General features: G+C 47.9%; 4 protein-coding genes, 1 long non-coding RNA gene and 1 pseudogene across 28 annotated transcripts; 4 read left to right on the forward strand and 2 right to left on the reverse strand.

Moving 5' to 3' along the window:
* Positions 1–2,970: 2,970 nt before the first annotated feature.
* LOC117977430 (uncharacterized) lies at positions 2,971–27,668 on the reverse strand. Of its 2 annotated transcripts, none has more exons than XR_004668569.3 (3): positions 27,235–27,668; positions 14,482–14,739; positions 2,971–5,099 (listed from the first exon to the last, which is right to left on the reverse strand). It is a non-coding gene; the product is annotated as an uncharacterized LOC117977430 (long non-coding RNA). The 2 variants fall into 2 exon arrangements; XR_004668570.3 differs by lacking the exon at positions 2,971–5,099 and adding an exon at positions 11,978–13,813.
* Positions 27,669–33,060: 5,392 nt separating this feature from the next.
* LOC100995833 (small ribosomal subunit protein eS10-like) lies at positions 33,061–42,935 on the forward strand (annotated as a pseudogene).
* A 224-nt stretch (positions 42,936–43,159) lies between these two features.
* UPK3A (uroplakin 3A) lies at positions 43,160–55,074 on the forward strand. 2 transcript variants are annotated; one of them, XM_003812392.6, is made up of 6 exons: positions 43,160–43,578; positions 44,468–44,623; positions 45,752–46,031; positions 48,394–48,476; positions 52,364–52,496; positions 54,760–55,074. In XM_003812392.6, the coding sequence occupies exons 1-6, from the start codon at positions 43,527–43,529 to the stop codon at positions 54,917–54,919; spliced, it is 864 nt and encodes a 287-aa protein (XP_003812440.1). In that variant the 5' UTR covers positions 43,160–43,526; the 3' UTR covers positions 54,920–55,074. The 2 variants fall into 2 exon arrangements, with proteins under 2 accessions (XP_003812440.1, XP_034804824.1); XM_034948933.3 differs by lacking the exon at positions 43,160–43,578 and having other exon boundaries at positions 44,154–44,623; positions 54,760–55,042.
* Positions 55,075–68,636: 13,562 nt separating this feature from the next.
* FAM118A (family with sequence similarity 118 member A) lies at positions 68,637–169,081 on the forward strand. Of its 20 annotated transcripts, none has more exons than XM_063603141.1 (11): positions 68,637–68,848; positions 69,223–69,378; positions 80,748–80,939; positions 81,188–81,361; positions 81,517–81,572; positions 82,332–82,587; positions 86,991–87,212; positions 89,426–89,554; positions 91,249–91,534; positions 93,776–94,190; positions 95,136–95,214. In XM_063603141.1, exons 4-10 carry the CDS (start codon positions 81,329–81,331, stop codon positions 94,162–94,164), a joined length of 1,371 nt encoding a protein of 456 aa, XP_063459211.1. In that variant the 5' UTR covers positions 68,637–68,848; positions 69,223–69,378; positions 80,748–80,939; positions 81,188–81,328; the 3' UTR covers positions 94,165–94,190; positions 95,136–95,214. The 20 variants fall into 20 exon arrangements, with proteins under 20 accessions (XP_063459211.1, XP_063459213.1, XP_054961845.1 ...); XM_063603143.1 differs by lacking the exon at positions 68,637–68,848 and having other exon boundaries at positions 68,879–69,378; positions 93,776–94,011; positions 94,158–94,190; XM_063603144.1 differs by lacking the exon at positions 68,637–68,848 and having other exon boundaries at positions 68,881–69,378; positions 82,335–82,587; positions 93,776–94,011; positions 94,158–94,190.
* Positions 102,492–172,590, reverse strand: SMC1B (structural maintenance of chromosomes 1B). The gene is made up of 25 exons (XM_003812389.6): positions 172,417–172,590; positions 167,634–167,822; positions 165,669–165,781; positions 165,376–165,579; positions 161,254–161,492; positions 158,012–158,270; positions 155,263–155,403; positions 153,599–153,681; positions 152,581–152,788; positions 148,636–148,821; positions 145,810–145,989; positions 142,397–142,543; positions 131,066–131,203; positions 130,379–130,495; positions 128,863–128,969; positions 121,818–121,959; positions 120,772–120,917; positions 118,712–118,865; positions 117,598–117,696; positions 113,844–114,000; positions 112,863–113,017; positions 111,359–111,510; positions 108,640–108,709; positions 104,383–104,493; positions 102,492–103,507 (listed from the first exon to the last, which is right to left on the reverse strand). The coding sequence occupies exons 1-25, from the start codon at positions 172,523–172,525 to the stop codon at positions 103,406–103,408; spliced, it is 3,708 nt and encodes a 1,235-aa protein (XP_003812437.3). The 5' UTR covers positions 172,526–172,590; the 3' UTR covers positions 102,492–103,405.
* On the forward strand, positions 168,935–221,734 carry RIBC2 (RIB43A domain with coiled-coils 2). Of its 3 annotated transcripts, none has more exons than XM_063603150.1 (8): positions 168,935–168,989; positions 173,280–173,361; positions 176,545–176,889; positions 184,812–184,930; positions 188,471–188,698; positions 193,403–193,569; positions 205,970–206,096; positions 206,501–221,734. In XM_063603150.1, exons 3-7 carry the CDS (start codon positions 176,553–176,555, stop codon positions 206,055–206,057), a joined length of 939 nt encoding a protein of 312 aa, XP_063459220.1. In that variant the 5' UTR covers positions 168,935–168,989; positions 173,280–173,361; positions 176,545–176,552; the 3' UTR covers positions 206,058–206,096; positions 206,501–221,734. The 3 variants fall into 3 exon arrangements, with proteins under 3 accessions (XP_063459220.1, XP_034805023.1, XP_003812436.2); XM_034949132.3 differs by lacking the exon at positions 168,935–168,989 and adding an exon at positions 172,626–172,973; XM_003812388.5 differs by lacking the exons at positions 168,935–168,989; positions 205,970–206,096; positions 206,501–221,734 and adding exons at positions 172,626–172,973; positions 194,808–197,696.
* The last annotated feature ends 38,801 nt before the right edge of the window (positions 221,735–260,535 follow it).

A 260,535-nucleotide genomic window follows, 5' to 3' on the forward strand; every position in this document is an offset into this window, starting at 1 on the left:
TGAAGCCAGGTCTGGCCAGCATCCCTCCGTGTGCTAGTTGTGACTGATACAGGAAGACACCGGAGAAGCAGCCAGTGGCCTCCCCAAACCTCACGCCTGGTGGTCCATTTCCAAGAACAGGGGGAGATGGAGAGACCAGCATTGATTTCCAGGTCTCTCCAAAGCTAAATCTACATCACTCCCCGCATTCACAGCCTCTGTGTGGACCCCCAGACCTATCAAGGTCCCCCTTTCCCCTGTCTGGAGTCCTCTTCTCCCCATTCCTGTGTAACTTGCTTCCTTTGTGTCCCGAGTGTCACATCCTCAAAGAAACTCCCCTGACCGCCTTCCCTCCCTCTCTCTTTCCTTAGTCTGTTTCTCCTTCACAGGGTGACACTTGCCTCCTCCCGACACATTGGATACCTATGGGTTCACTTGTTCTCTTCTCTACCGAGGGAGGGGCCTGTCTACTACACAGCTGTTGTCTCAGTACCCAGAACATTGCCTGGCACACATTAGATGCCCAATAAATAAATATGGGCTGCAGGCTGGGCACGGTGGCTCATGCCTGTAATCCCAACACTTTGGGAGGCCGAGGTAGGTGGATTGCCTGAGGTTAGGAGTTCCAGAACATCCTGGCTAAAATGGTGAAACCCCGTCTCTACTAAAAATACAAACATTAGCCGGGCATGGTAGCACACACTTGTAATCCCAGCTACTCTGGAGGCTGAGGCAGGAGAATTGCTTGAACCCGGGAGGCGGAGGCTGCAGTGAGCCGAGATCCCGCCACTGCACTCCAAGCTGGGAGACAGAGCAAGACCCTGTCCCCCCACAAAGAAAAGAAAAGAAAAGAAAAGAAAATTTAGGCGGCATAAACGAAGAATGATGGAGAGGTCTGATGGGGATGCAGGGGTCTTCCTGGAAGGCACAGCGGGAAGGAGCCGTGGGGTTGGGCAGAGCCCCAGAAGGGAGATGGGATCTGGATCCTGCTTCAGGCCTCTGCCCCAGTTTTGTGCCACTGGCCCCTGAACTCTTCAGAGCAGAGCCACATCTGACCCCTCTGTGTCCCCAGTGCCAGGCCCAGGAGGGCTCTGTAGAAAGGTGAGCAGTGAGGGAATGAATGAAGTGCGTGACCAGCCTCAGGTGTATTTCTCTTCTCCGGTGGGCCTGCATCCCTGTCTGTAAAGTGAGGACACTGGCATGAGGGCTGAGGCCTCTGGTTCTGCGTCTGGAGAGCTGGGGTTTGGGCTGGTGGACGTGAGAACTGGGGATGGTGGATCAGACAGCATGAGCGAGTGCTCCAAGGCTGTCAAGTCCAATAGTCACATCCCTCTTTGCCTCCCCAATCCCCACAGCACCCCCTGCCTGTTCCCACTGCCATGCCTTTGCCCACAGTGTTCCCATGGCCTGAAATCCTTTCTGCTCCGCAACGGTAGTTGCCTTTGGGACCCACATTGCCTGGTTACGCTTGGCCAATGCATTGTGTTCTTATTTGCTTCACAAATCCCCTTTCCCCACCCCACCCTCCTGCACACAGTTGCCTCCGTGTATTCTGTGTCATATGACCAGCATTGAACCAATTCGTCCCACTTCCCGTGGCACCCAGCCCAGGACTGGTGCCAGAAAAATATCTGCTGAATGAATGAATAAACAAACATCGCTTGGGCTCTCTCCTTTGTATTTCAATAATACTCCAGGTATTACCTATACACAGAATTTTCTTTCTTTTTTTTTTTTTTTTGAGGCGGAGTTTCGCTCTTGTTGCCCAGGCTGGAGTACAATGGCGCGATCTCGCCTCACCGCAACCTCCACCTCCCAGGTTCAAGCAATTCTCTTGCCTCAGCCTCCCAAGTAGCTGGGATTACAGGCATGTGCCACCACGCCCGGCTAATTTCATGGAGATGGGGTTTCTCCATGTTGGTCAGGCTGGTCTTGAACTCCTGACCTCACATATACACAGAATTTTCTGATGTCAACAAATGCTAAATTACACTGTGCATGGGAAGAGGGCAGGAGCAGGACTTCTGGGGCTACAGAGCATGTTCACTTTATTGATCTGGGGGCTGGTTACACGGGTGTGGTCAGTTTATGAAAATTAAAAGGCTGCACAGCTGGGCATGGTGGCTCACGCCTGTAATCCCAGCACTTTGGGGGGCCGAGGCGGGCAGATCACCTGAGGTCGGGAGTTCGAGACCAGCCTGGCCAACATGGCGAAACCCCATCTCTACTAAAAATACAAAAATTAGGTGGGCGTAATGGCACACATCTGTAGTCCCAGCTATTCCGGAGGCTGACGCAGGAGAATCGCTCGAACCTGGGAGGCAGAGGTTTCAGTGAGCCGAGATTGTGCCACTGCACTCCAACCTGGGCAACAGAGTGGGATTCCATCTCAAAAAAAAAAAAAAAAGTTAGAAAATCAAAAGGCCATGTGCTGTGGTTCAAACCTGTAACCGCAGCACTTTGGGAGGCCAAGGCAGGAGGGAGGCTGGCTTAGGCCCAGGAGTTTGAGACCAGCCTGGCCAACATAGCAAGACCTCATCTTTACAAAAAAAAAAAAAAATTAGCCAGGTGTGATGACACGCATCTGTGGTCCCAGCTACTCAGGAGGCTGAGGTGGGAGGATTGCTTGAGGCGGGGAAGTCGAGGCTGCAGTGAGCCGCGATCACACCACTGCACTCCAGCCTAGGCAACAGAGTGAGACCTGGTCTCAAAAAATATATATATATAGATATATGTAATATATATGTTATATATATTATATATGTTATATATAAAATATATGTAATACATATATGTATTTTATATATGTAATACATATATGTATTATATATAACATATGTGTTATATATGTTATGTATGTGTAATATATGTATGTAATATATATGTTATATATATATAAAGCTGGCATTTTGTAATTATTTATGCACTTTTCTGTATACAAATATTCAGAATATAAAATAGAATTGAAAGTATGTAGGCAGAATAATGGCCCCAAAAATGCCCACACCCTAATTCCTGTGAATATGTTGCCTTACCTGGCAAAATGGACTTTACTGATGTGATTTGTTTGTTTGTTTGTTTTTGAGACAGGGTCTCACTCAGTTGCCCAGGCTGGAGTGCAGTGGCACGATCTTAGCTCACTGCAACCTCCACCTCCCCAGCTCAATCCATCCTCCCACCTCAACCTCCTGAGTAGCTGGGACTAAGGGTACGTGCCACCACACCCGGCTATTTTTTGTATTTTTTGGTAGAGACAGGGTTTCACCATGTTGGCCAGGCTGGTCTCGAACTCCTGACCTCAAGTGATCTGCCCACCTCGGGCTCCCAAAGTGCCGGGATTACAGGCATTAGCTGCCACATGGGGCCTAAGAGTACAGACACTGAGATAGGGAGACTATCCTGGGTTATCCAAGTGGGCCCAATCTCATCACATAAATTCTTAAAATCGGGGAACATTTCCTGGCTGTGGTCAAAAAGAGATGTGACAACACAAGAATGGTCAGGTAAATGCAATGTTGCTGGCACTGAAGAGGGAGGAAGGGGCCACAAGACAAGGCATGCAGGCAGCTTCCGGAAGCTGGAAGAGGCAAGGAAACAGATTCTCCTACAGATGCTCCCAGACATGACACAGCCCTGCCTGCACCTTGACTTTAGCTCAGCAAGACCCCAGTTGAACTTCTAACCTACAGAACTGGAAATGCGTTAAGGCAATAACGTTGTAGTAATTATTACAGCAGTGATACCAATACATGGGCAAGCCTGAGATGTGGGCATTGTGTCAGCTCTCCACCTAAGCGCTTCTATCCCTGAGGTTTATTTTGCAAACACTTAGAACAACAATCAAGCAAAATTTAGCAGAAAGAAAAAACAACCACAATCCAATTGCTTTAATAGGTCAGTCTTGCTTCATTTTTCAGAGTTCCTGCCTGGGGTTTGCCTAATGCCATCCCTCTAAAAATGTCCGACAGCACACCTTTTTATCTCCAAATGCTTGGGGCTGATCTTATTCAAAGAGCCAGACAGTGTTTTTTTTTGCTTTGTTTTTTGTTTTTTTTGAGACCAAGTTTTGCTCTGTGGCCCAGGCTGGAGTGCAGTGGCGCGATCTCGGCTCACTGCAAGCTCTGCCTCCTGGGTTCACGCCATTCTCCTGTCTCAGCCTCCTGAGTAGCTGGGACTACAGGCGCCCGCCACCACGCCCAGCTAATTTTTTGTATTTTTAGTAGAGACAGGGTTTCACTGTGTTAGCCAGGATGGTCTCGATCTCCTGACCTCGTGATCCGCCCGCCTCTGCCTCCCAAAGTGCTGGGATTACAGGTGTGAGCCACTGCGCCCAGCTGCCAGACAGTGTTAAGAACAAAAACTTGTTGTTTTTTTTTTTTTTGAGACAGAGTCTTGCTCTGTCACCCAGGCTGGAGTACAGTAACGCAATCTCAGCTCACTGCAACCTCCGCCTCCCAGGTTCAAGCAACTCCCCTGCCTTAGCCTCCTGAGTAGCTGGGATTACAGGCGCCCGCCACAATGTGGGGCTAATTTTTGTATTTTTAGTAGAGATGGGGTTTCACCACGTTGGCCAGGCTGGTCTTGAACTCCTAGCCTCAAGTGATACACCTGCCTCGGTCTCCCAAAGTGCTGGGATTACAAGTGTGAGCCATCATGTCCTGCCACAAAAGCTTCTTTAGATCTCCCCCGCCGTGTTTTAAGTGACTGACAGGCCCAGAGACTTGCCAGATCAGCTTCAAGGCCCTGGCCACCACCCTCTCCTGTCTAAGCCTCAGTTCACGTCACAGTCTGTATAGGAGGTGGTGGGACTGGCTGATCTCTGAGATCGCTCTTGGCCTTAACGTTCTGCAAGACTGTTATTAAACTCCAGCTCTTCATCTTTTCTCCTTGGTCCCCAAGAAGAAAAGATAACTAATTCCCAGTCACGTTAGGTATAAACAGCTCCAATGTCAGGTCCATGAGCTCATGTTCCGAAGGCCAGGTTCCAGGGCTCTCCCATCCACCCTTGTAAATCATTAACATACTTGCCATGGTCCTGTGAGAATGTGTGTCAGCAGCTTCCGGCCAGACTTTTCCCTGTGACTCATGGTTCTCCTTTGCTGGGAATCCCTGCTTCTCATCTGGAAAACAGATGAAACCCAGCCATCATTCCCAGGCCTAGACTGCAGCAGCCCCTCTAATACCGGCCTTTTCTCACCTGCTACAAAGATAGAGGCACTGCTTGAAAAGGTTCAGTTACCTCCCTTCCTCCCTTCCACACCATTGCACCACCCCAACACCCCCACCTAACCTAACTCCACACAAAATATTTTCTCATTCTCAGATGTTGTCAGAAATTCTACCATAAGCGATCAGCCTTTTTTTTTTTTTTTTAACAGATCCCTGCTAAAATTCCCCTGGAGGGAGTAGCCTTAAAATTATTATTAGGCATGACACCTTGGTGAGAATAAAGGATTCAGAAGACACTTTGAAAGAGGAAGCACCTGATGGGATTGGGGGTGGGGAGATACATACTAATATTTCCTGAGGCCCTGCCGTATGCCCAGAGCTTCATGGATGTGGACAACTAGAACCCCTGAGCCCCGGAAGAGGCAGCCAGTGTTTTTTCTTCATATGTTAGTGGGGGCAAGCGAAACCCAGAGAGGTTGAGTCATGCTCAAAATCACACGGCGGGCCGGGCGTGGTGGCACATGCCCGTAATTCCTGCACTTTGGGAGTCTGAGGCAGGCAGATCACCTGAGGTCAGGAATTCAAGACCAGCCTGGCCAACATGGTGAAACCCCATCTCTGGGCTGGGCATGGTGGCTCATGCCTGTAATCCCAGCACTTTAGGAGGCTGAGGTGGGTGGATCACCTGAGGTCAGGAGTTCAAGACCAGCCTGGCCAATATGACGGAACCCTGTCTCTACTAAAAATACAAAAAAATTAGTCCAACGTGGTAGCGGGCACCTGTAATCCTAGCTACTTGGGAGGCTGAGGGAGGAGAATCACTGGAACCCAGGAGGTGGAGGTTGCAGTGAGCCGAGATCACGCCATTGCACCAGCCTGGGCAACACAGCAAGACTCCATCTCAAAAAAAAAAAAAAAAAAAAGAAAGAAAAAGAAAAGAAAAGAAACAAAACTCTGTCTCTACTAGAAATATAAAAATTAGCTGGGTGTGGTGGCGCACGCCTGTAATCCCGGTTGCTCAGGAGGCCGAGGCAGGAGAAACACTTGAACCCAGGAGGCAGAGGTTGCAGTGAGCCGAGATCACACCACTGCACTTTAAATGGGCAACAGAGGGAAACTCCATCAAAAAAAAAAAAAAATCACACAACAAATCAGAACTGAGCCAGGATTCCAACCCTCCTGTAGCCACGAAGGAAGAGATATCAGTGTACACTCTGGTATTAACTCATTCCTTTTCTGGTTTAAGGTGGGAAGGTCCACTGGAAAGCAGAGTGTGGAATGCTAAGTTGTTGTTGTTGTTTTGAAACCGGGTCTCACTGTGTCACCCAGGCTGGAGCACAGTGGCATGATCACAGCTCACCACAGCCTCCATCTCCCCAGCTCAGGTTATCCCCCTGCCTCAGCCTCCCAAGTAGCTGGGAGTACAGGCATGTGACACCATGCCTGGCTAATTTTTTTGTATTTTTGTAGAGATGTGGGGTTCTGCCATGTTACCCAGGCTGGTCTCGAACTCCTGACCTCAAGTGATCTGTCCACCTCCATCTCCCAAAGTGCTAGGATTGATTACAGACACCCAGCCCTGGAATGCTGTGTTTTTTCTTTTGTTTTGTTTTGTTTTTGAGATGGAGTTTTGCTCTTGTCACTGAGGCTGGAGGGCAATGGTGCAATCTCGGCTTACTGCAACCTCCGCCTCCCAGGTTCAAGTGATTCTCCTGCCTCAGCCTCCCAAGTAGCTGGGATTACAGACGTGTGCCACCACACTCGGCTAATTTGTGTGTGTTTTTAGTAGAGACGGGGGGGGGGTTCACCATGTTGGCCAGGCTGGTATCGAACTCCTGACCTCAAGTGATCCACCCACCTCCGTCTCCCAAAGTGCTGGGATTAATTATAGGCATGAGCCACCGCGCGCAGCCCTGGAATGCTGTTTTGAAGGAAGAAAACCTATGTCATGCAACACAGGACAGCTTCATTGCTGGGAAGTGGAGTGGAGATGCAGGGTGCTCCAGGGCAGGGGCACCTGAAACCAGCGCAGCCTGAAACAGGCAGATCCCTTCTGCTCCAGACCCCTGCTCCATCTGTCAATGAGAAGGAGGCTAAACTAGATATCCCCTTGGGCCTTTCCAGCCCCAACATCATGGGAGAACAGGTAGGGTGGGCCAGGGCAGGGAGAGCTGGAGAGCCTGCTCCCCTTTTCCTGCCCCCTGAGGCTCCAGTTCAGAAGATGTTCCCCTTGTCCATGAACACACAGCCTTGGCACCCTCTGCCTCCTGCCTGGTCATGGCTGTGATCCAGGTGAACCTGACCTACCTGTCTCTGGACAGAACCTTTTGACTTCTGCTAGCACAGCTCCCTGGCATCTCCCCACCCCCACAGCTTTGGTGAGCAGAGCCAGGTGGGACTGGGCAATAGGTCTGGTCATTGCCTCCATTTGGTCATCTCAGAATCAGCCCCCTTGGAGGCATCTGTGTGACCTCTGCCCCTGCTGATGCTATGTTATTGGTTAGGCTCACAGGGCTGGAGCTCACAGAATTTTGAGGGGCGATGAACACTGTGTTAATAATTAACATTGTGTACTACTGTAAAATGCAAAAATAAAATGGCAAAATTAAAATTAATAGACATTTCATTAAATACCTACAAGATGGAAGATTATGTCATCTTTTCGATTTGGTATTTATAAAAGTTTTACTACATTTGAAAACTCTTTGTGGGTTAGATTTTCTCACGTAGCAAGAATTCTGAGAGTGCCAGATGGTCGACAAGAAATCAGAAACTGAAAGTTACTGGTATTTTAGTTTATTTGGCAAACGTGTATTCAGGACTTACCTCTGCTGGGCGTGGTGTTATGAATTTACATATGTCAACACACTGAATTCTATGACTTAAGAGCCATCATTATTCCTGTTTTAAGCATGAGGAAACCGAGGCATACAGAGGTTATGTATCTTCTCCAAGATTAGCAAAGGCAGAGTCACGTAGCCAAGAAAATTCAAAGGCAAAATTATAGAAATATTTTCAGATTTTTTTTTTTTTTTTGAGACGGAGTCTCACTCTGTCACCCAGGCTGGAGTGCAGTGGCGCTATCTCAGCTCACTGCAAGCTCCGCCTCCCAGGTTCACGCCATTCTCCTTCCTCAGCCTCCCTAGTAGATTACAGGCGCCTGCCACCACACCCGGCTATTTTTTTTTTTTTTTTTTTTTTTTTTTTTTGTATTTTTAGTAGAGACTGGGTTTCACTGTGTTAGTCAGGATGGTCTCGATCTCCTGACCTTGTGATCCACCCGCCTCGGCCTCCCAAAGTGCTGGGATTACAGGCATGAGCCGCTGTGCCTGGCCTGAAATCTTTTCAGAATTTTTTAGGGGAAACATTTTGATAAGGGTGCATTCATGTTGCAGATAATATAGGCTGAGCCTCTGAAAGCTAGAGTGACTCAGGCCAACAAATGCCTGGAAATGGCTCCGTCCTCCAGCCCACATGGATGGTGTGGCCCACACGTGGAAGGTAACTATTGATGAAAGAAGAAAATTAGGCCAGGTGCAGTGACTCACGCCTGTAATCCCAGCTCTTTGGGAGGCTGAGGGGGAGTGGATCACCTGAGGTCAGGAGTTCAAGACCAGCCTGGCCAACATGGTGAAACCCTGTCACTACTAAAAATACAAAAATTATCCAGGCATGGTGGTGGGTGCTTGTAATCCCAGCTACTTGGGAGGCTGAAGCATGGGAATCACCTGAACCTGGAAGGCAGAGGTTGCAGTGAGCCAAGATGGCGCCATTGCACTCCAGCCTGGGGCAACAGAGCGAGATTCCATCTAAAAAAAAAAAAAAGAAAGAAAGAAGAAAAATTAACAACTCATTGCTCACTTGGAGGGATAGCGTCTCCAGAGAAGGGAAAAGACAGCACTTCTTAATAACACTCAGTGGTATGCCGAGGTCTCTTTAATCCCCCTTTAATCCCCCTAAATTAACTGCAGGATTGTACTGGGTATTTTTGGGTTTTGTTTTTGTTAGAGACGGCGTCTCGCTCTGTCGCCCAGGCTGGAGTGCAGTGGCGCAATCTTGGCTCACTGCAACCTCTGCCTCCCAGGTTCAAGCGATTCTCCTGCCTCAGCCTCCCAAGTAGCTGGGACTACAGGCGCGTGCCACCACGCCCGGCTAATTTTTTGTATTTTTAGTACAGATGGGGTTTCACCGTGTTAGCCAGGATGGTCTCAATCTCCTGACCTCATGATCCACCCACCTCCCAAAGTGCTGGGATTACAGGCGTGAGCCACCGCACCCGGCCTTGTTTTTGTTTTTGAGACAGTGTCTCACTCTGTTGCCCATGCTGGAGTGCAGTCCACAGCTCACTGCAACCTCTGCCTCCCAGGCTCAAGTGATCCTCCCACCTCAGCACCCCCCCGAGGAGCTGGGACAACGGGCTCACACCCCTACACCAGGCAGATTTTTGTATTTTTATTAGAGACAGGGTCATGCCATATTGCCCAGGCTGGTCTCAAACTCCTGGGCTCAAGCAATCTGCCTGCATCCACCTCCAAAGTGCTGGGATGACAGGCGTGAGCCACTGCACATGGCCTGGATTGTACTGTTATCATCCCCATTTTATAGGTAAGAACATTGAGGCTCACCTTTTGACAACATTTTGCAGGGAGTGGAGATGCCGAGTGGCTTACTCAAGGCCATGAAGCCAGGGGGTTGTGCCCGTGGTAAGCGCTGAGAAGAAGGCGGTGACTGTACTTGGATATCTGGCCTCACTTCAGTTATGTTGATGTGTTTAGCGCCTACTTAGTGAAGAGCCCACACCTGATCCCACCCAGTGCTGCCCTTTCCTACGTGGGCGATGGAGCAGTGGTGCATCATGGGAGCCACGGATAAGGGCTGGATGGGAAGTTTGGGCACATTTGGAAGCCCGAGGCCGTTGTATAGACCTTCAATCCTGGGAGTCATGACCAGGGAGTATTTATGGTGCTTCAGAAACATGAGCCGAGGCTGGGCACAGTGGCTCACATTTATAATCCCAGCACTTTGGGAGGCTGAGGCATGCGGATCACCTGAGGTCAGGAGTTCAAGACCAGCCTGGCCAACATAGTGAAACCCTGTCTCTACTAAAAATACAAAAATTAGCCAGGTGTAGGGGTGCACACCTGTAGTCCCAGCTACTCAGGAGGCTGAGGCAGGAGAATCACTTGAACCTGGGAGGCGGAGGTTGCAGTGAACCGAGGTGGCTCCACTGCACTCCAGCCTGGGCAACAGAGTGAGATTCCGCCTCAAAAAAAAAAAAAAATTAGAAACATGAGCTGGGTGAGTGTCAGTTTCCTGTGGCTGCCGTAACCAGTCACTACAAACTGCTGGCTTAAGCCAACAGACATTTATTCTCTCACAGTTCTAGAAGCCAGAAGTCAGAAACCAAGGCATCCATGGGGCTGTGCTGCCTCCAGAGGCTCCAGGGGAGGAGGCGTCCTGTCTCTTGCAGCTTCTGGTGGCTCCAGGCACTCCTTGGCTTGCGGCTGCACCACTCCAATTTCTGCCTCCATCTCTTCACATGGCCTCCTCCTCTGTGTCACTGCGACTCAGTCTCCCCTGCTGCTCTTAAAAGTTCAGGCTTGGCCAGGTGCGGTGGCTCACGCCTGTAATCCTAACACTTTGGGAGACCAAGGCGTGTGGATCACTTGAGGGCAGGAGTTTGAAACCAGCTTGGCCATGATGGTGAAACCCCGTCTCTACTAAAAATACAAAAAATTAGCTGGGTATGGTGGTGCACGCCTATAATCCCAGCTACTCAGGAGACTGAGGCAGAAGAAATCGCTTGATCCTGGGAGGCGGAGGTTGCAGTGAGCCAAGATGGTGCCACCGCACTCCAGCCTGGGTGACAGAGTGAGACTCCTTCTCAAAAAAAAAAAAAAAGTTCAGGCTCACACCTGTACAGGCTTACAGCTATAATTCCAGCACTTTGGGAGGCCACGGCAGGCAGATCACCTGAGGTCAGGGGTTCGAGACCGGCCTGGCCAACATGGTGAAATGCTGTCTCTACTAAAAATACAAAAATTAGCTGGGCATGGTGGCAGATGCCTGTAATCCCAGCTGTTCGGGAAGCTGAGGCAGGAGAATCGTTTGAACCCAGGAGGCGGGGTTTACAGTGAGCCGAGATTGCGCCACTGCACTCCAGCCTGGGCGACAAAGCAAGACTGTCCCCCCCCCCAAAAAAAAAAAGTTCACTTGACATTGAAGTGAACCACAGTGAATCCAGGATGCTGTCACCTCAAGAGACTGAGCTTAATCACATTGGCAAAGATTTTCTTTCCAAATAACGTCACTCGCATTCACAGGTAGACATCTCATTTTGCAGGAAGTGGGGGACAAACTTCAACTCACTGCTGCAGCCTCTTCCACCACTTTTGCTAGTACAGCATCTGTTCTGTCCTCTTCTCATGATGGGGTTTTTCCTCTGGGACCCACCCTGTGCCCATTTCAGTTCACGAGAGCTGAGCCAGGTCTGGCCCATTAAATCAGAGCATCTCCCTCGCCATAGTGATAGTCCAGGGATGGTCCAGTCAGGGCCAATCCCAGGACTCTGGATGTCTTTGCAGTAGGGCCACTAAGAGGACAGCTGCCAGCTGCCATCTTTCCAGCAGCCATCTTGGTAGGGCGACCCTGGCTGAGAACGGAGCCCACACAGAGGAGAACAGGGCCGAGAGATGGAAAGTGAAGCCCAGTCTTTCAGTTGCGGAGCCAATACACCCCCTTTCCTGCTGAAGCCAGCTGAGAGGGGTTTCTGGCCCTTACTCATTGTTAGGTTTTGAAGGAAAGGCAAGGGTTAAAGGAAGAGACACACACACACACACACACACACACACACACAGAGAGAGAGAGAGAGAGAGAGAGGTGGGGGGTGGGGATGCGGCTCTACAGCAAACACAGGCATTTATGTCCAGCATCAGCCCTGCGGAGGTGGGGACCAGCTTGATGCCAGTGGCCACTGCCACTTATAGGCTGGAGTACGTATAGGCCTGGGCAGGAGGGGTCTGGGGGGCATGGCCTGCTGCCTGGAAAAATGTTCATAGCAGGCTGGGCGCGGTGGCTCACACCTGTAATCCCAGCACTTTAGGAGGCTGAGGTGGGTGGATCACAAGGTCAGGAGTTCAAGACCAGCCTGGCCAACATAGTGAAACCCTGTCTCTACTAAAAATACAAAAATTAGCTGGGCATGGTGGCAGGCACCTGTAATCCCAGCTACTCGAGAGGCTGAGACAGGAGAATCACTTGAACCTGGGAGGTAGATGTTGCCGTGAGCCGAGATAGCACCACTGCACTCCATCCTGGGCAACAAAGCAAGACTCTGTCTCAAAAAACAAAAAAGAAAGTTAATAACATGCCATGTTGAGGCAGTTTGGCCCTTGTTTCCACAGAATGTGACAGTGATGCTTCTTCAGCTGGGTCTTTGCCTGGCAGGGTATGATAAGAAAGTCAGGCAGTCAGGGAGGATGTTTGTCACCACCTGAACCCCTGTGGAATATTTCACTTTGACCAAGGCCTGTGAAATGGCAGGGGGCTTACAAAATGGTGCAGTTTGGGCCGCGCACGGTGGCTCACACCTGTAATCCCACCACTTTGGGAGCCCGAGGCGAGCAGATCACCTGAGGTGAGTGCGGGACCAGCCTGGCCAACGTGGTGAAACCCCATCTATACTAAAATACAAAAATTAGCCAGGCATGGTGGCACGTGCCTGTAATCCCAACTACTCAGGAGGCTGAGGCAGGAGAATCGCTTGAACCCAGGAGGCGGAGGTTGCAGTAAGCAGAGACACGCCATTGCACTCCAGCCTGAGCGACAGAGTGAGACTCCGTGTTAAAATAATAATAATAACACTAATAATAAAATGATGCAGTTAACACTCATCAGTGGGTTATGACTGAAACAGAGACCACCATGAGCCCTCACTTAACAAACGGGGGAGTCCCAATGGTACGTTGGCTGCTGGGCCCTCCCTACCAGAGATGAAAGTGGGACGGGCAGTAGAGGGTGAGCCCTGGTAGGGCCCTAGGAGGCCTCTGGTCCAGCCTGTCCATTTCACATTGAAGGGACAAAAGCCAGAGAGGCAGGGACCAGCCTGAGGTCACATGTGTGCTGCCCTCAGCCTAGAATGCCCATTCACCCTCACTCTCAGCTCAGGCCTCTCACATGGGCCCTCTCCGAGTGTGGGCTGGCTGTCAGCAGGCACTGTCTTCCTGCTGAAGCCCAATATGTCCTGTCTGCACCCCCCCATAACAGCCCTGCTGATTCTGCTGCTGCTGCTTGCTGACATTTTCTTCCCTTCTGGCCATGCTGTTCTGTTCACGAAGTGCACCAATCCATGCCTCATCGTGGCATAGAGCTTGGGCCCTTCATCCTGAGTAGAAGTCTGTGGACAGAATTCAGGAGATCTGTGAACTTGGATGGGAAGAAAATAACACCTTTATTTTTACTAATGTTGAACGGAAATTTGGCATGCCTTTCATTATGACTGTAGGCTACAGGCCACAGATATACTGGTAATATCTGTGACTTTGTCACCAGCGTCCACACAGGGCCTGACAAGAGGGTGAGTCAGATGCGGTTCCTGCCTTCCCAGAGCTGCCCTGAGTTTGCAGGGGTTTGCAGGAGAGGCCGGGAGACCCAGGCTGGAGTGTTGCTGTGGGAGTGAAGAAGGGGAGGAGACCAAATCCAGAGATAATGAAGCAGTCACAGTGGCAGGCCTTGGTGGCCTGTGTGACATGCAGCCAGCACTGAATTGCCCCTCACCCTGAGCCCTCTCCCCTCCCTGGTGTTTTGGTCTGTTTTGTGCTGCTATAACAGAAGACTGGGTAATTTATAAAGAAGAGAAATTTGTTTCTCGCAGTCCTACAGGCTGTGAAGTCCAAAACCAAGGTGCCAGCATCTGGTGGGGGCCTTCTTGCTGTGTCCTCACATGGCAGAAGGTAAAAGGGCAAAAGAGCACTCAAGTGTGCAAGAGAAAGGAGGCCAAGTTTATCCTTTATAAGGATGCCACTTCAACAGTAACAAACCCACTCCCACTCCATAATAATGACATTAATACATTTGTGAGGGAAGAGCCACCATGACCCAATCACCTCTTAAAGGCCCCACCTCTCAACACTGTTGCATTGGGGATTAAGTGTCCAGCACAAGACACACTCAAACCATAACACCCAGCTTTTAGGACCCAGGAATCAGTCCCTCCAGGCTTCTTTGGAGTCAGGTCCTTGGGGGTCCATCCTGGGCCAAGCTCCTCCCTCCCATGGCACCAAACTCCATCACACACCAACCACTCCCCACATCTGCTTGACCTTCAGCCCTTACCTTTTCCTGTGCCCAGCTGAAAGTTCAAGAAGTTCATAGAAATGCCTGAAGGGACACCTCAATGTGTCCCCCAGATCTCATCCTCCTGCAGGCTCTCCCTCTCCATTTCTTTCCAGACGCCCCCTCCTTTGCTCTCAGCTCTCATCCATCTGGTGATTTCATCTTCTAAGTATTCTCAGGTCCATCTGCTTCACACCATCCCCACTGTCACGAGTTCTTCTGATTGAACTCTTTTAACAGCGTATTTGTTTTCTATTCCTGCATAAAAAATTATCACAAACTAAGTGCTTTGTCAGCTCACCGTGTTATTGGTTGGTAGGCTCAGGCTCACCATATCTGGGTTCTCTGCTCAGGGCAACCCAAGGCTAAAATCCTGGTATTGGCCAAGGCTGAGGTCTTACCTGAGACTTGGAGCCCTTTTCCCAGATCATGTAGTTGTTGGCAGAATTCATTTCCTTGCAGCTAGAGAACTCACGGAGGCTTCCTTGACTTTTTTTTTTTTAGACAGGGTCTCGCTCTGTTGTCCAGGCTGGAGTGCAGTGGTATGATATCAGCTCACTGTAGCTTCAACTTCCTGGGCTCAAGCAATCCCCCCACCTCAGCCTTCCAACTAGCTGGGACCACAGGTGCACACCACCATGCCCAGCTAATTTTTGTATCTTTTTTTGGTAAAGACGGTGGCTTGCTATGTTGGTGAGGCTGGTCTTGAACTCCTGGGCTCAAGCAATGCATGCACCTTGGCCTCCCGAAGTGCTAGGATTACAGGTGTGAGCCACTGTGCTTGGCCTTTATTTTTATTTATTTATTATTTTTTAAAAATAGAAACAAGGTCTCACTATGTTGCCCAGGCTGGTCTCAAACTCCTGGGTTCAAGTGATCCTCTTGGCTCTGCCTCCTGAAGTTTTGGGATTACAGGCATGAGACACTGTGCCCAGCCCCTTGGAGTGTGTGTGTGTGTGTGTGTGTGTGTGTGTGTGTGTGTGTGTGTGTTTGAGATGGAGTCCCTTTCTGTCACCAAGGCTAGAGTGCAATGGCATGATCTCGGCTTACTGCAACCTCTACCTCCCGGGTTCAAGCAATTCTCCTGCCTCAGCCTCCCAAGTAGCTGGGGTTACAGGTGCCTGCCACCATGCCCGGATAATTTTGTTTGTATTTTTAGTAGAGATAAGGTTTTACCATGTTGGCCAGGCTGGTCTCAAACTCCTGACCTCAGGTGATCCACACACCTTGGCCTCCCAAAGTGCTGGGATTGCAGGTGTGAGCCACCACGCCCAACTGAACTTTTAAAAATGGACATTTTTTCTCCATAACTACAATACCATCATCACACCTAATGAAACTAACACTAATCCTCTAGTTCCTTCTTCAGGCCAGCAGAAGCACATCTCTCTGACTTACCCTGTCTTTAAGAGTCCCCTTTCAAGAGATCACCTGATTAGGTCAGGCCTACCCAGGACAATCTCCCTTTTCATCAATTCAACTGTGAGGGACCTGAATCACACTTGCAAGTTTCTCTTTTGCCAAATAATGTAACATAATGACAGGAGTGATATTCCATCATATCTACAAGTCTCACCCATACTCAAGCAGAGAAGATGACACAAGGACATGGTCACCGGTGGTCATTTTAGAATTCACCTACCACGAACATCCTCTTCATGGGGCGATATGGCTGGGATGTTTGTCCCCTCCAAATCTCATGTTAAAATGTGACTACTAATGTTGGAGGCGAGGACTGGTGGGGGGTGTTTGGGTCATGGGGGCGGACCACTCATGAATGGCATGTGTCCTCATCATGGTAATAAGTGGCAATGAGTTCACGCAAGATCTGGTTGTTTAAAAGCGTGTGGCATGCTGGGCGTGGTGCTTCATGACTGTAATCCTGGCACTTTCGGAGGGTGAGATGGGCAGATCACCTGAGGTCAGGAGTTCGAGACCAGCCTGGCCAACATAGTGAAATCCTGTCTCTACTAAAAATACGAAAATCAGCCAGGCGTGGTGGCAGGCACCTATAGTCCCAGCTACTCAGGAGGCTGAGGCAGGAGAATCACTTGAACCTGGGAGGCGGAGGTTGCAGTGAGCCGAGATGGCTCCACTGCACTCCAGCCTGGGCAACAGAGTGAGACTCTGCCTCAAAACAAAACAAAACAAAAAAGCATGTGACCCCTCCCACCCCTCTTGCTGTCTCATTGCGTGATGCACTTGCTCCCTCTTTGCCTTCTGCCATGATTGGAAGCTTCCTGAGGCCCCACCGAAGCTTACCAGATGCTGGTGTCATGCTTCTACAGCCTGCAGAACCATGAGCTAAAATAAACCTCTTTTCCTTATAACTTAGTCTCAGGTATTTCTTTATAGCAATGCAAAATGGACTAACCCATGGGGTCTCCCAACTTAGGAGGCCTGGCCCCTCCAACCCACCTTCTACCCAAAAACCAGGGAGATCTATTTGTCTGTCTGTATATCATTGACCTATCTTTTCTTCTTTCTTTGTTATTAATTTTTTCTTTTTAATATGAAATATTTCAAATAAATCCAAAAGTAGAGTGAAGTATATAATAGAAAATTTTTATATCCATCCGCTAGATTTCAGTTATTAATATCTTGCCATATTTTCTCCATTTGTTTTGTTAGAAATATTTTTGTTTGTTTGTTTGCTTGTTTTTGAAACAGAGTCTCGCTCTGCCACCCGGGCTGGAGTGCAGTGTTGTGATCTCGGCTCACTGCAACTTCTGCCCCCTGGGTTCAAGCAATTCTCATGCCTCAGCCTCCTGAGTAGCTGGGACTACAGGAGCATGCCACCATGTCTGGCTAATTTTTTGTATTTTTAGTAGAGATGGGGTTTCACCATGTTGGTCAGGCTGGTCTCGAACTCCTGACCTCAGGTGATCCACCTGCTTGGCCTCCCAAAGTGCTGGAATTACAGGTGTGAGCCACCAAGCCCAGCTCATCTTGTTAAAAATATTTTAAAGTTAATTTTAGATATGATGCTCATTCACACCCAAATGCTTCAGTAAATGCATTGACTTTTTTAGGTGGACATTTTTTTCCATAACCGCAATACCATCATCACAATGAATGAAACTACCAATAATCTAGTTCCTTCTAAATCCCAGTCACATTCAAATTTCCCTTATTGTCTCTAAAAAATTCTTGTTTTTGTGTGTGTTCGTTCGTTTGTTTGTTTGTTTGAGATGGAGTCTCACCCTATTGCCCAGGCTGGGAATGCAGTGGCAGAATCTCTGCTCACTGCAACCTCCACCTCCCAGGTTCAAGCCATTCTCCTGTCTCAGCCTCCCGAGTAGCTGGGATTACAGGCGCCTGCCACCACACCCGGCTAATTTGTGTATTTTTAGTAGAGATGGGGTTTCACCATGTTGGCCAGGCTGGTCCCGAACTCCTGACCTCAGGTGATCTGCCCGCCTTGGCTTCCCAAAGTGCTGGGATTATAGGTGTGAGCCACCGTGCCCAGTCTCTATAACATCCTTTATAGCTGGGTGTTGAATCAAGGTTAGGGTGATCTTTCCAGAATCCAAACTTGAACATGTCACTTTCCGGCTTAGCAGTTAGTGGTTTCCCTCACCCTGGGATACAGGCCGAGCCCCAGCCTGAAGAAGGCAGGACCCCCAGGCCCCTGGGCCCCTGTCCCTCACTCCTGCCCTCCTGCCTCATAGCCTTTTGGCTTCTCAACAGGCCATCATCCTTCCAGACACGAGACCTTCTTTGCTGTTTGCTCCTCCTGGAATGTTCTTTGCGCCTTCTCATCCTCCCATCCAGTTCAGCCATCATTTCCCCAGGGCGGCCCCCAGGAATCCCTGAACCAGACCCTACTCCTGTCTTATCTGACTCCTTAGAACCCTGTTCCTGCCCTGAACCCCCTCCTTCCCCTCACAGCACCCAATTTGATTCGTGGGTGTGACGGCTCTATTGCTCTCTCACTCCCCCATGGCCTGCGGCCCTAGGAGTGGAGTGTGTCTGTCTGCTCACCAGAATAGTCCCATACCTAGCCCAGAGCTGACACATAGTAGGTGCTCCATGAACATATGCTGAGTTAGCAAATGCACGAGTGAGCCAGGATGAGGAGGAGAACTGTGTCACTGTACCACCGTCTGAGGGCTTTGCAAGTCCCTGCTGGCAAGAGGGAAGACAATGATAGAACAGCATGGCCCCCAGGGGAACAGGGCCAGCTGTGGGAGAACTGCTGCCCTGGTGGGCATCGGGGGGACAGTAACTATGGGGATCCCTGAGGTCACTGCCCAGAGTTCCGTCTAGGACACCTGGCTTTCCTGGCTGCTGTGGGCCATAGACAGAAAGGACAGGACAGGAGCGACAGAGAGCACTGTCTCTTTAAGAAGCAAGAATGTAGCCGAGCAAGGTGGCTTACGCCTATAATCCCAGCACTTTGGGAGGCCAAGGCAGGTGAATCACTTGAGCCCAGGAGTTCAAGACCAGCCTGGGCAACATGGAAAGACCCCCGTCTCCACAAAAAAATACAAAAATTAGCCAGGCATGGTGGCACGTGCCTGTGGTTCCAGCTACTCGGGAAGCTGAGCTGGGAGGATTGCTCAAGCCTGGGAGGTTGAGGCTGCAGTGAGCCGTGATCACGCCATTGCACTCCAGCCTGGGCAACAGAGTGAGACCCTGTCTCAAAAAACAAAACAAAACAAAAAGAAGAAGCAAGAATGTGCTCGTTCTCCCTTATAGGTGCTGACTGAAGCTGCACGGGAACCACCAGGTCTAGGATAGAGGCAGGAAGGGCAAAGGTGGGGGGAACACCAGGGGAAGTGAGGGCTACAGGAAGAGGGGCCTTGGGGCTGGGTGCGGTGGCTCACGCCTGTAATTCCAGCACTTTGGGAGGCCGAAGTGGGCGGATCACCTGAGGTCAGGAGTTCAAGACCAGCCTGGCCAACATAGTGAAACCCTGTCTCTCCTAAAAATACAAAAGTTAGCCGGGTGTGGTGGCAGGCACCTGTAATCCCAGCACTTGGGAGGCTGAGGCAGGAGAATCGCTTGAACCCAGGAGGCAGAGGTTGCAGTGAGCCAAGATCGCGCCACGGCACTCCAGCCTGGGTGACAGAGTGAGACTTTGTCTCAAAAAAAAAAAAAAAAAGAAAGGGGTTGGGGGAGGCTTCAGAACAAGGATGTGGGCTGCAGGCCCGACTTGTCTCCTGGCATGCTCAGCGATAGGCAGATCCCCACATACCCTGGGCCTCAGTTTCCTCATCAGTAGGAGAAGGGGGCCCCTCATTCCTCCTGGATACTGAGAGCCACGAGGAAGTGGGGAGAGCAACACGCGGGGCTAGAATCCCAGCTCCACCAGCCCCTCGCTGGGTGAAGCGGCTCAGCCTCTGTGAGTCTCAGTTCCCTTCTCAGCAAAGTGGGGGTCATGGGGGTCGTGATTCCCCATGGGGCTGTGCACACATTCCTTGTGGTCCTGGCTGGAAGCCTCTAGCACTTTCAATACAGGAATGGTTTTCATGGTCCGTTTTCCTCAAGACTCAGCACACAGAGACATCATTCATTCATTCTCCCCTCTTTCATCGTTGCCTGCCTCCTCAGGGTAGGCCCTTGATGGCTGGGTTCTGGGGACACCAAGTGCTCCCCACAGCCTGAGATATCAGTGGTTCATGGCTTGGCAGGCTGCCCTATGATTGAAGAAACAAGGAAGGGACAGGTGTGTGTACAGACGTCAGAGCAGCCAGGTGCAGAGACAGGTGCGTGTACAGATGTAAGCGGGGTCAGGTGCTGATGTTATGGAATCTTTGGGGTGTCGCTTTTCTGGGCAGAAACCTCTGTGGCCAGTGGCATCTTTGTCTGAGTTTTGCTTGGGCCCACTGGGCTCATTCTGCCCACTTGTCCTAGCAGACTGCACTCGGCTCACACTATCGGCCTGGATCCCATGTCTACCAAGGGAGACTGCGTGGGGTGGTGACGGGCGTGTAAGCAAGCGTGAGGTCCGGCTACTGCAGAGTCAGACACGCCAGCTACTGCAGTGGGGCGGGCAGCTCCAGGTGCCAGCATGGGCCCCAGCTCTCTGCGAGGCTACAGCTGGACCAGGCGAACTGCAAGCAGCTTCCACAGCTGGCACTGGGGAACACAGTGGCTCTCAGAAGCTTGGAGATGCCAGAAACCACAGGGACCCAAAGAGGGCGTCACAGCCCTCTTTGGGAGACTCCCCGGTCTGGGCTCCCCAAAGGGCTGCAGCTCTTCCTTCCTTCTCTTCCCCTGCAACGCGGCCAGCAAGGGGCATGTCTCAGCCCTGTTTGTGTTATAGCTCTTTTAGCCTTATTCAGTGGGTCCCAAGTTCTTGTCCTCCACTCAGGAAGAATGAGGTACGGAAACAAGAGGGTGAGCAAGATGGGGCAGTTCCTCACTACAGCTGGTCATCCGACGTCTGCTCAGCTCTGGCTGAGCCTGGGGCTTCTGTGAGCCTCAGAGAGGGGGAAGTTCATGCTGACTGGTACATGGGCGGCCATGGGCAGGCCCAGAAAAGGCAACACAAGTTCACACTCCAGTCCACGGCACTGACAGCCTGGCCCCCAGCCTTCAGGGCCTCCCTGGCCTGAAGGTGGGCCTCACCAGGGACTCACCCCCTTCTGCCCAGAAACCTGTCTGCCTCCTGCTGCCATTCATGGCGCCCAGGCTATAGGTACCAAGGGGCGTCTGCAGGCCAGTGCCAAGCTGCCCTCAGTTCCTCCTCAGCTTCACTCCTATGCTCATCAGTGCCCAAAATCTGGAGGGGGCTGAGACAGCAGGGGGCTGGCATGTCAGCACTGCCCCGAGTGTGTGCATACCTGGCTGGGCTGTGACAAAACCCAGGCTCGGCCCCAATTTTGCCCCAAGATCAGAGCAGGTGCCGACAGCAAGGAGAAGCCAGGCAGTGGGAGCGGGCATTTCCAAGCCTGTGAGGGCAGGGGGGCCTTTCAGGGCCCCCAAGAGTGCAGGGATGCCTGGGCCACAGCCGCAGTTAGGGCCGGTGCAGCTATGTGGGATGTGGGGCAGGACTCCAGCCTGCTCTGTGGAGCGGGAGGCCCGGGTCTGCAGCTGTGGTTTGGGCGGCCGCAGCTGCACCTGGGAGGGTGGGGTTCCCACCTGCTCCCGGGCTCCGAGAGCACAGGGATGCCTGGGTCCACAGCCGTGGCTTGGGCAGCTGCAGCGGCACGCAGGGAGCTGCCACCCCGACTCAGAATGGGAGAGGCTCCTGCCTGTCCCCAGCTCCTGCCAGTTCCATGGAACATGCAGCCCCAGCCGTGCCTCCCTGCTGCAGCTGGTGTGACAGCAGCAGCCGCTCCAGATGGCCTGCCACTGCCACCACTGAGACAGGTGTGTGTATAGAGGTCCATTTTATTCAGGCTGGCGAAGGAAGGCTTCTCAGGGGAGGTGGCCCTTGGGCTTCCTCCAGATGCTCTGGAGTCCTCAGTGTCTGACTCCGGCAAGTCTTTCTGAAGAACAAGTAAAGCTCTTTCTCTTGCCACCGCCAAAACATTTCCAAGGGACTCTTCAGAAGAGAGTCAGTCTGCACAGCTCCCCTGGGGCCTGGGCGGTGGGGGCAGAGATCTTATCCAACTTCTCAAATGAGATTCTGCAGGCTCCAGTGACTCGCTGGAGGTCACCCAGCTGGTAAGAAGAGGAGCTGGAACTTAACCTCAGGGCTTCCACCCCGGGCTCCTTCTTCTGCTCCACAAATGCAGCCCAAGCCTTGAGGGCAGCGAATGGGTCAAGGGCCAGGACAGTAGCCTGGAGCCATCCCACGAGGGTGTGGGAGCCGAGGGCGGGGTGGTATGGTGCACGTGGAGGAGGGAAGCCCCTATTTTTCCTGAATCCCATGCCCTGGGATCCCGGAGCAAGGCTGGCCAGGGCTGACCTTCCTTCTCACTGCAGCATCTGCTCTCAGGGCCAAGGATTGCTCTGATGAAGGACTACAGGCAGAGCCAGTGGCTGGCAGGAGCCACGTGCTTCCGGAGCCTCCTGCAGCCACCCTGCCTCCGCACTCCCCCTACAGTCCACCTCGACACAGCAGCCCGGGCCACGTTTCCAAAGCCAAAGTCAGATCATGCCATTCCTGTTCTCATCTCACACAGAATAAAACCTCAATTCTTGTCTCCGCCTGCAAGTCCCTGTACAATCCGGCGCCTGCTGATCTCACCAAGCTCTCCTGGAACCAAATCACCAGAGCAACACCATGGCAGGGGCCTCCCTCTCAGAGGAGGAGGCATTGACAGGAGACGATCTCAGGGTAGACGGTTCTAGACCAGGACAGAGCTGGAGCTGAGGCCTGAGGCAGCAGGTGCCTAGCCAGGGGCCAGCAAGGAGGTCTGAGTGCTGGAGGTCAATGTTAGAAAATAGTCGGGGCCCAGACCAGGCAGCCCATGAATGGGTTTTTCTTTGGTTCACACAGCATATTACAAAACGGACTCACACATATGTAGTTAACTGAATTTTTTTGTTTGTTTTTGTTTGTTTGTTTGTTTTTGAGAGAGTCTCTTGCTCTCTTGCCGAGGCTGGAGTCCAATGGTGCAATCTCGGCTCACTGCAACCTCTTGGGTTCAAGTGATTCCCTGCCTCAGCCTCCCAAGTAGCTGGGACTACAGGCACACACCATACCTGGCTCATTTTTGTAATTTTAGTAGAGACAGGGTTTCACCATGTTGGCTAAGCTGGTCTTGAACTCCTGACCTCAAGTGATCCACCTGCCTTGGCCTCCCAAAGTGCTGGGATTACAGGCGTGAGCCACAGTGCCTGACCAAATTAACTGATTTTTGACCAAAGTGATGAAGCAATTCGGTGGGGAAAGGAAAGTGTTTCCACAAAAAGTGTTGGATCAACTGGACGTCCATATATATATAAAAAAATGAACTTCCACACTTACTTCATACTACATACAAAAATTAATTTGGGGCCGGGCGCAGTGGCTCACACCTGTAATCCCAACACTTTGGGAGGCTGAGGCGGGTGGATCAAAAAGTCAGGAGTTTGAGACTAGCCTAACCAACATGGTGAAACCCCATCTCTACTAAACATACAAAAATTAGCCGGGTGTGGTGGCGCTCACCTGTAATCCCAGCTACTCAGGAGGCTGAGGCAGGAGAATGGCTTGAACCCAGGAGGTAGAGCTTGCAGTGAGCCAAGATCACACCACTACACCCCAGACTGGGTGACAGAGCGAGACTCCGTCTCAAAATAAATAAATAAATAAATAAATTTGGGGGAGTCTATAAAATGGACCACAGACCTAAATGGAAGAGTTAAAACTGTGAAACTTTTACAGGAAAACAGCAGAAAATCTTAGTAACCTTGAGTTAGACAGAGGCTTCTGAAATAGCACACAAAAAGCACAAACTATAAAAGGGATAATTGATAAATTGGACTTTATCCAAATTAAAATTTTTTGGTTTTTGCAAAGCATACATCCAACAAAGGACTTGTATCTCGAACACTTTCTCAGCCTTTTTCCATTCCCTTCCTCATCCAAGGAATATTTTTAGACAATCCTTCCTAATCACCCCCATGGAAATTTAATACACAGGTACCCGTTTATGTATTGTGCGTTTATTGTGCTTTGTACATAAAGAGCACAATTTTTTCATTTCACGAGAACCAATTTTTTCCCATTGGGGGCAATTTTGCCTTCATTGAAAATGCATGATCAGGCCAGACACAGTGGTACACGCCCGTTGTAATCCCAGCGCTTTCAGAGGCAGAGGCAGGCAGATCACTTGAGCTCAGGAGTTTGAGACCAATCTGGACAATATGGTGAAACTCTGTTATCTACAAAAAAGTACAAAAACTAGCCGGGTGTGGTGGTGCATGCCTGTGGTCCCAGCTACCCAGGAGGCTGTGGTGGGAAGTTTACCCGAGCCCTGGAGGTCGAGGCTGCAATGAGCCACTGCACTCCAGCCCGGGCAACAGAATGAGACCTTGTCAAAAAAAAAAAAGAAGAAGAAGAAAAAAATACATGATCTAGAATATTAAAAAAACTCTTATAGTAAACAATAACAACCCATTCTTTTTTTATTTTTAATGGGCAAAAAATTTGAATAAACTTTTCACCAAATAAGATATACAGATGACGAAAATGAAAAGAAGTTCAAAACCATGAGTTCTGGCCGGGCGCAGTGGCTCACACCTGTAATCCCAGCACTTTGGGAGGCCGATGCGGGAGGATCACAAGGTCAGGAGTTTGAGACCAGCCCATCCAACATGGTGAAACCCTGTCTCTACTAAAAATACAAAAATTGGCTGGGCGAAGTGGTTCATGCCTGTAATCCCAGAACTTTGGAAGGCCGAGGCAGGTGGATCACGAGGTCAGGAGTTCGAGACCAGCCTGGCCAAGATGGTGAAACCCTGTCTCTACTAAAAATACAAAAATTAGCTGTGCGCAGTGGCAGGTGCCTGTAATCCCAGCTACTTGGGAGGCTGAGGCAGGAGAATCACTTGAACTCATAAGGCAGAGGTTGCAGTGAGCTGAGATCACGCCACTGCGCTCTAACCTGGGTAACAGAGTGAGACTCCATCTCAAAATAATAATAATAATAATACAGAAATTAGCCTGGTGTAATGCTGCATGCCTATAATCCCAGCTACTCGGGAGGCTGAAGCAGGAGAATCACTTGATCCTAGGAGGCGGAGGTTGCAGTGAGCCAAGATTGCGCCATTGCACTCCAGCCAGGGCAACAAGAACAAAACTCTGTCTCAAAAAAAAAAAAAAAAAAAAGATTCCCTAGGGAATGAGATGTTACAGTGAGACACCACTATACATATACCAGAATGGCCAAAATGAAGAAGACTGAACACACTAAGTGTTGGTGAGGATGTGGAGGAACTGGAATTCTCACGCACTGCTGGTGGGAATGTAAATGGATATCCACTGAAAGACAATTTGACAGTTTCTTAAAAAGTTGAACACATGCCTGCCACATGGCCCAGCCATTGTACTCTTAGGTATTTATCCAACTGAAATGAGAGCACATGTCCACATGGAGACTTGAACAGGAAGGTTCATAGTAGCTCTAGAGCTAAAATTTTAAAAGCGCCCATTAACAGGTGAACGGATCAGCTAACTGCATATCCAGTTGCATATCCTACAATTGGATACTATTCGGCAATAAAAAGGAATGAACTATTAATGGCATCTAAGAAAATGGATGAACCCCAAAATAGTTATGCTGAGTGAAAGAAGCCAGACCAAAAAAGAACACATGTTATGATTCCACTTACATGAAATTCTGAAAATCTCAGTCTCATCTATAGTGACAGAAGCAGACCAGTGGTTGCTTGGGGGTGGGATGGGGGTGGGGTGGAGGAGAGGGGAGGGGGGATGAAGAGGGAATGGATTACAAAGGGACAAGGACATACTTTTTCTTTTTCTTTTCTTTTCTTTTTTTTTTTTTTTGAGATGGAGTCTTACTCTGTCACACAGGCTGGAGTGCAGTGGTGCGATCTCGGCTCACTGCAAACTCTGCGTCCGGCGTTCAAGCGATTTTCCTGCCTCAGTCTCCGAAGTAGCTGGGATTACAGGCACCTGCCACCACACCAGCTAATTTTTGTATTTTTAGTAGAGACGGGTTTTCGCCATGTTTGGTCAGGCCGGTTTCAAACTCCTGACCTCAGGTGATCCATCTGCCTCAGCCTCCCAAAGTGCTGGGATTACAGGCGTGAGCCATCGGGCCCCGCCAGGGGCACACTTTTGGGAGTGACGGAAATGGTCATTATCTTACTGTGGTGATGGAGTCACAGAATATACATCTATATTCAAAACTCATCAAATTGTATACTTCAAATATGTGTGATTTATTTTATTTTATTATTTTATTTTGAGACAGGGTCTTGCTTTGCCACCCAGGCTGGAGTGCAGGGGCACTATCATAGCTCACTGTAGCCTTCAACTCCTGGGCTCAAGCAATCTTCCTGCCTCAGCCTCCCGAGTAGCTGGGATTACAGGCACGCGCCACCACACCCAGCTAATCTTTTATTTTTGTGGAGATGAGGTCTCACTATGTTGCCCAGGCTGGTCTTGAACTCCTGGGCTCAAATGATCCTCCCGCCCATGTGCACGCATGGTCCTTCCCTCTACCGCACACAGAGGAAGGACCTGGGGCAAGAGGATCTGTGGGAGCTGAGTGGGGGAGCCTAGGAGAGAGGGGGTCCGAAAGAGGGGGTGGAAGGGAGGGGATGCATGCCCCGCCACTGCTGGGCTTCCTGTCCCCCTCTCCCTCCCCGCCAGCCTGCAGCCTTCCAACCGCTGCCCCTGCCCCTCCGCTCAGACCTTCGCTGAGCTCCAAAACCGTCCTGGGCTGCCAGGCCCCGCCCCGTCGCCCCCCATCCTCCACCCCCTGCCCCTTGCTGACCTCATCACCCAGCCCTCTCCCCTCCCTCCTCCTGACAGCCGCCGGTGAGGTTCCCTCTGCCTGGAAGATCTTCCCAGTCTCCCCAACCTCCCTCTGTCCCCTCCTCCAGGTCCCCGCACAGTCCCTTCTGGTGAGGCCACCGACGCAAGCCCCGCCTCCACCCGCTCACCCCTCACTCGCCCCCATCCCCGTCACCCGCCCCACTCCCCTCACCCGCTTCCCTCACCCCTCCCCCTCCCCTATCTCCCTGGCCCGCCCCCACCCCCCTCACCTCTCACCCGCCCCCACCCCCCCTCACTCCTCACCCGCTCCCATCCCCCTCGCCCGCCCCCATTCCTCCCGCCCCTCGCCCGCCCCATCTCCTGCCCTCGTCTCTCCCAGCACAGGAGAGCGCCGTGGGTTTGCTGACCGCGTCCCCACTGAAAGGCGACTCCGGGAGCACAGGCTTCTGCCCTCTCCTGATGTCCCTAGCAGCGCCGGGCACGCAGCAGTGCTCGCTGGGTTTTTGTTGCACCTTTGAGAGGAAAAGGAGCTCGGTGTCCCCTGCAGCCCCTGGAAGTGAGGCGAAGAAGGCCAGGATGGAGTTGGGTGGGCACCCGCCTGTGGTCGTACCCGGATCGTGGAGGCCGCGGGCCCTGAACGCTAGACCCTGGGCGGGACCCTCCCTCCATTATAAAAAAAAATAATAAATTAAAGCAAAAGCATCTCGCGACTGCGCTGCCATAATGGCAAATGTGTCGAAATTATACGCGAAAACAATTGCTTCCCCCTGAGAGGGCATTCTTCTGATGCTAATAGAAATTGGGGGAGTCAGCCTTGCTGTGGGCGCGGCACCGCCCCCTCCCCGGCCGAACCGCCCGCGTTGCGCCGCCAGGGGGCGCCCGACACCAACGCGAGGCTCCACGCGCCAGCGGGGCGGGGCTGAGAGTAGGTGGGGGCGGAGCCTGGGTAGGCGGGGGCGGAGCCTGGGTAGGCGGGGGCGGGGGCGGGGGCGGGGGCGGGGGCGGGGCGGGGGCGGGGGCGGGGGCGGGGGCAGGCCCCGGGCGGCGAAGCCGCGCTCCACAGCCAGGACCCTGCTCTCCCGGCCCCGGCCCACCCTTGCGGTCCCGGCTGCACCCAAACCCCACCCCCTGCACTTCTCACCTCCCGGCGTAGTGCATACTGTTCCTTCCACCGGGAACACGCGGCATACCTTCCCCGTTCAAGATCTAGTCGAGGCACCACCGCCTCCAGCAAGCCTTCCCGAGCCTCAGGCTGAACCAGGCACCTCCCTTGGGCTCCTACAGGTCCCCTGGCCACACTGTCACTCTGTATTCTTCTCCTGGGAGAGTGGACAGTGGACAGTGAGTCCCCCGGCCGGGATGGGGCTGGGTCACCCACGATCCTAGCACGTGGTGAGTGGGTTTCAGGTGAATAAATATGGGAGCCGGGAGCCCCACGCAGCTTACTCAGATAATCGATGGTGGAAGTCCTGTCCCCCCACCCACCTTTGCTTAGAGCCTGGGACCACAGACGCTCAGTAAGTAACTGGGCTCCCTGGCTCCTGCCCCAGCCTGTCAGCCCCCATCTATAACTTCTGAGGGCTGAATCTTCCTCCTGCAGAACCTCGGGCTCTAAAGGTGATCCTCAGCAGGCCAGCTTCCAGCCCAGCCTTTGCATCTAACACCCTCCCCGCTTTTCACAGTCTCTCCCTGTTCCCTTGTTCAGTTGGGGTGGGGGATCGTTTGTGAGACTTGTCTTCATATTGTGAGCAATAATAAAGTACTTAAAGATATTTGAAAACTATTTTCTTACGAATAATAGAGAAGATTCCAGTTATCCCTGTAGTAATCTCTCACTCATTTGCAACCTTGCAGACTTAGTGGTTTCAGAAAGTCTTGCAAATACTCAGCCTTTCATTCCCCGGGGTCCCGTGCTGGCATCAGGCTCACACATGCACCAGGTGACTGGTTCAGGCACAGAGGGAAGCGGACTGCCTGGGTTTAAATTCCAGCTCCACGCTCCATGGATGTGTGACCTTAGGTAAACTACTCAGCCTCTCTGTGCCTCAATTTCTTCATGTGTAAAGTGTGATGGTGATGTCAGAGCCACCCCTGGGATTCTCAGGACGATTCAGGAAACTGCCTGTGGTGCACTCAGGAGGGTGTGGGCCACAGAGGAAGTGCTCAGTAGGGGTTAGTAGTGAGCAGTGCTATTAGGCCTTCAGGGTCACTGTCATGTGCTCAAGGAAGCGGGAGAGAAAGGAGCGAAGCTTGCCTGGCCCCAGGACAGCACTGCGTGAAGTCCCTGAGACCCTCTTTTCTCACACTCCTCTCATGTAACCCTGAGGTGGGGACGCACCTGTGTTTGTCCTCCCCGCCATCCTCCTGACCGGGAACTCCTGGAGGGAGGAGAGGGCTGAATTGTTGGGGGCAAGGGAGAACATGGCTGCCCTCCTCTCCTGGGTGCGAACTCTTCATTCTGGGGTGGGAGTCAAGGTCCTGACTTGAGGAAGCAGGAGCTCCGCGTGTCGGCTGAGTGAATGAATGAATGAATGAATGAATGAATGCATATGCCAGAGGCAGTGTCACACAGTGGCTAAGGATGGGGGCATCGGCTTCCAACAGCCTCAGATTCAAATTCTGGCTCGCCTGCCTGCCAGTCATGGGGACCCTACTACCTGACTGCTCTGAGCTCCGGCATCCTCCTCTGCACTGCCCACTCCGTGCCCACCTCTGGATGTTTGTGTCTGCCTTAAATCTGTCCACTGAAGCCCCAAGCACCTGTATTTGGAGATAGACCCTATAAGGAGGTAGTTAAGGTTCAATGAGGTCACAAGGGTGGGGCCATAATGAGGGGATTAGTGCCTTCATTAGGGAGAGCTTGCGCTCTCTCACTCTCTCTTTTTTTTTTTTTTTTTGAGACAGAGTCTGACTGTGTCACCCAGACTGGACTGCAGTGGTGCAATCTCAGCTCACCACAACCTCTGCTTCCTGGGTGCAAGCAATTCTCCTGCCTCAGCCTCCCAAGTAGCTGGGATTACAGGTGTGTGCCACCATGCCCAGCTAATCTTTTTTGAATTTTTAGTAGAGAAGGGGTCTTACTATGTTGCCCAGGCTGGTCTTGAACTACTGAACTCAAGTGATCCTCCCACCTCAACCTCCCAAAGTGCTGGGATTACAGGCATGAGCCACCAAACCCAGCCAAAAACTGAATTTTGAAATTTAATTTTAATTAATGTTAAACAGGCATGTGTGTCTAGCGGCTATAGTGTGAGACAGTGCAGTTCTAGAGAAAGGAGAGGCTTGGCCACACAGACTGATTCGAGGGGCAGTGAGAGATCAGCTTCTTCCCAAAAGGCACCCTCTGCCCCGCCCCTTGGTGTGCTTCATCCATCAGTGCGGATTGTCTGAAGCAAGGTCCCACTAAACAAGCAAAGGCCCAGCATTCAGTCACCAAGCACTTGTGATGTGCACCGCCCCATTTAATCTTCACAATTGGGTATTGTTGTGTGCATTATCTTATTTAATCCTAAGAGCTGATTCACAAGGGAGAGACTGTTACCATTTTCATTTGGTCTTAGCCAAAAGGCCGAGAAGCGATGGTTATCATTTTCGAATGTGGATACGGTGCAGAGAGGCAAAGCGCCCTGCCCAAGACCCCAGAGGCAAGTCCTTTAGGTTTAACCTTCATGCCTCCCAGCCTCCCCAGGAAACCGCCCGGGACAGCTGGAAGCATTCACAGCCCATGTGAGCAAGTCTGTTAGGACTTAAAGCCTGGCGGCTGTTAAGGGTTGAGTGGGGACAGGGACATGGAACTAGTTCTGGAGCTCGGGTTTCTGGCAGAATGTTCCAAAAATAGGAACTAGCAGCCAAAGGACAATGTCAGAAATGACCGAGTCAGGAGTGGTCTGTGTCTGAGCTGGGAGAGGCAGCAGAGAGGATTGTGGTTTGATACACATTTGTGTAAATAAGCACGCCTGTTTTGTAGATGGGGAAGCTGGGGCAGAAATGGGGCAAAAATACAATTTTTAAGCCAATCGTGGACAGACATGGTGGCTCAGGCTTATAATCCCAAAACTTTGGGAGGCCAAGGTGGGACACTTGTTTGAAGCTAGGAGTTCGAGACCAGCATGGGCAATAAAGCAAGACCCCATGGTATGTGCCCGTAGTCCCAGCTATGCAGGAGACTGAGGCGGGAGGATTACTTGAGCCCAGGAGGTCGAGGCTGGAGTGAGCTATGTTTGGGCCACTGCACCCCAGCCTGGGTGACAGAGCAAGACCCTGCCTCTAAAAAAATAAAGTAAAATAGGCCAGCCCTGCTGGAGCCGTGCTGGTGGCTGGACTCTGAGCTTCCCTCTGAGCCTTGGTCTCTTCACCAAAACCACTTGGGGTGGATCTGACTCACATAGAGGCCCCTGCCGCTGGTCAGGAAGTGCCTGGGATGGACCACGCAGGATGGGGGTGGGCAACGGTAAAAATACACCAAGGCCCAGAGTCCAGGCTCCTAGTGTCCAGCTATCACTGGGGCCTAGGAGTGCCCACCCCAACCCTCCATCCACAAGAACTCCTGAAACGGGACTCGGGATCACAGCATCCATTCAGTTTTTGTCTGGGTCCAGTGGCTCACGCCTGTAATCCCAGCACTTCAGGAGGCCCAGGTGGGAGGGTCACTTGAGCTCAGGAGTTCGACACCAGCCAGCGCAACATAGTGAGACCCCTTCTCTTCTAAAAGAATGTATCTGGGCCGGGTGCCGTGGCTCACGCCTGTAATCCCAGCACTTTAGGAGGCCAAGGCGGGCAGATCACGAGGTCAAGAGATCGACACCATCCTGGCAAACATGGTGAAACCCCGTCTCTACTAAAAAATACAAAAAATTAGCTGGGCGTGGTGGCGGGCACCTGTAGTCCCAGCTACTCGGGAGGCTGAGGCAGGAGAATGGCGTGAACCCGGGAGGCAGAGCTGCAGTGAGCCGAGATCGCACCACTGCACTCCAGGCTGGGCAACAAAGCGAGACTCCATCTCAAAAAAAAAAAAAAAAAAAAGTATATCCAGAGATCTGGCAGGAGACTCAGGGAAAAATCACTGCAGCGTTGTAACCCCATTTTTCTCCTCTGTAAAGCGGGGGTGGCATGGACAGTCTCCTCGAGTTGCTACAGGGTTGAAGGGGCACTGTTTGGGAGCTGTGAGGTGCTCCTGCTTCCACCCGGGGCCTGCACGAGTCCTCCTGGCTCTGACCCCCCGACCCAGGACTGGCTCAGGGTGAGGGGTCAGTGGTCCACATGGTGGAGAGAGAGAAATTCTGAGCCAACAGACTCTGTTCAGGGGACAGGAAAGGCCCTCATCCCTGCTGGCTTCCAGATCTCCCAGATAAGGAGAAATTAATGTTTGATCTGAGCTTCATTCCAGAGACAGACAAACCAGTTTACTGCTGCTGACTGAGAGGACACCCCACCCCTGCTATCGCACCTCACCGCCCTTTGGACTTGACACAGGACTTCTCCTGGGCCCCATGGGTCCCATTGTCCTCAGGCCCCTGTGCTTAGCATGGACCGGGCAGTCGGTGGGCCTGGGGGATGTTTGCTAACATCAGGTTGCAAATCCAGCCCGCCACCTTCCGCCACTTCTCAGTGGGAGAAGCTGCCTCCGAAGCCAGGGCTGGGACCCTCATCAGGAAGTCAGCCTCATGGATCCCAACGTAGACGCTGCCAGGAGGAGAAGAACACAGAGATCTGACTGCCTCACTGAGCAGCTGTTAGCCTTGGCTGAGCCACCTCCCTCTCTGTACAGACCCTCAGCTGTAGAAAGGAGTCTTAATCCCTTCTCCCCTCCAAACCTGCTCTTCCCCATCTCATCTCAGTTGGGAGCTCCCCAACTCCATCCTTTTGGCTCCTCAGGCTAGAACTAGGGTCCCCCTTGACTCCTCCCTCACTCTCACCCCACCTCCAGTCCATCAGCAAAGTCCTGTGGGCTCAACCTTCAAAATACATCCACCACAAGGACTTTCCTCCTGCCTGCACTGGTGCCAGCCTGCACCATGCCATGCTGCTCCCTCCTTTACCTGTCTGGTGTGATCCAAGATGAACTTAGCACCTAGAAAGAGCCTTCCGTCTTCCACGCATGTTAATTAGAAAATTTACCTGTTTGGCCTGGCATGGTGGCTCATGCCTGTAATCCCAGCACTTTGGGAGGCCGAGGAGGGTGGATCACCTGAGCTTGGGAGTTCAAGACCAGCCTGACCAACATGGTGAAACCCCATCTCTTCTAAAAATACAAAATTAGCCAGGTGTGGTGGTGCATACCTGTAATCCCAGCTACTCGGGAAGCTGAGGCAGGAGAATCGCTTGAACCCAGGAGGTGGAGGTTGCGGTGAGCCAAGATCGCGCCGTTGGACTCCAGCCTGGGCAACAAGAGTGAAACTCTGTCTCAAAAAAAGAAAGAAAGAAAGAAAGAAAATCTACTCATTCATTCATTCATCAAACACTGCTGAGAATGTGCCCTATGCAGGACACAGGAGGAGGAGGATTTGGGCCAGGCCTTGGAGAATGGGGGGCTTCCATGATGGAACGTGGAGCATGGGCACCCCAGGCAGTGGGCACAGCAAGTATAAAAAGAGCTTCAAGGCAGGGGTGGGGGGCTTCGACTATTGATGTCAGAGTTGGAGGGCACTGCAAAAGTCCTCATCCTTGGAGCCACCAAAGGGCAAGAGAGAGCTGGGTGAGCTTAGGGACCTGTCAGTGTTCAGTGGGGCTGGTGCCAGGGAATGAGGTAAGACAGGAAGGAGGGGAGGTGGAGAGGTTGCTGGGAGCTGACTGGCCACCAGGGCCTTGCACACTGGGGTAGGAAGCGTGGGCTTTATTTTTTTATTTTATTTTATTTTATTTTTGAGATGGAGTCTTGCTCTGTCACCCAGGCTGGAGTGCAGTGGTGCGATCTCGGCTCACTGCAGCCTCCGCCTTCCAGGTTCAAGCAATTCTCCTGCCTCAGCCTCCTGAGTAGGTGGGACTATAGGTGCACGCCTCCACACCTGGCTAATTTTTGTATTTTTAGTAGAGATGGGGATTTCACCATGTTGGCCAGGATGGTCTCAATCACCTGACCTCATGATCTGCCCTCCTCGGCCTCCCAAAGTGCTGGGATTACAGGGGTGAACCACTGCGGCTGGCCGGAAGCGTGGGCTTTATTCAGAGGACAGTGGGTGGCCTTGAAGGGCTTTACATGAGGAAAGTGACAACCAGACTTGCACTTTAGAAATGTCACTCTGGGGCCCAGATGAGACACAGAGCCACGCTTGCCCCTTCCTTTCCAGCTGCGGCCCCGGAACTTGCAGCTGCATTGATGTTGATGCCTAGGAAGAACCAGATTGCCGTTTATGAACTCCTTTTTAAGCAGGGAGTCATGGTGGCTAAGGAGGGTGTCCACCTGCCTAGGCACCCGGAGCTGGCAGACAAGAATGTGCCCAACCTTCACATCATGAAGGCCATGCAGTCCCTCAAGTCCCAAGGCCACAGGGAGGAACAGTTTGCCTGGAGACATTTCTACTGGCACCTTACCCGTGAGGGTATCCAGAGTATCCGTGAGGACCTCCATCTACCCCCTGAGACTGTGCCTGCCACCCCACACTGCAGCCCTCCAGAGACTGGCAGGCCTCGGCTAGGTCTGGAGGGCAGTCGACCTGCAAGACTCACAAGAGGGGAAGCTGACAGAGACCAACAGATGGGGCACTGTGCCTCCTGGTGCAGACCAGAAAGCCGAGGCTGGGGCTGGGTCAGCAACCAAGTTTAGAGGCAGATTTGATCGTGGACATGGTCAGCCATGTCAGTAAAACTGGAGAGGATTATTTTGCATTGAATAAACTTATAACCAGAAAAACTTTTTATTTATTTTTTAGTTTTTTATTGAGACAGAGTCTCACTCTGTTGCCCAGGCTGGAGGGCAGCAATGTGATCCCAGCTCACTGCAACCTCCCCACCTCCCGAGTTCAAGTGATTCTCCTGCCTCAGCCTCCCAAGTAGCTGGGATTACAAGCGCCCGCCACCATGCCCGTCTAATTTTTTTTGTATTTTTAGTAGAGATGGGGTTTCACCATGTTGGTCAAGCTGGTCTTGAAGTTCTGACCTCAGGTGATCCGCCCTCCTCGGCCTCTCAAAATGTTGGGATTACAGGCGTGAGTCACGGCGCCCGACCCAGAGAAACTTTTTTAAAAAAGAAATGTTACCCTGGCTTCTGGGTGGGGACGCATCCGAGGAGTGACGCATGAACAGGGAGACCCAGTAGGAGGCCAGTCTCCGTAGAGGACAGGGTGTGGACACCACGGTCCCATGGCCTGGGTTTAAAACCCACCTCCCTACTCCCTGTGTCTTACCTGGAGGACGCTGGGTCTGTCTACCTGTCCGTCTCGGCAGGGTCCGGCACTGTGCGGGTGCCGCGGTTAGAGCTCGCGTTTTAGCGGGCAGTTATTCAACTGCCTTGAGCCTCACTTCATCTGAAGGTGATGGAGGTAATAACAGTACCCGCCTGCCAGACCAGATGTGACAGATAAGTTGAAATGTGTAAAACCCTTAGCACGGTCCCTGACACGTGGGGTCAATTGTTATTATGTTATTAGTCCAGGCATGAAAGTGTGGACGGGGCCAATTACATGTGTGAGGGCTCATCCACGCCCCCCAGCGCTCATCTGTCAAAGTCCTAAGCTTTAGTACCTCAGTAAGTGCCTGTATTTGGAGACAGGTCTTTAAAAGGGTAATTAAGGTAACATGAGGTCATTAGGGTGGGCCTAATCCAATATGACTGGTATTCTTATAACAAGAGGAGGTTAAGGCTGGGCGCGGTGGCTCACGCCTGTAATCCCAGCAGTTTGAGAGACTGAGGCGGGCGGATCACCTGAGGTCAGGAGTTCGAGACCAGCCTGGCCAACGTGGAGAAACCCCGTCTCTACTAAAAATAAAAAAAATTAGCCGGGCATGGTGGCACACACCTATAATCCCAGCTACTCAGGAGGCTGAGGCAGGATAATTACTTGAACCCAGGAGGCAGAAGTTTGGAGTAAGCTGAGATCACACCATTGCACTCTAGCCTGGACAACTGAGCCAGACTCCATCTCAAACAAGCAAACAAAATAAATAAATAAATAAATAACAAGAGGAGGTTAGTGGGCTGGGCGTGGTAGCTCGCACCTGTAATCCCAGCACTTTGGGAGGCTGAGGTGGGAGGATTGCTTGAGGTCAGAAGTTCAAGACCAGCCTGGGCAACAAAGTGAGCTCTTGTCTCTACAAAAATTTAAAAATAAGCCAGGTGGCGGCAGGCGCAGTGGCTCACACCTGTAATCCCAGCACTTTGGGAGGTCAGGGCGGGTGGACCATGAGGTTAGGAGTTCAAGACCAGCCTGGCTAAGTGGTGAAACCCTGTCTCTACTAAAAAAAAAAAAAATACAAAAATTAGCTGGGCATGGTGGCAGGCAGCTGTAATCCCAGGTACTCGGGAGGCTGAGGCAGAGAATTGCTTGAACCCGGGAAGCAGAGGTTTCAGTGCACTCCAGCCTGGTGACAGAGTGAGACTCTGTCTAAAAAATAAATTAAAAAAAAATAAGCCACGTGTGGTGGCACATGCCTGTGATCCAAGCTATCTGGGAGGCTGAGACAGGAGGATCGCTTGAGCCCAGGAGCGGGAGGCTGCAGTGAGCTATGATCGTGCCACTGGGCTCCAGCCTGGGCAACAGAAAGAGACCTTGTCTCTTAAAAAAATAAATAAACACACAAAAAAACAGAGATTAGGACACACACACACAGAGGAAAGCCCATGTGAGGACACAGGGAGAAGACTGCCATCTGCAAGCCAGGAAGAGCAGGCTCAGGAAGAACCCTTGATCTTGATTAGCCAGCACCTTGATCTTGGACTTCCAGTCTCTGGAACTGTGAGAACGTGAATTTCTGTATAAGCCACCCGGTCTGCCTTACTCATCACATCAACCCTGGAACACTAATGCACCATGCCAGGCAGCGGTGGCAGCATCAGAATGGAAGAGGTGGGTTCCAGAGTCACTGGGAAGAGCCGTGTGCCCAGCACGCAGTAGGCACTCAACAAACACCTGTTGAGTAAGTTTGGATTCTACGTGAGAGGGGCCTGAAAGGAAAGAGATGGCCCAGAGGAGACAGGACTAGTCCAACAGAGCCTAGGGCTGTGGTGACACCTGGGGACTGTGGGGGACCCTGCCACTGCCCACCACCGCAGTCACAGGGCACATTCACACCCACGACTGCACTTCATCCCACCCCTCTGCAAGAGGACCCCTTGAGCATCCCCATCTTCCTGAAAAAGAAACCAAGGGTAAGGACCACCACAATGAGAATCACAGCCAGGGCTGAACACGACTCTTCAGAGAGTCCTGTCATGCGCGGCCCCTTGGAGTCACCAAGGAGGGCATGTTCTGCAGGACGGGCAGCTGGAAATGTGGGTCTGGAGCTTGGGAGACAGGTGGGGGCCCCTTAGAGCAAAGTGGGCGTCCTCATCACAGAGTGAGGATAGACGAGTGAGCACCAGGCAGGGACTTGGGTTTCTCCACTGGGGTTTTTGTTTCTCGTTTTAAAGTGACTGAATCTCTGGTCGGGCACAATGGCTCACACCTGTAATCCCAGCACTTTGGGAGGCTGAGGCAGGTGGATCACCTGAGGTCAGGAGTTCGAGACCAGTCTGGCCAACATGGTGAAACCCCATCTCTACTAAAAAAAATACAAAAATCAGCTGGGTGTGGTGGCACACACCTGTAATCCCAGCTACATGGGGGGCTGAGGCAGAAGAATCGCTTGAACCCGAAAGACGGAGGTTGCAGTGAGTTGAGATTGCCCCACTGTACTTCAGCCTGGGCAACAGAGCGAGGCTCGGTCTCTAAATAAATAAATAAAGCAGCTGAATCTGAAAGCACTGAAAAGCTTGGCTTCCAGTGTCCTGGGACAGAGCCCCCACAATGAAAGCCAGCACTTGCTGTGGTGGGATTCCTGCAACTTCTCTGACTTCTAAAGAGAGGAGTCATGGAAACCAACTGGACCCGGGCTCTTCAGTGTTTGGAGAGACATTTCTGGGTCAAGAATTTCCAGCCCATAAATTCCCCATGCTTCAGATTCAAAGGAGGTCTGTGAAGGGCTGGGCTTTGCTTAACCTTTCACATCGCAAAACTTCCTGCCTCTCTGGCCTCAGACAAACACATCCTCCAGGCCAGGGTTCAGAAGGACGGTCTGATGGATCTAGATGTATAAATGACCTCAAGTCAGACTGAATCTGAGTGCTCTAGAAGTGGCCTGATCAAAAAGGAAACATTAAAAAAATTTTTTTTTAACTTTGGGCTGGGCACAGTGGCTCATGCCTGTAATCCTAGCACTTTGGAGGCCGATGCAGGAGGATCAGTTGAGCCTAGGAGTTTTAGACTAGTCTGGGAAACATGGTGAAATCCCACCTCTATAAAAATACAAAAATTAGCTGGGTGTGGTCGCCCCTGCCTGTAGTCCCAGCTACTAGAAAGGCTGGGGTGGGAGGATAGCTTGGGCTCAGCGAGGTGGAGGCTGCAGTGACCGGGGATCATGCCAGTGCACTCCAGCCTGGGCGACGCAGAGAGACCTTGTCTCAAAAAAAAAAAAAAAGAAAGAAAAAAGAAACAAAGAAAAAGAAAAAAGAAATAAATAAACTTAGGAAAGTGCACGTGGAGCAGCAAGGGACACTGGCAGGTGTCAGGCCCCCTTTTTCTCCTGTTTCCCCTCCACTGACACCAGCAATGGTCTCTCCCAAGTGAATTTCCCACAATGACTCATTTCTCCTGTACTTCCCCCTCTTCAGAATGAGCCAAACAAAAGTCAGCAATCTTTGAAGTGGACATTTGTTTATAAATCTAAGATTTTTTTCTTTCCAGAACATGTTTTGGGCCTTTGCAGATTATTGTTTTAACATTTTCCTTCAAATGTTCTCTCCATATTTGGGCAAGGCAAGAGACAAGAGGACTTTTTGGGGTTTTTTTGTTTTTTGTTTTTTTTTAAAAGAAACTGCAGCGTTTTGGAGAAAACAATTTCCTGGGCCTACTTCCTCTCACAGGTGATTCTGAGCTGGGCCTTTAAGATCAACTCTGCTGAGGCCAGGCACGGTGGCTCACACCTGTAATCCTTGCACTTTGGGAGGCTGAGGCTGGTGGATCTTGAGGTTAGAAGTTCAAGACCAGCCTGGACAACATGGTGAAACCCTGTCTCTACTAAAAATACAAAAATTAGCCAGATGTGGTGGTGCACACCTATAGTCCCAGCTACTTGGGAGGCTGAGGCAGGAGAATGGCTTGAACCTGGGAGGCGAAGGGTGCAGTGAGCCGAGATCGCCCCACTGGACTCCAGCCTGGGTGAGAGAGCAAGACTCCATCTCAAAAAAAAGAAAATCAACCCTGCTGCCCTCTGATAAACTGCAGGTTCACAACCAGGTTCACAAACAATTGTTGAACAAGAAATGTCAGTCTATAAAAATTCTTGGAAGAAAACCGCAGCCCTGTTCAAGAGTTCTTTACCTCTGGGACATTTTCTGTGTGCTGAAGATAAGGATCTGATCATCTGCTCTCTGCATGTCAGGGCTGAGAGGTGACCAAACTCCCTCCCCACTTTCTAGAAGGTAAACCGACACCCAAAGAGGGGAACAGTGCATTTCTGTGGCAGAGAACAGACTCTGTCCCCCAACATTTTCACTTTGAAAAATGTCAAACCTACAGAAACATTTCAAGAACACTACAGTAAATACTCATACTTATTTACCAATTGCTAACATTACACTAAATTTACTTTCTCTTTTTCTCTCGAATCTCATATATATGTTAGTTTCAGGTAGCATGACACTTTATCCACATGCAAGCTGGGAGGATCCCTTGAGGCCAGGAGCTAGAGACCATCCTGGGCAACATAGTGAGACCCCATCTCTACCAAAAAAAATAAAAAATAAAAAAAAAACTTGCTCAGGCTGGTGGGGCATGCCTGTAGTCCCAGGATTGCTTGAGTCCAGGAGGTCGAGGCTACAGTGAACTATGATCTTGCCACTTTGAGCTATGATTAAAGCTGCAATAACAGAGCCAGACCCTGTCTCTTAGAAAAAGGATAAAGAAAATCAGCAGAAACTAATTAATTTCTGTATAACGTTGATGACATAACCTCACTCGCAGAAAAAGAATAAAACGATCTGAGTAATTACAGAGCTGGGTTGTCCAGGGGTACCTCCTTAGTGGAGTACACTCTAAGAACTGGGAGGCCTGTGACAGAACCCCAAACCTCACTAGTGACTTTGTTATTGGCAGTGGGGAGGGCGGAGCCATTGTCAAGCAACTTTGGGTTATCCTAGGATTGGTGGTACCAGGACCCAGATTCTCACTGTAGGATGAGGGAGATTTGGAATGGAAGAAGGAAAATGCTGGTGTTTTGTTATTTGTAATTAGTTATGGAAAAAAATTACTAAAACAAGATTTTTAAGTGAAAAGAAAAGAAAAGGGCTGGCCAGGCACAGTAGCTTATGCCTGTAATCCCAGCACTTTGGGAGGCTGAGGCGGGTGGATCACTTGAGGTCAGGAGTTCGAGACCAGCCTGGCCACATGGTGAAACCCCGTCTCTACTAAAAATACAAAAAAATTAGCTGGGCATGGTGGCATGCGCCTGTAGTCCCAGCTACTCAGGTGGGTGGCTGAGGCAGGAGAATCTCTTGAACCCAGGAGGCGGAAGTTGCAGTGAGCCAAGATCACCCCATTGCACTCCAGCCTGGGCAATAGAGTAAAACTGTCTCAAAAAAAAAAAAGAAAGAAAGAAAGAAGGAAGGACAAAGAAAGAAGAAAGAGAGGAAGGAAGGAAGGTAGAAAGAAAGAAAGAAAGAAAGAAAGAAAGAAAGAAAGAAAGAAAGAAAGAAAGAAAGAGAGAGAAAGAAAAAACTAGTTTCATTGAGACAGACCCAGAAGCAGTAACACCCAGTTGCAAGAAGCACCTTGCCACTGTTAGATTTTAAACTCCAGTCTCCAGTGAAAGGCACCAGTGCCTCTTGGAGAGATGGCTGAATCCAGAGCTGGGACAGGGAATGTCAAGAGGAGCCCGGGACATTTTATTGTGCCAGAAAGTAAAGAGGTTCTCAAAGAATGGTGGGAGCGTGAAAGCAGCTAGCACAGAGCTGCTGGAAGGAGCTGCCAACAGCCAGGCCTGGGAACATTTGAGCACAAAATAAATAATGGAAGTCATACATTCAGCTTGCTTTTTTTTTTTTTTTTTTTTTTATTGAGACGGAGTCTCACTGTGTCACCCAGGCTGGATTACAGTGGCACGGCGCGATCTCAGCTCACTGAAACCTCCACCTCCTGGGTTCAAGCAATTCTCCTGCCTCAGCCTCCCAAGTAGCACTGATTAGAACTCACCGTCATGAGCATGTCCTGCCCAAAAGGTTTAACTTGAATTTCATCAATAGGAAACCATCAGACAGATCCACATGCAGGGACTTTCTGCAAACCAGCTGGCCTGGATGCTTTGCAAATGTTCACATCATGAAAGACAGAAGCAAAACAAAACAAAACAAAAGGCTGAGAACTGTCTGATGGTTTCCTATTGATGAGATTCAAGTTAAACCTTTTGGGCAGGACATGGATGTCCAAGTAGCTGGGACTACAGGCGCCTGCCACCACGCCTGGCTAGTTTTTTTTTTTTTTTGTATATTTAGTAGAGAAGGGGTTTCACTATGTTGGCCAGGCTGGTCTCAAACTCCTGACCTCATGATCTGCCCACCTCGGCCTCTCAAAGTGCTGGGATTACAAGCGTGAGCCACCGCATCCAGCTGGGGAAAGATTTTTAGGGATCAAGGGCCGGGCGCGGTGGCTCACGCCTGTAATCCCAGCACTTTGGGAGGCCGAGGTGCGTGGATCACAAGGTCAGGAGATTGAGACCATCCTGGCTAACACAGCGAAACCCCGTCTCTACTAAAACAATACAAAATATCAGCCAGGCATGGTGGCAGGTGCCTGTAGTCCCAGCTACTCGGGAGGCTGAGGCAGGAGAATGGCGTGAACGCGGGAAGTGGAACTTGCAGTGAGCCGAGATCACGCCACTGCACTCCAGCCTGGGCGACAGAGCAAGACTCCATCTCAAAAAAAAAAGAAAGAAAAAAAAAGATTTTTAGGGAACAAGACATACATTAATCCAGAGATACCAACTTTACCAAATGATGAAATGGAACATCCCCAATAATGGGACACACTGACCTCATGTGCTTCCTTCCTCCATTCCAAATCTCCCTCATCCTACAGTGAGAATCTGGGTTCTGGTACCACCAATCCTAAGATAACCCAAAGTTGCTTTGGAATGGCTCCGCCCTCCCCACTGCCAATAACAAAGTCACTAGTGAGGTTTGGGGTTCTGTCACAGGCCTCCCAGTTCTTAGAGTGTACTCCACTAAGGAGGTACCCCTGGACAACCCAGCTCTGTAATTACTCAGATCGTTTTATTCTTTTTCTGCAAGTGAGGTTATGTCATCAACGTCATACAGAGATTAATTAGTTTCTGTTGATTTTCTTTATCTTTTTTTCTAAGAGACAGGGTCTGGCTCTGTTATCGCAGCTTTAATCATAGCTCAAAGTGGCATGATCATAGTTCACTGTAGCCTCGACCTCCTGGACTCAAGCAATCCTAGGACTACAGGCACACCCCACTAGGCTGAGCTAATTTTTTTTTTTTTTTGGTAGAGATGGGGTCTCACTATGTTGCCCAGGATGGTCTCTAGCTCCCGGCCTCAAGGGATCCTCCTATCTTGACCTCTCAAAGTGTTGGGATTACAGGCATGAGCCTCCTTGCCCCTCTTCTGTTGTTTTTTTCCTGTCCTTGTTGACTTACTTTTATTTCTTAAATGTAAAATTGATTTAAGGTGCATCCAGAGATGTGCACAGATTCTTGTGATGGAAGGAACCGCACAGTCATGGTAAGGAGTCCATCATAATTTTCAAAAGCCCCTTTAAGAAGTAGGCATTAACACCCTGCTCCATCCCTTTGGAGGCAGCCCTGGGCTGAGCACTGGACTCCTGGGTTCCACCAGCCTCAGTGTCTCCAGGAGTCCAAGCGCGGCCGGGGGGTGAGTCCCTGTCCCCGCGCCCCCCACCACGCTCCAATACTTACCCCCTGCCCCACCCCCCAGCCTCCCGGGCCTTGGCTTGTACCTGTGAACCGAAGGGGTCATACTAGGCGTCATACTAGGGTCTCTGGATAGCTCCCAGGTCTGGACTTCGTTTTCCAGGATATCACCTTTACTGGTCAACCCATTTTGTTTCACAAGTGCCCAGTGAGTGTTTGGCACGTAATAGAGCCTCCATAAATAGTTGTAGAAATTAGCGTCATTTTACAGTATGGAAACTGAGGCTCCAAGTGGGAGTGGCTTGCCCTCAAGGTCCCATTGGTGAGAGACGCTGTGGAAGGGCTGCCCTGGCCTGGGCACACAGTAGGCGCTTTGATGCGGGCTCGAGAAGGTCCTGCCCGGTGGGATTGCGCCCTGGGGCACCGCGCACGAGTCGGGGAAGCCCGGGGCAGGGCCGTATGCAAATAGCGCGCGAGGAGGCCGCGGATTGGCCAGCCCAGGCGGGGGCGGGGCGCGCCGAGGGCCCAGAGCTGGCAGGTGCCCTGGCGGGGACAGGTCTGGTGCCCGCGCCTGCTCGCTGGACCGCCCGCCCCGCGCTCTGGCGGCTCCTCCCGGGCGATGCCTCCGCTCTGGGCCCTGCTGGCCCTCGGCTGCCTGCGGTTCGGCTCGGGTAGGCGGTGAAGGGCAGGAGGGGGCTGAGCCCAGAAAGAGTGGGCAGCTCTGCCCTGGGGCGCCCGCCGCCTGGACCCTGATTCCTGGCGCTGGGGACCCAGATATTACTGTTATGAATAATAGTGATAGCCAACGTTTACGTGCCTCCTCTGTTGGGAATCCGAGGGCTCACAGATGGCTGCAGCCCTGCGATGTGTGTTGCAAGAGACCAACATGCAGGGGGGCTGCGGTAGGACAGAGAAGGGACTAGCCCCAGCCCCATGGTGACGCCTGGACGGGGGCAGATAGAGAGATATTTCGGCCGAGGAAGCAGCATGGGCAAGTTCATGGAGGGGAGACAATATTGGGCTGTCCTGGGAACTGCCAGTCCATGGGACCAGCTGGAGCGTGGGGTGAGGGGAGCCTGTGGGGGAAGGGGTGAGGCTGGAGACCGAACAAAGCAAAGCCCAGAACTTCAGGACCTCACTGCCTTTCCAGAGAGGCTGGACTTCGTCAGGGGGCGCTGGGGGACCATGGGAGGGCCATAGCCAGAGAATGAGACAGTCAGACTTGCATGTGGGGGGAGGGTGTTGTTACTAGGGCCCAGGTGAGGAAGGTGGGACGGAGGAGGGCTGGGCCGATGGCGTGGAGAGATGCTTAGGAGGGGCAATGGAGTTCTTGGCAACTGAGTGTCTGCAGCAGGGAGAGAAGGCAGCAGTTTGGCCTGACCGCTCCATTTCTGAGCAGGATGACTGGGCAGGGGGCAGTGTCTGAGACAGCTTATGTGGTGGCCCAGGGGGAGGGTGAAGCCCAGGGCCTGGCACACAACAGGTGCTCAGTAACTGCAAGCAGAGTGGGTGTGGACAGTTCTGCCGGAGGTCAGTTCCCATCCTCACTGCCTCCTCCAGCTGTGAACCTGCAGCCCCAACTGGCCAGTGTGACCTTCGCCACCAACAACCCCACACTTACCACTGTGGCCTTGGAAAAGCCTCTCTGCATGTTTGACAGCAAACAGGCCCTCACTGGCACCCACGAGGTCTACCTGTATGTCCTGGTCGACTCAGGTAAGGGTCCTGCTTCCCTCTGGCTACTCCAAAAGGGGCTCTGACCTGTCTGCAGGGAGGAGGGAAGGAGGCAGATAGAGGAACCCTCCATGCCTGTAGTCGTCTCATTAAACTACCCATGCTCTTTATCAGCATGCCCTGGTCTCCACTCCGGGCCAGCCCTTGGCTGGGTGCTGCAGCCACAGACCTGTCCTTGCCTTGCAGGGACATCCAGTTAGTGAGGGAAGTAATAACACCACCAGTCACTGAACACCTACACCATACCAGGCACTTTGCACACCATAGAGCTAGTATCTACAACCAGCTTGTAAGGTAGCTATTACCAATCCCCATTACAGAGCAGGGAAGCAAGGCTCAGAGAGGTGGAATAACCCCCCTGGAGCTCCCAGGGCTGGAGAGTGAATCCTGATCTCTCTAGTCCCCAAGCCCAAGGTCCTTCCTGAGGCTCCGAAAGGTGGGTCAAGGTTGGTGTTTTTGAGACAAAACCACGCATTTGGACTTGCTGCTGTGGCCCAGCCCCAAGCCCTGCCCTGGAGGGGATCCTGAGCTTCTGAGACAAGCCAACATCAACTCTTGCATTTCTAGCAGCCAGTCATTTACAACAGCTCATTTGGGGCCATCATTTTCTTCTTTCAGCACTTGTTTATTGACTATAAACTAAAGTGCCTGATCTCCGGGCACTGTAGGGAATTTCTCTCCCATTTCATAGAAGACTAGGGTCTGAAAAGGTAGAGTGAGTTGTCCAAGGTCACCCATCTAGTAAGGAGGAGAGCTGGGTCCTGCCTCCACGTTATTTCCCTTGGACCGATGACCTTCCTTTCCCATTTTACACAAGAGAGAATCCAGGGCTTTCAGCAATGAAGAGACAAAGGTCTGTTGGGATGGGGGGTTGCAGGAATGTCACAAGATAAGGCGAGAGTCAGACACAGCCCCAAAGCAGGGAGGTGATCCTTGTCCATCTCCCACATTGCACTGAGAGGGCAGAGACTAAGTTTGCCCCATGCCTGTGATGCCAGTGCCCAGCACAGAGCTGGGGCAGAAAGGATGATCGGGCATTTGATGAATAACTGAGTGAGTGTTGCTGAGCCGGAGTGGCCAGAAGCCTCACTCCCTGCACCGCCTCTGCAGCCATTTCCAGGAATGCCTCAGTGCAAGACAGCACCAACACCCCACTGGGCTCAACGTTCCTACAAACAGAGGGTGGGAGGACAGGTCCCTACAAAGCCGTGGCCTTTGACCTGATCCCCTGCAGTGATCTGCCCAGCCTGGATGCCATTGGGGATGTGTCCCAGGCCTCACAGATCCTGAATGCCTACCTGGTCAGGGTGGGTGCCAACAGGACCTGCCTGTGGGATCCCAACTTCCAGGGCCTCTGTAACCCACCCTTGTCAGCAGCCACGGAGTACAGGTGGGTGTAAACAAACCACTACAGGGGAGCCGCGGCAGTTCCCCAGTCCTGATGAGGGAGAGCAGGGGCAAAGTAGGAGCAGCCACACTTCTTGAGAACTTATATGCTGAGAACATCCCAGGTTCCAGGCAGGCCACGCTGAGCCTCAAGTTCACAAGAGGCCCCTCTTGGATTGACACTCTGCAACTACCGTCTTGAAATTCTTTATTTTATTTATTTATTTATTTTTTGAGACGGAGTCTCCACCATTTCCCAGGCTGGAGTATAGTAACACGATCTCAGCTCACTGCAACCTCCGCCTCCCAGGTTCAAGCAATTCTCTTGCCTCAGCCTCCCGAGTAGCCGAGATTACAGGTGCACTCCACCACGCCTGGCTAATTTTTTGTGTTTTTAGTACAGACGGGGTTTCACCATGTTGGTCAAGCTGGTCTCGAACTCCTGACCTCAAATGATCCGCCTGCTTTGGCCTCCTCCATAGCGTTGGGTTACGGGCGTGAGCCGCCACGCCTGGCCCATCTTGAAATTCTTGATTGTTGAACAAGGGCCCACATTTTCATTTTGCTCTGGGCCCCACAGATTATGCAGCTGGTCCTGGCCCATCTACATGTGTGGAAGTCACCCACCCAAACCCCTTCGTCTTACAGGAAAGGAAACTGTGCCAGAGAGGGAAGGTTACCCAGTGGAAAGCTGGGGCCCAGCATGAACAGAAACCCTACCAAAGCCTTGCCATCTGCAGCCTCAACTTCTGCTTTTTTTTTTTTTGAGACGGAGTTTTGCTCTTGTTGCCCAAGGTGGAGTACAGTGGTGCAATCTCGGCTCACCACAACCTCTGCCTCCCGGGTTCAAGCGATTCTCCTGCCTCAGCCTCCTGAGTAGCTGGGATTACAGGCATGCACCACCATGCCCAGCTAATTTTGTGTTTTTAGTAGAGACAGGGTTTCTCCATGTTGGTCAGGATGGTCTCGAACTCCCCACCTCAGGTGATCTGCCCCCCTCGGCCTCCCAAAGTGCTGGGCTTACAGGCATGAGCCACCGTGCCTGGCCTGGATGAGATTTTAAGGATCTTAATTTTTATTTGCCTGTTAAGCCATAGATGTCTTTGTCATCAGAAAGTCCATCATTTTAAACTGACTGTGTATGAGACCTTAAGTAGGCCATGGCTATTTTGTACTGCATTGCCCAATCTTCTTTTGCAATTAGTAATACTTGTTGCAGGGTTTCTGCACTTAAAATATACCTCCTGCAGAAGGGCAGCAGGGTTTGTGATGGATATTATTCCAGTTTCTTTCTTTCTTTCTTTTTCTTTTCTTTCTTTTTTTTTCTTTTTTTTTTTTTTTTACAGACAAGGTCTTTTTCTGTGTCCAGGCTAGAGGGTAGTGATGCAATCTCAGCTCACTGCACCCTCTGTCTCCAAGGGATCCTCCGGCCTCGACCCCTCAAAGTGTTGGGATTACAGGCATGAGCCACCGCACCCACCCTCAGTTTTTTTCTTTTTTCTTTGTTTATTTTTTATTTTTTTTGAGACGGAGTCTCGCTCTGTCGCCCAGGCTGGAGTGCAGTGGCGCCATCTCGGCTCACTGCAAGCTCCACCTCCTGGGCTCACGCCATTCTCCTGCCTCAGCCTCCTGAGTAGCTGGGACTACAGGCGCCCCCACCACGCCTGGCTACTTTTGTTTTTGTATTTTTAGTAGAGACGGGGTTCACTGTGTCAGCCAGATGGTCTCGATCTCCTGACCTCATGATCCGCCCGCCTCAGCCTCCCAAAGTGCTGGGATTACAGGCGTCAGGCACTGTGCCCGGCCAATTTTTGTATTTTTAGCAGAGACAGGGTTTTGCCATGTTGGCCAGGCTGGTCTCGAACCCCTGACCTCAGGTGATCTGCCCGCCTCAGCCTCCCAAACTGTTGGGATTACAGGCGTGAGCCACCATGCCCAGCCTCGGCCTTTTTCTTTTTAAGTTTTCTTTGTGATGCCAAGGAGCAGGCTTGGAGTAACGGAAGGCAGAAATGCAAGGAAGACAGATGCATTAGTGCTCAGCAACTATGCCACGTGTGTTACATGGAGGAAAGAAATGGAGGGGAGCTCTAAGAGGGAGCGCCTAGAAGGGCAGCTTCTGATTCTGAAGGCTTCATGGATGCAGGAGGTGGCAGCTAACCCAGGGAAGGGTCCAGGGGGTCCTATTGACCAAGCTCAGCACTGTCCTGTTGCCCAGAGTCCATTCAGTAGCCGTCTACATTTCCATCTCCTGGAAGGACCCCCGCTACCGTCTCCCACCCCTAGGCCATCCCACATCCCCCCACCGCCTCCCTGTGGCTGGGGCTCACAGGAAGCATAAAAGTCACCCTGGCTCCGTCTCCTTGCAGGTTCAAGTATGTCCTGGTCAATATGTCCACGGGCTTGGTAGAGGACCAGACCCTGTGGTCGGACCCCATCCGCACCAACCAGCGTAAGTGGTGGGCAGTGGTGGGGGTGATGCTCAAGGGGACCCGAGAAGGCAGGGCCAGCCACAGCGGTGAGAACCAAGGCTCCTCTGTCCCTGTGAAAGCCTCCCAGGCCAGGCAGTGATGAGTAAAATGCTCCTTAAAGCTGTTGAGCCAGGCCAGGTGTGGTGGCTCACATCTGTAATCCCAGCCTTTGGGAGGCTGAGGCAGGTGGATCACGAGGTCAGGAGATCGAGACCATCCTGGCTGACACGGTGAAACCCCGTCTCTACTAAAAATACAAAAACAAAAGTAGCCAGGCGTGGTGGGGGTGCCTGTAGTCCCAGCTACTCGGGAGGCTAAGGCAGGAGAATAGCGTGAACCCGGGAGGTGGGGCTTGCAGTGAGCCAAGATCACACCACTGCATTCCAGCCTGGGCGACAGAGTGAGACTCCGTCTCAAAAAAAAAAAAAAAGAAAAGAAAAGTTAGCCGGGCATGGTGGCACGTGCCTGTAATCCCAGCTACTTGGGAGGCTGAGGGAGGAGAATCGCTTGAACCGGGGAGTCAGAGGTTGCAGTGAGCCGACATCACGCCACAGCACTCCAGCCTGGTGACAGAGTGAGACTCTGTCTCAAAAAAAAAAAAAAGTCGTTGAACCTGGAACTTCCTCCTTCCTCCTTTCCATCCTTGAGGGCCAGGTATGGGAACAGATCAAGGTGCAGGCCTTGGTGGCATTTGGGCTGGGGATGGGTGTAAGTAAGCGGATCAAAGCCGGCCCATTCCTCCGTCTCTCCAGCCCTTACAGTGGGTTGGCCTCAAAGGCACGTGGAGCTGACCCGGCATTTACGTCCTAACCAGCCCCTTTGCTAAATCCTCATAGCAGCAAGCACCCTATGGCCAGGTAAGATGTTTCCAAGGCCTAAAACCAAGATGGCGAATGCAGCAAGGAACCGCTCTCCTTCCCTGCACACCTACTCCTTTGCACCTGGGCGGCTTTCCTGAGGTGGAACGCCAGGGTCCTGCCCTGTTCCTTGCTCAGCAGAGACCCAAAGTTCATATACAGAGTCGAGTCTGCTGAATGACAGGGGCCACGCCAGGGTCTTTGATGGTAATTTTGGGCAAATGACACCCTAACTTAAGACCCCCTCCCGCCACACCTTGGCCCCCAAGACGAGGCTGTCTGGCAGGATGAGTGTCAGGGTCCTGTGCATTTCACCTGCAGAGCCTCCTGTTGTGCCCATGTGCACCCCCAGGGGCGTGGGGGGCTCTGAAAGGTTGCCTGAGGTCACACACGAGTGGGTGGTAGAAAGCCTTGTGTGTGAGTATGTGAGTGCCTGTGCCTGTTGTGGTATGTCTATGTGTGTGTGTTTGTGTTGCGTGTGGCGTGTGGTAACTGTATAATGTAGTTTATGGTGTTGCGTATGTGTGTGAGTGGTGTGTGAGTGTGAGAATGTGTGTGGTATGTGGTGTGTGGAGAGTATGTGAGGAGTGTGGTGTGGATGAGTGTGACAGTGTGTGGTGTATATCAGGGGTCCCCAACCCCTGGGCCATGAACCAGTACCAGTCCATGGCCTGTTAGGAATGGGACCGCGCAGCAGGAGGTGAGCAGTGGGCGAGTGACACTTCATCTGCATTTGCAGCCGCTCCCTGTAGCTCGCATTACTGCCTGAGCTCCGCCTCCTGTCAGATCAGCAGTGGCATTAGAGTGTCACGGGAGCGCGAACCCTGTTGTGAACTGCACATGCCAGGGATTAGGTTGCATGCTCCTCACGAGAATCTCATGCCCGATGATGTGTCACTGTCTCCCATCACCCCAGATGGGACCGTCTACTTGCAGGAAAACAAGCTCAGGGCTCCCACTGATTCTACATGACGATGAGTTGTACAATCATTGTATTATATATGGCAAAGTAATAATATAGAAAAAAGGTGCACAATAACTGCATATAAGGTACTTGAATCATCCCGAAACCACCCCCAGCCCACTCCCGTCTGCAGAAAACCTGTCTTCCACAAAACCGATCCCTGGTGCCAAAAAGGCTGGGGACTGCTGGTATATGTGGTGTGTGGTGGGGGTGTGTGTGTGAATATGAGGGTGTGTGTGGTTAGTGTGAGAGTATGTGTGGTGTGTGAGTGTGAGAGTTTGTGTGGTGTGGGTGGTGTATGTGGTGTGTGGCGGGGGTGTGTGTGTGAATATGAGGGTGTGTGTGGTGTGTGTGGTTAGCGTGAGAGTATGTGTGGTGTGTGTGAGAGTGGTGTGGGTGGTGTATGTGTGTGTGGTGTGTGTGTGGTGTATGTGAGAGTGTGTATTGTATATGTGTGGTGTGTGTGGTGTGAGAGTGTGGCAGGTGTGTGTGTGTTTGAGTTGTGTGATGTGTGTGGTGTGTGAGTGTGAGAGTGTGTGTGTGAGTTGGTATGTGTGTTGTGTGGTGTGTTAGAGTGTGGCAGTGTGTGTGCATGTGTAAGAGTTTGAGTTGGTGTGTGGTGTCTGAGTGTGACTATGTGTGTGTGGGAGTTGGTATGTGTAGTGTGTGGTGTGTGAGAGTGTGGCAGTGTGTGTGAGTTGGTATGTGTGGTGTGTGAGAGTGTGGCAGTGTGTGTGAGTTGGTGTGTGTGGTGCGTGGTGTGTGAGAGTGTGGCAGTGTGTGTGAGTTGGTGTGTGTGGTGTGTGGTGTGTGAGAGTGGCAGTGTGTGTGGCTGGGGTGGCTCCTCCCATCCTCACTCCCTACCGCCCCTCCCGTGGCATTCCCACGCAGTGTGGTTTCACCGAAACAGCCTTGGAACCCTTGGGACTAAGAGTCCTGAGCCCAAGCCCCGCCTCTGCCCGTCACTGCGGTGTGAGCCGTTATGGACCTCGGTTTCCTCATCTGAGAAGAGGGAAGAAGAATTCTTGATGGGCCTCTGCAGCAGGGTTCCTTTGGGGAATCCAGGCAGAAGCACAAGGCCCAGTTCTCTTGCGGGAGGACCGTGGGGCCCACCTGGGGGATAGCATGCACCTCAGGACCAGGCTGGCCCAGCTTGAGCCTGGATTCTGCATGTCCTTGGCTGGGGACTCAGGCTCCCTGAGCGCAGTGAGCGATCTGTAGAATGGGGTCTCCAGGGGACCTACCTGGAACAGTAGCTGCAAGTGGCTGGCTGCAGTAGGACCTATACATCATCTGTTCACAGCGTTCCAAAGGGTGAGGCCATCCCCAGAAGAGTGACAGCCACCGTCCACCTGGCCCCGTCAGACCAGGGCCCTTTGCCTCATCTTTACTTGTAATCCATATCTCAACCATCTCACCAGAAGACTTGAGTCAGTTTATGATTTAAAATTATGCAAAGCCGGGGCACTCTGGTGGTGGCTCAGACCTATAATCCCAACACATTGGGAGGCTGAGGTGGGAGGATTGCTTGAGCCCAAGAGCTCAAGACCAGACTGGGCAACATGGTGAAACCCCATGTTGAAACTCTACAAAACCCTATGTTGAAACTCTACCAAAAAAAGTACAACAAATTAGCTGGGCATGGTGGCGTGCACCTGTAGTCCCGGCTGCTTGGGAGGCTGGGGTGGGAGGATAGCTTGAGCCTGGGAGTTTGAGGCTGCAGTGAGCCAGGATGGCACCACTGCACTCATGGCTGGGTGACAGAGCGAGACTCTGTCTCAAAAACAATAACGTAAAATAATGCAAAAAAAAAGAGAAGAAAGAGATAAAAGAGGAAGTGGCCAGAAACACACAAAAGAAAGTTGGAAAGTGGAATGTGGGGAAAATAAGGTAATTGTGCCTAAAACCTGAGAGAAGTCGCCCCACTGGGTCCCACGGTCATCCCTGGATCCCCGGCAGCCAGGGTGGGGAGGCACCCGCCGCCTCCTGGGAGAAGGCTGAGGGTGGTGCAGTGTCTGGGAAGTAACCGGGCTGCATCCCACCACAGTCACCCCATACTCGACGATCGACACGTGGCCAGGCCGGCGGAGCGGAGGCATGATCGTCATCACTTCCATCCTGGGCTCCCTGCCCTTCTTTCTACTTGTGGGTTTTGCTGGCGCCATTGCCCTCAGCCTCGTGTAAGTACCTGCCAGCTGGGAGGGCTGGACCCCAGGGACATGCCAGACACATTTGGCTCGCAGGGACTCAGCAGCGGGGTCCTCCGAGGCAGGGGACAGCCCGGAAGGCAAGGAAGCTACCCTCTGCCCCGTGGGTGGGGTCTGGTGAAGAGGGAGCAGAGTCCTGGGATTTCAAAGCAGGAGGACCATCAAAGTCAAGTTGCTCAGCTGGGAAGGGTGGGACTCAGCACCTGGGCTTGTGGGCAGACAGCCGATTCAGATCTTAGCTCTGACACTTAAGAGTTATGCAACCTTAGGTATGGCTTGCTATCCTTCTGTTCTTCAGTTTCCCCAACTGGAAAATGGAAATAATAAATATTAGTCATCTCACGGAGTTGTGAAGGTTAAGTGGAATAATCCCTATAGAGTCTCTAGAGCAGTGCCTGGGAACTCAACAAGCATTTGCTTTCGTTGTCATTATAATACACCTACTTGCAGTACAGAGGGGGAAACTGAGGCCCAGAGGGGGTCAGAGTGGCCCAAGGCGACACAGCCTGGGACCAGAACCCAGAGTTGGGGGCCTAGAACCCGGGACTCGGGACTCCACTGACACCTCTGATTTGTGTCGCCTTTGGATGAGGACCTGAGTTCTCCCAAGGGGTGTGCCAGGTTTAGCAGGGCTGTGGGCGGGGAAGACAGGTGAACCCACAGTCCACTAGCCCCTGGGAAGACCAGGCAGGGGACAAACTAAGGTGCCGTGGGAATCCAGAGGAGGGTGGGGGGGGTGCTGCCTGGAGCATCAGGGTGGCCTTCCTGGAGGAAGGGTCAGCGTGAGCAAACTCTCATCAGCAGAGTGTTCCTCAGTGAGAGGCAGGGAGGCCGGGAGGCCCAGGGGACTTTGAAGACTGAGAGAGGTCCCAGTGTGGGTAGGGGTGGAGCAGATAGGAAAGTTTCTTGGAGTAGGTATAATTAAGTGGATCCATGGAAACCAGCCAGGCAGGAAAAGATAGGTGGGGCGGGTGGAGATCGAGTGAGGAAGGAGGCTGAGAACTTGCGAATCAGGTTGGTGGGCTGTGGGCTCACCTGTCTTCCGCACCCCCAGCCCTGCTAACCCTGGTACACCCCCCCACCGGGAGACCTCGAGTCTTCATCCAAAGCTGACACAAATCAGAGGTGTCAGTGGAGTCCCGAGTCCCGGGTTGTAGGCCCCCAACTCTGGGTTCTGGTCCCAGGCTGTGTCACCTTTACCATTTAATGACAAATGACTCTGACATTTAAGTGAACAAAAACAAAATAGATGATATCAGCCTCCCAGAAACTCTGCCTGGCTGCACCCGGGAGCAGTCAGAACACAGCAATGTCCCTCCTTCCTTTTGGACAGTGCCCTAATCTGGCACTGAAGACCCTGCTATCTGAATTTAGCCCCAGTTTTCCCATGTATCCCTCCTGCTATCCCCACTTTGTTCCGGCTCCAGCTGCACTAAACTGCGATCTGTACTATCGCTCCAGATACTCCTCAGCCCTTCCTGCCTCACACCCACCATGTGCTGACTGACCCCACACTTGGATGCCTTTCTCTTCCCCTATGCTCCTTTTTTTTTTTTTTTGAGATGGAGTTTCGCTCTTGTTGCCCAGGCTTGAGTGCAATGGTGCGATCTCGGCTCACTGCAACCTCCGCCTCCCAGGTTCAAGCGATACTCCTGCCTCAGCCTCCTGAGTAGCTGGGATTACAGGCGACCATCACCATGCCCAGCTAATTTTTTTGTATTTTTAGTGGAGACAAGATTTCACCATGTTGGCCAGGCTGGTCTCGAACTCCTGACCTCAGGTGATCCACCTGCCTTGGCCTCCCAAAGTGCTGGGATGACAGATGTGAGCCACTGCACCCAGCCCACACACCTTCTTTAGGGCCACGTGAGCTGCCGCCTCCTCCAGGAAGCCTTCCTGCAGCTCCCACCTGCGCTTGTCCATGCTGCGTGGTCATTGTTGCAGTCAGTCTCCCCCTGCAACCTTAGCTCTTTGGGAACATGGGACAATGGCCTCAAATTGTCCAGCTCCCAATAAGACCTATAAGTTGTTCACATCATTCCAAAAGGTGGACCTCTTCCTTATTCCCAGGACCTGGCACAGGGTCAGTGCTCCAGAAAGATGGGTTGATTGAATTCATGTCTACGAAGACGATATCTGTGAAAGCTATGTCTGAGTATGAAGGTCCCCAAGCAGCTAAAGGCATTTGGGTTTGCTCTGGTCCCCTAATCCTGGGTCTTTCCATCCCCTTGGACAGGGACATGGGGAGTTCTGATGGGGAAACGACTCACGACTCCCAAATCACTCAGGAGGCTGTTCCCAAGTCGCTGGGGGCCTCGGAGTCTTCCTACACGTCCGTGAACCGGGGGCCGCCACTGGACAGGGCTGAGGTGTATTCCAGCAAGCTCCAGGACTGAGCCCAGCACCACCCCTGGGCAGCAGCATCCTCCTCTCTGGCCTTGCCCCGGGCCCTGAAGCGGTGGTTGTCACACCCTGACTTCAGGGAAGGTGAAACAGGGCTTGTCCCTCCAACTGCAGGAAAACCCTTAATAAAATCTTCTGATGAGTTCTAGTTCAGTAACTACTTACAGAATGAATGAGTGAGAAGGTGAATGAATGAATCAATGCCAAACTGAGGGCTTGAATTGTTTCTCTACAGGGTGGGTGGGAGCAGGGGGGCTAATTTTCAGTCAAGGCTACGGCATGTGAATTGCCAGGCAGTGGCACATGCCTGTAGTGCCAGGGACTCAGGAGGCCGAAGTGAGAGGGTCGCTTGAGGCCAGGAAGGCAGGGCTGCAATGAGCTATGATCGTGCCATTGCACTCCAGCCTGGGCAACACAGCAAGATACTGTCTCAAAAAACAAAGATGCTGGGCGCGGTGGCTCATGCCTGTAATCCCAGCACTTTGGGAGCCCGAGGTGGGCAGATCACCTGAGATCAGGAGTATAAGACCAGCCTGACCAACATGGTGAAACCCTGTCTCTACTAAAAATACAAAATTAGCCGGGCGTGGTGGCGCATGCCTGTAATCCCAGCTACTCGGGAAGCTGAGGCAGGAGAATATCTTGAACCCGGGAGGCAGAGTTTGCAGTGAGCTGAGATCATGCCATTGCACTCCAGCCTGGGTGACAAGAACAAAACTCTGCCTCAAAAAACAAACAAACAAACAAACAAACAAACAACAAGTTGGTTGACCCTCCCTTACCCTCTAAGCCCCTAGTCTCGCTCTTCTCATCTGTAACATGGGCTGGTGGAAATGGTGAATTTCTGAGGCCATGCATACCTGGCTAGCAAAAGAGAAGAGCTGCCCAGCCCCCCTGCTCCAGGCCTCAGTACACTCCCACTCCAGCAGGAAGACCAGAGGATGGTGAATGAGGCACAGCGACAGAAGCTATCACTTCCGGGCTGAGGCTGCCGGATGCCTGGGAGGGGGCATCAGGTCAGCCTGGGGGGTGAAGGGGCTGTCCCAGTCTAGGGTCTCCATTCAAAAGCTTCAACTCTCTCTTCTGAGCCAGGCAGAAAGACTGCTTCCCCATTGGGTGTGCAAGACAAAATCACAGTCCGTCTTCCTGTTGCTGAAGGAAGATGTGGTTTGTCAGAGCAGGGTTGGTTACAGAGTGGATGCTACCCAAGCGCTACAAATACAACAGCCCAGGCAGGCTGGCGGGTGCCCCAGGTGGACCAGATACTTACCCCAGGGCCACTGTTAAGCAATGAATGTTTGTGTCCTTCGACATTCATGGGTTGAAATCCTAACACTCGCTGTGATGGCATCTGGAGGTGGGACTTTTGGAAGGAGATGAGGCATGAGGGTGGAGCCCTCTTTCCACTTGTGAGGATACAGTAAGAAGGCTGCAGCGTGTGACACAGAAGGCGGCCCTCATCAGAACCCCACCACGCGGGCACCCCGATCCTAGGTGTCCAGCTTCCAGACCTGTGAGAGAGAAATTTCTGTTGTTTACAAACCACCCAGTCTGCAGTGTTTTTTTTTTTTGAGATGGAGTCTCGCTCTGTCGATGAGGCTGGAGTGCAATGGCACAATCTTGGCTCACAGCAACCTCCACCTCCAGGGTTCAAGTGATTCTCCTGCCTCAGCCTCCCGAGTAGCTGGTACTACAGGCGTGCGCCACCATGCCTGGCTAATTTTTTGTATTTTTAGTAGAGATGGGGTTTCACCGTGTTAGCCAGGCTGGTCTCGATCTCCTGACCTTGTGATCCACCTGCCTCACCCTCCCAAAGTGCTGGGATTACAGGCATGAGCCACCGCACCCGGCCTCCCCAGAGAGTACTAATTCCTCCCGCTTCTGTCCCCAAAGAGACTGTTGGGAGAGGCTGCCGAGGCAATAAAGTGCAGTCACTCTGAAGTCAGAAGGTTAAGTCAGACTTAACCTTTCAGCCAGGTGACCTTTCAGCAAGTGCTTCTGGAGGAGCTACCCCACCTCCTGCAGCCTCCATTTCCTCATTGGTAAATGGGTGCCGCACACGGTGGGGGTGAGGGTGAAGTGGAACAATGCGTGTCCACTGGTATCCCTGCTCCCCGCTACATTACAGCCCCCATGTTCCAGCTGGTGAGTGTCTCTGCAGCGTCTAGACTGAGCTACTGGAGGGCCGGTGAAGGTTGGATCCATTTTTGCTACCCCCACCCCACTCAGCACACAGCAAGGAGGGGAAGGAGTTTGGTCATCATAATAATCACTCGCGTCATTATTTATTGGACACGTGTTTTGTGCTCCGTGTTCACGGAAGGAATGAGGCATCCACTTTAAGGAGCTATATATATATATATATATATATATATATATTTATTTATTTATTTTTTTGAGACAGTGCCTCGCTCTTGTCACCCAGGCTGGAGTGCAGTGGTGCCATCTCAGCTCACTGCAACCTCCGCCTCCCGGGTTCAAGTGATTCTCCTCCCTCAGCCTCCCAAATAGCTGGGATTACAGGTGCCCGCCACCACGCCTGGCTACTTTTTGTATTTTTAGTAGAGACGAGGTTTCATCATGTTGACCAGGCTGGTCTCGAACTCCTGACCTCAGGTGATCTGCCCTCCTCAGCCTCCCAAAGTGCGGGGATTACAGGCCTGAGCCACAGCACCCGGCCAGGAGCAATATTTTGCCAATGTTGGAATATTCAAGGCCAGCAAGAGGAGAGGTGGCCAAGGGTGGGAGAGGCTTGAGGCCACCATGGGGAGGCTGGATTTTATTCTGGGGCTAATGGGAAGCTCTGAACAGTTTCGCACAGAGAACGGTCTTCGTAAAGCCCACTTCACAGCTGTGCACAGGATGGATTTGGGGGCAGGAAGCCGAGGGGTGGCAGTGTAACTCTGATGGGGACACGGAAGAACTTGCTGATGAACTGGCTGTGGGGAAGGAGGGAGAAACGGGATCTGGCATGACCTCTGGGTTGGGGACCAGGGCCACTGAACACACGGTGGTGCCCTCAACCAGAATGGGACACGAAGTTTCAGCTAGAGGCAATCCAGAATGCGGGGTGGGCTCAACGCGAGCTGCATGGGATGCATCAGTAGGGCTGAGTAGCAGGCTATGGGGTGGCCAGGTCTGGCGCCCCGGGGGAGGAAGGGGCTGCAGATATCCGTGTTGGAGTTGTCAGAGTTATCAGAGGAGTTAGAGCAAATGGTTGCTCCCAGATACTCGCTGCCTGGATTGGAAAGGATTATACTCCCTCCCGCCCCTCATTGTCAGGTCTGGCCGTGGGACAGGCAGGGGCCACTCTGAGCAGAGGTTTGAAGAGCCTTTGGATGGTTCCACCGTTGCTCAGCCTCTGCCGGGAGAACAGCATAGCCCAAGCGGGACTGCTATGTGTATCTGGGCCCTGAATGAGGAAGACGCATGGAGCCGAGTCACAGCCTGCTCACAGCCAACAGGGATCCCAGACAGGAAATTCACCTTTGTATTGTAAACCACTGAGACATTAGGGGTGGTTGTCACTCACTGTAGGGGAACCGCTCGGAGCAGAGCCGATGTCCCGCAGCCCTTGCCCGTAACCACAGAGGCCACAGAGGCCCAGCTTCCCCGCTGCTGGTCTAAGCCTTGGCAGAACTCCCCGTGGTCCTCCCAGAACATGAGAGCATGGGAGGTTTGTGAGTTGCTGCCACATGGCCCTGTCCCCACCTCCCATCTTCCTGGGGGCCTTTATGAGAGTTTCTCGTGGCCCTCAGCTCTGATGAGGTTTGAGGCTCCTTCCTCGTCCTCCTCAGGGTACAGCTGCAGCTCAGCAACAGGGTGCCTCCTGCTCACGCTGTCCTTATTGGGCCCCTCTTATTTCAGTGTCATCCTGTGGGATGAGGATGCAGGGAGCAGGGGGCAGGCATCTTTGATCTTTTGCTCTCTGAGTCTCGTGAGGACTCTGTTTTTGCTTTTTTTTTTTTTTTTTTGGCCAGCTGAATCCATTAGCCTTACTTTGTCAGTCATATTAAAGCAAAAAGAACCTATGGCAAGCTTTCTGATACACCAAGCAATGAATTATAGTATTTGAAGCTCCAGGACTGCTGAGATCACGAAAGGCTAAGGACCAGAGAGGCAGCCAAGGTGAGGGACAGAGCTGCGGTAGTATTTGGGTGGGGATGGAGGGACACCACGGAGGCCAGGAGAGAACTGATGGGAAAGCCGGACCCTGCTCTGTCTCCTGACAGCCCTGTCACTGAGAAAGCAATGGTGCTACTCTACCGGCCACTCCACCCGCACTTTTTTTTTTTTTGAGACAGTCTCGCTCTGTTGCCCAGGCTGCAGTGCAGTGGTGTGATCTCAGCTCACTGCAACCTCTGCCTCCCGGGTTCAAGTGATTCTCCTGCTTCAGCCTTCCGAGTAGCTGGGACTATAGGCACCCACCAACATGCCCAGGCTAATTTTTGTATTTTTAGTAGAGACGGGGTTTCACCATGTTGGCGGCCTTGAACTGCTGACCTTGGGTAATCCGCCTGCCTCAGCCTCCCAAAGTGCTGGGATTACAGGTGTGAGCCACCACACCCGGCCCTCCACCCCTACTTCTGCAAACAAAACAGCTCCTCCTCTTTGGATGGGTCCTTGCAGAATGTGGATCCCAGGCCCCTCCTAGGCAGCACCAGGGGAGAGGCAGTAAGTTTGGATTCTGAGGGGTAGGACAAGTCCTTGTCAGCTTCCAGTCAGCTCTCCCCAATCCCCCTGAGCTGAATAGCCCAAGCTGGTGGTGGGGGTGAGCGGAAGTTGCTGCCATTGGCTCCTGAGCTCTGGGCTGGACTCAGGCTTCATAGAAACTGCTAATTATAAATCCATGCAGAAGCAGTTTTATTAGCTTGCTTCTCCAAGTCTGTAGGACTCATCTGCCATGGCCAGGACGGCAGGGACTTCACAGCTGAGCTTCCTACTTCTACACAGAGGCGGCTTCACCTTCCTCCCACTCCAGCCATGGTTCATGGGTTAGCTACTCACCCTAGGTGAGCTGTGTGATCTGGGGCAAGGAGGTAACCTCTCTGGGCTCCCCTGACCTCACCTGTGCAAAAAGGGTCAGATGCTTGGGAAGGCTGCTCCCAAATGGGTAATTTCTTCTGAGTTCAGGCCAATCACAAGGGATGCCATTCAGTTTGATCCGATGGAGCCCGGAGCCCGGATCCCCAGGCTTAGGAAACCTGGGAGCCACCCATCCGGTCAGAAGAATGGAAATCCCCGAGGAATTGTCAGAGCAGAATCTTGGACAGAATTGGCACCCTAAATAAAAGGGCATATGTTCCTCGTCACCCTCTATCAACTCACCCAGCTTGATTTTCCCACTTTATTGGGGCATCACTGATGTATAATAAGATACACCTATTTAGAACATATCTGATGAGTCTTTTTGTTTGTTTGTTTTGTTTTGTTTTGTTTTGAGAGGGAGTCTTTCTCTGTCGCCCAGGCTGGAGTGCAGTGGCGCAATCTCAGCTCACTGCAACCTCCGCCTACCGGGTTCAAGCGATTCTCCTGCCTCAGCGTCCTGAGTAGCTGGGACTAGAGGCACCTGCCACCATGACTGGCTAATTTTTGTATTTTTAGTAGAGATGGGGTTTCACCATATTGGCCAGGCCGGTCTTGAAGTCCTGACCTTGTGATCCGCCCACCTCGGCCTCCCAGAGTGCTGGGATTACAGGCGTGAGCCACTGCGCCTTGCCCGGCCACTGTGTATACACTTTAACAAATGTATACACCTGTGAAATCTCCACTGCAATGGTGATAACATCCATCTCGTCAAAAACTTCCTTGGGCTTCTTGGTAATCCCTCCATCCCACCCCTGCCCACCCTGTACTGCAGTGATCTTTTTTTTTTTTTTTTTAGACAGTCTCACTGTGTTGCCCAGGCTGGAGTGCAATGGCACAATCTTGGTTCACTGCAACCTCCACCTCCCAGGTTCAAGTGATTCTCCTGCCTCAGCCTCCCGAGTACCTGGAATTACAGGCTTGAACCACCATACCAGGCTATTTTTTGTATTTTTAGTAGAGACAGGGTTTCGTCATGTTGACCAGGCTGGTCTCAAACTCCTGACCTCAAGTGATATGCCCGCCTCGGCCTCCCAAAGTGCTGGGATTACAGGCATGAGTCACTGCACCCAGCCTGATCTTCTTTCCATCACTAAAGATTAGTTTGCAGTTTCCATAATTTTTATATAAATGGAACCACATGGTATGTTCTCTTTTGCGTCTGGCTTCTTTCACTCAGCATAACTATTTTGAGATTCACCATCCTGCTGCGTGTATCAACACTTTGCTCCTTTTCCTTGCTGAGAAGTACCCCACTGTGTGGATATTCTATAATGTGTGGATCCATCATTGACCTGTTTTGTTTCCAGTGTGGGGCTATCACACATAAAGCCGCTGTGAGCACTCATGTGCAAGTCTCTTTGTGGACATCTGCTTTCACTTCTCTGGGGTAAATACTGGAGAGTGGAATGGCTGAGTCATATCATGGGGGTATGATGAAAAAAAAATTTTTTTTGAGACAGTCTCAGGCTAGAACGCGATCTTGGCTCATTGCAACCTCTGCCTCCCAGGTTCAAGCGGTTCTCGTGCCTCAGCCTCCCAAGTAGGAGGGACTACAGGTGTGCCCCACCACGCCCAGCTAATTTTTTGTATTTTTAGTAGAGACGTGCTTTCGCCATGTTGGCCAGGCTGGTCTCAAACTCCTGGCCTCAGATAATCTGCCCACCGCCACCTCAGCCTCTTTTTTTTTTTTTGGAGACAAGAGTCTCACTCTGTTGCCCAGGCTGGAGTGCGGTAGCACGGTCTCGGCTCACTGCAACCTCCGCCTCCCAAGTTCAAGCAATTCTCCCGCCTCAGCCTCCCGAGTAGCTGGGATTACAGGTGTGCACCACTACACCTGGCTAATTTTTGTATTTTTAGTAGAGACGGGGTGTCACCATGTTGGCCAGGCTGGTCTCGAACTCCTGACCTCAGGTGATTCGCCCGCCTCACCCTCTTAAAGTGCTGGGATTACAGGCGTGAGCCACCGCTCCCGGCCGCGGGGTATGATGAATTTTTAAAGAAACTGCCAAACTGTTTTCCGAAGCGTTTGTACATTTTTTAGAGAAAACCTTTTTATTTTGAAATGATTCACAGGAAGTTGTAAAAAAGAAATGTACAAGGAAGTCCTGAGCACCTTCACCCAGCCTCTCCCCGTGTTAATGCCTCATATAACTACAACACAGTTATGTCAAAAACCAGGAAATTCAAATTGGTACGATACACAGAGCTTATTCAGCTTTCACCAGCCACAAGTGCTCGTGTGTGTGTGTGTGTGTGTGTGTGTGTGTAGTTCTATGTAATTTTATCAAATATGTAGCTTTGGGTTACCATCAACACAATCAAGATACAGAGCTGCTTCATGTCCACAAGGCTCCTGCACCCCTGCACAGCCACACGCACCGCTTCCCCAGCCCCTAAACCCTGGGAATCACTAATCTGTTCTCCATCTTGACAATATTGTCATTTAAAAACTGTTTTATATGACATTTTGGGCTGGATGATAAAAACAAAATTAAAAATGAAAACAAAAATAAAATAGAAACGGTTCTAGAAATGAATCATAGAGTTTATGTAACTTTAAAAGATTGCCTTTTCTTCATGCAGCATAATTTCCTTGTGATCCATTCAAACGATTGCATGTATCAAGAGTGCATTCTGGCCGTACGTGGTGACTCATGCCTGTAATCCCAGCACTTTGGAAGGCCGAGGCAGGTGGACCACCTGAGGACAGGAGCTCAAGACCAGCCTGGGCAACATCATGAAGCCCCATCTCTACTAAAAATACAAAAATTAGCCGGGCGTGGTGGCGGGCGCCTGTAATCCCAGCTATTTGGGAGGCTGAGGCAGGAGAACTGCTTGAAGCCGGGGGGTGAAGGATGCAGTGAGCCGAGATCGCGCCATTGCACTCCAGCCTGGGAGACAGAGCAAGATACCGTCTCAAAAAAAAAAAAAAAAAAAAAAAGAGTCCATTCCTTTTTTTAGTTTTTGTAGAAACAGGGTCTCAACATGTTGCCCCAGCTGGTCTTGAACTCCTGGCCTTAGGCAATCTTCCCCCCTCAGCCTCTCAAAGTGCTGGGATTACAGGCGTGAGCCACCGTGCCTGGCCTCTTACTTATCGCTGAGTAGTATTCCACAATATAAATGTGCCACAGTTTGTGTAACCGCTCGCCCACTGAAGGGCATTTGGGTTGTTTCCCGTTTTTGGCTATTATATCAATAAAGTTTTCATTTCTGTGGGATAAATACCGAAGAGCACAGTTGCTGGATGTTTTGGTAAGTGTAAATTACTTTTATGGTTTTTTTTGTTTGTTTTTTTGAGACGGAGTCTTGCTCTGTCGCCCAGGCTGGAGTGCAGTGGCGCAAACTCGGCTCACTACAAGCTCTGCCTCCCAGGTTCATGCCATTCTCCTGGCTCAACCTCCCGAGTAGCTGGGACCACAGGCGCCCGCCACCACGCCCGGCTAATTTTTTGTATTTTTAGTAGAGACGGGGTTTCACCGTGTTAGCCAGGATGGTCTCCATCTCCCGAACTTGTGATCCGCCTGCCTCGGCCTCCCAAAGTGCTGGGATTACAGACGTGAGCCACCGCGCCCAGCGCAAATTACTTTTAAAAGAAACTGCCAAACTATTTTCCAGAGTGACTGTACCATTTTACACTCTCACCTGCAATGTATGGATGGTCCAGTTTCTCTGCATTCTCACCAGCAATTGCAATTGGCATCATCTCTCTTTTTTATTCTAGCCATTCTGGTATTTTTTTTTTTTTGAGATGGAGTCTCGCTCTGTTGCCCAGGCTGGAGTGCAGTGGCGCGATCTCGGCTCACTGCAAGCTCCACCTCCCAGGTTCACGCCATTCTCCTGCCTCAGTCTCCCGAGTAGCTGGGACTACAGGTGCCCGCCACCACACCCGGCTAATTTTTTGTATTTTTAGTAGAGACGGGGTTTCACCGTGTTAGCCAGGATGGTCTCCATCTCCTGACCTCGTGATCCACCCGCCTCGGCCTCCCAACGTGCTCGGATTACAGGCGTGAGCCACCGTGCCCAGCCTATCCTAGCCATTCAGGTAGGTGTATAGTAGTATCTCATTGTGTTTTTGATGTGCATTTTCCTAACGAATAATAATGTTGAGGATGCTTTCAGGTACTTATTTGCCATCCATATATCTTTGGGGAAGTATCTGTTCAAATCTTTTGCCCAGTGTGGTTTTTTTTTTTTTTTTTTTTTTTTTTTTTTTTTTTTTTTTTTTGAGACAGGGTCTTGCCCTGTCATGCAGGCTGGAGTGAAGTGGCGCGATCTCAGCTCACTGCAACCTCTGCCTCCTGGGCTCAAGTGATCCTTTCATCTCAGACTGCCGAGTAGCTGGGACCACAGGAATGCATCACCACACCCTGCTAATTTTTGTATTTTTTGTAGAGACGCAGTTTCGTCATGTTGCTGAGGCTGGTCTTGAACTCCTGAGCTCAAGCAATTTGCCAGCCTCGGCCTCCCAAAGTGCTGGGATTGTAGGTGTAAGCCACTGTGCTCAGCCTTACACAGATTTTTAAGATTGAGTTGTTGACCTTCTTCTTATTTATTGTTTTAGAGACAGGGTCTCGCTCTGTCACCTAGGCTGGAGCACAGCGGCACAATCATACCTCACTGAAACCTCCCAACTGCTTCACTCAAGCACTGCTGCTGTCTCAGCTTCCCAAGTAGCTGGCACTACAGAGGTACACCATCATGTCTGGCTAATTTTTAAATTTTTTTAGTTGAGACAGGGGTCTCACTATGTTGCCCAGGCTGGTCTCAAACTCCCAGCTTCAAGCAATCCTCCCACCTCGGCCTCCCAAAGTGCTGGGAATACAGGCTTGGGCCACCGTGCCTGGCCCCTTCTTATTGAACTGTGAGTGTTCTTGTTATATTCTAGATTAGGTCCTTGGTCTGACATATATTTTGCAAATTTCTTCAGTCTATGTCTTGCCCTTTAAATTTTGAAGCAACATCTGTCCCTTACACAACTTCATTTGTCTTCATGGCCTCATCACGCCCTGACACCCGGGTTCATTGTCCATTTCTCCACCCACTACGCTGTGAATGGCAGATGGACCTGACAGCAGTAACTTAAGCAAACCCTGAAAATGACCCTTTGGTCTAAGAAGAAAGTGTGTTTGGAGTCCTGAGCTAAGGAATCTGGGAGTGGCCAACTAGGAGGCTCACTTCTTTTCTATGAAGAGATCTGAACCCCTGGCCTGTTGGTCCCTTGGAATGCAGGCCGTACAGGGGATCCAGGCCCTTTGCTGTGGCTTCAGTGGAGGTTGCTAGGTGGAGAGGGCTCCACAAAAATTGCTATATAAGTTGCATGCTTTTTACAAATGATAGTGTTTCTCCCGTCCAGCCCACTGCCACTGGATCACTTTTGTATCTAAGTCCTCAATAAACCCCATATCTCATTCACTGGCTCGGGGTCTCTTCCTCGGCCTCTTGGACATGGTGCCATTCTTATTGGAGTCAATAGGGGCCTGGCGCACCATGTTGTCAGCTCCACGAGGGCAGGGCTGGTTTTCCCGCTATGTCCTCGGCTCCTTACACAGTGGGTGTTCAGCAGATATTGTTCAGTGCTCCTGCCAGTCCTCCCGGACATGGCGTGTCTTGGTGGCAGGTGACATGGACTGGTGAGTGGAGACCTCAGAGCAGCCTGTTGCAAAACTTCCAGGCCAGCAGTAAGGGGTCCTGAGCTGGGGCACGGGTGGGGTCTGGGGAAAGGAGACGAGCTGACGGAGAAGGAGGGCCAGAGAGACTTTTCCAAGGTGCAGGCTCCCCTCTTCCCTTCCCCTGCCTGCCACACACACCCCGCCTGCTGCTCAGCAATGGCATCACAGCCCCTCCTGCCAGCCTGCCCGGATGCAGGGAGCAGCAGGAGAGTTTCTACAGGAAATAGACATGGGCATGGGTGGCATGTGGGGAGGCTCTAAAAGGCTTGATTAGCTCCTTTACCATGAGTGTGTTTACAGCATGTATGTGTAATGACACACACAGTGTGAGGGTGTATATTGCATGGTGCGTGTTATCTCTGTGGGGTGTGTTCTTGTACACCGGTGCAGGGCATATATGTGTTATGATGTGGGTTTGTCCAGAGAATAAAGCAACAACTTCCTCTCCAGGATGGGAGGACTGTTATGTGGTCTCTGGTGTCCTTTCTGTCCATTCTTTAGAGCATCCCACCAGGGACCCTGCCTGTGAATCTGTTGGCTCTCTCTTTTCTGACAGTGCAAAACAAAGCTCCTTCTGCAGCCAGACAGACCCTGGCAGCAATTCCAAGCAGATGCCCACTTACCAGCTCGGACTAGTTGCTCTAAAGCCTCTGAGCCTGTTTTTTGGTCTGTTAAAGGAGATTAATAACACCTACCGCGCAGGGTGGCAGCGACAGTGAGGAAAGGTATGCCTATGAAGAGCTTAGAATAGCGCCTGACACACAGTAGGTGCTCAATTCACAGTAGTGTATATGCCCACACACAGGTATGTACATTCCAAATGCACCAACGCCCCTCAAGATACCCTCAATACACAAATAGATTGAGTCTGGGCTGGATGCGGTGGCTCATGCCTGTAATCCCAGCACTTTGGGAGGCTGAGGTGGGAGGATCACTTGAGCCCAGGAGTTCAAGACCAGCCTGGACTGGTGAAGACATGGTGAGACTCTGTCTCCATGAAAAATAATTAAAAATTTAAAAAATATATTTTAATTTGAAAACTTTTAAAAAGGAAAGATATGGACTGGGTCTGGTCGCTGGGCTCCTGACAACAAGGCTTGCTGTGCACACACATCTTCATTAGTGTGAGCTGTGCTCACGTCGGCTGCGTGGAGGCTGGGACAGACACGGACACCCCACAGTGCCCAGTGAGGTGTCACACCCACACATCAGCACCACGCTGACCTCTTGCCAACCTGCCATATCTGCCCCCTTAACTACTCAGAATGGTCAAGGTGCCCAGGGGACAGTGTCTCTCAGTAATTTTCCACAACCTGAGAAAAAGCTGTGTTTCTCTCAGATGTGGGGAAAAGGGGAGCCCTTGTTCCTGAGGCATCCTTCCTGCTGTCCTTGCTCTTGTAAGGCTGACTGGCTGAGTTTTTGGGTGGAGGGGCTGAGGCTCCCAGCCTATCTCAGATGGTGCTAAACGTGGCTGGAGGTTACGATTGCTTTGGTCCCACCACCCCTCAGAGGATGCCCTGCGCAGAGTCTTGGGTCTGACTGACCTCGGCAGCACCCAGCCCATAAGGTCCTGTTAATCAAAATCCTTGCTGGGGCCTGGGAGCTCCATGAGGGAAGGGGCCACATCTCCCACAGGTCTCGGGCTTCAGCACCCAGTACAGGAGCAGGTGTTCATGAACTGAATTATATATTTTTTGCATTAAAAAAAATTTTTTTTGAGACAGAGTCTCGCTCTGTTGCCTGGGCTGGAGTGAAGTGGCATGATCTCAGCTCACTGCTGCCTCTGCCACCCGGGTTCAAGTGATTCTCCTGCCTCAGCCTCCCGAGTAGCTGGGATTACAGGTGTCCGCCACCACGCCCGGCTAATTTTTGTATTTTCAGTAGAGATGAGGTTTTGCCATGTTGCCCAGGCTGGTCTGGAACTGCTGACTTCAGGTGATCCACCTGCCTCAGCCTCCCAAAGTGCTGAGATTACAGGCGTGAGCCACCGGCCTTTTTTTGCATTTAAGTCGCACCTCCAGGGGTTGGGGAGCTGTATGCAGTGGTGGTTACATGTGTGGGCTGAGGCATGGAACTACACAACCTCTTGGGCCTGAGCTTCCCCTTGTTAAATTGGAATAACAATGAAGACGCCTTCCTCATAGGTTTGTTCCAAGAACACCATGAAGGAACGCATGCAAAGTGCTCAGGGAGTGCCTGACCCCACATACGGAGCACCCAGGGGCTGCCCTCTTCATCCCAGAGTCACTGCTCCCACTGTTTTCTGGGCTATGGCCCCCCCTAAAATTTCACAGGCCGCTAACACAACACTACCTTCTGTCACAAAATGAGAGCTTTCTGGTGGGCTAGGGTAGGGGGAGACATTAACAGCCAACTTTAAAATCAGGCAGGAAAAAAAGGTGCCAAGGAGACAGGAAGTAATAATTGACTCCAGGTTGGGCAGGGCAGGCTGGGAAGAGGAAGTGGATTGCGTCTTGTTTAGGTAAAAGACTTCAGTGGCAGACAAAGGAGGAGTAATAAGATCGCTAGGGGGCCCGTGCCCAGCCCACCCACGCACAATCTCACTTAGTCCTCGCAATACCCCCAAGGTAGGTGCTAGGATCACACCCTTTACGGACGCGGCACCTGGGACAGGGATGCGCGAGGAGTCAGGGGGCCTCGCCGGATCGAACCTAAGCTGGGGAAGAGTATTTCTTGTATTTTTAGGAGAAATTCTCAGCCTCGGGGAAGAGTATTTCTTGATGAGGGAAGAGCGCGGCCGCACAAACGCACACGGCACGCACGCACAAACATGTGGGCGGCCATGGTGTGCCCAGCGCCGTGCTGGCTTCTGGGAACCCCCAGTGGACAAGACGGACAAGGTACCGGCTCTCATGGGAAGTGGGAGCCAGTCACAAGCGTACCTAATTTCGGAGAGTGACAAGTACTCTGAAAAAGAAAGAAGGTAGGGCTGGTGACTGGCCAATTTAAGCGGGCAGGAGTCCGCTGGGGGACGGAGACCAGCCTCAGGTCTGGGTTGGGGACAGAAGCTGTGCCTAAGTGTGGTGCAGGATGCAGCTGCAAAGGAGCGCTTCCGATCGCACTTGATGCTCGCCACGTCCCTGCAAAGTGCTCCCGCCCCCATTCTGCAAACGAGGAAACGGGACGCGCGGCTCGCCGGGCCAGGTAGGGCTGGGACGCGGACTCTGGGCCCAAGCGCTCCCCAGCGCAAGCCCTCCCCGGCACATCCGACCGCGCCTGCGCTGGAGACCCCGGGGGGGCATGGCCTCCCCGGTGGGCGGGACCGTGGTCACCGAGGTGGGCGGTACCAGAGGATCTGGCGGCGGGGCGGGGCGCGCGTCCTGGCTTCGCCCTTTCCCGGGGCGGGGCCTCCGGGGACCGCAGGGCCGTTGGTTTCGGGACGGAACGTTCACGCGGCTGGGGCGGGCGCGCGGGGGAAGGGTTTGCGGCGGCGCCGCTGCCGGCTAACGCGGAGGGGCGCCTGGAGGCGGCGTGGCGTCCGCTTGGGCTCCGACTCCGGCTCTCGCTCTCGCTTCTAGCCCGCGTGCCTGCGCAGTCCCCTCCCCGAGAACCATCCCCTTGCCCCGCCCAGCGTCAGGGGTGCGCGGCCGCCGAGAGACCCCGGAGGCGTAGCCGGCTGCGGAGGCGAAGAGGTGGGAGCGCGAGCTGGGACCAGCGTCTCGGAGGCGCCGCAGGTGAGGGGGCGGGGCGGGCCCGCGGTCCCTGCATCCGGAGCCCCTGGGGACCCCGAGATCCTCAGGATCCGCCCCGGCCCCGGGGCCACCCCAGGACTCCCTCTCAGCTCTTCCCCTGGAGCCCCTGCCCCCGAGACCCCCTCAGGATCCGCCCTGCCCCTCCAGGCCCGCGAACCCCGAAACTCCAAGATTTTCTCTGGACTCCGAGACCCCCTGAGGACCCCGGCCGCTAGTGGGCCCTGAGAACTGTTGGTTCTGGAAACTCTCGAGGTTCCCTTGGGACTTGCTTCCAGCAACCTCCTCAGAAGCCCCCAGGCCCGGGGCATCTTCCTGGGGGGAGCCGTGGTTCCCAGTGTCCTTAGCCCCGCGAGACCCTGGGTTCCCGTGCCGCCCACCCTGAGGCTCCCTCTCCGACCTGATCTCAGGGCTAGGTTTCTCCAACTTGAGGTCCCTGGACCTGCGGGGCGTGGGTGGAAGTGTTCCCAGGGCTGGTGATAACTTAAGACGGTAACAGCGCGCCCGACGACCACCTCCTAAGCTGTGGTCCCCGCGCCTGCAGGTGCAGGGCCGGGTTTAAGTTTTAATGTTCTGCTGAGACTCAGGTGGCCCCACAGGACAGTCTACAGAGCAGGAGATCTGAGGTGGCCGAGGGCGGCCGAACCGGGGAGGGAGCGAGTTAGGGCACATGGGGACGCTTTTAGGTTGTCTCCTCCTCAATTTTTTCATTCAAGGAACTAATATTTTGTTTTTGAATGCCTGATAGGCTCCAGGAATTGACACTGGAAATAGAGATGAGACGGTCCTTGCTGTCAGGGCCTAGGGACCTGGGGCATAAGACAAGTAGGTCGTTTTTATCTGGAGGAAGCTGTGTCGTCGCTGGCAGGGAACCCATCTGGGTGGGCATGGGATTCTGGGAAGGGGTGGGTGTTAAGGAGGGCGTCTTAGGAGTCGTGGGGAGGAGATGCTAAGCAGCAGGTGAGCTGATTCTTGAAGGTTGAGCTAGAGGAGAAGTTTGCCAGGGTCATTCCAGGCAGAGTTTCAGGGGACAGCCAGTATGTCAAAAGGCAGAGAGGCTGCCACGGCACACAGTGTTGGAAGGCGGGAGGTGTGGCTGGAGCACACCTAATGAAGGTGGCGTGGGAGTGAATGCTAACGGCGGAGAACCCAGCTTTGCTCCCGGAGGCCCACCGTGCACTTGGCCCTTTCTTGAACGACTGCACCTGCCATTGTCCTGAGAAATGATCCAGCTGAGCTGAAGGAAGGTGGGAGGTGGTCAGGGGGAGAAGTGAGGGAAGTGTCTCGCTAGAGCCCTGGTATGGGAGAAGCTGGGACTTTTGCAGAGTACTGGGTTTGAGGTGGGAGTGACAAGAAAGAGGGTGTGATTCTGAGAGCCAGGCAGGACCAAAGCATGTCCAGTTTAAGCTGAGTGGAGGGTTTGGTACTTAAAGGGAGTGGGTGGCCATTGAAGGGCTTTGGGAGGAGAGGGGCGGGAGTTGGTGTGTTTTTGAACCATCCATGTGGCTGTGGTGGGGAGACTTTTTTGGAGGAAGCAAGACCCTATGAGAGATGGGGGTGACCTGGACCAAGGCGGTGGTAGTGGGGGACTGTGGCTTTCTGGAACGGGGCTAAGCTTCTGAAAGCCCAGGCCCAGAAGACTGGTTCCCGCTGTTTCCTGTCTGAGCCTGGGGTCTGAACTTTAAGTGAGGTTTTTGTCCTGTTACCGTAGGGTCTGTGGTCGCCTTAGTGCTTCATGGTGACTGTGTGTGTGTGCTTCACCATAGTCTAATGACCACACAGGACGCAGTGGGGCAGGGTGGGGAGAGGCTGAGTCTCAGAGGTGGGCCAGGACCATGCTGGGCTAGGGGTCCTGAAGAGAACCTGTGTGTGGAAAAACCACCCATCGTGCTTTTTCTATTATCTCACTCAACAACAATCAACAGAGATGTCTTCTGTGACCAAATGTGGGGAGAGGTTTCTCCCTGCCACCAAGCGGGCAGTCATTTGTGCAAGAGACGCCAACTGGGTATCTTCCAATTCAGTTCTGACACTACCTGGAGATAGCATCAAATCTCGCAAGTTGAGGGCTCAGTCCCCCAAGACTGCTCTCCACCCCTTCGGACACCAGTCACAAGCCTGAGCCTCTGGAACTTCTGATCGATCAGCTTCAAGTTGGGGTTCCCATGACCCTTCCTTAGGTTTGATTAATTTGCCAGTCGCGGTGGCTCACGCCTGTAATCCTAGCACTTTGGTAGGCCGAGGAGGGTAGATCATCTGAGGTCGGCAGTTCGAGACCAGCCTGGCCAACATAGCAGAACCCCATCTCTACTAAAAATACAAAAAATTAGCTGGGCATGGTGGTATGCACCTGTAACCTCAGCTACTCAGGAGGCTGAGGCACGAGAATCCCTTGAACCCGGAAGGCTGAGGTTGCAATGAGCTGAGATTTTGACACTGCATTCCAGCCTGGGAGACAGAGCAAGACTGTCTCAAAATTGCTGTGGAACAGCTCACAGAACTCAGGGAAACACTCAGGTTTACTGGTTTGTTATAAAAGATATCGCAAAGGACACAGATGAGAAGATGCGTAGGGTGAGGCGTGGGGGATGCTGTGCAGAGCTTCTGTGCCCTCCCCGGGGTGTACCATTCTCCAGAAACTTCCACATGTTTGTATTTATCTCTCAGGAAGCTCTCAGAACCCAGCCCTTTTGGGCCTTTTATGGAGACGACTTAAGCATGTAGGCATGCTTAATTAAACCATTGGCCTTTGGTGATCAACGTAATCTTTAGCCCTCTCTTCCCCAGGTTAGTGGGTGGGGCTGAAAGTTCCAAGGATCTAATCCTGCCTTGGTCTTTCTGGTGATAAGCCCCCTTCTGAAGCTGCCCAGGGCCTATCTGCGTCAATCAGCTCATTAGCATACAAAATGACAGCACTTTGGAGATTCCAGGGATTCTAGGAGTAGTAAGACGGGAAACAGGATGAAGACCAAGTAGAGATTTCAACAAAATGCAAAGCTGTTGGAGGGGAGACAAGTTCAGATGTGTCAGAAATTTCCCTCTGGTGACTGTGTGGGACTAGAGGACTAGAGGGGCTGGAACTGGAAGCAGGTGCCTTTCAGTGTCAGACACGTCGTGAGGGTTTTTTTTTTTTTTTTTTTTTTCTTGAGATGGAGTTTTGCTCTTGTTGCCAGGGCTGGAGTGTAATGGTGCGATCTCGGCTCACTGCAACCTCTGCCTCCCAGATTCAAGCGATTCTCCTGCCTCAGCCTCCCAAGTAGCTGGGATTACAGGCGCCTGCCACCTTGCCCAGCTACTTTTTGTATTTTTAGTAGAGACGGGGTTTCACTATGTTGGCCAGGCTGGTCTTAAACTCCCAACCTCAGGTGATCCATTCGCCTCGGCCTCCCAAAGTGCTGGGATTACAGGTGTGAGCCACCGCTCCCAGCCAAGTTGTGAGGGCTTTAAGACTGTGGCAGACGGTATGGATTAAACAGATTTACAGATTTAGGAAGAAAAATCTACAGGACTTGTTTGTTGAAGTCTGGACTTAGGTGAGGGAGAGACAGACTCAGGGATAACTGCACAATGGAACTTCCTGTGGTAACCAAAATGTAATGACTGTTGTCCAGTACACACTGGCCGCTTGTGGCTGCCGAACACTGAAAATATGACTAATGTGATGCAGCTGTTTAATTTTATTTAGCTTTAATTTTAATTAAATCTAGGAAGGATTCCCTATCACACATCTAGGGTGTAGTAGGAAGCACACTGTTCCAGGCTTTGTTCTTTTATTCCATTTAATGCTTCCAGCAACCTTAGGAGGTATAAGATATTCTTTCCTTTGTAGAAAAAGTAAATAGGCTCAGGAATGAGTCCTTGCCCAGGTAGTAAGGAGTTCAGCCAGTACTGATTTGTTGGCCAGGCTGTTGCTGCTGTATCCTACCTCCTTCCCCCAAGGAGCCTGCAGCATCTCCTTGTCAGGAAAATGCCGTCCTCTTGAGTTGGTAGCATTGTTCCTCCATGTGGCCCTCCTTATCTGTTCCCACCCCCGCCCCCCCCCGCCCCAAGCTAACATGGACAGTTGAATGATAAGCACACTGTGCAGGGGCTGGTCTTTTTCCTGGAGCTGCTCTGCCTGCCGCCTCTTCTATCTGCCTAATGGCAACTCTTCCAACATTTCCGGGGAAGGAGAAACTGTAGAAGACTAAACTGTGTGCCTTATTTGTAACGATTTGGTGGTAAAGAGGTAGAAATGAGTGCCTTAAAGTGTTGGGGTCACAGTGGACCAGACAGTGCCCAGGCCGGTGGGAAGGGTATGGGACATGAGCCAGGAGTTACTTTATAGCTTGTTCCCAGCCCCGTGGGGGAAGTTGACAAAGTCACTGTCTCTTAGTCTCAATTTTCACTTCTGAAAAATTAGGGCATTTGGTTTCATGTAACCTTTAAGATCCTGCCCGCTCTGAAATTCTGTCATTTTACATTTTGTTGGAGGTTTACCTTCTAGAACATGTCTTACGTATCCTCTTGAGGCGGGGTAAAGGCAGGTGGGTCCACAAGCCCCTGGCCTCTGTCTTGGCGTGTTTTAACATTGGCTTGTTAAGTAACACGTTTATTTGAGTTAATGTGTCACATCTGGTGGACAAACTGTATGTAAAATGCTGAATGCTTTAGTGGATGGCAGAGTTCCCAGTAAAATATCAGGTATATTTGTTTGCCATTTCAAGCTGCACTGATGTTAGGAAGAAAGGCGCAAGAATATATAATACACAACTTGGGGCTGGCCTGTTAGAAGGGTTCAGTATCGGCCTTGGCCAGGCTGTGGGTCATAGGAGTCGCCACCTCATCGGGTTATTGAGGTTAACTGAGATAGTGCGTGTAAAACGCTTAGCATTTTCCCTTGAATCTCTATTAAGGGCTGAAAAAGTGGCAGTAATTAATGTTGCTCTTTGAATTAATTTGTGACCAAATTAAACTAAATTTGAATTAGATTCTTTTTCTAGTGGTGGGTTTTGCTGTTTTCCTGGTTTGGGCGTATACGTCCAAGCAGCTCTGTTTGGTGGGACTGGTTTCAGGAATCCAATTAACTTATTTCCATCATTACAAAATAAGGCATTTTTCCCATTATAATTAAGTTCAACAGAATAAAAAGTAATTGGTTAAGTGGAGTGCGTTCAAATTAAGGGTTCATATTTTCTGTAAATTGAAGAAAATAACTCATCCTGAAGATCCCTTATTATTAGTAATGGCTGAGATTAAGTTTTACCAGAACCATGATTACACTGAAATGTAGTTGTGGTGACTGCCTTGGAAGAGTGGTGCTGGCGTGAGGCGGTTGAGAGTAACAGACACTGTGCACTTTATTAAGTGCCTTTCAGATACGCGTCTCCCTTGAACGTCTGCAGCAGCCCCGTCGGTGATGTGCATGTTGGGATCCCCATTTGGGAGATGGAGAAACAGGTTTAGAGAGGTCTACCTGGCTGGGGGAAACAGGTTTAGAGAGGTCTACCTGGCTGGGGGAAACAGGTTTAGAGAGGTCTACCTGGCTGGGGAAAGGGTGGTGTTTCCTTGTCTCCAGATCCTGTGTTTTCTCCACCTTAGTCCTAATGCTGCTTCAGGTGGGGGTGTTGTGGTTTCAAGGCTAAGCCTCTCCTTTGCAGTTCCAGAAGCTTAATTTTTTGCCCATTTGTGCCTTGTTTCCAGTTCAGGTGACCCTAGTCATGCTAATCAAACTCACCAGAAACCTATCAGCTAGATCGCAGACGGTTCATTTGTGGTTAGAAATATGACTGTCACATGTGCTTGAAGACTGTTGCTCAGTGATTTGATTTTATTTTTGAGATGGAGTCTTGCTCTGTCACTCAGTGTGGAGTGCGGTGGCACGATCTCGGCTCACTGCAACCTCTGCCTCCCGGGTTCAAGCGATTCTCCTGTCTTAGCCTCCAGAGTAGCTGGGATTACAGGTGCGCACCAGCACACCTGGCTTATTTTTGTATTTTTATTAGAGACACCGTTTCACCATGTTGGCCAGGCTGGTCTCGACCTCCTTACTTTAGGTGATCCGGCCGCCTCGGCCTCCCAAAGTGCTGGGATTACAGGTGTGAGCCTCCACATCCAGCCTTGCTCAGTGATTTCTGCCGCCACACTCTTCTCCTCTCCCAAGCCTATGTGGGAACCTGATGGCTGTGAAAAAGGAAGTTTGTGGGAATCACATCTAGAATGAAGGGAGAGGAGGATATTAATGAGCAGGGTCTGGCCGTTGAGCTTCCATAGCATGCAGTCATCTGTCTTGCTGAGGGTCATGCTGGGAAGGGCTTGCTTGAAGGCTCCCGGTCTTCCAGAGCTGCCTTGGTGTAGTCAGAATGCAGTGGATAGATTCTGGCCTCCTCTAAGGACATTCCAGTCCTTAAGATCCACCCTGGCTACACTGATTAAATTTAGTATTTCCCAGCCTCTTGTCTCCTGTCAGTAGCACATTTATAAATGCTTTCTTAGTGTGAGGCGCTTTTGTCACAGTGGCAGTGGTAATATTGGTACTAATAGCCTACTGTGTTGCCGGGCTTTGCTCTAAGGGCTGAACATAAATCAACTCCTTTGTAGTCACAGTGACCTTGTCTGACTTTCTTTGCAAATTCTGGGGTCATTTTATGATCACTGTGGATTGACTACAGGTGAGTTAAAGGTGAGCATTCGGAAACTTTGCCGAGTAAATGTGACACCACTCACTCCTGTGTGAGATGGATGTAGTTTGAGCTTATGTTTACTCTGAGTCCCTCTTGCTTCATTGTAATCAGATGCTGCTTGGACACCCTTATCTCCCTGCTTTTTGAAACTGCTCAAAGCCCATGTGATCATCTATTTATAGAAAGAAATTAAGAAAGTTGGGCACAGTGGCTCACACCTGTAATCCCAGCACTTTGGGAGGCTGAGGCAAGTGGATCGCTTGAGGTCAGGAGTTCGAGACCAGCCTCTGACCAACATGGTGAAACCTGTCTCTACTGAAAAACCACAAACTTATCCAGGTTTAGTGGCGTGTGGCTGTAATCCCAGCTACTTGGAAGGCTGAGGCAGAATTGCTTGAACCCGGGAGGCGGAGGTTGCACCAAGCCGAGATTGCACCATTGCACTCTAGCCTAGGCAACAAGAGTGAAACCCAGTCTCAAAACACACAGAAAAGGTTTTCTTAAAGGATACTTTTGAGGATCCCAGAATCTGGACACTTCCAATTGATGGTTTGTGCTTGTTAAGTGAACATATAGCTTGTAATGGAAAGCGAGTAATTTAAGGTTTTTTTGTTACACCACTTTTAATCATTACAGTTCTTGACACACATTCCCCTCTCCCCACAGAGCCTCGTGATGTTCGTTCATTCGTCCATCTGCTCTGTTTTCCTTGGCACTCTGGGCTTCTCCCTGTCCCGCCAGGGTTTAAACAGCCCCAGCCTATTTGCTAGCTCAGCGCCAGGCCCAGGTCCCGGCCCAGCAGGTTCTTATGCCAGGCTCGCTGGGGCCACTCATGCAGTTGTGGCCCAAGGCAGCCTTGCTCTTGTGTGGGTGGTTGGTACCTCGGCTGCCCACCAAGTGACAGGCCAGAGCTCTGCAGGGCAGAATTCCACCGGGACAGGCTCTGTCGTAAAGGGTGTGTCGGACTTGTACTTGCTTCCCATTATCCCATTTGCCGATATCTCAGTGGCCAAAAAGTCACATGGCTAAGCCTGGAGTCTGTGAGGGGCTGTAGAAGGGTGTGGCTGCCAGCAGGCATGAGGGGGCGGGGCCATTAACATCCTACCACGGTAGGGTTGTGAGGTACTTTGTTTTACTACCTGTAAATAACAAGTTCGATTTTGGTAGCTTGTATTTTGCATTGAACTCCGTTTGATGAACGTTTACGTAGTGCTGGATGCCAGGGTTTGAAGAATAAGACAGTCTCTAGCTACTCTATGCTAGTTTATAAAATGCTAGTGATCTTAAGTTCTAAGCAGACAGCATCCTGGTAAGAGTTTGGCTTTGGATTAAAAAAGACAGGAACTGCTTATAAGAATCTCTGCTGGGGCCAGATTTTGCTTTCAGAAATGCTGATAGGTCCTTGAAAAAAAAGAAGGGTTGCTATGATGACTTGGCTCTGGGCCCACACACCGTGGTGACGACATAGTCACTAAGGAAACTGAGAGATGCAGCGTCTGAAAGGCCTCCGAAGGGTTTTGTTACTGTTCTCTGGGATCTGATTGGCTTAGACGGTGTTTGGATGGGAGCAGAACGCTGGAGCTTGCTGTCCTGCTGAAACTTCTAGGACCTGGTGCTGAGTGCTTTGGAGATCACCTTACTTGGATTTTGGTTTAAAAACAAGGGGGAGATTTAGGGTAATTTCTAGATTATTGTGAGATTTGACTCCGATGTTTAGGCTGCTGTAAAACAGGAAATGAGGTAATGTCTTTAAACATGTAGTGTGATAATGAACTGTAAATGTCTAAATATGGGCAACTGTGCAGTTCAGGTTGCAGAGTTGCTGTGTTGAGTTTTTATATAATTGGGTACTTTCTGTGTTGGCTCCTTTGATCCTTAAAGGTATGCATCAGTATTAAAGTCTAGAGGCCCATCTGCCTATTGAGGTTGGACTCCGTGTGGTTGTGTTTGAAATACTGTGTGAGGAGCCAGCACCAGACCTGCAGTTCAGGCTGAGAAGGAGGTTTTGAGCACTTAAGCGAGCCACAGACCACCCAGGAGGGCGAGCTGTGGCCTGTCTGTCACGTAAGTGTTAGGAATAGTGATGCCTCATTCTTTTGAGAAACTTTGAAATCACTTCATTTCGGAGTGAAATATAGCCTGCAAAAGTTTAATTTGTTCATACTGTTTTTGAAGATGTGTAAATGCAGTATTTAGGATTTGAATTTGTAACCATAATCACGTATATGTGGCGAATCGAAAGCAATTGAACAGTGGTTGAAAGAACTAGAGGTAGATTTTGAAAGTTCTTTACTGTGGTAACAGTTTTAGGCATGTGGTTTTTTTACGTCACTGGTTGACCAGTGCGTGTTTAAAAAATAGTCTAAAATGTCGTGTACAGACGGCTGAACTAAACAAGCCCTTCTCATAGACAGGGAGGAGTAACTATTTGGAAGTGATGTGGATTATTTTGGGGGGCGGGAGTAGGGGGCACTTGAATTAGCCAGCTGATGAGCCCTCTTATCGTCCCCTTCCAAATACGATTGAACAGGAGTGGCTCCCAAGTCGTGCCCCACAGCAGGAGGCCGGGAGTGTGCAGGCCGCCTCATCCACAGGCCAGAGCCTGAGCTGTTGGACTCAGCAGTTCCAGCTGCCAGAGCACTTTCATACAGAGGCCTGAGCTTTCAAAACTCGGCCCATTGGCAAGAATCCATGTTTTATGGTTGATAAAACTGAGGATTGGTGAACAGTTAAATCAGTCATTGAAATCTCAGGGGTGGGGTCCAGAGTTGCTTATATTATTAATAGATGGTGGAGGGATTATATTATACAGTGGAGAAACTCAACATTTGTTACTTTCCTTAGAAAGTATCTAGTAGATTAAAAAAACAAAAGATTGGTTTGATGACTGATGTTAACTCCTCAATGGGAAGAAGGATGTGTTAGGGCCAAGCCCCAGCCCGGACTCTGCCAGTCTTTCCCTGGGGCAGGTTACAGGCATCTGTGAGCCTCGTTTTCTTTGCCTGTGGACTGTGATTTCTTAGCATTTGGGGTAAGGTCGCAGACATGTTTGGGAGTTGATGGAAGCTGTGAACTCTCCCTAGGAAAATATATGCATGGACTTAGGTAGTTGTTTACATTTTCAAAGGATAACGGGGATCCCATTTAGCTCTGCGATCTAATGATGCTTATGGACTGATTAAGCCTTGTTTCCTTACCCTGGAAAATTACTTTTGATGACCTGATTCTAGTGGCGGGGTGTGTGTGTGTGAGTGAAGATTACACATGTGAAAAAGTGATTTTTCAGCCAGTCGCTGTGGCTCATGCCTGTAATCCCAGCACTCTGGGAGGCCGATGCAGGCGGATCACAAGGTCAAAGATAGAGACCATCCTGGCTAACATGGTGAAATCCCGTCTCTATGAAAAATACAAAAATTAGCCGGATGTGGTGGCGTAGGCCTGTGCCACTGCACTCCAGCCTGGTGACAAAGCGAGACTCCATCAAAAAAGAAAAAAAAACCACGTAATTTTTCTTTCTCTTTTCTTCCTTTCTTCTTCTTCTTTTTTTTCTTTTTAAGACAGGGTCCCACTCTGCGACCCAGGCTGGAGTGCAGTGGCACAGTCGTGGTTCACTGCAGCCTCAACCTCCTGGGCTCAGGTGATTTTACCATTCAGCCTTCCAAGTAGCTGGGACTACAGATGAGCACCACCACATTGGCTAATTTTTGTATTTTTTGTAGAGATGGGGTTTCCCCATGATGTTGCCCAGGCTGGTCTTGAAATTCTGGGCTCAAGGGATCCTCCCACCTCAGCCTCCCAAAGTGCTGGGATTACAGAGGTGAGCCAGCGTACTCTGCCAAAGTCATTTTCAGTCAGTGCTGGTTTGGATGTGGCAAAGCGAGCACTGACGTGTTCTGCTGACCACTTTTCTGGAAAGCGGTTTGGTGGTGTGTGCTAAGATATTTTACAGTGTTCATACTCTCTAACTCAGCAGTTCTTCTCAGAAATCTCTCCTAAATAAATAATTTCACAATATACAGGCTTTGTGCACTAAGTCGGTGGTCAGGGTGTTATACTAACATTCTGCATCAGACATGTGTCAGTAAGAGAGAATTCCATATATATACATTACACTTACATTTATGAATAGTTTTTAATAACATAAAGGAGATGTATTTATTTTAATGCATGATAAAATAGGATATGCACTGTGTTCTCAAATTATGTCAATACTTTTGTTTGTTTGTTTATTTTTGAGACGGAGTCTTGCTCTGTTGCCTAGGCTGGAGTGCAGTGGCGCGATCTCAGCTCACTGCAACCTCCACCTCCTGGGTTCAAGCGATTCTCCTGCCTCAGCCTCCCTTGTAAATTTTTAAAAGAGAGTAGAGGGAATATATAAATGTTAACAGTTACTGCTCACAGGTCATAGGATTATAGGCAAAACCTTATTTTTCTGTATTTTTCCTTGCTTACAGTAGATATTATTTCTAGAATTGGGGGGAAACGCGATTTTGGAAAATTTTTATTTTTTATTTATTTTTTATTTTTGAAACAAGCCTGTTGCCCAGGCTGGAGTGGAGTGGTGTGACGTGGCCACGGCTCATTGCAGTCTCAACCTCCCAGGCTCAGGCGACCCTCCCACCTCAGCCTTCCTAGTAGATGGGACTACAGGCATGCACCACCATGCCTGGCAAATTTTTTTATTCTTTGTAGAGACAGGATCTTGCTGTATTGCCCAGGCTGGTCTTGAACTCCTGAGTTCAAGCAGTCCACCTTGGCCTCCCAAAATGCTGGGATTACAAGCATGAGCCACCACGCCTGGTCTGATTTTGGAAAAATTAAAGAATATGGAGATAGCTTGGTGAAAGAGACCCAGATGGTTTGGGATTTCTGTTTTTATATAAGGTAAGAATTGGCTTTTTACTTGGGCGACTTCTTTAGAGTGGATTTCAGTGAGGCCGAGGGGAGGGCTGGTGCCTTGGAGCTGGTGCCGATGCTGAGGATGGCCATGCTCCAGTCCAGTGCTCTGCACCTTAGAGCACTCGTTGGCTTCCTCTGCAAAACCGCCTCTGGCTTCGCTTTGTTGTGCCGCTTGCTGTGTTTTGCTTCTCTGATAAGTCATCTGTGTTCATGTGCACTGGAAATTCTTCTAGAGCAGTGTCCCAAGAGACAGCGAAAACCTCAGCTCGGAGCCCACAGAGCCCATCCTTCATCTGCTCCTGTGTGTGCGTTTTCCTTCTGTGCTGTCCCGTGTAGAACAGCGAGAGTCCGACCAGCCTGATGAGTCACAGGAGATGAGGAATGGTGCCTTAGGAAGCATTTTGGATGTACGTCATTTGCGTGTGACATTTTTCAGATATTATAATTTAAGTAAAGATTGAGGACCTTTGATTTTAATTCTAGCCTTAACTATCTTCCAGGGTGCAAATAAAAACTTTTACCTGGGAGACAGAAGTCACTTCTGACCAATTTTTCTCTTTAGAATTCACAGATGGATTCAGTGGAAAAGACAACAAATAGAAGTGAACAAAAATCCAGGTAATTAAAGGCAACTATACCTTCAAGCAGCTTCATTGACTTCATCTAGCGTCTGTCGTGAGTGTGCGCGCTCGTTCTTTAGTACCTGCAAGGGCGAAAGTGAAATGGAAACACTGGGGCATGAGAGAACCTCGAGGGCCATTTCCCACCCTTGGCTTCAATGTAAGGAACGTTCCAGAAGGCAGCTTTCTGCCCAGTCTCCAAACCAAGCAACATGTCATTAGAGGGGTCATGTCTAGAACTGGGAGTGTCAGGCTTCCTAAGAAAGAATTCTTTGACTACAGATGGACAGCAGCTTGTGTTTGCTATAAAGTGAAGCGCGATAAAGAGGTACTTATCGTTGGGATTGGTGGGTGGCAGGAAACCAGCATTTGCCAGTAACTGTCTTATCCATCACTGCAAGCAGGGGTCATTTTGTCATCATCGTTTGTATTCATAACCTGTGTGCAGCTTCAAAGGAATGATATGTATCACTTAAATTGAGCTTAACACTGGGCAACTTAAAATGCATGAGACACAGCTGTCCCACGTCCTTTAAGGAATAAGGGTAGAACATGTGAAATAAATACGCAAAGAAGGATACACAGGCCGTCTCCCCACAGCGTAAGAGGGGACTGTGTGTGTGTGTGTGTGTGTGTGTGTGTGTGTGTGTGTGTGTGTGTGTACACAGCACAAGGCCTGAACTCGCAGACAGTTCCAGACTTTGTGTTTGCAATGTTTCCGCTTTGACTTTCATTCTCTCTCTCCCTTCTTTTCAAGTAGAAAGTTTTTAAAAAGCCTCATCCGGAAACAGCCCCAGGAACTGCTCCTGGTTATTGGGACTGGCGTCAGCGCAGCAGTGGCCCCCGGAATCCCTGCCCTTTGCTCGTGGAGAAGCTGCATCGAGGCCGTCATCGAGGCTGCAGAGCAGCTGGAGGTGCTGCACCCCGGAGACGTCGCCGAGTTCCGGAGGAAAGTGACGAAGGACCGGGACCTGTTGGTTGTCGCCCATGATCTGATCCGGAAGATGTCACCTGTAAGTGTCAGACAAGTACCTCTTGGGGACAGCTTGGTTCTGCAGCAGGTTGGATGAGTCTGTGAACCCAATGTTAAACTCTGCAGGCCTAACTTGTGCTCAGTGCTCAGCAGAGTCGGGCTGATGAGCCAGAAATCCTTGAGTCCATCGGGGTGTCATCTTTTAAAATTGAGGGGATGCCAGCCACAGTGCAGCGTGGGGCTCCTAAAGTAGCTCCTATTAAATGGAGCCTGACTGTGTGAGATCGTCTCAGGGAGATTGTCCAGCTGCACTCAGTATGAACTTTGTGATTGTATATTCACTTAGTGAAGGGATATCCCTTAGGCGTGTTTGGTGTAAGCAGGCCGGCCATATTTCTTCAGATGACAGGTGCTTCCTAGAAAACATCTGAAGATGGGAGAAGTTCCAGCTTCTTTGTCTGCTGCAGAGATGATCTAGATGATCTAGTTGAGAGGAGAAGCACTGATGATTCAGGAGCTATTCCTGAGTGAGGCCCTGGGGCCGATGGGTCTGGTGCAGGGGGAGGTGCGTGGCAGGCCATTGTTGTCCCCGTCAGCTATGGCGTGTGGCCATAAAGGCTGGGAAGCTGGACCCTATGGCTGGGGCTCTTGGCAGTCATTGTCTTCTTCTGCTCTTGTATTTACTGAAGAGGCACAGTCACCATCTGAGAGTCAGGACGGGAGGAGATGTTGGACGTTTGAACAGAGGAGAGAGCACGAAAAAAAGTGAGCTCGTCACCAAGGAGAGTGGGAGAGTTGAGGTTGGCTGTGAAAGGAGACCTTAAACCACATGGCTTCATGTGAGCACCTTTATAATCCCCACCTAGAGACCCGGGTGGGCAGCCCAAGGAGAACATGGTGGCCGGGCAGGGCCCCTCTTTGCTGGCTCTGCCACCCTCAACAGGCAGCTTCCGTCGGGTGCCCTGCGGGCAGCTGTAAATGATGTGCGTGCGCAGGGAGTGCGTGGAGGAGGGAAGTGCGGGGAGGGGAGGAAGTGGGGGGCTTCAAGGGCCACCACTGAAGTCACATACACTGCTTCTGTTTCATCTCATTGGCCAGAGTTTTAGCTAGGGCTGCACCTAGCAGAGCTTGGGAAATGTTTTTAGTTAGGTGACTCTGCCACTCATGGGTGTTCTATTAATAAGGGACAACTCTCATCACAGGCCAGGGGTTGGAAATGTACAGCCTTGGGCCTGTTTTTGCAAATGAGGTTCTGACAGGCGGCCACACCCATTCATTTACGTATAGTACGTGGCTGCTTTCATGCCTCCAGGCCCAGGTGAGTAGTTGGAACAGAGACTTTATGGCCCACAAGGCCTAAAATATTTCCTCTCTGAGGCAGGGGCGCGGTGGCTCACGCCTGTAATCCCAGCACTTTGGGAGGCCGAGGCAGGCAGATCACCTGAGGTCAGGAGTTTGAGACCAGCCTGGCCAATGTGATGAAACTCCGTCTCTACTAAAAATACAAAAATTAACCTGGCGTGGTGGCAGGCGCCTGTAATCCCAGCTACTCAGGAGGCTGAGGCAGGAGAATCGCTTGAACCTGGGAGGCAGAGGTTGCAATGAACCAAGATTGTGCCATTGCACTCTATCCTGGGCAACAAAAGTGAAACTCCATCTCAAAATATTTTCTCTCTGGCCCTTGTAGACAACATTTGCTCACCCGTCATAGGAAGAAGAAGGGAGGAGTCGAAGGGAGGCCAGGGAAGGGTAGTGGGGTCGCTGGGCAGCACTGAGGGCCCTTGTTGTCCTTCAGGTGAAGAGAGACTGTTTGTCTAGAATGAGAATCGTTTGTCTTGAAAACAAGTAGTTGAGCATCATTCAACTCTTCTGTTCACTTTTGCGTGTTTTTGAAAACCTCCATCAGGAAGTGTTGAGGTGAGGCCGTCGACACAGCTGTGTTGAGAGTCGGAGAACAGGCACGGGGGAAGCTGAGAGTTGGTTGCATCAGGAATTCCAGCAACACCAGAGAAGGGCGAGGGGCTTGCAAGTGTATTGGGGGAAGTTGTAGTGATCCATTGTAGACTCTAAGCTGCTTGATGGAAGAAGGCAGGACAGCAGGGCAGCTAGTGACTGGTCGGTGATAGTGGGGTCAGTAGCTCACGGGCCTCAATGGGCTTGAAGTTTCCCTGGGAGCCAGGGTGCTAGAGAGGTGGGCAGATGGGAGGGAGTGGTTGGACAGGGGAAGCTGGCCCAGAGGTTCTGGAAAGGATCCAGGTCTTGGTAATGATAAGGCCTTGGGGGCTGTATGTGTGGATGGCTGAGATGGACCAGGACTATTGGAGGAGAGTGATGGCTGGAATTTAGAGGCCATGATCCCAGGGAGAATCATCCAAGCGGACTTGAGAATCACCCCAAATTATGACGGCACAGCTGGAGAGACTCAGCCCTCACCTTCATCGGTGCAGGGAGTGCAGGGGAGCCCGCAGGAAGGGTCTCAGGGATGCATAGAGCCAGGTCTCAGGTCGGGGAGAAGGTGAGCATTCCCAGGAGATGATGGAGATGTGGGGGTTGGCTGATGGCAGACCCCCTGGGAACAGTGGGAGGGTTTGGGTGGTGGGAGAGTCAGAAGAGCTGTGGCGATGAGTGGGAACCTGTGAGTCTTGGTTTTCTTGTGCCGGCCAAGCAACACGAACAGGCACAGAGGGCTAGGGGAGGTATTTTGATACCCAGGTGCCGAGGCAGAGGGTGACAATGAGGCTGGGAGCCGGGCAGAGGGGACCCTGTGTCCTCCCGAACCCGCCCCCACCCCGTCTCTCTGTCCCCTCCCAGCAAAGCTCTGCAGCATGGTTGCTGCATCTGCTGTCACCAGCCCTTCCTTTTTCTCTTGAAGCCATCCCAGCCAGGCTTTGGCTGTCAAGGCCCCTTGGAGGCAGCTCCTGTCAAGGCCACCGGTGAAACACTGAGGCTGCTTCCGGAGGCCAGGCCTCAGTCCTGATCCTCTTGTGTCTCTCAGAGTATATGCGGCACTACGGGCCAGGTGTGCTGGCTCATGCCTGTAATCCCAGCACTTTGGGAGGCCAAGGTGGGCAGATCACTTGAGGGCAGGAGTTCAAGATAAGCCTGGGCAACATAGCGAGACCTCGTCTCTACAAAAAATAAAAAAAAAATTTAGGCCGGGTATAGTGGCTCACGCCTGTAATCCCAGCACTTTGGGAGGCTGAGGCAGGTGGATCACCTGAGGTCAGGAGTTTGAGACCAGCCTGGCCAACATGGTGAAACCCCATCTCTACTAAAAATACAAAAATTAGCTGGGTGTGGTGGTGCGCACCTGTAGTCCCAGCAACTTAGGAGGCTGAGGCAGGAGAATCGCTTGAACCAGGAGGGGAGGTTGCAGTGAGCCAAGATCACGCCACTGCATTTCATCCTGGGTGACAGAGCAAGACTCTGTCTCAAAAAAAAAAAAAAAAAAAAATTAAAAAATTAACTAGGTGTTGTGGTGTGCACCTATAGTCCCAGCTACTTGGGAGGCTGAGGTGGGAGGATCACCTGAGCCTGGGAGATCAAGGCTGCAGAGGGCCGTGATCGTGCCACTCACTGCACTCCAGCCTGGGTGACAGAGTGAGACTCTGTCTCAAAAAATAAAATAATAAAATGAAAAATGAAATAATATAAAAAATTAAATTAAAAAATTTTTTAAAAATATAATGAGTTGGGTGTGGTGGTGGCACCTGTAGCCCTAGCTACTTGGGAGGCTGAGGTGGCAAGCTCGCTTGGGCCCAGGAGTTGGAGGCTGCAGTGAGCTGTCCTGGCACCACTGTGCTCCAGCCTGGATGACAGAGCAAGGCCCTATCTCAAAAAAAGAAAAAGAAAAAGAAAAAAGAAACACTGCCTCCCGCCTCATTGAAGGTGCCACGAAGACACGCTGTTTCATTACCACCGAGAAAGAGAAAACTGGGACTGTGCAGCGCTCAGGGAAAGCCAGAGTCTTTACTGTGGTCCTCAAGGCCCAGGTCATCTGCTTCTGCTGCCCACTCTTCCCCTCACTCCTCTCCTGCCTCAGTGGCCTCTTGCTGACCTGGGACGTACCTGAGCCGTGACCTCAGTGCTGTGGCCCTTGCTCTTCCCTCTGCTTAGAACATTCTCCACGAGCCCTCACCTCCTCAGGCCCCTGTTCAGATGCCCTCTTCTCGGAGAGGCTTGCCTAGCGTCTTGGTCCTGTCCACCTCCCCTGACAGCGCCTGCCCCCGTCTCTGCCGTGCTTTCCCGTGGCAGTGTCACCGGTGGCGTGCTACACGTGTGCATCCCCTGTCCCCCTGTTCTGGAGTTGCAGCACACGCTGTGAAGCCAGATTTTCTTTGTTTTCAGCTGCTGTATCTCTGGCACCCAGAAAATGGCCTGCTTAGGTGCTCAGTAGTTGTTAAGAGCTGATGTTTTTGTAACTGTCATTCCACCTTTTTGTAGCGCACAGGCGATGCCAAGCCCAGCTTCTTCCAGGACTGCCTGATGGAGGTGTTTGACGACCTGGAGCAGCACATCCAGAGTCCTCTGGTGCTGCAGTCGATCCTCAGCCTGATGGACAGGGGCACCATGGTCCTGACCACCAACTATGACAACCTGCTGGAGATCTTTGGCCAGCAGCAGAACAAGCCCATGGAGTCTCTGGACTTGAAGGACAAGACCAAGGTATGGGCTGGGGGTGCGGGCAGCCTGCAGGTGCGGGGAGTTCTGTGCCCTGGGAGCTGCTTTCACTTTGTAGCAGTGAATTACTAATAAAGTAGCCAGGCATGGTGGCGCCTGCCCGCAGTCCCAGCTACTGGGGAGGCCGAGGTGGGAGGATTGCTTGAGCCCAGGAGTTCCAGACTGAAATGAGCTATGATCATGCCACTTATTCCAGCCTGGGTGACAGAGTAAGACCCTTTCTCTTAAAAAAAAAAAAAGTAATAATGGAAAGTGGCACACTGGCAACTTGGGAGGCTGAGGCAGGAGAATAGCTGGAACTGGGAGGGAGATGGTTGCAGTGAGCTGAGATCACTGTACTCCAGCCTGGGCAAGAGAGTGAGACCCTGTCTCAAAAAACAAAAGAAAAAAAAAAAGAAATACCTGAGACTGGGTAATATATAAAGGAAAGAGCTGTAATTGGCTCACGGTTCCACAGCTGTCTAGGAAGCATAGCAGCATCTGCTTCCGGGGAGGCCTCAGGAAGTTTCCAATAGTGGCAGAAGGCAGAGTGGGAGCAGGCATGCCACATGGCAACAGAGAGAGTGGCAGGGGGGTGGTGCCACATGCTTTTAAATGACCAGATTTCTCAAGAAGTCACTGTCACGAAGATGGCACGAAGCCATGAGGGATGATCCTGCCCCGTGATCCAAGCACCTCCCACCAGGCCCCACCTCCAGCACTGGGGATCACAATTCAGCATGAGATTTGCATGGGGACAGATGTCCAAACTATATCAGTTAGCATATATTTACAGTTATAAATAACACTACAGGGTCCTCATACTTTTATGTCCTGTTTTCAAGATGAATTCCTAGAAGAGTTTTATGGTCAAAAGGTAGGAATGTTTTAAAGACTGATGATGTAAATTACCAAATTGTTTTCCAGAAGGAGCACCAGTTACACTCCCGGTAGTGGCTGAGTGTGGGAGTATCCATTTCCTGTATCTTGCCAACACGTGGTGTTATTAAAAAACAAAATGAAATACACCTTGTCCATTTGATAGCTGAAATTTTCAACATTGATTTCTTGTGTTACTAAAGGTTGAGCATAGTTTCATGTGACTCTTGATATTTCTTTTGTGACACACTTGTGACCTTTGTGTGTCTGCTTATGTTATTCATAACTAACACTGCTGCCTGTGTTGTCTGGGCTGCCTTGTGAGGTAAGGCCCTGGCCCCGCTCTGTGTACAAAGAAACTGAATTACGGGGCACGGGGCAGTGTACACGGGGGCAGGGCCGCCTGAGGGGAGCGGGCAGGGCCAAGGCACCCACTCCTGCCGGTAGTGACATGGGGTAGACATCTGCTCTCTGCGTCTGAGCCACACGGTCCCCACTGCTGGGGCTTGCTGTTGGAAACAGACAGCCAGTTGTATAAACAGAACTGCCAGCTGGCTCACCACCCAGTGATGGCAGCAGGGCTGTTGGTGTTTGTGTCCATTCCACCTGCTGCTGTGCGGGCTCCGGGGTGAAGATGACTTGACAGTGACCCGATGGGCATCTTTATAAGGTCCCATGTTCTGTATCTTGATAAGGTCCTGCGTTCTGTATCTTGAACTGAAAGGAATGCACTTAGCCATTTGATAAATACTTTTCTCCACATACATATGTATATATTTTTTCTGGGTGTGTAGAAGTAATACAGAAATAGCAGTAATTAAAATATAACATATAACTTAGAAGTGAAAGTCCCCATAGCCCACCTAAAGTAATCACTCTTAACAGTTTGCTGTAACCTCAAGTGTTAAAGACATTTTCTATGTAACTGTCTGTCTTTAAATAAGTCCTTTTTTTTCCACCCTGAGACAGGGTCTCACTTTGTTGCCCAGGCTGGTCTCGAACTCCTGAGCTTCAAGTCTTGGCCTTGGCCTGAGTAGCTGGGATTATAGGTATGAGCCACCCAGAAGCTCTTTTGCTATCATGGGACCAGCATGACTGGCGCTAACAGCCGATCCTCTCTCAGGTTTTACAGGTGTGACTGTACCGTCGTAGGACGGGAATAGCTAGGGCTCACAACCGAGTTTCTCTGAGGTTTTGAAGGTGTAAGTGTAAAGTGAAGCATCTCTCGATGATTCTTTCCAAGATAGGTTTAAAAACTATGAATCCATTTTCAGTATTTCTTCTCTCTGTTTGAAACAGTTTGAGGATGTGTTTCTTTTTCTTGGCTTGATGTTTGGTAGGTCCTTGAATGGGCAAGAGGGCACATGAAGTACGGCGTCCTCCACATTCACGGCCTCTACACGGACCCCTGCGGGGTGGTGCTGGACCCATCGGGGTATAAAGACGTCACTCAAGACGCAGAAGTCATGGTACGGCCCGTCCTAATTAGCATCGGTGCGTCCTCTCAGGGATTACTGGTGGCCACTGGCCATTGGCTGCAGTCGAGTGGCTTCCCAGGCTCCAGGCGTCTGTGCCCTTCAGGTCGGCCCTGCACACAGTTGCTGAGGGAGGGGCCACGTCTCTTGTCCTCGTCTGTGTCTCTGGGGTCCCGCATGGTGCCTCCATGTTGAGTAGATGCTTGGCGAACATTTGTTGGAGGAAGGAATTCATGATTCCTTTCAAAGCAGAGATCTGCCTGTACCCTCTCTAGGAGCCCCGGCCGTTTGGTGGTTCTCACCTGCCCAGGTATACAGTGAAACTCCTCAGCATGACATATAGGCCCCGTGCAGTCTAGAATGTTGTCCTTGTTCTTCCAGGCTTCTTCTGGTCTGAAATTCTCTGCTCTCCTTCCTGTAGTTGTAAAGCTTCATTTTTGGCCTGGTATAGTGGCTGATGCCTGTAATCTCAGTGCTTCGGCAGGCCAAGGCAGGAGGATCGCTTGAGTCCGGGAGGGAGAGGCTATGGTGAACTGGGATCGCACCACTGCACTCCAGCCTGGGCAACAGAGCGATACCTCATTTCTAAAAAAATAAATAAATAAAAGTAAATAAAACTTCATTCTCTGTGAGGTTTTTATTTTTCTTCTTCTTAAATAGACAGGGTCTTGCTCTGTGGCCCAGGCTGAAGTGCAGTGGCATGATCAAAGCTCACTGCTTCCTTGAACTCCTGGGCCCAAGGATCCTCCTGCCTTAGTCTCCCGAGTAGCTGGGACTCCAGGTGTGTGCCCCTACTCCCGGCTGTGAGGTCTTCCTGATGCCCTAGAATGCAGTGTGGAAAAGCTGTGCTTCTGGTAAGCACTGAGAAACTCGGTGTCTGTGGATTTACCCTCAAGCACACAGCTAGGCGCCCTGTTCCTCAGTGCTCATCCCTGGGCCGGTGTCATGCCGTGACAGGTGTCAGCAGATGAGTGACTGGGCAGATGCTTTTCAGTTGCATCATTAATACTGCTTGGTGATAAGAAATACCTGGGCTGAGACTGAGCCTCTCTGAGATATTTGGTTAGCTGAATTGGCGATTCCCTCCTGCCTGCCTGAGTGACCCCATGCAATCTGCTTTCCCTGTGCCCACCCGACCCCGTCAGTCATGGTCACTGATCCCCTCCTCAGCTCTCTTGCCCTCATTCGCAAAACCACCCCTGCAAGAATTCCCACATATGGCCCACTGAGATTAACATTACTTTCAGGGTGTTTTATGTGCATAATTCTGAACTGAAAACATTTACTGTCCTCATTTTATGTTTTAATAATTTAAAATTGTACCCAATTTGAGAAGATTTGAGTTGGGTGACTGCACTGGTGAGTGTGTGGGGTGGGCGATGGGCTGGCCTTGCTGTTAGGGGCGTGTGCACTGCCACCCACCTCGGCCAAAGACCAGTTACCCTGGCTTAGGTGGGGACAGGCAGGCTCAGCCCAGCTTTGGTCTTTGCTGCCACAGGCTGCTGCTGTGGGGTGGCCTGAGTGCCATGTCGGGAAGGATACTGTCCTTCTAACTGTGCTCCTCAGCGTGGCCCTGGGAACGCCTGTCAGGGAGCAGTGATGTAAAAGCACACACATGTGACTTGGTTAGTTGTAAGCTCTTGCTGTCTTTCAAATGAGCACTCAGTTTCTTCATTGGCCTTTTCTAGGAAGTCCTCCAGAACTTGTACCGCACCAAGTCCTTTCTGTTTGTGGGCTGTGGGGAGACCCTTCGAGATCAGATATTCCAGGCCCTCTTTCTTTACTCCGTGCCGAATAAGGTGGATTTGGAGCACTACATGCTTGTGCTGAAGGAGAATGAAGACCATTTCTTTAAGCATCAGGCAGATATGCTTCTGCACGGAATCAAAGTTGTATCCTACGGGGACTGTTTTGACCACTTTCCAGGATATGTGCAAGACCTTGCCACTCAGATCTGCAAACAGCAAAGCCCAGGTATGGGATCTGGCTTCACTTTCCTTTTTCTTTCTTTTTTTTTTTTTTTTTTTTGAGACAGAGTTTTGCTCTTGTTGCCCAGGCTGGAGTGCAATGGCACCATCTTGGCTCACCACAACCTCCGCCTCCCAGGTTCAAGGGATTCTGCCTCAGCTTTCCGAGTAGCTGGCATTACAGGCATGCGCCACCATGCCTGGCTAATTTTGTATTTTTAGTAGAGATAGGGTTTCACCATGTTGGTCAGGCTGGTCTCGAACTCCTGACCTCAGGTGACCCACCTGCTTTGGCCTCCTGAAGTGCTGGGATTACAGGCGAGAGCCACCGCGCCCGGCCTGTCTTCACTTTTCAAGTACAAAACTCACAGGGCTCTTCCAGTTGTTTCTCTCTCTCTTTTTTTGATGGAACCCACATACCCCTAAAATTCACCAGTCTTCGTTATTATTTTTTAAAACTGCCTCTGTAATTTAAAATTAGAAGATTGGAGTAATTGGTGTCCTAGTGACAGTCTGTAACTAGAACTTTAAAGTAACTTCAGGCTGGGCGCCGTGGCTCACGCCTGTCATCCCAGTTTTTTGGGAGGCCAAGGCAGGAGGATTGCTTGAGCCCAGGAGTTTAAGACCAGCCTGGGCAACATAGGGAGACCTGGTCTCTACAAAAATGTTTTTAAAAATTAGCTGGGTTTGGAGCGGGCGCGATAGCTCATGCCTGTAATCCCAGCCCTTTGGGAGGCTGAGGTGGGTGGATCACGAGGTCAGGAGATCGAGACCATCCTGGCTAACACGGTGAAACCCCGTCTCTACTAAAAATACAAAAAATTAGCTGGGCGTGGTGGCGGGCACCTGTAGTCCCAGCTACTCAGGAGGCTGAGGCAGGAGAATGGCATGAACCCGGGAGGCAGAGCTTGCAGTGAGCCGAGATCGCACCACTGCACTCCAGCCTGGGTGACAGAGCAAGACTCTGTTTCCAAAAAAAAAAAAAAAAAATGCTGGGTTTGGTGGTGGACATCTGTGATACCAGCTACTCTGGAGGCTCAGGTGGGGGGATCGCTTGAGCCCAGGAGTTAGAGACTGCAGTAAGCTGTGATCAGGCCACTTATTCCAGTCTGGACGTCGGAGGAAGACCCTGTCTCTAAAAATAAAAAATACAGTAACTTTGAAGTTTACAGCTGTGCACACATGTATAGCTGGACACATTTATTCCTGTTTCAGGTTTCCTTAACCAAGAAAGAAAACTACCAGGCTAGCTTTATCAGTTGTGATACTTAACACTTGAAAGACGCAGATATCTCATATTTGTGTCCTGTTACTGCAGTTGAAAAGTTACAACTTCACAAGCACAGAATGATTTCATGAACACTTTACTTCTTTTTTCACGTAATGTATTGTCCCTGTTCTGAAGGCAACACCTCTTTTAAGTGTGCTCCTTGGCCCTTTTGAGAAATTGCTCATCTATCAGGAATGACCAGGGTAAGTGAGAAATTCTTAAACTTGGTCATCTTGACATAAGGGAATTAATAGCTGCAAGTCTGGCATCATAAAACATTGATGATGGCAAGCTTGGAAAGGCCTGTGCTGGCTCGTTTAATTGTAACAGGAAACCCAGGCACACTCACCACACACTAGAACGAGGTTAGCCACAGAGGCAGGTATATGTGACCAGCTGTGAACTTGGAGACCAGAGAATGCACAGATAATCCAATCGCTAAAGTTTTTGTTGTTTTTTTAACCACTATCATTTCTTTTCAGAATTGCTAATAATTAGCAAAATGGACCAATGTAAGTTCCATTTCCATAAATAAAAGTATAATTAGGGCAACAGCTTCTTATTAAGGGCAGAAGAAAAGAGCTCCTGCTTGCCATGTGTCACCCTCTGCTCGGAGTTCCATATTCTCACCTGACTTGGTTTTTCATGGCAGCATGCAGTGCTAGTAAGTAGATGATTTCATAGACGAGATGAGCTGAGCTGGCACAGGCACATAACGTGCCCAGACATTTTGAAGCTGGGATTGGGATCCTGGCCTGACTGCAGAGCAAAATACACCATTTGGTGCATCCTGGCACCGGCCCACATGTGTGGCTCTGCAGAGAGGCAGCGGGCTTTTCTCATCTCTGCCCCCGTCCGCCGCTTCTCATTCCACCCCCACACTCCCTGGAAGAACAGGACCCAGAGTAACCCTGCATGTGCTCGGGCTCCTAGAGTGGGGCTGAGCAGCTTTCTGTCCCACTGAGCCTCCCTTTCCAGGTTGGGGCAGGCAAGTGGATTCGACAGGCTGCCAGAAGACTGCAAGGTCATTGGGAGTTTTAATCTGTGACTGTGTCATGAAGGACATTTGTACTCGAATTCATGGAGTGCCATTCCTGATGGGAGAGGAGGCCCATGACAGTGACAGTCATGCTAGTGATCGCGGACACCACACCATGCTGCCTTTGCCAGCTGGCTCCTTCAGCGAGTCCTCGCGCCAAGCCTGGGAGGTAGAGGTGAGGGCAGCGAGCAGCGCAGGAGTCCGGACCTGCCCAGAAGCCTGTTCCCAGTCCCTGCCGTTCCCAGTCACTGCCTCCGGGTGGCCGAGGAGGACGAGCTCTTGGTGTCTCGGCTCCACTGACTGCTTTTCTCTCTCCTTCAGATGCTGATCGCGTGGACAGCACCACATTATTGGGTAAAGCAGATCTTTCTTCTTGCCAGCCTGTTTTTTGCCTACACATTCCATTGTCTCCTGTCACTAACTGTAAAATCATAAACGTTTGTTTTTCACCTTAAATAATTAGCTTGTATTAAAACAGCCCCACTGAAGATGATAAATAGCCATGCCTTAGCATGGTCCCTGCCACACCAAGAGACTAAAAGCCATCCCTTTGACGAGGAAGCACAGCCGAATCACACGTGGGCCAGCTGGCACCTGAGAATAATTTCTTGCCCTAGAACCAAGAGTGATGGGACTTGGAACAGGTTCTATTTGTGTGATACCATGTGGTGCCAGATGCAGTGCCTTAGAATGACCCAGCTCTTCCGAAATGTTCGTTGCACGGGTCTGAGCTTGCACACAACAGCTTCCTATTTAATACTTGTTTTGAAATGTGAACGCTCTTCTTGCTGGGCTCAATTCTGCCTGTTTATAAATTTAACAAGACTCGGTGGCCATGAGCGTCCTCCTGTGTGTGAGCTGGGCACCAGGTGCCTCCCCTTGCCGAATCATTTGGGTAAAAGGGACTCTGGTGAGTGGCGCGGAGGCCTCTGTGCGCAGCCCTGTTTTCCCTGGCTGTTTGGCCCAGCGCGTTCACAGATGGGAAAACGCGCATCGATGTGGGAGCTGCTCGCCTCACATCCATGTTAGTGGTGCAGGAAGTGTGAAACCGCCGCAGTCGGCTCCCCGTTGCCACCTCTTCCCATGCGAAAGGACATCTTCATTACACTTGCTTTCTCACTGAAATGCGCCTCCTGGAAGCATGGCTCTCTTTGGAGAGAAGCCGTAGCGTGGTTGATGTCATCTCTAGTGGATGGCAGGGTCTGCTTGGCCAGTGCTTCAGTAAGGTCACATTGTGAACTGTGCCTTGGCGAGTGGATTCTCAATAAACAAGCTTCTTAATCAATTCTTCTCTTTCAGGTAATGCATGCCAGGACTGTGCAAAGAGGAAGTTAGAAGAGAATGGAATTGAAGTTTCAAAAAAACGCACACAATCAGATACTGGTATTGTGTCTGTTCTTTTTGTGGGGAGCTGCCTCAGGTCTCTCTTGCTGGCAGGCATCTTCAGGGACCGTGCTGCGCTTTAATGCCCCGGGCCCTATGGTGGGAGGACGGTGCATACGTTCTGTGAGGGCCAGAGAGCACAGGAGGCTGACTTAGCGGAGACCCTGACCTCTCACCCCAACCCAATTCCACCTGCCCAGAGCTACTGGTACCTCTTTAGAAAAATGTTACGGAGAAAACATACACTAAGAAGGTGCAGCGGGCAGAAGGTGCTCTCTCCAAAAAGAAAAGTTAAAAAGATGAATAAAAAGCGCACAAGTTACATAAGGTCAGCTCAGTGCATTTTTGCAAAGTGAACGCTCCCATCTAATCACACGCAGTTGAGGAAGCAGCATTGCCAGGACACCCCTTGTCACTGTCCAGCCTCCTCCAGCCCCCAAGGGTGACCACTAGCCTGATGCATGTCACCTGAGTCTCTGGAGAAAAGCACTTTAACTCATTTGAGCTTTGTTGCCTCTGTTACAGACTAAGATTTATTTAAGTGATTGAACTGTTTATCTAAACAGTGTATTTGAATAGGCCTCTCTGTTGACACTATGAAGGGCGATCTCGCTTGTTCGTGCCGGTCCCTCCCTCTCCTCCCCTTCTCCTCCTCCTCCCAGGTTTGCGTAGTGCTGTGTGTTATTTCTCATTCTTTAAATAACATACTTGAGCCAGACTTCCCAACACGAAGCCTGGGCTGGATGGGCCCCCACTTGCGTATCCCACCCCCTAGCCCGCTGGCTTCCCCGTTTTGTCGGTCTCCGTGGTGACAGGACAGAAAGGAAATGAGACCCCCAGTCTGTCTGTAGGTTGATTGTAAAAGTTGGCAAACAAAAGCATTTACTTGATGAAAACAGCGTCAGTGTTCTTTCCTGCTTAGCCAGCTTGTGGCCGTGGCCATGGGCCCAGTGCCACGGCGCCTGTGCCAGCTGCAGCATGTGTGTTGTGTCCATGGGCCCAGTGCCACGCCGCCTCTGCCAGCTGCGGATGTGTCCTCAATGTCAGGGTCAAATGTGGCTTGTTCTTATATTCCATTCTCCCATTTTTTATTGTTTAATATTGGGGCTTGAAGACATTTGTGTTACTTCTTACTTTTTGAGGAGTTTTTAGGTTCTTCTTTCCCCTTTGTGTTCCAAAAACTAACGTTTCCCAATATTCTTAAATGTATGCACTCCCTCAGCTTTCAGAACTGAATAAGAAATTTTTTTTTTAAAAAAGTATGCATTCTCTTCATCCTGCCACCCCACATCTCCCAGGACACCTTCTCCTGGTCGGCTCCGCTGGGGACTGCTGCCTCCGGAGCTCCCCTCCTTCTCTCTGAGATGGAGGCCTAGGTCTCCCTTGTTCTGGCCCCCCATCCATCCTGCTAGTACCTCCCGAGGCCGCTTCTGCAGACCCCAGTGTGGGGTCGCCTCCTGAGGGCCATGTGTCTGCAGGTGTCTGTGCCATCCTCATGCTCGCGGGAGTTTTGGCATGGGATTCTCCGTTGTGATTCCCCCGGACTCCACTGTCTGACGACCAGGTTTCCTATGAAGAGGGTCTGATGGGAACCTGTTCCCAGTGATTTGAAGGTACCCGTTGCTTTTTTTCCTGGGAGTTTTTAGGATCCTCTTTTCCCTTGATTAGAAATTCAATGAGGATCTATTTAGGTGGAAAACTTTTTTACCTGCCTTACTCACATGTTCTTTTTCCTCTTCCATTTCTCCAGTTCTGGAATGGTCTGTGATTCTCTTTATTTCTTCTTTCCATCTTCTCTGTTCTCCCTTTCTGGAAGTCATACTAGTTGGGATTGCCTGGATTGATTTCCACCATCTTTTAAGTTTTCTCTGATGTCTTTTTTTTAATTTTTTTGAGACAGAGTCTTGCTTTGTTGCCCAGGCTGGAGTGCAGTGGCGCGATCTCGGCTCACCACAACCTCCGCTTCTTGGGTTCAAGCTATTTTCCTGCCTCAGCCTCCTGAGCAGCTGGGACTACAGTCGCACACCACCATGCCCGACTAATTTTGTATTTTTAGTAGAGATGGGGTTTCACTATGTTGGCCAGGCTGGTCTCAAACTCCTGACCTTGTGATCCACCCACTTTGGCTTCCCACACTGCTGGGATTATAGGCGTGAGCCACTGCGCCCGGCCAAGCTCTTGTTTTCTTAGTTACCTTTTCTCAGAGCATCTGCTGTTGTAAGTCTGCGAGAACTCTGGAGACAGAAGTCAACCTGGTTATCTGACTCTACTACATTCCTGAAAACATTGAGAGAGGATTTCCATATCATAGGAGTTTATATTTAGTACTTTATATAAGTAAACCAAAGTAAAACACTCTTAAATATCTGTATAGCAGTCCACCCAAAATTTCTGAGAGCTACGAAGCATCCAGCTTATCAGTTACCTCTTCATTTAACGTTTAAATCCTTCAGTGGGTATGCTGGAGCAGTATTATGTCCCTGCACGTTCCTTCACCACCACAGGGACCATGTGCAATAGTCCATGTTATAAAGATTCTTAGTGAGTGCAAATTTAGTCAAGTAAAATAAGGCAGTTCTAAAAGGGCCACCTGCAGAGAGAATTATAGCACAAGCGAGGGCTGGCGGCAGGGGGTGGGGGCGCCCTAGCGTCCTGCCGTCCAGGGGCAGGGAAGATGAGAGTAAGCTGATGTGGTGGTCCTTGTGGGAGAGCTGTGAGGGGCAGCTGTCACAGACTCAACATCCTCTCATTTAGTTTTATACAACTTTGGCTGGGCTTAGTGGTTCACGCCTGTATTACCAGCACTTTGGGAGGCTGAGGCAGGTGAATCACCTGAGGTCAGGAGTTCGAGACCAGCCTGGCCAACATGGCGAAACCCCGTCTCTACTAAAAATACAAAAATTAGCCGGGTGTGGTGGCAGGCGCCTACTGTAGTCCCAGCTACTCAGGAGGCTGAGGCAGGAGAATTGCTTGAACCCAGGAGGCAGAGGTTGCAGTGAGCCGAGATCACACCATTGTACTCCAGCCTGGGCGACAGAGCAAGACTCCGTTTCAAAAAAGATAAAATAATAATAATAGTTTTATACAACTTCAAATGCACTTGGGGGCACACACGTTTTAGAGAAATCGATTTTGATATTGTTTTGGATCAAACTGTTTGAAATCTTTTTGCAAATATTTGGATTGTGAGTTCAGCTAGTAGAACCATCATATAAGTAAAAACAAAACACAAAACTGGTGTTCTGTGAACTGTTTCCTCCGGGGTAGGTGGTTCTTTTCCACTACTTTCTTTCATGTTTGTTGTTTTGTTTTCTGCATATCTGGGCTCCTCCAGTGCCTGCTGACAAGAACGAAGGCCCGGGCGATTATTCTCAATAGATTGGCTTTCTTCTGCTGTTGCTGCTGTTGTGTGTATATAGATTTTGTCCCCCCGTGGCCTACCTCTGACTGGTGTGCACATCGCGGGTAGGGCCTACTGCCTGGTAGACCTTGCTGTGGAGCATTGGGCAGGGGTTTTCTTCAATACCTGTGAGATCTGTGCTCCTAGATGCCATCACCTGCACCTGCAGCCCCGGCTCTCCCCACCCAGTCATGTCTCCTTAGGGCGAAGCTCCTGGCCTCTGCTGTACAGAAAGCCTTGGCCTGTCCTGCATGTGGGTGAGAGAAGCCAAGCCTGGGGATCCCAGAGGAATCGACAGGCTTATTCTTCTCCATACCTCCAACAGGCTCTCACTGTATGTTTGTTGAAATTGCCCCATCCTCAGTCCACTAAGAAATAAAAGAGCATCCATGTTCATGGATTGAGATTCCCACAGATCGTTGCAAATGTAATGTCATCATTTGCTTGATCCCCTGATAGTACTGATAATTACACAAGGTCATTTCCAGACAGTGGCTACTGTTTCCATTGTGGAGGGGTTTTCAAAATCTTCCGTACATAAGAACAATTGTAAAGCAGTTTCTGAAATAGAAATCTATTGCAAATAACTTCTTTTAGCTGGACTTTAACCCTTGGGCATTTCGTTCTTTTATGTAAACAGATGATGCTGGAGGGTCTTGAAATCTTTACAGTAAAACCTGCAACTTGAAAACTAGCCTTCTGTAACCACAGTGCCCAAACGAAGAGGAATGTATGGAGAACTCCACGTGGATCTCTGATTGCGAAACCGTCACATGGGCATGTGGCCCTCAAGGCTGGGTGAGAGGGCTCCCCTGTGTGTTGAACTATGCAGGAGGGTGACGCGGACACATTTCAGGTGGACTTTGCAAGGACTGATGGATAGCTACCTCAGGGACCAGAATCCGTGGGAAGGGATGGACCTGGTGTTCCCGTTCCCATCTGACAGGCTGTCTTTTGTCAAGGTGGTATTTTTCGTAATAAAAGGGGAAGAGTAAAGACTGTCCAAGCAACAGTAGTTGCCAAAGAGAAAATACGAAATAGACACTTTTTTTTTTTTTGAGTCAGAGTCTCACTCTGTCACCCAGGACAGAGTGCAGTGGTACGATCTCAAGCTCACTGCAGCCGCCACCTCCTGGGCTCAAGTGATTCTCCTGCCTCAGCCTCCCGAGTAGCTGGGATTACAGGCGTCCACCACCATGCCCAGCTAATTTTTTTATTTTTAGTAGAGTTGGAGTTTCACCATGTTGGCCAGGATGGTCTCGAACTCTTGACCTCAGGTGATCCGCCCGCCTTGGCCTCCCAAAGTGCTAGGATTACAGGCATGAGCCACTGTGCCCAGCAGAATAAACACATTTTATAATTTGTATGTGGCAACATGTTACTATAGAAAGCATTTTAAAGGTACGTTTTAAAGGTCCACTGTTAAATAGTAAAGAATGAACCCGCTAGCGAAAATGTTTTTAGGGAGAACAGCTGGATCAAAAGGGCTTCTTTGGAATTAGGTTGTTTTAGTAACTTCTGTTCCAAAGAAACACAGGTCTGATATTGCTAAGAACTGAAATCGGAGGAGCCAGAGGCCCTTTTCAGTCCAGGCCAGCATTGTGCATGGCCACTGTGGGACTGACAACCGGGATAGCTCAAGTTCGAAAGACCGGGTTTCAAACATCATAAGTTCCAGGCTTTGCAAGTCTTTATTTTTATTCTCTGGGGTAAGATCCAGTCTTTCTGTTACTGTCTCTTAAAATTCTCTTCCATGGCCCACATTAAGGGAGTTTGCAGAGAGTGAGGGAGGCAAAACTTGAAAAGGGCCTGCAACACTTTAAACCTTCTCAGGTTCACCCACATGAAACGGCTGTGCTGAGTGTGCTGCCGGTGCCCGGGGAGCTTCTCTGACTGTGACCCGGCAGAGGCTTCTGTGGCGGTGCATGAGCGGCCCTACAGTGGAGGGTTCTCTTTGGAAACAAACAGCCCTGCTTGGTTTCAGTTTGAGGCCACTTATCTTCAATGTGACATTTCTTGCCAAGCCCTGTGACACTCCCCATTGATGACTCCCATAGGTACAGATAAAGTTAAGAACAGGAAACAGAAGGGTAGGATGCATAGGGAGGGAGAGAAGCCCTGAAAACTTTTTTTTTCTTTTTGAAGCATGGAAAACAAATCTTTTATGCCACTCCAGCCATAAATAAAATTTTAACTTCAACCCTGTGTGCTCAGTGTTTCTTTAGTTATGCCAAGGCTTGCTAGAATGTTATTTAGTGAGAATTTTTAGCTTGAGTTGCCACCCAACTGTGAAATCAACTAAATGATTACTTGAATGTATTTAAATGTTTTAAAAAGCAAACATTATAAATTTTTCTTTAATGTCATTTAGTAAGTGCAGTCAGGGAATATCTGAATCTAAGAGCTGGCCAGACACAGGGTATAGCAGAATTACAAGCATAGAGGATGCTATGCAGTAGGATGTAAAGCTCATTACAGCCCATTTTTAAGAAAAGCTTTGTGTGCTCTGCTGGAGGACACAGCCATGTTGCTGTACCACATGGATGTATCTAGTCAGTTCTGTTGTATGCTCGTTGTAGAATGTAAAGTTTATTCCAATCCGATTGATAGATTAAAGGCAACTCCAGCATAGTGCACTTGGTTGTGTATAGTTTAGTCCGTGAGAAACATCACATCAGGAGGTAACAAAGTTGGCCCTGCTGTTTACTGCCTCAAGCTAGAGTAGCTGTTACATTTTAAAATGGTTATATTTTAAGACAGGGCAGGTAGCTCAAACCTGTAATCCCAGCACTTTGGGAGGCTGAGGGGGGCGGATCACTTGAGGCCAGGAGTTTGAGACCAGCCTGGCCAACATGGTGAAACCCTGTCTCTACTGAAAATACAAAAATTAGCCTGGCGTGGTGGCGTGTGCCTGTAATCCCAGCTACTTGGGAGACTGAGGCAGGAGAATCACTTGAACCAAGGAGGCAGAGGTTGCAGTGAACCAAGATTGCACCACTGCACTCCAGCCTGGGCGACAGAGGGAATTCCATCTAAAAAAAAAATAAAAATAAAATGGTTACATTTTAAATAGTTATACAAGTACCTGCTAAGAACCTCCTTACTATCTCAACAAAGCCTGAATATGTGCTGTGGCCCTTAAATTAGGTTACTGGGCATGCTCTGTTATATCAGAAATGACTGAACTTGGTGGGATCACTGACAGTCTATAAGTCAAAGTTATGAAAGAGAACAGCCAAGCGCGGTGGCTCACGCCTGTAATCCCAGCACTTTGAGAGGCTGAGACGGGTGGATCACTTAAGGCCAGGAGTTCGAGACCAGCCTGGCCAATGTAGTGAAACCCTGTCTCTACTAAAAATACAAAAATCAGCCGGGCACGGTGGCAGATGCCTATAGTCCCAGATACCTGGGAGGCTGAGGCAGGAGAATCGCTTGAACCCAGGAGGTGGAGGTTGCAGTGAGCAGAGATCGTGCCACCGCACTGCAGCCTGGGCAACAGAACGAGACTCCGTGTCAAAAAAAGAAAAAGGAGGACAAATAGAGTGGCTTCTGCTGTCTGCAGTTCATAGAGGTCAGCTATCTCACCGTACCGGAAGTCCCTTCCAGGAAGGAACCAAATCTTTTTGAGATTTGATTTCTTCCTCACAGAGTGCATTCTGTTATTACATGAAACAGTGTTGTTAAAACGGATACATTTACTCAGGAGGCTACTCCTTGGTTAGCACTTGGGCCCAAAGCAGTCTGAAGTGGAAGCCCACCTCAGAATTTTCTTGTCCCTTTTTTTTTTTGTTGAGACAGTCTTAGTCACCCAGGCTGGAGCACAGTGGCACAATTTCAGCTCACTGCAACCTCCACCTCCTGGGTTCAAGCGATTCTCCTGCCTCAGCCTCCCGAGTAGTTGGGATTACAGGTGCACCCCATCACACCTGGCTAATTTTTATATTTTTAGTAGAGACAGGGTTTCACCACATTGGCCAGGCTGGTCTCGAACTCCTGAGCTCAAGTGATCCACCCGCCTCAGCCTCCCGAAGTGCTGGGATTACCAGCGTGTGAGCTGCCGCTCCAGGCCTGTCTTGTTCCATTTTGAAGTGGAAATGAAGTGGTGAAAGTGCAGCTTTCTGCACATAATAACGTTTGTAAGTGGAGAAGTCAGTTGTCACTTGAGAAACTCTGTATTCTTCAATATTTCCGTAACAGAGATTCTATTTATAAAAATTCAGATTGCATTGAAACAGACATAATTCAATTTCACCATTAAAATATTTTTGGCTTCTAAAATTCTACATTGGAGACATTTGAAATTAGAACATTTTTTATTGATATTTTCAATACTAACATAGTTTCTCTGAAACAATTTCCCAAAAGCCAGGTTCAACAGTTTACTAACAATTTTATAACTAGTATGTTTAAAAACCAAGAGAAGTTCCCTTCAAGATTACTTGGGTGCAAGGCAAGATCAGAGTGAAGATGAAGCTGAATTCAAAATTTTTCCAACCAGACTAGCTTATTTCAAAATATGTTAGAATTATAGTACAAAATTGTACCTTTTGTTTGTTTTTTAAAAACTCATTTAACACCAGCTCTCACTGAAAACTTTCCCTTACTAGAATGAGGTCTGAACACTCAACTAAAGTGAGCCACAGCCTCTTTGGCTAGAACGACTAAGGTTTCTCTTAAAGGGTGCACCAGGCTGGTCCTGCTTGCTCCAGAAGTCTCCTGTGGAGGAGCTGTGTGAGTATTAGAGTGGGAACTGAACAGTGATCAGGTGACTGCTGCAGGACTGCCCCTAGCGGGACTCTCCGTGTCTCTTGCTGCTTTCTTGGCCTTCGGTGTCTGGATACTGAGAAAGATCTAGGGTCAAAACTCGGCTGAACATGCAGTCATCGTACTAAAATGGAGAGAAGACAGTTAAAAGTTCCCCTAATTAGGGAAAAAGTATTATTAAAGTAAGAGCCATTAGTGAGTCTAGAATTGCATTCAAAAGGAATCTTCTTCAACCTAGTAAGATATCTGCATTTATATCGGTTGTGGGTTTTTTTGGTATTACCTGGTATGAGAATTTCCATTACTTATGCATTATATTTCCAGGTGGTCCCCTAACATTCTGTAGGCACAGGAAGGTAAATTTTTATCTTTGCTTAAAGGAAAATTCAGGAAGTAAATCCTAACTGTCCAAAACCAAATGACCTGAACTAGTGGCTCTACTTCATGAGTTCAGGTTAGTATTTTCAATGGCTTGAGAAAGGTGTGTTCACATTTTAGAAGTTACTATACAACTTGGAACTTCTAATGTATTTCTTTGTTTTGTCCTCTGATACTTTTGGAGGATAAATGGTTCCTTGCTCTACCACCGTGCATTTGTTTTTGCTTAAAACACTGAAACACTACAGAAATAAGAAGTATAATGTTAACAGTTCATGTAAATTAACATGGACTTATTTCACGAAACAAAACTATCCTACTTACTGTTCTGCAATTTTCCATTTGCTTTTTTCACTTAAAATATATCTTCAATCTCTATGTATTGTCTAGGAAAGCACCAGTAGTTATTTTTAATCTTATTTGATTAAAAAGTCATTTCAGCATTAGACTCCATTTGGAAGTTTTAATTAGGAAAGCCCGGTGGCTGTCAGGGTACTAAGGGAAGTTGGCATTGGGTACACTCCTCTCGCCTCTGATTTGTCTTTACCTCAGGATAGATGCCGATTAGCGCACCAGCTCTGGAATAGAACTTGGGTACGCTCCCCTCTGATTTGTCTTTACCTCAGGATAGATGCCGATCAGCGCGTCGGCTCTGGAATAGAACTCTTCTTTTAGGGAGATGACTATCATCTGAAACTGGTCTTGAGTTTGCTCTTTGATGTAACTTGACACCTGGAAGAAATAAAAACACACATTTCACTAGGAAGGAAAGGCCTTGTCTGGGCTCTGGAGACAGTAATTCTGCATGTCTCTGAGTCTGGTCAGTTTAGGTGACGAGGACTTATCCACCTTTCCAATAATTCAATAAATCCTCAACAACTGCAGAAATGGAAATAGATTCTAAAATGAGATAAACTTCATTAAACCTATGATCTAAAACTTTAAGAATATTTTAAAGAATAAAGCTCCAACTTAAGATACTGTGATGTGAATAGGTAATCAGCCTTTATAACAAGAAAAAAACTACCACTCAGAGTATTTTTTAAGGGTGAAAAAGGGCTGGTATTTAAACATATAACCTCCAGGCCGGGCGCAGTGGCTCACACCTGTAATCCCAGCACTTTGGGAGGCTGAGGCAGGCGGATCACCAGAGGTCAGGAGTTCAAAACCAGCCTGGCCAACATGGTGAACCCCGTCTCTACTAAAATTACAAAAAAATTAGGCAGGCATGGTGGCAGGTGCCTGTAATCCCAGCTACTCGGGAGGCTGAGGCAGGAAAATCGCTTGAACCCGGGAGGTAGAGGTTGCAGTGAGCCGAGATTGTGCCACTGCACTCCAGGCTGGGCGACAGAGTGAAAGACTCCATCTAACAACAAGAAGAGCAAAAATCCAAAATAATTTCCACCTTCCTATTTTGCCAACTCAAAGCCTGAAAGGAAAAACAGGGCAATTATATATGTATTCGTAATCCATAATCAGGTCATTTGGTTAGAGGTGAACTCTGGTTCCCTAAGGAAGCTCAATTCCAAGGAAATGAGAAGTGCAAAATGGACTCAATAGAGATGAGTCTTGGTGAACAAACCACTCAGAGCTTCGACGGTGATAAACCCCAAGAAGAGAAAAACTACCAACAGTCTAACAAAGGTAATACCAACTCCTGGATTTCTCTGAGGGCCCAGAATGGGTCTTCTCCATGTGCACCAAAGATCCTGTGGACACAAGCTCTGGAAGTAGGAATGGTAGCTTCCATTGAGGAATGAGTGGCCATGTTTTACGTGAGAAAGGAAAGAAACTGCTCTAAGAGGCTGAATTCATAGAAGGAACTTCCAGCATTAGAGGCGATGGTAGTAGCCACTATGACAGGGCTGAAAAAAGGTCTTGGGCCCATAATAGGAAAAGAAGGGGAGATAGGATGCGAAGATGCAGGGCATGCGTTTTTCCTGGAGAGTTACCTGTTGGGCACCCTGATCACAAGAGGGAGTGGAGGGTGCTTCATAGTTCTTCATACTACATAACTGCTCATACTCAATTCAGCAACGGAGTGTCAGAAAAATACATCTCAAAAGGGATAATGCAATTAAGAGCTTTTAATACATAGGATGGGTACTAGTAGGAGTCTGAAGTAAGACCTAGTACCTGGAGATGCCACCAATGCAAACATCTAATTTTTCCTCAAACAAATACCTTCAATACAGCCAAGAAAAAGATAGCCACCAAGATTTCCCCTCACAGAATGTGGGATATAAAGTGCGAAAATTCTCCTCCTAAGGGGAGATTTCTCCCAGATGAGTCCGCCATGGAGTCCAGTCATTTGATGCACGCTGGCTGGCATTCGGGAGACAACTCAAGATGCTCTTCTTTCCTGTTTCCTTCCCAGCTACCATGTCCTGTTTCCTCCCCTGCTACCATGTCCTGTTTCCTTTCCCAGCTGCCATGAAGCTTCTGGCAGAGACTTTTTGGGGGTATGGAGTTGATGTGATACTCTTGTGTATCCCTGGGCCATGTTAAAAATGCAGGGCCTTCAAGAGATTTTCTCAGATGAATACAATTTGAGAAATGCTCAAAGACTACATTCATGCCATCAGAAGGTACCTCAGGTTGCAGCTACCCAGGCAATTCACATGAGACTCAACAGAGTAAGAAATCAAGGAGGTCAGCTTCAGAGGTGCAGAACCTACTGGGTGGTACCCCGAGACTGAAAACATCTCTCAGCCATGGGCTCCTTAACATCACTCACAAGACTAGGTTATAAACCAGAATGCCAATTTATTTCTTTTTTTCTTTTTAAATATATTTATAATAGAGACAAGGTCTCACTATGTTGCTCAGGCTGGTCTCGAACTCCTGAGCTCAAGTGATCCTCCCGCCTCAGCCTCTCAAAGTGTTGGAATTACAGGCATGAGCCACCGCACCTGGCCCAGAATGCCAATTTATAAGTAAATGATGAGAAATACATCTCTCAGCATGACCAGAGCAGCCACCCTGTAAGCAGCCGTTAATGCAAAGCCTGGTCATTTCTAGAAGATGGATGGGCCTGGAATCAGAACCAGGAGAACCTAATTCACCCATCTCCAAGAATGAATGGCCCCAGTAGCAGAACCATGATACTGGGAACTCTGCAGGCCGGTGCTACCCTTCCCCTGGGCAGTGTCGGGCACTGCCAGGATTTGCCTCCATCCTTTGTTCATGTTCCATAGCAGACCCCACTCTCATGTCCAAAATTCAATCTAGTCACTGTCAATTTGTTTGGGCTGAGAGCCCAGCTCTTTTAGGTGGGCTCTGAGTATCTACCCACTGATCCTTGAGTACTGACTGAAATTCAACTCCTAAGTGTGAAACTGTTCCTTAGTTCTCTCATTCTCTCAAAGACTGAAAACAGGATCATGCTCAAGTACAGTAAATTATTGGATACATTTTGATAGAACTGGGAAGTAGGGCTGGTGTGGTGGCTGACGCCTGTAATCCCAGCACTTTGGGAGGTTGAAGCGGGTAGATCTCTTGAGCCCAAGAGTTTGAGACCAGCCTTGGTAACATGGTGAAACCCCATCTCTACCAAAAACACAAAAATTAGCCAGTCTCATAACCTGGTCTCAAATAAATAAATAGATATAAAAACTGGGAAGGTAGGATTTTAAACTTTAATTCTTTTGGAATTGAGAGATGGTACTCTTGGGGCCTGTTATTAGGGGTTCTCTAATTCCCAATATCTAGATTTGGTGAGAAACCTGTTATGCCAGCAGTAACATTGTTGATCAAGTACAGTGATCCTCATTTGACCCCCATGTTGATTTCTCATCAACTCTGGAAGGTCTTCTAAGCCTTGAATGAAAACTACCCTGAATCAACTTGTTTTAGATATTTAGCTTAGATTTCAAAAGGACTGTTTTTTTTTTTTTTTTTTCCTGGAGTGCAGTGGCACGGTCTCGGCTCACTGCAATCTCTGTCTCTCAGGCTCAGGTGATCCTCCCACCTCAGCCTCTTGAGTAGCTGGGACCACAGATGTGTGCCACCATGCTCAGATAATTATTTTTTTAAATTTTTTGTAGGGACAAGGTCTCCTTATGTTGCCCAGGCTGGTCTCAAACTCTTGGACTCAAGCAATCCACCCGCCTCAGCCTCCCGAAGTGCTGGGATTACAGGCATGAGCCACCAAGCCCAGCCTACAAGGACTGATTTTTTTTTTTTTTTGAGACAGAGTCTCTGTCGCTCAGGCTGGAGTGCAGTGGCACAAACTCAGCTCACTGCAAACTCCACCTCCTGGGTTCAGCCGATTGTCATGCCTCGGCCTCCCAAGTAGCTGGGATTACAGGCACCCACCACCACGCCTAGCTAATTTTTGTATTTTTAGTAGAGACCAGGTTTCACCATGTTGACCAGGCTGGTCTCGAACTCCTGACCTCAAGTAATCCACCTGCCTCAGCCTCCCAAAGTGCTGGGATTACAGGCGTGAGCCACGGGTGCCTGGCCAAGGACTGAATTTTTTGTTTTGTTTTGTTTTGTTTTTTTGAGACAGTCTCACTCTGTCGCTTAGGCTGGACTGCAGTGGTGCAATCTCGGCTCACTGCAACCTTCACCTCCCGGGTTCAAGTGATTCTGCTGCCTCAGCCTCCTGAGTAGCTGGGATTACAGGCGCACACCACCACACCTGGCTAATTTTTGTATTTTTAGTAGAGACGGAGATTCACCATGTTGGTCAGGCTGGTCTTAAACTCCTGACCTTGTGATCTGCCTGCCTCGGCCTCCCAAAGTGCTGGGATTACAGGCGTGAGCCACCGTGCCTAGACCAAGGACTGATTTTTAATGAGCATTTTCCATTGCTTGCCTCACATGATCCTTGAATTGTAGACAGTCTATTGAAAATGAAAAGCAGAAACTTACTTTGCCTATGTTAGTATTGTCTAGGGCTGCATCCACTTCATCTAAAACAAAGAATGGGGCAGGACGAAAACTAGAAAAAAATTACAATCAAGTAAGTTACAATTTTCTATTTGTTTTACAAAAGACTTGGAGAAAAAGATTAACAGTATTCAGAATAAATAAAACACATTCTTTTGGATATTTCTAAGTAATCGGTGACCTCTATGTTACTAAATCCAGTGCTTAGTTATCAGTCCACATGTATGTGACCTATGCAAGGAGTATTTGGGATTGGTCACTCCCTCCTCCTTGAAATACTGCTTTGTGACTTGTAAGGGGACACAGTCTACTTCCCCTCAGCCCCCGCTTTTTCTGAGTCTGCTGAGAACTCTTCATCTCTCCAACTTTGGATGGCTGCGGTGCCCTCAGGGCTCTGTGCTTATCTAATCAACTCCCTTGGTGATTAAATCTGGCCTCAGGGTTTTAAATACCACCCAAATACTGATGGCTCCCGCCCTCTTACCAATAATTCTAACCTGTCTCCTGAGTTTTTTTTTTTTTTAATTTTTTTTAAATTTTTTTATTTTTTGAGATGGAGTCCCGCTCTGTCACCAGGCTGGAGTGCAGTGGCACAATCCCGGCTCACTGCAACCTCTGCCTCCCGGGTTCAAGTGATTCTCCTGCCTCAGCCTCCCGAGTAGCTGGGATTACAGGCATGCGCCACTACGCCCAGCTAATTTTTGTACTTTTAATAGGGATGGGGTTTCATCATGTTGGCCAGGATGGTCTTGATCTCCTGACCTTGTGATCCGCCCGCCTCGGCCTCCCAAAGTGCTGGGATTACACGCGTGAGCCACCGTGCCCGGCCCTGTCTCCTGAGTTCTAACCTCAAATGTCCAACTACTTTCTCTACAATTCCATGTGGGTGACTAATACATATCTCAAACTCATCTCAAAGCAAACTTCTCCCCTGCCCTCCAAACATGTTCCCTCCTGTGGTCTTCTCCATCTCAGTTAATGGCAGCTCTTATTACTCTAGTTGATTAGGTCAAAACCCACAGAGCCATCCCCTTCACATCACTTCCTTCACACCTGTACCTGTCAGCAAATTCCGTCTGCACAACCATATCCTCTCACCTTGGCCCAATCACCATCGCCGTCTTTCACCTTGATTGTGACCAGTCCCCTAGCCCTGTGCCTGCCACTGCTGCATACAGTCTATTCTCCATCCATGCTGGGCTCACTCTGGTCTCGGGGCCTTTTGCACTTGCTGTTGCTGATGTCTAAGAATATTCTTCCCTTAGCTGTCTACATGACCTGCTCCATTTATTCCTTCAAATCTTTGCTCAAATGTTACCTTCTCAAATAGACCTTCCCAGATGACTCTTTAATATTGCTAACCACTTCCCTGCCACTCACCATCTCCATTCCCTGCTTTTTTTCTCTATAGAACTTGTTACTTTCTAATATTCTCTATATTGGATAGTTTACTAATTTACCTTATTTATTATCTGCCTTCCCCAACTAAAATGAAGTATCTTCAAGGCAGGCATTTTGTTTTGTTCACAGCTGTCTCCCCAGTGCCTGCAACAGCACCTGATACACAGTAACTAGTAAATATCTGTTGACTAAATGGATGTGGGTGCCACCTGTCTGATTCTGCTCAGATGACTTGTTCAAAGCAGGCCTCCAGCTTTTATGGTTTTCTCTTTTCTTTTCCTGTGGCGGCCTATTCCTTTTCCTTCTAGAGACCAGTAAAAAGTTTTCAAACTCTTGTATGTTTTTGTTCCTGGTCATAGAAATAGAGAAGCAGCAGTATCTATATTTTACTAATTGTATTATGCATATATTTTTTGAGACAGAGTTTTGTTCTTTCACCTAGGCTAGTGTGCAGTGGTGTCATCACGGTTTATTGCAGCCTCGAACTCCTGGGCTCCAGCAATCCTCCCACCTCAGCCTCTGGGTAGCTGGGCCTACAGACATGTGTCACCACATCTGGCTAACTTTTTTCTATTTTCTGTAGACACGGGGTCTCACTATGTTGCCCAGGTTCAGCATCTGTACTTTAGATCTTCATCTAATGTTCTGAATGTTGAAAGAGGTTAACTGCCTTAATTGTAGGTAACTTTTTGTTTCTTGATTTGTTTTACAAAGAAACAGTTCCACCACCATCAGTGGAAATAAGAAGATTAAATACTTTTATAGAAGAAATACTTCAACATTCTTTACTAAGTAGCAGATCTCTGACTATTGACTAAGAAAATAATACACAAATTGGGATTTTTGTCAATCCTGATGTCACCTCTGGCCATTCCAAGTATTTTTTCTTTTCTAAAATGGAATAGTAGTAGCTATTGATAATAACAGAAATTGAATAAAAATCTGTCACTAACTAGCTGGGCATGGTAGCACATGCCTGTGGTCCTGCCTACTCAGGTGACTCAGGCAGAAGGATCACTTGACCTGGGAGTTTGAGCCTAGCCTAAGCAACATAGTGAGACTCTGTCTCCAAAAAAAAAAAAAAAACCCACTAAAAATCTAAGAATTCTGTCTTCGATTTGCTGTGTAAAGTCTAAATTGTTGTAGGCCTAAAACATAATCTGAATTGTCTGGCTGAAGAAGATAGTTTTGTATCCCATTTGCTAAATATTAATTAAGACAATAGTTAATATATCTTCTGTAGGAAGGTCCCCTTGGCTTCTGCCCTGATATGAAAACTGAATAGCTTTTGTGACCTTACCTGTGCACGGCAAACAGGAGAGCCAAGGCTGCCACACACTTTTCTCCCCCTGACAAATTGTCCATTGGCATAAACCGTTTGCCTGGGGCCACACAGTTATAGCTAATTCCCTCCAAGTAAGGTTCTTCAGGGTTCTCTGGGCTAAGAAATGCCTGAAACACATGTTATTTATTTAGCAATATCAGAAAAGCAACTGATAAAGTTCAACTTGGAGTTTAACTGCAAAATATTCTATTGGTTAGCTTTTCTTCAATTTTGATGGAAAACTACCAATGCCTATAAATAATGTATTTAGTTCTACATGTAATCACAGACAACAGGGTTGTCTGGGTAGGCGGTAGAGGGAAAACACTCTCCTAACATACCCAGGGATCAGCCCTTTCCACCAGACTGCCAGTCAAACCTCAGAGGCACATGCCACAGTCTTACAAAACAGTCTTCATGCAGTTCACTCACTGATACGTTCATCAAACATGTACTGAATACCTATTATGGGCCAGGTACTGTAGATAAACAGAGATGAATCTTGTTCTCAAAGAGTTAGGCATGGTGACTCATGCCTGTAATCCCAGCATGTTGGGAGGCCGAGGCAGGCAGATCACTTGAGGTCAGGAGTTTGAGACCAGTCTGGCCAACATGGTGAAACCCTGTCTCTACAAAAAATACAAAAATTAGCCAGGCTTGTTGGTATGCGCCTGTAATCCCAGCTACTTGGGAAGCTGAGACACTTGAACCCGGGAGGTGGAGGTTTCAGTGAGCCGAGATCGCACCACTGCATTCCAGCCTGGGCAACAGAGGGAAACTGTCTCAAAAAAAAAAAAAAAAGAAAGAAAGAAAGAAAAAAAAAGGGTTAATGGGTTTTAGTCTTACTTTACTGAAAATAAGTTATTTTCAGTTGAAGTTCTAAATATCTGATCCAGGATCACCTTTTAGTCATAAAAGAAAATGAGAAAACAAAAGCAGAGCAGGTGCGTAAGTCCTGACCTACATCTTCATTTCACATTCAATTCCACAAGTATTTGCTATGGATACTGATAATGGAATGGGAGTAGTTATCATTAAAAGGGTCATATCTGAATTTGAACCCTGCCTTTAGTTATTTTCCTCTCTTTTGTTACTCTGGTCAACTCCACAGATGAACCATCTTCCCAGGATCCTCTATTATTCCACATTTACCACAGAAACCAACAGTTCTATAAAATCAAATTAATACCAGACTACAGAATTTTGGAACTAAAAGAGAATTTGGAAACAAAATGATTTAGTCCATTTATTTTTCAGATGAAGAAACAGACCCAGAGAGGTTTTGACTTGTCCACACTGAACAGTGTGGAGTGAATGGGATCTACAACGCAGGTCATTAGATAACCACTCTTCATGAACTGACTTTGCCCCATGAGTGAGTTGCTCAAATAATGTGGCAGTGGTTATTTCCCACCAAAAAAAAAAAAAACCACCACCAGTAACACAGAATTCTCACTATTTGAGGATGAAAGATACATACTTGGGCACTGTCGTTTCTGCAGAGCTTCTTGTAGATTTGATCAATTGAGATTGAGACATGCTCAAAACACTGGGTGAAAAGATCGTATCTCCTTTTTTTCACTTGCTCGAACTCTTGCCTACACATTCTGGCTTCCTTTCTGCTGGCCTCAAAAGCTAAGAGAGAATCAATGTTCTTTATTTTAGAGACCACTGAGGAGGTTCTTTTACTTAAACTGTAAAGCATAAAATATTTTTAAAATTGGATTTGAGTTTGGATCTCTTGAGTAAAGATACCTTCAAAATACCTAAACTATTATTAATTCCAAGAAAATAGCTCTTAGAATTCATGAGCCTCTTTTCTAGTAGGGCTAATTGCTAAATAATATTGACAAGTTCTGATAGGGTATGTATGTATGTATGTATGTATGTATGTATGTATTTATTTATTTAGAGACGGAGTCTTGCTCTGTTGCTCAGGCTGGAGCTCAGTGGCGTGATCTCGGCTCACTGCAACCTCCACCTCCCAGGTTCAAGCGATTCTCCTGCCTCAGCCTCCCGAGTAGCTGGGACTACAGGTGTGTGCCACCACACCCAACTAATTTTTGTATTTTTAGTAGACATGGGGTTTTACCATGTTGACCAGGCTGGTCTTGAACTCCTGACCTCAGATGATCCGCCCACCTCAGCCTCCCAAAGTGCTGGGATTACAGGCGTGAGCTACTGCGCCCGGCCTGATAAGAGTATTTATTATGTCAATTTTTTTGGTATGAAAAAAATACATGTGTTTTAAAATCACCAATAAACCTGGTTTTAAATTAAAGCAAAGCATTTCAAAAAGGAAACAATTAATGATTCAGTATTAAAAGCACACATTAATATAAGACCACAGAGGAAAAAATCTATAACAAAAAGGGACAACAGAGGGGAGATTGTTGGCAAATTTTATAGCAATCAAAACACCCATGAATATAATCTTGTTAGTGACTACACTCAATTTTACCATCTGTGGATTCTTGAAACTTGTCTCTGACAGTCTTTAAGGTCTCCAGTGCTCGTAGGTTTGGGGCTGCTGTTTTCAGTAAGATATCTTCCTGGGATGCTACTTGCTGCAATAAGAGCCTAAGGTGGGCCTCGATTTCTTGATCAGACTGTAGAGCCTATTATGGGCAAAGAACAACACTGACTGGCATGGCATGTCTTTTACATCCAGCAAGGTAGGGTGCGTGTGTGGGGCACTTCACCATCTGGACCCCCCAGGTCCCTGTGCATCCACTCCTTCTCTCCCCAAAGCCCTCTCTGAGCCTGGAGGTGCAGTCCTGCTGCAATATTTGTAGCTTCCTGAGTCGGCAGTGCTCTTTTCTTTGAACACATTTCAGCTCATTTTTTAATCTGGGTAAAAAGCAACAATTTATACTTCACCTTCATTTATTTAAAAATATTCATAATCTACTATGTATTACACTGAGGATTCAATGATGGAAGCTATTCAGTCTTTGCCTTTAAAGACTTACAGGGAAATCAGACATATAAACTGGATTAAAAATTTTTTGTAAGAGACAGGTCTCACTCTGTTGCTCAGGCTGGTCTTGAGCTCCTGACCTCAAGCAGTCCTCCCACTTCAGCCTCCCGAGTAGCTGGGATTTAAACCAGCTTTTACAGCGAAGTGAAAAGACTTCTAATAGGGCAAGCATAGGTACTACGGGGCAGGGAGAGGGGATCCAATCCAGCTAGACAGGTTAACACTTAAACCTGACACAAGTGATGAATAGAAGAGAAAAAGTGGCCACGCCCTTCCAGAAGCTTTTTTTTGCCACAAATACAATCAGAGTACAAAAAGTAGGCTGTGTGTGGTGGCTCATGCCTGTAATCCCGGCACTTTGGGAGGCCAAAGCATGTGGATCACCTGAGGTCAAGAGTTCAAGACCAGCCTGACCAACATGGTGAAACCCCATCTCTACTAAAAATACAAAAATTAGCCAGGCATGGTGGCGGACACCTGTAGTCCCAGCTACTTGGGAGGCTGAGGCAGGACAATCGCTTGAACCCGGGAGGTGGAGGTTGCAGTGAGCCGAGATTGCACCATTGCACTCCAGCCTGGGTGACAGAGCAAGACTCCGTCTCAAAAACAAAACAAAACAAAAAAAAGTCTAACAAAATATATTAACAGCATATAAACTGAAAAGATGTGGTGGATATTGCTACTCAGCATCTGTTCTCCATTTTTTTTGTAATGCAGCACATGCTTTTGACCAGGTAGATCCACTTCTCCATCCTGGACCACATGTACTTAGACTTAGAGGCAGGGCCTGCTTGGTCTAAGGTAAAGTCCACCATCCTCCTCCCTCTACAGTGATTCGTTCAGCAGTGAATATGTGACCCCATTCAGGCAACTGTGATGAGGGGACAATTGCTGGGGCTTTGTAGGTAAAACCTTTCTTCAATTTTAGAACAGCATGTAAACCAAAGAGTATCTGAGACAGGTCTCAATCAATTTAGTTTATTTTACCAAGGTTAAGGACTTGCCCCAGAGAGAAGTCTGTGCCTTTCTCCAAAGATGATTTTGAGGGCTTTGATATTTAAAGGGGAAAAGCAGGCAGGAGCAAGAGGAAGTATATGGTCACATCACTGAATCCATATATCGCAAGAGAAAAGGAGTAGGCAGGAAACAGTCAATTATGGATTCATCTCATGCTCAGTAAATCAGCACTTTACCATAAGATGAGAAACCATAAATATCTCCCCACGGAGTTGCTACCTGGGGAAATACTTAATTTTTCTTTTCTTTTCTTTTTTTTTTTTTTTGAGACAGAGTCTTTCTCTGTCACCCTGGCTGGAGTGCAGTGGCACAATCTTGGCTCACTGCAACCTCCACATCCCAGGCTGAAGCAATTCTCCTGCCTCAGCCTCCTGAGTAGCTGGGATTACAGGCACATGCCACTGTGCCCGGCTAATTTTTTGTGTGTTTTTAGTGGAGACAGGGTTTCGTCATGTTGGCCAGGCTGGTCTCGAACTCCTGACCTCAGGTGATCTGCCCATGTCAGCCTCCCAAAGTGCTGGGATTACAGGCGTGAGCCACCACGCCCGGCCTGATACTTAATTTTTTATATGTAGCTCTCTGCTTAGGAACAAAAGGAAAGGCAGTTTTTTGCATGACTCAGCTTTCAGCCTAATTTCTTCCTCTTGGTACAGTGAATTGGGGTCCAAGTTTTCATTTTCCTTTCACTAGCACCACTACAAAAGACAGCTTCTTTCATCTCTGAAGGTTGTAGCTGTGTGGCTGTAAAGCCAAGAATAGCTGCGCTCATGTTGCATTCAGGAGAGAAGCAGCTTCAGAATGAAGCCAACACCCAAAGAAATATATGGCTACAGGGATGACTGGGAAACAGAGCCAGAGCTGCTCAATTAAAGGCACTAAATTAAGTTAAATTAAAGCTGGATTCCAGGTCAGTGCTCTGCAGCTGTGAAGGGTGTGCCACACCATCACCTACAATCCTGAGAGAGGCCTGTGTCTACTAAGGGTACTGCAGTGGGATGCCAGTGAGCAAATTTGGGATGCTGGAGTAAGTAGTTGGTTACTTTTGTTTATTGAAGGACTTCTCAAAAACTTTAATATCCATTGTGAATCTCTTCTCTTCCCTTCCCAAGAAGGGAAAAGACTTTCTCAAAAAGTAACCACAGAAACTTTTCTTCTTTGGCTAGACATTTCATGATACCAGTGTTCTACACAACACAGTCAGAAATGCTGACATAAACATTTTTTAAAGTAACCAATATATTTACTAGCTATTTTGTGATAACATGATACAATAAATATATATTTGGTTTTCATCCCAGTTCTAGGCACAGCATACCTAAAACCTTTGCAATTTCCTGAGTGGTAGGAGTGAGAGGGGCATCTTTTATTATTCATGATAAGCCCCCGTCAATCATACCTAATGAGCTGACTGTTGGAGGATGGGGACTATTGCAAGAGGAACCAACCAGGTGATTGGAGGGCTGGAACCTTCAGCCCCTCTTCTCTAAGGAGGTGGGGGAGAAAGGCTGAAGATTGAGTCTGGATCACCAATTGCCCATGATTTATCAATCATGTATGTAATGAACCTCCCATAAGAATCCCTAAACAGTGGGTTGTGAAGAGCTTCCAGGTTGGTGACCACACAAGAGATGCTGGGAGGGTGACATGCCCGGAGAAGGTGTGAGATAGGGCATGGACCCTTTCTCATACCTAGTCCTATGCATCTCATCCATTTGGCTGTTCCATGAGTTGTAGCCTTTAAAAATGAACTGGTTAATGTAAATAAAGTATTCCCCTGAGTTCTATGAGCCATTCTAGCATATTATCAAATCTGTGGAAGGAGTTGTGAAAACTCCTGATTTACAGCCAACTGGCCATGAGTCTGGGAGGCCTGGACTTGTGATTGGTATCTGAAGAGTGGCCAGTCTTGTGGGACTGAGCCATTACTTTGTGGGATCTGATGCTAACTCCAGGTAGACAGTGTCAGAATTGAACTTAATTGTAGAACACCCATTTGGTATTCAAAGAATTAGAGAATTGCTTGGTGTGGGAGAGACCCACAATTTGTGTCAGAAGTTTCATGATTACAGTGTTTTTCCTTTGTATATTTCTTCCAAAACCATTAGGAAATCTTTAAAAAAAAAAAAACAAACTTAATTCTATCATCCAAAAATGATTCTGTAAGATTTAAATATTCCATATTACTGTGAGTGATAAACAACAGAAAGCTTTCCATTACCTTCAAATCCTCTTTTAGAGAGCTGTAGTCTATTTCAAAGGCTTCTTCTTTTTCATAGATATCAATTGTTGCCTGGGTACTTTCTGCTTCAGTTCCCATCTGAAAAATATGTGAACACATACATTTGTTGATTAAGTTTGTTGTCTTATATGGGAGTGGTTCATGGCACTCCAAAAACAATTACAATAGTAACATCAAAGATCAGTTATATAGATCACCTTAACAGACATATAATAATAAAAAAGTTTGAAAGATTTCGAGAATTATCAAAATGTGACACAGAGACACAGAAAAGTGAGCATATGCTGTTGGAAAAATGGTACCAACAGACTTTATCAGCATGGGCTTACCACAAACCTTCAATCTGTAAAACAAAAACAAAAACAAAAACAAAAAAACCCCTGCAATATCTGTGAAGTAGAATAAAACGAGGCATGCATGTATATGGGAGGATGCGCATAGGTCATATACCAAAACTATGCCATTTTAGATAAGAGATTTCAGCATCCTCGGATTTTGATATACATGGGGGATCCTGGATCCATCCCTGTGGATATCAAGGAATGATTGTACTTCCAGCCAATCTAAAGTGTCCTGTATAATCCAAATGTGGTGAAAAAGAAAGAAAAAAGGCCAACAGGGAAATGTTAGTGAGCCTTGGTTTTATCCTGTGATTTCTTTGGTGTCCATTCTTGCCTCCTCCTGTTCCGTCACCACCTGGAGATACTCAGTAGGGCACGTTTCTTCTGAGAAGGACCTCAATACAACTGTTGGAGAAGGTGCAGAGCAAGAACCACCCCCGCACATGATGTAAAATGTTATGAGAGTGCAGGGAACCGCTGCATACTGCCTGTGGCTCATTGTGCAAAAACATTCTTAACTCCAACAACTTTAATTCTCTGATTTCTCTTGGGTATCTAATATGCAGGTAAGAAACATGGGTTCATCCCGTGGCCCTAGTCCTCTGAGATGACAGTCATTTTGCCCTTTTTCCCTCCTATGAGATGTCTTCACCACCCCTAAAGGGGCTACAGAACAAGAGAAAGAATAAGCAAAGGGCAATGCATTAAGTTCCACACAATGGCACATATTTTACAGTCATTTGCTAGAATACCTCCACTTCAATGATGTCATCCAGTGACCCCGACAAAAGGATTATCTCAATGTCTCGCACTTTGCAATCAAGCAGCAAGTTATGCTTCTCTAATCGTTTCTGTTCCAGAGAAGTTTGAATACTTACAACTTCTTTTTGCAATTTCCCCACTTCCCTGTAATTACACAGATAAGAAAAAGTAATTTTACTCATTATGTAACACTACACCAAGGAAGAAAAATGTATGCTATAAACTTTTATGAAAAAAGAATTATTTATTCCTGTGAGTGCTGTAAGTTCTAGAATCCTCTCATTGATGCTTGTAATTTAATTGTTAACACTCCTGAGAAAGGTCACGAATATACTCAGTTAATCTAAGGGAGCATTTTCCACTAATAAATGTTACTGATTTAATCAAGGTTACCAAAAACAGTGCTTTCCTCACTCAAATATAAGCTCTACATTTTAGACCTCAAACCAAGATAAACAGTCTCTTAGCAAAAGAAATCCCTTGCCAGTAAGTCACATACACTTAATAATCTGTTTTCCTTGCTACCACCACCACTAATGTAGTAACGCCTTCTATCTGAAAATGAGGGCTTGGGTTTTACTAATCGAAATGATGGGAGATTTTTAAAGGAACCTGGAAAAAGGACTAAAAGAAAATGGAAAAAAAAAGAAAGAAAGAAGAAAGTAAGAACTATGTGTTTTTCAAGAATATGAAGGGAAAAAGAAAGTATTCTGTTTGGGCTGAGTGTGGTGGCTCACGCCTGTAATCCAGCACTTTGGAAGGCCAAGGGAATAGGATCATTTAAGCCCAGAAGTTTGAGACCAGCATAATGAGACCTCATCTCTTAAAAAAAAACAAATGGAAGAATGTGTTCTATTTACACAAAAAACAAGAGTTTTAAAAAAGCAAGAGTAAACGGACTTTAATTCCACTCCAAAATCTTAGACAAAGAACTTTCTGGCTGTATCTTGAAACACCGAAGGTCTTCGAACAGTGAGAAAAACTGTGAAATGCCAAAAGGCTGAGCAAAAACAGAGAATTAACTTTGTCTAATCACTCATGGTTATGTAAATCATGATGCATGACAGGAAAGCAGGTGTCATTTTGGTACAGGCCAGTCAATTCAAATTGTCATTGCCATCATCATGGCAGACACACAAGCTAATCTTGTGCCAGGTACTTTTTTTTTTTTTTTTGAGACAGAGTTTCACTCTTGTTGCCCAGGATGGAGTGCAATGGCACTCTAAGTGCGTATGAATATTAACATATGTAATACTTACAACGATTCTGTGAGGTAGGCACTATTACTATCTCCATTACTGATGAGGAAATTAAGGTATCATATGTCAACAGCAGAGCTGGGATATGAAACCAGAAATCGTGGCTCCAAATTCTATCTCCTTACCCTCTGTGCTATCTTGCACAGACTAGAGGGAATCTCTGTACAACAGGAAGACACCAATGTCAAGGTAGAATTAGGGTAAGGGACTCTATACAGGTTCATGTTTTCATCCAACAAAAAGAACTATTTGCTCTAGGCCAGGAGCAGTGGCTCACGCCTATAATCCCAGCACTTTGGGAGGCTGAGGCGAGCAGATCACTTAAGGTCAGGAGTTCGAGACCAACCTGGCCAACATGGTAAAACCCTGTCTCTACTAAAAGAGAAACACACACACACACACACACACACACACACACACACACACACACTAGCTGGGCATGGTGGTGTGCTCTTGTAGTCCCAGCTACTTGGGGGAGACTAAGGCAGGAGAATCATTTGAACCCGGGAAGCAAAGGTTGCAGTAAGCTGAGATCATGCCACTGTCCAGCCTGGGCAACAAAGGGAGACTCCGTCTGAAGAAAAAACAAAACACTATTTGCTCTAAACAACTAACCACTTCTCCTGGTTGAGAATGTTTGAAAAAAATTACAATGTTTGAAGGGTGTGATGTGAGACCAAGAGCAACAAAGGGCACATATTCAAATGCAACTCATTTCATACATTTCAGATAGTTGGTGTCCATGTTTAAAACTCTGACTAGGTCTTTCAAACTGATGAAGTCTTAATTACCTATCAACAGCCAGAAACTTCTTCCGTTCCTCTTCAATTTGAGTTTGAACTTTCTCGGCACTGGAGTTCTGAGTGACACGTATGTCCTTAAGTTGCTGCTGCTTTGCCATGAGTTCATTCACTGTCTGCAGACAGTTTTCTTCAGCCTGAACAGAGAGGATCTGCATTGTAGATTTACTATCTTTTATATTAATAAGGTACTTCTATGTTCTTATCAATAACACCAAACCAGTTATCCCGAGATGAACCTTCTCACCCTATGTGCTACTTGACCTTCCATCGTGGACTGTGACTCACGTTCTATACTTTTTAGAAACTGGTGATCATTACCTGCCTTTATCCTTCATTTTGTTTTTGTTTTTTTGTCCTTATTTTGGATTCATTCCTCAGCTCACTGACTTCTGTTCCCATTCTTCAATGAGAGTGTTTCTGCTATCATGATCTCTGTCAATTAAACATTTTCCAGACTTTTACGTTTTTGACAGCCTTGATCATTTCCTCCTTCCTGAAACTCTGGGGCTTCTGTGATACCACCTCTTTTGACTCTCCTCATAAGCTAAGTGACCACCTTCCAGATCCCATCGCTGCTCCACTGCTCTTCACTGCCTACCTCCCTGCTAGGGAGTCTCAACCATTCTCATGTGGTTTCAGTTTACTCCCATAAACCAGCAACTCCCAAATCTGTATCTTCAGCCTAGACTTCTCCCATTATCTACTCTTTAACAGCCTGCTGGAAATTGCCATCTAGACATTACATAGGCAACTCAAGCTCCACAGGTCCAGAATTTTCTCTCCTTAACCTGCTGCTCCTATTCACCAATCACCCCAGTTAGAACTAAGGAGTCATCTGTGACATCCCCTTGCCCTTCCTCCCATGTTGACATCCAGTAATTCATAAAGCTCTGCTGATTTTACTTTAAGTATTTCTTAAATCTGTCCCCAACCCCTTCACTAACAGGACCCTTCAGGAGCGCACAAAAGGTTTACCACATGAAGGAAGTCATAATTTCAATGAAGAGGCACTTCAGCTACCCATTATTAATTACCTTCTTTAGGTGATCAATATCTTCACTACCTTTCTGGATAGTTTCTTTTAATGTGTTGATCTTATTCAGTTTCTTCTTAAGGTGACTGCGACTATACTCAAGTTGAACATTAAGCCGAGTTTTTTGTTTTTCAAATTCTAATCTAGTATAATAAAGTCAAGCATTACAAGTGTAAACAGAAAACTTTGATTCCTTCTTTTTTCTTATGGGAAATTTCAAACAAATATAAAAGTAAAAGGAATACTATAATGAACCCCCAAGTAGCTGTCACCCAACTTAATAATTATCAATTCATGGTCATTCTTGTTTCACTGATAACTCCACTAATTGACCCTCTCACCACTGGCTTATTTGAAGCAAGTTCTAGACATGATGTAATTTCACCTGTATTTTTGTATGTATCTCTAGAAGTGAAATGACTTTTAACTCATAACCATAAAGTATTATGGCTAAAATATAATTCATTAATATCAAATTGCTGTCATTGCCAAATTTCCTTTTTAAAAATTTTCTTTTATTCTGGGCGCAGTGGCTCATGCCTGTAATCCCGGCACTTTGGGAGGCCAAGGTGGCACATCACTTGAGGTCAGGAGTTCAAGACCAGCCTGGCCAACATGGTGAAACCCCACCTGTACTAAAAATACAACAATTATCCAGGCTTGGTGGCGTGTACCTACAGTCCCAGCTACTCAGTAAGCTGAGGTGGTAAGAACTGCTTGAACCTGGGAGGTTGCAGTGAGTTGAGATCACACCACTGCACTCCAGCCTGGGTGACAAAGTGAGACTCCATCTCAAAAAAACAAAAGCAGATACAAAAAAAAGAAAAATTGGTTGTTTGAATCAGTATCCACACATTGCATACAGATGATGTTTCTTAAATCTTTTATAATCTACAGATTTCCTCTCCTCTTTTTCTTTATGTGTTTATTCTTATTTAGTCTTTTCAAATAACTATTTTTTTTTTTTGAGATGGAGTCTCACTCTGTTGCTCAGGCTGGAATGCAGTGAGGCGATCTCAGCTCACTGCAACCTCCGCCCCCTGGGTTCAAACAATTCTCCTGCCTCAGCCTTCCTAGTAGCTGGGATTACAGGTGTGTGCTACCATGCCCGGCTAATTTTTGTATTTTTAATAGAGACAGGGTTTCGCCATGTTGGCCAGGCTGGTCTCAAACTCCTGACCTCAAGCGATCCACCTGCCTCTGCCTCCCAAAGTGCTGGAATTACAGGCGTGAGCCACCGCGCCTGGCCCAAATAACTATTCTTATATAAACACCAAACTTGGGAACGTTCATTCCTACTTTGCCAGCTTCATAAACTCCTCATAAAGAATTCCATTGTCAACTGTAGCTCAACCTTTCCATGCTCACCCTGCCCCCCCACCACACCCTGCTAACAGAATCATTTGTTCAAGAAACATTTTTAAGTACTAACAGCTATTGTGCTAGATGCTGCTAATATAAAAACAACTATAACAATTAAAACATTAATAACTATTTAATGAGAGGTTACTATATACCTGACACTGTTATAAAAGTTTTTACATGAATTAACTTACAAGTTGTAAAACTCTACTAGGTCAGTAATATTATCATCTTTATTTAACAGATGAGAAGACCAAGGAACAGAGAGTTAAGCAACTTGCCCAAGGCTACCCACTTAGTGGTAGAGCCAGGGATGACACACTCAGACAGGGGGACAACAGAATCCCTGCTCTTAATCCGTGACCACATTGCCTGTAGGAGAGGTTAAGAAATTTATTTGTGCTGCAGGAGGCAGACATACAGATGATGTAGAAGTGGAACACTTCTTCACTTGGCTTTGGGGTGTCACATTACCCTGGTTTTCCTTTCCCCCAACTAGCTGCTCTTTTAATGGTTCTTTCTCATCTCTTCAACTTGCTAACATCTTGTAGGATCTCTTTTCCGTTTTTTTTTTTTTTTTTTTTTTTTTTTGAGATGGAGTCTTGCTCTGTTGCCCAGGCTGGAGTGCAGTGGCACGATCTCGGCTCACTGCAAGCTCCGCTTCCCGGGTTCACGCCATTCTGCTGCCTCAGCCTCCCAAGTAGCTAGGACTACAGGCACCTGCCACCACGCCCGGCTAATTTTTTGTATTTTTAGTAGAGACATGGTTTCACCGTGTTAGCCAGGATGGTCTCGATCGCCTGACCTCGTGATCCGCCCACCTCAGCCTCCCAAAGTGCTGGGATTACAGGCATGAGCCACCGCACCCAGCCGGATCTCTTCTCCTTTCTATCCACATTCATTCCGTTGTTGCTCTTGTGTAGTTACATGACTTCAAGTGCCATTTATATACGGACATTCTCAAAATTTATACCTCTAGCCTGGGCCTCGCCTTTGAACTCCTAACTTGTGTATTCAGCTACCCATTCTATACCTCTAATTGGATATCACAGACATCACAAACTCAGTACCTAGAAATCACAGTGAATAAGCCACTAGAAGTAACAGAGGATTTAGCAAAGTTACTAGATGTTAGATCAATCTAAAATTTGAGATTAGGCCGAGCATGGTGGCTCACACCTGTAATCCCGGGCACTTTGGAAGGCTGAGGTTGGCAGATCGCTTGATCCCAGGAATTGAAGACCAGACTGGGCAACATGGCAAAACCCCATCTCTACAAAAAATACAAAAATTAGCTGGGCATGTTGGCACACACCTGTGGTCCCAGCTACTTGGGAGGCTGAGGTAGGAAGATCACTTGAGCCCAGGAGGCAGAGGTAGCAGTGAGCCAAGATTGTGCCACTGCACTCCAGCCTGGGTGACAGAGTGAGACCCTGAATTAATAAAGATAAAATAAAATTTGAGATTATTTTTCTACACTAGTAGAAACCAACTAGCAAAAGCATCATAAAAACACATACTATTCACAAGAAAAAAATAAACCCTATAATTATCTAGAAATTAATAAGAAAACATAGATCTCTATGGGAAAAAACTCCAAAATTCTAATAAAGGATATAGATGATTAGAATAAATGGAGAGACATTCTATGTTTTTAGATGGGATGACAATATTTTGAAGGTATCAATTCTCCACAAATCTATCAATCCAATGCAATCTCAATTAGAATTCCATTTTGGTTGTTTTTTGGGTTTGTTGGTTTGTTTGTTTTTGAGACAGAGTCTCCCTCTGTCACCTAGGCTGGAATCTGGTGGAACGATCTTGGCTCACTGCAACTTCTGCCTCCCAGGTTCAAGCAATTCTCTTGCCTCAACCTCCTGAGTAGCTGGGACTACAGGCATGTGCCACCACGCCCAGCTAATTTTTGTATTTTTAGTAGAGATGATGTTTCGCCATGTTGCCCAGGCTGGTCTCAAACTCCTGAGCTCAGGTGATCCACCTGCCTCGAGCTCCCAGATTGTTAGGATTACAGGTGTCAGCTACCGTGTCCAGCCTCCAGTTGGATTTTTGTGAGAACCTCAATAAACATTGTAATAGGCAGAATTATTTAGAAAGCAAGTCTAAATAAGAGGTCCAGGCTAAAGGTACAAATTTTGGGAATGTCAGTATATAAATGTTACTTAAAGTCATATAACTAGACAAGTTCAAAGTTTACCTCAGAAGAAGAAATACGACAAGGTTAAAGAGGGGGCATTTTATGATGATGAATTAATTCATCAAAAAGACAGTGATCCCAAATATGTATGCACCTAATAACAAGGCTTGAAAATACATTAAGTAAAATCTGGCTGGGTGTGGTGGCTCACACCTGTAATCCCAGTACTTTGGGAGGCCGAGGTGCATGGATCACCTGAGGTCAGGAGTTTGAGACTAGCCTGGCCAACGTGGCAAAACTCCAAAAAACTAAGTGCTGGGATTACATGCATAAGCCACTGCACTCAGCCACAGATAATTCTTACATTTGCTCTTGAGATAATTTTCTATATCTTGTAGGCATTCTTCATTCCTTTCATTCTTTTTTTCTCTTCTGTCTTTTCCTGTAGCCTATCTTCAGGCTTACTGATTCTTTCCTCTGCTTGATCCATTCTGCTGTTGACAGCCTCTAAGGAATTTTCCAGTTCAGCAAATGTATTTATCAGTTCCAGCATTTCAATCTCTTTGTTAAGCTTCTCTGATAAATTTCTGAGTTGCTTTTCTGTTATTTTGGAGATCACCAAGTTTCCTTAAAACTTCTATTTTAAGTTCTTGATCAGAGAGCTTGCCTACTAGTCTCACTAGGCTCAGTTACTGGCTCCTTGCTTTGTCTGTTTTGGGAGGTCATGGTTCCCCGTTTGCTATTGTTTCTTGTGGATGTACATCTATCTCTTCACATTAAAGGATTATCTCTGTCTGGCTTGTTTTTGTTTTTTTATTTGGTATGTTTGCGTAGAAATTTGCAATATACCTGTTGGGTACCTTTTCTTTTTTCCCCGCTGATAGGCTCACTGCCTGCTTTTTGGCACCAGGTGATGCCTTAAGCTCAGGTTTGCTTCAGTTCCAGCAAACTTTGGAGCGTTGCCTATCTTGCATGGGGGAGGTCCTAAAGGGGATATCCTGACAGTTTGGGGAGGCTGGCTACAGGCTGGTGCCCAGGGGACCTATGGAACCTACCTCTGTGTGGTGTTGCTGTGTGGTGCTGCTGAACAGCCACTCTAATTTGGTGTCTCCTTTGACCAAGTTACACAGCGGAGTTTCCTGGACTGGGGATGCTAGTCCTGCTTCACTGCTTTGTCTGTCGGTCCTCAGGAACTTTTCTCCCTTCAGTGATACTTCCTATGGGCTGAGGCAGGGACAGGCCCCTTGCCAGGGAACCCAAGATGGTGAGGAAGCTGGTTGTCCACCTTGATCTCACTCTTTCCAGGGTAGTAACCACGAGTCAGGGGAAATTTTTCTGCACACTTGGTGCCTGACATATTGGGAGAAGGGCAACACAGATGTAAGTCCAATTCTCTTATTGTCTGCAAGATTTTTCACTTCTCTGTGGCTTCAGGAACTGTCTCATTCTTGTTTTTGAATTCTGGGATATTGCTGGTGACAATCTCAGCACTGTATATTTGTTTATGGTTTTCTCTGGGAAGCAGTGAAGCCAGCTTGATTCTATTCTGACATTTTGGTGATGTCACTGCCAAATTTGTATACTTTATTTTTCTTGTCTAACTTTATTGACTAGTATCTCTAGAATAATATTAGATAATAGTGATACTGAGTATCTCTAATTTCTGACATTACTAGGAAGTGAAACCATGAAACCACAATGCTGATTTCTGAGATGTATTTTTTCATATCATAGGTATCTTAACTATTCACATCTTAAGAATATTCAACCAAGAATAAATGCTGAATTTTGTCAAGTGTTTTTTCATCATCCTTAGAGTTGATCATATGATTTTTTCTTAATATGGTGAATTAAACAATAGATTTCCTGATGCAGAACCATCCTTATAGTTCTGATATAAAGCCCACTAGATAATGGTACATTATTTTGTTGTTGTACTGCTGATTTGTATTTATCCTTGTTTTACTTGGTTATTTATAGGTGAGATTGATTTACAGTTTCTTATTGTATGTATACTTTTTTGAATTTTGGAATCAGTATTATGTTCCTTTCATAAAAAGATGCATTTTTTCCTCTTCTACATTCTGAAACAGTTTTTTTTTTTTTTTTTCTGAGACCGAGTCTCGCTCTGTCACCCAGGCTGGAGTGCACTGGCATGATCTCGGCTCACTGCAATTTCTGCCTCCTGGGTTCAAGCAATTCTCTGCCTCAGCCTCCAAAGGAGCTGGGATTACAGGCACCCACCACCACGCCTGGCTAATTTTTGTATTTTCAGTAGTGATGGGGTTTTACTATCTTGGCCAGGCTGGTCTTGAACTCCTGACCTCATGACCCACCTGCCTCGGTCGGCCTCCCAAAGTGTTGGGATTACAGGCGTGAGCCACCACACCTGGGCTGAAACAGTTTTAATATTGAACATCTGTTTAGACATTAAACACTGAAGTTACATGTGCCTTTAAAGTCTGCTGAGATAATTCACCTGTGAAGCTATCTGTACCTGGTGTATTTGGCAATGGGGTGGGTAGGAAGCCTTTCTACTGTCTCTTCCTATTGTAACTGGCCATCTTAGATTTTTCTATCTTGAGATAATTTTTGGTAATATATTATTTCTTGAAAATTACCACTTACTATCTACATATATGAATATTTACAGACAAGCAAATTATTGTCTCATTCTTTTGTTTTTTTTTTTTGAGACGGAATCTTGCTCTGTCGCCCAGGCTAAGTGCAGTGGCACGATCTCGGCTCACTGCAAGCTCCACCTCCCAGGTTCACGCCATTCTCCTGCCTCAGCCTTCTGAGTAGCTGGGACTACAGGCGCCTGCCACCATGCCCAGCTGATTTTTTGTATTTTTAGTAGAGACGGGGTTTCACCGTGGTAGCCAGGATGGCCTCTATCTCCTGACCTCATGATCCGCCTGCCTCGGCCTCCCAAAGTGCTGGGATTACAGGCGTGAGCCACTGCACCTGGCCTATTGTCTTATTCTTTTAATAACCAGTATACGTGTAATTATGCCCCTATTCTCTTATTTTGTGTATTTATGCTTTCTCTCTTTAAAAAATTATGGAACAAAAAAGTTAGTTCTCTTTGTAAGAATATAAATTTTTACTAGCTGTTTCTTTTTTTTTTTTTTTTGAGATGGAGTCTTGCTCCATCGTCCAGGCTGGAGTGCAGTGGCGCAATCTCCGCTCACTGCAAGCTCCGCCTCCTGGGTTCACACCATTCTCCTGCCTCAGCCTCCCGAGTAGCTGGGACTACAGGCACCTGCCACCACGCCTGGCTAATTTTTATTGTATTTTTAGTAGAGACGGGGTTTCACCATGTTAGCCAGGATGGTCTCGATCTCCTGACCTCGTGATCCGCCTGCCTTGGCTTCCCAAAGTGCTGGGATTACAAGCGTAAGCCACCGTGCCCGGCCTAGCTGTTTCTTGATGAAATGAAACTCAGGCATAATTCCTCTAAATTATGAAATAATAACTATTTTTATAAATATGTAAGCTCCTTACCAACATCTTTTTATAAAAATACCTTTTTTGATCAATTTCTTGTTGCCGTTTAACATGTTTGTTCTCAAATTCACGAATATTTTCCACGCCAATTTCTTCACAGAAGTGTTGGAAGATATCATCTTCTACCTTTTAAATTATTTTAAAACAATTGATTTAATAAGCAATTTTAAGAAATATATAATCTTAAATATGTTTTTCCCTCCAAGATTTTCCTGAATTAGGCCAAAAACTAATCCCACCAAGCATTACTGTATTCTGAGAAGCCAGTACTTTTTTTTCCTTTAATTCCATAAATTATGCCATCTACTTTCAAATTTCTTATTCAAAAAAACTAAGAAAGATCATAATTGGCCTTATTAAGTGCTTTGGCTTTATGAATGTTTAGTATAAAACTGGAAGAATTCCTTTTACTTTAGACCCACACAAATATTACATTCTACATAAATAAAGGAAAGATTCTTTATGTATGAGTAATACAATAGCACCTTTACCAGTATAATAACAAGTGGAATGGGGCATAGAATTAAGAATGAAAAAGACTTGGAAAAGCTAGAATGGGGAAATTCAACAAAGTAAAATTTAACCTCAATGTTTTAAAGCTCTCATTTTATGTATAATTATAGGATGAGAAAGAACTATTTTAAGAACAGGACATTTTTAAAAACTGTCAGATTTTAGTTGAATATACATTAAATATGAATGTGGTATGACTGATGCAGTAGTAAGCTACAGTTAGCATGACTAGATAATCCAAGTCATGGAAAGTTACAGTTATAAACATACAGACCCACAATATGCTGTACAGACAATATTTTGACATCATGCTCTGTTCAGGGGCATTGATAACATCCAGAGGATGGTTACCAGAGCTGGTCTTAAATCCACGGTAATGTGAAATGAATAAAGAAACTAGGGATATTTAACCTGGAAAAGAGATAACTAATTAGGAAGTAACGTAAGTGTGGTTCCAAATCGTGGTAAACGTCAGGCCTAAAAGCAATGGGTGGAATTAATCAATGGGTGGTGTAACAAATCACTTTGTAAGGATCAGAGATACCCCACAGTGGAATGGATTAAATCAGAAAGTTTCTATCCCTTTATAAGCAGAATCTAGGTGACCAAATTTTTATTGTCCTAGAGCCAAGTACTGTGCCTGACACAGAATAGGTGTTTTAAAAAAACTCCTGAGTGAATAAATAACCTTAAAAGATAAGCTGAATGACAGTTCTTTCCCTCATGGTATTAGGGAAGTGGGAGAAAAGAATGAGACTATAATTTTCACAGTGGGCAAGGAGAGGTTGGAGTGCAGAGGAGAGTAGGCACAGGTCATTGTCTCTTGAGGTGAGCAACAGAGGTTCTCAAAAAACACAAGGAAAATTTGGCAAACCAATAAAACTTAGCTTACAACATTGTTGTTTCTGATAGGGCACTGTTACCTATCAACCTTTGCTTTAGCATATATTTAAGAAGCCCTAAATCTAGTATCTGGTCTAGAACTACATATACCATTTAGGAATAAATATAACATTCATGACCTTATCTATCTTTTCTTGAAATTCTTTAATTCTTCGTTGTCGTTCCTTGATTCCTTCACTCAACATAATACATTGAGACTCAATATTTAGTAGTTCACTTTGTAGCTGAGATTGTTCCTAATAACAAAAGAGAAAATTTTTTTTTAACATGGCTGTTTTAGCTTTATATAGTGAAGCCAAAAATGTGATAGGTATCTTTTAGAATAAAAGAAGAATCTATGAGATAAGATGAATTCACCTGGATAAAAGATTAAATACCACATAAATAATTAAGGGACTATAATATAATCTCAATCATGGGATAAAGTATCTAAAAATTGGCCGGGCATGGTGGCTGTAATCTTTGGGAAGCCAAGGTGGGCATATCACCTGAAGTCAGGAGTTTGAGACCAGCCTGGCCAACATGGTGAAACCGCATCTCTACTAAAAAAATACAAAAATTACATGCCTGTAATCCCAGCTACTCGGGAGGCTGAGGCAGGAGGATCACTTGAACCTGGGAGATGGAGGTTGCAGCGAACAGAAATAAAGCCACTGCACTCCAGCCTGGGTGACAGAGTGAGAGACTCTGTCTCAGGAAAAAAAAAAAAAAGTATCTAAAAATTACATGGAGCTATATAAATGTAATTCCTGAAATTCTATGTTCTGGGTCAAATGCCTATCATATTTTATGTAAGTCTATATTACCTGGTAAAAAGCAACAAGGTGCTTCTTTTTAATCATCTCTAGTTCATTTTGTGAATATTTGAGTCGTGTTTGAGTTCCCTGTATCAGGGTCTGTATTTGTTTCAAATCTGTTTCTTTGCGGAGTGTCTTCATTAAACCCTAAAAAGAAAGAAAAACATGAGAATATTTTATGATAGAAAAGCACTTTCGCTTTTCAAAGTGTTTCATATGTAATAATTCACTGATTTTTACATACCACCACACCTGCACCTTACCTCCCTTTCCTCTGATAAGAGACTGGGCAATTAAGTACATTAGTGATCTGGAGTAACCAAAATGCCATACAGCTTCCTCAAAAAAACTAACACTGCTTAATAGGAAAGAATTGGGAATGGAAAATGAAGAGGGGTGTGTATATTCCATCCAACGCACATTAATGACATAAATAGGATCATGTAATTGCCTTGTTTTTAGTGCATCTTTACGTTTTGGCTTGCCTCTCTCACTCCCTTCTTCTTTCACTCACCTTATTACTCAACCAAATTAACTCCCTCAGACACTCCCTCCCATTGACTCCAGGTCTTTTTTTTTTTTGAGACAGAGTCTCGCTCTGTCGCCCAGACTGGAGTGCAGTGGCACAATCTTGGCTCACTGCAAGCTCCGCCTCCCGGGTTCACACCATTCTCCTGCCTCAGCCTCCCGAGTAGCTGGGACTACAGGCACCCGCCAGCATGCCCAGCTAATTTTTTGTATTATTAGTAGAGACGGGGGTTTCATCGTGTTAGCCAGGATCATCTCGATCTCCTGATCTTGTGATCCACCCGCCTCAGCCTCCCACAGTGCTGGGATTACGGGCGTGAGCCACCGCGCCCGGCTGACTCCAGGTCTTCAGATAAACTCTTTCAACCAACTGCCAAGCAGAAACTCTGAATCTACCTATAACTTGGAAGTGCTTTCTCCAACCCCCAGCTCCCAGTTCTTCTGCCTTTCTGGACTTAACCAAGGTACATCTGACATGTATTGATTGATGTCTTAAGTCTCCTAAAACATATACAACCAAGCTGCAGCCTGGTGACCTGGGGCACACGTTCTCAGGACCTCTTGAGGTGGTGTCACAGGCATGTCCTTAAACTTGGCAAAATAAATTTCTAAATTGATTGAGACCTGTCTCAAGATACCTTCGGTTTACAATAAGATGGGGCACAAAATTACTTTCTCCAGATGTGCCGATATCATTTATTAAATAATCTATCCTTTTCTCACTGAACTAAAACATCATCTTGGCTGAACATTAATTGTTAAGCATACTGGGCTCTATTTCTGGAATTCCTGTTGTTTCATTAACCTGTAAGGTACCTGTAAATAGCTATATCTTGAATTTAGTAAGATTACCATAACTTCTAATTTGAGGCTTTAGGCAGTCTAGTCCACAGGCAGTAAGGTTTGTTTTGGGAAAGGGCTGTTACTGTCTTTGTTTCAAAGCTAAACTATAACCTAACTTCCTCCCAAAGTTAGTTTGGCCTAGGCCCAGGAATGAACAAGGACAACTTGGAGGTTAGAAGCGAGGTAGGGTCAGTTAAGTCAGACGTTTTTCACTGCCTCAGTTATAATTTTGCAATGGCGGTTCCATAACTTTAAATGATGACTATTGCAGTTTTCATAAATAATCTAGGTAAATGATTAAAATAATTAGGCAAATGTGATGGGATAAATACTTGTAGACAAACTCATAATTTGGAATCTAAAGTTACATTAAATAATAGATATTTCATTATTTGGGTATTTTCCAATAAAAATATATTGTAGGAAAACATTCTAAAAAAAAGGGTGTCCATTTCAAAAAGGTGAACAATTTTTGTCTAATTCAAAGCTTATTTAAAGGTTAGGTATAAAACAAGGTAAAAGGAACCGGAAAATAAGAGAGAAGTAAAGAAAGTTATAAAAACGAAGAGGGTTTTTTTTTTTTTTTTTTTTGGTAAGAAAGCTTAAAGAGAAATAATTTTATATGAGAAAGAATCTTGTGTAGTAAATTTAGTCCTAGAATAAAATGACTGGTTGTTTAAGAAAAAGGGATGTTCAGGACAAACCAGAAAGTTCAAGCATATCATGAGTGGTCTGTGTAAGTCACAATAAAAGGATTTATAGAAAAAAAAACAAAAAACTTTTAGATGATCAAGTTGTCTCTAATTAAAGGGAAATTATAATGGTCTTTCTAGAGATTGGGCTTGATGTAAAAAAATTATTCTTGCAACATGTGTACAAATAATCAGGCCCAGTATAATACAGCAATTCAGTCCTACCATGACTTGTCTTTAGTAAAAATGGAAAACTGGAGACAGAAAAATTATGTTTCAAAAACTAGTACACCTGTTGTTACAGTCTAGTCTTGCCTAATGTTTTTGAATTTTTACAGTTTGGACCAAATTCTAATTTTTCTTGGTTACAAGTCTTCAAAATAATGTTTTCAATTTTTTTCTTTCTTTTTTCCCCATTTTTCCTAATTTGGAGTTGCTGAAAACTAAGCTGTGCTTTTCGTAAAGCCCTACGAACTGAAGCTACACAACTTAAACTTCAGAAGAAAATAACAGCAACCTATTTATATACATAAGCCACTTTCATACCTGCCTACTAATGTATGGACTTCAGAGTAATGTGGCCTATATCGATTTTCCAGGATTGTTCTTTTGTTTTTTGTTGTTCTTCCTTCCTTCCCCTATTTTCACAGGACATGAGAAAATCAGCTTTCCTAGTAACTTGGAACCTACTCATCTAGAAATAAACCATCCTAGCCATGAGAGATCACATGAAACCTGAGACCAGAGAATCATTTTCCTCTAAAGTGCTTTCTCCAAAATATTTTTAAAAAGAAAAGGGGGGAAATGTGAAAGGAAAATAAATCTTGGGGCTCCAAAATCACTAAGCTAAAGGGAAAAGTCAAGCTGGGAACTGCTTAGAGGAAACCTGCCTCCTATTCTATTCAGAGTCCCCACTCTGTTCACCAAGATAAATGCATATCTGACTGCCTCCTTTGGAGAGGCTTAATCAGAAACTTAAAATAATGCAACCATTTGTCTCTTATCTACCTATGACCTGGAAGCCCCCTCTCTGTTTCGAGTTATCCTGCCTTTGCTTCCAGTTGTCTTGCCTTTTCCAGAGCGAACCAATATTCATCTTATATACGTTGATCAATGTCTCATTTCTCCCTAAAATGTATAAAACCAAACTGTGCTCTGACCACCTTGGGCACATGCTGTCAGGACCTCCTGAGACTGTGTCATGGATGTGCGTCCTCAACCTTGGCAAAATAAACTTTCTAAATTAACTGAGACCTGTCTCAGATATTCAGGGTTCACACTTCCAAGACTACATTGAATAGTGATAACAGATAACTATTTCTTGATTTTAACTGAAATGATTTCAGTGTTTTCACCATTTAAGCAATTATTTCTGTTCAAGTAAGAGCTATTTATTTTATTTAAATAATTTCCACTAATTAGTCTTTTACTTAGTAGTATTTACTAGGTCTGGCTGCTGAATTTTATCAAATGCCTTTTCTACATATGATGACATGACTTTTCTCCTGCCTTTAATTCATTAATAGATTATGATGATCACTTAAACACCCATGTATTTGTGAAATAAATTCTATCTAGTCAGATGTATTATTTTACTAGTGTTCAATTCTCTAATACTGACATTTAGATATTATATATTTATACTCATAAGGGAAGTCAGTTTTTAATTTTATTTTTTGTACTATATATTTTATATTAAAGTTATACTACCTTTATAAAATAAGCTGGAAAGTTTCCATCTTTTTTATATATTACATACAACTGAGCTGTAAGCTCATCTGGTCCCAGAGGTTATTTTTGGTTTTTACTTGTGGTAAAATATACGTAACATAAAATTTACCATCGTTACCATTTTTATTTGGCTAGTCAAGCATAGTTGTGAGAGCTTTACCATTTCTAAGTGTACAGTTCAGTAGTGTTTAAATATATCCACATTGTGTGCAAGCAATCTCCAGATCTCTTCATCTTCCAAAACTGAAACTCTGTCTCACTTAAACAACAACTCATTCTCTCCCCTTCTCCAGCCACTGGCAACCACTGGTCTCCTTTCTGTCTCTATGAATTTGACTACTCTAGGTACCTCATGTTAGTGGAATCAGACAGTATTTGTCTTCAAGTTTCATCTATGTTGTAGCATATGCCACAATTTCCTCCCTTTTTAATGCTGAATAATATTCCATTGTATGTATATACCACATTCTGTTTATCCATTCATCTGTTGATTGACACCTGGATTGCTTCTACCTTTTGGCTATTGTGAATAATGCTGCTATGAACATGGGTGTATAAATCTCTTTTTAAGACCCTACTTTCTTGTTTTGGGTATATGCCCAACATATTCACAGGTTTCTGGGGTGACAAAAAAAAAGAATTGCTGGATCATATGGTAATTCTATTTTTGATTTTTTGAGAAGCCATCATACCATTTTCCATGATATGATACACCATTTTATATTCCTGAAGTCTTTTTTCAGTGTAGATCACAGTGGCATTAAATATAGTTTTTTTTTTCCTCACACAAAACTAGTTAGACTGATGCCATGACTCAGTAACGGATTTAATTTTCAGCTCCTTAGTACAATGGCTTTGATCCTCATGTTTGCTTTTCCCTTGGTGCAATATTGCTGCTGCATCTTGACTGCGTTCCAGTCAGGAGGAAGAAATGCAGAACACCAAAACTTTCATTTATATCTCACTGGCCAAAACTTGTCACATGGCCAGCCCTAGCTACAAGGCAACTTGTGAAATTAAGTTGTTTTTGTTTTTCACAATCTTGTAATAGAGTCTAGAAAGGAAGGAAACTGTGGATGGGGATTAGGCCAGCAAACCACACCACTGCCTATCTTTTCAAACATTTCACTTTTTTTTGTTCAATCTTGGTAATTTATATTTTCTAAAAAATATCCATTTCTTCCAGATTATCAATTTTTAAAACTATACAGTTATTTGCATGTAGGATTCTTTTAAAATTATTTTAATGTTTTCATTCCTGATCATGTATGTTTGCTTCTAGCTTTTTTTTCCTTCATTAGGATTGCAGAGTTTATCTAGTCTTTCAAAAGCACTAGCTTTTAGATTTGCCCCTTTTCTATTTTGATTTGTTTTCTACGAAATTAATGTCAGCTTTAACAAAATTTCCTAGCCTGGGCATGGTGGCTCATGCCTGTAATCCCAGCACTTTGGGAGGCCAAGGCAGGCAGATCACAAGGTCAGGAGTTCCACACCAGCCTGGCCAGCATGGTGAAACCCCGTCTCTACTAAAAATACAAAAAATTAGCTGGGCATGGTGGTGTGTGCCTGTAATCCCAGCTACTCGGCAGGCTGAGGCAGGAGAATTGCTTGAACCCGGGAGGCAGAGGTTGCAGTGAGCCAAGATCACCCACTGTACTCTAGCCTGGGCAACAGAGTGAGACTCTGTCTCAAAAAAAAAAAATTTTTCCTTGTATAACTTTTGTTATTTTGTGGGTATTCTAATTTCTTTTATTTTTGTTTATTTTTAAATAGAGATGGGGTCTTACCATGTTGTCCAGGCTGGTCTCGAACTCCTGGGCTCAAGTGATCCTCCTGCCTTGGCTTCCCAAAGTGCTGAGATTACAGGCAAAAGCCACCACGCCTGGCCAGTTGTTCTAATTGCTTTCCTTTTTTTTTTTTTTTTCTTTTTTTTTTTTGAGACAGGGTCTCCTTCTGTCACCCAGGCTAAAGTGCAGTGGCATGATCACTGCTCACTGCAGCCTTGACCTCCCAGGCTTAAGTGTTCCTCCTGCCAAGTAGCTGGGACTACAGGTGCATGCCACCACTCCTGGCTAATTTTTTAATTTTTTATTTTTTGTAGAGAAGAGGTCTCACTATGTTGCCCAGTCTGTGATTCCTCTATTTTTTTTTAAAGTGACTAATAAGTTCCCTTATATTTTCTTTCTTCTTTAGTAATGTAGACATTTTCCTCTTGATGTAGCTTTTACTGTGTCTCAAAGATAATGGTAGGAAGTATATTCCTATTCATCATTTTTGAAATATTTTGTAATTTGCCTCTGGATTGCTTCCTTAATCCCAAAACTATCTACAAGTACACTTCTTAATTTCTATAGAGACAAATATTATTTTGGTCACTATTTCTTATTTCATTAAATTATCATCTAGCTGACCTATAAAAAGCTCTACTTTTAAAAAACTATTGAGGTTTCCATTGTGGCCGAGCATATGATCAATTTTCATAAATGTTTAACAGATATTTTTAACAGTATCTCACATTTATTGAGCACTTACTGTTCTATGCAATTTACATTTATTAACCAACTTAATCCTCTTAATGCTACGAAATAGATGTTATTATTATCCCCATTATACTGATGAGGAAACTAAAGCATAAAAGCGTGTAACTTAGAAGTCACTCTGCTGAAATGTTCCACTATATTTTTATTTTTATTAAGAAGTAGTTTCAAGCCTTCTTTTCCCTAATTCAACCAAACTAAACACTTAACCTTTCCTTCTAAGAGTGATTTTCCAACTCCTGAGTTATCTTTTCCATTCTATTAAAAAAATTAGTCTCACTCTAAATATTAATATTTAGGTGCTATGTGCTGCAAACAGATTTATAATGGAAATCTTTGTCTTATGTTACATATAATCTTCTTTATTCAATTAAATTGTAAGTACTTACTGAAAGCTTACTACACACAAGGATTTTTAACCTTAAAGTTCACATTGTCTGATATTATTACTTTTGTTTTCTTTTTGTTTGCATTTGTCAGGTAAGCATCCCATTATTTTTCAACATTCAGGTTTTTTTCTTTTTTCTTTTCTTTTGAGACAGTCTTGCCTTGTTGCCCAGGCTGGAGTGAAGCGGCATGATCTTGGCTCACTGCAACCTCTGCCTCCCAGTTCAAGCAATTCTCCTGCCTCAGCCTCCTGAGTAGCTGGGACTGCAGGTGCGTGCCACCAAGCCCAGCTAATTTTTGTATTTTTAGTAGAGACAGGGTTTCACTATGTTGGCCAGGCTGGTCTCGATCCCTTGAACCCCTGGCCTCAAGTGATCCACCCACCTTGGCCTCCCAAAGTGTTGGGATTACAGGCGTGAGCCACCATGCCCAGCCTCAACATTCAGTTTTAAAATGACTTCTTGTAAATAACACTCACTTTTAAAATCTATGAGTCTTGATCTTTTAATGGGAGACTTAAATCTACTCATGTTTACCGTAATCACTGACATACAAAAATTTCATTTCTTCCATCTTGCTTTTGTTTTATTCTTTTCACTCATTTTTATTGGTTTTCTATTTGTCCCTGTGTTAGCTTGGTATACTTTTTAACACTCTAGTCCCTCCTGTCCCCCTGCGTCCAATATACATACGGTCTTTAGAATATTCTAACTTCCTCTCCTCACAGATGAGACTTTTGGAACACATTGACCTTTCTCTCCACTTCTAATTCCTTGACTTTGCTGAGTTAGTTTAGCACTATTCGTTTATTATAATTAGGTCTATTTTAATTCATATGTTGCTTTGAGTACTTTCCTTTTTCTTTTTACTTTTTTTTTTTTTTTTTTTTGAGACAGATTCTTGCTCTGGAGTGAATTCTTGGCTGGAGTGCAGTGGCGCAATCTGGGCTCCCTGCAACCTCCATCTCCCGGGTGCAAGCGAGTCTCCTGCCCCAGCCTCCCAAGTAGCTGGGTTCACAGGTGCAGGCCACCACGCCCAGCTAATTTTTGTATTTTTAGTAGAGACAGGGTTTCACCATGTTGGCCAGGCTGGACTTAAACTCCTTCCTGGCCTCAAGTGATCCACCAGCCTCAGCCTCCCAAAGTGCTGGGATTACAGGTATGAGCTATTGCTCCCAGCCACTTAAGAGTACTTTCTCTAGTATTTTTGTCACATGGAGTACATGGATAACAATCTGAATTTGCTTATTGGCAGATCCTCAAAAGGTAAATAATATCTTGGTTGTAGTCCTCTTCCTTTTAGCTATTATTCCATAGTCCCATCCAGTTTTGCAGTCTGATACGAGCCTTTTTTTTTGTTTAAACGTATAAGGAATTTTTCTTGAAGGGCAGGTAGCTTAGCATTGCTTCTATAACCTATAGGTTAAGGAGTTACACCCAGATCTGTGTTATTGTGGGCCCTTTCCCACCAAACGTACATGAAACTCTGTGTGTCCTTTCAACTGGTCAATTAAAGTTGATCCTTAGAGAAATTTTCTTGTTTTTAATTTTCTCCTTCTCTGTGTTCTTTTCCTCCTTTCAAGAATTTATTAGTCTCACATCAAGTTTCCTGAGTCTATCTACTAAGTCTCTATTTTCCTCCTACTTCATATTTGTAATTTTATTACCCTAATTGAAAAGCTTCTTCCACTTAGTCTGCCAGGTTACAAATTTGGTTCTCAGCAATGACATGCTTTCCTTCAATTCATCTACTACATTTTACAGTTAAGAAATATGTTTTTGGCCAGAGGTGGTGGCTTATACCTATAATTCCAGCACTTTGGGAAGCCAAAGTGGAAGGACTGCTTAAGGCCAGGAGTTCAAGACCAGCCTGGTCAATATAACAAGGCCCTGTCGCTACAAAAAATTAAAATAAAAAAAAATTAGCAGGGCCTGGTGGTACACCCCTGTAGTCCCAGCTACTTGGGTGGCTGAGGTAGAAGGATCCCTTGAACCCAGGAGTTCAAGGTTACACTGAGCTATGATGGCACCACTGCCCTCTAGCCTGGGTGATGGAGCAAGAACTGTCTCTTTAAAAAACAAACAAACAAACAAACAATAAAAGAAGTACTATTTTTTTTTTTTTTTTTTTGAGATGGAGTTTCATCCTGTTGGCCAGGCTGGTCTCGAACTCCTGACCTCAGGTGATCCACCCGCCTTGGCCTCCCCAAATGCTGGGATTACAGGCGTGAGCTACCATGCCTGGCCAGAAGTACGTTTTTTAGTCCTAGGAAATCTTTCTGTGCGCTGGGGATTGGCAGGGGAAGGATGACACTATACTAAATTTCCTTAATGCTCCGTTACTTTTTTTGTTCAAGTTATCGCCTGGCTCCTAGAACACCTCAGATACGTTTATGTATTTCTTTGCCCACTGAGGATCATGTCTGAGTATTAAAGTACCCTAAATCACAGCACCCCACAAGGATTTTCTATACCTGAGGGTCAGTAATTACAAGAGAAGACTGTCAGTACCACCCTGAGACAGAGACCACCCTGAGGCAGAAGAAAAGACATCTCTCTGGTATCCCTGGACTCTTCCAAACTCAGGAATAGGGAGGCCACAAACTTCCTGCTAAGCTAATATTTAGCTTCGTGGGGTTCAAGACCAGGCATCTTCACATGGGACAAATGTTTAACTTACCCCCAGATTCCGCTATGTCCTGATTCTTACCCAAGCACTTTTCACATCAAAAGAGACGAAGCCCTATATCAGCTTTTCCCAGCAGCCTCCCTCAGAACCCAAGACATCATTCCCTCCTAGCAGCCACCTGGTTCAGGTTGTGACACACAGATGGAACCTTAGCATGGACATGGATGGGAAGCAAGATTCGCTTTAAGTTGGCATCTTCCCAGAACTTTTTCTGTGCCTAGGCCTAAATTTGTTAAAATCTTTAAAAGCTGAATATTTCTATACCTTAGATTAAAACATAAAATGTAGTCTTATGCTTCAGAAAAAGATGAAAATTAGTCAAGTAACCTTGCCAAAATATATGCTTGAATCAACCAAGGAAGAAAACTAAATAGAAACAATAAATAAATAATCTGAAAGCATTCTATATTGATTTAGCATCTGTAAAATTTGGCTTCAATAAATGAGGGAATTACAATATTCAACAAATGATACTTTTGTAAAATGGTAAGTCAGTTGGTAAAAATAAAGCTGGATCCCCAGTCATCAAAATAAATTCCAGAAGAATAAAAAATATAAATGTTAAAAACACAAAAGCACTAGAAGGAAGCATTATTGAACTTCTTTTGTGATCTTCAGAAAGAATTTGGTCTTTCTAAGCATAACACATCCTAAAATCCAGAAGTTATAAAAGATTAAATTTGGCTACATAAAGATTAAAAACGCATGTATGACAAAAAGAACAAAGTCAATGTGAAAGAAATACTCAGCAATTAAAAAGGAATAAACTTTTGATACATACAACATGAATCTCAAAAATACTAAGCTAAGTGAAGAAAACATAACACAAAAGACTACTGACTGTATGAATCCATTTATATGAAAGTCTAGAAGAGGAAAAACTATAATGACAGAAAGTAGATTGGGTTGTGAGGCCCCAAGGGGTCCAGAAGAGAGGACTGAGTAAAAGGAACACAAAGGAATTTTGCGAGGTGAAGAAAATGTTCTATGTCATGAGTGCAGTGATGGTTAAGTGACTACATACATTTGTCAAAACTTACTAAATTATACTTACAATGGGTGACTGCTATTGTATATAAATTATATTCCAACTGAAGCTGACTAAAAAGTCAAATGAAAAAATGTTTACAACACATATGACTAAGAACTAATTTACTTAATACAAATAATTCTTAAAATAGTAATGAAATAAGAAACAATGTACTAGAAAAATGTGCAGAGAAAATAAGCAGTTCACAGAAGGAAAAATTACAGAGGACCATTAAATTCATGAGGAAATGCCCAACCTCAGTTATACTTTAAGAAATGCCTATCAGGCCGGGCACAGTGGCTCACAACTGTAATCCCAGCACTTTGGGAGGCCAAGGCAGGCGGATCAACTGAGGTCAGGAGTTCAAGACCAGCCTGACCAACATGGAGAAACCCCATCTCTACTAAAAATACAAAATTAGCTGGGCATGGTGGCACATGCCTGTAATCCCAACTACTCAGGAGGCTGAGGCAGGAGAATCACTTGAACCCAGGAGGCGGAGGTTGTGGTGAGCCAAGATCGCACCATGGCACTCCAGCCTGGGCAACAAGAGCGAAATTCTGTCTCAAAAAAAAAACCAAAAAACAAACAAACAAAAAACTTGCTGCAAACACTATTTATAGCAACAGTCTATCATAAAACAAAGAAAATAGGAAAAATAATACATACACTTGCACACACAAAGAAAATTTCTGGAAGCTGTGTATCAAACTGTGTTTAGTAAATACCTCTGAGATATAAGGAAGACAGTAAGGGAAAGATTTTTATTTTTTATTTTTATTTCATTCTGCATTATTTGAACTCTTAAACTATAGAATTGGCACTGTTATTATAAAAAACCCACCTAGTTTAAAAACACAATTATTCTACTTAGTATATTACAACTTTTATGGCATGGATTTACCTTTAGCTCTTGGATTTTCTGGCTTCGTCTGTCTCTTAGATTCTTTAACTCTTTCTCATCCCAGCATCTAGCCTTGTATTTTAAGTCACTTGACCCTCCAGAGATCACTCCAGATTTTAAAAATAATGTTCCATCAAGAGCTACTGTCTGTAAAAGTAAAAATATTTTGCCCTGGAGAAATGTACATAAAGATACAAATAAAGACATAATGTGTCAATTTTTAAAGCTAAGAATAAAACATATGAGAAAAGCCACTTACTGAACTTTACTAATAAAATATCTAGTTTATGAAGAGACCCCAAACAATAAACAAACCACAAATATAAAACCCATTTTACTAAGGCCCAAAGCAATTCTAGGCAATAAATTATTGATTTAGTCTTATATCAATATCCGGGTTGGTTCCAATTTTTCCTATTATACACAATGGTTCAGTGAAAAAAGCTTGTACACATATCATTTCATATACATGTAAGCTAATCTACATGCTAAGTTCCTCAAATGTACAAGTGAGATAACTGCCCTTCACAGAACTGGTATAAATTGAGGTTCCCACAGCAGTGAACAGAAGAATCTCTTTCCCCATAAAGTGTTACTAAACATTTTGATGTTGGTCAATCTGACAGGTGAAAATAGTACCTCAGTGTAATTTTAATGGGTATTTCCCATATGAGTGAGGTTGCATTTTCATGTTTAAGAATTATTATATTTCCTTTTATGAAAACAAGTTTGTTCATATCCTTGCCCATTTTCCCACTATATTATCGTTCTTTTCCATAGTGATTTGTAAGAACATCTGCTCTTTACTATGAGCTACAAATATTTTCCCCAGTTTGCCATTTTTCTTTTGATTTTTCTTATGGTAGTCTTTGCCATGCAAAAACTCTTTATTAGGTGAATTCATTCATCTTTTATAGCTTTCGGGTTTTTTGTCATATTGGAAAAGGCTTCCTGTCTCTGAGATTAAGAAAAAATTTCCCAGGCCAGGAGTGGTGGCTCATGCCTGTAACCCTGGCACTTTGGGAGGCAGATCACTTGAGGTCAGGAGTTTGAGACGAGCCTGGCCAACATGGTGAAACCTCATCTCTACTGAAAATAAAAAAATTAGCCAGGCGTGGTGGTGGGCACCTGTAATCCCAGCTGCTCAGGAGGCTGAGGCACGAGAATCGCTTGAACCTGGGAGGCAGAGGTTGCAGTAAGCAGAGATCACACCACTGCACTCCAGCCTGGGTGACAGAGCAAGACTCCATTTCAAAAAAAAAAAAAAAGGAAAAGAAAAGAAAAAATTTCCTATGGTTTCTCTTAGAAATTTTATGGTTTTACTTTTTAAATTAATATTTCTAATTCATCTGGAATTTATCCTGATACAAGGAAGAGTTTTAGATTAACTATATTTTATTCCAGGTGGTAACCAGCAAAGTGGTACCCTGCACTTTATTCACTGTTGTTTAATATGTGCAATTTTGGAAAAAATAATCTTTTCACAAATTTTCCAGCTACTTACTGACATTTTTCTGGGTCTGTTTTTTGCTTCACCATATTAAAAGGGCACAGTATAAATAGATCTTTCTATAATATATATGTTTTAGAGTAACAACCAACCAGTCTATAGGAGAAGAAAATAAATAATTGTATCTCTGGTTAAGTGGAACAAATAGAATAATTACATGTATGTAAAGAGAATCGGGAGTTTTAAATTTTGGTACATAAATTTTTTAAATATGTAAAAACTGAGTTATCACTAAAATATGGTGCCCAAACTATAGCTAGCAGAATTGATGTAATTCATATTTGTAGTTTACAGATACTGTATGTAGTTTATACATACTATAGTTTATAAGTAAACAAGTAAACCAAAATATTTAATACTACTTGCAATGTTTGACTAAAGAAAATTCTATAACATGGTATCAAGTATATAGAAAACCAAAAGCACAAATTGCAGATGATTCACCAGATGATTTCTGTGAAAATGTGACATCTATCCAATTGTTTGACCCAATCTAAAACACAGAGAAAATTCTTTCAAAGTTCCTGAGATATAATTAAGATACAAATAAGATACATCTGATTAAAATTTTGAAATACTGATAAAAATAAGATACAATCTGAAGGGGTAAAGATGTTACTGTGAACAAGATAGAAAACATAAATATTTGTTATATGAAGGAATAAGCAATCATATCTTCATGTGACTTCTTTAATTTGACTATACAAATCTTCAAATAGCAATTCTATGAAATATACAAATATACAAAAGTCAATGTTAGTGCAGTTAATTAGGCAGCAAAATAAGAAAAACACTTAATAACTTACTACCCTAGCTTAAATTTAACATGTAGAACTCAATGACAGTGATCACATTATGCTTAAGATTATTGATCAGAAACACCAAAATGTATGAAAAATTAATCATGTTAGATAAGTCAATAAATTTAACACTGGAAATCTTCATGTCTCATTAAGAAGTGCCTGCTTTTTGTTAATTTGCAATTCTGGACATTCCAGATTAAGTGTGTTAATTGACTAGTAGGTAATAAAATTACTACCAGTTTTTGAGAGCTATTTGCCAGGCACTATAATAGCATTTTTCACGTTATTACTTAATTTAATTCTCATAACCCTATAAAATAGGTAATATTATTTCCCCAATTTTAGATGAGAAAACTAAAACTAGAGGTTTAGAAACTTCCCTAAAGTCACATAATTAGTTACTAAGTAGCATCACTGGTCTTACTTTATAGCTTATACCCTTAAGCATTATGTGATACTTCATCATAAATGTAGTTTTAAAAAAAAACTATGTCAGATTATTTGAGTTTAACATTGCTCAACTAAATACAAATATAACTAAATACTCTCTATTCCACTGAGAGTAAAATAGTACCTATTTTTAAGACCAAAATTATTCCCTCAAGATACTTGTATTTAGTAATCTCATTTCAATTGTGTTTTCTAGAAATTCAAATATGTTAAACCTTGAATATGCAAAAGGACAGTTAGTATCTCCACTAAAGTATGGAAGAATTAGCCCACATTGTAAAATAAATACCCAAAATCTTTCCTGGTATTCAAAACCACAGGTACCATATCCAGGGTTCATATAAGGTTTAAAACAACAACAACAACAACAACAACAACAACTAACTGCTTTAAGATATTATTAAAAGAAATCTAATTTCCAAAATTATAATTTATGATGTTGAGAAATGCTATAAGAGTTTTTTTTCTAAATTCAACAGAACATTATAAAAACCACTGAAGCCATAACCACCTTAGGTTCTATGTTGGTTCTCTTTAGAAAAAAGAACATATAAAACGCATATGTAAATATTTGTGTGTGTTTGTGTATGCTAGTCTTATAAATACTACTTCAACTTATCCAAAGGTGTGATCCAAGCCTCTTTTCTTACTTTCTGTCTTTCAGGTCCACTGAGTGCAATATGCCTTGCTTCTTCCATAGTCTCACAAACAAGACCATTTCCACACACAAACTGAATCACTTTCTTCAGCTGAGGAAACTGAGTCTTTATGACATCAATCACCATTTTACAGCCTTTAAGCTCCCTTAGTCTTTCATTGATTGGCTTGATCTAAAGGGTTTTAAAATATTTAACATGTTACATACACTGAAATAAAAACCAAATGTTCATTATATTCTTTCTCACAAAACATATATACGCATGGCAGCAAAAGATCAACAGCCAGGCGTGAGCATCACGCCTGTAATCCCAGAATTTTGGGAGGCCGAGGTGGGCAGATCACTTGAGGTCAGGAGTTCGAGACCAGCCTGGCCAACATGGTGAAACCCTGCCTCTACTAAAAATACAGAAAAATTAGCCAGGCATGGTGGCACATGCCTGTAATCCCAGCTACTCAGGAGGCTGAGGCAGGACACTCGCTTGAACTTGGGAGACAGTAGTTGTAGTGAGCTGAGATCGCGCTACTGCACTCCAGCCTAGGCGACAGAGTGAGACTCCGTCTCAAAAACAAAACAAAACAAAAAAACAGTATGTTACTACATACCATAAAAGATTGATAAGAACATGATGAACTACATCCCATCATTGGTTTGGGTAATATTTTTTAAAAACAAAACTTCATCAAAAGCCACAAGACGTAATTTCCAGTTTCAACTCTGTCATTAACTAGTCAGGATAAAACAATGCATAGGAAGTGTTCCACAAAACACTTTCAAAATCATAAAATCTAGCGAAAAATAATGCCCATTTTAGATATGTGTCAAGAGAGCAGAAAAAACACTATGGAATTTAAAAAACCACTTTTGGGCCAGGCGTGTAGCTTACGCCTGTAATCCCAGCACTTTGGGAGGCTGAGGCAGGTGGATCACCTGAGGTCAGGAGTTCAAGACCAGCCTGGCCAACATGGCGAAACCCTGTCTCTATTAAAAACACAAAAATTAACCGGGTGTGGTGGCAGGTGCCTGTAATCCCAGCTACTCAGGAGGCTGAGGCAGGAGAATTGCTTGAACCCGGGAGGCGGAGGTTGCAGTGAGCCGAGATCACGCCATTGCACTCCAGCCTGGGTAACAAGGGTGAGCCTCTGTCAAAAAAAAAACCAACAAAAAAACCCCACAAACAAAACACTTTTTACTTAAATAATCAGGAAAGCCTTCAGAGCTTCTTAGTCATGACCTTTAGTTTGGGTTTACAACAGATCACAAAGTGTCTGCAATATATTACCAAAACCCAGCAAGTATGATCTCACTTTTTAATAAAACAAAACAAAGCAGAAAACTTATATACAACTAAAATGTGTGTGTGTATGTGTGTGTATATACATTTGGGAATGTGTAGTTATATAAATTGAGTGTATGGAAGCAATCTAAAGTAGTTACTACTAAGGAATCAGGCATTATGAAGGGGTAGGAGTATTCCCTTTATATTTGATACACTTCTGTGTAAGAAAGATTTTTTAAAAAATGAGTTTGTCTTGGAAAAAACCTCAAGTGAGAAATAAAACAGGATTCTAACAGACAGATAAGATGGGGTAAAGAGTTTTAGTGAGCAGAAGGTAACAACAGTGTGGAAGTACAAAAGGGAGGTCTGGACCATGAGTAACACCAGCCAGCATTTGCTGAGCCCCTCCTCTGTGCAGGTCCTATGCCAGGTGCTTTACAAGTAACAATTCCTTGTAGCAATCCAATAAGGTAAGAATTAATTCTTCCATTTCCACACATGGAAAACTGATGCTCAGAAAAATTAAGAATAGGACAGGCGTGGTGGCTCACGCCTGTAATCCCAGCACTTTGGGAGACCGAGGCGGGCGGATCACCTGAGTCGGGAATTTGAGACCAGCCTGACCAATGTGGAGAAACCCCGTCTCTACTAAAAATACAAAAAAAAAAAAAAAAAAAAATCAGCCGGGCGTGCTGGCACATACCTGTAACCCAGCTACTTGGGAGGCTGAGGCAGGAGAATTGCTTGAACCCGGAAGGCGGAGGCTGCAGTGAACCAAGATCACGCCACTGCACTCCAGACTGGGCGAAAGAGCAAGACTCTGCCTCAAAAAAAAAAAAAAAAAAAAAAAAGAAAAGAAAAATTAAGACTATATTAAGTAACAGCTAATTAGAAGTAGGGCTGAGATTGAAACTCAGAGCAGTCCAGCTCTAAGGCATGTGCTCTTAACTATTATGCAGACTGCCTGCAATTCAGGGTCTTGACTGGTGAACCAAAGAGAACATTTTCTTGAGTAGTCAATGAAAAATCACTGAAGGATATCAATCATGATATGACAGAGTTCCTGCTTCATGAATTTAGACTCAGGATATGTTAAGGTATCTCAATACATACCTCAAGGCTCAAAATTTAGCCTTTTCCACAAAGAGCTAACACACTGGGTCAAACATTTACAATTGAGGCTGAGTTGGCATTTCCAACAGACCATACGTCTTATCCATTTCCTATACTTTGCTATATAGGACAGAATATATTGCTGGCTAATAGGTAGAGTGGTGCACTGCTAGTGCAATGAAATCAAAGGTAGAATTCTGTAAAAACTAGATAGGGAAGAAATGGTATGATGTCAAGAAAGAGAGTAGCCACTTGATATTATTCTTTGCTTGCCAATATATTTAACACCAGCCATTTAAATGATTGCCTAACTGGCATCCAAGCTACAATTTTTCTCTATCACTATCATAGTTTTAGGCAATAAGATCATTCTTTAAAAGACAAGATTTTTATCACTATAAATACCAGGCATTACAAAGTTCTTACATCAAGGTAATCTAGAGCGAGGAATGTCTCAGGTTCAGCTCTTTCCTCCTTCAGAAATCGAATACAATCTTTTGCTACCTTTTCAGAGGCTACAACAATGGCAGTGATGAACCGGCCAAAAACCTTAGTAACAGCCAGCTGGTATTTCTTATGAATAGGATGACACAGGTCAAAAAGTCTTCCAAACTTAGCAGGTTTCAAAAAAGGAGAGAAAAACAGATATATTAGAGTGAAATATATAATTCATTGTTTTCTAATGTAACAAAGTAGCGCAGACAAAAACTAATTTTATAAAATTACAGACATCATAATTAATAGAGTTTTATTCAAATAGACCTAAGTTTCATTATGCAATGTCCATCTAGCTATGTAACACTTCATTTAAAAAAAGAGTAACAAAGAGGGACTAGCCTTACCAAAACATTAAAATATTTTCTAAACCTACACAATTAAATAATATTCATTTATTCCCTGACCTATTAAACAAGAATCTATAAGGGACCTACTATCGCAGGTACTGAGCTAGATACTGGGTAAAACACAAATGAACAAAGCAGATACTTTCTGACCTCACAGAATTTTCAGTCTAGTGAGGAAGACATAAATAATCAATAGTCACATGTATGTACAAAATGGAGCTAGACACTGACAGAGAGTGCTCTGAGAATATTTAACAGGGACCAGGTTGGTATGAGAAGTCTAGGAAGGATTTCCAGCTGGGCGTGGTGGCTCACGCCTGTAATCCCAGCACTTTGGGAGGCCGAGGCGGGCAGATCATGGGGTCAAGAGATCGAGACCATCCTGGTCAACATGGTGAAACCTTGTCTCTACTAAAAATACAAAAATTACTGGGCGTGGTGGCGCACGCCTGCAGTTCCAGCTGCTCGGGAGGCTGAGGCAGGAGAATCGCTCGAACTCGGGAGGCGGAGGTTGCAGTGAGCTGAGATCGTGCCACTGCACTCCAGCCTGGCAACAGAGCAAGACTCCATCTTAAAAAAAAAAAAAAAAAAAAAAAAAAGTCTAGGAAGGATTTCCATGAAGTGTTACTTGAGCTGAGACCTGAAGAATGGTCAAGAATTAATTAGACTGAAGTTCAAAAACTTTACTAGAAAATGTTTGAATGTCAAGCATCATGTATCAGTGGTCTCTAGAATATCTGAAGGTTTAATTTTGTATCTTTGGACTCTTTCCTCCGTTTGTTAGGTTCTACTTCAAGAATACCATTTTCCTATGATAAACTATCACTGTTTTTGCTGTTTAAATATCTTTGACTTTTTCTTCTCCATTAATTTGTGATTATCTCAGGCCTTTCTTCAGGGTCAATAATTTGATTTTCAGCTGTGTAATCCATTATTTGCTACCTTTTTTTGTTGTTGTTTTAAAGAGATGAGGTCTTGCTATGTTGCCCAGGCTGGTCTCAAACTCAAGTATTCTCCTGCCTCAGCCTCCGAGTAGCTGAAACTATAGGCGCACACCATCACGCCTGGCAGCTACTTCTAATTTATTAGTATTTCTTGCTATTAATGATTCTAATTTGTTAATTTGTCTATGTTATTTATTACTTACATGCTAACTATAATTATTCAGTAATAATGCCTATTCTTGATTTGTTTTCACAGCTTACATTTTCCTTTTTATCTTATTGTTTTACCTCATATTTGAATCTAGTTTTATAAATTCAAGTTCTTATTAAATTGCCCATAGTGCAAAACATTTATGGGGATTTTGTTCTGTAACCTTCTAGACTGGGCTCTTTGACTTCTAAATGTTTTAAAATAGTTTCTTTCTCTTTGTTGTTATTATATGTACCTATAGCTGCCACAGTGATTCTTTTCACTTTGCTTATGTTTAATGTGAGTAGCTCTGTTCAGATCTTTGATTTGCTATGGTGGATAACTTTATTAATTCCCTTTCTCACAGAAGTGAGACAATTACCTCCTCTGAGCAACAGTTGATAGAATAAGTATCTCCTATTCTGTTTACTTTCTTGTAAGGGATTGGATGGTAGGGGCAAGTGAGAACTCACCTAAGGCTTTTAAAGAACATACTTCATTTAAGTACCTGAATTATCTCGTCTGAGTTTTTAATTAATATCCCATACCAAGGTTCTTCTACTTTGAGGGAGGAGGACAAATCCCATCTTGAAGAGAGGGCTTCAAAATGGCCTCTCAATTTTAAAGCCCTAGTAAGTGAGAACTTGGGTCTTCACTTCCATTAGAGAGCATATGAGCTTCACGTTCCCCAATTCACCAGTGTTTTTTTGTTTTTGTTTTTTTGAAACAGAGTCTCACTCTGTCACCCAGGCTGGAGCGCAGTGGTGCTCACTGCAACCTCTGCCTCCTGGGTTCAAGCAATTCTCCTGCCTCAGCCTCCCAAGTAGCTGGGATTATAGGCATGCACCACCACACCCAGCTAAATTTTTTGTATTTTTAGTAAAGACAGTGTTTCACCGTGTTGGCCAGGCTGGTCTCAAACTCCTGACCTCAAGTGATCCATCCACTTCGGCCTCCCAAAGCGCTGGGATTACAGGCACCCAGTTCACCAGTTTTTAAATCTCTCTCCAGTTAGAAGAGGAAAAGGAAACACATACATGTGAGTTTGCTTCTTGCTAGATCAAGGAATACTAGGTGAGAATTCTCAGGAATTAGTCAATTTATCAGTTCAGCTTCTGTGGAGTTGAGAAAAAGCAATGCTATACTTCAATACTTTTTTTTTTTTTAATCCTAGATTATCACCATTTTCTAAAGTTTATGGCATCAGGTCGATTTTTTTTTTAACTAGTTGTGTGTGTGTGTGTGTGTGTGTGTGTGTGTTTCACTAGTTTTTGTCACTTGGATAGGAATTGGGGGATCTAGATTTTGTGACCTAGATTTACTCCTCCATCATTATCCAGAAGTCGAAACCAACATTTAGGAGTCAGAAAGTCAAAACAGATGCTATAAAGGAGATGAAGATGGGTGGCCAGAGACATAGGAGGAAAACCATGAAAGTATGGATATGGAGGCCAATGGTAGATGTTTCCTTTTTTTTGGAGACAGAGTCTCACTCTGCGGCCTAGGCTGGAGTGCAATGGTGTGATCTCAGCTCACTGCAAACTCTGCCTCCCGGGTTCAAGCGATTCTCCTACCTCACCCTCCTGAGGAGCTGGTATTATAGGCGCCTGCCACAATGTGCGGCTACTTTTTGCATTTTTAGTAGAGACGGGGTTTCACCATGTTGGCCAGGCTGGTCTCAAACTCCTGACCTCTGGTGATCCACCAGCCTCAGCCCCCTAGAGTGCTAGGATTATAGACGTGAGACACTGCCCTGGCCGGTAGGTGTTTCAAAATAGAGCAGTGGTTACCAGTCTCAAATGCTGAAAACAGGCCATATCATAAAATAAGGACTGCACAGTATACACTGATGTTAGGGACAAGAGGATCAGATGCCACCCCGATACAAAAGGAAATAATCTTGTGATGCTGGCACCCCAAGCAACAAGTGATACTGTATTTTGGCTAATGAAATACACTAGCAATACCAGATGCACAGTCATACTTACAGAATAAAAATATGCCAATGATGTCTGCTGAAAAAATATTTCAAAAACAAATAAAACCATGAAAAACATGAGGTTTGAGGCTATGTGTCTGGGTGGTTCAGAGTACTTCACAGCATCCAGGTCCTTTTGGGGATACTGGCCACAATTTGAACTTTCTGGGTACTATGTTCATGTCAAGCTTCTCCCCAATAATTACGTATCTACAGCTACTACTGGAAGTTTTACCCTAATTATTTACTGTCACATTTTAAATATAAAGAGTCAAACACAAAACTTAAAGATGTCTGAAATAATATTGCTTTGTAATAATGGTAATATTTCTAATCCCAAATGAGAAGATACTGTTGAAAGCACACAGGAAAGCTTAGTTTTTTTTGTTTAAATTAACTATTCATTCTCATTACCACAGAATCTGGGTACAGTCTTTTAAGGTGTTCCAGAACCTCTGCTCTCTTTTGCTGACGTTTTCCCTCATGGGTATCAATCCCAGCATTCTGCAATTCACTTCTAATAAGATTCAATTCTTCATTAACTTCAGACATTCTTGATTTTGTTTTTTCAATTTCATCCACTAGGGTTTCCTCTTGCTGTTTTTTCTCTTTCAAGCAATCCCTACAAAATAACAACAAATTATACAGCAAAATGATAAACCAAAATTTAGGAATTACCAGGTACAACATACTCCTGTCTGGCATTGCAGGGGAATAGAGCAGTGCTCTATCAATTTTTAAAGGGTAAAAAATGCAATAAACCTGACACCAAACATGGGCAAAAAAGATTTTGCTCATTCTTTGTTGATTTGAAAAATGTGGCTGGGCCAGGTGGCTCACTCCTGTAATCCCAGTACTTTGAGAGGTTGAGTGGGTGGCTGGCTTGAGTCTAGGAATTTGAGACCAGCCTGGCAACATGGCAAAACCCTGTCTCTACAAAATACAAAAAAAAAAAAATTAGCCAGGTGTGGTGGCACACACCTGTAGTACCAGCTATTCAGGGGGCTGAGGTAGGTAGATCACTTGAGCCCAGTGGGTGCAGGCTGCAGCAAGCCATGATCACGCAACTGCACTCCAGTCTGGGTGAGAGTGAGACCCTGTCTCAAAAAAAAAAGGAAGAAATACATAAATAAGAAAGCTGCAAGGGGTGCGATGGCTCACACCTGTAATCCCAGCACTTTGGGAGTCTGAGGAGGGTGGATTGCTTGGTCCAGGAGTTCAAGATCAGCCTGGGCAACATGGTGAAACCCCATCTTTACCAGAAATAGAAAAAATTAGCTGGGTGTGGTGGCATGTGCCTGTGAGCCCCGGAAGTTGAGGCTACCGTAAGCCATGATTGCGCCACTGCACTCTGGCCTGGGCGATGGGAGTGAGACCCTCTCTCAAAAAATAAAAGAAAATTGCTGCAAGAAATTTTTTTTACTCTACCTACATGCATGTCTTTGTATACTCCTCTAACTTCTCTATTCGTTTTTTATGATCTTCTATTTGTTCTTTTATGTGTTTTAGATTTCCCTAAAAGAGGAAATAAAATCTAAAATCAATTACGGCAATTCCAAACCAACAAAATTACATGCCTAGAACTTACTATAATATTATAAGCTGTTATAAAATTGAAAGATATCAAATATAATTATGTGAAAACACTTATCAGAGCAAATTACAGATCAGGGTTCAACTCCTGAATCTTTACCATTTGCTAGATATTTGATCTCTAGCGATTTCTCTCTGTAACTTCAAACTTCAAGGAGATTATTTTCAAATATCTATATAGTTCTTACCCCTTAACTAATGTACTGAACAAATATATTAGGTTGGTACAAAAGTACTGCAATTACTTTTGCAACAATCTAAATATATTCACTGGCTACCATGTGATAGGAACTAGAGGTACAGAAATAAGCAGGAAAGAGTCCCTGCCCTCAAAGAACTAATGTCTGGTAGGAGAGACAGACAATTAAATAAGTAATTATAGTAGAGTGGTTTTGTGTTATAATAACATAGGCACCTATAGGGCAACTAATAGCCTTGTGGATGAGGATTTCGGGAAAGTTTTGTTCTATTCACTTTACCATTAAATCCAACTGGAGACTACCACAAGTCTTCTCCATCTGTCTGCAACTACATGTGTTCTTCTTCTTGTTTTTTTGTATTCAAAAGACAACAGCAATTCAACCAACACTTATTGACATCTACTAAGTGCAAAGTTTACAATGGACACAATTAGAATTCTGCCTTTAATAAGCTTCCAGTCCAGTAGAGAGGTACCAATTAATTTTAATTTTTATGCGATCTGACAAAAGCCCTTAGATATAGATAAAAAATTGACTGGGCACGGTGGCTCAGGCCTGTAATCCCAGCACTTTGCAAGGCTGAGGAGGATGGATCACCTGAGGTCAGGAGTTCAAGACCAGCCTGACCAACATGGAGAAACCCTGTCTCTACTAAAAATACAAAATTAGCCAAGCATGGTGGCGCATGCCTGTAATCCCAACTACTCAGGAGGCTGAGACAGGAGAATTGCCTGAACCTGGGAGGCGGAGGTTGTAGTGAACCGAGATCGCGTCATTGCACTCTAGTCTGGGCAACAAGACCGAAACTCCGTATCAAATAATAATAGGTAGTTATATGAGGAAGAAATTATTTTTGGCTTTTTTAGGAGCTGGGATATAAAGAAAAGGAGGGCCAGGGAAGGCTTTGCGGTGTTGGTAACTCTAGATTTTAACATGTAAAGATGAATAGGTTATTCCAAAAAGAAACTAGCATGTACAAAGGCAAAAATGTCCAATGTGTATTTTCATAAATCAGTGTATAATTTTATAACATATCAATTACACAATTATACAAATGTTTTAAAAGTAATTCCTGCTATGTTACCACCTTTGTTTTTCTCCTTGCACAAAATGCCTCTTCTACTCACAGAACTATCACAGATTATGGCTATTATATTTGTATCTTCATCTGCCAAATCATGAAATAAATGAAATGAGACAGTATAGTGTAAGGTTAAGGAGATTCATTCTGGAGACAGGTACAAAAAGGAAATAAAATTTCATTAAGAATGATTCTAAATCATTACTGTACAACCCAAGATACCTGAACTTCTCCATGCCTCCTCTTTTCAAATGCCAGTCTTTCTTCATCTGTCTTCTGTTCCCACTGCAGTTTTTCCAGTTGTTGAGTCATTGTAGCTACTTTCTTTCTTACTTGTTCCTTAAGTTCTTTATAACGATCCAGCTGCATAAACAGTATTGAAAAATTGCTAATTCACCTTAAGAAGCATGAGAGCAAATTTCTTTGTATGAAATCCTGTACTAGAAGATAATTAATCTTCCCAAAAGCTTGCTTTATATAAATTAAATCATAATCGACCACCTTCCCCCGGTAAAATAATGTGAGCATGAAAGCTTCCTTTAAAAAAAACTGTTTATTATTTATTTATTTATTTATATTTGAAACTTATTTATTTATTTATTTTTATTTTGCCCAGGCTGGAGTACAGTGGCACAATCACGGCTCACTGCAGCTTTGGCCTCCTGGGCTCAAGTGTTTATCTTATTATTCATAAGGTAATCATTTTTTCCTCTCATAAACACTTAAAGATACATGTGGCTTTGAGGAGACATGATCACTTAATTGACAAGAAGGAAACTGGTTACTTAAGGTGCTTTAAAATGTTCAGTGATGAATTAATCTCTAACTTATTATACCAGATTTAATTATAATAAATCACTAGATGGCAAAAACATGTAATCGACAAACAACCACATTTTTATCATTTATCTCTTTTATCAATTTTATGATAATCTTATATCACAAATATACCAAATACCAAAATAATTATGACTATATATACCAAAATAATTATGACTATATAAGTAGAAAAAAATATATCATTTTCTCTGGATTCTCCTTTCTCTTTTAAGATTTTTGGACAGAGACCTTAGTATAGAGGTTTTTGTTGCTCTATTTTAAACAGTCTTTTAGGCCAGGCACAGTGGATCATGCCTGTAATCCCAGCACTTTGGGAAGCCGAGGCAAGAGGATCACTTGAGCCCAGGAGTTTGAGACCAGCCTAGGCAACACAGTGTGACCTCATCTCTACAAAAAATTTAAAAATTAGACAGGTGTGGTAGCATGCGCCTGTAGACGGGAGGATCAATTGAGCCCAGGAGTGACACTGCAGTGAACTATGATTGATAGTAGCAGGAGACAGACAAATCCTAGACAGACAGGGGTGGGTCCCCAGTGAAACCTGACCTTCAAGCCAAAGACAGTTTAAAGCCTAGCTACAAGTGCTGGGTAAATCCACAGACAAGACTGAGAAACTCTCTTGCTGTTTGGTGTGCTTACCTCTGATTGATCCCTACCCTTCACCTATTTTACATACACCTACCCTTCCCTAATTGGTTTTTCACATTGTTGTACCCACTTTAGGGTGGTGCCATTGTTTTAGCCTTTTTTTGCATACTCACAAACCAATCAGCACACATTCCTCCATTCTGAGTCCATAAAAGCCCCAGACCCAGCTACACTGGGGGAGAAACCACCTGACTTCAGGTAGTGGATGACCTCTTGCATCCCCTCTCTGCTGAGAGCTGTTTCATAGCTCAATAAAATTCTTCTTTGCCTTCCTCACTCTTAGATTGCCAGTGTAGCTTCATTCTTCTTAGACACAGGACAAGAACTGAGGACCCACTGAACGTGGGTACACAGAAGGCTGAAACACTGTGGCCCTCTGCCCTCTGCTGGCAGAGGGCAGCTGCCCCACATGACAGGAAGCAGTGGTGGGGCCGAGCAAGCCCTGGAGCTGAGGGCCAGAGTGGGTCAAGAGGCTGACAGAGCTGTTAACATGCCTTCGGACGTGCATCCTTCAGGCTGCAGACAGGACTAAAGAGCTGATTAGCACACTGTAACACCCCCTCTGGGGCTTTGGGGTCACGAGCACCCTTGCCTGGGTGCCACTGTGTTCCCCTCATCTGGGCGCCAGAGCCCACTGTGGAAGTGGCTTGCAACACACCTGGTCCAGCTCCAAGCACCACATGAAGCCTGCTTCTGTGCCGGTACTTGGAACAGCTGGCTGGAAACTAAACTTGCTCGCTCACACACCCTCTTCTGCTGGGGGCTGAGTGAGCAGTCATGGCAGCTGTGAGATTCACGCCAGAGTGCAGGCCAGGTGCGGCCTGGCAGGCTGACAGGGTGTCTCCTGCAGTGAACATGGGACCAAGCAAGGCCTGGGCAAGGGCGTCACCAACTGAGGGTCTCTGGCTGACAAAGTGACTGAGAAAAATCCTGCATCGGCCGGGCATGGTGGCTCACGCCTGTAATCCCCGTACTTTGGGAGGCCAAGGCAGGCGGATCACCAGAGGTCGGGAGTTTGAGACCAGCCTGACCAACATGGAGAAACCCCGTCTCTACTAAAAATACAAAATTAGCCAGGCATGGTGGCGCATGCCTGTAATCCCAGCTACTCAGGAGGCTGAGGCAGGAGAATCGCTTGAACCCATAAGGCGGAGGTTGCAGTGAGCCAAGACCACACCATTACACTCCAACCTGGGCAATAAGAGCGAAACTCCATCTCAAAAACAAACAAAAAAAATCCTGCATCATGATTATGCCACTGCACTCCAGCCTGAGTGACAGAGCGAGACCCTCTCTCTACAAAATTAAAATTAAAAATAAATAAATCTAGTTCTGTATACAGGCTGAAAAATTTAAATCCCCACAATTTACATTGAGGATAATCTCTTAAAATATCAGAGAGGTCATCTTTTAAATTTTTTTCTAATTCAAAGAAGCTGAAATAATAGAAACATAAAATTTCCCCTAAGTTGTCCTTTTTTACCTGACTGGCTTCCAGTTCAATGTCTCGCTTTTTATGTAAAATTTCTTCCTCAATCTGCTTTTCAAAACTTCTCCATGCAGCATCTAAATCAGCCAGCTCTGTCTCCAGGGCTTTTATATCATCTTCCTGTTTAGAACATTGTTTTTCGCTGTCCTTTATTGATTTCTTAGCCACATCTAATTTCTTAAGGTGGTGAGAAGTGTTTTCTTTGGCTTTAATGTACTGAGGCCTCTTCTGATTTAAAAGGGTTTCAACCGATCTGAAAAGGGAAAAATGTTTGCTTTAAAGAAAATTTCATTTCTTTAATATATAAAGGGAAGAAGTTGTTTTGATCAAACCACTTTAAAAAAGAAATCCTAAAAATCAACTTTCAGAGACTGTAAGCAGATCAATGGTTGCCAAAGGTTGAGCAAGATCAGGGGGAGGGATGAATAAAGCACACGGTCACTTTTGAGAGTGGTACTGTAGTGGTAGACACTTGACACTATGAATTTGCCAAAACCTGTATTACTTTACAGCACCAAGGATGAACCTTAATGTAAGCAAATTAAAAAAGAATCACTCAGGAGGCCAAGGGATCCTAGATGGAATGTAGAATGCAATAAAAAATCTAACTTTATTATAAATATAGAAACAGCCTTACTGAAGGGGTGGAAGGAAAACATGCTGACCTAATTCTAGAAATGAGTGGAGTCTGTAAGACTAAAAACAAAAGAATTGTACATAAGTACTATACTGTAGTTACAAAGATGCTTTCCATGGGGGTACGGGTTAACAATTCTGACGCTATTACACGTGATTACTGGAAATGCACAATTAAGCAAATGGATGGCAGATGGTAGAAGCCAGATTTCCCATTGTTGAAGTGGGAGGTTACAGATAAGCAAGAGAAGGCTAGAATGATTAATGTGGTAATGGCTTAGAATTGGGAGACATCAATATGAACTCATGCTTAGCTTAATATAGATGGTCACATATGGAAATATTTATAGCTATGTGTATAAATAGTATACACAGGTATTTCCTAGTTCCAACAGCTGAGAAAGCCTAGAAGCAAGGACACTCCAGTAGCAACGAACACACCTACCACCTAGATGTTGGTTCCTAATACAGTTCTCCGATAAAAGGAACCAGGGTTCCTTGGAGAGCCTGGGGCAGGCTCATACAAGCTGGGGCAAGCTGATGCTTGGACTGGCTTATACAAGATGACAGTAGAAGATACTTATCTTCTAGAAAGTAAAGAAGAGCTCCAAAAAAAAATCACAGTAATGAGAATATTTCAAAGGGACACAGGAGCCAACTCAAAGAGTTCTCAGTGGCCACAGCAGGAACAATCTAAGCAACAAAATCAACAATGTAATATTGGATTATAACTCTAAATGTAAAATATCCATAAATCTATACTGATGTAAACAAATAACAATTAATTTAATTTTAAAATAATTAAGTAGAGACAAATCTGTGCAGAATTCCAAAAAAATCATGTAGATACTTTGCCCTCAAGGTAAAACATAACTCTCCTTACTCCTTAAGTGTGGGCTAAGCATAGTGACTTCCTCTCAAAGATTATAGTATGAAAAGGGAGAAAAAATAAGCTCACAGAGGAGAAACATGACAAACACTCCTTCAGTCAGGTGATCAAGGTCAACATCAACAGTGATACCATGTTGATATGACATATGATATAGTACATGATAAATGTCATGTAACATATATAATACACTGACACTCTGATAGAATATAATGAGAAGGACATTTTACTTCTGTGGGCTTCCTCCCCACAGTCTGTATCTTCAGTCTAATTATGAGAAAACCATCAGACAAATCCGGATTGAAAGATGTTCTATAAAAATACTGACCAATATTCCTCAAAATTGTCAAGTTCATCAAAAACAAGAACTGTCACAGCCAAAAGGTGCCTAAGGAGACATATAACTAAATGTAATATGGTATTCTGGATCATAAAAAGGACATTAGGCAAAAGCTGAGAAAATATGTATAAAGTATGGACTTTAGTTAATGTATCAATATTAGTTTATTAATTCTGACAATGTATCATAATAATGTAAGATGTTAATAATAGGAGAAACTGAGTGTTGGGAATATGGGACTGATACAGGAGCTAAAAATAAATTATTTAGGCAGATAGTGAAGGTTAAGAGAGTCCTCAGCAGAGCTTCCCTTTTAACGAAAAGCAGCCCCAAAATCATTTCTTTTCTAACAAAGAGGAGCCTGAAAAATTAGGCTACAAACGGGGTACATAAGCAAGATGGAAGCTTGCAAGAGTGAATGCCGGCAGCTGAGCCAATAGAAAAGGGGTACTCAGAAGCCAGCTATGTTCAACATGAAGGCTCCATCTTCCCTTTTCTTTGTCACCACGTGTACAGTAGAAAAGCTGGCAAACATGGCGCCAGCCAGGTACAGAATCTGCATAATAAAAAATTAGGGTGGGGTGGCCAGCTTCTTTGTGCACTATGCAAATGGCACATCTAGTCCTAAGCAGTTCTTCACGTGCTATGCAAATGGAATACCTGATCTGACCAACCCTTCATGCCCTAAATCAGACACCGCCTCCTCAAGCTCATCTATAAAACCGCCTGTACTTCACTGTGGACCAGAAGACCCAATTGGGAGCCCCTCTCTCTGCATGAGAAAGCTTTTCTCTTTCTTTCACCTATTAAACCGACTCTTAACCTCACTCCTTGTGTGTCTGCGTCCTTGATTTCCTTGCTGTGAGGCAATGAACCTCGGGTATTACCCCAGACAAACACCACCACTTCAGGACCATTCTACACTACCTTTTTTTTTTTTGAGACGGAGTCTCACGCTGTTGCCCAGCCTGGAGTGCAGTGGCGTGATCTCGGCTCACTGCAAGCTCCACCTCCCAGGTTCATGCCATTCTCCTGCCTCAGCCTCCCGAGTAGGTGGGACTACAGGTGCCTGCCACCATGCCCAGCTAATTTTTTGTATTTTTAGTAGAGACGGGGTTTCACCGTGTTAGCCAGGATGGTCTCGCTCTCCTTACCTCGTGATCCACCTGCCTCAGCCTCCCAAAGTGCTGGGATTACAGGCATGAGCCACCACACCTGGCCTATACTATCTTTATAATTTTTCTGTATATCTAAAAGTATTCCAAAGTAAAAAGCTTATTTTTAAAATCAATTTTCAAAGTGTCACTTATATTATTCCCTCTATCAAGCTACATATAACCCAACTGTTAATATCTACTTTTAAAAACTCACTTTATTTCTTTTTCTGTTTGTTGTAGTTGTCTAGTTAGCATTCCATGTTCCTTTTTCCTGGCTTTAACTATGTTTTCATGATGAGACAAAGACTCTCTTTTGACACTCAAATCCCTATTCACATGCTCTAACTTGGTGTTCAGGAGATGAATCTTTTTCTCATTATGGTATAGTTGAAAAAGCTGCAGTTGTATCTTGTTCATTTTCAGTTCTTCAAGGAGACTCTGGTAACGATCTGCCTATAAAAGAGTATAATTCAACAGCAGTTAAAAGGGAGTATATTTAAGTTGGCCTTTCATAAACTCAACTACTATACCAACAAATTAACTAATGAATGTTTATTTATTAGGACATAATGTTCTTGCCAAAAGTAGCATAATTTGGCGAGGGTTTCTGAATATACTTTTTAAATAACCCAATACACCAGCAAATGATTTTGTGTTCTTGCGCTCAGTGGTATGACGATGAGAACAACGAAGTGGCATGCATTAGCCTGGGTCCCTTTTGTCTGGACCTGTGAGTTTCACAACTCAATCAGTATTTCTGGCATCAGCTTCCTCCTTTGTAAACTGAAAGAAGAGTGTGATATGACTTATAAAGTGCTAGTAACTTTAAATTCAATGACTCCAGGAAAAATTCCTACTACAGGAAGTAGTTTTTCTACCGATAAAACAGGACTCTTACAGTGCTAAATTATGTGTGAAAAATAATAATTTCCTTAACATTTGTGCTATTAAAAAATAAAGGAACAGGCTACCTCAAGAGGAGCTCCTAATCAATATTGGAAGTATTCAAAGTAAAAGGCTATCCACTAGGATGTTGTAAAAAACAATTAGGAAGTTGTTTCGTTCTAACTGTCCTTAAAATGTTTAAATTTTGCAGTTCAGTATATTGTGATTATTATAGTCTGACTTCCACTGCTGCCACTCCTTTCCACTAACAAAACCAAGGACATGTATACATATTAGAAAACATGAAGACACAGAGAAACATCACTAATAAGAAACATCCACTTTTCATTTACTTCTTCAAATATGTATTGAGTATCTACTATGTGCCAGGCACTGGTCTATGCATTGAGAATATAGCAGAAAATAAGACAGACTATCCCTGATCCTGTTTGTTTGTTTGTTTGTTTGAGACAGAGTTTTGCTCTCTCACCCAGGCTGGAATGCAATGGCACGATCACAGCTCACTGTAGCCTCGACCTCCTGGGCCCAGGAGATCCTTCTGTGTCAGCCTCCTGAGTGGCTGGAAAGACAGGCGTGTGCCACCACACCAGGAAAAGTTTTTTATTTTTATTTTTGTAGAGATGAGGTCTCACTATGTTGCCCAGGCTAGTCTCGAAATCCTGGGCTCAAGGGATGCTCCCACCTTGGCCTCCCAAAGTATTGGGATTAAAGATGTGAGCCACCATACCCAGCCCAACCCTGCTCTTGTGCAATTTATATTACAGTTATTCTAATGGGGAGAAGAGAGGAAGAAAAGTCAGAGAATAAACACGAGGACTAAACTCTGATCTTTTTTCTTCTCTTGCCCAAATTTCTATCTAAGGAGCCTGGGGAGTCTGCTCTACAAAGTTTCATCAGAGGGGGTTTTTTGTTTGTTTGTTTGTTTGTTTTGAGACAGAGTCTCACTCTGTCGCCCAGGCTAAAGTGCAGTGGTGCGATTTCGGCTCACTGCAACCTCTGCCTCTTAGCTTCAAGTGATTCTCCTGCCTCAGCCTCCTGAGTAGCTGGGATTACAGGCATGTGCCACCACGCCCAGCTAATTTTTGTATTTTTAGTAAAGACAGGGTTTCTCCATGTTGGCCAGGCTGGTCTCAAACTCCTGACCTCAAGTAATCCACCTGCCTCGGTCTCCCAAAGTGTTGGGATTATAGGCATGAGGCGCCATGCCTGGCCAGAGGGGTTTTATTCAACCCTCTATCATATAGCTTACTTTCCAACCTGATGCTGGCATAGTATCACATGACAGATAAGGAAGGAAATTAAAATATTTTAACTGCAAATATGTTTCTTTGCCATATCTTGAAATAGCCGTGCAAAGTTGTCTCTTGTGGGGAAAAAAATCTACATTCTGTAGAGAATCCCCTTTCCCTTTTCCAAACCTTTTTTCCTGAACCAGGAGACAACCAACTAAGAGTCCGATACCTTTTTAAGTCTGATAAGAAACATTTACAATGTATTCTCTCTGAAGCCTGCTACCTGGAGGCTTCCTGTGCATAACAAGAACATTGGTCTCTACAATCCGTTATCTTAATCCAGACATTTCCTTTCTATTGATTCCAGGTCTTTAGCTAAAACTCTTTCAATCAATTGCCAATCAGAAAATCTTTGAATCCACCTATAACCTGGAAGCCCTGGCTCCCCCTCCTTTCCAGAATGAAGCAACATACATCTTACAAGTATTGACTGATGTCTTATGTCCCCCTAAAATGTATAAAACCTAGCTGTGGCCCAACCACCTTGGGCACATGTTCTCAGGATCTCCTTAGAGCTGTGTCACAGGCCATGGTCACTCATATTTGGCACAGAATAAATCTCTTCAAATATTTTACAGAGTTTGACTCTTTGTTGACAGACAAGCAAACAAATAATAAACAAGATAATTTTATACAGCAATAAACGCTACAAAAGAAACAAAATAGGGTAATGTGCTAGTACAAGGGAGGGGGTGCTAATTTAGATTGGAGGAATGAACAGTAAATGCCTACCTGAGAAAATGGCTTTTTAATAAAAACATGAATGAGAGACTACCGGGTATGTAAAATCAGGCATACAGCTATCTAGGCAGAGGAAATAGCAAAAGCCCCAGAATAGAAAGGAGTTTGGTGTGTTCAACACATAATAAAGGTCAAGGTGGTAGCAAAGCATAGGAAGTTAAGGCTCAAGAGGTAAACAGAGACAAGGCTAGTACGCCTTATAAGAGACAAGATTCTTGGCCAGGCGCGGTGGCTCACGCCTGTAATCCCAGCACTTTGGGAGGCCGAGGCAGGCAGATCACGAGGTCAGGAGAATGAGACCACGGTGAAACCCCGTCTCTACTAAAAATACAAAAAAAAATTAGCCAGGAACGGTGGCGGGCACCTGTAGTCCCAGCTACTCGGGAGGCTGAGGCAGGAGAATGGCGTGAACCCAGGAGGCGGAGCTTGCAGTGAGCCAAGATCATGCCACTGCACTCCAGCCTGGGGAAAAAAAAAAAGAGACAAGATTCTCAGTGCAGTGAGAAGCACTGCACTGGAAGGTTTTATGCATGGAAAGTTAGGATCTGATTTGAGTTTCAAAAATATCACTTTAACTACAACTGAAGATAAGGTACTATATTAGGCATTGTGAAGGGGCCCAAGAAATGTACAGAAGTACATTTGCATGTAATGTGGTCATGGCCTCCTAGGAGGTTCCCAAGACCCTTTTAGGGAGTCCCTGAAAACAAAATTATTTTCATAATAATACTAAGACTTTGTCTATTTCAATGTGTCGATACTTGCACTAACAGTGTGGACAAAATTGCTAGGCCTTAGCATAAGTAAGATTTAACACAGAAGTGTTTATGAGAATCCAGCTGTCTTTTATCAAGCTAGACATTAAGGAAATTATAAAAGTGGTAAAACAATGTCTCTCTTCTAATTGGTTGTGGAAAATACAGTTATCTTTCATAAAAATGCTATTTATATTAACATGTAATGAGTTTATTGCTATTTTTACAGGGATCATTAAAATATTTTTTAAATTTCCAGTGTTAATTTCACATACAATAAACATTAATAGATATAACCCATATGAACAAAAACTCTTTGGGGTCCTCAATAATTTTTAAGAGCATAAGGGGTTTAATATCCAAACATCTGAGAGCCTTTGCCACATAAGACATAAACCCCTCAAGCTTGTTTTTAGTTGGGAAAATCAGACATTTTTCTAGTTCAGGCTGTCCTGCCTATTCGGAAAGAAAAACCCAAATAGTGGGAAATATATCAAAAAGTTTATCTTAATGAATATTGGGCTTTAATTGTCTTATACTATTAAATTAATCTTCTTGGTAAGCCCAAGCCCATACCTAGTGATTCTAACATAGAAAGTTTTATATCCAACAACTAATGGTTACATCTTCATGACATCTTACCTCTTCCTTCTCTAATTTTGCTTGTCTGCGCTCTGCCGCTATATTTTTTTTCTTATTAAAATTAAACTGTGCATCCTCTTCGGCTTTTTGTAACTTTCTTTTCTTTTCTTCGTATTCTCCTATAAGCTCTCCTGAAGAGCTGATTTCCTCAAAAAACTGGGTCCTTTCTTTGGGTTTCTTCACTGAAATTGACTCTACAGTTCCCTTTTAAAAACAGTAATGCACATCAACATATAAAATATAGTGATGTATTTTCAAAACTCTGAATCAAATAAACTACTATAGCTACTTACCTGAAAAACCAAACAATTTTGTGCTTTGACTATTATGCCTATCTTTTCCAACTCTGCAATGTAAACAGAACGACTCACAAGATTATCATTAAAGCGAAATTCTGAGCATCCCCCTAAAATAAAAAAATAAACCCTGTTTAAAAATATATAAATACCAGATATACCTCAAAATCCACCGAAAGTTTAATAAAATTATTTTTCTTATTGAAATGGCCAGTTATATAATAATATACATGGGAATAAATGCATTTAATGAGTCAACAAATATTGAGTGTCTATTACATGTCAAGGTCTCTTTTACAGTGGCGAACAAAACACATGAAAGTCTCTTATCTGAAGAGCATATATCCTAGTCAGGATGTAAAAGGAAAATAAATCTCAGAACCCCTAACTCACTAAGCCAAAGGGAAAAGTCAACCTGGGAACTAGGTCATGCAAACTTGCCTCCTATTTTGTTACTAAATAAGGTAGCTGTAAAGATTAAAAAACAACAACAACAGCAACAAAAACTGCATGCCTCCCTCACAATTTACCCACAGGGAAATTCCTTGTGGGCCCCAAGATCTTTACCCTAAAACAGTTCTGTTGAATTTCAACCTGACAATATAAATTGATAGCTTATCTTCACATGTACAGGACAAAGGACAGAACTCAAAGTCATCCCTCTGCTCACCTGAGATAAATGCATATCTGATTGTCTCGTCTGCCCTATCTTTATCTTTTTTTTTTCTGAGGCAGGGTCTTGCTCTGTTGACCAGGTTGGAGTGCAGTGGCGCAATCTTGGCTCACTGTATCCTAGACCTCCCGGACTCAAGTCATCTTCCCACCTCAGCCTCCTAAGTACTGGGACTATAGGCTCACGCTACCACACACAGCTAATTGTTTGTAGAGACAGGGTCTCACCATGTTGCCCAGGCTGGTCTCAAACTCCCGAGTTCAAGCAATCGTCCTGCTGTGGCCTCCCAAAGTGCTGGGATCACAGGCATGAGCCCCATGCCCAGCCTATATTATCTTATATAAAAATGCAGATTCACTGAGCTAGCCTAATGCAGAAGTGACTATGCCTCTACCCCTGTCACATGTGAACAATTGATCAAAGGCTCAAAAGAATGCAACCACTGGTCTCTTATCTATCCACACCTTTAAAAAAAATTTCTTCCTCTTTCCCAAATCCCCGCTCTTTTCCCGTAAATGTATATACACACACACACACAAATTCAAACATTTCACTCAAGTTGCTTTTTGGTGGTAGAAAAAACTGTCTATAATAAAGCCAAAAATATGCATACAATTTGTTCATCACTAAGAAAAACTGATAAACATAAAGAACCTCAAGAATAAATTTTATGATTTCTCTGTCTTCAAGGTACTCCTTCCTTCATCTTATTATTATTTTTTTGAGATGGAGTCTTGATCTGTCGCCTAGGCTGGAGGGCAGTGGCGCAATCTCGGCTCACTGCAAGCTCTGCCTCCCGGGTTCATGCCATTCTCCTGCCTCAGCCTCCCGAGTAGCTGGGACTACAGGTGCCCGCCACCTCGCCCAGGTAATTTTTTGTATTTTTAGTAGAGACGGGGTTTCATCGTGTTAGCCAGGATGGTCTCAATCACCTGACCTCGTGATCCGCCCGCCTCGGCCTCCCAAAGTGCTGGGATTACAGGCGTGAGCCACCATACCCGACCCTCCCTCCTTCATCTTAACTAAATATCCAGATTTTAAAATGTTATTTGACAGTAGGGGGATTTGAACAATTATGTCAGTTAAGGAAAAGCAGACATAATTGGAGAAATATGTGGCGAATCAAACAGGTTCTGTTACTTGCTTCTGAGATATGCTATGCAAGAGAAAAAAGAACTCTAGTTCATTACACCAGTAGAATAATAAACCATACCCTCCAAAGAAAGAAAAAATGGGCAATCTTACTTGACTCTTGAAAAATAAAATGAAAAAAAATTATAAAAAAATACCTCGGATAATCCTTGCAAATGTTTTCTCTTCGCCACTTTCCTCCACATATATAATTTTTACACTTGCAGAAGAAGAAATAGGTTTTCCAATATGTGCTCCATGAATGAGTTCTTGAATATTTTTCACTCTTAAATTAGCTATTTTCTCTCCCATTACAAAACTAAGTGCATCCATTACATTAGATTTTCCTGGGGAAGAAAAGAGATAAAACATTATTCATTCTTAATGATAAAAAGCCCTACCCAGAGCTGAAGAAATCAGGCCACCAATCGAAGTGAAATATAGCCAAAAGACATGTCCTTTTTAATCAATGTTCAAAATGCATGACTGAAATATTTGATGTAGATAACTCATTTCTTCTATGCATCTATTGTAGACTATTAAGAGGTCTAAATTTAAGGACTGAAATACACCTATCTAAATCCCAGCTCTCTTCCATTGTTAGGTATCACACCATGGCAAATCATTTAACTTCACTGAGTTTCAATTATCCTCATTTTATAAATATGGAAACTACCTAAAGCATTGGTGCAGCACCAAATCCTCTTATACTCTAAAAAAGAGAGGCTAAGGCTGGACGCGGTGGCTCACGCCTATAATCCTAGCACTTTGGCAGGCCAAGGTGAGCAGAACACCTGAGGTCAAGAATTCGAGACTAGCCTGGCCAACACGGTGAAGCCCCCTCTCTACCAAAAAATATAAAAAATAGCCGAGCTTGGTGGCACGCACCTGTAGTCCCAGCTACTCAGGAAGCTGAGGCAAGAGAATTGCTTGAACCTAGGAGGCGGTGGTTGCAGTGAGCCGAGATTGCACCACTGCACTCCAGCCTGGGCAACGAGGAGAGACTCCAACTCTAAATAAATAAATAAATAAATAAATGACACAAGAGAAGCTAACTAAATCCAGGATCAAGGGCTAGATTAAAATTGTTTGATTGGTATGAGATGGTGCTACAGAAAATTTATATAGCAGGCTTGATACTGTTATCTTTTGAAAGTCCTACTTACAAGGTTGGCTGGCTTACAGGGATTTGGATTTGGATGTTGGGAGGGTTTCTAACATTCCCTATTAAGAATGGCTCACAGTGCCTAAACTATCTGTACAAACAATATGATTTAATCTGAACATATGCTTTCTTTCTAGGATTCTGGAATATTATTTTATATTTTCTTTTGAGGAAGGTCTGGCCTAAGAAGATTCTGGAACTTGGGTACATGATAGGCAAACGGTGCCTATGTGACAATCTCCCGATAAAAACGCTGCACATTGAGTCTTTAGTGAGGTTCCCTGGTGGGCAACATTTCACATGTGTGAACTAGCTGCTGGAGGAATGAAGCACTGAGTGACACCAATGGGTAAGGACTTGGAATCTTGCAACTGGTTTCCTAAGACTTTGCCTCATATACCCTTTCCTTTTGCTGAGTTCGCTTTGTATTTTTTCACTGTAATAAATAATAGTATTGAGTCAAACTATATGTAGAATCCTGTGAGTTTTCCCAACAAATTACTGAACCTAAGGGTAGTTGTGGGCATTCCTAACCCCAATGTTAAATCTGTTACCCAATCATTGGCCCATAATTTTCTCTAAGACAATTTCCAAGGTGCAATGTCAATGCAGCTGTCACCATCACTATTATTTCTCCTTTTCACATCCCTTCCCCTATATCCACAAAGCAGTTTAAATTTTCAGGCTGGGCACAGCAGCTCACACCTGTAATCCCAGTACTTTGGGAGGCCGAGGCAGGAAGATCACCCGAGGTCAGGGGTTCAAGACCAGCCTGACCAACATGGTGAAACCCCGTGTCTACTAAGATACAAAAAATTAGCCAGCTGTGGTGGCGTGCGCCTGTAATCCCAGCTACTCGGGAGGCTGAGGCAGGAGAATCACTTGGATCCAGAAGGCAGAGGTTGCAGTGAGCTGATATTACACCACTGTACTCCAGCCTGGGCAAGAGAGCAAGACTCCATCTCAAGACAAAAGAAATAATTAATTAATTTTCAATGCCAAAACTAGGAAAGTTTTGTTTGACATAAACAAAGCAAAGGAATACTATCAGCCACCGGAAATATGGCTTAGTTTTAGAGGTTTAGGGTCTTTCTAAAAAGAACTAGAAATAAATTGCTGCAAATTTATTTAGCTGAGTCTCAGTCAACTAACAGGTATGAAACGGCTTTTTTGGGTTAATGGATAATCTGCACATTGAGGGCTATTGTAAGACAGTGCATATGGACAAGATAAACATTCACTGAATTAAATTATTAAGTAATTTAAGTATTAAGTAACAAAACTAAACATAAACTTTTAAAATCAATAAGTCAATCCTTATTTAAATCTGCCTAAAATAAATACCTCTCATCCAAATCCATTTATTCCATTAAATTTCATTAATATTGTCCCTGCCTAATAAAGGTTATAGTCTGTCAAGAGAGTCAAGGCAGCATAACATACCACAAAGTGGCAACAACCCAAACTATCAACTGATGAATGGATAAACAAAATGTAGTATATCTATACAGTGAAATATTATTTGAAAATAAGAAGGAAATAAGTACTAATACAAGGAGTAACATAGATGAATCTGAAAAACATTATGCTAAGTGAAAGAAGTCAGACACAAAAGGCCAAATATTGTCTGATTCTATTTATACGAAATGTCCCAAATAGGTAAATCCATAGAGACAGAAAGTGAATTAGTAGATACCAGGGGCTAGGTGGAGAGGAAATAACAGGGAGTGATTGCTAATGAGTACAAGGTTTCTTTGGGGGCAATGAAAATGTTTTGGAAGTAGATGGTGATGATGGTTGCACAACTTTTGAATATACTAAAAACCACTGAATGGTGCATTTTATTTATTTATTTTTATTTATTTATTTTTGAGATGCAGTCTTGTTCTGTTGTTGCCCAGGCTGGAGTGCAATGGCGCGATCTGAGCTCACTGCAACCTCTGCCTCCCAGGTTCAAGCGATTCTCCTGCCTCAGTCCCCTGAGTAGCTGGGACTACAGGCGTGCGCCACCACGCCAGGCTTTTTTGTATTTTTAGTACAGATGGGGTTTCATCATGTTGGCCAGGCTGGTCTTGAACCCCTACCTCCAGTGATCTGCCTGCCTCAGCCTCCCAAAGTGATGGAATTACAGGTGTGGGCCACCATGCCAGGCCTTATTTTTTTGTTGAGACAGAGTCTTGCTCTGTCGCCCAGGCTGGAATGCAGTGGCACAGTCTTGGCTCACTGCAACCTCCGCCTCCCGGGTTCAAGTGATTCTCCTGCCTCAGTGTCCCAAGTAGCTGGTATTACAGGCACGTGACACCACCCCCAGCTAATTTTTGTATTTTTAGTACAGACAGGGGTTTCACTATGTTGGCCAGGCTGGTCTCTAACTCCTGACCTAAGGTGATCCGCCCGCCTCGGCCTCCCAAAGTGCTGGCATTATAGGCATGAGCCACAGCGCCCGGCCAATTTTATTTTATATTTATCTTATTTTATTTTATTTTATTTTATTTTATTTTATTTTATTTTAGAGTCGAAGTCTCGCTCTTGTTACCCAGGCTGGAGTGCGGTGGTGCTATCTTTGCTCACTGCAACCTCTGCCTCCCGGGTTCAAGCGATTCTCCTGCCTCAGCCTCCTCAGTAGCCGGGATTACAGGTGCATGTCACCACACCCGATTAATTTTTGTATTTTTAGTAGAGACAGGGCTTCACCATGTTGGTCAGGCTGGTCTCGAACTCCTGATCTCATGATCCACCCGCCTCGGCCTCCTAAAGTGCTGGAATTACAGGTGTGAGCCACGGCGCCCAGCCTTTTTTTTTTTTTTTTTTTTTTGAGACGAGAGTCGCACTGTGTTGCCAGGCTGGAGTGCAATGGCGTGACCTTGGCTCACTGCAACTTCCACCTCCCAGGTTCAAGCGATTCTCCCGCCTCAGCCTCCAGAGTAGTTGGGATTACAGGCGTGTGCCACCACACCCAGCTAATTTTGGTATTATTAGTAGAGACCTTCGCAGGTCCTCTGGCCTCTCCAGACCTCAGTTTCCCCAACTATAAAATGGGGAGAGCAGCCATGTGCCATGGCTAACCAAAGACGGTGTCGCCAGGAACTTAGCAAAAGCTCAGTAAACTGGGTCATCATCACTACATTCCTGGGTCAAAGCTCCCTTGGATCCAAATGGTGGTTCTGGCTGCTTGGACCCCATTACCTCCTCGACAGCTCCCTCTCACTTCAACTTCGGATGAGAAGGGAAAAGGGACGGGAGTGACCAGGGCCAAGGGCCAGGGCAGTCCCCGAAGCAGGAGTGAGGGCAGAGAACAGGGCCCAGGGCGGGACCGGGGCGGAGAGGAAGCGTCAGGACCCCCGGGGTGGAGGGCGAGGGTGGGCGCCCCAGGGTGGGGGGCGAGGGTTGGGAGGCCCTGAGATGAAGGGCGAGGGCCGGAGCTGAGGTGGGGTGGGGTCCCTCAAGGTGTCGGAGGAGGGTCGGGAGCCAGGAGGTGGAGGGCGAGAGCGGGGCCCGAGGCGGGGCCGAGTGGAAGGGTCAGGACCTGTGACGTGGGGCGGAGGGACAAGGGTCAGGACCCCTGAGGCGGAGGGCGAGGACCGGGGCTGAGGTGGGGTGATGGGCAGGGGCTGGGCCAGGGCCAGGCCGGGATCCAGTCGCGGTCAGGCTCCAGGACTGGAAGGGGAAGGCCGGCCAGGCGCCCGCGGCAGACGCCCACACCCCACAGACCACGTGTGGCCTGGACGCCTGGGACGGCGGAGGCGCTCCGGTGGCGCCCTGAGCTGCTCAGTTACCAGAGCCGTTGGGGCCGATGATGCAGGTGAACCTCCGGAAGGGGCCAATGACCTGGTGGCCCCGCCACGACTTGAAATTTTCCACAAGCAGCAGCTCCAGGTGGGCCATGGCGCCGCCCTCCACGCCTCACCCGCGTTATCAAGCGCCCGCGGAAAAAGCGCGGGAAGGGATTCGCCAAGTGTCGCGAGAAGAGAGCGAGACGCGGCAAGCGCGGAGCCGTTCCTTAGCAACGAGTTGTTGACATTTCCGAGACAGCGGGAGCGTCTGTACCTCTGCGGCGTCACTGGGAGCCCGAGGGAAAACTGCGCTAAAGGCTTGTCTTTCCCCTGCCCGACCGAGGGAGCCAACGTTGCCTGCGCTACAGCTTGCTTATTTTCGTCGCCTGTTCTCCTGATCCTGCGTGTTCTAAAAACCCCTTAGGCTTTCCATGGGTTCCCAGACCATGGCGGTGGCGCTGCCCAGGGACTTGCGGCAGGACGCCAACCTGGCAAAGAGGAGGCACGCGGAGCTGTGCAGGCAGAAGCGGGTCTTCAACGCCAGAAACAGGATAATTGGGGTGAAAGGGCAGGGGCCGGGACGGGGTTAGAGCGGCAGATGCGGGCGAGGGGCTGCGTGGAGGGGGAAAGGAGATGAGTTCTAGGATGAAACATCTGAGCCAGGAGGCTGCAGACGGCCTCCTGCAGGGCCAATAATGCTCCCTCTCGAGCTCGCCTGGAGTCACCAACGGTTCTCCTCCCCTGAGCCAGATTTTCTACAACTCGTTTACAGTGGGGCAGAGATTAAAAGTAATAATAAGTAGGATTGTTATTACTGAATAAAATGATCTGGCTCTAACCCTTCTCCTCTGTTTTTCCATTTATAGGGAGACACTGAAGCCTGGGATGTTCAAGTTCATGACCAGAAGATAAAAGAAGCTACTGAAAAAGCTAGACATGAAACCTTTGGTGAGCATTTCCTGAATGCTTATCTATTGGTTTAGGATTGTGTGGCTTTAGACTCCAGTCTTCCCCACCGCCCCCCTGCCCCGCCTTTTTTTTTTTTTTTTTTTAATAGAGATAGGGTCTCACTATGTTGCCCAGGCTGGTCTGGAACTCCTGCGTGCAAGTGATCCTCCCACGTCAGTCTCCCAAAGTGCTGGAACTACAGGCATGAGCCACCGTACCCAGCCCTCCTTTCTTCACATATATACAAAGTTGTCATTTTCACACTCTTCTTCCTTTTAAATTTCACAATTTCTTGTGCCCAGTTAACTTAATGCACTGATTCTTCTCTTAAAAACAGCTATTGAATTCGAATGTGGATTATAAGAAATAGATTTGAAGGGTAAATGTATGTTTTCCTTCATTTTCTTAAAAAACTGGAAAGACATACACACACACTCACTTGCTCTGCTCAAAAGTTTAAGACCGTCTATGAAGGACAGCTGTTTATACCAGACAACACATATGTCCGGGCTCACACCCTCAAGCTGACTCAGAGACAGACATGATTCAAATCATAGTATTCAAGTACCTTGAATACTGTTATTCAAGGTATTATTATTCCACTTCAAATACAACTCATTTTCCCCTATCGTGTCCAACAATTTCAACAATTGTTGAAATTTCACACTTTGAGAGGCTAAAACTAGAGGATCACTTGAGACCAGGAGCTCCAGACTTGCCTGGGCAACAAAGCGAGACCCCATCTCTACAAAAAATAAATTGAAAAAAAAAAAAAAGAAATTTCAGTGTTTTTAAACACCATAAAGATTTTTATAATAGAAAAAAAAGCAGGATACAAAATTGTACATACAATGGGCTGTTATGTTTTTAAAATATTTTAAAATGTGCTCAGAAGAAGAAGAGAGGAAATATGCCAAAATGTTAGCAGGGTAATGTTGGAGGGATAGAATTATGAGTAAACTTTATTTTCTCCTTTATACCGTTCTGTATGTTCTAAACATTTTATCTTTTTTATTAATATTTTTAGTTATGAGGTAATTCAATCTTACAAAAACAATGTGACAGGTACATATGTACCCACCATCAGACTAGATGTTAACATTTTGCCAGATTGGCTTCAGATATCTTGAGTGTTTTTTGAGAATTGTGTTTTTTATATATGTATATGTATATGTATATATATATATATATATATATATATATATAAAACAACACCGCCCTGCCCCCTACCTCTTAATTTTCCCCTCCTTTCTCCTCAGAAGTGTTTATCATTCCCATGCTTTTTTTCTTTTTTCTTTTGAGATGGAGTCTTGCTCTGTCGTCCAGGCTGGAGAGCTGTGGCGTGATCTCAGCTCACCACAACTTCCGCCTCCTGGGTTCAAGTGATTCTCCTGTCTCAGCTTCCCGAGTAGCTGGGATTACAGGTGCACACCACCATGCTGGGCTGATTTTTGTATTTTTAGTAGAGACAAGGTTTCACCATGTTGGCCAGGCTGGTCTCAAACTCCTGACCTCAGGTGATCTTCCCGCCTCTGCCTCCCAAAGTGTTGGGAATACAGGCATGAGCCACCAGGCCCAGCCCCCACGCACTATTTATGCTTGTACTATTTATGTATGTATTCATAACAATATAAAATTGTTTTTATGTGTTTTTAAAATTTATGTAAATGGTATCCTATTGAATAGATCCATTTGCAGTATGCTTTTCTTTCATCCAGGCTTGTATTTTTGAAATTAATCAGTGATTTACATATAGAGAGTATTCATTTTAATTGTTTTATGGCATTTTATTATATGAATTAACTACAGTTTCTTCATCCATTCCCATACTGATGGCTGGTTTAGATTTTTTTTTTTTCAGTTGTTTTGTCATTGTGGACACTGCTGCAATGACTGTCCATGAATTGTGTCCCTAGCACATGTGAAAGGGATACCTAGAAGTGGAATTGATGGATCAAAGGTAGTTTTATGGGATATTGAAAAATTGTTTTGTTGTAAGTGTACCAAGTTACACTCCTACAAGCAGCAAATGAGAGGTTTTTGTTTTGTTTTGTTTTGTTTTTGAGATGGAGTCTTGCTCTGTCACCAGGCTGGAGTTCAGTGGAGCGATCTCGGCTCACTGCAACCTCTGCCTCCCGGGTTCAAGCGATTCTCCTGCCTCAGCCTCCCAAGTAGCTGTGACTATAGGCACGTGCCACCAAGCCCAGCTAATTTTTGTATTTTTAGTAGAGACGGGGTTTCACCATCTTGGCCAGGATAAGCTCGATCTCTTGACCTCGTGATCCGCCTGCCTCGGCCTCCCAAAGTGCTGGGATTACAGGCGTGAGCCACCATGCCCGGCCGCAAATGAGAGATCTTGTTTCCCCACATCCTTACTAATGTGTGCCATTATTAGCATTTTAAATATTTTGCCTTCGATTCATTGGATGTTTCCCACCTTGTATGGGTGATCATCCTTTCATAATTGTATTGATTACTCAGGTTTTTTTTTTTTTTTTTTTGAGACAGAGTCTCTTTCTGTAACCCAGCCTGGAATGCAGCGGCATGATCTTGGCTCATAGCAACCTCTGCCTCCTGGGTTCAAGCGATTCTTTTGCCTCAGCCTCACGAGTAGCTGGGACTACAGGCTCCTGCCACCACGCCCGGCTAATTTTGTATTTTTAGTAGAGACAGGATTTCACCATGTTGGTCAGGCTGGTCTCGAGCTCCCAACCTCAGGTGATCCACCCACCTCGGCCTCCCAAAGTGTTGGGATTACAGGCGTGAGCCACCACACCCAGCCTCAGGTTTCTTTATAGTGATTTGCCTGGCCGTTCCTACACTTTGCCCATTTATTGGGTTGGGGTTTTGGGGTTTTTTAAATTGATTTGTAGGTACTCCTTGTATATTCAGGATACTAATCCTTTAATGGCTGTGTTACTTTTTTGGAGGGTTGTATTACTTTTGCAATCACTGAAAAAAATAGTTTTTAAAGTAGATTCATGGGCTGGGTTCAGTGGCTCACTTCTATAATCCCAGTGACTGGGGAGGCTGAGGCAGAAAGATGGTTGGAGGCCAGGAGACCAGCCCAGGCAACATAATGAGGCCCTATCTCTAAAAAAGTAAATAATAAAAAATAAAATGGATTCAAATTTATTTTTTCCTCTGAATCCTAAGCTTATGGATATGCTGTATCTCTTCCAGCTGCTGAAATGAGGCAAAATGACAAAATCGTGTGCATATTGGAAAACCGGAAAAAGAGGGATAGGAAAAATCTCTGTAGGGCTATCAATGACTTCCAACAGAGCTTTCAGAAGCCAGAAACTCGCCGTGAATTTGATCTGTCCGACCCCCTAGCCCTTAAGAAAGATCTTCCAGCCCGGCAGTCAGATAATGATGTTCGGAATACGATATCAGGAATGCAGAAATTCATGGGAGAGGATTTAAACTTCCATGAGAGGAAGAAATTCCAACAGGAACAAAACAGAGAATGGTCTTTGCAGCAGCAAAGGGAATGGAAGAACGCCCGTGCTGAACAAAAATGCGCAGGTAATGAAACAGAAGAGATGAGCTGGTCTCAACACTCTCTTCAACAAACCAACCCTACAGTTTTTGTGGGATTTGTTTAAAGTCCTACTAATTTGCACAGACAGCCACATGCTACTTTGGCCCTGTGGGGAAAGAAAAGTCAGAGCCTGCCCTCCGGGAGGGAAACACCTGCAATCACGCCTCAGTCATGTGGAAAACACTTTCCGTGTCGGGGTCCCAGTTGGATGCCAGCATGCAGAGGTAACTCAGAATCGGTCCCTGCCCTCCAAGTCTGCGGGGAAGGTGAATGGGAAAGATGCAGGTCTTCCTGAGTCTCTTGGGTGCTGTGGTAGAAATTCCTACAGGGGACTTTGGGGGTGGAGCTGCAGGCATGGTGGTCACATGCCCTCCCCGGGACTCCCCAAGCCCAGGGAACCTCTTGGGCAAAGGCTCCAAGGCAAGAAACAGCCTCTCACTGAGGGAACTGCAGAAAGCCCTATGCGTCCTCACTGAGGTCAGAAAGCCCTATGCGTCCTCACTGAGGTCAGAAAGCCCTATGCGTCCTCACTGAGGTCAGAAAGCCCTATGCGTCCTCACTGAGGTCAGAAAGCCCTATGCGTCCTCACTGAGGTCAGAAAGCCCTATGCGTCCTCACTGAGGTCAGAAAGCCCTATGCGTCCTCACTGAGGTCAGAAAGCCCTATGCGTCCTCACTGAGGTCAGAAAGCCCTATGCGTCCTCACTGAGGGAACTGCAGAAAGCCCTATGCGTCCTCACTGAGGTCAGCAGCATTCTGCTCTCCCAGCTCCTCTTCACGCCTGCACTCGAGCAGCACTGACCCTCCCAGCCACTTCTGTGCCGGAAAGACCAGGTAACGAAGACGACAACATCCCTGCTCTCTTGGGGTGTGTCAGCGGGTGATGGAATGGTAAGGAGCTATGAGGAAGACAAAACAGGGACCGGGCACAGAGAGGAATGCACTCCGCCTTCTTGAGCCCCTCCTCTCTGCTTGTTAGTTTGCAGTCTCCTTGCTCGGCTCATCCTCCTCCCAGCCTCTTCTCTCCCCAGTCTACTCTCCATGAGTGATGTGTCCCCAGATCATCTTCTCCCATTCTTCTCCCACTCCTACCAGATTTATGCCCTCCCTGCTCCACTGGAACTGCCCTGGCCAACCTCACCAGTGACCTCCATGTCGCCCAATCCAAGGTCGGTTTTTGACCTTCATCTTGACCTAACAGTTGATCACCTCCTGCTCCTGGAAATCCGCATGCAATTCAGCTTTCAGAACACCACTCTCACATTAGCTCCCTTCCCATCCAGGTCCTTTGTTGGTTTCTCATCTGCTCAGCCTCTGGATGTTGTTCACACCAGTGCTGTCCTCTACCAGCTAAACTCACCCGAGTGATCTTGTCCGGTCTCATGGCTTTAAATGCCACCTATAGGCCATCATTTCCCAGGTTTATACCTCCAGCCTGGACTCTTCCCTGAATCCAGACTCATAAATTCATCTAACTTCTCTTGGATGTCTGATGCACTTGTCAAGATCAGCACAAGTCCAATAACTCTGTTCTTCCCTGCAGACCTGACCTTCTACCCACATCCGTGACAGCTCCTTTCTTCTAGCTGCCCAGGCCCCAGCCCAAGTAATCTTGACTCCTTCCTTTCTCTCCATTTTTCAACTACTTTCCACACCCTCCAACATTCCCATTCTGAACTAAGGCTATCAGCATCTCTCGGCTGGGCGCAGTGGCTCATGCCTGTAATCTCGGCATTTTGGGAGGCCGAGGAGGAAAGATCACTTGAAGCCAAGAGATCAAGGCCAGCCTGGGCAACAAAGTGAGACCTCATCTCTACAAAAAATTAAAAAGTTAGCTGGGCATGGTGTCATGCCCATGTAGTTCCAGCTACTTAGGAGGCTGAGGCAGGAGGATCACTGAGCCTGGAAGGTCAAGGCTGCAGTGAGCCGTGATTGTGCCACCACCCTCCAGCCTGGACAGCAGAGTGAGACCCTGTCTCAAAAAAAAAAAAAAAAAAAAAAAAAGACCGGGCACAGTGGCTCATGCGTGTTATCCCAGCACTTTGGGAGGCTGAGGCGGGCAGATCACGAGGTCAGGAGATCGAGACCATCCTGGCTAACACGGTGAAACCCCATCTCTACTAAAAATACAAAAAATTAGCCGGGAGTGGTGGCGGGTGCCTGTAGTCCCAGCTACTCGGGAGGCTGAGGCAGGAAAATGGCGTGAACCCAGGAGGCGGAGCTTGCAGTGAGCTGAGATTGCGCCACTGCACTCCACCCTGGGCGACAGAGTGAGACTCCATCTCAAACAAACAAACAAACAAAAAGCATCTCTCAGCTGCTCTTTGGGTCTCTCCCCTTATCCTACAGAGTAAACATTTCACTCAGAGTAAACGATTTTTTTCAGAGACCTACAACACCTTCACAGTCTGGCCTTATCTCCTGCTATGCTGCCCTCTCACTCCATTCTTTCCACACTATCTTGCTGTTTTCAGATGTGAGTGTATCAGGCTCACTTCTGCCTCAAGGCCTTTGCATGTGCTGTTCCCTCTGCTTAGAAATGTCTTTCCCCAGATATCTGTAGGGATCACCACTCTCCTCCAGGGCTGTGCTAAAGTGCTATCTTATCAGTGAGGCTTCCCCTGACCCCCTATTTTAAACCCTGTACCCTCCTCCCACCCCACATTCCGTATCCCGTTGCTTTATTTTTCTCCATAGCCTTGATCACTGATGTGTTGTATGGTTCATCCATCTCCCAAGTGGTCTAAATGTCCACCTCTGGCCAGAAGGCTTTGTTTCAGCTGTGGACTTGGTTCTTCAGCGGTCTCCTTGACATCTCGCAGGACCCCTCACAACATATCGGAGAGCAGCCCTGGATCCTCTTCTGCATCTGCTCCTTTTTCCATCTTTCTCCTCCTACTAACTGGTACCTCCTGCCCTTAAACCAGAAGTCTAGGGAATCATCCATGACCCACCCCTGACTCCAGGCCATCTCTGACTCTTGTCCCTTCTACCTCCTGCATATATTTTGAACTGTCCGCTTGTCCCCATCCCTGCTGTCACCCTTGTGATGCAAGCCACCATCTCAGCTGAACAGACCTCTGCCAAGATCTTTCTGATGGCCTCCACTTCCTTTCTTGCCCCTCTCTGGTCCATTCCCAAAACAGCAGTCAGTGATACTTTTAAACAATGTGGGGTTTGGCCAGGTGTGGTGGCTCACACCTGTAATCCCAGCACTTTGGGAGGCCGAGGTGGGTGGATCCCCTGAGGTCAGGAGTTTGAGACCAGCCTGGCCAACACGGTGAAACCCTGTCTCTACTAAAAATAGAAAAATTAGGCAGGCGTGGTGGCATGTGCCTGTAATCCCAGCTACTTGGGGGGCTGAGGCAGGAGAATCACTTGAACCCAGGAGGTGGAGGTTGCAGTGAGCCGAGACTGTGCCACTGCACTCTAGCCTGGGCAACAAGAGCGAAACTCGTCTCAAAAAAAAAAAAAAAAAAATGCGGGGTTGGACAGCATCACCCTACCCCTTCGATCCCAGCTTCAAGCCCGCTAATGGCTTCCCATGCACTTGGAAAGAGATGGAGAATCCTCCTGCAGCCCACAGGCTCTGCATGCTGGGCCTCTGCCCACCTCTCCACTGTCAACTCCGCCCCCTCCACTTGCTGTGTTCCTGCCATCTTCCTCTTTCACTTCTGGATTCCACTGAATCCTTTCCCACCCCAGAACCTCTGCACCTGCTCCCAACCCACTTTTGTCCTGCAGGTCTCAAGCATCATTTGCTCCCAGAGGAGCAGTCCCCTACCCTCCCCGCGAACCTCAGCTGCCTCAGCCGGGAGCCCCCAGCATATCTCCTCTTGGTCTCTCCGTCCTTTCCTCCCTGTCACTGCTACAGTTGGTATTAATACATTTATTCTGAGTTCATGTGTTGGTTAATGTCTCCTCTCCTAGGCAGCAAGTTCCAGGAAGGCAGGAAAAGCCCTTTCTGTCTTACTCCCCATCATGTATCATGTGCCCAGCAAAGTGGGACCCCCATGCTAGGCTCTCCATGGCTCTATGTTAAGTGGATGAATGAACAAATGAACGGTGAGAGGTGAGGCTGACTGTGCAGAGGCCAGAAATTGAAGATAAAAGAGTTTCGTCTCTGTTTTTGGAGACAGTGAGGAGACCCACAGGGCACAAATACTTGAATGAAGAAACTTCTGATCGATGACTTTTTCTTTTTTTTTTTTTTTTAATTTTAATTTTAATTTTTATTTTTATTTATTTATTTATTTATTTATTTTTATTGCTCATTCTTGGGTGTTTCTCGCAGAGGGGGATCTGGCAGGGTCACAGGACAATAGTGGAGGGAAAGTCAGCAGATAAACAAGTGAACAAAGGTCTCTGATTTTCCTAGGCAGAGGACCCTGCGGCCTTCCGCAGTGTTTGTGTCCCTGGGTACTTGAGATTAGGGAGTGGTGATGACTCTTAACGAGCATGCTGCCTTCAAGCATCTGTTTAACAAAGCACGTCTTGCACCACCCTTAATCCATTCAACCCTGAGTGGACACAGCACATGTTTCAGAGAGCACAGGGTTGGGGGCAAGGTCACAGATCAACATGAGCCCAAGGCAGAAGAATTTTTCTTAGTACAGAACAAAATGAAAAGTCTACCATGTCTACCTCTTTCTACACAGACACGGCAACCATCCGATTTCTCAATCTTTTCGCCACCTTTCCCCCTTCTTTCTATTCCACAAAACCGCCATTGTCATCATGGCCCGTTCTCAATGAGCTGTTGAGTACACCTCCCAGACGGGGTGGTGGCCAGGCAGAGGGGCTCCTCACTTCCCAGTAGGGGCGGCCGGGCAGAGGCGCCCCTCACCTCCCGGACGAGGCAGCTGGCCGGGTGGGGGGCTGACCCCCCCACCTCCCTCCTGGACAGGACGGCTGGCCGGGTGGGGGGCTGACCCCCCTACCTCCCTCCCGGATGGGGCGGCTGGCCGGGCGGGGGGCTGACCCCCCCACCTCCCTCCCGGACGGGGCGGCTGGCCGGGCGGGGGGCTGACCCCCCAACCTCCCTCCTGGATGGGGCGGCTGGCCGGGCGGGGGGGCTGACCCCCCCCACCTCCCTCCCGGCCGGGGCGGCTGGCTGGGCAGAGGGGCTCCTCACTTCCCAGTAGGGGCGGCCGGGCAGAGGCGCCCCTCACCTCCCGGACAGGGTGGCTGGCCGGGTAGGGGGCTGAGCCCCCCACCTCCCTCCCGGACGGGGCGGCTGGCCGGGCGGGGGGCTGACCCCCCCACCTCCCTCCCGGATGGGGCGGCTGGCCGGGCGGGGGCTGACCCCCCACCTCCCTCCCGGACAGGGCGGCTGGCCGGGCAGAGGGGCTCCTCACTTCCCAGTAGGGGCAGCCGGGCAGAGGCGCCCCTCACCTCCCAGACGGGGCGGCTGGCCGGGCGGGGGGCTGACCCCCCCCCACCTCCCTCCCGGCCGGGGCGGCTGGCCGGGTGGGGGGCTGACCCCCCCCCACCTCCCTCCCGGCCGGGGCGGCTGGCCGGGCAGAGGGGCTCCTCACTTCCCAGTAGGGACGGCCGGGCAGAGGTGCCCCTCACCTCCCGGACGGGGTGGCTGGCCGGGTGGGGGCTGAGCCCCCCACCTCCCTCCCGGACGGGGCGGCTGGCCGGGCGGGGGGCTGACCCCCCCACCTCCCTCCCGGATGGGGCGGCTGGCCGGGCGGGGGGCTGACCCCCCCACCTCCCTCCCGCACGGGGCGGCTGGCCGGGCAGAGGGGCTCCTCACTTCCCAGTAGGGGCGGCCGGGCAGAGGCGCCCCTCACCTCCCGGATGGGGCGGCTGGCCGGGCGAGGGGCTGAGCCCCCCCACCTCCCTCCCGGACGGGGCGGCTGGCCGGGCGGGGGGCTGACCCCCCCCACCTCCCTCCCGGACGGGGCGGCTGGCCGGGCGGGGGGCTGACCCCCCCACCTCCCTCCTGGACGTGGTGGCTGCCGGGCGAAGACACTCCTCACTTCCCAGACGGGGTGGCAGCCGGGCGGTGGGGCTCCTCACTTCTCAGACGGGGCGGTTGCCAGGCGGAAGGTCTCCTCACTTCTCAGACGGGGCGGCCGGGCAGAGACGCTCCTCACCTCCCAGACGGGGTTGCGGCCTGGCCGAGGCGCTCCTCACATCCCAGACGGGGCGGTGGGGCAGAGGCACTCCCCACATCTCAGACGATGGGCGGCCGGGCAGAGACGCTCCTCACTTCCCAGGTGGGATGGCGGCTGGGCAGAGACGCTCCTCACTTTCCAGACTGGGCAGCCAGGCAGAGGGGCTCCTCACATCCCAGACGATGGGCGGCCGGGCAGAGACGCTCCTCACTTCCCAGACAGGGTGGCGGCCGGGCAGAGGCTGCAATCTCCGCACTTTGGGGGGCCAAGGCAGGCGGCTGGGAGGTGGAGGCCGTAGCGAGCCGAGATCACGCCACTGCACTCCAGCCTGGGCACCATTGAGCACTGAGTTAACGAGACTCCGTCTGCAATCCCAGCCCCTCGGGAGGCCGAGGCTGGCGGATCACTCGCGGCTAGGAGCTGGAGACCAGTCCGGCCAACACAGTGAAACCCACCAAAAAAACACGAAAACCAGTCAGGCGTGGCGGCGTGAGTGCAATCGCAGGCACTCGGCAGACTGGGGCAGGAGAATCAGGCAGGGAGGCTGCAGCGAGCCGAGATGGCAGCAGTACAGTCCAGCTTTGGCCCGGCATGAGAGGGAGACCGTGGAAAGGAGAGGGAGATGGGAGACGGGAGAGGGAGAGGGAGACGGGAGAGGGAGACAGGAGACGGGAGAGGGAGATGGGAGAGGGAAACGGGAGACGGGGAGACTTTTTCTTAACATAATAATTCTGCAAGCTGGGCATGGTGGCTCACACCTGTAATCGCAGCACTTTGGGAGGCCAAGGTGGGTGGATCACCTGAGGTCAGGAGTTCAAGACCAGCCTGGCCAACATGGTGAAACCCCATCTCTACTGAAAATACAGAATCAGCTGGGCGTGGTGGTGCGCGCCTGTAATCTCAGCTACCCCGGAGGCTGAGGCAGGAGAATTGCTGGAACCCAGGAGGCAGAGGTTGCAGTGAGCCAAGATGCACCACTGCACTCCAGCCTGGGCAACAGAGCGAGACTCCGTCTCAAATAATAATAATAATATTATTATTAATAGTATTGTTAATAATATTATTTATTAATAGTATTATTATTAATTAATTATTATAATGATGTTATTATTCTGCAAAGGAGGTATGTCCTGCTTCACAGGTAAGGACACAGGCTCAGCAAGGCTAAGTAATAGTTGAGGTTAACAGAGCTCGGAAATGTCTGGGCTGGGATGTGAGCCTCCTCTGTTTGACTCCAAATCTTCACATTTTGCTTTTGGACCTTCTACCTTGACCCCTTCACCTCCTACTCCTCCTCTTTCTCTTCCTCATTGGCCTGACCAAGTCCTCCTGCCACTCCACAGTATCTGTCATCTGGCCCCACTTCCTCCATAGAGTCCTGTCTGGTTTCTTGCTCTTTCACTTCTGGATTCCGCTGAATCCTTTCCCAAAACCTCTGCACCTGCTCCCAACCCACTTGTTTTGTCCTGCAGGTCTCAAACGTCATTTCTTGGGGCTGTAGAGTATCTCTTGCCCACTGTAAGGATGTAGCTGCCTCAGGATAGAGCAGGACAGCAAGGGGCACACCACCCGCCTGTCCCAGGACCCCAGCATAGTAGTGATCACTAGCACTCATCTGGGAGCTTGACTCTCCCACAGCCTTCAGAGGCAGGTCCTATCATTATTGTTCCCGTCCTCATGCTCATGGCTAAGGACGTGGTAGGAAGCAAAGGCACGAACAGCCACATGTGGGAAGGTGCTCCTGTGGCCAGGTCGATCTGATTGCTTCTTGCCTCCTTTCAGAGGCCCTCTACACAGAGACAAGGCTGCAGTTTGACGAGACAGCCAAGCACCTCCAGAAGCTGGAAAGCACCACCAGAAAGGCAGTTTGTGCATCTGTGAAAGACTTCAACAAGAGCCAGGTATAGGTACTCCGAGACCTCGGGCTCGACGACTGGAGGGGAGGATGAGCCCACTACGGCTTCCCAAGGCTGTCCGGCCTCCCTGGGATCCCAGTCTCAGCCTGCTCCCTGGTCACATGACCGGCCCTGACAGAGACCCTGATGGGCTGCCTGATGACAGAGATGGATGAGACCCAGTCCTGTCCCTTAGCTCTGAATCTTGGAGGGAAACCTGCCAAACTAGCCATGTAACCTGGGGAAGTCAGCTCACCTTTCTACACCTCAGTTTCTTCTTCTGTAACATGAGGATGGTGACATCCACCTAGACTGTTACCGCCTAGCTCTGCTCCACTGCCTGGTGCTGGTTTCCATCCTTCCCACCTCTCAGACTTCCCCTTTACTGACAACAGCTACTTGGATGCTCACCGATGGCAGGGATGATGAAGAAGATCATAATGAGCTCGAACACTGGGGCCTCCTGAGACCTCCCGCCTCCTCTCTAAACTCTGGCCCCCCTCCTCCCACACACTCCCCTCCCTCCAACCTGATGCTGAAATTGCTGAAATAGGTTCTTCTTTTTGTTTCTTTGGTTTTTTTGTTTGTTTGTTTCTGAGACAGGGTCTCACTCCATCACCCAGGCTGAAGTGTAGTGGCACGATCACGGCTCACCGCAGCCTCGACCTCCCAGGCTCAGATGATCCCCCCACCTGAGCCATCCAAGTAGCTGGGACTACAGTCACGCGCCACCATGCCCAGCTAATTTTTGTATTTTTTTGTAGATACAGGGTTTTGCCATGTTGCCCAGGCTGGTCTCAAACTCCTGAGCTCAAGCAGTCCTCCCGCCTCAGCCTCCCAAAGTGCTGGGATTCCCACATCTGGCCCTCTTTTCGTTTTGGAAATTAGAGCTCGCCCCCCTGCCTCTCCCTCCCCCCACAAAGTTTTCTTTTCAAATGCAATTCTGTTTTCTGGTGGGTGGGGACTTTGCCTGGCTTCGTTGATCAGCTTCGCTCATCAGCTAGAACTATGGTCCCCAAAGAAGGCTGTGCAGGATCTGTGGGAGAGCAGATACCAGAGCCCTGCTTCATATTCATTTTTAACCTCATCACTTTTGATTTCCATGTACATGTGTAGTTATAAGCATGTGCTATCATTAAGGTAGAGTAGTACCATGCTGTGAACTAAATATATTGGAGATACAAGCTCAAAACTGTCCTGGTGGAGGCAGGCAGTCAAAAATCCCAGAGAGGCTGGACCAGACACCAGAGAATGTGGGTTTTCAACATGGGGGAGAGGAACGAGGCGAGCCAACTGCGGGGGCTGGGGAGGACCAAAAGGCAAAGCAAGACACCTGAAGTCCGAGCTCACCACCCAGTGAGCTGCATAGGTCTTAGAGATCATCCATCCCTGCCCTTCATTTTACAGAGGGCGCCCAAAGAGGGGAGGCTGTTCGCTCCAGTCCCCACTGCAAGTGAATGGCAGGATGTGGGGCCCTTGACAATTAGTCCACTGTTGGCTGGTGATCCGCTCATTCATTTATGGAAGCGATGGTGATGATGATGATGATAATTCACTCATTCATTCATCAATTCAACCAATGTTTATTGAGCCCTTCCTGCTGGGCATTGGAGTGGCTTTTGCTAAACCCTATTGTCTCATTCATCAATTTATTCATTCATATATTCTAGAAGATGTTTAATGGGCATCCACAGCCTGCCTGGTTTTCTCAGACCCCCGGCTCCTCATGTGGATGCCACAAGGCAGCACCATTGCAAACACTCCTGCACTGGGAAAAGCCGCCCTCTGGCTTCTGCAGCTCTGCTCCTACCTACAACTAGGCTTTTTAATTAACCTGGGATGTTAATCCAAAGCCCAAGCAGGCCGGTCCAGTTCAACAGGAAGGACACACGTGAGGGCCTCCAGTTCTCGGGTCGGGGCTCACTTTGTCAGAGAGGCATTGTGGCATCAGGGTGTGGCACGCAGGCTCTGGAGCCCGACCACACGGGTGCAAGACCAGGCTCTGCCCTGCAGCCTTGAGCAGGCCACCCACTGCGTCCATTTGATCATCTGCAGAATGAGGAAGCGACAACACCCTCCTCTGTCAGTCAGAATGTGCTAACCCTTGCTGGGGTAAGAAGCAGCAGTCTCAGTGGCTTAAACAGAAAGTTGATGTTCCATGCATGCTCCCTGCCCGCCATGGACGGGCTGTGAGGCCTGTTCCTTGGCATCCTCACTTTGGAGCCCAGGCCCTGGGATGGAGCGACTGCCAGCCAGAGGATCCCTGCAGGAGGAGGGAAGGAATGTGGCTAGTCCCCGCAGGCTTCCTCCCAGGAGCAGTACTGCCACCTCTGCTCACATTTCTTTTTTTTTTTTTTTTTTTTTTTTTTTTTGAGGTGGAGTCTTGTTCTGTTGCCCAGCCTGGAGTGTGCAGTGGCGCGATCTTGGCTCACTACAAGCTCTGCCTCCCGGGTTCACACCATTCTCCTGCCTCAGCCTCCCGAGTAGCTGGGATTACAGGCCTCTATCACCACGCCCAGCTAATTTTTTCTATTTTTAGTAGAGATGGGGTTTCACCATGTTGGCCAGGCTGGTCTCGAACTCCTGACCTCGTGATTTGCCCACTTTGGCCTCCCAAAGTAAGAACAGTGTTGAATCACTTGAACCTGGGAGGCAGAGATTGCAGTGAGCCGAGATTGTGCCACTGCACTCCAGCCTGGGTGACAGAGCGAGACTCCGTCTCAAAAAAAAAAAAAAACAAACAAAAAAAACGGGTGTAGGAGCTTGGAAGGATGAGCTGACTTCCTTAGGGAGTACTCAGTGGCAAGTCCGGTATTGAAGTTGGGCCTGTCTAACTACAAAGCTTGTACTGTGTGACTCAGTCAAGCTGGCCTCTGGTGAGCACATGTGGGAGGCCGGCTCCTTGCAAACTGCCCTGTCCATGTGTTACTGAGGACAGCTGTAAACCCAAGTACATGTCTCCTAAGCCATCTCCTGACTTTACAGAGAAATGACTGCAGCCCAGAGAGGGGAGGTGACTTGGTATAGGCCACACAGCCAGGGACCCCCCCCAGGGAATCAAACAGAAGTGAGACCTGGAATTACTTTGTACTGGGGGCTGCGGCTCAGGACCACTGAAGTGACAGTGCATTTTCCACCACTATTGTAAATCACTCTGTTGAGCGTTCTTTGCAGCCCACAGATGTCCAAGGGTTGCCAGGGGCACAGAGCCCTGCCTTGGGTGGGACCAGGCCCACGCGGGGTGTCGGCCTAATCCAAGGAGGGAGTTCCCTGCCTTGGCAAGTTGGTGCAAGACCCGGAGCTCTTATGCACACACCCAACAGGTGGTGATCCCCCGAGTCCTGCCCACCCGCCCAGCAGTGCGCAGGCAGCCAGGGGTTCAAGGACCCACCCACATCCGTGCCTGACAAGTCTCCCCTCCACCCGACTCCTGCTGCCCTTAGCATATCCTCCCCTCGAGGGCCCCCAGTGAGATTTGCTGGCCTGGGTGTCAGAATGCCCCTGGGGTCACTCAGACCATCTTCTTTAATGTCTTCACCTGCTTAGGCCATCGAGTCAGTGGAAAGGAAAAAGCAAGAGAAAAAGCAAGAACAAGAGGACAACTTGGCCGAGATCACCAACCTCCTGCGTGGGGACCTGCTCTCCGAGAACCCGCAGCAGGCAGCCAGCTCCTTCGGGCCCCACCGCGTGGTCCCTGACCGCTGGAAGGGCATGACCCAGGAGCAGCTGGAGCAGATCCGCCTAGTCCAGAAGCAGCAAATCCAGGAGAAGCTGGTGACTGCCCCGCCCCTTTTTCCAGAGCCCGTAGAGCCAGGCTTTTTGCTCCCACTGCCTTCCAGGCACAAATGTAGTTGTAGCAGGCCTTGTGCTCTGCCCTAGGACCTGCCCTCAAGCAGTTTCCCTTCTAGTCGGTGGGAGACAAGAGCCAGATAGTCTCACACCCGTATGATGTGGCATCAGGAGTAGGAGTGCCAAGATAGAGGACAGTAGAATGGGAAGACATTGAAGCAAAGACCCAAAAGAGGGTAGGGAGGGAGCCATGTGTCTACCTGGGAAAAGGGCGACCGGGCAGGGTGAGCTGCAAGGGCAAAGGCCTTGAGGCAGGACCCTGCCAGACCTGCTCAGAGAAGGGCGTGGAGCCTGGTGACTAGAGTGGAGTGAGGAGAGGGGCAGGTACGGAGGCCTCAGAGGCAGACGGTCGAGGTCCTGGCAGTCCACTGGGGAGGACTTTGGCTTCTTCTGTGACTGAGATGGGGAACTCTGCAGGGTTTTGGACAGAGGAGTGACAGGATCTGACTTAGGTTGAACAGGATCCCCAGCGTGATCCCCCTGGATTGAGGGCAGACACTAGGGGCTGAGGGGGAAGGAAGGAGATCTCCAGGAAGGCCTTTGCAGTGTTCACAGTGAGAGGTGATGCTGGCTGGGACCACAGGGCAGGCAGTGGGGGTGCTGAGCAATGGTCAGATTCTGGATCTGTTTTGAAGGTAGAGTCGACAGGATCGGATGCATGATTGGGTGGGGACGTGTGAAAGAGAGGAGTTAAAGGCGACTCTAGGTCCTGTGGCCTGAGCAACTAGAGGGATGGAATTCGCATTTCCAGAGACGGGGAAGGTGGTGGGAGGAGCAGGTTGGTGGGTGGGGAGGGGTGGAAATCAAAGTTACAATTTTGGATACGTTAAGTGTGCAAAGTCCATTAGATATCTGTATCTATTAGGATTACATTTGCCTGAATGTGGCAGAAAACCACACATAACAGCATCTTAAACAAAATAGAACTTTCTCTCTTGCAAGTAGACTAAATCCTCAGGAAAACAGTCCAGGGCTGGTATGGCAGCTCTGTGGTCATTGACTGATGTCCTGCTATCCTTGGCTCCTGGCTCTCACTTCTTAGTGCAAGATGGCTGCTTGAGCACCAGCCATCACATGCATAGTCCAGCTACCAGGAAGGAGGAATGGAGAACACTCTAAGGAGATTTCCACTCACATTTCACTGGACAACACTTAGTCACAAGGTTGCCCCTAACTCTAAAGAAGTCAAGGAAATGTGTTTATTCCAGACAGTGAAGTGCTGGTGATTGTTTTACTAAAGAAGAACGAAAAATGGTTACTGGGAGACAAGTAGTATTTTCTGCCACAATCTCCAATTAAAGCCCAGGAGGCAGCTGGATATGTAACATAGGGCTCAGAACAAGGTCTGGGCCAGAGGCATAAATGTGAGTCGTCACCTACAGAGAGAATGTATGCATGTATTTTGAGACAGTCTCACTCTGTCACCCTGGCTGGAGTGCAGTCATGCAGTCTCGGCCCACTGCAACCTCTGCCTCCTGAGTTCAAGCGATTCTCCTGCCTCAGCCTCCCCAGTAGTTGGGATTACAGGCATGCACCACCACACCCAGCTGCTTTTTGTATTTTTTGTAGAGGTAGGGTATCGTCATGTTGGCCAGGCTGGTCTCAAACTCCTGGTCTCAAGTGATCCACCCACCTCAGCCTCCCATAGTGCCGGGATTACAGGCGTGAGCCACCATGCCCGGCCCTACAGAGAGTATTTAAAGCTGAGGACTGAGTCCTGCTCCCACCTCCCCAGCACCCCCCTTCTCACCACCACTGTTGATAAAGAGCAAAGGCATCTGAGAAGGGGCCGCCAGGGAGGTGGACAGATGCAAGTCGTGGCTTCCTGGAGGCCAAGTGAGGAAAGGTGTTTGGGAGGGAAGGAGAGGGGAACCCCTGGGTCAAACGCTGCTGCCAGGCTCAGGCTAAACGCTGGATCCGGCACCATGGCAGTCACCAGGGACCCTGTCAGGAAGGAGCATGTTTGGCAGAGGAGTGGGGCTGCCAGCCTAATGGGCTCAAGAGAGAACAGGCAGGAAACGAATGGAGATGGCACATGCAGACAGCACTTACAAGGCGTTTGCTGTAAAGGGTGCAGAGAAATGGAGTGGGAGCTGGTGGGGGCCATGAGGTGAAGGGAAAGTTTTTGTTTGTCTTGATTGTAGAAATAACAGCATGCTTGTCATTCAGCCGGAGTGATGCAGTAGAGGGGGAAATTGATGCCAGAGGAGAGACTTGCTGGAGCCGTGTCCCTGGGCTGCAGGACAGCGAGGGACATGGAGTGCTAGTTGAGGGCTTGGTGTGGCCTCTGGGAGCTCAGAGCCATCATTGGAGTCACGGGAAGGGGCATCAGGGTGGGAGCTTGCGGGTGAACAGAATTGAGACCTGAATTGATCTGTACTGGGGGCTGTGGCTCAGGACCACTGAAGTGACCGTCATTTTCTACCTTTTAGAAGTAGAACTGAGCAGGGTCGGGGGGAGTTAGTGCTAAATGGTCATCTAGAAGAGCTGGAGAGGGAACAGCCTGGAGGAAGGGGACAGGATGGTCGGACAGTGCCCAGGGCCCACTAGGGGGTCATAGTCAGATGACTGGGTCACCCCATAGTCTGGGTCACCCCAGAGAGCACTGTCAGGGTGTCCCCCACCATGCTTAGCCAGATTCATTGTGGTCACCGCCTGCCTGACCAAGTGAAGGACTCAGGGGGCCGAGGGTATTGGCCTGGGAGCATCTGCCATGAGACGAACCAGGGGGCCAGAGAGAGATTGGAAAAGTGGCAGCCAGCAGACTGGAGGTCACACTTTGCGGGGGGCATAATCATTGGAATCAGGGACTTGGAGAGAGAGTGGAAGAGACAGGTTAGAGCAGCGAGACTGTTATTGGTAATGACAAGGGAAGGGTGGAGGGTCCCAAAGGGAGGGTCTCTGGACCCACAGCATCGGCCGGGTGGGGCCTGCAGTCTGTGGTTTCGAAAGCCCCCAGGGGATTCTGATGCCTACTCAAGTTTGAGAACCACTGGTAGGGTGTGCCCAGGGGGTGAGAAGGTGAAGCCGGGACTAGATCTTTGGAGAGGAGGCAGGAGAGCTGAGCAGCTGGGGACAAGAGAGGGCTGTCTCTGTGTGTGCTGAAACCACTGAGAATCCTGGCAGCAGAGATCTGGAGAGGGTCTCAAACCTGCAAAGAATGGGTGGAAGAGGCCAGGCTGGGTGGCAGGTGCCATAGTTGGTGTAAGCTTCTGATTTGGTGGGTCTGGGGAGGAGGAGGGACAGTGGCGGTGGCGTGGACCAGGGCATGAGGAGTGGGTGGGGCAGCTCGCCCACCTGCTTCCCTGCAGGCCAGAGGTGCACATGTGTGGGAGGCTGCAGTGGGGCTGGGACCTGGGCAGGCAGGGGGCGTGTTCAGGAAGTAGTCCAAGGTGGAAAGGGCGCCGGGGCTGGAATCGGGGTCCAGGGCCCTGCTCTGTGCTTCAGGACTGCCGCTCTGTCTGGACCATCTGGCACAGAAGATGGGCCGGCCATCCTGAAAGCAGTATTGCTGTCTAGTTTTCATTTTTTATAGAAAATTAAGAAGACAGAAAAGCACAAGGGGGGAAAAACACACATGAAACCTCCCCACTCAGAAATACTGCCTGCTTCCTTTCTGGGTCCTTGCCTCCATCCCCTTTTCTGTGCTTGGAGGTAACTGGGAAAGTTGAGATCTCACCTCAAACAGCTGGGCTGTCTGCTTTGCTCTTAGCCCGGGTGAATGTGTCCCATGCCATTCCCTGTTTGCCACCAAGCAGCTTGTGTGATGACCCCGGGCTCCTGAGAGCAGCCTGGCTTTACAGCGGGGGACACTGAGGTTCATGACAGCAGGGTGACTTGCCTCGTGGGTGACAAAGCCCGCCAGCCTGCCTTCAGTCCCAGGATGGGGCCGCCCAGACCCCCGTGCCACTCACCGGACACTTATCCTTGCTTATTTGCTGGGAGGAGGCTCTGCCCTAAAAATGGCAAACGTGGGCAAAGGGGACTCGTCTTCAGCCCTAACAAAGCTGACAACACACGGGGAAGTACCCCTCCCTCCACACAAATCCAGCGTCCTCTTCCAGGGCTCCAGAGTTTTCACAGTGAGGAGGGCAGTGAGGAATGAGCTGAAACATAGCAACTCAGGGGTTGGGGTGCCCCTCTAGGACCATAACCTTCCTGTCACCGGGTGAGGCTGTGGTGTCTGCATGTTCTGGAAGCTGCCCAGGTGATCTGCGTTCAGCTGTGGGGCAGCCGGCCATGGCTCATGGAGGTGGCATCTGACTGCTGACTGAGCCAGGGAGCCCCCTGAGGACCTGAGGAGGAAGACTCTGGGCCCAGCCTGCACCTGGAAGCCCTGCACCCGGGAGCTGGGAGTGGAGGCTGCTGAAGGAATTGAGTCCCTGCTGTACCTTTAGGAGAAGGAGGACGGCCAGCACCTCCTGACGGGGGAGGGCAGCCGGGCCACATGGAATGAGGGCAGGCTGGGGGTCTCCTCTGGCTTCCTGCATGACATTGGTCACCTACCTGCTCCTCCTCTGAGCCTCAGTTTCCCCATCTGTAGAATGAGAGGCCAGGCCTCCTAGATAATCCCCTGGGGTTCTTTGGCTCTAGGGAAAGGTGGTGGTGAGCCGCCTCTTTTCCTTCCAGAGGCTCCAGGAAGAAAAGCGCCAGCGAGATCTGGACTGGGACCGGCGGAGGATTCAGGGGGCTCGCGCCACCCTGCTGTTTGAGCGGCAGCAGCGGCGGCAGCAGCGCGACCTGCGCAGAGCTCTGGACAGCAGCAACCTCAGCCTGGCCAAGGAGCAGCGTTTGCAGTGAGTGCTGGGTGGGACCAGGGCCAGGTGGGGGACGGGGTGGAGGGACCGCGGGGCTGTGGAGGTCAAGGACAAGGAGGGGGCAGGAGGGGAAACACCCCGCCCTGGTGGTCCTCATCTGGACACTGTGGACCTCAAGTGGGCTGGCTTGGGTTGACAGACCCATGGGCCACGGGACACTGCTGTCCACATGGGGTGCATGGGTGGAGGGCACCGGAAAGCCCCAGGGAAGAGCACTGAGTCTGCTGGGGGAGTCAGGAAGGCTTCCTGGAGGAGGCTTCATTGGTGAGACCCAGGAGGAGGATGGCACTGCCTACTCAGGGACGGCTTTCCAGGTAGAGAGAGGGGCTCCTGGGCTGCCCTGAAAAAGCCTGGAGTCTCTTGGTTATAGACAGGACTCCAAGAGTTCAGAGCTCCAGCTACAAGAAGATGTCAAATGCAAGCAAACAGGTGAACTTGCACCTGAAAAACACAGTATTTATTTACTTATTTATCTAGCTCTTGGCTTAAACTCAGGGGGGACCCAGGAATATTTTCTCCAATCCGATGTCTGGTTGCTGATGGGTCCATCTGTTATCACTTCTGCTGAAGGCCTAAAAGGAGCATTAAGAGTGATCTGAGGGCTGGGCTCGGTGGCTCACGCCTGTAATCCCAGTACTTTGGGAGGCTGAGGCGGGCGGATTATGAGGTCAGGAGTTTGAGACCAGACTGGCCAACATGATGAAACTAAAATAAAACTAAACTAAAAAGACAAAAATTAGCCAGGCATGGTGGCACACAGTTGAAATCCCAGCTACTGGGGAGGCTGAGGCAGGAGGATGGCCTGAGCCCAGGGGCTGGAGGCTGCAGTGAGCAATGATCGCACCACTGCACTCCACCCTGGGTGGCAGAGAGAGATGTTGTCTCTAAAAACAAGAAAAGAATGATCTGAGAAATCAAACGGGGTGAACAAAGTGTACAGTCACACCCACGGAGATTTAATTTTCATATGTCCCCAAATGTTACTGGTGTAAGTCCCTAATCTAACTGCAGTGTAATTATAAAGTGACCCTCGCCGCTGAGGAGCGGTTGAGATGGATCATTTTGGGGGGCTCATTAGGTGTGAAACGTATTCTGTATTTTGGGGATAACACACTAATAAAAAGTTTGTGTGCCTTTTCAAAAAAAAAAGAAAGAAAGAAAGAATAGGAAGTATACACATTTGCTGACCTTTTTTTTTTTTCTCATTTTGTTATCAGGAAAAAATATATGAATGAAGTCTGTACAAATCAACCCACAGGAGACTATTTCACACAATTTAATACAGGAAGTCGATAATGAGGAACACACCCTTGTTCCCGTCATTCACGTATAAAGAGTGGCTACCTTAAAGAGTCACGTTTCTTTTTTAAAGATACACTCCTTGGGCCACAAGTACCCTTCAGCTGTAATCGTCCACTGTGGACAAAACATTTATCTAACCTCTCCCTTGTATTTCTGTGAGGAACATTCGTTTCTGTTCAACTCAGCTCAGCGAAGGTCTTGGGTGGGGCTCTGGGAAGTAGCTCCACACGGGCCTGCTCAGGGCCACCCTAGAGAGAGGTGGTATTTAAGGTGGTATTTAAGGTGGGCCTGTGTTCTGCACAGACTCTAGGTTCAGCTGCAGTAATCGTTACTGCTGCCAAATGCAAGCTCTGTGCAAATCCAAACACTTCATGTAGAATTCACTAATGTGATTCTCACAACAGCTGGTGGTGCGTATTTTTACTACTCACATTTTCTAGTTGAATAACCTGAGTTACAGACACGTTAAGTGACTTGGCGAGGTCATACCCCCAGGAAGTGTGGGCGCTTGGGATTGAACCCAAGGAGAACTGGCTCTCAGGCACTTCACTCGGCCGGCTCCTACAGCTGACCTGAAACAGCAGTGGCCTTGACACAACAGAGGCTCGGCCCGGCACTATGGCTTACGCCTGTAATCCCAGCACTTTGGGAGGCTGAGGTGGGCGGATCATGAGGTCAGGAGTTCAAGACCATCCTGGCCAACATGGTGAAACCCCGTCTCTACTAAAAATACAAAAATTAGCCGGACGTGGTGGTGTGCGCCTGTAGTCCCAGCTAGTTGGGAGTCTGAGGCAGGAGAATTGCTTGAACCCGGGAGGTGGAGGTTGCAGTGAGCCAAGATTGCGCCACTGCACTCCAGCCTAGCGACAGAGCAAGACTCTGTCAAAAAAACAAACAAACAAACAAAAACAAAACCAGAGGCTGATTTCTGCTCTCATAGAAGTGCAAGCTCATATGGTGGCTCTGCTGAGGCTCCTTCTAGCTTGTGGCTCTGTCCTCTCCGCCGCCACACGCAGCTCCTGTCTTGTGGTCCAGGATGCTGCTCCGGCCTCCACCATCCTGCCACGCTCTGGCCAGCAGCGAGGAGGAAAGGCAAAAAAGAAAGGGGTCGGCATGCTACTTCTCCATGACAACATGGCATGGAAAGTGCATTTCACCTCCGCTTGTATCGCATGGAGCAGAATTCAGTCATGTGACCACACCTAGGTGAATGGAGGCTGGGAAGCTTAGCTGGCTGACCGTGTGACCAGACCATCATTCTACAACTGTATACAAATGAAGTAATACATATTAGGGGACAACTAGCTATCTGCTGCAGGCCACACTTGAAGAGTGACTTGGAAATTGCCAGGCAGGAGGTGTGGGGAGGCATTTTCCACTGAGAGTGGGGACTAAGTCCAGCCCTGTCCTTGAGGTCAAGGATAGGATTTCTGGAAAGAAAAAAGGCTAGAGAAGGACTGTGTGGTAGATAGAGCTCCCTCTCCCCTCCCCCTCTCCCCTCTCCCCCTCCCCTCTCCCCTCTCCCCTCTTTCCACGGTCTCCCTCTGATGCCGAGCCAAAGCTGGATGGTACTGCTGCCATCTCAGCTCACTGCAACCTCCCTGCCCGATTCTCCTGCCTCAGCCTGCCGAGTGCCTGCGATTGCAGGCGCGCGCCGCCATGCCTGACTGGTTTTCGTATTTTTTTGGTGGAGACGGGGTTTCGATGTGTCGGCTGGGCTGGTCTCCAGCTCCTAACCGCGAGTGATCCGCCAGCCTCGGCCTCCCGAGGTGCCGGGATTGCAGACGGAGTCTCGTTAACTCAGTGCTCAATGGCGCCCAGGCTGGAGTGCAGTGGCGTGATCTCGGCTCGCTACAACCACCTCCCAGCCGCCTGCCTTGGCCTCCCTAAGTGCCGAGATTGCAGCCTCTGCCTGGCAGCCACCCCGTCTGGGAAGTGAGGAGCGTCTCCGCCTGACCGCCCATCGTCTGGGATGTGAGGAGCCCCTCTGCCTGGCTGCCCAGTCTGGAAAGTGAGGAGCGTCTCTGCCCAGCCGCCATCCCATCTAGGAAGTGAGGAGCGCCTCTTCCCGGCCACCATCACATCTGGGAAGTGAGGAGCGTCTCTGCCTGGCCGCCCATCGTCTGAGATGTGGGGAGCACCTCTGCCCTGCCGCCCCGTCCGGGATGTGAGGAGTGTCTCTGCCCGGCCGCCCTGTCTGAGAAGTGAGGAGACCCTCTGCCTGGCAACCACCCCGTCTGAGAAGTGAGGAGCCCCTCCGCCCGGCAGCCACCCCGTCTGAGAAGTGAGGAGCGTCCTCCCTCCTCGTCCAGGAGGGAGGTGGGGGGGTCAGCCCCCCGCCCGGCCAGCCGCCCCGTCCGGGAGGTGAGGGGCGCCCCTGCCCGGCCGCCCCTACCGGGAAGTGAGGAGCCCCTCTGCCCGGCCAGCCGCCTCGTCCGGGAGGGAGGTGGGGGGGGTCAGCCCCCCGCCTGGCCAGCCGCCCCGTCCGGGAGGCGAGGGGTGCCTCTGCCCGGCCGCCCCTACTGGGAAGTGAGGAGCCCCTCTGCCCGGCCAGCCGCCCCGTCCGGGAGGGAGGTGGGGGGGTCAGCCCCCCTCCCGGCCAGCCGCCCCATCCGGGAGGGAGGTGGGGGGGTCAGCCCCCCGCCCGGCCAGCCGCCCCGTCCGGGAGGGAGGTGGGGGGATCAGCCCCCCGCCTGGCCAGCCGCCCCGTCCGGGAGGGAGGTGGGGGGATCAGCCCCCTGCCCGGCCAGCCGCCCTGTCCAGGAGGTGGGGGGGCGCCTCTGCCCGGCCGCCCCTACTGGGAAGTGAGGAGACCCTCTGCCCGGCCAGCCGCTCTGTCTGGGAGGGAGGTGGGGGGGTCAGCCCCCGGCCCGGCCAGCCGCCCCGTCCGGGAGGGAGGTGGGGGGGTTAGCCCCCCGCCTGGCCAGCCGCCCCGTCCGGGAGGTGAGGGGCGCCTCTGCCCGGCCGCCCCTTCTGGGAAGTGAGGAGCCCCTCTGCCCGGCCAGCCGCTCTGTCCGGGAGGGAGGCGGGGGGGGTCAGCCCCCCGCCCGGCCAGCCGCCCCGTCCGGGAGGGAGGTGGGGGGGTCAGCCCCCCGCCCGGCCAGCCGCCCCGTCCGGGAGGGAGGTGGGGGGGTCAGCCCCCCGCCCGGCCAGCCGCCCCGTCCGGGAGGGAGGTGGGGGGGTCAGCCCCCCGCCCGGCCAGCCGCCCTGTCCGGGAGGTGAGGGGCGCCTCTGCCCGGCCACCCCTACCGGGAAGTGAGGAGCCCCTCTGCCCGGCCAGCCGCCCCGTCCGGGAGGGAGGTGGGGGGGTCAGCCCCCCGCCGGGCCAGCCGCCCCGTCGGGGAAGTGAGGGGCGCCTCTGCCCGGCCGCCCCTACTGGGAAGTGAGGAGCCCCTCTGCCCGGCCAGCCGCCCCGTCAGGGAGGGAGGTGGGGGGGGGTCAGCCCCCCGCCCGGCCAGCTGCCCCGTCCGGGAGGTGAGGGGCGCTTCTGCCCGGCCGCGCCTACTGGGAAGTGAGGAGCTCCTCTGCCCGGCCACCACCCCATCTGGGAGGTGTACTCAACAGCTCATTGAGAACGGGCCATGAAGACAATGGCGGTTTTGTGGAATAGAAAGGGGGGAAAGGTGGGGAAAAGACTGAGAAATCGGATGGTTGCTGTGTCTGTGTAGAAAGAGGTAGACATGGGAGACTTTTCATTTTGTTCTGTACTAAGAAAAATTCTTCTGCCTTGGGATCCTGTTGCTCTGTGACCTTACCCCCAACCCTGTGCTCTCTGAAACATGTGCTGTATCCACTCAGGGCTGAATGGATTAAGGGCGGTGCAAGATGTGCTTTGTTACACAGATGCTTGAAGGCAGCATGTTCGTTAAGAGTCATCACCACTCCCTAATCTCAAGTACCCAGGGACACAAACACTGCGGAAGGCCGCAGGGTCCTCTGCCTAGGAAAACCAGAGAACTTTGTTCACTTGTTTATCTGCTGACCTTCCCTCCACTATTGTCCTGTGACCCTGCCAAATCCCCCTCTGCGAAAACACCCAAGAATGATCAATAAAAAAGAAAAAAAAAAAAAAAAAAGGATAGGATTTCTGGCCCCAAGGCCTAGAAATGACTGGGTTCCCCCACCCCAGTTACCTCTTCCTCCTCCACATGGGTTTCTTGTGGGGCCATATACCCAGGGCCATTGACAGATGGCAGCTCTTGGCATGTTATCCTTAGCTGAGATAGAGCTGGATACTCCAGTGCAGACAGCTTAGCTCATCTTACCCTCCGTCTAAATGCCCCTCTGGTTCTTCCCATGCTCAGACCCTTCACTGGCTGACGTTTCACCTGAGCCTCAGGATCGGTAGGGTTTTTAGGTGGACAGAGTGGGGCTGGACTTGCTAGCAGGCATAAACAAAGGCACTGCGGTGTCCAGGAGAGAAGTGGCAGGGCAGTATCTGCTGAGGTGGGTGTGTAGAGGGCCTGGGGGCTGGTGTGGGGTGGGGGTGGAAGGAAGAGGCGTGTGGCCAAGGTCTGAGGAGCAGGCGGGCCGACGAGGAAGGCTGCAGACTTTATCCTGAAGGCAAAAGGGGAGCTTGGAGAGAGTTGTCGGCCAGGCAGAGAGGGCTGGGTGTGCTCTAGCAGCCCAGCAGGCTCAGGCCACCCAGGGGCTGCCAAAAGGGAGGCAAGGCTTTGCAGACAGACTTTATGCCTCCCTCTGGATCCAGGCCCACACGGGCTCCCAGGCAAAGCATTTGAACAAATGACCACACTGAAGACGTGGTTCAAATTCACAGTCGATCAAGTAATGCTGCCACCCCCAGGCTGGTGTGGGACCACGGGTGGGACCCAGGGGACTGCCTCAGGACCTGTAACTAGAGTGTGGATTGTGATGTAAAGCCAGAGAGGGGAGGGCGAGAGTCGGTTTGTTAGCACGCCCTGTGTACCAGGCTCCCACTGGGCCTCTTGGGCAGATGGTCTCTTTAAACTGCCCCCATCGCACTGCTGGAAAGCAGCTGCTTAGCCTCGTTTTGCATCCACAAAATGAAGGACCTCACTGTTCTCACTGCACCAGGCAGGGCCACCATGCGGATCCCAGGGCTTCAAAACTCTCAGCCAGCTGCTCACCCCTTGTTTCCTGAACTGGAGCTGCGTATTTTCAGAGTGACTGACGGTAACACGGACACTCCCTGTAGGGAAAGGGGTTGGGAGTGTACTCATTTCCCAGGCTGCCATTAACAAATGCCTGCAGACTGAGTGGCTTAACCAGGAGAAACTTAGAGTTCCTCGAGGTGCTGGAGGCCAGAAGTCCAAATTGAGGTGTAGGCTGTGTTGCTTCCCTCTGAGGCTGCGAAGAAGGATCTGTTCCGGGCCTCTGCCCCAGCTCCTGGTAGTTTGCTGGTGATCTCTGGTGTTCCTTGGCTTGTACATGCATCACTCTGATCTGTGCCTCCCTCTTCCTGTGGTCTTCCCTGTGTGTGTGTATGTGTCCAAATTTCCCCTTTTCATAAGGACACCAGCCACATTGGGGTTAGAGCCTAACGTAATGACCTCATATTAACTAATTTCATTTACAATTAACCTATTTCCAAATAAGGTTCTATTCTGAGGTACCTGGGATTGGGACTCCAACATATCTTTTGTGGGAGGACCCAATTCAACCCACAACAAGGGGAAAGGCAGGAGGGCACCTGGTTCCGTTGCCTCCCAGGATAACTCCATTAGGAACATTTGTGTCCAGGCTGAACAAGCCAGGCTCTGGGAGGGCCCCAGTGATGGGCGAGTGACAGCCAATACTGTCATTCACCCTCCTGCTTTCAAGTGGGGAGCTAAAGGGAGAAATGGGAAATAATGTCAGTTCATTCAATGAGCACTGAGCACTCTTCCTGTCCTGGATCAGGCTAGGCCCTGGGCCAGGATCGCCACGTCTAATGGGAGACAGGGACAGGGAAGGAAATCCTTGGGAAGAAGGCAGAGGAGAAAAGGCAGACAGCGCTAGGAGGCCGCCGCAGCCATCACCACTTCGTTTATATGCCTGGAATCACGCCCCAACGTGGAGAGGCTTGCTTTAACTCTGAAGGCTGCAACGTTGTAAAAAATACTCCTGAAGGAAGGGCAGGCGTGAGAACTTTGGACGCAGACTTGCTTTCCGTGCGCCCTCTGCTGGTGACCAGCAGCACAACACAGTCCCTGCCGTTCTCCAGGCAGGAAGAGGAACGAGGTGATTAAACTGCGAAGGCCAGGTCCTGTGCTGGGCAGTTTCTTGCAACAGCCCCGACACTGCTGGATGTTGTGATTCCCGTCCACAGGATGAAAGACGTTCCGTGTGTTGCCCCTGGGTGGAAGGCAGAGCCGAGGCCAGACATGGGGGGTTACTCTCCCCTGAAAGGCCCATTGTGATTTCATAAATCCAAAGGGTTTTTGTTACATTTCCCCCCTAATTTTTTTTTTTTGAGAGGGGGTCTCACTTTGTCGCCCAAGCTGGAGTGGCACAATCTTGACTTACTGCAACCTCTGCCTCCTGGGTTCAATTGAGTCTCCTGCCTCAGCCTCCCGAGTAGCTGGGATTACAGGAGTGCACTACCACGCCTGGCTAATTTTTGTATTTTTAGTAGACAACAGGGTTTCTCCATGTTGGCCAGGCTGGTCTCGGACTCCTGACCTCAAGTGATCCGTCCACCTTGGCCTCCCAAAGTGCTGGGATTACGGGCCTGAGCCACTGCACCCAGCCCTCCCTGCTACATTTTATTTCAAGCATATAGAAAAACTGAAGGAATTGTACAGAATGTACACATACACCCACCACCTAGATTCTACAATTAATATTTTGCTATATTTGTCTCCTAGTGAGAGGTGACAGCGTGCTGGCAGTCCTCAGAGCCCTCGCTTGCTCTCGGCACCTCCTCTGCCTGGGCTCCCACTTTGGTGACACTTGAGGAGCCCTTCAGCCCACCACTGCACTGTGGGAGCCCCTTTCTGGGCTGGCCAAGGCCAGAGCCGGCTCCCTCGGCTTGCAGGGAGGTGTGGAGGGAGAGGCGCGAGCGGGAACCCCGGCTGCGCGCGGCGCTTGCGGGCCAGCTGGAGTTCCGGGTGGGCGTGGGCTTGGCGGGCCGCGCACTCGGGGCAGCCGGCGGGCTCTGCCGGCCCCGGGCAGTGAGGGGCTTAGCACCCGGGCCAGTGGCTGCGGAGGGTGTACTGGGTCCCCCAGCAGTGCCGGCCCACTGGTGCTGCGCTCCATTTCTCACCGGGCCTTAGCTGCCTTCCCGCGGGGCAGGGCTCGGGACCTGCAGCCCGCCATGCCTGAGTCTCCCACCCGCTCCATGGGCTCCTGTGCGGCCCAAGCCTCCCCGACGAGCGCCGCCCCCTGCTCCACGGCGCCCAGTCCCATCGACCGCCCAAGGGCTGAGGAGTGCGAGCGCATGGCGCAGGACTGGCAGGCAGCTCCACCTGCAGCCCCGGTGCGGGATCCACTGGGTGAAGCCAGCTGGGCTCCTGAGTCTGATGGGGACGTGGAGAACCTTTGTATCTAGCTCAGGGATTGTAAACGCACCAATTAGCGCCCTGTCAAAACAGGCCACTGGGCTCTACCAATCAGCAGGATGTGGGTGGGGCCAGATAAGAGAATAAAAGCAGGCTGCCCCAGCCAGCAGCGGTAACCCGCTCGGGTCCCCTTCCACTCTGTGGGAGCTTTGTTCTTTTGCTCTTTGCAATAAATCTTGCTACTGCTCACTCTTTGGGTCCACACTGCTTTTATGAGCTGTAACACTCACCGCGAAGATCTGCAGCTTCACTCCTGAGCAAACGAGACTCACGAACCCACCAGAAGGAAGAAACTCCGAACACATCCGAACATCAGAAGGAACAAACTCCAGACGCGCCACCTTAAGAGCTGTAACACTCACCGCGAGGGTTCGCGGCTTCATTCTTGAAGTCCAAGAACCCACCAGTTCTGGACACACTAGCTCTCCACAGACTGGCTTTTAAAAATTCTAGTTATATATACGCCACTTACAAAAGACACATCTAAAACAAAACAGCACAGAAAAATTAAAATAATAGCGTTCAAAAGCCATTTGTATTTGCCCAAATGACTTATGTCCACACTTGTGTCTGGCACATGGGTGTCTACAGGAGCTGTATTCATAATTGCCAAAACCAGGAAGCAAGCAACGTGTTCTTCAATAAGTTAATGGATAAAAACACTGTGGTACCTCCAGACAATGGAGTCTTATTAATATAAGATATAATAATAAGAAAAGAGCTATCAAGCCACAAGAAAATGTGGAAGAAGCTTAAATGCATATTGCTTGGGGAAAGAAGTCAATCTGCAAAGGTTATCTACTGTATGAGTCCAATCATATTTTTTTTTTTTTTGAAAAGGAGTCTCCCTCTGTTGCCTAGCCTGGAGCGCAGTGGCACCATCTCGGCTCACTGAAACCTCCGCCTCCCAGGTTCAAGCGATTCTCCTGCCTCAGCCTCCCAAGTAGCTGGGACTACAGGCATGTACCACTGCGCCCGTCTAATTTTTGTATTTTTAGTAGAGGTGGGGTTTCACTGTGTTGGCCAGGCTGGTCTTGAACTCCTGACCTCAGATGATCCACCCACCTTGGCCTCCCAAAGTGTTGGGATTACAGGCATGAGCCACCGCACCCAGCCTGACTTTTCAAAAAAGGCAAAGCTATAGAAACAGTAAAAACATCAGTGGTTGCCAGGGACTGGGGGGAGGGAGGGATGAATAGGCAGAGCACAAGGATTTTTAGGGCAGTGAAACTTTGCTGTGTGATGCTGTAACCTTGGGTACATGTCGTTATACATTTGTCAAAATCCACAGAATGTACACAGGGTGACCCCTAATGTAAATTATAAACTCTGGGTGATGATGATGTGTCAATGTTGGCTAGTCAATTGTAACAAATGTACCACACTAACATGAGACGTTAATAATAGGGGAACTAGGGGCCTATGGGAAGGGAGCATATGGGAACCCTCTATACTTGTTACTCAATTTTCTTGTAAACCTAACACTGTTCTAAAAGATAGCCTATTCATTTTAAAATGAAGCCATAAGATAAACAGGAAGAAAAATAGAGTCATTTGCACATGGTTCTTTATTCTGTGTTCAAGTTCTTATGTTTAGAATAATGGGAAGGGGGCCAGGCACGGTGGCTCATGCCTGTAATCCCAGCACTTTGGGAGGTCGAAGTGGGAAGATGACCTGAGGTCAGGAGTTTGAGACCAGCCTGGCCAACATGGTGAAACCCTGTCTCTACTAAAAATACAAACTAGCCAGGCATGATGGTGCGCGCCTGTAATCCCAGCTACTCAGGAGGCTGAGGCAGGAGAATCTCTTGAGCCCGGGAAGCGGAGGTTGCAGTGAGCTGAGGTCACACCACTGTACTCCAACCTGGGCAACAGAGCAAGACTCTGTCTACAAAAATAAAAATAAGGCCAGGTGCTGTGGCTCGAGCCTGTAATCCCAGCACTTTGGGAGGCCGAGGTGGGCAGATCACGAGGTCAGGAGATTGAGACCATCCTGGCTAACACAGTGAAACCCCGTCTCTACTACAAATACAAAAAAATTAGCCGGGCATGGTGCCGGGTGCCTATTGTCCCAGCTACTCAGGGGGCTAAGGCAGGAGAATGGCATGAACCTGGGAGGTAGAGACTGCAGTGAGCCGAAATCATGCCACTGCACTCCAGCCTGGGCAACAGAGCGAGACTCCATCTCAAAAAATAAAAAATAAAAATAAATAACATAAAAATAAGGCCAGGTGCGGTAGCTCACGCCTGTGATCCCAGCACTTTGGGACACCGAAGCAGGTGGATCACGAGGTCAGGAGTTCAGGACCAGCCTGGCCAACATAGCGAGACCTCGTCTCTACAAAAAATAAAAAAAATTTTAGGCCAGGTACAGTGGCTCACGTCTGTAATCTCAGAACTTTGGGAGGCTGAGGCAGGTGGATTACCTGAGGTCAGGAGTTTGAGACCAGCCTGGCCAACATGGTGAAACCCTGTCTCTACTAAAAATACAAAAATTAGCCGGGTGTGGAGGCGCACACCTGTAGTCCTAGCTACTCAGGAGGCAGAGGCATGAGAATCACTTGAACCAGGGAGGCGGATGTTGCAGTGAGCTGAGATCATGCCACTTCATTCCAGCCTCGGGTACAGAGTGAGACTCTGTCTCAAAAAACAAACAAAAAATCACAAAAAGACCTTTACAGAAATGTTTATAGCATCTTTATTCATGATAGCACCAAACTCGGATCAACCAAAATATCTATCAACAGGTGATCAGATAAACAAAAGTTATATTCCTATCACTCACAGCTTAAAAGAAACAATCTGCTGATATACCCGTCAAAACGGCAGAATCAGAAATCATAATCAGGGCGGGGTGCAGTGGCTCAGGCCTGTAATCCCAGCACTTTGGGAGGCCAAGGGGGGCGGATCATGAGGTCAGGAGATCAAGACCAACCTGGCTAACATGGTGAAACCCCATTGCTACTAAAAACACAAAAAATTAGCCGGGCGTGGTGGCACGTGCCTGTACTCCCAGCTTCTCGGGAGGATGAGGCATGAGAATTGCTTGAACCTGGGAGGCAGAGGTTGCAGTGAGCCAAGATTACGCCACTGTGCTACAGCCTGGGCAACAGAGCAAGACTCCATCTCAAAAAAATAAATAAATGAAATAAAAAATAAAAATAAAAAATTAGCTGGGCATGGTGGTGAGGGGTGGGGTGGGGGCATGCCTGTAATACCAGCTACTTGGGAGGCTGAGGCAGGAGAATTGCTTGAACCCGGGAGGCGGAGGTTACAGTGAGCCAAGATCGCACCACTGCCCTCCAGCCTGGGTGACAAGAGCGAAATTCTGTCTCAAAAAAAAAAAAAATCATAATCAGAAACATTGTAACAGATACAAAGGAGTTCACAATTTACAATTCTATCTATGGGGAGCTCCAGAATCGGGATAACTATTCCATCAGTGCTTGCCTGGGACAGGGTGAGGGGGCTTGATGGCAAATAGGCATGAGGCTGCTTTTTGGAGTGATGGAAATGGACAGAAAAAGAAAACCCAACCACACTTCCACCCCTGACAGGACTGCAAAGGGAGGACCCCTAAGAAACCGGGTACCACCTGTATGCATGCAGCAGGACGAGCCGCAGACAAAACTCCTCAGACACTGAGTTAAAGAAGGAAGTGGTTCTTTCGGCCGGGAGCATCAGGTAAGACTCCTGTCTCAAGAGCCGAGCTCCCCCAGTGAGCAATTCCTGTCCCTTTTAAGGGCTCACAACTCCAAGGGGGTCCGCGTGAGAGGGTCGTGATGGATTGAGCAAGCGGGGGGTACATGACTGGGGGCTGCATGCACCGGTAATCAGAAGGAAACAACAGGACAGGGATTTTTGCAATGCCTTTCCATACAAAGTCTGGAATCTATAGATAACCTAACCGGTTAGGTCAGGGTCGATCTTTAACTACCAGGATTAGGTCAGGCAGGCCCAGGCCTGGTTTCGGGTCTGGTTCCTAGGCGCCGGGCTACCTGCATTTCGTTTCGCTTCTCTTTCCTTTTCTGAGTATAAAACAAGATAACACAATATGAGAGGGTCTGTCTCTCTTCTCTCATGTGCAGTGAGCTGTTGCTGTCTACCGGAGAGCTGTCCACCAGCAGGTGGCACATCTATCTCGCCTGCTCCCAGCATAGCCTCTGGCCATCTGGTTTCCACCTGCACCGGGTCTCCCTCTGCAGAAGCGACAGCCACTTTGGAATGTTGGTGCAATGAGGTGACAGGTCCCCACGCTCCTGGGTGGAGCAGCGTCCTGAGCCTGGTTACAGGAGGGATCCTGGGGTGAAGGTTGGGGATGGAGCAGGGGCCTCTATAGCACCTTTTCCAAAGACGCATGTTTCCTTTTCTTTTCTTTTTCTTTTTTTTTTTTTTTTTTTGGGACAGAGTCTTGCTCTGTCACCACCCAGGCTGGAGTGCAGTGGTGCGATCTCGGCTCACTGCAACCTCCGCCTCCCGGGTTCAAGCGATTCTCCTGCCTCAGCCTCCCAAGTAGCTGGGACTACAGGCGCATACCACCACGCCCAGCTAATTTTTTGTATTTTTAGTAGAGACGGGGTTTCACCGCGTTAGCCACAATGGTCTTGATCTTCTGACCTCGTGATCCACCTGACTCAGCCTCCCAAAGTGCTGGGATTACAGGCATGAGCCATCGCGCCCAGCGAGAGGCATCTTTTCAACCATATGGATTGTGCCCTCGTGATGTTAAGAGAGTGGTGAAAAGAAGCTGGAGGAAGCCGAGTGAGAACGAGGCTGTGAGTGACACAGAGTAGGTAGTTGCCAGGTGGGGCTTCATCTGTGCTTGCCCGGACCAAGTAAAGGCCTTGATCCTCCCCCACCCACCACCTCATCCAGCCCACCCCCAGATTCATGCTCCCCCATCTTCGAACCTCACTTGCTCTCTGCCCAGACCTGGCAAAGTCAGTTTCATCTACTGAGTCTGGAAGGTCTGCCTTCCTTTCTTCTTCCAGCGAATGAAAGATGAATCCAAAGTCCCTGGGGCCAACCCCCAGCATGGCCCCCAGAAGTAAACAGGAATGGGAATGAGGGCAGATGGAATGTCTGCGAGTCAGTGGGTCTTTTCTTTTCACCAGACGTTCCAGAAAGCTCTCCAAACACACTTGTTCTAACAGTGTCAGAAAAGACTCCAGCCTCATTGTCCACAATTGTTGGGGATAGAACATTCCAGAGCCTATTGAAGAAAAAAGTGGGTAGGGCCATCTCCTCCACACCAGGCTGATCTGTGAATTAATCGCCCCTGAAGGTTTTCCCCGGGGCTCTGGAGCTGACAAATGTGACTTTGTTACCTGGATATCCCTTGGAACCTGGCAGAGCCTGAGGACAGGACTCACAGCCACAGAGTCTCTCACCCAAAGCCACTCTGTGTCCTCAGCTGCCCATCTGGTAACTGGCCCTAAAACGGCCTTTCAGTTCCAGCACTGCCACCCCTCCCAGCCCCACTGGCCCAGCCTCCTCATTCCCAGCTCAAATTCGTGACCAGGGGGCCTATGGGACCTGGTCGTCTTTTCAGATGGACAGTCCCTAGGTCAAGGCCCACTCCCTGGCCCCATCCTCGCATGGGGAGAGTCGGCTCAGAGTATATTCAGAGGCAAAAAGGGCGGTGGGCTTGCAGCACCAATAAACATGTCCAGCAAAATATGCTGATGGTGTACATGGCTGCTGCTTGCTGAGCCCGTGTGTGCTGATGCCACAGAGCTTATCTTCTTAAAATCTGCAGGAGGCTGCCGGGCGCGATGGCTCACGCCTGTGATCCCAGCACTTTTGGGAGGCCGAGGCGGGTAGATCACCTGAGGTCAGGAGTTCGAGACCAGCCTGACCAACATAGAGAAACCCCATCTCTACTAAAAATACAAAATTAGCCAGGTGTAGTGGAGCATGCCTGTAATTCCAGCTACTCAGGAGGCTGAGGCAGGAGAATTGCTTGAACCCAGGAGGCGGAGGTTGCGGTAAGCTGAGATTGCACCTTTGCACTCCAGCCTGGGCAACAACAGCAAAACTCCGTCTCAAAAAAAAAAAAAAAAAAAAACCTGCAGGAGGCTACAAGAAGTGTTACCAGTTTCATATCCCCAATGAGGATGAGGAATGTGAACACAAAGTACCTAAGACAAGTCTCAATCCATTTAGAAAGTTTATTTTGTACCTGGGCTTGGTGGCTCGTGCCTGTAATCCCAGCACTTTGGGAGGCTGAGGCAGGCGGATCACCTGAGGTTAGGAGTTCGAGACCAGCCTGGCCAAAATGGTGAAACCTCGTCTCTACTAAAAAGACAAAATTAGCTGGGCATGGTGGCAGGTGCCTGTAGTCCCAGCTACTTGGGAGGCTGAGGCAGGAGAATCACTTGAACCTGGGAGGCAGAGGTTGCAGTGAGCCAAGATCACGCCACTGCACTCCAGCCTGGGCAACAAGAGCGAAACTCTGTCTCCCCCAAAAAAAAGAGGAAAGAAAGTTTATTTTGCCAAGGTTAAGGACGTGTCTGTGACACAGCCTCAGGAGGTCCTGCTGACATGTGCCCAAGGAGGTTGTGGTATAGCTTGCTTTTACACATTTTTGGGAGACATGAGGCATGAATCAATATGTGTAAGATGTACATTGCTTCAGTTTGGAAATGCAGGACAACTGGAAGCAGGGATTTCCAGGTCATAGGCATATGAAAGATAAATGGGTGCATCCTTTTGAGTCTTTGATCAGCCTTTCACTGAATACACTATTTCCACGTGAGCAGAGGGTAGAGGAGTAGTCCTGTGTGCCCTAGTCTGGCTCAGTGAATCTGCATTTTCACATAAACAATAGGGCAGAGGAAGCAATCAAGCAATCATATATGCATTTGTCTCAGGTGGGCAGAGGCCTGATGGTGAGTTCTGTCCTTTGTCCCACATCTGTGAAGATAAGCTATCAATTTACATTGCCAGGGTGAAATTCAACAGAACTGTTTTAGGGTAAAGATCCTGAGGCCCACAAGGAATTTCCTTGTGGGCAAATTGGGAGGGAGGTATGCAGCTTGTTTATCTTTGTAGCTATCTTATCTAGGAAGAAAATGGGAGGCAAGGTTTGCCTGATGCAGTTCCCAGCTTGACTTTTCCCCTTGACTTTGCGATTTTGGAGTCCTGCGATTTTCCTTTAACAAGAACTAAGGGCTAGAGAGGGGAACTCACTTTCCCAAGGTCCCAGAGCCAGTTCAAGATGGAGCCAGGAATTGTGCCCAGTTCTAAAGTCCCAGCTACCTCTGACAGAATGCCTGCAAGGAGACAGTCAGCAGAGCTCCAGGAGGGGAAGACAGGTGACAACACTCTAGTGTATTTCTCTAGCTTGACCTCTGCTGTGAGTTCCAGGCTTGGTACCCAAATGTCGACTTGATAGCTTTACTGGGATGTCTAACAAGCAGGCAGTCAACATGAAGGCATCTGAACAGAACTGGTTTCCCTCTACCCACACCTGTCCCTCCAAAGTCTTCCCTGTCTTAGGCTATGGAAACCCCAATGCTTCCAATTGCTCAGGCCAGAGAGTTTGGATCCATCGTTGGGCTCTCTCTCTCTCAATCCATCAGCAAATCCTGTTGATAAGACTTCAAAATATAAAACAAATCTGGCCAGCCACGGTGGCTCATGCCTGTAATCCCAACACTTTGGGAGGCCGAGGTGGGTGGATCATCTGAGGTCAGGAGTTCGAGACCAGCCTGGCCAACACAGTGAAACCCCATCTCTACTAAAAATACAAAAAAAAAAAAAAAAAAATTAGGTGGGCATGGTGGCTGGCACCTGTAATCCCAGCTACTCGGGAGGCTGAGCCAGGAGAATTGCTTGAACCTGGGAGACAGAGGTTGCAGTGAGCCGAGATCATGCCATATTTGTTGCATGAATTGGTGAACTGCGGGCGTGAGTTTCACAGCCTGAGCCTGAACACCCAGGGTTCAGGCATACTGAGGACAGGTCTAGACAGCAAGGAATGTGGATCCTCCAGAGACCTCTTTGTGTGATGATGGAGGAGCTGCCCGGAAAATCTCATCCTAGGGGCAGTGACAGTCCAGGCACACAGACGTACGTGTCCTAGTTATAATGGAGTGATTGATAATGAAGAGAGCTGGGGCTCAGCTCTGTGGGGTCTGTTGGAGGTCTGGGGGAGGGCACTGGAATCCAAAGGCTAGTATCTCTGTGAGCCCTAGGGGGCACAGGCAGCGTGACCCCACAGTGGCACCCAAATCATGGCCCAGGCTGTCGGAGAGCGTGATCAGCCAAGCCTGGACACCAGGAAAGTGGCACTACCTCCCGGCGGTGGAGAGGCCATGTCAAGAGGCCGGAACAACATGGTCTGAATCACACCCAACCTCATGCTCATAGTGCAGCACTTCTAAGCAATGCATTAGTGCTGCATCCCTCTCTTCCCTGGGTTCAGAGGTGAGAGGACATGGCTTCTGCTGCAGAGAACTCATGCTCTGGAAGTCAAGGCTGCCGTGAGCTGTGACGGCACCACTGCACTCCAACCTGGGCAACAGAGTGAGAACCTGTCTTAAAAAACAAAAAAAACCAAATGAACATGTAAAATGTGTGTTTATCAAGAGCCCACAACAATATTCCCAAAGTTCTGATCCTGGGCTTCTGCAGCAATGAAGTCCTGGCTATGCACGGCGGCTCACGCCTGGAATCTCAGCACTTTGGGAGGCTGAGGCAGGCAGAATACGAGGTCAGGAGTTCGAGACCAGCCTGGCCAACATGGCGAAACTCCATCTCTACTAAAAATACAAAAATTAGCCGGACATGGTGGTGGGTGCCTGTAGCCCCAGCTACTCAGGAGGCTGAGGCAGGAGAATCGCTTGAACCCGGGAGGTGGAGGTTGCAGTGAGCCGACACGCGCCACTGCACTCCAGCCGAGGCAACAGAGTGAGACTCTGCTTCAAGAAAGAAAAAGGAAAAAAGATTGACACCTTTGGAGGGTTTTGAGCAAAGAGTGATTGGACTTCCATGCTGGAATGACCTGTCTGGCTTCTGGGATGAGACGAGAGTGTAAGAAGGCAAGGATGGATGAAAGAGACCAGAGAGGACAGGGCCATGGTAATTATCCAGGTAGGAGACAGCAGTGGCTCAGACCCGGATGGGCAGCAGAGATGGTGAGAAGTGATTCGCTACTGCACAAATGTAAAGATGTAGCAAAGAAACCTGCCAACAGATCAGACGTGGGGTGTGAACATGGGTCAAGGATGATTCCAAGATTTTTGGACTTGGCAATTATTTAAATAGAGTTGTGGTTACAAAAATGGATGTCTTATTTCAAAAGGATCTCTTGGGCTGAGCTCACCAAGCAGGGACAGGCACTGGACATTGGAGTTAATCCTTCTCCAGCCCCTTTGGTCCTGGTCGTCCAGTGGAGGAGACACGAGGCAGCAGATGGTTTAACCAATCAGGTGGGGCAGGGCTGTAAGGATAGAGAGACCTGGTGGAAGTGAGGAGCGGAAATAGACTGCACCTGTGGCCTTGTTTCTTCCTCTGGGACACATATTTTAGGAAGGACATTGACACATGGATGCATTAAACAAGATCCAGGGCCGGGCGCAGTGGCTCACGCATGTAACCCTAGTACTTTGGGAGGCCGATGCAGTTGGATTGCCTGAGGTCAGGAGTTAGAGACCACCTTGGGCAACACGGTGAAACCCTGTCTCTCCTAAAATACAAAAGAAAAAAAAAATTTAGCCAGACGTGGTGGTGCGCGCCTATAATCCCAGCTACTTGGGAGGCTGAGGCAGGAGAATCTCTTGAACCCGGGGGTCACAGGTTGCAGTGAACCGAGATTGTACCACTGCACTCCAGCCTGGGTGACAGAGTGAGACTCCGTCTCAAAAAAAAAAAAAAAAGATCCAGTGATAAGTCTAATAACTACCCTAATTTTGAAGTACAGGTGGCCATTATTTAGTGCGGAAATGGTCACAGGTGCTGCTAATCTTCCCCTGGAATGTTCTGTACCTTCATCATGGGAAGAAGTACTGCATTTGGGGACGGGCTGGTTGGAATAAAGGAGCAAGTTTCCACTGGCCGGGCGCGGTGGCTCACACGGATTACAACGTCAGGAGTTCGAGACCAGCCTGGCCAATATGGTGAAACCCTGTCTCTACTAAAAATACAAAAAAAAAAAAAATTAGCCAGGCATGGTGGCGGATGCCTGTAGTCCCAGCTACTCGGGAGGCTGAGGCAGGAGAATCGCTTGAACCCGGGAGGCGGAGGTTGTAGTGAGCCGAGATCAGGCCACTGCATTCCAGCCTGGGAGACAGAGCAAGACTCTGTCTGAAAAAAAAAAAAAAAAAAAAAAAAGCAAGTTTCCCCCATTCTATTTCATTATTTCATGGGTTCCCTTCTCCTCCAGCTTCTCCATGGATCTCTTGGGAATCTGTGGACTCAACTCAAGAAATCCTGTATTGGCCGGGGCAGTGGTTCATGCCTGTAATTCCAACACTTAAAAAAATTTTTGTCAAGCCAGGCATGGTGGCTCATGCCTGTAATCCCAACAATTTGGGAGGCTGAGGTGGGAAGATCACAAGATCAGAAGTTCAAGACCAGCCTGGCCAACATGGTGAAACCCTGTCTCTACTAAAATAGAAAAATTAGCCAGGTGCAGTGGCTCATGCCTGTAATCTCAGCACTTTGGGAGGCCGAGGTGCTCAGATCACCTGAGGTCAGGAGTTTGAGACCAGCCTGGCCAATATGGTGAAATCCCATCTCTACTAAAAAATACAAAATATAGCCGGCTGTGGTGGCGTGTGCCTGTACTCCCAGCTACTCGGGAGGCTGAGGCAGGAGAATCGCTTGAACCTGGGAGGCAGATGTTGCAGTGAGCCAAGATTGCACTACTACTGCCCTCTCACCTGGGCGACAGAGTGAGACTCCATCTAAAAAAAAAAAAAAATATTTTTTTTTCAAATATTAAAAAAAAAGGAACCCTGAATTACACCCATTTTGCTGATGAGTTGAATAAAACGAGGCTCAGATAGGTGAAGAGACTTGCTCAAGACCATGTAGACCTGAGCTGGATGGGAATCCAGGCTGCGTGGCCACAAAGCCCACTTCAGACTCCTGCCCTCCATCTGTAAATTGGAGATCACCCGGCTTACCTGGCTCGGCTGCTGTGAGAATTTGGTGCAATGTGTGTGCAAAGGCCCAGTCCATGGGAAGGGCTCCATCAGCAGCCACTCCTGGGATCCTGGGATAGCCGGATGAGATGGAGGCCAGACAGAAAGAATGGGCTCTGGGCGCTTGCCCTGTGGCTGTCAGCGGCCTGGATGATTTGAGGCTGTTTTTGAAGAGCCCAGCCCTCCCTCAGGCTGTAAGTTGGCAAGTTGAGTCCCAGGCCCGGCCGGTGGCCTGGGGCCAGCTGGGTGGGGCAGGGAGCTGGCTGGTCACTGAGGCACCAAGCAGGGAGGAAGAGAGAGGCTCCCCCAACCTTGACCCAACCCCGCCTTGCAAGCAAGCCCCAGAGGAGGGAAAGAATGGACTCGATCTCTCGACTCCTTTTATGTGGCCATGTGCACAAGATGAATGGCCGGGGAGCTGTCAGGAGGAAGGCCTCGGCCTCTGGATCTGGGTGGTCTCCCTTCCTGTGGAATTAGCTGCACAGGCTCCCCGCTCTCTTGCCTCCTCGCCAGGGTTCCCAAGTCACACCTGGTGCAGTCACAATTGCACTGAGGCCCCTGGAACCTCCTGGGGGGGTTCTTTATTAATTTTTTTTTTTTTTTTTTTTGAGACGGAGTCTCACTTTGTCACCCAGGCTGGAGTGCAGTGGCGCGATCTCAGCTCGCTGCAAGCTCTGCCTCCCAGGTTCATGCCATTCTCCTGCCTCAGCCTCCCAAGGAGCTGGGACTATAGGCACCCGCCACCACGCCCAGCTAATTTTTTTTGTATTTTTTAGTGGAGACAGGGTTTCACCGTATTCGCCAGGATGGTCTCGATCTCCTGACCTTGTGATCCGCCCGCCTTGGCCTCCCAAAGTGCTGGGATTACAGGCGTGAGCCACCGCACCCGGCCTCTATTATTTTTTTTTTTTTTTGAGACAGAGTCTTGCTCTGTCTCCCAGGTTGGGAGTGCAGTGGCATGATCTCGGCTAACTCCCAGGTTCAAGTGATTCTTGTGCCTCAGCCTCTCGAGTAGCTGGGATTATGGGCACCACCATGCCCGGTAATTTTTGTATTTTTAGTAGAGATAGTGTTTTGCCATGTTGGCCAGGCTGGCCTCGAACTCCTGGCCTCAAGTGATCCACCCGCCTCATCCTCCCAAAGTGTTGGGATTACAGGTGTGAGCCATTGCACCTAGCCTATTTATGTATGTATGTACTTATTTATTTATTATTATTTTCTAAGACAGAGTCTCACTCTGTTGCCTAGGCTGGAATACAGTGGCGCAATCTTGACTCACTGCAACCTCTGCCTTTCAGGTTCAAGCAATTCTTTTGCCTCAGCCTCCTGAGTAGCTGGGACTACAGGCATGTGCCACCACGCCTGGCTAATTTTTGTATTTTAGTAGAGATGGGGTTTCACCATGTTGGCCAGGCTAGTCTCGAACTCCTGACCTCAAGTGATCCTCCTGCCTTGGCCTTCCAAAGTGCTGGGATGACAGGCGTGAGCTGCTGCACCTGGCCCTATTTATTTATTTTTGATGTAGAGTCTCGCTCTGCCACCCAGGCTAGAGTGCAGTGGTGCGATCTTGATCTTGGCTCACAGCAGTCTCCACCTCCTGGGCTCCAGCAATCCTCCCACCTCAGCCTCCCAAGTAGCTGGGTCTACAGTTGCGCACCACCGCACTTGGCTAATTTTTGTATTTTTGTAGAGACCGGGTCTCACCAGATTGCCCAGGTTGGTCTTGAACTCCTGGGCTCAAGAGATCTGCCTGCATCAGTCTCCCAGAATGCTGGGATTACAGGCGTGAGCCACCGTGCCAGCCCTCTTGGGGGTTTCTCGGGCTAAGCCATTACCTCTCAGCCTCCGTGCCCCGGTGGGCTCTGAAGGAGCCTGTTTCATCCTGAGCAATGGTGGAGGCGGAGGCTGCAGAGGAGGGGTGAAGTCCTGGGGCTCTGGGGGAGACAAAGGACCCTGCTGGTGTCCCTCAGACCCGGGTTCTGGCCCCTCTGCATCGTGTGACTTCAGACAAGTCGCTTTACCTCTGTGAGTCTGTTTCCCCAGCTGTAAAATGGGGATCATAACACCAACCTACCTCTCAGGATCCCCAAGAGGAGGAAGTAGGCGAATGTACAAGAAGGCCCCTTCCACCCAGCCTGGGCACTGCTGGTGCTCACAGGGACTCAGGAACAGTGCGTCATGGGGCGTGGGTCACCTTCCCTGGGCTCACATACCAGCTTTGCCTCTCACTGGCCGTGTTCTCTTGGAAAAATGACCTACGTTTCCTAGGTCTGTGTTTCCACATCTGTAAAATGAGGATGATCCACATATGGTTGTCCCAGTATTATTCTGAGAATTAAATGAGATACTTCATTAAAGTACTTGATGCATAGGATGGACTTAATAAATTACTACGTAACGATACACTCTGGGAATATGTAAGGCCTGTGAGTGGAGAATGCCATGCTGGGGATGTTATTTGGAAGGATCCAGAATCACTAAAACAGAATTTAACAGGAAGAAGGATAAAAGTTCTCCATTAAAGTTCCAAACATGAGTTTCGTATATTTTTCCACTTCTGTGTCAGAGAAGCCACACCTCTCCCGTCACCAGCCCTCGGAACCTGCAGAAAGAGATGTTAAATGGGAAGACCTCGCATGTGCTGGCTTGTGGCATTCGCCTGTTTCTTTTCACAGCCAACGAACTGTCACTGAGCACCGTCTGTGTGCCCTGAGGTAAGGGGCCCGGGGAAGCCCCAGGAAATGATCCCGGGTCCTCATCCCTAACGGGTTCACCCTTTGAGGCTGTTCTGCCTTCCTGGTTGAAAGTTCAGATGAACACCCTGAAGTTGACCAAGTGGCTGGCTTTCTTCCACCCAGAAACACATTGGGAAATGGATATTCTAGAAGAGTTCTCCAACAACCATTTCTTGGAATTGTAAATGTCTGAGGGCTGCTGCAATACTTCAGATTATCTTGTTTTCTTGATCTGTGGAAGCCAAGATTTTAATGCTACATCTGTGTGAGTATCTTTTGATAATAAGAACCAAATGTTGTCGGTGGAAATGACTGGAAATTACACTTAGGATCAGAATGTGGGGTTTTAGATTCCCTCTTGGAAGGCAGTGCTGAGAAACAAACACAAGGGACATTTTCCCTATAAATCACTCAGGATGTTGCAACACTCGAGGCTCCTGCCTGCTCCTCTCTCCGGGCATCAGGAAGCCTGGGATGGAGCACCCTGGGTGAAGGCGTCCACTGGTCAGTAGTAAATATCCCATAGCTCAAATTAAACCTCCAGTTCCCATCTCCCCTCTAAATTCTTTCTTATTTTTTTGAGACAGAGTCTCACTCTGTTGCCCAGGCTGAGTGCAGTGGCGCGATCTCAGCTCACTACAGCCTCCGCCTCCCGGGTTCAAGCAATTCTCCTGTCTCAGCCTCCTGAGTAGCTGGGACTACAGGTGCATGCCACCACGCCTGGCTATTTTTTGTATTTTTTAAATAGAGATGGGGTTTCAGCATATTGGTCAGGCTGGTCTCGAACTCCTGTCCTCAGGTAATCCACCCACCTCGGCCTCCCAAAGTGCTGGCATTACAGGCATGAGCCACTGTGCCCGTCCAGTTCCTTCTTTTTCTGCTGCTAGAAAGCTTCACCTGGCTGTCCCACAGGCACGTCCAAAATGAACTCATCATTTCCCCCAAACCTACAGACTCCACATTGATGAAAGACACCACCTGGCCCTGGGAGAGAAACCTGGGAACCATTCCTGATCCTCCCCACCGTGCTGCCCCCACATCAATCAAATCCTGGCCCTTCTCTCTCTCACTTGGCTCCCCCTTGGCACCGGTCCTGGTTTAGGGTCCTCCTGCAGAGCTTGGGCCATTGCTTCAGCCTCCTCTTGCCAGCCGCCAGCAGTCGGCCTCCCACTCCTCCAATCTCACCTCCAGCCAAAGTAATCTTTGGAAAAACCCAGCTCCCACTTGGCCATGGCTCTTCTTGAGAACTAAATTGGAACCTGAATGCATCAGTTTTCTCCACTTGAACTCCACCTTCACATGAAAACATAAATGACATCCATAGAAACTCAGATCTAGGATTTTGGAAAAGGCGGTAGGGAACTTCCAGGAACTGCCCTGAGACCAGGACACTCAGGGTGCAGACGGTCCCCCTTCCTTCTGTCCACTATGTCCTGAACAATGGAACTGATGATCTGGTGGCGGGATCTGGTACCTGTGCTGGGCAGGGCCCAGGACATAGAGATGACCCAGAGGCAGTCCCTGCAGTGAGGGGCTCTGAGGATGGGTCGTTGAGAATGACTGAAAGGGGAGGGGCCAGACAGGGGCAGAGCCAGCTTGAGAAGCACCTTGGAAGGCAGGCCAAGAGCTGGATCCATGCCCGTGGGCTGGGGGTGATGGCAGAGCATTAGCAGGACAGGGAATGGGTGGTGCTGGGCTTTCGAGCAATCCGGCTGAAGGCCACAAGCTCACATATACCCCTTTCCAAATCTTAGCCTGTGGCTTGGGCTTTGCACTTGGGAATCAGGCTGAAGGACAGAGACCACCCTGGGCCCCACCATCCCTCAGCTAGAACTGCTTCTTAGGCCTGGGCCAGCATCTCCACAGTGCTGGGAGGCCTTCCTGTTGCAGCCTGAGAGTTTCTGATTAATAACAGATTTATGTGCATTTGATTCATTTTGCTTTTTAGAGGGCCTCAAGGAAATAAATATTTGCTCAGTGAATGAACAGTCCCCATTTCTCTAACATAACTCCCCTCCCAGTCTGCCCTGAGACACCCAAAGGGCAGAGCTAACAAGAACTCGATGTGGTTTTGTCAATGATGGGGGCATCTCTAGCACAACAGTAATCATGGCTAATGCCTGCTGGGCCCCTATCATGTTCTCAGCATTTTATTTGGATGACTTCATGTCACGCTGACAACAATCTGTGAGCTCCATGCTCTGATTACTCCCATTTGCAGATGAGAAATTGAGGCTGTCGTGGGCTAAGCCACCTGTGCAAAGTCACCCTGTCAGTGAGGATCTGGACCCAGGTGGTCTCACTCCAGAAAGCCCACTGTGATGCATGGTGCTGGGCTACCCTGGCCCCAAGATCCAGCAAAGCCCCTTCCTGTGGCACATTCTCTTTCACCCCCTTCTTCCTGCTAGAGCACAGACCTGAGCCAGCCACCCTCCAAGCCTATGATCAGTGGGTGCACAGAGTCTAAAGAACCGTACTGAGGCCGGATGAGGTGGCTCACACCTGTAATCCCAGCACTTTGGGAGGCCAAGGAGGGTGGGTGGATCACTTGAGGTCAGGAGTTCGAGACCAGCCTGGCCAACATCATGAAACCCCGTCTCTAACAAAAATACAAAAATTAGCCGTGTATGGTGGCGCACGCCATGCCTGTAATCCCAGATACTCAGGAGGCTGAGGCAGGAGAATCATTTGAAACTGGGAGGTGGAGGTTGCAGTGAGCTGAGACCGCGCCACTGTGCTCCAGTCCTAGCCTGGGTGACGGAGCAAGACTCTGTCTCAAAAAAAACAAACAACAGTAACAACAACAAAAACCAAGAACTGTATTGCACAGAATGTGGGGCAAACTCAGAACAGTCAGTACTCAGCAGATGTCTGAGGAAAGAGTGACGGGTGCCTTCCCTAATAAGACAGTCAACAGCCCCCACCGCTTCAGGACCCTGCCTTGCCCGGGACCAGCACCTCTTTTGGATCCCAACACTAAAGGCTCTTGGGCAGCTGTAAATTGATATCTGGGAGGGGAAGTCCTCACCCCTCAATCCAGTTGATATAAATGGATCCATCTGTCCTTTCCAAATGGCTGGTCCTATGAGCAGTCAGCTCCGTGGTCAAAAAGATTCACTGAACACCCACAGAATGGTCAAACGTTTTGGTGAATCCATCATAAATCAATGTGTGGTTTTCCTTTGGGAAGGCAGGCATGGGCTTTGGGTACAAGAGGGTCACAGAAGTGACAGTGGAGTACCCTGTCCCCACCTCCCCGCAGAGGAGCCCATCCTAAAGGGGCCACTTCCAGCCATTCTGACTGCAGTCACTGCCTCCTGGGCCCTGGGTGCACGTAATTGGTTCTGCATGGTGTTTGTTATGGTTTATGTTGAAATCAGAAAGAAAGAACTTGGTGGGGAGGGTATCAGAGACCACATGGTTGACTCCCTACTGGCGTCTCTACTAACCTGTTCCCAATTAGAGGTTTGTGGGGCTCAGGACCTGGAGTTTGTTTGCAAAGCTCTTTGACCAAATTCAGCCTCTGAGGGCCCTTTTTGGAGCCGTGTTTCCTTTTTAAAATGCAGGCTAAAAAAGTGGAGGTGAGAAACAGCAAGATCGTGCGGCCGGGAAGGGTTGGATATTATTAACCCTTGTCCTTCTGCACCAGGCTAAGTCCAGCAACAGGTTTACAGGGCTGACACTCCTCCAGCCAATGCTTCCAGCCATTGCTGGCCACCTGGATTCAAGAAAGAGCCAGGTGGAAATTTGGCAAGAAGCAGTATTTTCTTCCAGGGCTTGGGTACCATTGTTGCCGTCTACAGAAATACACTTGGCTATATTTAGGCATGCTATTAGCAGGCCTCTCTCTCTTTTTGTCCCCCTCAAGAATGTTTCTCAGTTTGTTTTTGTCATTTAACATTTTTTTCCTACCACCTGGAGAAATCATCAAACACTCACATCCATGAATCAAGTTTTCCTGCCGCTTGCTAATTAAAATAAATCTCTGGCCAGATCACGGCCATCTAACCTAATTTAGGTGTCAGTGGAAAATATGTGTGCATGTTTCCCCCACCTCGGAGAGCTGGTCGCTGGTATTTATGGGCACCTGCTCTGTGCCAGGCACTGCTGGTTGCCCTACACACATTCGCTAAGTTCAGGCTCTTGTCTGCTGCATTGTGGGAACTGTGATCCTCATACCACGTTACAGAGAGAACGCTGTGCCCTAGGGAGGTCACGCCACTTCAATTCCACAGCCATGGGGGCTCGGGGAGTTGGAGATTGGAATCCAGATTTGCTTGACTCTCATCTGTGTCCAACATGATGCTAAACAGCCGCCCTTGGTGTGGCGCTCAGGTCAGAGCTGGAAGTGAGACATATTTGGGACATCCACTTCTGAGGTTCGGCAGATTTTATTTTAACTTAGAATTCCACCGGCATGTGACTAATTGATCCTGCCTGAAGCGTGTTCCATCAAAGGGGCCCTGACCTAGGGACTTGAGGGGGTCAGACCTCCCTCCAAATACATCACCCTCCATCAGCACTACCCGAGAAGCTTCCAGACCTCTCCCCAAGATGAAGGTGACAAGTGAGGCCTTCTTTATTGCTCCCAGAGGCCCCAGCATTTTAGGTATTTTAGGTATGAATTAGGAAAAACCACCCCCGCCCCCATGCAGGGCTCTCTGGGTGGGTGTGGTCCCTTGTCCAGACACATGGCTAGGCCAGCTTCCAGTGGGTGACATCCAGGGCACAGCCTTTATCCCAACAACTGACAACCACAGGGTCACAAGAAAATGGGTCATATGGATCATATTGAGGGAAGTGCGTGCAGACACCATTCTAAACACTGTTAGTTATATTAACTCATTTAATCTGCACAACCGTCATATGGGGTAGGTTCTATTACTATTGCCATTTCACAGATGAGGAAGCTGGTCGGGCGCGGTGGCTCACACCTATAATCCCAGCATTTTGGGAGGCTGAAGTGGGTGGATTACTTGAGGTTAGGAGTTTGAGACCAGCCTGACCAACATGGTGAAACCTCGTCTCTACTAAAAAAAAAAAATACAAGAAAAATTAGCTAGGCGTGGTGGCGTGCGCCTGTAATCCCAACTTCTCAGGAGGCTAGGGCAGGAGAATCGCTTGAACCCAGGAGGCAGAGGTTGTGGTAAGCCAAGATCACACTACTGCACTCCAGCCTGGGCAACTGAGCAAGACTGTATCTCAAAAAACAAACAAACAAACAGATGAGGAAGCTGAGGTTGTCATTTGAGAATACAGGAACCATGGGCCAAGGCTTTTTTGGGGGTTTTTTTTTCAGACAGGATCTCACTCCGTCCCAGTCACACAGGGCTGGGCGGGCGGATCATGAGGCCAGGAGTTTGAGACCAGCCTGGCCAACATGGTGAAACCCCATCTCTACTAAACATACAAAAATTAGCTGGGCGTGGTGGCGGGTGCCTGTAATCCCAGCTACTCGGGAGGCTGAGGCAGGAGAATTGTTTGAACCCAGGAGGCGGTGGTTGCCGTGAGCTGAGATCGCACCATTGCACTCCAGCCTAGAGTGCAGTGGTGCGATCACAGCTCACTGCAGCCTCAGTTTTCCAGTTTCAAGCAATCTTCCCACGTCAGCCTCCTGAGTAGCTTGGACCACAGGCGTACACCATCATACCCAGCTAATTTTTGTATTTTTTATAGAGGTGCTGTCTCACTACCAGCCACCAGCCCAGGCTGGTTTTGAACTCCTGGGCTCGAGTGATTCTCTCACTTCAGCCTCTCAAACTGCTGGGATTACAGGCATGAGCCACCACACCTGGCCCCAGGGTTATTTTATGTGACAAACTCCACCACGTGACTCTCCTGAACCCTTCTGGGCAGCCCTCACTGTAACATCACAGAAGATGGACATGACCTCCAAAGCCCCCTCAGTCAGGTTCCTGCCTCGCCCCCTCCAGGGCCCCGCACCCACCCTGGTCTGGCAGCACTCCAAAAGTGCTCTGAGCCTTTGCACTGGCTGTCTATCCTCCTCACATTATCCTTCCCCACCTGGTCTGCCTGGCAAACACCTCTCCTTCATCTCTCGACACTTCCTTGAGCATCGTGGTTTGAGGGTCTTTTCAAGAGCAGCTTCTTTCTTCCTTCCTCTGGGTCCTGCTGTGTCCACCACATACATCTGTCACAGGACACCTTACAGCTTTTCTGTGTTCACTGTCCACCTCCTGCAATCGACAGTGGGTCCTGGGAGGACAGGCGCCAGGCCACTCTAGGGGTCTTGTGCCCTAGGCATCCTGCAGGCTGGCCCGGGCTAACTGCTTAGTGCTTGGGAAGGGCCCTGCCCTTCTGCCAACCCCCAGCCCAGGCCAGCCTTGTTCAATGAGTGTGCCCCCACCTGATCCCCATGGCACCCATGTTAGGCTCCTCAGGGATGATCTAAACCACACTTAATATTTGCTGAAACCAAAATACCTTCTGTCTAGATCTGATGGTTGCGAAGTTCTGGATAACATAATCTAGCCTGTTCTTTTCTCATACTTGCTCGGTGGCACTGGTTTGCTGGTGTCTTGAGCATCTATGAAACAGTCTCGCAGAGGCCTGGGGAGAAAGCAAACAGACGTAGAAATCTTATGGACATTGCTACTCATTTCAGTGAACCCGAGGCCGTGTTCTTAGCAAAGCACCCTAGGAAACACTGGGCTAGGCATGCATGGTGAACATGGGTCCTCAGACTCCCAGCTCCTCAAGGGAGATGTGCTCAAATTCATGGTGACGGTATTCAGATCGTCCAGGGTAAGGGCTTTCCGAATTGAGAGAAGCCCTCAGTACAGACCTCTTGCACCACTAAATACCTTACTCAGAAATTGCAGCATAATGGTTTGCATGGCTATAAAAGGGCCTGGAGTAAGCCGTGTTGGCCAGGCCTCATGCCCAAATTCCTGGGGCATTTTCTCCATCCTACAGCCCCGCACTATTGGGGCTTTGTAGTAATGTCTGGGCGGCACCCACATACGGGCCCCCTGTTGCCTTGAAATGACGGCCCATTGGTGCCCTACCTGGCTGTGTGCACTGGGATGACAGGTCCTGAGGAACGCGGATGGTGGTGGTGAGAGAGGAGGAGGCAGCGTGAATCTCAAGCCTCTTTCTGACTTGGGCAGCTGGCTGGGTGGGAGTCTCTTTCACAGAGGCAGGAAACACAGGAGGCAAGCCAGGGTTGGGGTGGAAACATGTAATCAGCGTCCTAGGGCTGCCATGACAAAGCCCCACAGACTGGCAGCTTAGACCCCAGACTTCTTTTTTTTTGGAGACTGAGTTTTGCTTTTGTCACCCAGGCTGGAATGCAGTGGTGCGATCTCGGCTCACTGCAACCTCCACCTCCTGGGTTGAAGTGATTCTCCTGCCTCAGCCTCCCGAGTAGCTGGGACTACAGGCATGCACCATCACACCAGCTAATTATTGTGTTTTTAGTAGAGATGAGGTTTCACCATGTTGGCCAGGTGTCGAACTCCTGACCTCAGGTGATCCACCCGCCTCGGCCTCCCAAAGTGTTGGGATTACAGACATGAGCCACCGCTCCCAGCTTAGATCCTGGGCTTCTTTCCTCATAGTTCTGGAGGCTGGAAGTCCGAGACAAAGGTGTCAGCAGGGCTGGTTTCTTCAGAGGTCCCCCGCCTTGACCTGTAGATGCCTCCTCCTCCTTATGTCTTCACGTGGGCATCCCTCTGTGTGTGTCTATATCCTAATCTCTGCTTAAAAGAAGAATAAGGTGGGCTGGGCGCGGTGGCTCACGCCTGTAATCCCAGTACTTTGGGAGGCTGAGGCGGGCGGATCATGAGGTCAGGAGTTTGAAACCAGCCTGGCCAACATGGTGAAACCCCGTCTCCACTAAACATACAAAAATTAGCTGGGCATGGTGGCGGGTGCCTGTAATCCCAGCTACTTAGGAGGCTGAGGCAGGAGAATTGTTTGAACCCAGGAGGTGGGGGTTGCGGTGAGCCGAGATTGCACCATTACACTCCAGCCTGGAGGACAGGGCAAGACTCCATCTCCAAAAGAAAAAAAAAAGAATAAGGCAGCCTCAGCCCTCATCTGGTAAATGGGAAGACAACCAGTCACATTCTTATAAGAACTCACCCTAAGAGACTCATTTTACCCTAATGACCCCATTGAACACCCTGTCTCCATGCACAGCCACATTCTGAGGTTCTGGTGATGACAGACTTCAACGTGTGGATTTCTCGGGGACATGATTCCTCCTGGAACAGCATGTGTGCAGTTCTGAACAGGCCAAGTTCTGAGAACCTCTGAGATGTCCAACAGGTGGTGGTGGAGGTATGTGTCTAGGTTCAGAGGGAGGGCGGGGCTGGGGCTGGGAAAACGATGGTGCCTAGAGCCACAGAGGAGGGAGCGTTGAGCCAGGATGGAGGGTGGAGGGAGGAGCCAGGACTAAACACACAGGAAACCCACGGGGAAAAGGGGGATGGCAGCTGTGACTGATGGGACACAGGAGACCCAGAGGACAGTGGAGTCACAGGAGGGACCCACGGAAGGGACTGCTTCAAGGAAGAGGAAGTGTGGCCATGCTGAATTGGTCTTGTTGGGGCAGGCCTCTTTCTCCCTGGCCCTCATTCTATTTCATGTCTTCCCCAAGATGGTGGACATCTTGAGACAGGAATTTGGTTTTATCCAAGTCCCCAGCACTCACCCCAGGGGCTTGGCTCAGGAAAGGAATAAAAATTGAAATATAAAAATATCCATAGGCCGGGTGTGGTGGCTCATGCCTTGTAATCCCGGCACTTTGGGAGGCAGGTTGATCACCTGAGGTCAGGACTTGAAGACCAGCCTGGCTAAGATGGTGAAATCGTGTTTCTACTAAAAATACAAAAAATTAGCCAGGCATGGTGGCAGGCACCTGTAATCCTAGCTACTCCGGAAGCTGAGGCAGGAGAATCGCTTGAACCCGGGAGGTGGAGGTTGCAGTGAGCCGAGGTTGCGCCATTGCACTCCAGCCTGAGCAACAAGAGTGAAACTCCAACTAAAAAACAAAAAAATTCACTTACAGTTTTCCTTAATCAGGTATGAATTTCTCCCTTAATAAAATCAGCCTCTTTTCTGAGAGTTAAAGATGGGTAGACATAGACTTTGATCATAAGAGGCTTACACCCTGCCCAGCAAATGGTTCTGAGCTAAAGTGAAACACCCAGACAGGCTGTTCTACTTGGAAGGTTAAAAAAAAAAAAAAAAAAAGAAAAAGACCCAACCCAGCCTGTGCTCGCTGTGGCTTTCTTTGGCTTTTAAACACTGATTGGTCGAAGTGAATGATGTTTTCCAGATGCTTCCATCTCCTCCAGCCTGGAGTCCAGCTGGCCAGCTGGGCCCCCACTGTGGGCCTCTCCTTCAGTCCAGCCTCCTGCGCAGCCAGGCGGCCTTCCCCGGGCCCAGCTTCCATCCCTCCTCCCTTCAGCGGTGTGGCTGCGGCCTTGCTTCCTGAGTAGAGGAGGCCTGGGCCCATGGTCCCCGTGGACCCTTCTGGCTCTAACATTCTACAGCTGTGTGCTTCCTGGGCTTATGGTGCCTCAGAATCAAAGTCAGGCATTTGAGGACCCCCAGGGGATTAGCAGTCACGATGCCTTTTATTTGAAAAGTGCTTCATAATCCTCAGGGACACCCCCTCCACATCTGTCCCAAGCTGCCTGCCTGGCCCCACCTCCTTGAGCACAGGTCCTGGTCCTACTGCCTTGATAAACCCACTGCTGGTGACATGCGTCCCATGCTTGCTCTGCCGCTGAGCTGCTGTCCTGGGGCTCCTCCACCCCTTGGCATTCATCGCACACTGGCTTGAATCAATAGATAGCTTTCTTCTCTTAGAATAAATATCTTTCTGGCTGGGTACAGTGGCTCACGCCTGTAATCCCAACACTTTGGGAGGCCAAGGAGGATGGGTTACATGAGTTCAGGAGTTCAAGAGAGACCAGCCTGTCCAACATGGTGAAACTCAGTCTCTACTAAAAATACAAAAATTAGCCGGTTGTGGGGATGCACACCTGTAATCCCAGCTTCTCAGGAGGCTGAAGCACGGGAATCACTTGAACCTGGGAGATGGAGGCTGCAATGAGCCGAGATCGTGCCACTATACTCCAGCCTGGGCAACAGAGAAGAATTATGCATTCAGAGGAAGTTGCAAAAAATAGCCCAGAGACTTCTGTTTCTGGAAAGATGGAGAAGATATACTTTTCCCTATTTCTCCCGCTAGGTACAATCCCAAACCCCAGACATTAAATATGAAACAAACATAAGAATATTCTGAGAGAAGGCCGGGTGAAGTGGCTCATGCCTATAATCCCAGCACTTTGGGAGGCCAAGGTGGGTGGATCATTTGAGGTCAGGAGTTCCAGACCAACCTGGCCAACATGGTGAAATCCTGTCTCTACTAAAAATACCAAAAAATTATCCAGGCATGGTAGCACATGCCTGTAATCTCAGCTCCTCAGGAGGCTGAAGCAAGAGAATCGCTTGAACCCAGAAGGTGGAGGTTGCAGTGAGCTGAGATCATGCCACTGCACTCCAGCATGGGTGACAGAGGGAGACTCCATCTAAAAAAAAAAAAAGAAGAAAATCCTAAGAAGGCAAATCGACTAGGGACCACAGGACCCAGGGAGCCAGCATGATGGTGGGCTCTCTGGGTCTTCCTTCTGCCTTGTATATATATTATAAAGTTGGAGCTAGGGGAGCTGGCATCTAGAAATGCCAAGAGGCCCAGACAAAAACAAGTCCCACCAAAAGCCTGTTCTCTCTCACCAAAGGACTAGCAGAGGGGCAGTCCAGCAAGACAGAAAACTTAGACAATAACTGCTCTAGCTAAACACCACAGAAAGAAAACATCACCCCACCCACACCCACGAGAGGCTGTAATGAGGTGCCCCACCATCCTCAGTGAGCTGGAACTGGAGAAGGTCAGGTGGAGAGCCAGGTCTTTCATCCCTGCCAGCTAGTGATGAGGCTCCCCCAACTCATGCTGTCAGTGCAGACACACAGAGAGTCTGGGCTTCCACCCCCACCTGGCATTAGCAAGGCATCCCTCCTCATCTGCAATGGGGCGGTACCCTGGGAGGCCTAGCAGAGAGCCAGGACTCTTTACGATGGCCCAGCGGTAACGAGGCCACTCCTTCCCGCCATCCCAAGGCTTCGGATGGGAAGAAGTGATAAGGCATTTTCATTTCACCCACCAGGAAAGTATCAGTGGAGGTTAGCAGGGAGCCTGAACTCCCTCCCTGATCCAGCAGCAATGAGGAGCGCAGCACCCTCAACATTCAGGTGTCAACAAAGGCTAAGTGAGAAACTTGGACTTCTGCCGCCATCTGGCAGTAATAAGGCAGTGCCCCTAGGTTCCCCTGCCCGAACAGTGTCAGAGAAAGTCAGCTGAAACAGAAGGTTTAAATAATATCCAGAATCTTGTTTGTTTTGTTTTGTTTTGTTTTGAAACAGAGTCTCACTTTGTTGCCCAAGCTGGAGTGCAACAGCATGATCTCAGCTCATTGCAACCTCCGCCTCCCCAGTTCAAGCGATTCTCCTGCCTCAGCCTCCTGAGGAGCTGGGATTATGGGTACGGGCCACCACGCCCAGCTAATTTTGTATTTTTAGTAGAGACAGGGTTTCACCATGTTGGCCAGGCTGGTTTCGAACTCCTGATCTCAGGAGATCCACCCACCTCAGCCACCCAAAGTGCTGGGATTACAGGTGTGAGCCACCACACCTGGCCTGGAATCTTGTACGTTATATAAGAATATCCAGGTTATCGCTAACACTGTGAAACCCCGTCTCTACTAAAAATACAAAAAGAAATTAGCTGTGCATGGTGGTGAGCGCCTGCCTATAGTCTCAGCTACTCAGGAGGCTAAGGCAGGAGAATGGCGTGAACCCAGGAGGCGGAGCTTGCAGTAAGCCAAGAGTGCACCACTGCACTCCAGCCTGGGCAACAGAGCGAGACTCTGTCTCAAAAAAAAAAAGAAAAGAAAAGAAAAGAATATCCAGGTTACAACTGAAAATCCCTCATTATACCAAGAACCAAAAAGATCTCAAACTGAATGAAAAAAGGCAATAGATATCAACCCCAAGATGACAAAGATGTAAGATTATTTGACAAATATTTCAAAGCAGCCATGATAAAAGTGTCAGCAAGCAATTTGCTTAAAACAAATTTTAAAAATTGTAAACTGGGCTGGGTGCAGTGGTTCATGCTTATAATCCCAGCACTTTGGGAGGGTGAGGTGAGCAGATCACCTGAGGTCAGGAGTTTGAGACCAGCCTGGCTAACATGGTGAAACCTCGTTTCTACTAAAAATACAAAAATTTAGCCAGACGTAGTAGTGTGTGCCTATAATCCCAGCTACTCGGGAGGCTGAGACAGAATTGCTTGAACCTGGGAGGTGGAGGTTGTAGTGAGCTGAGATTGTGTCATTGCACTCCAGCTTGGGCAACAAGAGTGAAATTCTGTCTCAAAAAAAAAAAAAAAAAATAGAAAACTGGCTGGGCCTGGTGGCTCACACCTATAATCCCAGCACTTTGGGAGGCCAAGGTGAGCGGATCCCTTGAGCCCAGGAGTTCAAGACCAGCCTGGGCAACATGGCAAAAACCTATCTCTATAAAAATACAAAAATTATCCAGGCATGGTGGCATAAGCCTGTGGTCCCAGCTACAGCTGGAGCTGCTGGGACACAGGGCACCAAGTCCCTAGGCTGCACACAGCTCAGGGACCCTGGGCCAGGCCCACGAAACCACTTTTTCCTCCTAGGCCTCTAGGCCTGTTGTGGGAGGGGCTGCTGCAAAGGTCTCTGACATCCTCTGGGGACATTTTCCCCATTGTCTTGGGGATTAACAATTGGCTCCTCGTTACTTATGCAAATGTATGCAGCCTGCTTGAATTTCTCCTCAGAAAATGGGATTTTCTTTTCTATTGCATTGTCAGGCTGCACATTTTCTAAACTTTTATGCTCTGTTTCACTTTTAAAATCAAATGCTTTTAACAGCACCCAAGTCACATCTTGAATGCTTTGCTGCTTAGAAATTTCTTCTGCCAGATACCCTAAGTCATCTCCCTCAAGTTCAAAGTTCCACAAATCTCTAGGGCAGGGGCAAAATGCTGCCAGTCTCTTTGCTAAAACATAGCAAGAGTCACCTTTGCCCCAGTTCCCAACAAGTTCCTCATCTCTATCTGAGACCACCTCAGCCTGGACTTTATTGTCCATATCGCTGTCAGCATTTGGGGCAAAGCTTTTTTTCAACAAGTCCCTAGAAAGTTCCAAACTTTCCCACATTTTCCTGTCTTCTTCTGATCCCTCCAAACTGTTCCAATCTCTGCCTGCTACCCAGTTCCAAAGCTGCTTTCACATTTCAGGTATCTTTTCAGCAATGGGTGCTGGGGAACATACACCAAGATAGACCATATCTTGGACCATAAAACAAACTTTAACAAATTTTCAAGAATTGAGAGATCATGAGGGTATGCTCTCTAATCACATAGAATCCAACAAGAAATTAATAGCAAAAAGATAACAGGAAAACCTCCACATACTTAGAAACTCAACAACACACTTCTAGACAATCTATGGGTCAAACAGGAAGTCTCAAGGGAAGTAAGAAAAACACATTAAATTGAATACAAATGAAAATACAACATATTAAAATTTGTGAGACACAGCTAAAGCAATATCATGAGGGAAATTTATAGCAATAAATGCACATATTAGAAAAAAAAGCCTCCAGCCTGGGCAACATAGTGAGACCCCATCTCTATTTAAAATTTAATCTGTATAATTTAAAAAGAAAAAGAGGCCAGGCATGGTGGCTCACACCTGTAATCCCAGCACTCTGGGAGGCTGAGGTGGGCAGATTACCTGAGGTCAAGAGTTCAAGACCAGCCTGGACAACTTGGTGAAACCCTGTCTCTACTAAAAATACAGAACTGACAACTCAGCTGTTTCCTGCATTCCTTGAGCATGTTCACTGTCAGTCTATGTGGACCACCTTGACCAGGTTCAAGAGTTCCTTTTCATTCCAGTTTATTGAGACTTTTTTTTTTTGAGTCGGAGTTTTGCTCTTGTTGCCCAGGCTGGTGTGCAATAGTGCAATCTCAGCTCACTGCAACCTCCACCTCCTGGATTCAAGCGATTCTCCAGCCTCAGCCTCCTGAGTAGCTGGGATGACAGCCACCCGCCATTAACCCTGGCTAATTTTTGGGTTTTGTTTTGTTTTGTTTTGATACTAAGTCTCGATCTTGTCACCCAGGCTGGAGGGCAATGGCGCAATCTTGGCTCACTGCAACATCTGCCTCCCGGATTCAAGCGATTCTCCTGCCTCAGCCTCCCAAGTAGCTGGGATTACAGGTGCCTGCCAGCATGCCTGGCTAATTTTTGTATTTTTAGTAGAGATGGGGTTTCACCATGTTAGCCAGGCTGGTCTTGAACTCCTGACCTCAGGTGATCCACTGGCCTCGGCCTCCCAAAGTGCTGGGATTACAGGAGTGAGCCACCACGCCAGCCTGTATTTTTAGTAGAAATGGGGTCTCACCACATTTTCCAGGCTGATCTTGAACTCCTGACCTCAGGTGATCCACTGGCCTCGGCCTTCCAAAGTGCTGGGATTACAGGCGTGAGCCACCATGCCAGCCTGTATTTTTAGTAGAAATGGGGTTTCACCATATTTTCCAGGCTGGTCTTGAACTCCTGACCTCAGGTGATCCACTGGCCTTGGCCTCCCACAGTGCTGGGATTACAGGCGTGAGCCGCCGCACCCGGCCTATGGAGACTTTCTAAGCATCAATGATTGTTGAATTTTGTCAAGTGTTTTTTCTGCTGTATTAGTTCGTTTTCCCACTGCCATAAAGAACTTACCTGAGAGTGGGTAAATTATAAAGGAAAGAGGTTTAATTGACTCACAGTTCAACCTGGCTGGGGAGGCCTCCAGAAGCTTAACATTATGGCGGAAGGTGACAGGGAAGCAAGTACTTTCTTCACAAGGCTTCAGGAGAGAGGAGGATGAAGGACGAGCTTCCAAACACTTATAAAACTATCAGATCTCGTGAAAAGTCCCTCATTATCACGAGAACAGCACGAGGGAAACCGGCCCCATGATCCATTCCCCTTCCTCCCTCCACATGTGGGAATTACAGGTCCCTCCCTCAACATGTGGGGATTACGATTGGAGATGAGATTTGAGTGGGAACATAGAGCCAAACCATATCATCTGCATATATTGAAATGATTACATGATTTATGGCAATGTGGTGACTTACACTGATTGATTTTCAAGTGTTAAACCAACCTTGAATTTCTGTGATCAGTCTGACTTGGTCATGATGGATTGTCCTTTTTGTATATTTCTGGATTTGATTTGATCATATCACATTAAGGATTTCTGTGTGTGAAAGGAAAATAAAATCTTGGGACCCCCAAATCACTAAACTAAAGGATAAAGTCAAGCTGGGAACTGCTTAGGACAAAGCTTCCTCCCATTCTATTCAAAGTCATCCCTCTGAGGCTCACCTGAGACAAATGCCTATCTGATTGCTTCCTCTTCCCTATCGTTTATGTAAAAATGCAGATTCATTGAACGGACTAAATTGTGTATTCAGTGGAAGGCTGGTCAAGGACTCAAAAGAATGCAACCTTTTGTCTCTTGTCTACCTTTAACCTGGAAGCCCCCACTTCGAGTTGTCCCACCTTACAGGACCGAACCAATGTACATCATACGCAGGAAGCTCAGAAAGCTTAAAATAATGGCAGAAGGTGAAGGGGAGCAGGCACGTCACATGGCAAAAGCAGAAAGGTGAGAGAGAAAGAGAGAGAGAAGAAGGGGAGGTGCCACACGCTTTTAAATGACCAGATCTTGTATAAACTCGGGGTTAGAACTCACTTATCAGCAAGGGGATAGCCCAAGCCATTCATGAGAAATTGGCCGCCATGATCCAAACACCTCCCACCAGGCCCCACCTCCAACATTGGGGATTACAATTCAACATGAGATACGGGTGGGGACAAATATCCCAACTGTATCAGCAGGATATTTCTATATTTTGGAAATCTTTCCATTCGAAATTGACAAAATGAACAAAGGCTTGTCACTGGAAGTGGTAAGCTTCAGTATTGCGGGGGGGTTGGGGAGGGCAATTGCTCAGGGGGAACTGGCATTTTCCAGATTCGTTCCAACTCATTTGATCAATGAGTCATTACTGTGTGGTGTTTTTAAAAAGCAGTTGAAATATTCTATTGCTGCAGCAGAGAAGGATCCAGGCAGCCCAGCTCCAGGTTTTGAGTCTCGGTGGTGACTTCAGCTTTTAGAAACAATTGTTTTTGGTTCAGTTCTAAAGCATTATGAATTCTGTTTAACTATGAACAAATTCTTACTTGACCCTCTAAAGTAGATCTCCTATCTTTATGATCTGTTTCATTTTCCATTAAAGTTTTAAAAACATATTTCAAATATCCCCTGGCATCAAAATGAAGTTATAAGACCTCAGAATCACCAACAAACGCTCTCTTTCTAGAATGCGAATGTGTGGGGAAGTTTTATTAAAGTGATTTTCATGTGCAAAAAGAGATTAGGCACGAATAAAGCCTGCCATAAAAAGCACACACGTTCTCTGGGGAATGTCTCAGTTTTGATTTCAGGGTTCAGTCTCGGCGAGATAATGATAGTCTTTAACATATGCATATTTCTTTTCTTTTTTAGTTTGGGCTTGTTTTTTGTTTGTTTGGCCTATGTCCCCATTGTGACTCTAACTTGCCAAAACTTAAACCTGAAAAACTGGCATTAGAGATTAGGCATAACATTACGAAATTATACATACCTCCAAATTTTTTCATGCATTTTGGATAGTCTCAATTCCAATGTTGTTTTATGCCAATAATGAACATGTGCTGAGATGCAGTGCGGGTTGTTAAAAGTGCTTGCCAAACATACTTCTAAAGCTAACCCCGTTAGGGGAAGAAAAAAAACATCACATTACAGCACATTGGCTCAAAAGCAATGTACCCAAAGGTTGGCCCTCAAATGTTTCTCATTAAGAATCTTCCCTCCCCAAGGGCAGGCCTGGACTTGTTTGTTCCTTAATTTTCAGCCTTTAGCTCAGTGCCCAGCAGTGTGAGGTGGTTAATTGCTGCCAACCAGACAGGTTATTTGAAAATATTTGCCTTTAAGAGGTGTGTTAAATGAACAGTCCCCAGAAGTAAGATCCACGCCTCAGGGCAAAGGATGTTGTACTGCTTTTCACTTCCAAAGCGGACTTTCAAACTGAGATGTCGCTCTGAAATCCAAGAAGCTGCTTGGCCTGGAGGGAAAGGTTTCTGAGAGGGGCAGAAGAGAATGCTGGCACCGCTGTGTTCCTGGGTAGGGCTGTGCCATGCCATGCTCCACACTCTCCTTTATTTTTATTTTTTTATTTCTTTTTGTTTGAGATGGAGTCTTGCTCTGTCACCCAGGGTGGTGTGCAATGTCACGATCTTGCCTCACTGCAACCTCTGCCTCCTGGGTTCAAGCAATTCTCCTGCCTCAGCCTCCTGAGTAGCTGGAATTACACGCACTCACCCCCACGCCTGGCTAATTTTTGTATTTTTAGTAGAGATGGGTTTTTACCATGTTGGCCAGGCTGGTCTCGAATTCCTGACCTTAAGTGATCTGCCCACCTCAGCCTCCCAAGGTGCAGGGATGAAAGGCATGAGCTATCACGCCCGGCCCACACTCCTCCTTTAGAATAGTAGGGCCTGCACCCGGGTGGGGTGAGGGCTGGTGCAGACAGGACCCGCTGGTGGCTTCTGTCTGAAATAAGCTTCTTTTTTTTTTCTTTTTTTAAATTTTTAAATTTTTTTTATTATTATTATACTTTAAGTTTTAGGGTACATGTGCACAATGTGCAGGTTAGTTACCTATGTATACATGTGCCATGCTGGTGTGCTGCACCCATTAACTCGTCATTTAGCATTAGGTATATCTCCTAATGCTATCCCTCCCCCCTCCCCCCTGGAATAAGCTTCTTCATCCCTAAGTCATTCTCACCTGTTCTTCAAAACTCTGGTGAGAAGCTCCCACTCTGTGGAGACTACTTTGAGGCCCAGTCTGGGTTACCTGTCTCCTCTCCTGCGCTCTCTGGGTCCTCCCCGTGTCTGCCTGTCACAAGCTAAGCCCAAGGTATTACCATCCTGTTTCCCTCCTGGCCTGTCAGCTCCTTTGGGAGGGGACCACGTGTGTCGCATCTTTGTGTCTCTGTGACCAGCAAAGGATGCTCCTACGTTCCCCACTAGCCCCCCTTCTGCCCACCCCAATTCATCAATGTTCTTTTGAAGGTGCTTTGTCCTCGCCCGCCCACTGCCACCCCCAGCTGCTTTTTCCTTGTGCTTGCTTTTTCCTTGTGCTTGCTTTCCAGCACTTTGACTGTGCTGTCCCTAGAATGTGGTTTTCTGTATGTTTATCCTGCTGGGGCTAAGTAGAGCTGCTTTATTCTGTGGATTGTCATCTTTTATTATTTTCTGGAAATTCTTGGCCATAATCTGTTCCTTTCTCTACTCCTTTCTCTGCTCCCGTTCCTCTCTCTCTCTCCTCTTATTCTGGGACTATGCTTACTTGAAGGGGTGATACGGTTTGGCTCTGTGTCCCCACCCAAATCTCATGTGGAATTGTAATCGCCACGTGTTGAAGGAGGAGCCTGGTGGGAGGTGATTGGATTATAGGGGTGGATTTCCCCCTTGCTGTTCTCGTGATAGGGAGTGAGTTCTCACAAGATCTGATGGTTTAAAAGTGTGGCACTTGGCCAGGCACCGTGGCTCACACCTATAATCCCAGCACTTTGGGAGGCAGCGGGTGGATGACCTGAGGTCAGGAGTTCGAGACCACACCCTGGCCAACATGGTGAAACCCAGTCTCTACTAAAAATACAAAAAGTAGCCAGGCGAGGTGGCACGTGCCTGTCATCCCAGCTACTTGGGAGGCTGAGGCAGGAGAATTGCTTGAACCCGAGAGGCGGAGGCTGCAGTGAGCTGAGATTGTGCCACTGCACTCCAGCCTGGGTGGCAAAGGGACACGCTGTCTCAAAAAAAAAAAGTATGGCACTCTGCCCATCTCCACAGCTCCTACTCTGCCATGGTAAGACGTGCCAGCTTCCCCTTCTCCTTCCACCATGGGTGTAAGTTTCTTGAGGCCTCCCGGTGATGCTTCCTGTTAAGTCTGCAGAACTGTGAGTCAACTCAACCTCTTTTCTTCATAAAATACCCAGTCTCAGGCAGTACTTTTTTATTTTTATTTATTTATTAATTTTTGAGACAGGGTCTCACTCTGTTGTCCAGGCTGGAGTGCAGTGGCGCAATCTCGGCTCACTGCAACCTCCACCTCCTGGGTTCCAGTGATTCTCGGGCCTCAGCCTCCCAAGTAGCTGGAATTACATCATGGAATTAGCCACCATGCCCGGCTAATCTTTGTATTTTTTTGTACAGACGAGGTTTCACCATGTTGGCCAGGTTGGTCTCAAACTCCTGACTTCAATTGATCCACCCGCCTCAGCCTCCCAAAGTGCTGGGATTACAGGCATAAGCCACCATGCCTGGTCCCCTTAAGTTCTTAATTGTTTAGTTCTAGAATTTTAATTTCATTCTTTTTCTTCAAAGATGCCAATTTCTCATTGAAAAATATAACTTTTATTATTTTATCTGTATTTCTTCTATTTGACACATTAATCATTATTACTTTTATTGACTTTTTGTTTATTTATTTGTAGAGACAATGTCTCACTCTGTCCCCCACGCTTGAGTGCAGTGACAGGATCATGACTCACTGCAGCCTCAAACTCCTGGGCTCAAGGGATTCTCCCACCTCAGCCTCCCTAGTAGCTGGGACCATAGGCACAAACCACCATGTCCAGCTAATTAAAAAAAAAATTTTGTGGAGATGGGGTCTTACCCAGAGTAGTCTCAAACTCCTGTGCTCAAGTGATCCTCCCACCTTGGCCTCCGTAAGTGCTGGGATTAGAGGCGTGAGCCATCATGTTCAGCCTCATTATTATTTTAAAGTCCTTGTCTACTAACTTTAATATCTGCATCTGACTCTTTTCATGTCTAGTGATTTTAATGAGGTGCTGAACATTGTATATAAGAAGGAAGAAGGCTCTAGGTGATGTCATTCGCTCCAGAGATGGGTCCTCTTCACCTCCTAAAAATATTCATACTTAAGTGAAAAAAGCTGTATACAAACTATCCCTCTTGGATAACTAGTATGAAGGGGCTTTTCACCTCATTCTAATCAGAAACTGAGCAGTAAAGGGGCGGGGCCGTAGTTCTCATCATACTCAACCTATGTCCAGGGTGTCCTTGTTTCCAGACCATGCCTTCATAGTCTCTCTTTTTTTTTTTTTTTTTTTTTTGAGATAGAATCTCACCTTGTTACCCAGGCTGAAGTGCAATGGCGCCATCTTGGTTCACTGCAGCCTCCGCCTCCCAGGTTCAAGCTATTCTCGTGCCTCAGCCTCCTGAGCAACTGGGATTACAGTTGCACACCACCACGCCCAGCTAATTTTTATATTTTTGGTAGAAACGGGGTTTCACCATGTTGGCCAGGCTGGCCTCGAACTCCTCACCTGAGGTGATCGGCTCGCCTCGGCCTCCCAAAGTGCTGGGATTACAGGCTTGAGCCACCATGCCCGGCCCATAGTCTCTTTATTGAGAACCCCCTGGGACTTTGTCTCCTCAGCCCTAAAAGATGACAAGACAGCAGCTGTGTCCATCAGAGGTTCCAGCCTAGCTCTCCCCCTTCTTCCCAAGTAGCCTTAAAATCTGGCAAGTGTCTGGAGAGGAGACATTGGCAGTGTGTTTGAGACAGGTCTCCTCCCAGGCTGATCTTTTGTTCCCTAAGCACAATTCTGCCCTTTAGAAAAAGTTTCCTCCCCACTCCCCAGCTTCCGGCACCAGAACCCAGCAAATGTACCTCCAGGGAGAACAGGCCAGATTCCCACAAGTGTCCTTAGCACACTCTCCCATGTGACCACTCAAATATCTGCTGCTTCCCCCACCCTGCAAAGGCTTTCTGCCTTGAGAAGCCCAATCCTCAGCCCTCAGGAAAAATAAAAAACAAAACAAAAAAAAAAAACAGCTGGAGACCCACCGCTCACCTCAGGGCCTCCCAGCACTAGAGTCTTATCTAACCTAAGCCGCATTGCCTCCACAGCTCTTTGATGTCTTTCAAAGTATGTTTTTTGCTATTTATTCAGCTTTTTCTAATTGTGGCAGTGGGAACTTTGGCCTGCGATGATCTACTAAGTGTTCCGATTTAAAAAGTAGAAAAAGAATGTCTCAATAGCTTATCCACATACTTGCTTTTTAAAAAAAAAAATCACGCTTAAGTGAAAGCACTAAAAGCACAATTGCACGGACACTAGGATTGCAGCTGCAGAAAGCCTCCATGCAAGCAAACCAGAGCTACAGCGAAACGTGGACAAACGAAGCCTGCTGGGCCGGGCGAGGTGGCTCACACCTGTAATCCCAGCTATTTGGGAGGCTGAGGCAGGAGAATCACTTGAACCCTGGAGGCAGAGGTTGCAGTGAGCGGATGCTGCACTGCAGCCTGGGAGACAGTGAGACTCCATCTCCAAAAAAAAAAAGAAAAAGAAAAAAAATGAAGCTTGGTGGGCTGGGTGGTTGGATTCTGGGCCCCTGTTTTTCTGTGCTTTTGATTTCCTTTAATATTACTTAAATGACTCAAATGAGGTTTATGGAATTTTCCAGCGTATCATATTGAAAATCCAGGCTTGGCTCTGTGGTTCCACATAAGGTCTGCTTGAAGCTTTTGTCCCAGGTTCTTGAATGGACGAATGCCTACCCACTCTACCTGTTGTGAGTCACCCCAGGTGATTCCCTGCTCTTTTTCTTTTCTTTTCTTTCTTTTTTTTTTTTTTTTTTTTTGAGATGGAGTCTCACTCTATCGCCCAGACTGGAGTGTAGTGGTGCGATCTCAACTCACTGCAATCTCCGCCTCCCGGGTTCAAGCGATTCTTGTGCCTCAGCCTCCTGAGTAGCTGGGATTACAGGCGTCTGCCACCATGCCCAGCTAATTTTTGTATTTTTAGTAGAGACGGGGTTTTGCCATGCTGACCAGGCTGGTCTCGAACTCCTGAACTCAAGTGATCTACTCGCTTTGGCCTCCCAAAGTGCTGGTACTATAGGCATGAGCCACCACACCGGGCCAATTCCCTGCTCTTTTGAAGAAGCCCCCACCTCATCTTGCCCCTGTCATTAAGAGTCTTACAAAGGTTAAGGTCTGGGAGAATCAACCATATCAATCCATTTAAGTCTCTTGTTGTCTGGTGCTTTTGTGGATTGAGCTCTAAACTTGGAGCTGGGGAGAGAAGAGAACCAGGCTGAGCCTCTCACAGGCTGCATGCAAACTAGAAAGCCACTGCCCTTTCCAGCCTCAGTCTCTCCATCTCTAAAGTGGGCACAATACACCTCCCTCTCAAGGTTGTTGGAGGACTCAGGGCCACGCTGTGTGTGGTGCCAGCCCCAACCCATGGTGAGAGAGATTGGCAAACCGTCAATGCCAGCATGAGCTTGCAGGGGGGAAGGACCCATGGGGACCCAGAGGAGGGCAGAGAGGAGAGGAAACACACATCCCACACGGCCCCACAGACCACCCACCCTGCACCCCACATCTGCACACTGGTGCATATTGCACCATCAAACCCTGAAACCCCAGGGGGAGTTAAAGGCATCTGGTGGTCTGAAACATGAGAGCGCATACAACATGGTCATAAATGAAGTCAGCCTTATAAAGTGTGAAATCCAAGACGCGGGCTGACTTTTTCCTGTTGCCGAATAAACACCGCAGATTTTATATTCAGAAGGAAACTAAGACCAGAGATAAAGTTAGAGCCCCGTTCTGTGGTGAGATCACCACCTGGTATCAGGTGTACCTCTCAGACCAAGAAGCTTCTGTCTGTGATCAGGGAGGGGGACTGCAATGCTGAGATAGTTTTTGTCTGTTTGGTTCGATTCCGCTCCCAGGACAGTGCTTGGCGCATGGTCACACTCAACAAAATCCTTGGTGAGCGAGTGCATGAATGAATAAAGAAGCCGTTCACTGAGCATGCAGAGAGAGGAGGCTGAAGATGCAGCTGAAGAAAACAGAGTAGAGTGTCCCTAGGGCCACACGTGGCAGTTTGGGAGGCTGGACTGAGTCCTGCAGACACTGGGGAGTCAGGGCGTGTGGCAGGATCCTTCTGCTGTTGCCCAACAGTCCCGGTGCTGCAGGAGGGAGGGGGGGGTGTGGGGATGGCTGGGCCTTGGGCATCGCCAGAGACATCATAGCCCTCCGGGACAGCCCAGGGGCTTGGCACAGTGTCTTGTTGTAAAGCCTGTGGGGTCTGCAGGGCCTACTCTGGCTATACCCACCCACAAGGCCATGCAGCCAGAGGGTGCGGGAGACAAACAGGAGCCGAGCCAAGTGGCCAGAAGGAAGGCCAGGAGCAAGCCCCAGCAGAAGCCAAGCCCAGCAGACAAGGTTTGTGACATCGAGAGGAAGCCACTGTGGTGCCCTGGGCACAGCGTGGCAGGGGGACAGGAGGGACAGACTCCCTGGTGGTGCTGAGGAGACACGGAACACCCCACACTTCCCTCTGTAGAAAGCAGATTCCCAGGCCTCGGGGTTAAATGGGAATCAACAGGCCGCATGGGGCCAGGCCTTGGTTAGAGCTCCATAAAGACATGCTGGCGTGGAATGGGTGGGACTGGCTCACGCCTGTAATCCCAGTGCTTTGGGAGGCTGAGGCAGGAGGATCACTTGTGCCCAGGAGTTTGAGACCAGCCTGGGCTACATAGTGAGACTCCTGTCTGTACAAAAACTAGGAAAATTAGCCAAGCATGATGGTGTGTGCCTGTAGTCCCAGCTACTTGGGAGGCTGAGGTGGGAGGATCGCTGGAGATTGGGAGGTCAAGGCTGCAGTGAGCCTTGATTGCACCATGATTGCACTCCAGCCTGGGCGACAGAGTGAGATTCTGTCTAAAAGAAGAAGACATACCAGCATGTGGCTGAAACAGTGATGGAGACACCCACTCCGCCTACAGAGGCTAAGGCCTGTCTCCAAACCTTTGTTCTTCTCTCCGCCTCAGATGCCTCTCCCCTCCCATCTCTGCCCACAGAACTCATCATACTCTTCCCAGCTCAAGTTTCACAATCTCCACGAAGTTTGCCAAGGTCACCTCTTCCTGCCGCATCCTCCTCCTCCTCTATCATAGCCAATGCTTATCTGACATTGCCAAGGGCAGGGCTAGAAGCTTCATATGTGTTATCTAATTTAATGCTCCCAATACCAGTATGAGAATGGTGTCACCATCCTTTTGTACACAGAATCCACTGCAGCTCAGAACAGGTAAGTGGCTTCCCCAAGGTCATCCAGCCGGTGAGATATAGAGGCCATGTTCAAATGAGGTCTCTGAGGGCAAAGCCCGTTCTTAAGTATTAGGAGCCCTTGCTACCCATGAGACAGTGGACATGGCCCCCAACATTGTCCCTTGGTGTTCTCTCTTGATCTTTTTCTTTTAAGGTTTGTTTTATATACTTGTCTCCACCCGGGAGACCAGGAGCTGAGTCTCTTGAGAGCCAGGACCTTGACCCAGTTGCCGCATGCTCTCCTCTCTTGTTCCCAGCCCTCACCCATGCTGCCCTTCCCTCCCTTCCCTGCCCACCTGGCAAATCTGCTGGGCTCCAGGCAAACACAAGCTCCTCCAAGGGCCCTCCCTGCTCCTTGCAGGCCACCTCTTCTCAGGGATCCCACAGTTTTCCACGGCACTGAAATGGCTGGTGAAAGAATCCGTCTCTCTCAGACCATGAGCTCCTCAAGGAAGCTGGGACTGACACCTCCATGTCTCCAGGGCCCAGCCCAGGACCTGGCACAGCTCTGTGTTCAGTGTTGGCTGAATGAATGAATCCAGTCCACCATGAATTGATCCTGAAGTGGACCTAGAGTTGGAGGGACTAGACTATTGATTTTACAACTTATTAACTATGGGATCTCAGACAAGTCCCTTCACCCATTTGGGCCTCAGTTTTCTCATCTGTAGAATGGGGATGATTTGAGGAAAACAGGTTGAAGCACTTCATAAACCGAGTTGCTGCATAGTTGTGAGGTGAGATGATGGAGGTTCCCAAGCCCAGGCTCCAGGGAAAGACTTTGGCACTTGCCCCTTGCTAAACAAAGCATGCAATTTTAAAGGCTCACAGCTATCGCAGATTTTCCTAAAACATGCGTCAATACAAAAGTTGTTGAGTTCCTTTAGAGAAACACTGTAACGGAGACTCCCTGCACTGACAATTTAGCTGAGCAAGTTTGCTCTGGCTGTGCACGCCCCAGGGACTCCTCCATACCTGCAGCTGGAACCCATGAAGAAACTTTGGGCCTTTAATTAGAACCATTTGTCCTTCCAATGAACGGCAGGTGGCTGGGCCAACTTACAAAGAGAGGCTCATTAGAGCAGTATGTGCCCTTTGATCCATCCGTCTGACTGCTGGGACTCTGTCCTAAAGAAATAATCCCAAATATGGAAAGGCTTATGAACAAATACACCATCTTTAGAGTATTTCTTGTAACAGCAGAGAAACTGGAATCAACCGGAATATCCAATGGGGAATAAGTTGGTGATGTTTCCTCAACTGGACGGGACTTTATTACTCACTGAGAAGAAATGGCTGGGAAGGCTTTGGAGCAACATAAAGTATGTTTATGACAGAATGTTAAGTAAACAAATCAGGTTACAAAACTATGTACCCTGAGATGAACTATGCAAACTATGCATATAAATATCAGAAATAGGCTGGGCGCGGTGGCTCTTGCCTGTCATCCCAGCACTTTGCGAGGCCAAAGCGGGTGGATCACGAGGTCAGGAGTTTGAGACCAGCCTGACTAACATGGTGAAGCCCCGTCTCTACTAAAAATACAAAAATTAGCCAGGTGTGGTGACAGACGCCTGTAGTCCCAGCTACTCGGGAGGCTGAGGCAGGAGAATCACTTGATCCCGGGAGGCAGAAGTTGCAGTGAGCTGAGATTGTGCCACTGCACTCCAGCCTGGGCGACAGAGTGAGACTCCGTCTAAAAAAAAATTTATGGTGGACTGGATTCATTCATTCAGCCAACACTGACCACAGACCTGTCCCAGCTACTCGGGAGGCTGAGGCAGGAGAATCGTTTGAACCTGGGAGGCGGAGGTTGTGGTGAGCTGAGATGGCGCCATTGTACTCCAGCCTGGGCGACAAGAGCGAAACTCCGTCTCAAAAAAAAAAAAGTTTATTATAAATTTTTAAATATCAAAAACATAGACTGTCTCTAAAGTAAAATCAAGACAAAACAAAAAATAATTAAAAATAAAAAAGAAACAAAGGGCTAGTTTTCCAAGGGTAGAGGTAAAACCTCACGTTGTAAAAATGTGTTCTGGAGAATCGTTCATATGGCCTGTTTTAGATTTTTTTCTTTAATGAAAAAGTAACACATGTACAGGGTAAAAAATATTCTGTGTGAAAAATATACAAACACCACTATCCTAATGAAACTGCCTTTTCCTTCCAATATTTTATCTATATTTGTATATACTTTAACAAAGTCTAGTGTACATACAATTCAAAATTCTGGCTGGGCATGGTGGCTCATGCCGGTAATCCCAGCACTGTGGGAGGACAAGGTGGGAGGATCACTTGAGCCCAGGAGTTCAAGACCAGCCTAGGCAACATAATGAGACCCTGTCTCTAAAAAATAGAAGAGAAAAAAAAAAGCTGGGCATTGTGGCATGCGTCTGTAGTCCCAGCTACTTGGGAGGCTGAGGTAGGAGGACTGCTTGAGCCTGGGAGGTTGAGGCTGCAGTGAGCTGCGATGGCACCCCTGCACTCCAGCCTGGGCCACAGAACGAGACGTTGTCTCAAAAAAAGTTTTTTAAGTTTAATTTTTACTTTATATAAAAAACAAATAACTTGGTTGCAACAATCTTTATATTTATAAATTTAAAGAGTTATAGGATACTCCATAGTAGAAATATATTTATTTCACTAATCTTTGATATTATATATTAGTTGTTATGATTATGTTTCCTTTATATATCTCATGGAAATACATATGGTTGTACTCAATGCATATATAGTTTTACATAATTAATACGTAAAATTCATATGTAATATGAAAAATAAGATTTTTTCTTTATATTAACAACAACAAATTAGAAAACACGATAGAAAAAAATACTCCAATCAGAATGACAATAAAAATATTAAGTGCTTAGAACTAAAGAAGGCACCCACAACATGGATGAACCTTGAGGATATTATGCTAAGTGCAGTAAGCCAGACACGGAAAGAAAAATATTGCATGATCTCACTTATATATGGAACTCAAAGAAGTTGCATACATAGAAACAGAGAACAAAACCGTGCTTATCAGGGGCAGATAGGGTGGGCAGGAAATGGGGAGATGTAGGTCGATGGATACAAAGTTGCAAGATCTAATGTACAATGTGAGGATTATAGTTAATAATATTGAACTAAATTCAGAGTTTTTCTAGAGCAGGGGGATATAGTTTGGCTCTGTGTCCCCACCCAAATCTCATGGTGAATTGTAACCATGCATCAACTGTGTTGGAGGAGGGGCTTGGTGGGAGATGATTGAATTACAGGGCTGGACTTCCCCTTGCTGTTCTCGTGATAGTGAGTGAGTTCTCACGAGACCTGGTTGTTCAAAAGTGTGTAGAACTTCTGCCTTCACTCTCTCTCTCCTGCTCCCTTGTGAAGATGTGATTGCTTCCCCTTTGCCCTTCCTCCATGACTGTAAGTTTCCTGAGGCCTCCCCAGCCATGCGTCCTATACAGCCTGTGGAACTGTGAGCAGATAAAACCTGTTTTTTTTGTAAATTACCTAGTCTCAGGTAGTTGTTTATAGCAATACAGGCGTTGGGGACCCCTTGTATTAGTCTGTTCTCACACTGTATTGGTCCATGGTGTGTTAGGAACCAGGTCATATACGGCAGGAACCTGAGCGGGAGGTGAGCTAACATTACCACCTGACCTCTGCCTCCTGTCAGATCAGTGGCAGCATTAGAGTCTCACAGGACTGTGAACCATTTTGTGAACTGTGCATGCGAGGGGTCTAGGTTGCATGCTCCTTATGAGAATCTAATGATAAGTGTAATGCACTTGAATAATCCTGAAACCATCTCCCCACCACCACTGCCCCTTGTCTGTGGAAAAATTGTCTTCCATGAAACCAGTCTCTGGTGCCAAAAAGGTTGGGGACCACTGTTTTAGGGAGTAGATTTTCGGAGCTCTTACCACACACACACAAAGGAAAACTGTGTGAGATGATGGCTATGTTGATTTGCTTGACTATAGCAGCCATTTCACTATGTATAGGAATATCAAAACATCATGTCATACACCTTAAATATATACTATAAAAAATTTAAAAGGTGCAAGATCTACACTTTAAAAAACTGCAAGATTTTAATCAACACATATAAAAGAAGATGTGAATAACTAGAGTGACAACTTTGTCACTGATAGAAAGAATCAATATTGAAAAGATGTGGCTGGGTGCGATGGTTCATTCCTGTAATACGAGCACTTTGGGAGGCCCAGGTGGGCGGATCACTTGAGGTCAGGAATTTGAGACCAGCCTGGCCAACATGGTGAAACTGTGCCTCTACTAAAAAAAAAATAATAATACAAAAATTATCGAGGCATGGTGTCAGGCGCCTGTAATCCCAGCTACCGAGGAGGCTGAGGCAGGAAAGCTGTTTGAACCCAGGAGGCAGAGGTTGCAGTAACCCAAGATCACACCACTGCACTCCAGCCTGGATGACAGAGTGAGACTGTCTCAAAAAAAAAAAAAAAAAAAGGAAAGAAAAGATGCTATTTCAGTCAAATATCTTTGCAACAAACAGGAAGCACTACCTTAAACATCAAGGGAGATTGATGGAAGGATTTTATAGAGCAGGAGTCTCAAACTTGCCCACATCCCAAGATTACCTGGGGATGCCTGACAGCCACCCCTGGAGATTCTGACTTAATTGGTCACGCTGTGGCCTAAGTATCAGGATTTCTACAGCTCCCTAAAGCCCCTTAGAACAATGTGCACTATGGTCAGGAATCTCACAGAGTCCAATAATCAGATTAGCTGGGTCCAGGGGTGGGGATAGGGGTCACAGAGGGTCATGTAAGAGAAACACTCTTCCAGGGACCAACCCTGTGGTCAGTGAGAAGGGTGCAGTTCTCAAACAAAAGGAAGTCATGGGCTGGGCACAAGTCCCCAAAGGTGCCCACCACTTTCCATCCCTTGGCTACCCAGTCCACACAAACACCCTTTTCCCTGTATGCACAAACTTGCCTTGGTTTAATTCAACCCAACCATCTCACACACACCTTCCAAGTTCTTAACTTTCCCCTTACCAGAGGCAACCAAAGTCATGTCCAGCTGTTCCATCCAGAGGTAATGAAATTGGGACCACTTTTCTCAGTGTCCCCCATCTTTGGGGGTATCCACCCCTCCTCTAATTCTGTAACAACCCTAGCATCAATGATGACTCTTTTTTTTTTTTTTTGAGATGGAATTTCACTCGTGTTGCCCAGGCTGGAGTGCAATGGCACAATCTCAGCTCACGGCAACCTCCACCTCCAGGATTTAAGTGATTCTCCTGCCTCAGCCTCCAGAGTAGCTGGGATTACAGGCATGCGCCACCACGCCTGGCCAATTTTGTATTTTTAGTGGAGACAAGGGTTTCTCCATGTTGATCAGGCTGGTCTCAAACTCTTGGCCTCAGGTGATCCACCTGCCTCAGCCTCCCAAAGTGCTGGGATTATAGGTGTGAGCCACTGTGCCCGGCCAATCATGACTCTTAGTTGCAAACAATGGAAACCCGCCCTGACTGCTGCAAATAGGAAGAATTTATTGACATGATATTTGGTAGCTCATAAAATCATCAGGAATACTGCAGATTGAGCCTAGAAGCTGGGCTTACACAGAGACATCTGGAATACAGACAGGGCCATAAAGCCAGTCAGATGATGGCATGACCACCATACCACCATGCCACTGTCACTCCATGCTGGATGCCACAGGTCACTTTGCCATCAGTGCTGGTCCTGAAACCCACCTTCCCACTGCTGCTGCTACATCTGGTGACCAACAAAATGGTCTGGCTACCAGCCCAGTAAGGAGCCCTCATAAGATAAGTAAGCAACAAGGAGGAAAGGGCCCCAGGTCAGGGAGGGCTCCAGGTGGGGAAGCACAGTGAACAATTGTTCTGAGAAATGGCTAATCACAAACAACCTGAGGGTACAATGACTTCAGTGAACACAATGACCTCTGTCTGCATGTAGCCCCCTCCAGCAGGACTCTACAAAACTTCCCTTCAGCCCCTGCCTCTTTGCAGACAGCCCCTTCTCTGCTGTACTGCCCGTTGCAACCTTGCAACGTATTTTCATATCTTCTCTCATAAATCTGCCTTTCTTTACTTACTACTGTCTTCATAAATTCCCTTACTGCCTGCGACATCAGTCCTAGCTAGTGGATACTTGCAACATTTTGGTGGCCAGTATGGGGACTCTCTCTTCTTACAGGGAACCCTCTCCCCTCTCTCTATTTCTTTTATTCCCCAACTCAGGACCCTCAATGGAGTGTGTCTAAACACGGACACAACTGAAAGTCTGTAGCCAAGGCTGCACTCTGGTGAGACTGAAAGGTGTCCATGTGGAAGCCTCTGACCGCTGCTGCTTGATTGGATGAGAGTTCAGAGTTTACTTTCCTTTTCAGTCTCCCAGTGGACAAACTCTAGTATCCCTCTGGCGATTGACTGCAACTGGCCAGGGCCACTCCCTGGTATGGCCTGAAGGCCAGCAGGTCAACAGGTTTGACTGCCTTGTACAGAAGGAAGGAAGGGCCTCTCCTGTCCTTTCTGGTCAAAGGTCCCTGATCCCTCTGTGTGTTGCAATTGACACACATGTTTTGTCCCCCTCTTTCTCTTTCTAAATTATTCCATGAAGACAGCCACACCTCTTGCTCTGGACGTCTCCAAATCAGGTGATCTCACGTGGCCTCAGAGTTTTCACATTCCTGCCCCCTCTCCTGGGCTGGCCCCAAGCTGAGTTCATCCTTTACCCTTTTTTCCTCATACCTGGGCTGATCACCCAGTGTGACAAGGCCCCAGAGCTGAGCACTGATGGCAAAGTGACCTGTGGCAAAGTGTCCTTTCTGATAGGTGGGACACCCCTTTAGAAGGTGTACCCGAGTCCCTCAGTGGGCATGAGTGGAACCCTCTTCCTCAGTGGTATACCCCGAAAGAAAGTGCAATTCATGTCCCAGCAGATGTGACTTGCTGGCAGCTCCTTTTCCAGCCCCACCATGGGACAAAACCCATCTATTCCTTCAGATTCACCTCTGGGTTGCATCCTAGAACACAGACAAATTTAACCCTCAGACTCTCAAAAAGAAACACCTAATTTTCTTGTGTAATACAGCATGGCCCCTATGCAGGAAATCCTCAAATTAGCCTCCTCAGTCTTTTATAACTGAGAGCATAATCTGGAGGACAGGGCTAAGGAGAAAGAAAAATGCAGGGACAAGAGGCAGGCTCAACTGTTGGCTGCTTTACAAGCCCCAACCCGGCTCCAGGTTGCCCCAAGGACACTCCTCCAGGTAACTGGCATCAGTGCAGAAGGCCAGGCCACTGGAAGGCAAACTGCCCCAATGGGACACATGGGAAAAAAACCCACATAGCTCGCCCCTCTGCTACAAGCCTGGCCATTGGAAATGGGACTGCCCTGAGGGCCGAAGGGTCCCCAGGACAGAATCCCAACTATTGATGGCCTCAAGCTGATGGGGGCTCTCTGCCCCGGCTGGCTTCCAAATCAAACATCATCATCAACAAAATGAAGCCAAGGGAAACTCTGGAGGCAGCAAGTAAAATCATAAATTTCCCTTTTGCTTTCAAGAGCTGCTTATCATAAAGATGCCTCCTCTACCCCTTTCTGCAAATGTATACCTCTTAACATATATATGGTAAAAACCTGGAAAATTACTGTCTAGACTTAGGCTTTTAGATTGAGTCACTCTTGGAACTGCATATATCATTGAATGAAAAAGGTTAAGTTAAAAGAAGGATGCATAATAATAACATGGCTAGTCTTAGAAAATTCTCTTGAGCAGTTAAAATCTTTCGCAAGCTTGAAAATGCCCTAAAGTCCTTCTGGAAAAAACAACAGCCGTCACCTTGTGCTGGAGGTCAGTTGCTAAGGCTTTGCCCTTTTCACAGCGGTGGCCTGGAAATTCCTGGCTTTGGAAGTGAGTCCTTTGAGGTTTAATACTTGTGGTATTTTTGCCATTTATTGATTCTTTTCCCCCTCCATGGACAGCTTCTGTCTTGTCGTGGCCCAGAAAAATAGAAACTTTAATGCCTTTTAGGTCACATGACTCTTATCTTTAAAAAATAAAGACAGTCTGGGCTGGTGCGGTGGCTCACACCTGTAATCCCAGCACTTTGGGAAGCTGAGGTGGGTGGATCACCTGAGGTCAACAGTTCGAGACCAGCCTGGCCAACATGGTGAAATCCTGTCTCTACTAAAAATTTAAAAATTAGCCAGGCACTGTGGTGGGCTCCTGTAGTCCCAGCTACTCAGGAGGCTGAGGCAGGAGAATTGCTTGAACCCAGGAGGCGGAGGTTGCAGTGAGCTGAGATTGCGCCACTGCACTCCAACCTGAGCGACAGAGTGAGACTCCATCTCAAAATAAATAAATAGATAAATAAATAAGTAAATAAAGACAGTCTGAAGATTGTTGGTAAAGTAAAACAAAAATGTCTTCAAAGTTCACACATTTGAACTAAATTCAGCAGGTCAGGTACTGTTTGCCAGATACTTTAAGGCCATAAACTGCCTCTGCAACTTCTATTAATAATAATTGTTTGACTTGTCTGCTTACAGCCATTAGATTCTTTTTTTTTTTTTTGAGACAGGGTCTCGCTCTGTCGCCCAGGTTGGAGTGCAGTGGTGCGATCTCAGCTCACTGCAAGCTCTGCCTCCTGGGTTCATGCCATTCTCCTGCCTCAACCTCCCAAGTAGCTGGGACTACAGGCACCCGCCACCACGCCTGGCTAAGTTTTTTGTATTTTTAGTAGAGACAGGGTTTCACCGTGTTAGCCAGGATGGTCTCAACCTCCTGATGTTGTGATCTGCCTGCCTGGGCCTCCCAAAGTGCTGGGATTACAGGTGCGAGCCACTGCACCCAGCCGTTTACGGCCATTAGATTCTAGGTAAGGCCTGGAGAAATATGGAATTAGTCTGGTTCCCTGGCTAGGCTGAGAAGAGTCAGATGTGATCTGCAGCTCCATCCTTGTCCTGAGCTCTGCAATCCTGGCACAACGACCTCATGGCACAATGACCTCTTCTTCAAGTAGCCGCCTCCAGCACAACCCTATGAAACTTCCCTCCAGCCCCTGCCTTTTTGCAGGCACCCCCTTCTCTGCTGCACTGCCCATTGCAATCTTTTAACATATTTTCTTTTCTTTTTTCTTTCTTTTTTTTTTTTTTAAGACGGAGTCTCGCTCTTTCTCCAGGCTGGAGTGTAGTGACGCAATCTTGGCTAACTGCAACCCCCACGTCCCGGTTTCAAGTGATTCTCCTGCCTCAGCCTCCTGAGTAGCTGGGACTACAGGCACCCGCCACCACGCCCAGCTAATTTTTGTATTTTCAGTAGAGATGGGGTTTCACCACGTTGGCCAGGATGGTGTCAACCTCTTTATCTTGTGACCTGCCCACCTCGGCCTCCCAAAGTCCTGGGATTACAGGCATGAACCATCACACCCGGCCACGCAACGTATTTTCATATCTTCTCTTATAAATCTGCTTTTCTTTATTTACAGCTGTCTTGATAAATTCATTTACCACCTGAGACACTGGGCCTAGCTAATTGCTACCCACGACACCCTGCTCCTTCCCACCACTGGCCCCCATGACAAAGCCCGGGGTGGCCACGTTTGATGGCTTGGCCTCGGTCCTGGGCCAGCACCCCAGATTTAAGGGAAGCTGGTGGGGGAGAAGTGAGAGTTGTGTTCCTGTAGTGGAAAGAAAGCCGGGTGTCCTAATGGAACTCTTAAGTGGGAATTCCTCAAACACAGGAAGAAAAAGAAAGACATCCTTTAGAATCCCACTTCACTGTTCTGCAACCTGGACCAACAGGAAATTTAAAGATCACCATTTCTAAGCAATAGCTATGGCTCATATGGAAGAAATGCAAATCTTCCCTGAAACAAACAAAAACTCGCACGAAACGACTGTCCCATTGCCACTGCTGCCCCCAGGCTATGGGGCAGTCTTTCCAGAACTCCTTTGGTGCGTGTTCTGTCGTTTTGTCAAAATGAGAGACAAACAAAATTGCATTTGCTTCAGCCACGTAATGGTTTTGTTTTGTTCTGTTTCTTCCACATGAGCACCCATGCTTTAATCTTTTGGACATTCACTTCTTCCAGCTCCACCAACTACTATTAGAGAGCCAGAACGGCACTCTCCCTGCCCCCGGTGTTAGGATCCTACCAGCTTTTTTGTTTCTGAACTTTTGTTCCTGTGGCATAGGAACTTCAGTCTTCAAAGCAGAGTAGAAGGATGGAACTCAGGAACTATGGGGTTGATTTATTTATTTTTCTTCCAGTAGAGAGTTTATTTGGGTTCCGTTCGAGGACTACAACATGGGAGTATAGATTCAAGTTGCCCTGGATATAAGCTCCCAGGAACTGTGTTTTAACATAAAGATAAATGACGTTCATTTTGTTTGAACTGGTGTCCCAGGATAGTGGAGGTTCTGGAACGTCCTGGAATGTTGTGCTCTCTCGCTCCTTCCTTCCCTGGTTCACACCTATTTACAATGTCCCAGATCAGGCTGGGTGAGGTGGTTCACGCCTGTGATCCCAGCACTTTGGGAGGCCGAGGCGGGCGGATCACCTGAGGTTCCAGCCTGGCCAACATGGTGAAACACCGACTCTACTAAAAATACAAAAATGAGCTGGGCGTGGTAGCACATGCCTGAGGCAGAAGAATCACTTGAACCTGGGAGGCAGAGGTTGCAGTGAGCCAAGATTGCACCACTGCACTCCAGCCTAGGTGACAGAGCAAGACTCCATCTCAAATAAACAAACAAACAAAAAACAAAAGAAAAGAGCTATCATGTCCCAGATCATAGACACATAATTCCTCTCCCTCAAGTCTCCAGCTGTACTAGTTTGCTCGGGCTGCCATAATGAAGGACCACAGACTGGATGATTAAACAACAGAAATGTATTGTAGAGGCCAGAAGTCCAAAATCAATGGGTCGGCAGGGTTGGTTTCTCCTGAGGCCTCTCTCCTTAGTTTGCAGAGGGCTGTCTGTCTTCTCCCTGGTTATCACATGGTCTACTCTGGGTGTGTGTGTGTCTGTGTCCCAACCCCCTCTTCTTATAATCCTCTTCCTATTGGATTAGGGAGGGCCCACTCATATGACCTCTGCAGAGACCCTACCTCCAAATACAGGCACATTCTGAAGGACTAGGGTTAGGATTTTAACAGACGAATTTGCGGGGCACACAGTTCAGCTCCTAACACTAAGCAATCATTTGGCAGTGTGCTGTGTGGGCGCGGTGTGGTGGTGAGAAATGGCTCAGGTCCCAGGCATGCCTGGGTTGCATCCTGGCCCTGCCATGGGTCCTCATGAAGCTGACTGGTTCCTTTATGATCCTGCCTCCCTTGTTGTGAGACAGGAGAGCATGTGTCTCTCACGGCTGACTGTGTAAGTAAAATGAGACCAAAGGCCTGGCACATGCTGGGGCGAACGACACATGGAAATTAACATCCTTAGATAGAAGTGCAAGACGGGCCTCCAGCAGGGAGCTGGGAGGGCAGCTGGCTTCTGCCAAATTTCTTTTTTTGTTGTTTTTTTTTTTTTTTGAGATGCAGTCTCACTCTGTCATCCAGGCTGGAGTGCAATGATGCAATCTCGGCTCACTGCAACCTCCGCCTCTCCAGTTCAAGTGATTCTCTTGCCTCAGCCTCCCGAGTAGCTGGGAATACAGGCACGCGCCAACACGCCAAACCAATTTTTTGTATTTTTAATAGAGACAGGGTTTCACTATGTTGGTCAGGCTGGTCTCGAACCCCTGACCTCGTGTTCTGCCTGCTTTGGCCTCCCAAAGTGGTGTGAGTCACGGTGCCTGGACTAAATTCTTAACCCTCTTTGAGGTGTTTGGTATAGGACCACTCCCTACTGTCCACCCTTCCTGTGGCGGCCCCACCCACCTTTCAGCCCCTCCTCTGATCACCCCATCCCCAACCTCTGCTGAACTACACCCACTACTTGAACCCAACATCCTTCCTCTAGACCTGTACACAGCCTGCTCCCTTATCTGGGATGTTTGTCACCCTCCCCGAGGCCACTTCTCCTGGTCCTGAACCTCTTTAACTCCTACTCATCCTACAGACTGTGAAAGTGCCAGTGTTGGGTCACCTCCTCCAAAAAGCCTTTTTTTTTTTTTTTTTTTTTTGAGACAGAACCTCACTCTGTTGCCCAAGCTGGAGTGCAGTGGCACGATCTCGGCTCACTGCAACCTCTGCCTCTCGGGTTCAAGTGATCCTCCTACCTCAGCCTCCTGAGTAGCTAGGATTACAGGCGTGCGCCACCATGCTCAGCTAATATTTTTGTATTTTTAATAGACACGGGGTTTCACCATGTTGTCCAGGCTGGTGTCAAACTCCTGACCTCAAGTGATCCACCCACCTCAGCCTCCCAAAGTCCTGGGATTACAGGTGTGAGCCACCGTGCCCGGCCAGGAAGCCTTCTTTGACCACTTTCTTGGTGCTTCCTCAGCCTCCAGGGATTCCCCCATCACCGCCTGGCCTGAGGACATGGGGTTGTCACTGCAGGAGGAGTCCCATGAAGACAGTAGACCGCATTCTGGAACGCCTTTGTATTAGTCCATTTTCATACCACGATAAAGACATACCCAAAACTGTAATTTATAAAGGAAAGAGGTTTAATTGACTCACAGTTCTGCCTGTCTGGGGAGGCCTCAGGAAACTTACAACCATGGTGGAAGGCGAGAGAGAAGACAGGCACCTTCTTCACAAGGCTGCAGGAAGGAGAAGTGCCAAGTGAAGCGGGAAGAGCCCCTCCCTTATAAAATCATCAGATCTTGCCGGGTGCGGTGGCTCATGCCTGTAATCCCAGCACTTTGGGGAGGCAGAGGCAGGTGGATCACTTGAGGTCAAGAGTTCGAGACCAGCCTGGCCAACATGGTGAAACCTTGTCTCTACTAAAAATACAAAAATTAGCTGGGTGTGGTGGCTCGCTCCTATAATTCCAGCTAATTGGGAGGCTGAGGCATGAGAATTGCTTGAACCCAGGAGGCAGAGGCTGTAGTGAGCTGAGATGCACTCCACTGCACTCCAGCCTGGGCGACAGAGCAGGACTCCATCTCAAAAAAAAATAAAATAAATAAAAATAAAAATAAAAAATAAAACAAAATGAAATAATCAGATCTTATGAGAACTCACTATCACAAGAACAGCAGCAGGGATCCACACCCATGATTCAATTGCCTCCACCTGGTCTCTTCGTAAATCCCTGTGGGTCACAATTCAAGATGAGGTTTGTGTGGGGACACAAATCCTGACCATATCAGCCTTGAGCTGGGTGTTGTGCTGTGTGGGACGCATCTACTGGAGGCTTGGCAGAGCCCGTGGTTCTCCAAATTTTATGGGTGTGGAATAACTTGAAATCTCTAATTTTTTGGCAGCCCACTTAAAAGCATGGAGCTCTTGCTGCATTTATTGCTCATCAAGCCATTGCCCCGGGACCTTCCCAGTGAGGAAAAAAGCCCCTAGTGGAGGAGGGACTCAGAAATGGACCCAGGAGTGACTGGGCGTGGTGGCTCACGCCAGTATTCCCAGCACTGTGGGAGGCCGAGGCAGGCGAATAACCTGAGGTTGGGAGTTCGAGACCAGCCTGACCAACATGGTAAAACCTGTCTCTACTACAAAAACACAAAATTATCCGGGCATAGTGGCACATGCCTATAATCCCAGCTACTCAGGAGGCTGAGGCAGGAGAAGCACTTGAACCCGCAAGGCGGAGGTTGCGGTGAGCCGAGATCGCGCCTTTGCACTCCAGCCTGGGTGACAAAAGTGAAACTCTGTCTCAAAAAAAAAAAAGAAAAGAAATGGACCCAGGAGTGGAGGTGTGGAGGTGGGTGGACCACAGCTCCCATGCTGGCAGAGGGCAGTATCTGGAAAGCCACACCGGGTACAGGGACTCTGCCACCTCTCTAAGCCAGTCTCCTCTGCTGTAATATGGAGAGAATGGCTATCTCAGCAGTGGCTGTCATGTTACACGTGGCTCTGTCTCAAAACGCACGGCATCGCCAGCTGCTAGGCATTGCCCTCTCCATTCATGCACCAACAAAAATGTACTGAGCATCAGAGATGTGCTCAATAACCCAGGGCATAGCAGCAAACGGGGCTGACACTGTCCCTGCCTTCAGGGAGCCCATAGACTAGTGGGCAGAAGAAAAAAAATCAATACATTAACAAAGAAATAAAGGAATATGAAGGGGGATATGTGTCATAAAGAGGGGGGTGGGTGTAGGGTACCAAGGTGCAGGGACTTGGTCAGGATGATGGGCAGGAAAGGCTCTCTGCAGAGGTGGCATCTTGGCTGAGACTTGAAGGACAGGAAGGAGCCTGGTTGAGCAAAGATGCAAGGAAGGGAGGCTGGAGCTTGGGTGCTCTAGGAGCCCTGCAAGGGCTGGGGGGCTGCTGCATGTGTGCAAGGGACGTGAGGCTGAGGTGCACCTGGAGGGGTGAGCAGAGACCAGGGAAGCTGCTGCTCTCAAAAAGCTAAGAGAGGGAGCGGACGGGGCGTAGCAGCAGCAGCACCATGTGCAAAAACCGATGGAGACTTGTGTTCCAGAGGTTGGGCAGCGTCAAAGCTGTCTGTGTCCTAATTCAGGGAAAAACAGTCCATGCATGCCAATAATGATCTTTCAAACATTTGGAGGGCTATTTGTTATCAGGGGAGAGTGACCTGTTGTTCCGCTCCTCTGGGATGGGAAAAAGCTGGACTGTCACAGCGGGACATGATGAATGACTTCCTGCTTGGAGTAGATTCCTTGGGGTGTGTGTCATCTTGCCCAGGACCCAGGGATCAAAGGGTGGGGGGCCTCCCTGGCCCCTACATCCCCTAATGGAACTTTTCCAAAGACCAGTTTCATTTTTTGCAAACTACAAGCAAATTTGCTGCTCATCAAGTCTCTTGACTCTTACATAAAGACTGAGGGGAGCTGGGCGAGGTGGCTCACGCCTGTAATTCCAGCACTTTAGGAGGCCGAGGCAGGTGGATCGCCTGAGATCAGGAGTTCAATACCAGCCTGGCCAACATGGTGAAACCCCGTTTCTACTAAAAATACAAAAATTTGCCGGGCGTGGTGGCACACACCTGTAATCCCAGCTAGTAAGGAGGCTGAGGCAGGAGAATCGCTTGAACCTAGGAGATGGAGGTTGCGGTGAGCTGAGATTGCACCGTTGCACTCCAGCCTGGTAGGCAAGAGCGAAACTCCATCTCAAAAAAAAAAAAAAAAAAAGACTCAGGAGAAAAATGATAATAATTTAATGCCAGAAACAACCATGTCTCTCCTAATGGTGGACTGTCTTTGGTCAGGAAACAAGAACAGTATAATCATAATTTGATCATAATTTGAATTTTGCTTTGGTTGCCAAGAAACTCGGGGTCAGGTTGAAGTGCAGTGACTATATATGTCTCTAGGTTTTTGGCACAATTATTCCTCCCTGACTCAACTGTTTCCTGAAACAAAAAACAACAACAAAAATTTTTCACTCGTCAAACACACCATCCACTTTCAGTTTCCTTTTAGTCTTTAGCCACATGAATACAGCTTTTACGTGGTCCTCGCTCCACACTCACACTCAATTTGGTTTTCTATTTTTTCACAGAATATTAGTTCACAAATACCATATTTCTATTTATGTATCCTATTCTGTCTTCTCAACAATGGCACAGATATCCCACTGAATCATGAAATATTGATAGGGTTGAATCCAACTGTACATACCATAAATGGGCTATTGTTGAACTCTGTATTTTTCCCTAGATTTTCACTGTTTTAAATAATTCTATTACAAAAATAAACACTTAAAGGTTATGAAGGGAGCCATCCAAAGAGAAATAGAAACAGCTAATAAGCATATGAGAAGGGTTCAACCTCTCTGATGATTAAAAACATACTTTGAAAGAAGATAAGAGTTTCTTTTCCCTGTGGAAATAGCTCAGATTAAACAACGAAGTGACACAATGCTGGCTGGAAGTGGAGAGAATCACAGCTGCTGTGTCTCTCTCTGGATTGTGAATTTGTCAGTTTCTTGGTGCAGCACTTACTCTTCTAGGCCATTCCTGCTGGGAGCCGCAGAGGTACAGCTGAACCTGGGGCGCACAGGTTTCACGGCAGCATAATTTCTAACGCTGCAAAGTTTAAATGACGAAAATGTCCCCTAATAGGAGAGTGAGTGGTTAAGTAAATGTGTATGCGACTTTTAAACATATCCACTCACTGGATATGTAATGGAGATTTCTAATAAGACAGGGAAATGTTACAATGCTATAATTTTTATTGAAAAACAGAACCCAAGATACAAAGGGAGTCAGATGACCTCCATTCAAATAGAGGCACTGCCAATCTCCAGTTCTGAGACTCCTGGGTCAGAGACAGGGACTTTATTAGTTGCAGTAAAATAATAGCTGCAGTTTCAGCATGGTGTTCACATGAGTTCCTTGTGTCTTCCAAGTCCTAGGGTCGGTGTGGAGTGGGCGAGGTCAAGGGCCCATCATGGATGGTGGATGCCTGCACACACAATGGGCTGCATTACACAGGAGAACATTCAGTTTGGGGAATTTACCGATTTTACGGTAAACTTGTCCAGAGGGAGATGGTACCTCCTCCTTTGAGGTTGCTTTTTGCAAACACGACCCTGAGACACGGGTACAGAGTGACCAGGGCTTTGCATTTGGGGCATACTCAGCAAGAACGTGCAGGAATGCCCGTGCCCATGATGGGTTCTTCTCCCAGCACCTGGGTGTGGCTCACCTGGACTGCAAGAATCTCAGGCCTATGATCTTCCAGTGGGCCTCTGGAAGCTGGATGTGCTGAGAACTAGAGAAGGGGGCCGAGAGTCAGCCTGGGTTTTGGGGTCTGAAGCATGCTTAGAAGCATCCTGGTTCGTCTCCTGCATTTTGCAGATAGGGAAACTGAGGCCCAGAAAGGGACTTGCCCAGAGCCAGACAGTGAATGAGGAGGGGGTCAGGACTGGTGCTCCCCTGTGTGGTCCTGAAGGCACATCACTGTCACCACCAGCACAGCAGCTGACAGTGATTACATTACAGAGTTTTCTCTGTGGGGCTTATGTGACGAGAGTCAGCATCTCCTTCAATTCTCACGACCGTGCAAAGTGCAAAGTCCTAATCCTTGCCCCACGTGACAGATGAGGAAACAAGGTACCAAGAAGTCAAATGCTCAATGCCACAGAGCCAGAGAGTAGCGAGCTTGGATTGGAACCCAGGTGGTCTGGCCTCAGACCCTGTCCCAGGCTGTCAGGACCTCTAGCTGGTCCTGGGGGATAGGGGTCCATGGTGGTGCCTACTTTCCTGACACCCAGTGCCTGACTTTCCAAGTCACCAGCCACAGGGACAAGAGGATGTGAAGAGGCCATGGAGGACAGGCCTGGGATGAGGACCAGAGTGAGTGCCTAAAAAGGGGGCGCCTTGGCTGGGCGCCACGGCTCACACCTGTAATCCTAGCACTTTGGGAGGCTGAGGCAGGCGGATCACAAGGTCAGGAGTTCGAGACCAGTTTGACCAACATAGTGAAACCCCGTCTCTACTAAAAATACAAAAAATTAGCTGGGTGTGATGGTGTGTGCCTGTAATCCCAGCTACCCCCGAGCCTGAGGCAGGACAATTGCATGAACCCGGCAGGCAGAGGTTGCAGTGAGCCAAGATCGTGGCATTGCACTCCAGCCTGGGTGACAGTGTGAGACTTGCCTCAAAAAAAAAAAAAAAAAAAAAAATGGTGGGGGGTGCGCCTCAGAACAGGAGTAAGCTCTTGAAGCTTCAGGAAAGGCTGGGAGAGGCCAGGTTTCCATATCCTCTCTCCTGGCTCCGGCCTCCCTCCCCAGCTGTTGCAGGCTTGGCTCAGCCCTCCTCCTCCCAGCAGTCCCTCTGCCTGCCTAGGGCAGTGTCAGTGCCTAGCTGAATGTAGGAGTCACCTCCTCCTACTGTCCCTGTTTCCTCATCCCCACCCCCTGCTCAGCCACCCACAACACAGCCACTCCCTCCCCATCCCCAGAAAGGGCCCGGGTCACATCACCAGCGGCCACCTGCTCCAACCCCATTGGGACTTCTCAGTCCTGGCTTCACTGAGCACTGGGCCACACTGGGCAGTCCCAGCCAGAATCACTTTTTTTTGCTATCACCCAGGCTGGAGTGCAGTGGTACAATCTTGGCTCACTGCAACCTCCGCCTTCAGGGTTCAAGCAACTCTCCTGCCTCAGTCTCCCAAGTAGCTGGGACTACAGGCATGCACCACCATGCCCAGCTAATTTTTGTATTTTTAGTGGAGATGGGGTTTCATGATAATGGCCAGGTTGGTCTCGAACCCCTGACCTCAAGCGATCCACCCACCTCGGCCTCCCATAGTGTTGGGATTACAGGCATGAGCCACCACGCCCTGCCCAGAATCACTTTTTGATTCCTTCTTGGATATTGCCTTCTCCTGGTTTCCTTCTACCTCTCTGCCTGTTTCTACATCTTCTTTCTGGATCCCCCAGGTCCCCTGGTTCCCCCTTCACCCTCCACCACCTTCCCTTAGTCATCTAGACTCCTTCCAGGGCACCCCATTCTCCGATGGCTTAAACGAATTAAGTTAATACCAAAGTAGTAATGAGTTCCCAACCTGTTCCAACTCAGAAATGCCTCCCTCGGGCCATCTGCTGATGTGCTGTGTTTCCGCACCCCACCCCATCCAAAGTCAAAACGGACCAGGATCTCTGGTGCCTCCAAACCTTTGCAGAGACATCAGGAAAGCTGGCACCACCAAGGAAACCCTTCCCACCTCTGCTCACCTTTCACTGGCCAGTCGCATGTCACCTCTTCCTGAGGGGCCTCCTTAACCTCAGAGGCGTGAGCATGCTGGTCCCCTTGGTAAGCTTTCCTGGGCTCTCTGCAAACTTCAAACTTATAAGACACCCTGTGGGGAGATGAGTTCTTGTCCTTTTGTTTTTCATTTTAAAATTTAACATGTGGCCGGGCACAGTGACTCACGCCTGTAATCTCAGCACTTTGGGAGGACAAGACGGGTGGATCACCTGAGGTCGGGAGTTCAAGACCAGCCTGACCAACATGGAGAAACCCCGTCTCTACTAAAAATACAACATTTGCCAGGCGTGGTGGTGCATGCCTGTAGTCCCAGCTACTCAGGAGGCTGAGGCAGGAGAATCGCTTGAACCCGGGAGGTGGAGGTTGCAGTGGGCTGAGATTGCGCCACTGCACTCCAGCCTGGGCAACAAAAGCAAAACACCATCTCAAAAAAACAGAAAGAAACAACATGTATTCAGAAAAGGGCACGTACCATAAATGAACAGCTCAATAAATTCTCACAAACTGAGCCCAACCTTGTAACCAATACCCAGAGTAAGAAAGCTGAATCTAACCAGCCCCCAAAAGCCCAGCACACTCCCACTCCAGGATCACCACTCTCCTGACCTCTGAACTGTTCTTGCCTTTTCTTTTCTTTTTTTTTTTTTTTTGAGACGGAGTCTCACTCCGCCGCCCAGGCTGGAGTGCAGTGGTGAGATCTCGGCTCACTGCAACCTCCGTCTCCCGGGTTCAAGCGATTCTCCTGCCTCAGCCTCCCGAGTAGCTGGGACTACAGGTGTGCACCACCATGCCTGGCTAATTTATTTTTATTTTTATTTTTAGTAGAGACAGGGTTTCACCATGTTGGCCAGGCTGGTTTCGAACTCCTGACCTCAGGCAATCCGCCCACTTCATCCTCCCAAAGTGCTGGGATTACAGGTGTGAGCCACCGCCACCGGCCTGTTCTTGCCTTTTATGTAAATGGAATCAGGCAGCGAGTGTTCCTTTGTGGCTGACTCTATTACTCTGACTTATGTCTGTGAGATTTAC

This window comes from Pan paniscus, chromosome 23 (assembly GCF_029289425.2).
Source record: "Pan paniscus chromosome 23, NHGRI_mPanPan1-v2.0_pri, whole genome shotgun sequence".
NCBI classification, from domain to species: Eukaryota; Metazoa; Chordata; class Mammalia; order Primates; family Hominidae; genus Pan; species Pan paniscus.

Coding starts and splice junctions, on each gene's coding strand:
- UPK3A (XM_034948933.3), top strand. CDS start 44,308: ATGACTGGGCAGGGGGCAGTGTCTGAGACAGCTTATGTGGTGGCCCAG. Junction 48,477..52,363: donor CCCCATCCGCACCAACCAGC/GTAAGTGGTGGG, acceptor ATCCCACCACAG/TCACCCCATACTCGACGATC. Junction 52,497..54,759: donor GCCATTGCCCTCAGCCTCGT/GTAAGTACCTGC, acceptor CCCCTTGGACAG/GGACATGGGGAGTTCTGATG.
- FAM118A (XM_063603141.1), top strand. CDS start 81,329: ATGAGGAATGGTGCCTTAGGAAGCATTTTGGAT. Junction 81,362..81,516: donor CCTTAGGAAGCATTTTGGAT/GTACGTCATTTG, acceptor TTTTCTCTTTAG/AATTCACAGATGGATTCAGT. Junction 87,213..89,425: donor ACTTGAAGGACAAGACCAAG/GTATGGGCTGGG, acceptor GATGTTTGGTAG/GTCCTTGAATGGGCAAGAGG.
- SMC1B (XM_003812389.6), bottom strand. CDS start 172,525: ATGGCCCACCTGGAGCTGCTGCTTGTGGAAAATTTCAAGTCGTGGCGG. Junction 131,204..142,396: donor AGAAAATCCAAGAGCTAAAG/GTAAATCCATGC, acceptor CTTTCTTTTTAG/GGTTTAATGAAGACACTCCG. Junction 111,511..112,862: donor GCAGAAACGACAGTGCCCAA/GTATGTATCTTT, acceptor CATGTGTTTCAG/GCATTTCTTAGCCCAGAGAA.
- RIBC2 (XM_034949132.3), top strand. CDS start 172,845: ATGGGTTCCCAGACCATGGCGGTGGCGCTGCCCAGGGACTTGCGGCAG. Junction 172,974..173,279: donor CCAGAAACAGGATAATTGGG/GTGAAAGGGCAG, acceptor TTCCATTTATAG/GGAGACACTGAAGCCTGGGA. Junction 184,931..188,470: donor AAGACTTCAACAAGAGCCAG/GTATAGGTACTC, acceptor TCACCTGCTTAG/GCCATCGAGTCAGTGGAAAG.